At 36.7% G+C, this 288,358-nt stretch overlaps 3 protein-coding genes and 1 long non-coding RNA gene across 8 annotated transcripts in view; 1 reads left to right on the top strand and 3 right to left on the bottom strand.

Moving 5' to 3' along the window:
- Window positions 1–5,553, bottom strand: part of LOC128549262 (60S ribosomal protein L11-like) — a 66,991-nt gene extending 61,438 nt beyond the window's left edge. The window contains exon 1 of the mRNA XM_053525803.1: window positions 5,437–5,553. Coding sequence (XP_053381778.1) covers window positions 5,437–5,442 — 6 coding nt within the window. The 5' untranslated portion in view covers window positions 5,443–5,553. The remainder of the gene's footprint in view (window positions 1–5,436) is intronic.
- LOC128549523 (dynein regulatory complex protein 1-like) lies at window positions 5,508–87,484 on the top strand. The gene is made up of 18 exons (XM_053526343.1): window positions 5,508–5,676; window positions 10,738–10,938; window positions 13,691–13,742; window positions 28,663–28,719; window positions 34,766–34,840; window positions 37,138–37,275; window positions 38,046–38,255; window positions 40,815–40,954; window positions 44,039–44,173; window positions 48,417–48,563; window positions 49,707–49,819; window positions 52,421–52,560; window positions 61,971–62,060; window positions 68,904–69,002; window positions 74,951–75,144; window positions 76,220–76,372; window positions 80,337–80,439; window positions 86,396–87,484. The coding sequence occupies exons 1-18, from the start codon at window positions 5,561–5,563 to the stop codon at window positions 86,459–86,461; spliced, it is 2,229 nt and encodes a 742-aa protein (XP_053382318.1). The 5' UTR covers window positions 5,508–5,560; the 3' UTR covers window positions 86,462–87,484.
- A 14,285-nt stretch (window positions 87,485–101,769) lies between these two features.
- On the bottom strand, window positions 101,770–112,638 carry LOC128549527 (uncharacterized). The gene is made up of 2 exons (XR_008367776.1): window positions 104,666–112,638; window positions 101,770–104,533 (listed from the first exon to the last, which is right to left on the bottom strand). It is a non-coding gene; the product is annotated as an uncharacterized LOC128549527 (long non-coding RNA).
- A 4,031-nt stretch (window positions 112,639–116,669) lies between these two features.
- On the bottom strand, window positions 116,670–281,593 carry LOC123540115 (insulin receptor substrate 1-B-like). 5 transcript variants are annotated; one of them, XM_053526335.1, is made up of 12 exons: window positions 281,056–281,593; window positions 253,969–254,022; window positions 237,075–237,384; window positions 226,652–226,791; window positions 215,422–215,564; window positions 195,521–195,658; window positions 181,498–181,629; window positions 162,602–162,757; window positions 152,313–152,629; window positions 148,210–148,410; window positions 138,013–138,162; window positions 116,670–120,377 (listed from the first exon to the last, which is right to left on the bottom strand). In XM_053526335.1, the coding sequence occupies exons 1-12, from the start codon at window positions 281,137–281,139 to the stop codon at window positions 116,788–116,790; spliced, it is 5,415 nt and encodes a 1,804-aa protein (XP_053382310.1). In that variant the 5' UTR covers window positions 281,140–281,593; the 3' UTR covers window positions 116,670–116,787. The 5 variants fall into 5 exon arrangements, with proteins under 5 accessions (XP_053382310.1, XP_045180845.2, XP_053382312.1 ...); XM_045324910.2 differs by having other exon boundaries at window positions 148,210–148,407; XM_053526337.1 differs by lacking the exon at window positions 181,498–181,629.
- Between the last annotated feature and the right edge of the window lie 6,765 nt (window positions 281,594–288,358).

Raw genomic sequence — 288,358 nt, 5'->3', positions numbered from 1 at the left:
CATGCAAAGCACAAAACCCCACCCACTTTTAGGCAATGTGCAAAATAAGTAGGGCTGTCATTGATAGGGTCTTAGGCGTATCGACGATACCGATATATCAGAAGACAAATATCGACGATACATCGATATATTGATTATTAAGTTAGATTAACGACCTATTTGTTCATATAATACTATATACCTTCCTGTAAATGCTATTTTAAGTTTTATTGCCTACTTTCCATATTTCTGTTTGATTGTGTTGTATTTGTATTTATGAAATAAAAGAAATACATAAAAATTAATAACATCTTTCATTTTTATTTTGCCTTCACTTCTTTTTTGCATTCATCCAATTTTACAACTTTGTGAACTTAAGTTGTTTTTTAGGGTCTGAGTGTTTATTTGGGTAGTTTTTTCTCCCTGTAAAATATCGATTTTTGAAAATGGGAATCGATAATCGATCGACAAAAAAAAATCGTTGATACATCGATATTGTTTCTATCGATGACAGCCCTAAAAATAAGACAACTAAAATATGAATTGCTTAAGAAAATCTGTAATGACTGTTTTAGATAAAGTATGTAGGATCTGCATTAACCCTTTCCCACATGGATACGTTTATCACCGTATCTATCGATTACCGAACAGAAACGTATTGACCCGAGTCTATCGGTTCCCCGATAGAAACGTATTATACCGATTAACGGCCATTTGAACAGAATCGTTTTATCCCGTGTCTCATAATCAATCGCTTTATTTTCGTTCTTTTCCTAAAGAAACAAATTCCGGATGTTTACTAACTCAAAATATGGGATTTCGTCATCATTATTTACGTACAAGATCATGTGGTTACTATTTAAATTTATCGAGTACTTTGCAAAAGAAAGACACCGGGGTTTTTTCCTACATGTGCACGACGCTACGTCATGGAAAATTACTGAGAAAACTGCTTGCAACTGGCCGGTTCGCGGGCTTTCCTCGTTCTAAAAATAACAACCATTTAACATCAAAGTATTTTCAAATGTGTTAGGTCATGAAGGTCACGCGTGATACATGCGGATTTCCCCTAAACAACAATTTGTGTATACGATGGCTTGGAATTTATGGCCTTACATAACGGGAAGTGTTAATCAAAACAGAAGGACCGCGGCTTTCAAATATTTTATGACACCCCAAGAGTTAATTGCTGCGGAAGTCACCCGTGATGTACCGACGTTTGATCATCAAAATATTACGTAATATTATCTTAAAATTTTTAATTTTTAGCACAAGAATACTGTAGTCGGTTACGAGTCTCGATCTCAGCGATCTTTTTGCACTTTCAGAATTTTATGATCCGTTATTTTTGTAGTGTTATTCAGTTTAGATGGTTATTTTTTTTATATAAATACTTACCGATTCCGATTCGGAAGATAAGTCTATTAACTATAAATCAAACTTTCAAACATCAAAATGAAATTGTATATGAATTTCAATGTGAAAGTAATCCAAAACAGAATTTTATGCCTAAAAATATATTTCCCGTACTTTAACACTTTAATACTTCGAAACTCAAAGAGAAACTACAATAAATTTTGTATCATCGGAAAGAAAATTTAAATTGCTACAAACTTTATATTGACAAAAATAATGTCAAACTTACAGAAAATATTAAAATAATGACATTTTTAACATAAGTGTGTGTAATCACAAAATAATGCCAACACCTCTGTTCAGATAAGACAGTCACCTTTATCAGCCATATACCGATTATTGATTATTGATTATCACTTATCAGTGTTATGTAAAAGAGGTTACTTTGGCTTCTGTTCTGTGTGGTAAAGGGTTAATAACGGCATAGCTTGACCCCTGAAAAGCTGATCTTGACTCTTGAAAATCTGATTTTGACCCTTGAAAATTTAGGCTGAAGAGTCAATGACTCTTGAGTTTCAGAACCTACCCAAAGCCCTGATCATCGATATTTGTCTTCTGATATATCGGTATCGTCGATATGCCTAAGACCCAATCAATAACAGCCCTACTGATTTGAAACTTAGAATAGTTATTTACTGTCAAAGTCAATACCTGGAGAAACAATACTCTTAAAAAGTCTGAATCTAGATAGAGTTATAATGCTCCTTTTTAACATAGAATATTTTTATATAATGACCAATAGCTCTGTACTTTCAAAGCTTCTGACTATTATGCCCCTTTTACTGGCAAAGCTCTGATTCAGAAAAGTCGAGCATGATGTCTTATGTACAGCTCTTTTTCTAACTTTAAACTTTCATAACATATTAAATTTGTTGAAACAAAGTCTCAATTAAAGTCTGAAATGGAGATTAACGTGCATTAACATTAGTCTACTAAATGATTGGAAAATCTGAAAATCGAAACTGTTCTGAAAACAACTCATAATGTAAATTCCTTACCCCACAAACTTTCGTATGCAAATGCTGATCATTTGGACAGGAAAAACAGAAAACAGATAAGTGACATGCATCAATAAGTATTTACCCTTACCAAAATAATGCAGATTGATGTTATCAAATAAATTAGTATGTTTTTCTTCATCCAGTTTTCAATGAAATAAATCGTTTTTTATAGCATGTAATTTGGTAAACATTTGAAGAAAATGGCGTAACTGCATAAAGGGGAAACAACTTTAATGCAACTAAATATAAGTGTTATGATTTATTATAGACGATGTGTGCGTAGTATGTATTTATTTTGATAAAAATCCATTTGAGAACAATCTAGGACTGGAATTATAAGCATTTATACACTTTTACGTCCATAAAAAGTAGCACACCAAAAAAGTTTGGATTGATTTTTTTCAATGGGGCGAGCACAAGCCAAAAACAACAAAAAAATATTTTTTTTGTGTTTCTGAAAATATACGAGCGGCAAATCCGATGAACAACTTTTTAATTTGGTGAGGCCTTACTTATATATTTTTTTAAATACTGCAGTTTTTTGTCATTCTGACAGCTCTACTTTCACTTTCATTTTGCAATGTTTGCATTTGTTTGAAATGTGCATGGTTTGTAATAGTCCTGGCTTCCAAAACTCTAAATGCAGCTTTTTTATATTTTGTTTTTTTTCATAGTTGCGGATTTAGAGTTTTGGACCAGGCCTACTATGAAACCATACCAAAATAAAAAGTTGTCCAACTTTTCGTCGCAAACGTAGTCAGTTGAAATTTTGAACGAAGACGTATGGGTATCTTGATAAAGTAATCACTTCTACATCAGTTAACACCATTTATCATATTCTGCAAGGAAATCTTACAATAAAATCGCCGATGTTTACAAGTCACTGGTAGATCAGCATCATTTCGGTAGCCATTGTTGAATAGCTACAACGAGATTCTCACATGACACAACCGCGCGAGCCGCTAAAAATATACATGTAAGAGCACCTTGTAAACAAAAGAAATGATTTATACATACAAGTTTTCTTAAGGATTTATCTATGAAAGTAATTATTCAAATCAATTTCGATAAAAAGTAACCATTTTCCCAAGTTTTTTTGCCACCGGGATGCTGATGCAACTTCAAACGCAAAGCGGCACATATAAGCGCTTCTTAGCGGTTCGCGTGGGTGAAAGGTCAGTCTCGTATTTCAAAGGAGTAAGATGGCGGCATAGAGTAAACGTTTCAGACCAGTTCGAAATTGTCAAGTAGTTCTGCCATCAATTATGGGTTTTAATGCGTAAATTTGGCACAGTGGTAGATTTTACTATATATTAACTGATCAGAAAGTGCTGCTGCCTATTTCTTTTAAAATCTACACACGAGAGCGTGTCAGATTTCTGGCACGACTATTGGTATGATTTCCCTACGGAGTACACTTCAGCGCTCCCGTCCAAATCCAGTATATAAACCGTGAGCGCTGAAGATCTTAAGCTAGGTTTGTAACACTTTCAACTCCTGGAGTACCTGGACAAATATGTTAGACACACAGTAATTATAAAAGTAATGACAAAATACTTTTGAAAATGAAGCTTGATATCTTCTACAAAATAGAACATGAAAAGTCAAAGCATGTGTTACAAGACAAAATTTGTTGTTCAAAAGAGAATAACCTGTTTTGCAAGTTTCTTCTACTTATTATGAACAGTTTGGTGCATTCTTTATGATAAACCAAGGCCTATGTGGTGTAAAAAACCAAACAAAAACTCAACCGAGGGGTGGTTTCGAAAGACTTTACATGAACCTTAAGGTGGGAAAAGAACACATTTTGGCTCATTGGACCAACTATATCAGCTGTAGCCTGTACGATGTATCACCGGGAGTCAGGAAACATGGTTGCAATATTTACCCTCATGGAACTCTTAACTCATTAGATTAGTGTGTGTTCCGGTTTAATGTCTTTCTCAACAAATTTTCAGTCATATGAACGACAGTCATTAGATTAGATCTGCCTTCTTTTGTCTAAGAATTGCTAAGTGATAAGCCTATATAACTGGATACTTATTAGGTTAAACACTGTATACTTTCCTATTGTTTAACTTTAGGCAGTGGCTACGATTACGGTACCGTAATCCTAGCCTCCGGTTCTAGGATTACGGAAGTTCCGTATTCCTAGACAACCCTATGAGAATAGGCTAGGATTACGGAACTATTTTAAGAGGCATCAAATTTATGTTAGGCCACGCATAAATGACATTGTAAACTTACTCATTTCACTTAATTTCACTAAATATTTCGTGCTGTCGATCGGCCGTTTTGGGTTAGTATAATCTTAATGGCGGTGCGCGGAAATATTATAGAAGCATCTATGTTTCGTGTATACATGTGTACCTGCATTTTTTTCCATCAAGTCTACACAAATGGTATTTAATAACAAACAATATGGTTATAAATCATAAAATTCAAAGTATAGATTTTTCTTTTTTTAAATCTAACTTTGACACTCATATTTCTAATATATTTCCGCGCGCCGCCATTAAGATTATACTTACCCAAAACGGCGGATAGAAAACACGAAATAATAAGGCAGGCATGAAAAATTAAGTGAAATAAGTAAGTTTACAACATCATTTATGCATGTCCTAACATATACTTTATTCCTCTTAAAATACTTCCACTGCCTTAACTTTAAGAGAGATTCATGCACATTTTATATTTTCAAGTGATCCGCTATTGGCAGTGATTCGCTATAATTTGCCGAGTTGACTGTAGTCATTTCTCTCGCTACCTTAGAAATCTGAAGGTGCAAACTGAAAAATAGGTTGCAATCATATGATGGCTCGAAAGCCAAGTCAAGCTGTCTCTATTTTTTTTTTCAATTTAGAATCTATCGGCTACTACTTAAGACATTTTCGTAACAAGGAGTCATTATTGTGCGTTGTTTGCGTTCGTAACTATTAAGTTACCATAACAAGTACCGATAATGCACTGTCTGTTGAAACGTACTTTCATATCACCAAGATTACTAAAGATTATCAAAGTGGATGGCAAATTTACTCACCGCCATGTTTTGATGTTAACCGGAAAAGGAAGCTTACCGGTCGAAATATTCCGAATCTTGATCACGTGACAAATGGTGGCCTCCTAGCAACAGAACTGAACAACAACAACAACAACAACAGAAAATGAGTTCAAGCGGCGAAGAAGAAGATGTTGGACCAAGTGTGGATTCAAATGACCCTGAAGAAAGAATTGCTGCAAGAAGAATTCGTATTCAGAAGCGCGTCGAAGCAGCAAGAAGGTACAGTCAACTCGCCAATAGCGGATCACTTGAAAATATTGACTATCGTTTCCTATATTTTTCAGTTTTAACAGATGCCGATCTATAATTTTTAAGAGCATTGATAGTAAAAAATTGGGACACTTCCAGTTTAGCGGTCCCCGGTCGGAAATACGTCATGACGTCACGTTAATTTGGGGGCTGCTGCCCCCACACCCCTGCTTTTTCCATTCGTGCTACTGGACCCATACCAACGTTATGTTATTTTAACAAGAATTTAAACACAACCCTCCCAAAAAAAATAGTCAGAGTCAGCGGGGACCGTTAAAATGGAAATTTTTAAAACATGCTGAAACCGTGAGACAAATTTGTGCTTTTACAAATGGAAGTGTCTAGCCATCCGTTAACCAGACGCCTCTTGCCCTTCATTCTAGCCATCCAGTTACCGGGCCACTAGAAAATCTTAAGGGGATTTTCTAGCCTTACTTATTTTGCTTGTGGGGATGACTTATTTATGATAAGATATTTCATAGTTGTCATCCCTCTAAGCCTTACCCTAGTCCAAATAATTGTACTCTACCTGAATATCTTTATATTTTTTTGACTGGTCAATATCCCCCTCCGACAACGTAAAATATCAGAATGTAAAATCAGTCTACCCCAGGTCTCATTATTTAGACTAAGCCTTACCCGTATCTGCATTTTACTGTTAGGAAAAAAAAACATTTAAAATTTCCAGAAAAGTCATAATATAATATAGAGCATGTGCGTGTATTATTGACAGTCTACAGTTATCGACAGTTCTGTTCATCTTAATTGATTTTATGTAATAATAACATCATGGAAACCCAATAATATCAAAATGTACCAGAAAAATATTTTATGTGTTCGTTTCATCGTTTTTGAAAGCTGTGCACCATATTTTTGACTGACCAGAGACAATTTCGTCGGGCACTGTTTGTTGTTGTTTCTAAAAATAGAAGTGCTTACGTCACGCAGTAAGAGTACCAGTGTCCTAAATCTTGCTTCTGGAAATTTTCGCTGTAGTTTTGGCGGGTTATTTATGTTAATTTGACCTTATGACGTATATTTGTAGGTTGCATACCACTATATATTACATGCATCTATTGTGGGTGTCAAATTGGGGGGTGTCGATAACTATCTCCGAATTTCAGTGATGTCTACAGTTATCGACATGGTCCCTAATAATAATTAAAAATGTTACAAAATGAATATTTGAGTCATCAAACCTCTTTTCTTATTCAAATTGAGTATAGCAAAATGGTTTATATATAGCATTTAGATGATTACAAACCATTTTTTCCCAGAATTTCAATGTTAGGCGTAAAAAAAAAAATTGTTTGTTTCCGGTATCCCGACCGACCCTAAATTTTTGGCCCGACCCTAAATGTTTTTATGGCCTTGGAGAATATTTTTTTAAACTTTTTAACAAAAAGATGCAAAACTGCACTTTTTATGCTTTAAACCTGGCCAGTGATGTTAGAAATCAACTTACTGATGCTCTAAAGCCATAACCCCCTTATTTGTAATCATTTTTTGACAAAAAAATGATTTCCGAAAAGTCTTCCTTAATAAAAAAAAAATACAAAAAAAAAAATTTCCGACCTACCTACCCTAATTTTTTTTGGCATGTCACCGGAAACAAAGAAATTTTTTTTAGGCCTTATCTCAACATAACATGAGGTTTAAATATTCTCCCTTAAAAATGAGCACTGCCATCAACATATTGATGGATGGCTTCGTTGTCTTTGCTTTAGCCAAGTTGTATGCTGTGCCCTGCACAACTTTACAAGTAAAATAGCAGGCCGGGTACCAGAAGAGCCGAAACGACCTGGACTACCATCATTCTTGATGATGGAGGAAAGTCTGCTGTTCCGTTACGCAGACTTAATGGTGAAAATTGGTACATAGACAAATTCATCTATATGAATAAAAGCTATGTTTCCTTTTTCTGAGTTTTCAAGTAAATGAATAATATGTCATAATTGGTAATTTTCCAATCCAAGACGCGCAACCTAATTCTCTTATGGAAAAACACCATATAGACCTTACACTGATATTATTTCTGTGTAATACTCTCGTTGATCCGATTAATTTACATTTATTTCAGTGTCATCCCTTACAGAAGAAAAAGGCCTGCTGCATACTCTTGCTGTGTACATACAGCGTATATGATGCGTACATGATGTGTACTGAAATCAAGGGCTTTAAATAGTACGCAGGATATACACCGCACATACACCGATAGTACGTTTGTAGTACACTTTTGACATGCAAATGAGCTCTGCCGCGTACTACTTGCTGCGTACATGCTGTGGACTACATAGTACACAGGATGTACACTGGAGGAATTTAGTATGCGGGAAATAGTACGCAGCATGTACCCGGCACATACACTTTTCACATGCAAATGAGCCTGCGGTGTACTACCCCTGCGGCGTACATGCTGTGTACTCCTGCGGCGTACATGCTGTGTACTCCTATGGCGTACATGCTGTGTACTCCTGGCCCGAGTCCTGCGGCGTACATGCTGTGTACTTCTGCTGCGTACATGCTGTGTACTCTTGTGGCGAAACTGCTTTGATAATGTAAATTCCTTACCCCACCAACTTTCATATGCAAATGCTGATCATTTGGACAGAAAAAAACAGAAAAAAGATAAGTGACATGCATCAATAAGTATTTACCCTTACCAAAATAATGTAGATTGATGTTATCAAATAAATTAGTATGCTTTTCTTCATCCACTTTTCAATGAAATAAATCAATTTTTGTAGCATGTAATTTGGTAAACATTTGAAGAAAATGGCGTAACTTCATCAAGGGGAAACAACTTTAATGCAACTAAATATAAGTGTTATGATTTATTATAGACGATGTGTGCGTAGTATGTATTTATTTTGATTAAAATCCATCTGAGAACAATCTAGGACTGGAATTATATAAGCATTTATACACTTTTACGTGCGTAAAAAGTAGCGCACCAAAAAATTTTGGATTGATTTTTCCAATGGGGCTAGCGCAATTAGCCAAAAACGTTCTGAAAATATACGAGCGGCAAATCCGATGAACAACTTTTTAATTTGGTGAGGCCTTAATGAGTTAACATAATGAGCATTAAAGCCTTTATAAAACATGATAGAATGGTGTTTTGCTTAAGAGTATTCAAATAACAGTGAGAGCTATTAATTCTTCTCATTCGGGCGCTGTTGAGGCATTATCTTGGTAATTATTTCATGTATTACAAAATGTAATGCAACGAAGTTCAAATAAGGCTTTTCAATTATCCAAGTTAGAAAGCTCCAGGATTAATTCAAAATGAAAAAGAATATATTTTTTACACTGCATGCAAGGTGCAGCTCAGAAATCACTAAGATGTAAGCTTCACAAATGAACATTGCAAATAGTTTGGCAAATTTTCATTGTTCAGAATACCGGTAATCTGAACTATTCTATGCTATTAAGATAAAAGTTACTCGGAAAAAAAATGTACAAATCCTTCCTGCGTGAAGTGTACTTCAGACTTTTACCTAAAAAAATTCAAAGTATAAACACCAAAAGAAAATGAACAAGTCCCTCCCGCGTATATGAAGTTTACTTCAGACTTTAACTTATAAAAAAAAAACTAAGTATAAATGCCAAAAGAAATTGTACAAGTCTTTCCCGCGTATATGAAGTGTACTGCACAAATTTCAAATTATCTGCGGTGTACATGCAGTGTACTATTTTCTTGTACAAGTCCCTCCTGCGTACATGCAGTGTACTCCTTAAATTTTCAGAGTATGTGCTGCGTACTTGAAGTGTACTAGTGACCTCCTGCGTACATGCTGTGTACTCGTGGAAATAGTACGTGGCATGTACGCGGCATGCGGTGTATGTATAATGTACTCCTCTGGCGTACTACTGTGTTCGCGGCATATACACAGCAAATACGCATCATGTACGCCACAGAGGCTTGCTTCTGTAAGGGATTAATTGAATCAATTAAACAATTGGTGGCCAATTAATTTGCATATGTTGATGTCGTAACAATGTGATTTGAAGGAGAGGCTATCTAGCATGTCGTCTGCACAGTTTTTTATTAAGTAAACAGTTTTACGTGAATAAGTTGTTTTCACTACATCTGCGCTTAAAAGTACAAAACAATATAGTCGCTTTCTAATATGAGCTTAAAATGTCTGTCTGTTACTTTTATATGTTAATTATAAATTATTGCATTAAATGTGGTTTTTGTTAATGTGTACATATGTGCTGAGCTCCCATGTTCTTTAGATGTGGCTTTTCTATGTTTTCTGCAACTACAACATATAAAGAACTGCTTTGTGCAAAGAAGAAGAAAACTCATCTCACAGTTGTTGTTTTCTCTGTAAAGTTCATCTTTTCTATTATTCATGATTGAGAGTTTACTTTTCTCTGGCCTTATACACTTCTTAAAACAGTCTTCAGATGGTGGCTGAGGCTCATCGATTGACCAGTGGGAAATTTAAACAGGAAGTTTGAGAGCACCCGACTCATAACCCCAGTCAATTTAGTTTCAAATATGGCTGTCACTGAAATTCACTGTGGGGAATCACATGACCAAAATAATCTCTAAAACAAAATAAATTTATGAATAATATGGAATAATATTGAAGCAACTTTTGCTGTATATCTGAAATATAGCTTATCATATGGCAACATAGATGCATCCTAAAACTACATAGATTTCAATTAAAATCACCTTCTGATTATCTGGAACACTTCAAGAAACTGAGACTTCTTGTTTTCCTTAGTGTTTGTAATCACAAGGTATTTATCATTATTGTCACTACATAATAATTTAACAATTTTCATTAGACATATGTTAGGCTATGTTTAAATTTCATATCTTATCATGGTAGGAAATTTATTCATGTTCTTCAAAATATAACTTTTGTTTAGAGATTATTTTGATCATGAGATTCCCCACAGTGAAAATTTGAATGTAGTTCACTATCCCTTAATTAGTTGCAAGTACAGATTTTGAATTAAGCAAACCACCATTGAAGATAGTGTAATATAAATTGATAGAATATGTTTTAGAGCTGCTCTAGGAGAGGATCCAAATGAAAAGAAGGAAGTGAAGGAGGAGTTGAGCAAGAGTCGGAAACAGATTGAGGAAAGTCGCCTACGTCTGACAAAACTGCAACAGGATGGCTTTGAGTTGGTCACAAATATCGGTGTTGCAGGTGATGCTAGAGAAGCAATGCGACGAAATGAGGAGGAAGATGCAAAAAGAGTCAGGTAAACTTTTATTTGTTGACTTATTATGCAGATAAACAATATATATCCAACCAGTGCAGTTTTGTTGCAAAATTTCTGCTGCAGTATTTACATAATTTCAAAAATCAGTATTCCTTACTACAAAAAAGTCTAACAAAATAGTACATAAAAGTACAGTTAAACTTGTCATATGTGACTTTCCACAGGACCATCCATAAAAGGTCACATATGACAGGGAGTCTTTTAATTCAGGTTCACTAAATAGCATGGTCAGTTGTTTAATATAACTACATGTATGCCATTTTGTGGATCTATTATCTTTTATATATGTTTAAGACATAAGATACTATGTTGTCAAATAATTTATTCTAAATTTAAAATATTATGTTTAAAAAATAAATACAATAAAAATTTGTTGTGTTTGTATTAAATGACTATGTACAAGTAATTTATAAAAATCATGATTAAAACTCTGTATACATTGTACAGTCAAGTAACCTGGCAACATCCACATCATCATTTTAAAAAAACTGTCATATCAAGTAACACAATATTTACTTTCATTCACTGCATTGTCTACAGAAGAAGTCAAATATGTTTGTTTGTTTTTTTGGCATTGCAATATTACAAAAAATTTTGATGATCAATCGTCAGCACATCTCGGGTGACTTCCATTGCAATTAACTATTGGGGTGTCATAAAATATTTGGAAGCTGCGGTCCTTCTGTTTTGATTAACACTTTGTTATATAAGGCCATAAATTACAAGCCATCGTATACACAAATTGTTGTTAGTAGGGGAAATCCCCATAAATCACGTGTGACCTTCATGACCGTACATATTTAAAAATATTTAGGTGTTTAATTAAGAAATAATATATCTCATCCAGTGATTTGTCGTTGAATAAATCATTGTTTGGAGTTCAGATGCGAAGGAATTATATCACGAGGGCGCAGCCCGAGTGATATAATAATACGCATCTGAACAACAAACATTGATTTATTCAAGAGCAAATCACTAAATGAGATATATTTTTTTGATTCTAACACGTTACCAAGGATTTTAAGTACATCATTGGCGACATTCATTAAATATTTGCCCGTTTTCAATCGGTTTCTTTTCCAGCGTGCTGCTGTGCCGTTTGACGCCATGACGTAATAATTGTGACGTCAGAACAGTAATTTGTTGTATAATAATTCACTGTTTTCTGCCTTCTTTGTTTAATAGGAAAATGAATCGGATCGTGTTAGAATGGTTGTTATTTTTAGAATGAGGAAAGTCATTGAAGCTTTCACTATAATCAAGCTAAAACGGGTATCAACTAAACTGTTACATATTTGCCGTTCCATCAGAAAACCTGTATTAGTGACAAAAAAAATCAAAATTGAGATAATAAAATACTTAAGAAAATCATTCTTCTTTCAAGTCTGAAAATTTGAAGTAATTATCTGCACTATTTCAAGAGTACAATGATTTGAAGTAATAGGTTACAGAAGGCATTTAGAGACGTGACGTTAAGAACGTCATGAAAGCAGTATGGCGTCGCAGTGCATGGTGTGCTTTTTGCAAGTCTTTAAAGCAACATATTATGTGTATAGCTTGTTAAACATCATACAATTGAATATTTAGGAACAGTTTAAAAATGTTACTGAAAAATAATTTAACCGTATCATTGGTTTCGTGACAGGCCTTTTATCTACACACCTCTATATTTACCTGATGCATGGGTGCATTGGATTTCCATTGCCATGACAACACAAAATTTATGATATGTATCTGTAAAATATGGTAGAAATGTTTTGATTACCCTTAGATAACTGTAATACAGTATACTTGTTTCTAGACTCTGATTTCCCAGTATTTTAAACTACTTATTATGCAATAATTATATTATGTCACATATACAGGTTTTCTCATGGAACGGATCATATTAATTATATACTTAGCTGCTCTCCATATTAATTTGTAACATTATTTTAGGTGAACAATGTACGGATTATGCATGTTTTTTATGTTATAACATCTGCAGAATCCAAAGGGATTGGTTGGACGTGCCCAAGCTCGGTAGAGTGAGAGTACGAACGTTTCCCCCGAGGGATTCTGAAGATGTTATAACATGAAATGAACTTGCCCAAATACTGTTCTTGCGTAAAAAGGCAAAAAAACTAGTAAGTTAATATATTTAATATATTGTCCTTAAATGTCATTGAATTTCCTTGAAATGCATAGGAATTTCTGCATTGTGTTTTCATGTTGACATCATTTCCTTTTAGTGTATTATCTGATTTGGGGCTGTATTGTGTTTAAACTTTGCCACGGAGTGCTTATATATAAAAAACATAAAGTATTAGGTTAATAAATGGGAGAGGGTGCCTTTTAGTGATAATGGCCCTGACAAGGTGATAATAGCAAGTGGTTTTGGCTGTTTATTGTTCTGTCTGTTTATTGTCCAGATGGATAGTCAAAGATTGATTATATGATTTTCATATATTTTTGGAAAGGAACTTCATATTCTGTAGTAAAAATACTGTAAAACAGTCAATTTATAATGAGTGAATGTTATTTCTTGTGCATTTACATTGATATAAACCACATAGGCAGTTGTGGCAAAGTGGCAGGGTGATTCACGGGTTTGCCAGAAGATCCATTGTGTTCTACTGGTATAAACATAGAAGAAATAACTGACTTTTGTATGAGCAAAATATGTTAACAGTTGTATACTTGAATGTATATATGTGGTAATTTAAGTGTATTTTTCATTTTGATATTGTAGAAAGGAAAGACTTGAACAGGAAGCCAAATCAGGAGCTGATAGATTTGAAGAGGTAAGTTATCGCAGGAAGTGTGTGTAATTCACTAATAAACCTTCACTGTCAGTGTAGCCAACAGTAATCTTGTCCTAGCTGCTTTAAATCTTCCATTTGGCTGCTTAACCCTTACCCTGTTAAATTTCTTTAATGAATTTGTCCATCTTTCAATTTGGACAGTACCTTTAACTGTTAAAAGGGGTGCTTTCCAAAAAATGCTGACTGAATGGCAGACAGAGCAGATCATGATCAGACTGCACAGATGTGCAAGCTGATCATGATCTTCACTGGCCCTGTGCAAAGGCAGAATCAGTCGTGTTTAACATAATAAGGGTTAACATCTTCAACCTCTAAATAAACTATTTATTAATTAACTTAAATGACTTAGTATGATTTATATTTGTAGAAAATGCTAAAACTTGTATGGCAAATATTAGTACATGTATAAGCCTTTTAAATAATGAAACTTGCAAAAAAATGTTATTAAATCTCTGAGCTTTCTACATACCCATATTCACCCTCACTATTTGATCATAAAGTTGCCTTTCTATAAGGCAAATTAGATTCAATGAAATGGTCATATAGTAGTCACTAAATACTTCCTCAATTCTACACTGTGCCAGTACCCTCAAATGTGGCAACAAACCAGTAAATATTGTACAGTATCAGTCCGTTTCAATCAGATAAAGCTTGATGGATAGCTCAAATTTATACAGAGCAGTTTTAACTTTAAAATCAGCTAAAAAGTGTCCTTTTCGCATGTAATACAAGATGAAGTTCTAATATCTGGTGTATACTTTTGCTGGTCATTCATAGAATGTATATTATGATGAATGAAACAAATATGGACCACTATTGATAATTGAAGCGTTCGTAGACTTAATTGAATTACAGTGCAATGTAAACTTAATTTCTAGTGCTATTTCACTTTGATTTAATTAAATAATCAAGGTTTTTGAGTGGTTTGTCATCTAATTCATCACAGTTCAGATGCGCATGAATTGAACCACAAGGTCGTTAGCCCGAGTGTTTAATATCCAAGCATCAGAACGATGAACCATAGGAAATTTGATGACAAACCACAGATGGCATTGATTTTTTTCATTCTTACGTGTTCAATGACAAATTTTGGTAAAAACTATGATGGGCTTTTAACAACAACAGAATGATGTAATCTTACAATTCCAGTCAGTACAATCACCCACAACACAATGTATCACGCTAGAATAGTCTATTATTTCCTTAGAAAGTACCCTGCATGCAAGCATACATGAGACCAATATGGTCTCCCATATGAGACCTATATGGGCTACCTATATGGGACCCAGATGGGTTTTACAAACCATGGGTCCCAGATCTTATAACCCATGTGGGACCTCTCTGGGTCCCATATCGTATATAGTATGGACCGTTTAGGGGCATTCTGGGATTGTGTGGGTCTTATTTTTTAGCTCGACTATACGAAGTATAGAGATCTGTCCTACTTGACCAGTTGTCGGCATCCTTCCGCGTCTGCACTTTGGTTAAACTTTTGATGCACTTTCCCTTTATCTCTGTAATTACTTGATGGATTTGTTTCAAAATTAAAATAGTTATTCCCCACCATTACCCACATCATATAGCACAAGAGCCATAACACTCGCACCAATATTTCATGAATTATCTACTTAAAATTTCAGGTCAAAGTTTTGATGCACTTTCATTCTACCTCAGTTATTGCTAAATGGATTTGATTCAAACTGAAAGTAGTTGTTCTCAGGGTTCCCACGCTTCCTGGAAAACTGGAAAAGTCCTTTAGTTCTACATCATCTCCCACATCATATTGTACCAATATTTTGTGAATTATCCCACCCTTTTACTTAGAATTTCAGGTTAAAGTTTTGATGCACTTTCACTCTATGTCAGTTGTTACTAAATGGATTTAATTCAAACTTAAACTAGAGATGCTTTTGAGAAAAGCGCATGTCTCCCACAACTGCCTCGATGAAAAATGTTAGTTTCTCTAAATGTTTTAGACGAGTGGATCCAATTAGATGGTCTGGATGAGTGGATCCAATCAGTAATTCAAGGGCCATAAATCAAAAGTGCCTGGGCGGATTTGGCTAGTTATCGAACTTGGGTTATGGCCAAACACATTTTGTTCAAGTTTGGTGAAGATCGGATGAGAAATGTTCGACTTAGAGAGCGGACAAGAGTAAACAGACGGATTTTTTCAGTAATTCAAGGGCCGTAACTCTAAAATGCCTGGACCGATTTGGCTAGTTATCGAACTTGGCCGAGGTCTCATGGTCAAACACATTTTGTTCAAGTTTGGTGAAGATCGGATGAGAAATGTTTGATTTAGAGTGCGGACAAGAGTAAAAAGGCCGATTTTTCGATAATTCAAGGGCCGTAACTCCAAAATGCCTGGACCAATTTGGCTAGTTATCGAACTTGGCCGAGGTCTCATGGTCAAACACATTTTGTTCAAGTTTGGTGAAGATCGGATGAGAAATGTTTGACTTAGAGTGCGGACATGAGTAAAAAGGCCAATTTTTTGATAATTCAAGGGCCGTAACTCCAAAATGCCTGGACTGATTTTGCTAGTTATCGAACTTGGCCGAGGTCTCATGGTCAAACACATTTTGTTTAAGTTTGGTGAAGATTGGATGAGAAATTTTCGAATTAGAGTGCGGACAAGAGTAAAAAGACCGAATTTTGGTAATTCAAGGGCCATAACTCCAAGACGCCTGGACCGATTTGGCTAGTTATCGAACTTGGCCGAGGGCTTATGGTCAAACACATTTTGTTCAAGTTTGGTGAAAATGGGATGAGAAATGTTTGACTTAGAGTGCGGACAAGCTTTGTGACAGACACACACACAGACTGGAGTAAATCAATATGTCTCCCACACCACTGTGTAGTGGGAGACATAAATAGTTGTTCAGCATCATCACTCACCTCATATGATATAAGGGCCATAACTCTTGCGCCAATATTTCATGAATTATTCCCCTTTTTTACTTAGAATTTCAGGTTAATATTGATGGCCATTTCATTATATCTCAGTTATTACTAAATGGATTTAATTCAAACTTAAAATAGTTGTTCCAACTTAATCACCCACATCATATGACACAAGGTCCATAACTCTGGCGCCAATTTTTCATAAATTATGCCCACCCTATTTTACTTAGAATTTAAGGTTAATTTTGATGCTTTTCCACTATATCTCAGTAATTACTAAATGGATTTGATTCAAACTTGAAGTAGTTGTTCCACATCATCACCCACATCATATGACACAAGGTGCATCACTCTTGCACCAATATTTCATGAATTATGCGTCCGTTTTGCTTAGAATTATTCTTATTTAATTTAATGTTTTGATACACTATCTTTATCTCTCTTATTACTTAATACTTTTGACACAGACTCAAGCTATTGTCCAATATTTTCATCCACATTGGAGTCATTAAACACTCCAGTGACAGCTCCAGCTTCCTCAAATGTGCCCAGTTTCACTATCCAGCATCAAAGTAGTTGAGCTCGCCGTTTCCTGTGACAGCTCTTGTTTATTGATATTGTCAACAGGTTCTGTAACAATTTGTAGCAGCTCATGTTGTTGTTTCCAGGCCACTATGGACTGTTTTATTCTCCTGATCTAATTGCACCTCCAAGACACTTCATCACAGATTCTTTGTAAAGGCATTCTGTGAAGTGGAAAAGAAATGCCAGTGTGAGCACATGTCAGTAACAGTGATTACTATAAAAATTTGCCAGATATCATGATATATTTGCAAGCATTTTACTTGTTTCTAAGAAAATAAATGACAAATCTACAAGATTAAAAAGATAAGCAAGTACACATCTGAGAGATAGATTTGTACAGAACAAGAAAAAAGGGTACATTTGTATTACCATGCCATAACAGTATAATGAAATGCTTTTTAGACTTTGGACATACATTGTACATTTATCCAGAAAAAGCCCAGATATAGCCCATAAGGGTACCATATAGGCTTGCCCACAAAGGTCGTGAAAACACATGAAAAACATTTTTTCGGTGTATTTATCAAAGTTGTTTCCTACCTTCTAAACAAAAACACTTCATTCAGCTATTTATAAAATTAAAACTCTGACCTGTTTATGATAAATCTTTCAACAACCCAACTATGTCGCCATTGTTGATGTTATCCTGTTCAAAATGGCACCCAATTCAAATAATCTCGTGAGATTTAATTTTTAGCTCGACTATACGAAGTATAAGGAGAGCTATCCTACTCGCCCCGGCGTCGGCGTCGGCGTCTTTCTGTGTCCCCACCTTGGTTAAAGTTTTGGTGCACTTTCTCTTTTTTCAACTTATCTCTGTAATTACTTGATGGATTTGATTCAAACTTGAAATACTTATTCCTCATCATCATCCACATCATCTGACATAAGGGCCATAACTCTGGCACCAATATTTCATGAATTATCCCCCCTTATCACATAGATTTTCAGGTTAAAGTTTTGATGCACTTTCACTCTATCTCTGTTATTACTGAATGGATTTGATTCAAACTTAAAATAGTTGTTCAACATCATCACCCACATCATATGACACAAGGTGCATAACCTGGCACCATTTTTAGCTCGACTATTCGAATAATAGTCTAGCTATTTACTTCAACCCTGGCGTCGGCGTCGGCGCGGCGTCGCGTCACACCTTGGTTAAGTTTTTGCATGCAAGTACATACGCTATCATTAAGGCATATAGCTTTGAAACTTATTTATTCTTTTTCTAGGTCACATACCAACCTCATCTGGTCAAGTTCCATAACTCTAACATTATTTTGAGCAAATTATGCCCCCTTTTGGACTTAGAAAATTCTGGTTAAAGTTTTACATGCAAGTCTACTATCTCAAAACTAATGCAGATATTGAATTGAAACTTACACAATGTCTCTTCGGGTTATAAAACTATTGATAGCACCAAGTCCATACTCTGACCTTCATTTTGCTGAATTATGCCCCTTTTGGACTTAGAAAATTCTGGTTAAGTTTTGCTGTGCAAGTACATACAGCTATTACTAAAAGGCATATAGATTTGAAACTTATTTTCTTTTTCTAGATCAATTACCAACCTCATGGGTCAAGTCCATAACTCTGACATGATTTTGGCCAAATTATGCCCCCTTTTGGACTTAGAAATTTGGTTAAAGTTTTGCGTGCAAGTCATACAGCTATTACTAAAAGGCATATAGATTTGCAAACTTATTTTTTCTTTTTCTAGATCAATTACCTACCTCACTGGTCAAGTCCCATAACTCTGACATGTATTTTGGCAAATTATGCCCTCTTTTGGACTTAGAAAATCCTGGTTAAAGTTTTACATGCAAGTAACTATCTCTCAAAACTACTACAGATATTAAATTGAAACTTCACATTCGTCTTCGGGGTTATAAAACTAGTTGATAGCACCAAGTCCCATAACTCTGACATGTATTTTGGCAAATTATGCCCCCTTTCGATTAGAAAATCCTGGTTAAAGTTTTGCGTGCAAGTACATACAGTATACCAAAAGGCATATAGCTTTGAACTTATTATTCTTTTCTAGGTCGTTACCAACCTCACTGGTCAAGTTCCATAACTCTTAACATGTATTTTGAGCAAATTATGCGCCCTTTTGGACTTAGAAATTCTGGTTAAAGTTTTACATGCAAGTTACTATCCCCAAAACTAATGCAGATATTGAATTGAAACTTTAACATGTTTCTTCGGGGTTTAAAACTAGTTGATAGCATCAAGTCCCATAACTCTGATATGTATTTTGGACAAATTATGTCCCCTTTCGAACTTAAAACTCTTTTGATATTTAACATTTTGGTAATAATTTCCTGCTTCTGTGACAATATTTCGAATAGTCGAGCTTGGCTGTCTTACGGACAGCTCTTGTTTCATGAATTATTCCCCCTTTTTACTTAGAATTTCAGGTTAAAGTTTTTGTGCACTTTCACTCTACCTATAATTACTGAATGGATTTGATTCAGACTTAAAATAGTTGTTCAGCATCATCACCCACATCATATGACACAAGATGCATAACTCTGGCACAATTTTTCATGAATTATTCCCCTTTTTACTTAGAATTTCAGGTTAAAGTTTTATGCACTTTCACTCTATCTCTGTTATTACTGAATGGATCTGATTCAAACTTAAACAATTGTTCAACATCATTACCCTTATCATATGACACAAGGTGCATCACTCTGGGACCAATTTTTTATGAATTATTTCCCCTTTTTACTTAGAATTTTAGTTTTGATGCACTTTCATTCTACCTCTGTTATTACTGAATGGATTTTATTCAAACTTGAAATACTTATTCCTCATCATCATCCACACCATATGATGCAAGGTGCATAACTCTGGCACCAATTTTTCATTAATTATTCCCCCTTTTTACTTAGATTTTTAGGTTAAAGTTTTGATGCACTTTCACTCTGTCTCTGTTATTACTGAATGGATTTGATTCAAACTTAAAATAGTTGTTCAACATCATCACCCACACCATATGACACAAGGTGCATAACTCTGGCACCAATATTTAATGAATTATGCCCCTTTTTGCTTAGGATATACTTATATAGTGTTTTGATACATTTTATCATTACCTCTCTTATTACTTTAAGTTGATATTTTTGACATAGACTCAGGCTATTGTGCAATATCTTCACCCACAATTGGGAGTCATTAAACACTCCAGTGACAGCTCTAGTTTCCTCAGATGTGCCCAGTTTCACTATCCAGCATCGAAATAGTCGAGTGCGCTGTCTCCTGTGACAGCTCTTGTTTTTTAAAGTTCCTTTTTTAGCTCACCTGAGCACGAAGTGCTCAATGGTGAGCTTTTGGTGTCAGTGATTGTCCGGCGTCGTCAGTCGTCCGTCAACACCTCCCAGCCTAAACCGCCAGTCCAATTTTGATGAAACTTCACAGGAATGTTCCTTGCATGATCATCATTAAAACAGTTAAAGAAATAAATTCCATACAGAACTCTGGTTGCCATGGCAACTGAAAGGAAAATCTTTAAAAATCTTCTTGTCCAAAACCACAGTAGCTAGGGCTTTGATATTTGGTATTTGGCACCGTTTAATGGTCCTCTACCGAGTTTGTTCAAATTTTCACCCTAGTGTCAAATGTGGCCCCACCTTTGGTGGGGGGGGGGGTGGGGGGGGTCACATGGTTTACATAGATTTATATAGGGAAACTTAGTCAAAGAAATGAATTCCATACATAACTCTGGCAACCGAAAGGAAAAACTTTAAAAATCTTCTTGTCCAAAACCACAGGGCCTAGGGCTTTGATATTTTGTTTGTGACATCATCTAGTGGTCCTCTACTAAGAGTGTTCAAATTATCCCCCTAGGATCAGATATGGCCCGCCCTGGGGGTCACATGGTTTACATAGACTTATATATAGGGAAAAACTTTGAAAATCTTCTTGTCCAAAACCACAAAGCCTAGGGCTTTGATATTTGTAATGTAGCATCATCTAGTGGTTCTCTACCAAGTTTGGTCAAATTATCCCCCTATGGTCAAATATGGCCCCGGCCCAGGGGTCACATGGTTTATATAGACTTATATAGGGAAAAACCTTAAAAATCTTCTTGTCCAAAACCTCAGGGCATGGTGCTTTGATGAAAACATACAAAAACAAATTTCTATACTAGTTACCACTTATAAACTTAAAATGAATAGATTGATATATCACATCACTAAGACATTGTATATGGGCCCCATATAGGCTTGTGTGCTGGGTACCCCACCTGCTTAAGTTTACATTAAGCTTCATCTGAGGAACTAGATGTGATCACATACTCAATTAGATCCAACCCGAAACGCTGTTCCAGATATAAACCAATCAAAAAATACTCCTTGTGGCGCACCAATCGTACTGCATCTAGGTCATAACAAATGTTTAGGTATTGCTCGGTTTGCCCAAACTTTCGCCATTGTTATCAGAGTAATCGCTTGTGACACTTCACACCACTGGTAGGTTAATATCGATTCTTTCAACTAGAGAGCATGGGGTAAAGCAGCAGGTTGTTGTACACTTAGCTACACTGGGCAGCACAGTGTCAAAAGAACATTAAGCAACATGGTGTCTAACCTGTACTCTTGTTCAACAGTAAGACTGTGCCTCAAGCAGCTCGCTGCTATGGCCTACATGATTGAGCATCTCCTATCAGTTGGTGTACCAGTGTTGAGTCATTATGCAGATGCTTCCACTGTCCTGGTATTCAATTTTGAGTTAATTGGAGTAACAAGACCTACTGCAGTAGTAATTAAAGCATTTGCTTATCCATCACACTTGGTTTGAGCAGGGGTCTTGGTTCTGGCGTTGGTGTGACTTGTGCTGGTGACTGTTTGTACCTATGCAAGAGCTAGGTATCGCATGCGGCTGAAATACCCTGTATTCGATCATATAGACTCTGCGCAGTGTTGACTTGTGGTAGGTGCATGTTGCTCCCAGTTCCTGTGTGACTGTTCTTACCTTGTGTTATTGTCCAGCAGATTTATTGCAAAGTAATATAGACATAATTAAAATTTGAATTGATATTTGTTTGGCACTTGTCTCTACCTATGCAAGAGCTAAGTATCGCATGCACCTGAAATACGCTGTAAACGATCATGTAGACTCTGTGCAGTGTTTGACAAGTGTTACTCTTGTTACCGGTGTACAGGCCAGAAGTCTGTCGTGACTGCTGAAGCCAGTCAGGACTGTAGGCTTTTCCACTGTGTATATCGTACGTTCAGTACATGTGACTAATATCATTACAGTATATTTATTGCAGACTAATTTACTTACATAATATCTTAGACACATTTTTATCACAGTATTTAAGAAGCTCACTAAAAAAAAAGCTAGCCTGGTGTACTCCAGATGTAATCATCATTAACTCAATGACACAGGTACAAATTGAGTCCTAATTTACACCCTGGTAATCATTTGTCACCCTCAATCCTTTTATTGCAGGACTTAATAGTGCTCGAGCACAGTTCCTGCACTTTCCACACAAAGGCAATGTCGTTTCGATACCCTATCCTGCGCACAGGGTTCGCACAGACCTGGAAATATCATGGAAAATCATTCTATCATGGAATTTTGAAAAGATAGATTTTATCATGGAAATATCATGGAAATCCCGAACAGATCATGGAAAATTTAGAAATTGGGTCAGACTTGTTTAATTTTCTGGTTCTCGGGAGCGCAGACCCGATTTTGAAATAAAAATAAAAGTGATTTTCGCTAATTTTATTATTATTTTCCCCACCGATAGTCCGGAGTGAATACAAGCGAAAATGAAATTGTTAACGCCCTTCTGCCCTTTCAGCACCGCCCCTTTGAATTACCCGCCAAACATCTGTCAAAATAGGAGACGTCCTGAAAATAACTGTCACTCGATATGCAGATATGACACTTGGCGACTTCACACATGTGCTGTGTATTTGCTCGAGGCATGTATGCTGAGTAACAGTAATTAAAACGATTAAGAGACGACGTCAGACCGACTGAAGCGCAAAAACAACAATAAGAGAGATCTGCAAACTGGAAAACAGAATAAAAAGGGAGAGAAAATATAATTTAGAACACAGTCAGCTGTTTATTAAATGGCCAGTTATTATCGGCAATAAGCGTGACACCTCGTGTCAGTTTTGTTGTTCACAATTTGATCTCGGTTGGAGATAATACTCGATCTTTAATTAGTATCATAATATCTATGATTTTTTATATTTCTTTCATCAAAATAATATTAAATTTATATGAAATTGAAATTATTAAACTTAAAGAAAAAAAAAACACTTGATCTTTTACGGTATGTAATGGCAATCTTAGATTTTAGCGTAGACAGTTAGCGCTGAGAGTAGTTTCCCTTTACCGAAATGGCGAAAATCTGAAGGCTGAACACCACTAAATCCAGCTGTTCTTTATTTCATATAAAATCCACTCACTTCATAACGGTGTTTCGACATTTTCTAGCATATCAGATTTTCAGAGACTTATATTCCCATAAAGAACTAGATCGCTACTTTAGAAAAACAAAAAGAAAAGGGGGTGTTAACTTTTATATAAGAAAACTACAGTTCGTTAAATACAACCCGCTGATTTTACTACTTTTCGCTTCTTTCAATTTCTCTTTTCGTGACATTAAATTCTTACGCCGCCATTTTTATCTAGCAGGCAATAGGAACATGCCGATTTCATTAGAATGCAAAGTGATACATACTGAAACGCGGTAGGGTAAAAGTAAGCACGTTGCTGCCGAGAAAATGCAGTAGGAAAGGAAAAAAGATTAGTACTATTTATATTTGGACTACTTGTGACTAGACCTGCGGAGGCTTACATTCTATTTGGTAGTGATCAGCCTATAAGAGAATTTTTTTGTTTGTTTTTTCCATGAATTTGCATTCATTCTCAAGGTACACCTCTTTCACAATGATTCTGCTTTGTTTTGGTGCAAAATATTGAGAAAATGTAGAGAAATGACAATTCATTACAGGTCACCCCCATCCCCAAAAATATGCAAAATCTAGCCCTGTGCAAGCAATATTTCAATTAATTTTACCTTATTCGTGGAATTTACATTTAACATCCATTTAATCGTTACGATGTTTGTCATTTTCATTCAGAAACATGCTTATTTCAGTATTATTTAGAAAACTGAAGTGCTAAAATGCGAGAAAAGACATTTACTAGTCCCTAAAACGAACCAAAATAGTGACACCTGGTCGAAAATGCGATCTAAATTCCAAAAACACAAGAAATTTAAGCGTTTTCAGCCATTTGTTACCGTTTTACATCATAAAGAATAGATTGATGGCATTTCCATTCATTTTCGAGGGGTTTCAGAAAATAACATGTATTGCCCCTTATAGGCTGAACACCACTAAATCCAGCTGTTCTTTATTTCATATAAAATCCACTCACTTCATAACGGTGTTTCGACATTTTCTAGCATATCAGATTTTCAGAGACTTATATTCCCATAAAGAACTAGATCGCTACTTTAGAAAAACAAAAAGAAAAGGGGGTGTTAACTTTTATATAAGAAAACTACAGTTCGTTAAATACAACCCGCTGATTTTACTACTTTTCGCTTCTTTCAATTTCTCTTTTCGTGACATTAAATTCTTACGCCGCCATTTTTATCTAGCAGGCAATAGGAACATGCTGATTTCATTAGAATGCAAAGTGATACATACTGAAACGCGATAGGGTAAAAGTAAGCACGTTGCTGCCGAGAAAATGCAGTAGGAAAGGAAAAAAGATTAGTACTATTTATATTTGGACTACTTGTGACTAGACCTGCGGAGGCTTACATTCTATTTGGTAGTGATCAGCCTGAAATCTGAAACTTATTTTGAAGTTGGAAATTGGTTTAGATCTATACCTGTGAATACTACGCACTCACGACTCAGGGGTGGTCACGGGGGTCATAAATCTGCGCATTTTACACGAGCATCAACGGTATGTTCAGTATTATGATGAATGTATAATGACATTTATTGAAAATGTATTCAGATTTGCACTAGAAGAAACTTGCTATGAATTCAAATAAAAAAAGAAGCATTATTCCTGTCTGTTTAATAATTACATAGATGTACTGTTTATTTTATGATTGCATTAATTATTTTTGTCTTGCAAGTTTTCTTGATTAGAAATATCACAAAATGTTAAGTTCTGCTTAAAGATTGTATTGCACATTGTATCGTGGTGAATCTATTTAATATTTAGTTATATGCAATAATTTGCCTTAATGTCATGTAAAAGCGATACTTTACCGTATCATGGAAAATCACTGAAGATCATGGAAATTGAGTAACAGAATTCTGTATGAACCCTGTACACACCGCATAGATAATAAGTTAAATCTGTCTGCGCTCAGTCCAACTGGTAACAGGGATCGAATCACTCCTTGCCTCTCTCATTCCTGTTATACAGGGTCTCGGTTGCCATTCCTCAGGGTGTGTCTTCTTTCACAAGCGACTTATAAGTGTGCTTTCTGTTGCTATCACATGCACATCAGTAACCCAAATGGTGCTAGTAAGGCTGCTGGGCAATGTTGAAGGTAAATGTTGGAACAGAAATTGTACTTTCACTGCCCAATTTAAGCCAAACCTTCCTGGATGCTGTCAGATGAGCCAAAACTAACCGTGCCACTGTTTGATTTATCCCTCTGATACCCAACGTGTGGACATTGGTACTTTGTTATTTGTAACTGGGACATAAAGTGAAAACCCATCCAAACTGAACTTTTAGTCTTGTCCGGAGACTGTTCGGTGTAGAGGGTTTCCTTTGTATTAAAACCTGCTAGGCGCAGCTCTTGTTCCTTTTAGTAATGCATTTTTAGCTCGACTATTCGAAGAATTGGGGAGCTATCCTACTCGCCCCAGCGTCAGCATGAGCGTGAGCGTCACACAAATGTTAAAGTTTGCGTACCACCCCAAATATTTTCAAAGTCCATTGAGATATTGCTTTCATATTTTGCATACTTGTTTACCATCATGACCCCAGTCTGTAAAACGGAGGAGGCAACTCTATCAAGCATTTTGACTGAATTATGGCCCCTTTTCGACTTAGAATAAGTGTTAAAGTTTGCGTACCACCCCAAATATTTTCAAAGTCCATTGAGATATATTGCTTTCGTATTTTGCATACTTGTTTACCAACATGACCCCAGTCTGTAAAAAGGAGGAGGCAACACTATCAAGCATTTTGACTGAATTATGGCCCCTTTTCGACTTAGAATAAATGTTAAAGTTTGCGTACCACCCCAAATATTTTCAAAGTCCATTGAGATATTGCTTTCATATTTTGCATACTTGTTTACCATCATGACCCCAGTCTGTAAAAAGGAGGAGGCAACTCTATCAAGCATTTTGACTGAATTTTGGCCCTTTTTAACTTAGAATAAATGTTAAAGTTTGCGTACCACCCCAAATATTTTCAAAGTCCATTGAGATATTGCTTTGATATTTTGCGTACTTGTTTACCATCATGACCCAAGTCTGTAAAAAGGAGGAGGCAACTCTATCAAGCATTTTGGCTGAATTATGGCCCCTTTTCGACTTAGAATATGCCATATTATATTATACTATCAAGCACTGAGAATAGTCAAGCGCGCTGTCCACTGACAGCTCTTGTTCAAAGAAAATTGATTCCATTTGCTCAGTCCTCACTTTGTGACAGGACACTGTCCTATTATTTATATTAATGTCATTTCAGTGATTCCATTCAAAGAATAATTTTCATGTGTTTGCAAGTTGGAAGAAGTCAAAAATATGCATGAAAGGGCATAAAAGTTTGTGTCACACATATCTCCAAAATTATTTGACCAAGGGTCATGAAACATCATAGGAATATTATTCAGCATTTGAAGATAGCACCTGGGACTTTGTTCTCGATTTCTATCAATCAGACCAGAGTTATGGCCATTTATCAGATATATGCATAAAAGGCATACAAGTTTGTCCCAAAAAGTATTTTACTTAGAGTCATAAAACATTAGGAGATTGTTATATAGCTTGCTAAGTTGCGCATCTGGTGTTTTGTTTGGGAATTCACTCAAAAACTAGACCAAAGTTATGATCCTTGACTTAGTGAAAAATACACATAAAGTATTTAAAGGTTTGTTTTGCATGTATCATTAAAATATTTCTTCTAGAGTCATGAAACAATGACATCCAGCTTGTGAATTTGTGCTCCTGAGTTTTTCTTTGCAAGGTCAGAGTTATGGCCCTTGACTTAGTCAAACAAATAAATGTATCATGTATCTCAAAATATACTTGACCTAGAGTCATAAAACATTTGAGGATTGTTATATAGCATGTGAAGTTGTGCACCTGGTGTTCTCTTTAAGATTTCACTAAGTTAGGCGAGAGTTATGGTCCTTCACTTAGTGAACTAGATGCCCACGGGCAACATGTCAAGCCCGCCAGCTGTCAAAAGAACTAGGAGTTGCACATGACACCTTGTCTCATTGAGGCAAATATTTATGCAAAATAAAAATTGATTGCAAAAAGTTACAATATAAGTTATTTATAGTAACACCAAAGGGAAGTAAATCTTTAAAAAAATCAAAGTCCACACAAAAATCCTTACCAGTAGAGATAGGTCATGATGGTGAACAATTGTGCCAAGTTACATCAAAATCCCTCCATGCATGAAAAAGAAATGCTCCGGACAAAGTCATTCTTGTATCTGACCTTTGACCTCTAAGTGTGACCTTGACCTTAGACCTAGGATCCTGGTTCTTGCGCATGACACTCCGTCACATGGTTGTGAACATTTGTGCCAAGTTACATCAAAATTCCTCCATGCATGAAGAAGAAATGCTCCAGACAAAGTCATTATTGAATTTAACCTTTGACCTCAAAGTGTGACCTTTGACCTTTGAGATAGGAACCTGCGGTTTGCGCATGACACTCCGTCTCACTGAGGTTAACATTCATGCCAAATATAAATGAGATTGCTCCATGCATGTCAAAGTTATGGTCCAGACAAACAAATCCGGAGGGACACACGGATGCACGCGCATACACAGAACAGCCATTTGGACAACTATGTCTTCGCTTCTGCAAGCGGGCTCGACAAAAATACATACAGAGTGCTTAAAAGTTAAAAAAATTTTGTCTAGAGTCATGAATTTTAAACCATTTAAAGTGAAATGTAAATTGCTAGGAGTGGGGGTCACCTATGTCCTAATGGACACACATTAGTTTCTCTTTCTTCAAATGTGTTCGCTGCCATGAAAAATTTGAATTCTCAAATGAGATAATGTAATTTCTTCAAAATTTAATATTGAAAATCAAAATTTTCAGGATTGATATGTATACACAAGGAGTAAATGAATATTGTGACTTTTGAAATAGAAATTACTCTAAGTAAGTGAATTTAATACATTTTTTATTTTCAGATAACAAAAAGATGGGAGTCAGCATTGCAAAAAGAGATCCCACAATCTTTACACGAGGTAAGTTGAATGAGTGTTTTTAAGATGAAACAAGTTATAGCAGTCGCTTGTAGGCTCAGAGGTATATATGTCCATATATGTAATTCTTTAATTTTATGGTTAAATAAACAAGATTACTGTACGGTCTCACATATAAGGCGCACTCGCTTATAAGACCCATCCCGACATCGGACATGCAATCCGTGGTCTTTTCCACTGACCCTCGTATAAGACGCAGTCATTTTTTATATCAACAATGTTAAAAATTTGTATAAATGCATTATTTTTCAAATATTGTGTGTTTTGGGAAAAATAAAATGGTAGAAATCGCCAATTTAAAAAAAAAAAATTTGTAATAAAAAAGAAGACTTCAGTCATTAAATGTTAAAATATATAATCAGCTTATATATAATTATTTTTCTGTGATACACAGATTTAAATGAATTAGAAACGGAGAACTTACCCCTTACAGAAGAAAAAGGCCTGCTGCGTACTCTTGCTGTGTACATACAGCGTATATGATGCGTACATGATGTGTACTGAAATCAAGGGCTTTAAATAGTACGCAGGATATACACCGCACATACACCGATAGTACGTTTGTAGTACACTTTTGACATGCAAATGAGCTCTGCCGCGTACTACTTGCTGCGTACATGCTGTGGACTACATAGTACACAGGATGTACACTGGAGGAATTTAGTATGCGGGAAATAGTACGCAGCATGTACGCGGCACATACACTTTTCACATGCAAATGAGCCTGCGGTGTACTACCCCTGCGGCGTACATGCTGTGTACTCCTGCGGCGTACATGCTGTGTACTCCTGGCCCGAGTCCTGCGGCGTACATGCTGTGTACTTCTGCTGCGTACATGCTGTGTACTCTTGTGGCGAAACTGCTTTGATAATGTAAATTCCTTACCCCACCAACTTTCATATGCAAATGCTGATCATTTGGACAGAAAAAAACAGAAAAAAGATAAGTGACATGCATCAATAAGTATTTACCCTTACCAAAATAATGTAGATTGATGTTATCAAATAAATTAGTATGCTTTTCTTCATCCACTTTTCAATGAAATAAATCAATTTTTGTAGCATGTAATTTGGTAAACATTTGAAGAAAATGGCGTAACTTCATCAAGGGGAAACAACTTTAATGCAACTAAATATAAGTGTTATGATTTATTATAGACGATGTGTGCGTAGTATGTATTTATTTTGATTAAAATCCATCTGAGAACAATCTAGGACTGGAATTATATAAGCATTTATACACTTTTACGTGCGTAAAAAGTAGCGCACCAAAAAATTTTGGATTGATTTTTTCCAATGGGGCTAGCGCAATTAGCCAAAAACGTTCTGAAAATATACGAGCGGCAAATCCGATGAACATCTTTTTAATTTGGTGAGGCCTTAATGAGTTAACATAATGAGCATTAAAGCCTTTTTAAAACATGATAGAATGGTGTTTTGCTTAAGAGTATTCAAATAACAGTGAGAGCTATTAATTCTTCTCATTCGGGCGCTGTTGAGGCATTATCTTGGTAATTATTTCATGTATTACAAAATGTAATGCAACGAAGTTCAAATAAGGCTTTTCAATTATCCAAGTTAGAAAGCTCCAGGATTAATTCAAAATGAAAAAGAATATATTTTTTACACTGCATGCAAGGTGCAGCTCAGAAATCACTAAGATGTAAGCTTCACAAATGAACATTGCAAATAGTTTGGCAAATTTTCATTGTTCAGAATACCGGTAATCTGAACTATTCTATGCTATTAAGATAAAAGTTACTCGGAAAAAAAATCCTTCCTGCGTGAAGTGTACTTCAGACTTTTACCTAAAAAAAATTCAAAGTATAAACACCAAAAGAAAATGAACAAGTCCCTCCCGCGTATATGAAGTTTACTTCAGACTTTAACTTATAAAAAAAAAACTAAGTATAAATGCCAAAAGAAATTGTACAAGTCTTTCCCGCGTATATGAAGTGTACTGCACAAATTTCAAAGTATCTGCGGTGTACATGCAGTGTACTATTTTCTTGTACAAGTCCCTCCTGCGTACATGCAGTGTACTCCTTAAATTTTCAGAGTATGTGCTGCGTACTTGAAGTGTACTAGTGACCTCCTGCGTACATGCTGTGTACTCGTCGAAATAGTATGCGGCATGTACGCGGCATGCGGTGTATGTAAAATGTACTCCTCTGGCGTACTACTGTGTTCGCAGCATATACACAGCAAATACGCATCATGTACGCCACAGAGGCTTGCTTCTGTAAGGGACGTCTACAAAACAGCCGAAATTTTGACGATATTTGCCGATGTTACCCAATGAAATAAAATAAAGTATTTTAAATAATATATTTTGTGTATAATATGCATTTGAATAACCAAGATACAGTAAAAATACGTCTAGAAAAGACTGGCGTTATTCACCAAGATTATTTAATACTTTGCAGACTTGTTTTATAAAACGTAAAACTAAACAGAATATTTTAAAATCCTGTTTTGTATGTAATAAACTATGAAACGGTGAAATTACGTCGACAAATCGGTCGAAATTTTGACGATATTTGCTGGGCTGTCAAATGATATGACACGTGTCAATCAGTTTATAGCTTGACACAATGCCAGATAAATACAGGTATGCCCACTTCGATATATTACCCAATCGTGTTTGAGTATTGAGTAGCTATGCATCTCTACATGCCAGTCATTTGGCAAGAACCGATTAGTCCAAAATAATTGCCGTTGGCCATTCTTTGAAGATGCCAAAGTTTGACATCAGTCAGTGTCAGTCATAAATCTATTTATTTGTAATTGTTTATTTGCCGATTTGAAGCATCAAACATTTCATAACGAGTGTGTTTCTTTGTTCAGTTAATGTCCATTACAATTTACAAGTTAATTTAAAGCTGATATATTCTGGTGTTTTAAAAGGAAAAAAATACATTTTTAAAAAAAATATACCTTTGAATCGTAAAATAAATTAATATCGATTTTTACAGCAGGCCAAAATACGGTACAATGTCATGCCGTTACAGATATTATCACCGCTATGCAAATGGCTGCCGAAAAACGAAAGTAGTGGTTTGCAGTGACAGAAATAAAGATGTACTGAGCTGTAAATTGAAGATTTATTAAAATTTTCTTTTAATTTCCTTGTAGTACGCACTTATAAGACGCGTCCCACTCTTTGGACTTGAAATGTGACTCCTAAAAATGCATCTTATAAGCGAAAATGGACGTTAGCTCTTTGTAAAGGCCACTCAGGGCCTGTTTATCAGGCTTATGTTATACATAAGTTAGACTGAAAGATTTATGAAGTACATATTATTATTATACTGGTGTACCATCGACCAGTTACACATAAAGAAAACAACTTTCTTTTAGAAAGGGTCTATTTGGGTTTATATATTGAAATAGCTGGTTCTCAGTTTGACAATGCATTTTGCAACTGCTCGCACAGAAAGAAAGATCTAAAAGACCACCATGGAATTCCAAAGCTTCAGTCTTTTTTGTTGTTTTTTTAAACAAAATTCTATTGTCTGACTGGAACAAGAGGGCCGTGGTGGCCCTAAGTCTCTCACCTGGCCTTGCCTGTTTCACTTTGAATATTTGTATGATACACTGAATCATGAATGGTAACAACTGTGTTTAGAATAATTTAGTGGGTCCTTAAAGAGGGCAAATGCCACCTTTTCAACAAATTTGGGAGAGGATCTTACAATGATGCTTCAGACCAAGTTTCACGGAGATTCGCCAAGCTGTCCTCCAAATGTTTTTTCTGTTTTTAGCACCATGGGGCCAAGGGCAAATTTGAACAAACTTGGGAGAGGTTCTTATAAAGACAGTCACAGAGTTTTATGGAGTTTCATCCTGCAGTTCATGAACAGAAGTTGTTTAAAGATATTTCTATTTTTAGCTTTAGTGGCCCCTAAAAAGTACTAATTTTAAAAGGCTCCCATTTGTACAAAATCAGGACCAGGTTTGATGAAGATTACAAGCGGTTCATGAAAAGAAGTTGTTTAACTGTATACATTTCTTTTTTTAACTCTGGCAGCCTGAAATGGGTCCAGGTTCCCCCATTTCGAAGAATAGTCCAAGCTATTCTACTCATCCTGGCTGTGGCGTTGGTGTCACACCTTGGTTAAAGTTTTGCAGGCAAGTACATATAGCTATCATTTAAAGGCATATAAACTTGCTTTTTCTTTTTTTTTATGTCAGTTACCAACCTCACTGGTCCAAATTATGCCTCCTTTTGGATTTAGAAAATCCAGGTTAAAGTTTAACATGCAAGTTACTATCTCCAAAACTAATGCAGATATTGAATTGAAACTTTAAATGTGTCTTTGGACATTTATTTTGGCCAAATTATGCACCCGTTTGGACTTTGAAAATGTTAAAGTTTCGCATGCAAATACATATAGCTATTACTTAGAGGCATAGCTTTGAAACTAATTTTTTCTTTTTCTAGGTTAATAAACCACATAGGATTAAGTCCCATAACTCTGACATGTATTTTGGGCAAATTATGCCCCCTTTTGGATTTAGAAAATCCTGGTTTAAGTTTTGCATGCAAGTTACTGTCTCAAAAACTAATGCAGATATTGATTTGAAACTTCACATGTGGCTTCAGCATTATAAAATTAGGTGATAGCATCCAGTCCCATAACTCTGACGTTTATTTTGGCCAAACTATGCCCCCTTTTGGACTTTGAAAATCCTGGTTAGTTTTGCATGCAATTTTACTAACTAAAAAACTAATGCAAGTATTGAATTGAAACTTCACACAGATTTTTGAGTTTATAAAACTCTGTCACAGTATCAAGTCCCATTTACTCTGATATGTATTTATACCCCCACAAAAGGAAGTTTGGGGGAGGGGGGAGTTGGGGGGGGGGGTATATAGGAGTGAGCTTTGCGGTCGGTCGGTTGGTTTTTGTGGTTTCCGGATGATAACTCATGAAAGGCTTGACTGATTTGAATAATTTTTGGTACACAGGTGTAACATCAGAAAATACAGGTCAAGTTTGAGTTTGGGGTCAATAGGTCAAAGGTCAAGGTCACAGTGACCCTGAACAGTTTATCAGTTTCCGGATGATAACTTGAGAACGCTTGGGCCTATGATCATATATTTTGGTACACAGGTGTAACATTATGAAATACAGGTCAAATTCGACTTTGGGGTCTGTAGGTCAAAGGTCAAGGTCACAGTGACTCGGAACAATTAAATGGTTTCCGGATGATAACTTGAGAACACTTGGGCCTAGGATCATAATTTTTGGTACACAGATGTAACATCATGAAATACAGGTCAAGTTTGACTTTGAGGTCTGTAGGTCAAAGGTCAAGGTCACAGTGACTCCGAACAGTTAAACGGTTTCCAGATGATAACTTGAGAACGCTTGGGTCTAGGATCTTAAATTTTTGTACACTGGTGTAACATGATTAAATACAGGTCATGTTTGACTTTGAGGTTAGTATGTCAAATGTCAAGGTCACAATAACACGAAACAGTTAAACAGTTTCCGGATGATAACTTGAGAACGTTGGGGCCTAGGATCATGAAAATTGATAGCGAGGTTGGTTATGACCAGCAGATGACCCCTGATGATTTTGAGATCAGCAGGTCACAGGTAAAGGTCACAGTGACCCGGAAAATTTAAACGGTTTTCGGACAATAACTTCACAACGCTTGGGACTAGGATCACGAAATTTAATAGGGAGGTTGGTCATGACCAGCAGATGACCCGTAATTATTTTTGGTTCCAAAGGTCAAAGGTCATTTAAACCTTTTCTGGACAATAACTTGAGAACACTTGGGCCGAGGATCATGAAACTTCAAAGGGAGGTTAATCATGACCAGCAGATGACCTCTATTGATTTTGAGGTCAGTAGGTCAAAGGTGAAGCAAGTGCAGCTTTGACATTGGCTTAGTTCTGTGACAAGACCATATTGTGGGGGGTATAATTCGTCACTCCTGTGACAACTTTAGTTTGTAATGTATCAGAGCAGCACTTGTATTTTTTAATCTACATTTATTGATTAATTGTTTACAGATGTTGATGCAGCAGAAGACTTCCTGTGATGGAATGATTGATGAGAAAAACAAACTGATTAATGACTTTCAGCAGGTATCATGTTAAATCATTTTTTACAGAGCAAACACAGCAGTTATATACCTGAAATATGTTCTTACAACTAAGTCACTTTTCACATGTTTTACTTTGTGGGAATGTATTAAAGGCACATGATAAATATCATTTTTCACAGAGACCATGAAAAGTTTTTTAATTTGATGCTAGTCCTTGGAAACGTCTTGAAAATGATTAAAACCCAATAAACGTGGAAAGGTTAGGTACTTGAATTTTGAAAACTACTGCTTGAAGTTATCACAGATCTCCTTGAGAAACTTTGTGTTATCAACTTGCTTTGTGAAAAGAATAAATTTTAGAAAAGAGGATATAAAATAAAGGAAGATAATTGAAAGAAAATATTGTACTTTGCCACATATTGGTGTATGTTGTGGTAGCCAACTATGACTGCGTACTGTTGTGATTTACAGTGCATTTCCTACACATACAGCATTTTTGGTGGGATTGGGGGCGGGGGTGGGTGAGGGGGGGGAGTCACAAATCTTAAGAATTGATAATGAAGTTTTTTGTACCCAGGCCTGGTTGATCTTTGCAATTATTTTTATACATTTTACAATGAGTGATGAATAGATTAGAATTCAACCAGGGGCCTCCGTGGCCAAGTGGTTAAGGTCGCTGACTTCAAATCACTTGCCCCTCACTGATGTGGGTTCGAGCCTCACTCAGGGCATTGAATTCTTCATGTGAGGAAGCAATCCAGTTGGCTTACAGAAGGTCGGTGGTTCTGCCCAGGTGCCCACTCATGATGAAATAATGCACGGAGGGGCACCTGGGGTCTTTCTCCACCATACTTATGTAGGTCATACAGAAAGAACATTTTGCTATGTATGATCATAGTTCATACTGTTGTATATGAACTTAGGTCTTTCAGAAAACACATACTGTTTTAGATGATCTTGGCTCTTGCAGAAAACACATACTGTTTTATATGATTACTGTAAACCTAGAAATGGTTTCGCGCTATTTAAGTTAGCGACTTTCGCGGTTGATGTGTACTGCGAAGTTTTTTAGCCGCAAAACAGCCAGTCACCATGAAAACGCGAAAGTTTGTAGTTTTCATTGTGACTGTGTAACTTCTACTTGATATACCCGCTATACTGGTATGCATCGCAGCATGTGTGTATAATTGTGAAAAAAGAAAGTTTTTTTTTTCATGTATAACAATTTATCAATTAGTAACTTTGTAATATAAATCTAGTAAGCTTTTGACATATAAAGAACGCAACAGTACTAAATCTTGATTGTTAGGTGAAAATTGAAATGACGTCACTGGTAAAAATCGGTCAGATGTTGGACAGGCGTAAGTGTATTTGCAATTAAAAATACGTGTCAAAGTTTGACATTATTGTTTCATTGATTGAGAATTTTTAATAATGTAATGTATTAAAAGCAAATACTGTTATGTTTGATCCTAGGTCATACAGAAATTATATTATGTATGATCCTAGGTCATACAGAAATCACATACTGTTAATTGTATGCTCCTAAGTCATAAAGAAATTATATTATGTATGATCCTAGGTTGTACAGAAATTATATTATGTATGATCCTAGGTCATACAGAAATTATATTATGTATGATCCTAGGTTGTACAGAAATTATATTATGTATGTTCCTAGGTCATACAGAAATTATATTATGTATGATCCTAGGTCGTACAGAAATTATGTATGCTCATAGGTTGTACAGAAATTATATTATGTATGATCTTAGGTTGTACAGAAATTATATTATGTATGCTCCTAAGTCATACAGAAATTATATTATGTATGCTCATAGGTTGTACAGAAATTATATTATGTATGATCTTAGGTTGTACAGAAATTATATTATGTATGATCCTAGGTTGTACAGAAATTATATTATATATGATCCTAGGTCATACAGAAATTATTTTATGTATGATCCTAGGTCATACAGAAATTATATTATGTATGCTCATAGGTTGTACAGAAATTATATTATGTATGATCCTAGGTTGTACAGAAATTATATTATGTATGATCCTAGGTTGTACAGAAATTATATTATGTATGCTCCTAAGTCATACAGAAATTATATTATGTATGATCCTAGGTCATACAGAAATTATATTATGTATGATCCTAGGTTGTACAGAAATTATATATGATCCTAGGTCATACAGAAATTATATTATGTATGATCCTAGGTCATACAGAAATTATATTATATATGATCCTAGGTCATAAATTATATATGATTCTAGATCATACAAAAAGAATATACTGTTAAGTGGATATTCTGTGTTTTATAGGAGTTGAAAAGCAAAGATGATCAGTATGTGAAGGATCTTAAGAAACAGGCAGAGGATGTGGACCTGATGATAGAGAGAATGGAAGAACAAATAAAGAATCTCACAAAGGCTCTCAGGGAAGAAATGAAGGAAATTGAGGTATATGAGCATTACTGAACCCTGCAATATATAATGTTATTTTATAGCTATGAACATACATAAATATTCAGCCCCTTGTGTTATCCTTGAATTCATGTAAATAAGCGAGTTTATTCAATGGCCTAGAAATTTTATTCCCTGCCACCTTATCAAGAGGGGATGTAATAACTAAAGTCTGTCTAAGTGTTTGTTATACTTCTGGATCTGATAAAAATTTTGAAACTACAAAAAATAAAAGGAATTAGATAAAGTTGATAATGTTGATATGACAATGAGAGGAAGTACAAGAACCATCACTGTTCAAGGATTTTACAACTGTCAGCCTCGAAATATACTGCTTCCCACAAAGGTTATTTTGTTGTCCCAAAGGTAGGGATACCAGCTGTCATTCAGAGGCAGACATGTAAGATCATTTTTCTTGCTTATCGTGTTCAAAAAAGATCTTGATGACAAATATATTTGAGTATTTCCTGGTATTATGTATAAAGATTATGAGGCCATAATAGTGCTAGTACTATGTGATGTCACTTAAGTGCACACTATTTCTAACAAGGCTTTTTATAACTGAAAGACAGAAATATCTATTCCTGGCACAAAATAAGACAATTATATACTTTCCCCATTGGGTAGATAAGAATTATACAGTCATAAAGTGCTATGTAACTTCTGTTAACTTACAACCAATTAGTTCTAAGCAGTTGCATTGTGAAATCAACAGCATTGCTGAAATTGATGTTTGCTGATTTAGTTCCAACCTTTCTACATTTTAGATGGCTTTTGTTGCTGAACGAAATGAGCTTCTAGAACAGCAGAACAAGAAATGGGATGAGCGAATGCAGCATCGAAGAGACAGAGAGGTGGAGTACATGAAGTCCAGAGAAAAAAGGGTAGAAGATTATGAGAACCAGCTACAGCATTTACGTGTTCAGGATGCTGAGGAGTATAATATGGTGAAAATACGACTTGAAACAGATGTGCAGGTACCCTTTTATGTCTAGTGTCTTAAGTTACACCCCTTCCTAACTTTTGTTTGCAGACAGGGGTTAAACCAGTTTCTTTTTGTCCACAGCAGTCCTGTCCTCTCTGTCATGTCCCATTTGAGGAACTTATATTATAGATATCACTTTGAAACTTACAGTATGTTTAAAGGTAATTTAAATAAGGCAAGTACCTGTGGTTTTTATTCACCCATGGAGAAGGACAAATTATGTGATCACCTATCTTGGGTTGATGGTGTCCGCTAAAGTCGTCCACATGGTAACTTGAGCACTTATCCAATGTTCGTCAAACTTGGTCACAATGTTTTTGGGCATAATATCTCAGCCAAGTTTCATAACAAGCTAGATTCTCTCAATGGCTCAGGAGTTATTATGTCTTCCCCAACTGGAAACATATTGTTTTTGCCACGTCCGTCCGTCTGTATGTTCGTACGTCACACTTCATTATCGATCAATAACTGGAGAACCATTTGACCTAGAATCTTCAAACTTCATAGGGTGACAGGGCTTATGGAGTAGACGACTGCTTTTGCTTTTGGGGTCACTCTATCAAAGGTCAAGGTCACAGGGGCCTGAACATGGAAAACCATTTCCGATCAATAACTTGAGAACCACTTTACCCAGAATGTTGAAACTTCATAAGATGATTGGTCATGCAGAGTAGATGACCTCTATTGATTTTGGGGTCACTGCGTTAAAGGTCAAGGTCACAGGGGCCTGAACAAGGAAAACCATTTCCGGTCAGTAACTTGAGAACCACTTGACCCAGAATGTTGAAACTTCATAAGATGATTGGCAATGCAGAGGAGATGACCCCTATTGATTTTGGGGTCATTTTATTAAAGGGACAAGGTAACAGGGGCTTGAACATGGAAAACTATTTCCGGTCAGTAACTTGAGAACCACTTGACCCAGAATGTTGAAACTTCATAGGATGATTGGTCATGCAGAGTAGATGAACCCTATTGATTTTGGGATCACCCTGTTCAAGGTCAAGGTCACAGGGGCCTGAATATGAAAAACCATTTTTGATCAATAACTTGAGAACCACTTGACCCAGAATGTTTAAACTTCACAGGATGATTGGACATGCAGAGTAGATGACCACTATTGATTTTGGGGTCACTCATTTAAAGTTCAAGGTCACAGGGGTCTGAACATGGAAAACCATTTCCGGTCAGTAACTTGAGAACCACCTGACCCAGAATGTTGAAACTTCATAGGATGATTGGTCATGCAGAGGAGATGACCCCTATTTATTTTAGGGTCACTCTATTAAAGTTCAAGGTCACAGGAGGCTGAACTTGTAGTAACTTGAGAACCACCTGACCCAGAATGTTGAATGTTGAAACTTCATAGAATGATTGGACATGCAGACTAGATGACCCCTACTGATTTTGGGGTCTCTTGATCAAAGGTCAAGGTCACATGGGCCTGAACATGGAAAACAATTTCCATTCAGTAACTTGAGAACCACTTGACCTAGAATGTTGAAACTTAATAGGTTGATTGGTCATGCAGAGGAGATGACCCTTTTAGATTTTGGGGTCACTCTGTTAAAGGTCAAGGTCGCAGCAGATGGAAAATGGAAATCCATTTCCGGTTTATAACTTGAGAACCATTTGACCTAGAACCTTCAGACTTCATAGGGAGATAGGAATAACAGAGTAGGTGACCCCTAATGTTTTTGGGGGTCACTCCATCAAAGATCATGGTCACAGGGGGATGAACATAGAAAACTTTTTCAAATCAATAACTTGAGAACCACTTGACCCAGAATGTTGAAACTTAATAGGATAATTGGACATGTAGAGTAGATGACCCCAAATAAATTTTGGGTCACTTGATCAAAGGTCAAGGTCACAGGAGCCCGTCCATCCAATTCATAACTTGAGAACCACTAGGCCCAGAATGTTGAAACTTAGTGGGATGATTGGACATGCCAAGTAGGTGCAGCCAACCATCAGTGTCTCTTTGACTTTCACTCTTATTCCCTATTGACTTCTTGCATATACGACTATGCATTTGGGGAGACATGCGCTTTTTTACAGAAGCATCTTCTAGTTTACCTTGAATTACTAAAAATTGTGAAAATTCATTTCCAACATTATCCATATTTTATTAGCATAACATCTTAGACAAAATTGATAACCAAAGGCATACTCCCAGTCAGTCATGAGTTATAGGTGTTGAATTACTTTGAATTGTGAAAATTGACATCATCCGCTTTTCAGCTTAAAGTGTACTTTTCTAATGTTCACCAAACTTAGTCAGAATGTTTATGGGCATATTCTTTTGGCTCAAGTTCAATAATAAGCAGGATAGTCCTTGTCGCTCTTGAGTTATGGGCCTTGAATTAGTTGAAATAGTTAAACATATTTGGATAAGTGTTAAGACAGGTGGAAACATAATTGTTATATTTTGTATGAGGGTATAAAAAGGGATGAAAACATAACAGTTATATGTTTGCAGGGTATAAAGTCGGGTTGAATCAGTTGCTATATTTTGGATAAGGGTTTAAAGACAAATTTTATTTTACAGTTATTTGAGCAACAGCTTCAACAGATGAGAGCAACTTACCAACTGAATCAGGAAAAGCTGGAGTATAATTTTCAAGTTCTCAAGAAACGAGACGAGGAAAATACCATTACAAAGTCACAACAGAAGAGAAAAATAACAAGGTATGCATACATATTGATTTCTTAAATAATCATTTTGAATATTTCATTAGTAATGAATTGTGTACGAATGAACCAACACAACTGCATAGGAGATGTAATGGATATGGTGTGCAGATAGCATGAATAAGATAGGTAGGTTGGAAGTCAAGCCCCCTTTCTCCCCGCAAAAAATCACTTTCAATTTATTGTGCCTTCATTTTTCAGCACCCCCCACCCTGCCATATTACATCCTCCACTTGCAAACACACCCTAAAAAAGTTTCTTTAAATTTTACTCCCCCACCCCCAAACACACCCACACCCACCTTCCTCCCTGCCTGCGAGATTACATCATCCACACCCAAACATGACCCCCTATAAAAGTTCCTTTAATTTTTACTTTCATCTTCTCTGTTCTAAAACTTTAGGCCTATATTTCCATGCTTTGCGGAGCTCTTGTTTTATTAGCTCACCTGTCACATAGTGACAGGGTGAGCTTTTGTGATCGCCCTTTGTCCGTGGTCCGTCCGTCCGTCCGTCGGCCGTCCACAATTTCTTGTCTGCACGATAGAGGTTTCATTTATGATTTTATTTTAACCAGACTTGCACACAACTTGTATCACCATAAGATCTTGGTTCCTTTCTTGAACTGGCCAGATCCCATTATGGGTTCCAGAGTTATGGACCCTGAAAGGGCCAAAATTAGCTATTTTGACCTTGTCTGCACAATAGCAGCTTCATTTATGATTTGATTTTTACCAAACTTACACACAACTTGTATCACCATAAGATCTCGGTTCCTTTCTTGAATTGGCCAGATTCCATTATGGGTTCCAGAGTTATGGCCCCTGAAAGGGCCAAAATTAGCTATTTTGACCTTGTCTGCACAGTAGCAGCTTTATTTATGATTTGATTTTTACCAAACTGGCACACAAGTTGTATCACCATAAGATCTTGGTTCCTTTCTTGAACTGGCCAGATTCCTTTTTGGGTTCCAGAGTTATGGCCCCTGAAAGGGCCAAAATTAGCTATTTTGATCTTGTCTGCACAATAGCAGCTTCATTTATGATTTGATTTTAACCAAACTGGCATACAACTTGTATCACCATAAGATCTTGGTTCCTTTCTTGAACTGGTGAGATTCCATTATGGGTTCCAGAGTTATGGCCCCTGAAAGGGCCAAAATAAGCTATTTTGACCTTGTCTGTACAGTAGCAGCTTCATTTATGATTCAATTTTAACCAAACTTGCACACAACTTGTATCACCACAAGATCTTGGTTCCTTTCTTGAACTGGCCAGATTTCTTCATGGGTTCCAGAGTTATGGCCCCTTAAAGGTCCAAAATTGGCTATTTTGGCTTTTGCAGCCATATAGAGACTTCATTTATGGTTTTATTTGATACAAACTTCCAAAATAACTTCAACAACAATAATTCTTGGATTCCATGACAAATCAGATCCAAGCGTAGGTTCAGAGTTATTTTATATCTGATTACCTCCCCTGATTGTAATCAAAATGGATTTATATCAGTTAGTACTTATAGTACTTATTTGAAATTTCATTATTGTCATTAGTTAGACTGAGCCAATCAGGGTAGATAACTATGGACTGATTTTATGTCAAATTACCTCCCTTTATTTCAAATTAAAATGGGTATATCTCCGTAACTAATGAAGATACTGATCTGAAATTTCATTTATGTCAACAGATTTATTCGGCAGATCCTTCTTTTCTTCACTTACAATAATTTTTTTTTTTAATTACTTCCCTTTTACGTTACTATAAATAGCTTATTTTTAGTAACTTTTTTATTATTGGCCGTAGGGAAAAACCGAGACCACTTTTCTGTGGTACAACATGGATGGTACCTCCAATTTGTAGGTGTATTTTGACATATCTGTACCTTGTAAGAATTTTTTTTTTGTTTTTGATTAAATTTCTTCCCTTTGTTGTTAGTGTCCTTTGGACTTAGATATTTTTTCAGAGGACCTTCTTGTCCTCAAGTGCAATGATAACAGGTGAGCGATATTTTTTCAGAGGACCTTCTTGTCCTCAAGTGCAATGATAACAGGTGAGCGATATAGGGCCATCATGGCCCTCTTGTTAATTTTATTAGCAAACTGAATTGGTGGGAAATTGCCACACTTAGGACTTGTATGGCTCATTTATTGAAAGGGATACACCAGTATTCAGCTTTCTTATACATACAGGCCGCTAAACCGTTTGGCGTCATATAGCCTATACTGTGTTGGTGTGCCGTAAAACCCAAATAAATAAATATTCTAGCATAAAACTGCTGTTATTGTCACTTTTCGGGGGTGTTTTAACAGGAGAGAAAACGTGTGTTAACAAGGAGATTCTCGCGCTCGCGTGCTGTTATAACACCTTTTTATATATGCGCGTTCCGTGGCAAAGCGTAAACGCCATTCGGCCCCAAAACGGATAATTCAAAACGAAATGACGTCAACGTAAAAAACAGCTCAGACATTCCCGCGCATTTCGTGGAAATTTAATGACGTTGAATGACAATGTGTTCATTTATCAGTTTTTTACGTGTTTTATGCTAGAATAGCGTTAGCGCATGTTGATTTCGTGTTATAACATCTGCAGAATCCCTCGGGATACGTTGGTACCTTCGCCCTAACAGGCTCGGGCACCAACCAATCCCTCGGGATTCTGCAGATGTTATAACACGAAAAAACATGCGTTATCCCTACAAATAAATTGCAGAAAGTGTTGACTAAACATCTAGTGAATATTACAAAAACAGACACAATTTAAAAAATGTGGAATATGTTGCATAAAATAATAACAGAATAAAAGCAGAATTGATAAAACAACATTACATTGAACTTGAAAAACAATGGTCTAGCTGATTTCAAACAGTGGTAACATGCAAGAAAGTCAGAGAGCTTACCACTACACCGCCATGTCATTGTTTATTTATACAGGTCCTTTTAAAATTAATATAGACTTTTTCAGAATACAAATATTGCATAAAATAATGAAAATAGACAAATAATTAATGAGTGCCAGGTCTATACTTGTGGACAATATGTTAAGATATAAGGCTTTGTAATTGTTGTTATTTTTGTATTGTGTAGATTACAAGATGTACTGAATGGTCTGAGGATCAAGTGTGCCAAACAGGAGAAACAGTATCGCGATGAGAATGCCCAGTTACAGGAAGACTATAAGAGAATCACAGAACAGTTCCGTGATCTACAGAAAAAGTCCAGGTATAGAACTTTATTCACCTCCACATTATTGTGAATACAATGTTGAGTAATTACTACACCTTAAGTCATTCACCTCTACAATGTTGAGTAATTACTACACCTCAAGTCATTCAGCCCTACAATGTTGAGTAAATACTACACCTCAAGTCATTCACCCCTACAATGTTGAGTAATTACTACACCTCAAGTCATTCACCTCAAGTCATTCACCTCTACAATGTTGAGTAATTACTACACCTTGAGTGATTCACCACTACAGTGTTGAGTAATTACTACACCTCGAGTCATTCACTGCAAGTTATTCACCCCTACAATGTTGAGTAATTACAACACCTCAAGTCATTCACCTCTACAATGTTGAATAAGTCATTCACCTCTACAATGTTGAGTAATTACTTCATCTCAAGTAATTCACCTCTGCAATGTTGAGTGATTACTACACCTAAAGTCATTCACCTCTGCAGTGTTGAGTAATTACTACACCTAAAGTCCTTCACCCCTGCAGTGTTGAGTAATTACTACACCTAAAGTCATTCACCCCTGCAGTGTTGAGTAATTACTACACCTAAAGTCATTCACCTCTGCAAGTGTTGAGTAATTACTACACCTAAAGTCATTCACCCCTGCAGTGTTGAGTAATTACTACACCTAAAGTCATTCACCCCTGCAGTGTTGAGTAATTACTACACCTAAAGTCATTCACCCCTGCAGTGTTGAGTAATTACTACACCTAAAGTCATTCACCTCTACAATGTTGAGTAATTACTACACCTAAAGTCATTCACCTCAAGTCATTCACCTCTACAATGTTGAGTAATTACTACACCTAAAGTCATTCACCTCAAGTCATTCACCTCTACAATGTTGAGTAATTACTACACCTCAAGTCATTCACCTCTGCAGTGTTGGGTTATTACTACACCTAAAGTCATTCACCCCTGCAATGTTGAGTTATTACTACACCTAAAGTCATTCACCTCTACAATGTTGAGTAATTACTACACCTAAAGTCATTCACCTCTACAATGTTGAGTAATTACTACACCTCAAGTCATTCACCTCTACAGTGTTGAGTAATTATACACCTAAAGTCATTCACCACTATAACGTGGAGTAATTATACACCTAAAGTAATTCACCTCTACAATGTGGAGCAGTTATACACCTAAAGTCTATCATTTCTGCAATGTTGAGTAATTACTACACCTAAAGTCATTCACCTCTACAATGTTGAGTAATTACTACACCTAAAGTCATTCACCCCTGCAATGTTGAGTAATTACTACACCTCAAGTCATTCACCTCTACAATGTTGAGTAATTATACACCTAAAGTCATTCACCACTATAATGTGGAGTAATTATACACCTAAAGTAATTCACCTCTGCAATGTGGAGCAGTTATACACCTAAAGTCATTCATTTCTGCAATGTTGAGTAATTACTACACCTAAAGTCATTCACCTCTGCAATGTTGAGTAATTACTACACCTAAAGTCATTCACCCCTGCAATGTTGAGTAATTATACACCTCAAGTCATTCACCTCTACAATGTTGAGTTATTATACACCTAAAGTCATTCACCACTATAATGTGGAGCAGTTATACACCTAAAGTAATTCACCTCTGCAATGTGGAGCAGTTATACACCTAAAGTCATTCATTTCTGCAATGTTGAGTAATTACTACACCTAAAGTCATTCACCTCTGCAATGTTGAGTAATTACTACACCTAAAGTCATTCACCTCTGCAGTGTTGAGTAATTACTACACCTAAAGTCATTCACCTCTGCAATGTTGAGTAATTACTACACCTAAAGTCATTCACCTCTGCAGTGTTGAGTAATTACTACACCTAAAGTCATTCACCTCTGCAGTGTTGAGTAATTACTACACCTAAAGTCATTCACCTCTGCAGTGTTGAGTAATTACTACACCTAAAGTCATTCACCTCTACAATGTTGAGTAATTACTACACCTAAAGTCATTCACCTCTGCAATGTTGAGTAATTACTACACCTAAAGTCATTCACCCCTGCAATGTTGAGTAATTACTACACCTAAAGTCATTCACCTCTACAATGTTGAGTAATTACTACACCTAAAGTAATTCATCTCTACAATGTTGAGTAATTACTACACCTAAGTCATTCACCTCTACAAGTGATAATTACTACACCTCAAGTCACACCTCAAGTCATTCACCTCTACAATGTTGAGTAATTACTACACCTCAAGTCACATTCAATCTCTCTGCAATGTTGAGTAATTACTACACCTAAAGTCATTCACCTCTACAATGTTGAGTAATTACTACACCTAAAGTCATTCACCTCTACAATGTTGAGTAATTACTACACCTAAAGTCATTCACCTTCAATGTTGATAATTACTACACAAGTCATGCACCTGCAATGTTGAGTAATTACTACACCTAAAGTCATTCACCTCTACAATGTTGAGTAATTACTACACCAAAAGTAATTCATCTCTACAATGTTGAGTAATTACTACACCTAAAGTCATTCACCTCTACAATGTTGAGTAATTACTACACCAAAAGTAATTCATCTCTACAATGTTGAGTAATTACTACACCTAAAGTCATTCACCTCTACAATGTTGAGTAATTACTACACCTAAAGTAATTCATCTCTACAATGTTGAGTAATTACTACACCTAAAGTCATTCACCTCTACAATGTTGAGTAATTACTACACCTCAAGTCATTCACCTCAAGTCATTCACCTCTACAATGTTGAATAATTACTACATTTCAAGTCATTCACTTCAAGTCATTCACCTCTGCAATGTTGAGTAATTACTACACCTCAAGTCATGCACCTCTGCAATGTTGAGTAATTACTACACCTAAAGTCATTCACCTCTACAATGTTGAGTAATTACTACACCTAAAGTCATTCACCTCTGCAATGTTGAGTAATTACTACACCTAAAGTCATTCACCCCTGCAATGTTGAGTAATTACTACACCTAAAGTCATTCACCCCTGCAATGTTGAGTAATTACTACACCAAAAGTAATTCATCTCTACAATGTTGAGTAATTACTACACCTAAAGTCATTCACCTCTACAATGTTGAGTAATTACTACACCTAAAGTAATTCATCTCTACAATGTTGAGTAATTACTACACCTAAAGTCATTCACCTCTACAATGTTGGGTAATTACTACACCTGAAGTCATTCACCTCAAGTCATTCACCTCTACAATGTTGAGTAATTACTACACCTCAATTCATTCACTTCAAGTCATTCACCTCTGCAATGTTGAGTAATTACTACACCTCAAGTCATGCACCTCTGCAATGTTGAGTAATTACTACACCTAAAGTCATTCACCTCTACAATGTTGAGTAATTACTACACCTCAAGTCATTCACCTCAAGTCATTCACCTCTACAATGTTGAGTAATTACTACACCTCAAGTCATTCACTTCAAGTCATTCACCTCTGCAATGTTGAGTAATTACTACACCTCAAGTCATGCACCTCTGCAATGTTGAGTAATTACTACACCTAAAGTCATTCACCTCTACAATGTTGAGTAATTACTACACCTAAAGTCATTCACCTCTACAATGTTGAGTAATTACTACACCTAAAGTAATTCATCTCTACAATGTTGAGTAATTACTACACCTCAAGTCATTCACCTCTACAATGTTGAGTAATTATACACCTTAATATTTAGAAATTACTACATCTCAAGTCATTCACCTCTATAATGCTGAGTAGTTATTCACCACCACAGTATTAAGAAATTACTACAGCTCAAGTTATTTACCTCTACAATGTTGAGAAATTTGTTCACTTGCACAATACATGTATTGAGAAATTCATTCTCCTCTACAATGTTAAGAAATCTATTCACCTCCACAATATTGAGTCAAGTCATTTACCTTTAAAATGTTGATAAATTGATTCACTTTGGCAATTTTGAGAAATTTCTACATCTCAAATAATTCACTTACAATATTGAGAAATTTATTCACCTATGCAATATTGAGAAATTAGTACATTTCTAGCCATTTACCTCTGCAGTGTTGAGAAATTTATTAACCTCCATAATATTGAGAAATTGCTACATGTATCTCTAGTCATTATAGTAGTTTACCTGAAAAGCCAAAAAAATAACTGAAATACTTTTGAAAAGTGGCATTATCTGAATGGTTTAACTAATGCTAGTAAATAAACAAAAATCAATATTGTTTTGCAGACATTTTATGCAGGCGGACACGAATAAGTTCAGCGATGTATGGTGTATGAATGAAGAGGAACTGAAGGAAAGTGTTCTGAAAGTTCTTGAAGCAGACAAAATCATTCATACCCATCAGATGGGACTAGAGTGGGTGCAGCCAAACTTGTAAGATTTACTCATACTTTCATTAAAACTTTCTATTAAAAGTAAAAATAACTCAAGGAGTAACTGAAATATTTAATATGCTATTTCAAATAGTGGTTGATTCAAATAAACAACATCAGTCAGACAGGACTAAGGTAGAACTTCCTACCTACGTAGAGCTAACTTCACGCTACTAAGGTAGAACTACATCCCAATGTAGAGCCCTACGTAGAGCAAACTTCACGCTACTAAGGTAGAACTCCCTACCTACATAGAGCAAATTTCATGCTACTAAGGTAGAACTTCCTACCTACATAGAGCAAATTTCACGCCACTAAGGTAGAACTACATCCCAACTTAGAGCCCTACATAGAGCAAACTTCACACCACTAAAGTAGAATTTCCTACCTACGTAGAGCAAATTTCCCGCCACTAAGGTAGAACTACATCCTAACGTAGAGCCCTTAGCATAGAGCATACTTCGGTGGAACTTCCTACCTACGTAGAGCAAATTTCACGCCACTAAAGTAGAACTACATCCCAAAGTAGAGCCCTACATAGAGCAAATTTCATGCCACTAAGGTAGAACTACATCCCCACGTAGAGCCCTATGTAGAGCAAATTTCACGCCACTAAGAACTACATCCTTACGTAGAGCATACTTTACACCACTAAGGTAGAACTTCCTCCCTAGGTAGAGCTAACTTCACGCTACTAAGGTAGAACTTCCTCCCTAGGTAGAGCTAACTTCACGCTACTAAGGTAGAACTTCCTCCCTAGGTAGAGCTAACTTCACGCTACTAAGGTAGAACTTCCTACCTACGTAGAGCAAATTTCACGCCACTAAGGTAGAACTACATCCTAGGTAGAGCAAACTTCACACCACTGAGGTAGAACTACCTCCCTACGTAGATCAAATTTCACTCCGCTTAGCTAAGCTAGATATTTTCTTTCTATTTACACAAAATCTCGACAATCTCTCAACAACAAAATCATTTTAGTCAAGCAAGTGTTGTTCACTTTGAAGAAAATTCACAATTGATGAATAATGCTGCATTTCTCAAGCTTTTGAGAAGTTGATACTTGTATAAATTAACATAACATCAACTAATGTTTTTATTTATGTTTACTTTCATTATCAACATTAGAGATTATTATTTGCAGATTATTTATTGATAATGAGGGGCCATTGATGGAAGAGTCAACTAAGAAGTCTGGGGTGACAGCCCAGCAGGTTGTACAGGAAGTTCTTTCTGCAACTGGAGACAGACAGACAGGTAGAAATGGTTTACAATGTTACAGAGTTAAAGAACATTACTTACAAAATTAGTAGGATTTCTTTTACCTTTTGAAATGAAAGACCATCCTTTCTGTTTTTTAGCTTACAAGAGCACAAAGTGCGTAAGGTGAGCTATTGTGATCACTCACCGTCCACCCATACCTTGTCCTGCATGTCATCATTTTCTTCAGTCAACATCACCTTTGAAAGCATTTGCAGGAATTTGATGAAACTTGGCCTGAATGTGTCTTTGGTAGTCCTGTTCCAGCGTTGATCAAAAGGTTCTGTTTTGTTGCACAAAGAGGCTGTCACTACAAACTACAAATAGAAAAATCTTCAAATAACATTATTTCTTTAAAACTGCTGGTCTGATTTTAAAATGATTTCACGGGAATGAGCCTTTTATATTTTTCACAAACCAGGGCATACTGATTTAGCATCAAGCTTAGTTTCATATACAACTTTTTTATGCTATTGTCACCTGATATTGCTGTTCAGATTAAGCTGTTGCATTTACTAAAAACAGTCTTTAGTTATTGTGAAGAAAAAAATGGGGGACATAGAATTGAGCTGTGTCCTTGTCAGTCTGTTTGACCATCACACTTACTCTGCTATCTATCAATGGATTTTGAAATTACTGGGCACAAAATTAATGGTCCCCATAATGAGACGACTTGTCACACGGAAAACCCAGACCCCTAGCTCAGAGGTCAAGGTTACGCTTGGAGGTCAAATGTTCAGTGTCTGTTTTATGTCTGGTCCATAACTCATACACAAAGGGATTTCAAAATCAAAAAATGAATACTGATACATTTTTATGCCCCCACTTTTGGGGGTGGGGGGCATATAGATTTGCCCTTGTCCGTCCATCCTTCCGTCCATCCGAGAATTTTGTGTCGCGCCTAGCGCCAAAAGTATTTGACCTAGAGTCACAAAACTTTACAGGAATGTTGGTCAACATGTGTAGTTGTGCACCAGTGGTTTTGCGTCCGGATTCATTCAGTCATGTAGGAGTTATGGCCCCTGACTTAGTAAAAAATTGGTCATTTTAATGTTGTGTCGCACATAGCTCCAAAAGTATTTGACCTAGAGTCACCAAAGTTTACAGGAATGTTGGTCAGCATGTACAGTTGTGCACCTGGGGTTTCGCGTCCGGATTCATTCAGTCGTGTAGGAGTTATGGCCCCTGACTTAGTTAAATATTGGTCATTTTAATGTTGTGTCGTGAGTAGCTCCAAAATTATTTGACCTAGAGTCACCAAAGTTTACAGGAATGTCTGTCAGCATGTGCAGTTGTGCACCTGGGGTTTCGTGTCCGGATTCATTCAGTATTGTAGGAGTTATGGCCCCTGACCTAGGAAAAGAATTGTGTCCATTGTCATGAAGTGGGGGCATCTGTGTCCCATGGACACATTTCTAGTTTTATATATATATATAGTTATGACTGACAAACATATTTAGTATGTTGTCACTTTACTCGCATTAACTTGCAATATATTTTGTAAAAAATGTTGGTATGGGATGTTGGTAACGTTGTTACAATTTCTTGTCTTCAAATGTGTGCATATCATCAATGTAGGTTTATCATTAGATATTGTAACTTGATCTGCTAATTAAGGTTTATGTGAGGAAGCCATCCAGCTAGCTTACAGAAGGTCAGTGGTTCTACCCAGGTGCCTGCTCGTGGTGAAATAATGCACGAAGGAGCACCTGGGGTCTTCCTCCACCATCAAAGCTGGAAAGTGACCTACATGTATGAGTGTTGGTGCAACGTTAAGCCCAACAAAATAAAAAAATAAATAAGGTTTATCATTAAGTAACTTGACCTGCAAATGTTGAATATGTAACTTGATCTGCTGATATAGGGTTGTCATAATTAGCTCAACTATCAGAAGAATAGTCTGACCTATTCTACTCACCCTGGCGTCGGTGTGACACCTTTGTTAAAGTTTTGCAGGTAAGTATGTATAGCTGTCATTTAAAAGCATGTAGCTTTGAAACTTATTTTTTCTTTTTCTAGGTCAATAACCAACCTCACTGGGTCAAGTCTCAAAAAGTCTGGCAAAATTATGCCCCTGTTGGACTTGGAAATTCCTCGTTCAAGTTTTGCATGCAAGTTACTATCTCCAAAATAATGCTGATATTGAATTGAAACTACAAATTTTAGCTAATTGCATCAAGTCCCATAATTCTGACATGCATTTTGGCCAAATTTTGTCCCCTTTTAGACTTAGATTATCCTGGTTAAAGTTTTGCATGCATGTTACTATCTCAAAAAGTAATGCAAATATTGAATTGAAACTTCACATGTTTCTTCAGGCTTATAAAACTAGGTGATAGCATCAAGTCCCAAAATCTTACATGTATTTTGCAAAATTATGTCCCCTTTTGAACTTAAAAACTTCTGGTTAAAGTTTTGCATGAAGTTACTATTTCCAAAACAAATGCAGATACTGGATTGAAACTCTATAGATAGTGTAATATTTAGGGAAATATTCCTGCTACTGGGAAACAATTCGAATAGTCGAGCACAGGCTGTTTTACGGACAGTTCTTGTTTGATTTGTAAAATTAGGTATATTATCTGCAAATGATTTCAGGGAGCAGTCATGAGGAGGAAGACCAGTCTGAGACAGACAGTAACATCCCTGCTGATAGAAAACCAAAGAAGACTAGTATACTTGACAAAATATCTGCACAAACCATTAAACAGATTCTTGAACTCTTGTGTGATGAATCAGTGAGTTTTTTATTTATTGCATTGTAGTTAGGGATGCAGGTATTTTTATGCAGTATAATTGTAAATAATTGTAAATCAGTAACCCTTTTATCTTGTCGAGGTTGTGCATGCTATCAGTAGTGTTCTGTCTGATAGTTTTTACATAATAAAGAAGAAATAGAGCTTATACAGAAATATTAACTGCTGGGTGTAAATGACTATGTTTTAACCTGAACATCTATAGCATTATATTTATGGTTCATTATACCACTAAACATCTATAGCATTATAGTTATGGTTCTTTATACCACTAAACATCTATAGCATTATAGTTATGGTTCTTTATACTCACTAAACATCTATAGCATTATAGTTATGGTTCTTTATACTCACTAAACATCTATAGCATTATATTTATGGTTCTTTATACTCACTAAACATCTATGGCATTATAGTTATGGTTCTTTATACTCACTAAACATCTATGGCATTATAGTTATGGTTCTTTATACTCACTAAACATCTATGGCATTATAGTTATGGTTCTTTATACTCACTAAACATCTATGGCATTATAGTTATGGTTCTTTATACCACTAAACATCTATAGCATTATAGTTATGGTTCTTTATACTCACTAAACATCTATGGCATTATAGTTATGGTTCTTTATACTCACTAAACATCTATGGCATTATAGTTATGGTTCTTTATACCACTAAACATCTATGGCATTATAGTTATGGTTCTTTATACTCACTAAACATCTATAGCATTATAGTTATGGTTCTTTATACCACTAAACATCTATAGCATTATAGTTATGGTTCTTTATACTCACTAAACATCTATAGCATTATAGTTATGGTTCTTTATACTCACTAAACATCTATGGCATTATAGTTATGGTTCTTTATACTCACTAAACATCTATGGCATTATAGTTATGGTTCTTTATACTCACTAAACATCTATGGCATTATAGTTATGGTTCTTTATACTCACTAAACATCTATGGCATTATAGTTATGGTTCTTTATACCACTAAACATCTATGGCATTATAGTTATGGTTCTTTATACTCACTAAACATCTATAGCATTATAGTTATGGTTCTTTATACCACTAAACATCTATAGCATTATAGTTATGGTTCTTTATACCACTAAACATCTATAGCATTATAGTTATGGTTCTTTATACCACTAAACATCTATAGCATTATAGTTATGGTTCTTTATACTCACTAAACATCTATAGCATTATAGTTATGGTTCTTTATACTCACTAAACATCTATAGCATTATAGTTATGGTTCTTTATACTCACTAAACATCTATAGCATTATATTTATGGTTCTTTATACCACTAAACATCTATAGCATTATATTTATGGTTCTTTATACTCACTAAACATCTATAATGTGGTAATTTCTTTTAAAATTTACTGAAAATAAATTTGACTCCCACATTCTTTGATATGAACAGTATATAATGAAAAGTTTTAGATTTACACGGCACCACGGAATCCTGCCTTAACACAACATACAGGTGCAGAGAGGTGCTGACTGGCCACAATTCTGCATGGTTCATTCATTCCCATGCACTTTTTAGCTCACCTGAGCACAAAGTGCTTAGGGTGAGCAATTATGATCGTTCGGCGTCCATCCATCCACACTTTCCTTTAAACAATATCTCCTTAACCACCTTGTCAATTTTGATGAAACTTCACAGGGATGTTCTTTGGATGGTCTTCTTTAAAAATTGTTCAAAGAATTGAATTCCATTTAGAACTCTGGTTGCCATGGCAACCGAAAGGAAAAAACTTAAAAAATCCTCTTGTCCAAAACCACAGGTCCTAGGGCTTTGATATTTGATATGTAGCATCATCTAGTAGTCCTCTATCAAGATTATTCAAATTATCCCCCTAGGGTCAAATATGGCCCCCCTTAGGGGTCACATGTAGTATCATCTAGTGGTCCCCTAGCAAGACTGTCCAAATTATCTCCCTAGGGTCAAATATGGCCCCGTCCTAGGGGTCACATGGTTTATATAGACTTGTATACGGAAAAACTTTGAAAATCTTCTTGTCCAAAACCAAACGGCCAAGGGCTTTGATATTTAATATGTAGCATCAACTAGTAGTCCTATACCAAGATTGTTCAAATTATCCCCCTAGGGTCAAATATGGCCCTGCCCTGGAGGTCACATGGTTTATATAGACTTATATAGGGAAAACCATTGCCAATCAATAACTTGAGAACCACTTGACTCAGAATATTGAAACTTCGTAGGATGAAAACTGTGTGTTATTATTATGTCTCCCCCAGGAGATATATTGTTTTTGCCCTGTCCGTCCGTCCGTCCATCCGTCCATACGTCACACTTCATTTCCGAGCAATAACTGGAGAACCATTTGACCTAGAACCTTCAAACTTCATAGGGTTGTAGGGCTGCTGGAGTAGACGACCCCTATTGTTTTTGGGGTCACTCTGTCAAAGGTCAAGGTCACAGGGGCCTGAACATTGAAAACCATTTCCGATCAATAACTAGAGAACCACCTGACCCAGAATGTTGAAACTTCATATGATGATTGGTCATGAAGAGTAGATGACCCCTATTGATTTTGGGGTCACTCCGTCAAAGGTCAAGGTCACAGGGGCCTGAACATTGAAAACTATTTCTGATCAATAACTAGAGAACCACTTGACCCAGAATGTTGAAACTTCATAGGATGATTGGTCATGAAGAGTAGATGACCCCTATTGATTTTGGGGTCACTCCGTCAAAGGTCAAGGTCACAGGGGTCTGAACATTGAAAACCATTTCCGATCAGTAACTAGAGAACCACTTGACCCAGAATGTTGAAACTTCAAAGGATGATTGGTCATAAAGAGTAGATGACCCCTATCGATTTTGGGGTCACTCCATTAAAGGTCAAGGTCACAGGGGCCTGAACATTGAAAACCATTTCCGGTCTGTAACTTGAGAACCACTTGACCCAGAATGTTGAAACTTAATAGGATGATTGGACCTGCAGAGTAGATGACCCCTAATGATTTTTGGGTCACTCTGTGAAAGGTCAAGGTCACAGGGGCCTGAACATTGAAAACAATTTCCGGTCAGTAACTTGAGAACCACTTGACCCAGAATGATGAAACTTCATAGGATGATTGGTCATGTAGGGAGGATGACCCCTAACGATTTTAGGGTCACTCTGTTAAAGGTCAAGGCCACAGGGGCCTGAACATGGAAAACCATTTCCAATCAGTAACTTGAGAACCTCTCGACCCAGAATGTTGAAACTTCATAGGATGATTGTTCATGAAGAGTAAATGACCCCTATTGTTTTTGGGGTCACTCCGTTAAAGGTCAAGGTTACAGGGGCCTGAACATTGATAACCAGTTCCGATCAATAACTTGAGAACCACTTGACCCAGAATGTTGAAACTTCATAGGATGATTGAACATGCAGAGTAGATGACCCCTATTGATTTTGGGGTCAGTCTATTAAAAGTCAAGGTCACAGTGGCCTGTTCATGTAAAATCATTTTTTGGAAATAACTTGAGAACCACTTGACCTACAATGTTGAAACTTAATAGGATGATTGGACATGCAGAGTAGATGACCCATATTTATTTTGAGGTCACTTGATCAAAGGTCAAGGTCACAGGAGCCTGAACAGTGACTTGAGAACCACTAGGCCAAGAGTGTCGAAATTTAGCGGGATGACTGGACATGCCAAATAGATGATCCCTATTGCAGCCAACCATCAGTGTCTCTTTGACTTTCGCTCCTGACCTCTATTGACTTCTTGCCTATAGGACTTTGCATTGGGGGAGACATGCGCTTTTTTACAAAAGCATTTTCTAGTTCAACAATTCATTTTTCTGATGTCACTGAACATCTACAACATTGTGGTTCATCATACCACTGAACATCTAAGACATTGTGGTTCATTTTACCACTGAACATCTACGACATTGTGGTTCATTATACCACTGAACATCTACGACATTGTGGTTCATTATACCACTGAACATCTACAACATTGTGGTTCATCATACCACTGAACATCTACGACATTGTGGTTCATCATACCACTGAACATCTACGACATTGTGGTTCATTATACCACTGAACATCTACGACATTGTGGTTCATTTTACCACTGAACATCTACGGCATTGTGGTTCATTTTACCACTGAACATCTACGGCATTGTGGTTCATCATACCACTGAACATCTACGACATTGTGGTTCATTTTACCACTGAACATCTACGACATTGTGGTTCATCATACCACTGAACATCTACGACATTGTGGTTCATACCACTGAACATCTACGACATTGTGGTTCATTATACCACTGAACATCTACGACATTGTGGTTCATCATACCACTGAACATCTACGACATTGTGGTTCATTATACCACTGAACATCTACGACATTGTGGTTCATTTTACCACTGAACATCTACGGCATTGTGGTTCATCATACCACTGAACATCTACGGCATTGTGGTTCATCATACCACTGAACATCTACGGCATTGTGGTTCATCATACCACTGAACATCTACGACATTGTGGTTCATCATACCACTGAACATCTACGACATTGTGGTTCATTATACCACTGAACATCTACGACATTGTGGTTCATCATACCACTGAACATCTACGACATTGTGGTTCATTATACCACTGAACATCTACGACATTGTGGTTCATTATACCACTGAACATCTACGACATTGTGGTTCATTATACCACTGAACATCTACGACATTGTGGTTCATTATACCACTGAACATCTACGACATTGTGGTTCATTATACCACTGAACATCTACGGCATTGTGGTTCATTATACCACTGAACATCTACGACATTGTGGTTCATTTTACCACTGAACATCTACGACATTGTGGTTCATTATACCACTGAACATCTACGACATTGTGGTTCATTTACCACTGAACATCTACGACATTGTGGTTCATTATACCACTGAACATCTACGACATTGTGGTTCATTATACCACTGAACATCTACGACATTGTGGTTCATTTACCACTGAAACATCTACGACATTGTGGTTCATTTTACCACTGAACATCTACGACATTGTGGTTCATTTTACCACTGACATCTACGACATTGTGGTTCACTTTACCACTGAACATCTACGACATTGTGGTTCATTATACCACTGAACATCTACGACATTGTGGTTCATTATACCACTGAACATCTACGACATTGTGGTTCATTATACCACTGAACATCTACGACATTGTGGTTCATTTTACCACTGAACATCTACGACATTGTGGTTCATTATACCACTGAACATCTACAACATTGTGGTTCATTTTACAACTGAACATCTACAACATTGTGGTTCATTTTACCACAAAACATCTACAACATAGTAGTTCATTTTACCGCTGAACGTCAACAACATTGTGGTTCATTTTACCAGTGAGTATCTATGACATTGTGGTTCACTTTACCACTGAACATCTACGACATTGTGGTTCATTATACCACTGAACATCTACGACATTGTGGTTCATTATACCACTGAACATCTACGACATTGTGGTTCATTATACAACTGAACATCTATGACATTGTGGTTCATTATACAACTGAACATCTACGACATTGTGGTTCATTTTACCACTGAACATCTATGACATTGTGGTTCATTTTACCACTGAACATCTACGACATGGTGGTTCATTTTACCACTGAACATCTACGACATTCTGGTTCATTTTACCACTGAACAACTATGACATTGTGGTTCATTATACCACTGAACATCTATGACATTGTGGTTCATTATACCACTGAACATCTATGACATTGTGGTTCATTGTGGTTCATTATACCACTGAACATCTACGACATTCTGGTTCATTATACCACTAAACATCTACGACATTGTGGTTCATTATACCACTGAACAACTACGACATTCTGGTTCATTATACCACTGAACATCTATGACATTCTGGTTCATTATACCACTGAACATCTATGACATTGTGGTTCATTATACCACTGAACATCTATGACATTGTGGTTCATTATACCACTGAACATCTATGACATTGTGGTTCATTATACCACTGAACATCTATGACATTGTGGTTCATTTTACCACTGAACATCATCTACGACATTGTGGTTCATTTTACCACTGAACATCATCTACGACATTGTGGTTCATTTTACCACTGAACATCATCTACGACATTGTGGTTCATTATACCACTGAACATCATCTACGACATTCTGGTTCATTATACCACTGAACATCTACGACATTTTGGTTCATTTTACCACTGAACATCATCTACGACATTGTGGTTCATTTTACCACTGAACATCATCTACGACATTGTGGTTCATTTTACCACTGAACATCATCTACGACATTCTGGTTCATTATACCACTGAACATCATCTACGACATTCTGGTTCATTATACCACTGAACATCTATGACATTGTGGTTCATTATACCACTGAACATCTATGACATTGTGGTTCATTATACCACTGAACATCATCTACGACATTGTGGTTCATTTTACCACGAACATCTACGACATGTGTTCATTTTACCACTGAACATCATCTACGACATTGTGGTTCATTTTACCACTGAACATCATCTACGACATTGTGGTTCATTATACCACTGAACATCTATGACATTGTGGTTCATTATACCACTGAACATCTATGACATTCTGGTTCATTATACCACTGAACATCATCTACGACATTCTGGTTCATTTTACCACTGAACATCATCTACGACATTGTGGTTCATTATACCACTGAACATCATCTACGACATTCTGGTTCATTTTACCACTGAACATCATCTACGACATTGTGGTTCATTATACCACAGAACATCATCTACGACATTCTGGTTCATTATACCACTGAACATCATCTACGACATTCTGGTTCATTATACCACTGAACATCTATGACATTCTGGTTCATTATACCACTGAACAACATCTACGACATTGTGGTTCATTTTACCACTGAACATCATCTACGACATTGTGGTTCATTTTACCACTGAACATCATCTACGACATTGTGGTTCATTATACCACTGAACATCATCTACGACATTCTGGTTCATTATACCACTGAACATCTACGACATTTTGGTTCATTATACCACTGAACATCTACGACATTTTGGTTCATTTTACCACTGAACATCATCTACGACATTGTGGTTCATTTTACCACTGAACATCATCTACGACATTCTGGTTCATTTTACCACTGAACATCATCTACGACATTCTGGTTCATTATACCACTGAACATCATCTACGACATTCTGGTTCATTATACCACTGAACATCATCTACGACATTCTGGTTCATTATACCACTGAACATCTATGACATTGTGGTTCATTATACCACTGAACATCTATGACATTGTGGTTCATTATACCACTGAACATCATCTACGACATTGTGGTTCATTTTACCACTGAACATCATCTACGACATTGTGGTTCATTTTACCACTGAACATCATCTACGACATTGTGGTTCATTTTACCACTGAACATCATCTACGACATTGTGGTTCATTATACCACTGAACATCTATGACATTGTGGTTCATTATACCACTGAACATCTATGACATTCTGGTTCATTATACCACTGAACATCATCTACGACATTCTGGTTCATTATACCACTGAACATCATCTACGACATTCTGGTTCATTATACCACTGAACATCATCTACGACATTCTGGTTCATTTTACCACTGAACATCATCTACGACATTGTGGTTCATTATACCACTGAACATCATCTACGACATTCTGGTTCATTATACCACTGAACACTTACATTGTCTTACCACGAACAATCTCGACTTGGTTCATTATACCACTGAACATCATACGACATTCTGGTTCATTATACCACTGAACAACATCTACGACATTGTGGTTCATTTACCACTGAACATCATCTACGACATTGTGGTTTTTACCACTGAACAACATCTACGACATTGTGGTTCATTATACCACTGAACATCATCTACGACATTGTGGTTCATTTTACCACTGAACATCATCTACGACATTGTGGTTCATTTTACCACTGAACATCATCTACGACATTGTGGTTCATTTTACCACTGAACATCATCTACGACATTGTGGTTCATTTTACCACTGAACATCATCTACGACATTGTGGTTCATTTTACCACTGAACATCATCTACGACATTGTGGTTCATTTTACCACTGAACATCATCTTCGACATTGTGGTTCATTATACCACTGAACATCATCTACGACATTGTGGTTCATTTTACCACTGAACATCATCTACGACATTGTGGTTCATTTTACCACTGAACATCATCTACGACATTGTGGTTCATTATACCACTGAACATCATCTACGACATTCTGGTTCATTATACCACTGAACATCATCTACGACATTGTGGTTCATTATACCACTGAACATCATCTACGACATTGTGGTTCATTATACCACTGAACGTCTATGACATTGTGGTTCATTATACTTCTGAACGTCTATGACATTCTGGTTCATTATACCACTGAACGTCTATGACATTGTGGTTCATTATACCACTGAACATCATCTACGACATTGTGGTTCATTTTACCACTGAACATCTATGACATTGTGGTTCATTATACCACTGAACATCTATGACATTGTGGTTCATTATACCACTGAACATCATCTACGACATTGTGGTTCATTTTACCACTGAACATCTATGACATTGTGGTTCATTACACCACTGAACATCTATGACATTGTGGTTCATTATACCACTGAACATCTACGACATTCTGGTTCATTATACCACTGAACATCTACGACATTTTTCATTATGAGATAAATCAAATAAACTGTGAACACATGAAAATATCCTGATATACAGAGAGACTTTTATAAAATTCATGTTAACAGATATCAGGCTTTGGTGACAAGTGAATGATGTTGCATTTGAGTAAAGATTATGTAAAAGCATGATTAAAAAAAGATTATATATGGACTGTATGTTGAATGTCATTAAGAGTTGAACTTAAAACACACATGAGTTTAAAAGCAAGTTCAAGAACTGTATTGTAATATGATTTTAGGAGAGAATGATGAAACTAATTTGTTTGTGAGAAATAACAAGGTGAGTCAGTAACAGTGGGGTGACTCAACATTTGAGCACAAATTTCTTAAAATAGAAAATTTGATAGATTGAAATAATTAATGATTAAAGAAGACAAGACACTTGGTACTTTTCTCACATATATGTCCATGTCTTAAGTTTACTGTTAACAGAAATTTGATTTTTTTCTCAGGGTTTTCTGGTAGAGTCCAAATTAAACAAGCTGCTGGCACCCCTGGAAAAAGATGAGCAGTCTCTCATGAAACTGGATGCAATATTTAATGTAAGTATGCTTTGTTCTACTTAGTATTACATACCTAAAAATATTTTCCATTGGGTTTCAATGGACCACGATCGTGCAATATTTTTCCATATCATGACGTGGAACGCTTTCATATCGGACATGGAATGTTTTATTAACGTTGTAATGGAAATAATCGCGTGACGTCCATGGCGTTCACATTCACTTTGCGACAACAAGTTGACGTCATTTTCACGGAATTTATTAATGCGCGTCAGTTTGATTTGTTTATTGCATTTTCGGAGAAATTATTTTCGTATTTTTCCTGTCTTATCGTTGCAGAATAATAAATTTAGATATAAATTTATCATTTGATAGTGGATATGTAATAAAAAGGTTATCAACTTTGTATGTGTATATATGCACTTGTTCTTTCGCGCAATATTACTGCTGCAGAACTCATGCATATATCCACATACAAAGTTAATAACCTTTAAATATAGATATCACCAAGCTTTATGAAGAATAGTCACAACTGCAATAAATATATGATGAAATCATTGTATAGATGTTAAAGTTGTATTAGTGTATATATTTCCTGACACAACAAATACAGTCAAACTTGTCATAGCGACTCACTGAATTAAACGACCTCCTGTTGTATACGACTCTGTTCCAGACCGCCCAACGTAAATCTTTATATAAAGTCACTGAATTAAATGACTCCCTATCTGACGCAACATACGACCGTAATTTTTGCATCCCGTGACGATTATATGGCTGATTTCAACAACCCTTGGCATTTTACACACCCTAGAAGTTTGCAAAAAATGTTTTTCGCACCTCATCGTAACCTTGACTCTGGAGCCAGTGGAGGTATAAGTAGTCAATTAGCGATAATTAGCGATAATTGTTCATTCTTCAAAGAGTTTGCTAAACATATTACCGTTATATTTAACTGACCCGTGTCTATCGATTACTGGATAGATACATATATTCTTGATTATCGTCCATTTGAACAAAATGTATCCACGTGTCTCATAATCTATCGCTTTCCTAAAGAAAGGAATTCCGGATGTTTATTAATGCAAAGTATTGGATTTCGTCATCAATATTTGCGTAAAACATAATGTGGTTACTGTTAAAATTTATCGAGTAATTTGCAACCAAAATCACCCGGGATTTTTCCTATCTATGTATGACGCTACGTCATGGAAAATTACTAGGAAAACTACTTGCAGCTGGCCAGTGCATGGGACTTTCCTCATTCTAAAAATAACAACCATTAAACACCTAAATATTTTTAAATGTGTACGGTCATGAAGGTCACACGTGATTTCTGCGGATTTCTCCTAAACAACAATTTGTGTATATGAGGGCTTGTAATTTATGGCCTTTTATAACGGAAAGTGTTAATCAAAACAGAAGGACCACAGCTTCCAAATATTTCATGACACCCCAATAGTTAATTGCAGCGGAAGTCGCACGTGATGTGCCGACAATTGATCTAATATTGCAATGCCAAAAAACAAACAAAAGTGTTGGACTTCGTCTGTAGACAGTGAGGTGAATGAAAGTAAATACTGCGGGACTTGATATGACAGTTTTTTTGAACTGATGATGTGGATGATGCCAGGCTACTTGTTGGGTGTTTGTACCCTGTTTGTTGAATTGTGTCAAGCTCTTAAACTGTACAATGTATTCAGAGTTTTATAATCATGATTTTTATACATTGCTTGTACATAGTCGTTTAATACAAACACATTTTTATTATCCCCCGACGAAAGTCGGAGGGATATAGTTTTGGCGTCGTCCGTCCGTCCGTCCGTCCGTCCTTCCGTCTTTCCGTCCGTCCGTCCGTCCGTCCGGAGCCATATCTAGGAAATGGTTGGGAATATTTATTTAAAACTTCATATACATGTTCACCACAATGAGTTCTTGCGGCCCATCAAGTTTCAGTCAGATTGCCCACGTAACACCAGAGTTATGGCCCTTAGAAGTTTCTAGTGTTAACTATATAGGGTACTATAAATATGGCAATTTCTGCATCATAACTTTTGATATATTTGACCTAGAACTATGAAACTTAAACAGAATTTAGATCACCATAATGTGGTTGTGTACACACAATTTCATTTGGATTTATTTGTAAATTAAGAGTTATTGCCCTTTAATTGTATAAAAATCCACATATTTGTACATAACAAACTAACCATTTGGTACAATTTCATTCAATTTCTTTCATTCTTTTCCATGAACATTTATTGTAAACATGTGAAGTTGTGTACCCACACCTGGTCACCCCCTTACCTTGATCACACACCTCCCCGCTTATCCCCTCGCCCCCCCCCCCCCCCCCACCAAAAAAAAAAAAAAAAATCATTCCTTATTTTAGATTTTTTTCAAACAAACTTCATATACATGTTCACCACTATGAGGTTATGGGGCCCATCAAGTTTCACACAGATTGCCCAAGTAACACCAGAGTTATGGCCCTTAGAAGTTTCTAGTGTTAACTATATAGGGTACTATAGATATGCCAATTTCTGCATCATAACTTTTGACATATTTGACCTAGAACTATGAAACTTTAACAGAATTTAGAGCACTATAATGTGGTTGTGCACAGACAATTTTGTAAGGATTTCTTTTTGTAACTTCAGAGTTATTGCCCTTTAATTGTCTAAAAATCCACATATTTGTACATTACAAACTTACCATTTGGCAGAATTTCATTAAATTTCTTTCATTCTTTTCTGTGAACATTTATTATAAACATGTGAAGTTGCGCACCCACACCTGGTCACCCACTTGCCTTGGTCACACCCCCTCCCCCCCCCCCCCCCCCCCCCCCCCCCCCCCCACTCCCCAAAAACAAATTTTTTTTTTTCATTTCTTATTTTAGATTTTTTTCAAACCTTCCAAGTTGTACCATTCCCCCACCTCACTTCCCCATCCAGTCATGCCCACCACTGATCATGCATCCTCTGGCACCCCCCCCCCCCACTCCAACTTCACCCTTTTACCTTTTTTTTTTTTTAATTTTTAATTTTCAATCAATATTTATAATCAACATGTGAAATTTTGTTTCCTCTCCCATTCCCCTGCACCCCCACCCCCTAAAAAAATAAATATATACATATAATTATATATAGATATATATATTTCCATTCCTTTTTTTTTTTTTTTTTTAAATGTTCAAACCTTCAACATGTTAAGTTGTGACTGCACAAACCTTGCCCTCAGCCGTTTCAAGATATCTTACCTGTGTTCTCTTAAGGACATCTGATCTTTTAAGTTCAAATGTACATGTAAAACAGCAACACCTGGTGCCAAACCACTCAAAGACAATATTTCATTCCAGTTAAACTTCAAGCTCACATTTCAATTAACTGCATTTCATTTTAAAAGCTAAGCTTATTACAGTAAGCATATCCCATTCAAAATAAATTCTTAAGTCAGGATCAAAGTATCATACATTTATTATGTACTCTTTAATTAAACATTTGTTTTCTGTTAAATTGATTTTGACTAATGAAATTATTTGCTTCTTATTAACATCCTTAACTTTTTGCTGGATATATCTTTTTGCCATTCCTCACCACAAACCCTTTCGGCGGGGGATACCAATTCATCGAATTTGCTTGTTGTATTTATTTTTATGCCCCCGAAGGGAGGCATATAGTTTTTGAACCGTCTGTCGGTCTGTCAGTCTGTCGGTCTGTCAGTCTGTCTGTCGGTCTGTCAGTCTGTCCGCAATTTTCGTGTCCGGTCCATATCTTTGTCATCGATGGATGGATTTTCAAATAACTTGGCATGAATGTGTACCACAGTAAGACGACGTGTCGCGCGCAAGACCCAGGTCCGTAGCTCAAAGGTCAAGGTCACACTTAGACATTAAAGGATAGTGCATTGATGGGCGTGTCCGGTCCATATCTTTGTCATCGATGGATGGATTTTCAAATAACTTGGCATGAATGTGTACCACAGTAAGACGATGTGTCGCGCGAAAGACCCAGGTCCGTAGCTCAAAGGTCAAGGTCACACTTAGACGTTAAAGGATAGTGCATTGATGGACGTGTCCGGTCCATATCTTTGTCATCGATGGATGGATTTTCAAATAACTTGGCATAAATGTGTACCACAGTAAGACGACGTGTCGCACGCAAGACCCAGGTCCGTAGCTCAAAGGTCAAGGTCACACTTAGACTTTAAAAGATAGTGCATTGATGGGCGTGTTCGGTCCATATCTTTGTCATCGATGGATGGATTTTCAAATAACTTGGCATGAATGTGTACCACAGTAAGACGACGTGTCGCACGCAAGACCCAGGTCCGTAGCTCAAAGGTCAAGGTCACACTTAGACGTTAAAGGTCATTTTTCATGATAGTGCATTGATAGGCGTGTCCGGTCCATATCTTTGTCATTCATACATGGATTTTAAAATACCTACGCATGAATGTGTGACACAGTAAGACGATGTGTCGTGCGCAAGACCCAGTTCCGTAGGTCAAAGGTCCTAAACTCTAACATCGGCCATAACTATATATTCATTCAAAGTGCCATCGGGGGCATGTGTCATCCTATGGAGACAGCTCTTGTTTAAACATAATATTTTGAATTTAGAATAAATTATTTGACAACATAGTATGTTATGTCTTAAACATATATAAATGATAATGCTAAGAATCCACAAAATGGCATACATGTAGTTATATTAAACAATTGACCTTAGTATTTAGTGAACCTGAATTAAAAGACTCCCTGTCATAATGTGACCTTTTATTGATGGTCCTGTGGAAAGTCACATATGATAAGTTTGACTGTATAAGAAGTTGTTATTCTTCTCTCATAGTGTGTATGTTAATGTTAGATATGTGCGTTACTCTGTTTTTACTCCAGGGCCAAAAAAATGAAAACTTGTCACCAATGTTTTAACCAAAACCATGATCATCGGATAAGAAATGTTCTAACTTAGAAACCGAGGGCTCACACTTATATTTTTTGTTCAGAAATAAGAAAGTTATTACAGTTAATTTTACTGGTGTCTGCGAAAAAAAATGCAGTACACAAGGGTAGTAATCCCGAGTCACTCCTCAGTACAGTATTAATTCCAGCTGTATCATTACATGACAGAAAAGCATTCTATTGGTTAAGGAAGTAGGTTACCTTGTTACTAGAGTAAATTCAAATTAGTTAATCTGCAGCAATTTATTGTATTTTGTGTAAGTTAATGTTTTAGCTGCTACAATCTCAAGTTTGTTATCTCTGTCCCTTTGAGTACAAGTTTTATCCAGGTTTGAAGTACATGACCCACCACAGGTATCTTATATTGAAAGAAGAAGGAAAATACAGATATTTAATACTTTTCTCTGCATTTCGATTTCACTGTTATCCGTAGAAGTCTTTGTAGTTGATATTTTTATTGGTATGCGCGTTAACTTTCTAAAGTAAGTTTAAAATGTATATGCCGCGGTGCTCGTGTTTCTGTGGTAACGCATTTTTTCCTCACTTTTAAACAACTGTATATGATAACAGATTTTTTGACGGCTTCAGTGCCATTCTGTTAATAATCAACATGGATTATTAAGGTAATATTATTAGCAGAATACTCAACAACTTACATTGTACACTATCTTAATGTTTAAAGTAACCATGGCAACATAGACGTTTAAAATATCTTATATCTTGCTTTTTATGGTAATTTCTTTGAAAAGGTTAAATAAAATTACTTTTCTCATTTAATGCAGCTTCAAAATATTTTATGTCTAAAGTAAGTAATATGTTCGTGTTATTTGCATTTAATAAACAAATTTCCAAGCTTAAAATACTTACAGCAGTACTCCTCGTCTGACATTTTTATGGAAAAATCATTGTGATTATTATTCCCATGGCTAATGTTGAAATACAGATAAAAAGCTGAAGTTGTATTCCTTAAATAGACCAGTGTCAACGCTTTTGAATTTTACATTTAGATATATAGGTTACGGGAGTCGTTTCCATGGTAACATTAATTTAATTCAAGAAACCACTATTTTCTACTGAAATTTAAACAATTTTAGAGCATAGTTTAAGTATATAAGTAACAAATTATTAATAGAAATGGAAAAAAGGTATTACAAATCAAATATCCCAATTTTTATTTGAAAATTGTCGTAATAAGTAACCGTTCACCCAGCTATATTCCCAGTAACATCAGTTACCATCCATTTTCTTACATTCCTCATACCATTTCAATATAACTACACAAAAGCCACACAATATTGATCATTATTCAGAGCGAAAGAGTCATAAAAATATTTTTGCAACTAATGGCTGTTTTAAAATAGTTCAAATAAAAATAAATGCTCAGAATTATGTACTTTCCAGATAAAAGCTATTAATTTTGCGCGGTAACTGACACGATACGTCATGACGCCAATGACGTCATTTTAAGGCAACAATGTTTTGTAGCGTTTTTGTGGTAGTGTATTCATTAGTTCCGCATTATTAAATCATTAAGCATTAGATCTTTTTTCTGAAAAATAGATATACAAACACATATAGTTTGTCGTAAACGTTGTCGTAAATTGTCACGTTAGCTTCCGGTTGGGCATGCGCACATAAAATATTAGGGTAACCTACCTCCTTAATATAGGTATGATAACAAATCACACTTCCAGCAAAGAATCAATGAGTTCTCTGCAAAGACACCACAGAATTAACCTTATATGGTAAAAATCAATGGACAGATTTGTTTTTGAAATGATAAACAATTGATTTTTTGTTAAATCCATTATTGATCATGTGACTACAGAATATTCAAATATTTGTTTGGAAAGCTGACCAGATATTTGAAAACCAGAACTGTCAATTTTTGACATCACTTGTATTTTGTGTTTCAGGCATTGAACATTGATACAGAGGAAGATATTCATCTACTTGCAAGTTACTTTATGCATTTAAAAGGAAAGCCTGACCAGGACGAGGGGGAAGGCGAGAAGGTAAATCTCTTCCATTCTGCAACCTTTTAAATGATACGTTAACAGTGTTTGGGCTCTTTTGTTGTGAAGAATGGAGAGGGGAAGAATGTAGTAATCTTAATTTTTTCGCTACACCAGAGTTATGGCCCTTGACTTAGTGAAAAAAAATCATATCAGGGCATAAAAGTTTTGTGTTGTCTGTATCTCAAAAAGTATTGACTTAGGGTTGTAAAATATGGGATTGTTACATAGTATATGAATTTGTGCATCTGGTGTTCTGTTTGGAATTCCACTCAACCAGACCAGAGTTATGGTCCTTGACTTGGTTAAATTGAAATAAACATGATGTGTTTAAAAGTTTAAGTTGCAGTTATCTTTAAAAATATAAAGATATTTCACCTAGAGGCATGAAACAATGTCTGGTAACACGAGATGGGTGGGGGGAACCAGTGTCGTGTGGACACACACCTTGTTTCTTGGCAGTTGTTTTTTTTGCCCCCCCCCCCACCCCCCAAAATTTGGGGTTAGAATTGCGCTTGTCCATTCATCCACCTGTCCAAATTTACATCTTCATACCTCAAAAAAGTTTTTGAACCAAAGTCATCATATTTTACAGGATTCTTATATAGCATGCAAAGTTGTTCTTTGGAGTTTTTTTTATTTCACTCAGCCATACCAGAGTGATAGCCCTTGACTAAGTAAAATATATGCATAAGGCAATAAAAACTTAATTGTTAGATTCTCATCCCCAACCGCCCCTATCTGAAACCTCCCACCCCAAAATTTTTAATTGGTCAAAATATCCAAAATTTTATGTCCGGATACTGATACACTTTCATAAACATTGCCCAAATTTCCAGTTTAAAGAATATGTTTGACAAATAAAGATAATGCAAAGACAAGTTAACAGCATTTAACAGTATCTGATATTAAAGTTTACTATGACATTACCTCTTATTAGAATAAATTAAGAGAAAAGTTAATAAAAATTTGGCAGTTTGACACTGCAAACAGATATTTTGACAACCCCTATTGATTTTGAAATCAGTAGGTCAAAGGTCAAGGTCACAGTGACCCAGAACAAAATTAGCCAGCCATTAGTTTAACAGCCAGTTAAGTTTCGAACAACTGGGCCTAGTGGGTCAAAGATAAAGGTCACAGTGACCCAGAGCAGTTAAACCGTTTCCGGACGACAATTTGAAAAATAAAACAGATTACTGAATGCATCAAGGGGGACATTTTGTGTTCTACGACCTCTTGTTCACAAACTTTTGAAGTTTTTTCACATGTCAAACTACTAAGCATTTTGTATGTTTATGGTCAAAGATCGACAGCATCATTATCGGTTCAACTGGCATAGCTTTCGGCACATGCACAGCGGCAGGAACTGATTGTTTTCTTGGCCGAACTTGATTTTACTTTGACAGGACTAAAGTTTTTAATATTGCAAAACTGCACTTTTTATGCTTTAAACATAGTCAGTGATGTAAGAAATCAACTTACTGATGCTCCAAAGGCATAACCCCCTTATTATCCTCCGACAAAAGTTGGAGGGATATAGTTTTGGCGTTGTCCGTCGGTCTGTTCGTCCATCCGGAGCCATATCTAGGAAGTGGTTGGGAATATTTTTATAAAACTTCATATACGTGTTCACCACTATGAGTTTATGGGCCTGTCAAGTTTCAGTCAGATTGCTCAAGTAACACCAGAGTTATGGCCCTTAGAAGTTTCTAGTGTTAGCTATATTGGGTACTATAAATATGGCAATTTCTGCATCATAACTTTTGATTTATTTGACCTAGAACTATGAAACTTAAACAGAATTTAGATAACCATAATATGGTTGTGCACACACAATTTCGATTGGATTTATATTGTAACCAGAGTTAATGCCCTTTGATTGTATAGAGATCCACATATTTGTACATAACAAACTTACTATTTGGTAGAATTTCATTAAATTTCATTCATTCTTTTCCATGAACATTTATTGTAAACGTGTGAAGTTGTGTACCCACACCTGATCACACCTTACCTTGATCACCCCCCCCCCCCCCCACACACACACACACACACACACACACACACACACACACACACACACACACAAATTCTTATTTTAGATTTTTTTCAAACAAACTTCATACATGTCCACCACTATAAGGTTATAGGGCCCGTCAAGTTTCAGTCAAATTGCCCAAGTTACACAGAGTTACGGCCCTTAGAAGTTTCTAGTGTTAATATAGGGTACTATAAATATGGGAATTTCTGCATCATAACCTTTGATATATTTGACCTTGAACTATGAAACTTAAACAGAATTTAGAGCACCATAATGTGGTTGTGCACACACCATTTCGTTCGGATTTCTTTTGTAACTTCAGAGTTATTGCCCTTTAATTGTATAAAAATCCACATATTTGTACATAACAAACTTACATTATGTAGAGTTTTATTAATTTAAATAAAATTTCTTTTCATTCTTTTCCATGAACATTTATTATAAACATGTGAAGTTGTACACCCACACCTGGTCACCCCCTTGCCTTGGTCACAATCCCCCCCCCCCCCCCCCCCCCCCCCCCCCCCCCCCCCCCCCCCCCCCAAAAAAAAAAATCAATAAAAAAAATCATTCCTTTTCTTAGATTGCAAGTTGTACCATTCCCCCACCTCGCTCCTCCACCCAGTCATGCCCCACACTCATCCTCTGCTCTCTCCCCCCCCCCCCCCCCCCCCCCATTTTTTTTTCATCTTTAATTTTCCATCAATATTTATAATCAACATGTGAAGTTTTGTTTCCTCGCCCGTTCACACATATATTTATATATATACATATATATATTTCCATTCCTTTTTTTTTTTTTTTTTTTAAATGTTCAAACCTTCAACATGTTAAGTTGTAACTGCACCAACCTTGCCCCCATCCATGTTCAAGATATCTTATTTGATTGTGTTCTCTTAAGGACATCTGTTCTTTTAAGTTTAAATGTACATGTTAAACAACAACACTTGGTGCCAAACCACTCAAAAAACAAAATATTTCTTTCAAGTTAAACTTCAAGCTCACATTTCAATTAACTTCATTTAATTTCAAAAGCTAAGCTTATTACAGTTAGCATATTCCATTCAAAATAAATTCTTTAGTCAGGATCAAAGTATCAAACATTTATTATGTACTCTTTAATTAAACATTTGTTTTCTGATTTTGACTAATGAAATTATTTGCTTCTTAGTAACATCCTTAACTTTTTGCCGGATATATTTTTTTGCCATTCCTCACCACAAACCCTTTCGGCAGGGGATACCAATTCATCAAATTTGCTTGTTTGTATTCATTTTTTGACACAATGATAATCTCCTAAAAGTCTAACTTAATAAAAAAAAATTCCAAAAAAAAAAAGGATTCTGGAAACAAAGAATTTTTTAGGCCTTATATACATTAAGAAGAGTTTCGAATATAGAGGTTATTCAAAGACATACAACATACACTAGTATTATCAATACAGAGAATTTATAAAAATATTTTTGTCAAATCTTATGTAAGTTTTGACTGAGGTCCTTTATTTTCAATTTAAAAAATTAAAAATGCCCACCCAGCTCATTTCTTTCCAAAATTTGATGAGAATCTGAACATTTTCTCTGGCTTAAAAAGTGCCTAAAAGTTTGTGTGGCATTATCTAAAACTTGAACTTTGAAACATAACTGAAATATTATGCAGTATGTGAACTTGTGCATCTTGAGTGTTTTTAGAGATTTCACTCCACCAGACCAGAGTTTTGACTGTTTATTTAGTAAAAAATATGCATAAAAATGCATTAGAGTCAGTGTGGCCCATGTCTGAAAACATATTTGATCTAAGGTCATGGAACAGCATAGAAATATTATTCAGCATGTGCAGTTGTGCACCTGGAGTTTTGTTTTGGATGTCTGTTGGTCAGACCAGAATTATAGCCCTTGATTGTCAAGAATATGCATAAAGCGCATACAAGTTTGTGTAGCATGTATCTCAAAAATTATTTGACTTGGAGTCATAAAACATTAGTGTTGTAATGTAGCATGTGAAGATGCATGTCTGGTGTTTTGTTTGGGATTTCACCCAACTAGACCAGAGGTATGGTTCTTGGCTTAGTGAAAAATACCCATAAGTTCTTAAAAGTTTATTTTGCATATAATATTATCTTAAAAATATTTTACCTAGAATCATGAAACCATGTACAGTGATAGGAAGTAGCAGCACAAGTATCTGTTGACACACATCTAATGTATTAAAGGTTGGCCTGTGTACATTTATTGACATACAGTAAAACATTGTTTGCATAAGCATTGATAGTTTACCAGAAACTGCAGGTGTAATTTTGAAATCATTTTACAGAAATGTTTTGTGGGTGACCCTCTACATGAATTTTAGCTCGACTATTCAAAGAATAGTCTAGCTATTCTACTCACCCTGGCGTCGGCGTCGGCGTCACACCTTGGTTAAAGTTTTGCATGCAAGTATATATGGCTATCATTTAAAGGCATATAGCTTTGAAACTTATTTTTTCTTTTTCTAGGTCAATTACCAACCTCACTGGGTCAAGTCCCATAACTCTGGCATGTATTTTGGGCAAATTATCCCCCCTTTGGGACTTAGAAAATCCTAGTTAAAGTTTTACACGCAAGTTACTATCACCAAAACTAATGTAGATGTTGAATTGAAACTTCACATGTGTCTTCGGGGTTCTAAAACTAGTTGATGGCATCAAGTCCCATAACTCTGACCTGCATTTTGGCTAAATTATGCCCCCTTTTGGACTTAGAAAATCCTGGTCAAAGTCTTGCGTGCAAGCACATACAGCTATTACTTAAAGGCATATAGATTTGAAATTATTTTTTATTCTTCTAGATCAATTACCAACCTCACTGGGTTAAGTCTCTTAACTCTGGCATGTATTTTGGGCAAATTATGCCCCCTTTTGGACTAAGAAAATTCTGGTTAAAGTTTTGCATGCAAGTTACTATCTGCAGAACAAATGCAGATATTAAATTGAAACTTCACAGTCATGTGCCTTCGGTTATAAAACTAGTTGATTGCATCAAGTCCCATAACTCTGATATGCATTTTGGTCAAATTATGTCCCCTTTTGAACTTAAAACTTCTAGTTAAAGTTTTGCATGCAAGTTACTATCTCCAAAACTAATGCAGATACTGGATTGAAACTCTGTAGATATTTTAACATTAAAAGGTAATATTTTTCTGCTTCTGGGACAATAATTGGAATAGTCAAGCATTGACTGTCTTATGGACAGCTCTTGTTTGAAAAAAAGGTTGCCAGTGTCCCTTTATGTATAAAATGGAAACATTTAGAAAGCTAAAATTAATATGGCCTCCATTTGAAGAATCTTCAGGGATAGATCTACTTTGCCCTTTATGGCTCTATGGATATTTTGAAAATCCTCTCCTATGAACAAGTAGGCAAGTTTTTATAATTGTTTAGTAAACAGTATTTCTTGTTATTCCTATCACAGCAAAATAAGACCATCATAGCCCTCTTGTTTCACATTGCCTACACATGGGAGGTCATATTTTTAGCAGTCTTCATGAAACATACACAGAAATAAGTATGTGCATGTTTAAAGGCCAGCTGAATCTGATAACACTTTAGAGATCTCATTTCTAGAGCAATCTTCATGAAACTTGTTTAGAAAGTATATGAACACAAGATCACACACAAGTTTTCTAATGAAATAACACCCCTGTTATAGCTCTTATTTAGTAAACTCACTATCTTTTTACTTCTTAATATGAAGACTTAACATTTTCAGGGAATGAAATACTGGCTATTTACAAGCAGAATGGTTTACTGTGACATTTTGAAAAAATCAAGTTCCTTTCTTTGTCCTATTACATGTTAGACTTAGTGTATTTTGGGCACAAATGAATACAAGATAATTTCTCTATTTGTTTTCATCAAGTTTTTATTCTTCAGAAAGAGGATGAAGAGTCAAAGACTGCTTACACAGAAAGTGGAGACATGGATGATATTGATGCTGAGATTCTCAAGTTGACAGGCAAAGAAGGCGATGCCGAGTCTTCTAAAAGTGAAACAGTAGAACTGATTCATGGTAACGAGGTGTTGAAAGCTCTACGCTCATTTGTTGATGATAACAGAAAACCACAGAGGTATATAGTTTTTCTGTCAATGATAATGTGTTTGAAATCATTCATCCTCCACCAATGATTCACGTGGAGAAGTTGGCAATTACTGGCAGAGAATGGGTTAGTACTGGCACAGAATCCAGTCACTGGTTCAGTTAACTGCCTTCTGTTACATAACTGTTGAAAAGTGATTATAGTCCCCAGAAAAGAAAGAAACATTTCATAAGCATCTTTAAAGTTGGACAAAATGTATATGGTCATAAAATATCTTGGTTTTATTTGATATTATGCATAATTCACATTCAATTTGGCTTCTTGATTTCTTCACCAGTAGACAGAATGTGTATGACTGAAGATAGCTGTATTAATTACAGGAATACATGTACTAGATTTTTAATGACAATTCCTTAGGTCAATTTGGAATTTTCAAAACTGGGTATTAATTGAAAAATGAATAAACTATCAAATAAACAATAATGAGAACAAACTATTTCTGCTAAAAACCTAAATATTCGTCTATGTAGAAATTGTTCTTGAAATCCATAAAATAAAATGGAAGTATATCGCATATTAGTGAACAGTTTGGCCCTTGATCACATGTGGTCTGGCTGGGTACATACTGGCTACTTTGACCAGTTAGTATATCAATGTACTTTTGTTGTCCATTGCAAATATATAGTATACATGTATGGTACATATTCCTGACTGATAGATAATCACAGCAGGCCAGATGGTCAAAGCATCATTGTATATGAGAAGCAAATTCGGCCAACACAACACATAAAATATTGTGTGCTTGATTTTTTGTTAGAACCTTCAGTCCTCAGAGAAGTTTCCACAATGGGCTAGTAACTAATAATTGGAAAAATCACACTTTTGATGAAATTTACGCATGTGGAAAAAGTTGCAAAATGTAGATTCTGATGTAACTTTAATGAGTTGCAGAATTATATAACATAATGTTGTACTTACATCTTAAGCGTGTTGCATAATTCATAACTTCTAATGAACAGACTTGATAAAACCAAATCTGCTATTATGTTGCTTAGTTGCATTCTGTGCTTCCAAAGGATCTTTTCACAGATTTTATTGTTTTCAGAGAGAAAGGAAAGACGTCACAGTTTAAGATCAAGTCTCTAGAGGAGAGAGATGACTCTGGCGACTCAGAGTACTGGGCAAAATATGCTCAAGTGATATCACAGAAAAAGGAACGGCTCTGGGATGCTTTACTGGAGGGGCTAGAAAAATATAGGTATCACATCATAATTTTTTTAGGGACAGAGTGATAATTTGCCTTTTACTGTCCTGTCAATTTGAAGGCACAGTTTCAATGAAAATACAATCATGATCACTTGAAAATGTTTACCCATATTAAAAATGTTTTGAAACATAGATTATAATCTCATTGGCCTGGAATACCCAACTCATTTTTAGCTCGACTTTTCGAAGAAAATGTAGAGCTATTGCACTCACCCCGGCGTCGCCGTCGCCGTTGGTTAAAGTTTTTGATAAAGTCAAATATCTCTGTTACTATCAAAGCTATTGACTTGAAACTTAAAATAATTATTTACTATCAAAGTCTACACCAGGAGAAACAATCCCCATAACTCTGATTTGAATTTTGACAGAATTATGCCCCTTTTTAACTTAGAATTTTTGGTTAAAGTTTTTGATAAAGTCAAATATCTCTGTTACTATCAAAGCTATTGACTTGAAACTTAAAATAGTTATTTACTATCAAAGTCTACACCAGGAGAAACAATCCCCATAACTCTGTTTGAATTTTGACAGAATTATGCCCCTTTTTAACTTAGAATTTTTGGTTAAAGTTTTTGATAAAGTCAAATATCTCTGTTACTATCATAGCTATTGACTTGAAACATAAAATACTTATTTACTGTCAAAGTCTACACCAGGAGAAACAATCCCCTTAACTCTGAATGAATTTTGACAGAATTATGCCCCTTTTTAACTTAGAAATTTTGGTTAAAGTTTTTGATAAAGTCAAATATCTCTGTTACTATCAAAGCTATTGACTTGAAACTTAAAATAGTTATTTACTATCAAAATCTACACCAGGAGACACAATTCCTATAACTCTGGTTTGAAGTTGGACAGAATTATGCCCCTTTTTAACTTAGAATTTTTATGCCCCCGAAGGGAGGCGTATTAGTTTTCAACTGTCCGTCCGTTAGTTCATTCGTTCGTTCGTTTGTTAGTCACAGTGTTAACTTTTTGCATGAATGCACTTTACTCGCAAACCACTGCACCCAGGACCTTCAAACTTCACGTGCTGATAGTACTTATTGAGTACACCACCCCTACTGACTTTGGGGTCACCAGGTCAAAGGTCAAGGTCACAGGGGCCAACATTAACTTTTTGCATGAAGGCACTTTACTCGCGAACCACTGCACCCAGGACCTTCAAACTTCACATGCTGATAGTACTTATTGAGTACACCACCCCTACTGACTTTGGGGTCATTAGGTCAAAGGTCAAGGTCACAGGGGCCAACGTTAACTTTTTGCATGAAGGCACTTTACTCGCGAACCACTGCACCCAGGACCTTCAAACTTCACATGCTGATAGTACTTATTGAGTACACCACCCCTACTGACTTTGGGGTCACCAGGTCAAAGGTCAAGGTCACAGGGGCCAACGTTAACTTTTTGCATGAAGGCACTTTACTCGCGAACCACTGCACCCAGGACCTTCAAACTTCACATGCCGATAGTACTTATTGAGTACACCACCCATACTGACTTTGGGGTCACCAGGTCAAAGGTCAAAACTTTTTGCATGAAGGCACTTTACTCGCGAACCACTGCACCCAGGACCTTCAAACTTCACGTGCTGATAGTACTTATTGAGTACACCACCCCTACTGACTTTGGGGTCACCAGGTCAAAGGTCAAGGTCACAGGGGCCAACATTAACTTTTTGCATGAAGGCACTTTACTCGCGAACCACTGCACCCAGGACCTTCAAACTTCACATGCTGATAGTACTTATTGAGTACACCACCCCTACTGACTTTGGGGTCATTAGGTCAAAGGTCAAGGTCACAGGGGCCAACGTTAACTTTTTGCATGAAGGCACTTTACTCGCGAACCACTGCACCCAGGACCTTCAAACTTCACATGCTGATAGTACTTATTGAGTACACCACCCCTACTGACTTTGGGGTCACCAGGTCAAAGGTCAAGGTCACAGGGGCCAACGTTAACTTTTTGCATGAAGGCACTTTACTCGCGAACCACTGCACCCAGGACCTTCAAACTTCACATGCCGATAGTACTTATTGAGTACACCACCCATACTGACTTTGGGGTCACCAGGTCAAAGGTCAAAACTTTTTGCATGAAGGCACTTTACTCGCGAACCACTGCACCCAGGACCTTCAAACTTCACTTGCTGATAGTACTTATTGAGTACACCGCTCCTACTAAATTTGGGGTCACCAGGTCAAAGGTCAAGGTCACAGGGGCCAATGTTAAGTTTTTGCATGAAGGCACTTTACTCGCGAACCACTGCACCCAGGACCTTCAAACTTTACATGCTGATAGTACTTTATGAGTACACCACCCCTACTGACTTTGGGGTCACCAGATCAAAGGTCAAGGTCACAGGGGCCAACGTTAACTTTTTGCATGAAGGCACTTTACATGCAAACCACTTCATTCAGGAACTTCAAACTTCACATGCTGATAGTACTTATTGAGTACACCACCCCTGCTGACTTTGGGATCACCAGGTCAAGGTGCTGCGGGGGGCATTTGTCACCATTAGTGACAGCTCTTGTTAGTTAAAGTTTTTGATAAAGTCAAATATCTCTGTTACTATTAAAGCTTTTGACTTGAAACTCAAACTAATTATTTACTATCAAAGTCTACACCAGGAGACACAATTCTCATAACTATAATTTGAATTCGAACAGAGTTATGCCCCTTTTTAACTAGGATTTTTTTTTTTTACTGGCAAAGCTCAAATTCAGAGTCAAGCACTGAGAAAAGTCGAGCGCGCTGTCTACGGACAGCTCTTGTTAGCTTGGCTGTTCGAAGAAAAAGTAGCGCTATCAGACTGGCATGCCTTGGCATCAGTGTCGACATCCAGACTTTATTTTAACAAAATTGTGCCCCTTTTTAGCTCACCTGAGCCAAAGGCTCAAGGTGAGCTTTTGTGACTGCTCGATGTCCATCGTCCATCATGTGTCAACAGTTTCTAAAAACATCTTCTTCAAAACCACTGGGCAGCTTTACACCAAACTTCACAGGAATGATCCTTGGATGGCCCCCTTTCAAGATTGCCGCAAGAATTGAAATCCATGCAGAACTTTGGTTACCATGGCAACCGAAAGGAAAAACTTAAAAAATCTTCTTGCCCTTTTGTATGTAGCATCATCTAGTGGTCCTCTACCAAGATTGTTCAAATTATCCCCCTAGGGTCAAAAATGGCCCCGCCCTGGGGGTCACATGGTTTACATAGACTTATATAGGGAAAACTTTGAAAATCTTCTTTCAAAAACGACAGGGCCTAGGGCTTTGATATTTGGTATGTAGCATCATCTATAGGTCCTCTACCAAGATTGTTCAAATTATTCCCCTAGGGTCAAATATTGGCCCACCCTGGGGGTCACATGGTTTATATAGACTTGTATTTGGAAAAATTTGAAAATCTTCTTGTCTGAAACCACAAGACCTAGGCCTTTGATATTTGGTATGTAGCATTGCCTTGTGGTCCTCTGCCAAGATTATTACCCTGAGGAGAAAAGAGGCCTTGCCCCGAGTGTCACTAGTTTTACATAGACTTATATAGGGAAAACTTTAAAAATCTTCTTGTCTGAAACTGCAAGGCCTAGGCTTTTGATATTTGGTATGTTGCATTGCCTAGTGGTCTACTACTAAAATTGTTCAAATTATGCCCCTTGGGTGAAAAGAGGCCCTGCCCTGGGGGTCCCAAGTTTTACATAGACATAATGTATATAGGAAAAAACTTTAAAAATCTTCTTGTCTTGAAAGTTCAAGGCCTAGGCCTTTGATATCTTGTATGTTATCTAATGATCACTCCTGTCAGTTATCTTGAATGACTGTAATAGAGCTTATTAATTGTAATCATGTAATAATAGGTAGTAATAATGAAACAGTAACATAAAAACAGTTTTTTTGCCCTTGATAGAAAACAATTTTTAAAGCTTCTAGAAAAATTTGTATTTTAGTGAGTGCCTGAATGCAAGATCAGGTCTTATAACTGAGACAGATGCTCTGAGACAGCAAAATGCTGAGCTGAGAATGTTATTGCACCAGTATGTCAACTCTAAGGTAACTATCACTTGTCTAACACATATTGTCAACTCTAAGGTAACTAGTCACTTGTCTAACACATATTGTCAACTCTAAGGTAACTAGTCACTTGTCTAACACATATTGTCAACTCTAAGGTAACTAGTCACTTGTCTAACACATATTGTCAACTCTAAGGTAACTAGTCACTTGTCTAGCACATATTGTCAACTCTAAGGTAACTAGTCACTTGTCTAACACATATTGTCAAAACTAAGGTAACTAGTCACTTGTCTAACACATATTGTCAACTCTAAGGTAACTAGTCACTTGTCCAACACATATTGTCAACTCAAAGTAACTAGTCACTTGTCAAACACATATTGTCAACTCTAAGGTAACTAGTCACTTGTCCAACACATACTGTCAACTCAAAGTAACTAGTCACTTGTCTAACACATATTGTCAACTCTAAGGTAACTAGTCACTTGTCCAACACATATTGTCAACTCAAAGTAACTAGTCACTTGTCTAACACATATTGTCAACTCTAAAGTAACTAGTCACTAGTCTAAAACATATTTTCCTTAGGAAACTATCACTTGTCAACAATATTGTGTCAACTCTAGGTAACTAGTCACTTGTCTAACACATATGCAAAACTAAGGGAACTAGTTTACTTGCAACCATATGTCAACTCTAAGGTAACTATCACTTGTCAACACATATTGTCAACTCAAAGTAACTAGTCACTTGTCCAACACATACTGTCAACTCTAAGGTAACTAGTCACTTGTCGAACAAATACTGTCAACTCTAAGGTAACTAGTCACTTGTCCAACACATATTGTCAACTCAAAGTAACTAGTCACTTGTCTAACACATATTGTCAACTCTAAGGTAACTAGTCACTTGTCTAACACATATTGTCAACTCTAAGGTAACTAGTCACTTGTCTAACACATATTGTCAACTCTAAGGTAACTAGTCACTTGTCCAACACATATTGTCAACTCAAAGTAACTAGTCACTTGTCCAACACATATTGTCAACTCTAAAGTAACTAGTCACTTGTCTAACACATATTGTCAACTCTAAGGTAACTAGTCACTTGTCTAACACATATTGTCAACTCTAAGGTAACTAGTCACTTGTCTAACACATATTGTCAAAACTAAGGTAACTAGTCACTTGTCTAACACATATTGTCAACTCTAAGGTAACTAGTCACTTGTCTAACACATATTGTCAACTCTAAGGTAACTAGTCCTTTGTCTAACACATATTGTCAACTCTAAGGTAACTAGTCCTTTGTCTAACACATATTGTCAACTCTAAGGTAACTAGTCACTTGTCCAACACATATTGTCAACTCAAAGTAACTAGTCACTTGTTATACACCCAAAGGGACGTATTATGTTATGACGCCAATGTCTGTCTGTCCATCCGTCTGTCTGTCCATCCGTTAGCAATTTCTTTAAATTTTGCTCCCATCCTCCTCTGATATAATCCTTCGGCCGTATATTGCCCCGCTTGGCGGAGCTCTTGTCTAATACATATTGTCAACTCTAAGGTAACTAGTCACTTGTCTAACACATATTGTCAACTCTAAGGTAACTAGTCACTTGTCCAACACATATTGTCAACTCAAAGTAACTAGTCACTTGTTATACACCCAAAGGGACGTATTATGTTATGACGCCGGTGTCTGTCTGTCCATCCTTAGCAATTTTCTTTAAATTTTGCTCCCATCCCCTCTGATTAACCTTGTCAATCCTGGTCAGCCTTGTCAACACATATTGTCAACTCTAAGTAACTGTCACTTGTCCAACACATATTGTCAACTCTAAGGTAACTTGTCCTCCCCTCAACACATATTGTCAACTCTAAGGTAACTTGTCACTTGTCCAACACATATTGTCAACTCTAAGGTAACTTGTCACTTGTCCAACACATATTGTCAACTCTAAGGTAACTTGTCACTTGTCCAACACATATTGTCAACTCTAAGGTAACTTGTCACTTGTCCAACACATATTGTCAACTCTAAGGTAACTAGTCACTTGTCCAACACATATTGTCAACTCTAAGGTAACTTGTCACTTGTCCAACACATATTGTCAACTCTAAGGTAACTTGTCACTTGTCCAACACATATTGTCAACTCTAAGGTAACTAATCACTTGTCCAACACATATTGTCAACTCTAAGGTAACTTGTCACTTGTCCAACACATATTGTCAACTCACAAATACCTACCTTAATAGAGAGATAATGGTCCTGATTCCTGCCAAAATGTTCAGATGCTTTTGAGAATTACTAGCAGATCAACTGCCAATGAAACTGGCACATCATTGGTAATGAATTTATGTAATGATATTATTAATCAGATGATTTTATATTGGCTTTGTTATTTGTCCAAGGGTAGTCGTCATTTGTCCAAGGGTAGTCGTCCTGGCCTAAACCCAAAGTCAAAGGGCCAATATGACTGCCAGATGAAAATTTATATGATTAATAATGATTTTTGTTATAATCAGCTCTGTATTGCCTCTTCAATTTAACCAAGTAAAATTCTCTATTTTGCTTTGTATATTTTAGTCAGGATTTTGTCGTATTGGCTAAAACTACATGTATATCAAAATCGCCTTGACTGTCGTGTAGTGGTAGATTGAAAGCATTCATGAGAATTCCTACACATTCAGATTTATCAGTTGAATTTCCAGTGTCAAGCACTCCCTTGAAATTCAGGATATTAAATCTTTTCTAGAACTTTTCTAAGAATAAATTTAGTTCACTTTCTTCAAAGAATAGGCACACAAGTAAGTAACGAAACTCATCCTCTAACCATTTAAAGAGCGCAAAACACATTTTACAAAACATTATTGATAATTTCATATAAATTATATCTCCCTGTAATACATTTGGGTGCACAACATTTTTTAAAATGTGATATTTCATCAAGTACGAAAATACATCATTGAGTTTTGTTGAATTCTGCCGAAGTACAATCTAATTTCTAAAATTTACTTAAATGTTGATCATTTAGTGGAATGGTAATTATGATCATAATGTTAACATTAAGGTAGTTCTGCACATTCAGATCAAAATTTGTTCTACAATGTAGAATTTAAGTAAACCCTGAGATTTTTCAAAACTTCAAAATATACTTGGAAAATTCAGCAAAAAAAAAAGATAGGGTCGTGTGCTTGATTTTTTGCTAGACTGATTTGAAAAAACTGGACCTCACGCAGTTTTTCATAATGTGAGTCTATGGAAAATCACAACTTTCAGAACATTTTTGCGAATAGAAATTTTTCTACAGTGTAGATTTTAATGAAACTTAATGACACAGTCATAAAAAAACATACATTCTATAATGTGGTGAAATAAAATGTATAGGTCCTTTTGCTTATTTTTGAGATATTTGAACATGATTAACCCTTACCCTGCTAAATTTCTATAATGAACTTGTCCAGCTTTCAATTTGGACAGTACTGTTAACTGTTAAAAGGGGTGCATACCAAAAATATAGTGACTGAATGGCGAACAGTGCAGATCATGATCAGATTGCATGGATAAGCAGGCTGATCATGATCTGCACTGGTCGTAAAGACAGAATCAGTTGTGTCCAGCATGGTAAGGGTTAAAGTGAACTGCACATTTCAAGCTAATTTTGAGACATTATTTGAATTATTTAACATGTCAGATGTTTTGGTATCATATCTTAACTCTAGAAAGATAATAACAGTGACATTGTAATAAATTTACTCACGGGTTGCCATTATTTCATAAAATGATTTTCATTTACGTATGTCGAACCTAGTCTTTATTCTACGTTTTCCAGATAAATGATGTTATGCCATCACTTCCATGTTAACAGTTGTGCAGATCTACCTTAACTCTTACCATTTAATTTTCTGTTTAAGAAATATCCTACTTCCTGAGATGTTGACCATACCATTTTTATATGCCCATTTTGGAAAAACAGGATTTATCATGTGATGGCACATGTGTCTGTCCAATAATTTTAACCGGCTCTGTAAATCAAAGGTCAGGATCACAAATTGAGCCATTTCAAAGGTCAAAACTCTCTATCAGATTTTCATTTGTGTCTGGAGCATAACTAAATAACCATGCAAGGTATTGATTTTGAACTTGACATGTAGGTAGGTGGTGATGAGACGATGTGCAGAGAACATGAACCTGGTCTGTAGATGTAAGGTCAAGGTCACAAATTGAGCTCAAAGCTTAAAGCTCTCTGTTATATTTAGTGTCTGGAGCATAACTTATTAACCATTCAAGGTATTTACTTCAAACTTGTGTTGTAGGTAGGTGGTGACGAGACGATGTGTAATGTGCATAAACGAGGGTGGTAGATAAAAGGTCAAGGTCACAAAGGTTAAATCTGCCCATCATCTTTCATGTCCAGAGCGTAACTTAAAAAATATCAAAGTTATTGACTTGAAACTTGGGATTTAGGCAGGTGGTGATGAGATGATGCGCAGACTGCAACATTCTTTGCTTCTATCCTCCTATGATATAACGCTTTGGGCATACATTGCCAGTGCTTGGTGAAGTTCTTGCTTTGTTTTATTCAGATTGCCAAGTGTAAAATGCTAAATATTTAAACGTAAAATACAAGTATTAAAGACAAAACTTTTAGATCACATGAAAATTGTTTGGTATTCAAATATGAAAATGTTATATTTTCTTAACATTAAATTGCCCACATGTTTAATTAGTTTTGGATAACTTGATAACATATAAAAGATTAAAAAAACTTACTTTAAGTAGATGGTTAACACCTTAAAACTACATGTCCTTCAAAGACAAGGGGTGTCTGTGAACAAAAAGATATAATGTTTTTACTAATTTTTCTCATAAAAGGGGGAGAAAAATCATGTGTAGACTTGCCAAACTGTTTGTAAACACCAAACAGAAGCATCATGATAAGGTTCTTATAGCCAGTTTAATTGTATCTGTCTAGAAATGGAGACATTATTCCCTTTTTGATAATAAAAGAGGGGACTTTGATAGCTCTGTAAATTTCAAAAAGGGGACTATGATAGCCATGCTATTTTTAACTCATCTGATGTTTTGAAAAAATGATAAGTTATTGTCATGAGTTATTGTCACCACTTGATAGCATCATTGTTAGCTAGTTAAGTTTTCTGTTTAGGTCAGCTTTTCTCCTAAAGTATCAAAGCTATTGCTTTAAAACTTGCAACATTTGTTCACCATCAATAGCTGACTCTGTACAGCAAGAAACATAACTCCATCCTGCTGTTTGCAAGAATTATGGCCCTTTTGGACTTAGAAATACCAGATTTCTTGGTTAAGTTTTGCGTGTTGGTCAACTTGTCTCCTTAACAATCAAAGCTATTGCTTTAAAACTTAAAGCAGATATTTGCCATAAAAAGCTTTATTCTGCACAGCAAGTACCATAACTCTACATTGCTTTTTGCAAGAATTATGGCCCTTTTTGTTCTTAGAAAATATCAGATTTTAAGTTTTGCAGTTAGGTCAACATTTCTCCTTAACAATCAAAGCTATTGCTTTAAAACTTAGAGTAGTTATCCGTCACCAAAAGCTGATTCTACTCAGCAAGAAATGTAACTCCATCCTGCTTTTTGCAAGATTTTTGGCCCATTTTAGACTTAGAAAATATTATAAAAACAAACATGTAGGATACAGAGACAAAAAAATCAGATGAGCGTCTGCACCCGCTCTTGTTAGGAAAGGTATTATGATAGCCCAGTCAAAACTGCAGAGGAGATTAAGTTTGTTTTTTCAGTGGAAAGGTATTTTGATTGTCCCCTTGTTTCAAATGATGTATGCAATTTCTCTCATATTGTGCCCAATGTTTCATAGTTGTAATAATAGTAATTTTGAAAATGGTCGATTAAACAAATTTATGGAGACAAGCTTTGATTACTTGGAGTTTGTAGATTTTTATGAACAATTGTGCTTTTCAGTATTTATTTCTTTGTTATAGGTGAATGCGGAATTGGAGGTACCACCAACACGTGTCCTGCAGCTTGAAATGAATCCTCCTCGTTGATGGCCCCACTCACACCTCCCAAACAACACATTTTTATCACTTACCCTTTTGAAGCCCCTGGCTTAAATAACAATTAATGAAAAAAATGTTTTCTTTTTCTAAAATTTGGTTATATTTTAATGATTATGCATATTGCAGGAAAATAGAAGTGAGGGAAGAGAAATTAGTTTTTTTTGAAACAAACTACTTTTTGACCAAAACAGTTTTATTTTGTGTGTAACTATTTCAGTCTAATTTTTAGAAAAATATCTGAAATATTAATTGTACACCATTAGAAATGCATTACCAGTTCAGTTGCAGGAAATAAATTTTCAAATTTCAATTATATTTTTAAGTTTTCCCATCATCTGATAGAGAAATGATTTCAATAAATTGTTTGTAACATTATATTCTGTTAAGAAGAATTATGCATCATTGAAAATTGTCAAGTTTATATTTTGTATGAAAAATGTAAATTGTACCATTTTACATCAAAGTTGTACCATTAACAAACTGAATAGAGCTAATACATAACTGCCTGTATCAGTTGTACCTGACTGTCACCCTTCCCTTGTTGTTCTTTAGCATGCAAGTTGCAAAGCACACATCTACAAGACTTATCAAAATATTTGCCATTTTTGTTTGAGCCGGGCAGGCAATCGAACTCAAGACCCTAGGTTTCATAGTGTTACAGTGTTGCTACATTGCCCGCTCTGTATGAAATTATTTTCATTGTTATTTAAAATTACTAACGTGAAAGTGCCAAGGTAAATCTGCACACATTTCTATACAAAATAAAATATTTCAAGACATGTTATTTTTGCCAGGGGCTGTGATTAAAGTTTTTTGATTAGAAGGTGTGAGTTGACTGTGATCTACAAGTTGATGTTGTTAATCAGTGAAATAAATATAAAATAAAACAGACATTTTTACAGACCTATATCAGTACAGCCTTTTACATTTTATATTTTGATCTTCATATGAGGAAAGGTTTTAAAAGATAATTGTTTTAAGAGAACTGAATAAAGTAAGAAATAAAACCTAGGTGTTATTTTTGTTGTTACTACAACCGGAATGTAGGGGCCTCTGTGGTCGAGTGGTTAAGGTCGCCGACTTCAAATCACTTGGCCCTCACCTATGTAGTTTGAGCCTCACTCTGAACATTGAATTTTTTGTGTAAGGAAGCCATCCAGCTGGCTTTTGGAAGGTCTGTGGTTCTATCCAGGTGCCAGCCCATGGTGAAATAATGCACAGAGGGGCACCTCCACCATCAGAGTCTTCCTCCACCATCAAAGCTGGAAAGTCACCATATGACCTATAGTTATGTCTGTGCAATGTTAAACCCAACAAAATAAAAAAAAAAACCAAATCTAAAGATACTGGGTGGGTGTCACAGAGTGCTTTATATATTATTTATCTAAATTGATTGCCTGGTCTATGAACAAATAGTTTAGAGATTTAAAGTATGAGCACATTATTTGAATAATGTTTTGCAACTGAAGGCATAATTATTGTCATTTTCACCATCAAATACTGTAAAAAATGATATTTAAGCTGTTGGTCATTTAATTGCAAGCCATTATCACAAATGAGAGGAAGAAAGTATGCGGCATCTTTGTAGAGTTAATGATATATCAATACTATCCAGTAAGTATCCTTTCTTGAAATATCTAGTGTTCTTGTTGTAAACTGAAATTAGCTTGATTGCTCTGGTGACTAAATTTTCACAAAAAGTATAATAATGGTGGACGTATAAGAATTTTTTGCTGGTCTTAATAGCTGGAACAAAAGCCGTGGAAAAGTTCTGTAAATGTTATGTACTGACTGTGGATATTGTTGTTGACAAAATTAATGTCATGTATACGATATTGTTCCATGAGTGAAAGTAATTTGTTTTACTTCCTGTTAAAATTGACCGATATGTTTTTGTGATGCATGAAATTCTGTAAATTGGTCGAACAATGTCTTAAATTGAACTTGCATGAATTACGATTTAAGACACTATAATTAATTAGAAATAATTTTATAAATAGCAAGAGTGCTTTAACACTATTTATGCACGATGAGTGGTTATACGTCTGGCGTAATAATTTCACGAGGGTGCAGCCCGAGTGAAATTATTTGTACGACGTATTACCGCCCGAGTGTATAAATAGTGTTAAAACACGGTTTTGCTATAAATCATTTCGATTCTAATATGCCCTTAATCTAAAATAGTAGATAAAATATGGTAGCGCTCTTTCTTGGTCGCAACAAAAACAATGACGTCACCGCACGTTTACATTACATCATTCTAGCGTAAGAGTGTTTTAACAGAGAAAAGCATATAAGAATAAAGTATGTTTCTGTAAAATTAAGAATGTGTGTAGATAGAATTGCCTATATTTTGGCCATTCTTACATCCAGGAGAAACTAAATTTTACATTTAACTGTTTAATTTGAGGACCAGTTTTACAAGTCTTATAAGCCTTTCACATGTCTAATCAATAAACACGGGTGGTAAATGCGCAATCCAATTCCCGCCGGGAATACGCTTAAAATGGGTTGCGCAACGTCCGGTGCTGGTGTTGCGCGTAAAAAAAGACAAAATTGAGGTATGTGAAGTTATGATTTTGCTTAGTATGAGACGAGAATAAATTTTCTCGATAAAAGCAAAATGCTATTCGACACAGATATGATAATACATCATAAGTGTAAAATATCTGGTTTGTAATTTATGATTCGGCTCTATTATCACAAAAACTCTGGCGACACGAAACGTGAAAAAAAGTATGAAATCAACAAAAATGGCAGTTTCTGACCTCATGCCTAATCTGAGGACATCTGATGCTTTTTATGATAACTCAACTGTTATAAAGTAACAAATATCAAATTTATTTGTTTCAAATCCTGCTTACGGGGACATAATTGACAAAATAATCATCGGGAATGGGGTTGCGCACCGGGAATGGAGTTGCTCATATACATCATAATGTGTATAATGTATACGCGCAACTCCATTCCCGTGGCGCAATCCCATTCCCGATTATTTTTTGCCAATATTCCCCACAAAAGCAACATTTCATTCAAGTGTATGTAATATACATGACTGTTTTACACGTGTTTGTTCATTCGAAGCGACACATTTCCAAAAAGAAGGCACAAGAGTTAGAAAATTTACATTTTTCATGATTCCATGCTTTTTTGACAGCTTGAGCCATCAGAGTTTTCGTGATAACAAAGCTGATTCTTAAATTAATGAGTTGGTATTTCACACATATGATCCTTATTCATTTTTGTGTCGAATAGCATTTTGCTTTTTTTCGAAAGCACTCGTAAATGTGTAATTATTTACAAAAACAAAAACCCACCTACCTCGATTTTGTATATATTGATGCGCAACACCAGCACCGGAAGTCGCGCAACCCATTTTTAGCGTATTCCCAGTGGGAATTGGATTGCGCGTTTACCACCCCTGATAAAACAAGTTGTAAATAACATTTCTCACTTAAATGTGAAGAATTTAACACCAGTCCTGTCCATAATAATTGCTTATACACAAACACAATCATCGCACAGTTTTGTTTCTATTCTTGTTTCCTTGCAAAATGTTAGTCTGCAGGGTAATCAGTGTAATTTGCCTATACAGCAATGATAATATGTCTTTACAAAGTAGGAAGTGGTTCAAAATTAATAGGAATTCATAGATACACCTACTTTGAATCAACAACATTCAAGGAGGCGGAACAACTGCCAAATACAGGGACTGCTATTAAAACTAAAATGACATTTTAATAAACATGTACCCCCTCGATCATGAGTGAAGATTAGAATAGCCAATGAAATCCAAGAGACTGAACAAGGCGCAGTTTATTTTACTTTAGATGAAGGTTTTTGTTGTTTTAACATTTCATTAAAATGAAATGGGGCATTTTACAGGGTTATACCTTGAAAAGTCAGGGGAAAATGATTTTTTTCAAGGCCAGTAAATTGTCAGGGAAATCTTGATAATGGTCAGTGAAAAATGAAATTTTAGAGGTCAGGGAAAAATGAAATTCTGGGTCAATGTTTAAAATGTATAGTGGCTATGGCAGACTTCAAGCAGTATTTATGTCAGGTCAAGTGAAGTCAATTATTGTCACTGACTAATATCATCATTATAATGTTTACACTCAATCATATATTTTTGGTATTTGTTAATGAAAGTTTGTTACCATAATATTATATCTGAAACAAAATAAATATAAAAGAGTGGACTGTAGGCCAGGAGGCCAAAAAATATGTTCAGGAAAAAGCCGGTGAATATCATTTTCTCAACTAAGTGGCAACCCTGAACTATAAGTCGGTTATAGATCATTTATTGACATTCTAATGCATTGAGTTTTGCCTTCACTATGCTGTGCTCCGTTTCGGCAAACGTAATTGCATTAGAATGTGAATAAATGATCTATCACCTATACTTAAAATCAAAGACCAGTTTGACACTGGGTCATCTAGGGTCAAAACTAGGCCTTTAGATAAACTAATAGGAAAAGTAGAGGCTACATTTTTGTGCTCCACTTGTCCTTCAGTCCATCTGTACAAATTTGTGTCATGCATATCTCAAAAAATATTTGACCTAGAGTCCTCAAACCTCACAGGATTGTTATTCGGCACTGGAAGTTGTGCACCTGATGTTTTACTTGGGATCTCACAAAGCAAAACCAGACTTGTTCAAAAATATGCATATCTTTGTCAAAATACAATTCAGAGTTGCGGGAAATGCATCTTTCACCATGTTTTACCTACCTCTATAACTTGTTTAAAGTTTCAATTCAATATATGCATTATCTTTGGACTGCAAAACAACTCAAACATATGCCCCTTTTTAGACTTGAAAAATGCAGGCTAAGTTTTGCATGGAAATCTCCAAAACTATAAATGCAGATACTTAGTTAAAACTGAAATCACGCAAATGTTTGGTGTAATTGAATAAGATCACAGCATCAAGTCCAATAACTCTTACATGAATTGGACAATATACCTTCTCTTAAATAGAAAATCCATTTTACTAAAAAGCCTTTGAATAGTCGAGACAGCTCTTGTTATTGCACTTTTCTCTGAACATAAAGGTAAACCTTCATCAAAAATGTATGGTGGATGATTTCTGCCATTTTGTTCATGCTCTTCAAATGTGCCAACATGCAAGAACAAGGAACATGCTCATCAATACAATAAAAACCTTGTTGTTGTATTATCATTCTAATTAGAGATACATTATTTATCATATTGCTGTGTTACTTGTTGTTCTAGTGTGATGGCATGTTTGACACAAAACAATTTTAAATGACAAATAAGTGTGCCAATATAATAAATAAGGTTTTTGGCGTGCTAATTTTTTGTACTGGCATTTGGCACTCTTCAAACGCACCAAAATGACAAATTAGCATGCTAATACAACAATACAGTATTAATCGTATTGTTGCATTTCAAACTGGTCAACATGCCAGAACGAAACGGCAAAAAACGGTCACCATATGTAGGTCTATTCTCTTTCTTACCAACGTTGAATGATTCAACCATCAGATGAAAAAGTGCTATTTTAGAGGCTTTAAATTAACTAAAAAGTGTTTTAAGAAATTTGTATGCCAACCTCTTTTCTCACAGAGGTATGTATAAGCCTAAAGCTGTTCATGATTGTCTGATATTATATCTGAGATAACACAACCAAGCCTTTACCTGTATAATTTTTTCTTATTTAGCTGTGGAAGCCCCTTAAGTGCAATCAGGCAGAACCATTGATTAAATCTGAGAAAAGTTCATGTTTGATTGCTTCTGTTCTCAAGTTTGGTGAACTTTTATCGAGCACTTTTACAGATGTCATCTAATTTTTTTTCTTCTATTTTTAGTTCTTGTAGTGCAATAAGACAAAACAATTTGGAAAAACTGAGAAAGGTTATTCCCAGAACGCTACAGACCAAATTTGGTGAAGATCAATTAAGTGATTTATAAAGGTTTTTCTATGGTGGCTGATTTGTGCCATGTCACAGCACCGTTATGGCGCCCTAACAAACGTCACCTCGACAAACATTACACCACCAAAGTCATCTTTTCGCCCTCTGAAATGACATGTTAGTGTTAATGAAATCTGTGCCCCAACCCCTCACCCCTACCCCCAAACTCCTTTAATCCATCAATGAGTCCATCAATGACACAATGTATAACTTTTAAATAACCAGATCTTTTTTCATGTCATATAGATAGATAGAGGGCAATGGCACAAATCAGCTACAATAGGAAATAAAAATGATTTTTCTATGAGCATTAAAGTAACTGCTCTATAAGATCTGACATGAGCCTCGCTCAAGTCCCCTTCAGCAAAGTGTGACATTGACCTTTCAAATAGGGATTTTATGTTTGTTCACATGAGATGATAATCCACCTCACTGGGACAGGCTTAAATTATTTTCCCAGTGTATGACAAAGTTATAATTTGGACAAGAATTAGAAGAACAGGTGGGCGAGTAGACAGGCAGACGGGCGCACACATGCTTATTGTCCACTATCTATATTTCCTAAGATATATCATAACTATGAAAATATTCCTGCTTTATATCTCAAACTTGATTAATACCATCATCATTCTGGAAGGGTGCCATAATGACGTTTGGCGGGGAAGTGGGGGACATTCAGCATACTACATAACAATGTTTGTCATTGTGTCGACATGACAGAACGAATTAACAAAATGTCACAAATCAGCCACCCGTATTTTTCTTTTTTCAGCTCTGGTGGCTATTAAATGCACTTAAAAGAAACCATTAGAACAAATTTGAGAAAGGTCCATACATGGATGATTCTGACTTAAGTTTAGTGACTATTCATCAAATGGCTCCTGGGAAGTTGTTTAAAGGGAAAGGATAGCCTGACACTAACGCCTTTCATAACACTGAAAGAATTTGTAAAATTGAAAAAACTGTTGAAAAAGATATGGCAGTTTGAAATTTAAGAAAATGGCTGATGATGGAGGCAGTCATGTTAGAGTGTTTATGATGTAATTTACACACTGCTGAATTCTTTATCTAGCAAATATCCTTTTAAATATATGTTTCTTAAGTGTAAGATGTAAAACATGGTAATTTCTTTCATCATAGCTTGAAAAGGTAGAAAAATTGTTTTACAGAAATAAGTAAATACAGTTCAGATATGTATCTAGAAATTAAATAAATCCACCATTTTCTTTTTTGTTGCCATGGAAACAAGATGGCCACCAATTTGATCTAAATGCTCATAACTTTCTCATATTTAAGACGATTTTAAAAATTCTTTCATTTCTTTAAATGATTCAAGAAAATGTAGTAGATGGAATTAACATATTAGAATAACATTGCCTTCCCCTTCTATGTTTTAGCTCTTTGTGGGCATTAAGTGCAGTAGAACAAATTTTAGGAAAGCCTGTAGAAATATGCTTCTGACCATTTAGCAAACATCCATCAAGCTGTTCATGGGAAGAAGTTGTTTTATTTTTTTCACCTCTGGTAGCCATTAAGCTCAGTCAAGTAGAATCATTTGAACCAGCTTGAGAAAGGTTCATCCAAGAATGCTAAAGAGTTTGGTTAAGATCTATCAAAAAGTCCATGACAAGGTTTTTTAGCTCACCTGAGCATGAAGTGCATGAGGTCATCAGGTCAAATCAAAGAATAAGCTTGTTTACACTCTAGGGGCCACATTTTTATTCTATCTTCATAAAACTTGGTCAGAATGTTTTTTTATTATAAAGCCTTGGATGATTTTGAATCTGGGTCACATGGGGCCAAAAACTAGGTCACTAGGTCAAATCAGTGGAAAAGCTTGTATACACTCTAGAGGCCACTTCTTTGCTCCAATTTTCCCGAAACTTTGTCAGAATGCTTGTTTTCATGGAATCTTGGAAAAGCATGAATCTGGGTCATGTGGGGTCAAAATCTAGGTCACTAGGTCAAATAAAAGAAAATGCTTGTTTTCACTCAAGAGGCCACATTTTTGGTCCAATCTTAATGAAAATTGGTCAGAATATTTGTCTCCATGAAATCACTAGGTCAAACATGTTTATACTGTTATGGTGTGTTTCTCAGGTGGGTGACCTAGGACCATCTTGACCCTCTTGTCTATTCTTAGATCTCTCTGCTCATAAAATTTAATGTAATCAAGTGGAACCATATGAACAAACTTTAGACAGGTTCATGCTAGGATGCTACAGATAAAGTTTGGCCTGTTCTGACCGCTATTTTCAAAAGAAGATATTTAATTAAAAATATTTACCCCGATAAATAGACAAACTCAAATAGTCACACTCTACATATTATCCTAAATTAAATAGTCAAACTGTGAATATTCTTATATTATTATCTGATTATTATACCCAATTTATATAGCGCCCTTTTCATGATAAACACATTCAAAGGTGCTTTACATATAGCAAATGCAGCCACACAGGGCGCAAAATTCATCCCCTCTAGTACAGACACAGAGCGATCTGACCAGAGGGACAGAGTGAGATAAAGCCCCTTGAACAGATAGAGAGAAATCCTATTTTAGATACAAGCATGTCAGGCTAACTTAGCCTAGCTCTTTATGAATAGACAGTCTATTTTTTTTAACATGCCCGGTGTATAGCACCGATACACACAAAGCTGTCTTCCCTGGGAAGAACCAGTACAGGCCTTTTAGTTATGTGGGAGACACTCAAAAGCATCTCGGGAATTTCCAGTGCCTGGTCACCAGGATTGGAACCCCGGATCTCTGGATTGACAGTCAAGCGTGTAACCACTAGACTATCGGCCAACCTACTCCAATAGTCAAACTCTACATATTCCAATAGTCAAACTTCAACATCTCTAATAGTCAAACTCTACATATTCAAACAAACTCCAACATCTCTAATAGTCAAACTCTACATATTCTGACAGTCAAACTCTACATATTCTAATAGTCACACACTACATATTCAAATAGTCAAACTCTACCATCTCTAATACTGTGAAATCATTAATATTTGTGGGGGACTAATTTTCGTGGATTTCATGGTTGAGTCAACCCACAAAATTATCCCAACAAGGAAGTAAAATTCTCTTAAATATGTTATTTCATTATATGTTTAAAAGTTGAAATCCATGAATTCATATCTCCATGAAAAAGCAGTTTTGATCAAAACCACGAAATTTCAAGCCCAAGAAATTAAATGATTTTACAGTAGTCAAACTTCAACATCTCTAATAGTCAAACTATACATATTCTAATAGTCTCCAACATCTCTAATAGTCAAACTCTACATATTCAAATAGTCAAACTCTACATACTCTTATAGTCACACTCTACATATTCAAATAGTCAAACTCTACCATCTCTAATAGTCAAATTATACATATTCTAATAGTCAAACTCTACATATTCAAATAGTCAAACTCTAACATCTCTTAAATTCAAATTCCAACATCCCTAATAGTCAAACTCTACATATTCTAATAGTCAAACTCTATATATTCAAATAGTCAAACTCTACCATCTCTTAAATTCAAACTCCAACATCCCTAATAGTCAAACTCTACATATTCTAATAGTCAAACTCTACATAATCAAATAACCAAACTCTACATATTCTAATAGTCAAACTCTACATATTCTAATAGTCAAACTCTACATATTCAAATAACCAAACTCTACATATTCTAATAGTCAAACTCTACATATTCTAATAGTCAAACTCTACATAATCAAATATTCAAACTCTACATATTCTAATAGTCAAACTCTACATATTCAAATAGTCAAACTCTACATATTCAAATAGTCAAACTCTACCATCTCCTAAATTCAAACTCCAACATCCCTAATAGTCAAACTCTACATATTCTAATAGTCAACACACTCTAAACACTCCTCCTAAATCAAACTACAACAAAACCCTTAATATCAAGTCAAACTCTACATATTCTAATCGTCAAACTCTACCATCTCTTAAATTCAAACTCCAACATCCCTAATAGTCAAACTCTACATATTCTAATAGTCAAACTCTACATCTTTAAATTCAAATACACCCAAAACTCTACATATTCAAAAGTCAAACTCTACATTATTTCACCAATAGTCAAACTCTACAATTTATTCAAATACATTCTACAAACTTACTATCATCAATCTCTTTAAATATCAACACTCCAAACATCCACTAATAGTCAAACTCTACACATTCTAATAGTCAAACTCTACATATTCAAATAACCAAACTCTACTATCTCTTAAATTCAAACTCCAACATCCCTAATAGTCAAACTCTACATATTCTAATAGTCAAACTCAACATATTCAAATAGTCAAACTCTACCATCTCTTAAATTCAAACTCCAACATCCCTAATAGTCAAACTCTACATATTCTAATAGTCAAACTCTACATATTCAAATAACCAAACTCTACCATCTCTTAAATTCAAACTCCAACATCCCTAATAGTCAAACTCTACATATTCAAAAGGTCAAACTCTACATATTCAAATAGTCAAACTCTACCATCTCTTAAATTCAAACTCCAACATCCCTAATAGTCAAACTCTACATATTCTAATAGTCAAACTCTACATATTCAAACTCTACATATTCAAATAACCAAACAACTCTACATATTCAAATCGTCAAACTCTACCATCTCTTAAATTCAAACTCCAACATCCCTAATAGTCAAACTCTACACATTTTAATAGTCAAACTCTACATATTCAAATAGTCAAACTTTACCATCTCTTAAATTCAAACTCCAACATCCCTAATAGTCAAACTCTACATAATCTAATAGTCAAACTCTACATATTCAAATAACCAAACTCTACATATTCAAAAAGTCAAACTCTACATATTCAAATAGTCAAACTCTACATATTCTAATAGTCAAACTCTACATATTCAAATAGTCAAACTCTACATATTCAAATAACCAAACTCTACATAATCAAATAGTCAAACTCTACATATTCAAATCATCAAACTCTACCATCTCTTAAATTCAAACTCCAACATCCCTAATAGTCAAACTCTACACATTCTAATAGTCAAACTCTACATATTCAAATAGTCAAACTCTACCATCTCTTAAATTCAAACTCCAACATCCCTAATAGTCAAACTCTACATATTCTAATAGTCAAACTCTTCATATTCAAATAACCAAACTCTACATATTCAAAAAGTCAAACTCTACATATTCTAATAGTCAAACTCTACATATTCAAATAGTCAAACTCTGCATATTCAAATAACCAAACTCTACATAATCAAATAGTCAAACTCTACATATTCAAATCGTCAACCTCTACCATCTCCTAAATTCAAACTCCAACATTCCCAATAGTCAAACTGTACACATTCTAATAGTCAAACTCTACATATTCAAATAGTCATACTCTACATATTCAAATAACCAAACTCTACATATTCTAATAGTCAAACTCTACATAATCAAATAGTCAAACTCTACATATTCAAATAGTCAAACTCTACATATTCAGATAGTCAAACTCCATACATCGATCACAATAGTCAAACTCTACATATCTAACATCAAACTCTACATCTCTAATAGTCAAATTCAACATATTCTAATAGTCAAATCTACTACTCATCAAATAATATCTCTAAACTCCAACATCCTAATAGTCAAACTCTACATATTCTAATAGTCAAATCTACTATTCTAATGTCAAATTCTACCATCCTAATAGTCAAATTCTACATTCTAATAGTCAAATTCTACATCTTCAAATAAACCCAACTCTAATATTCAACAAAGTCAAACTCTACATACTCCAATAGTCAAACTCTACTTATTCTAATATTCAAACTCTACATTCTTAAATCAAACTTCAACATCCCAAAGTCAAACTCTACAATTCTAATAGTCAAATCTACATATTCAAATACAAACTCTACATCTCTAATAGTCAAACTCCAACATCCCTTAATAGTCAAACTCTCAATATTCTAATAGTCAAATTCAACATATTCAAATAGTCAAACTCTATCATCTCTTATAATTCAAACTCCAACTCCTTTAGTAGTCAAACTCTACATATTCTAATAGTCAAACTTCTAATATTCAAATATAACTAATCTCTTACAATCCCTCTTTAAATGTAAAACTCATCATCCCTAATAGTCAAATTCTACATATTCAAATAGGGCAAACTCTACTATCTCAAATAGTCAAACTCTACATCTCTTAAAGTCAAACTCCAAATCCTAAATAGTCAAATCTACATATTCAATAGTCAAACTCTACTATAGTCAAACTCAACATATTAAATATCAAACAACTCTACATATTCATATAGTCAAACTCTACATCTCTAAATTCAAACTCTATCATCTCTAATAGTCAAACTCTACATATTCAATAGTCAAATCTCTACATATTCAAATAGTCAAACTTACCATCTCTTAAGTCAAACTCCAACATTAATAGTCAAACTCTACATAATCTAATAGTCAAACTCTACATATTAAATTATCAAACTCTACATATTCAATAGTCAAACTCTAAATATGAAATAATAAAGTATCTCCACGGATATCTAAAGCCCCATACTTAACTGAAAGTTAAGACTATGCCATAACTGTCCCCATTATTGCAAACAACACCATAATGGTACAACAATCCTTGTCTATAAATCTTCATATGAAAGTCAGCAAACCTGCATATTTTAAAATCAAGCCTAAATTATAGTAATATCTGTACACATATCAATTTGTCAACTTATATTAAATGATTGCAAAACTTGTCTCTTATCATTCACAAGCCAAAATCGTATTTGGCCCTTAACCATATTCTAAAGCCAGATGACTCGTCCAGTTTTCAAAAGGAACAGATAATCTACAATTTTGCATATAAAGTCAAACAATTTTCTTATTGTCAAACCAATACAATATTCAAATAATCTGAACCATGCATATCTGCAATAAGAACCAAAAATTACCATAATCAAATAGTCAAACTTACATATTCAAAAACGTCACCCCTACATCTCCAAATTCAAACTCCAACATTCCCAATAGTCAAACTCTACACATTCTAATAGTCAAACTCTACATATTCAAATAGTCATACTCTACATATTCAAATAACCAAACTCTACATATTCTAATAGTCAAACTCTACATAATCAAATAGTCAAACTCTACATATTCAAATAGTCAAACTCTACATATTCAGATAGTCAAACTCTACCATCTCTTACAGTCAGACTCCAACATCCCTAATAGTCAAACTCTACATATTCTAACAGTCAAACTCTACATACTCTAATAGTCAAATTCAACATATTCTAATAGTCAAATTCTACATATTCAAATAGTCAAACTACATTATCTCTAATAGTCAAATTCCAACATCTCTAATAGTCAAACTCTACATATTCTAATAGTCAAGTTCTACATATTCTAATAGTCAAATTCTACCATCTCTAATAGTCAAATTCTACCATCTCTAATAGTCAAATTCTATCATCTCTAACATAAGTCAAACTCCAACGTCTTTAATAGTCTACATATTCTAATAGTCAAACTCTACATACTCCAGTAGTCAAACTCTACTTATTCTAATAATCAAACTCTACATATTCTTATAGTCAAACTTCAACATCTCCAAAAGTCAAACTCTACATATTGTACTAGTGAAATTCTATATATTCAAATAGTCAAACTCTATCATCTCTAATAGTCAAACTCCAACATCTTTAATAGTCAAACTCATCATATTCTAATAGTCAAATTCTACATATTCAAATAGTCAAACTCTATCATCTCTAATATAAGTCAAACTCCAACGTCTTTAGTAGTCAAACTCTACATATTCTAATAGTCAAATTCTAGATATTCAAATAGTCAAACTTTATCATCTCTAATAGTCAAACTCCAACATCTTTAATAGTAAAACTCATCATATTCTAATAGTCAAATTCTACATATTCAAATAGTCAAACTCTATCATCTCTAATATAAGTCAAACTCTATCATCTCTAATAGTCAAACTCTACATATTCAAATAGTCAAATTCTACATATTCAAATAGTCAAACTCTACCATCTCTTATAGTCAAACTCCAACATATTAAATAGTCAAACTCTACATATTCTTATAGTCAAACTCTATCATCTCTAATATAAGTCAAACTCTATCATCTCTAATAGTCAAACTCTACATATTCAAATAGTCAAATTCTACATATTCAAATAGTCAAACTCTACCATCTCTTATAGTCAAACTCCAACATATTAAATAGTCAAACTCTACATATTCTAATAGTCAAATTCTACATATTAAATTGTCAAACTCTACATATTCTAATAGTCAAACTCTAAAATATGAAATAATGAAAGTAATGACTACGCCACGGCGAGTACTAGAGCCCCCATTACTTGAACCTGAAAGTAATGACTATGCCACGGTGAGTACTAGAGTCCCCATTACTTGAACACCAACACCATGAAGGGTACAACAATCCTTCTTGTTCTATGAACATCTTGTTCTATGAACAGTCAAGCTAAAACTGGGCATAATTTTGGCAAAATACAAGCTAAAGTTATGTAACTTATCCTGTGAAGTCTAATACAAGTTGTGTGCAAGTTTGATTAAAGTTGATTGCAAAATGTGGTCTCTATCGTGTTCACAAGCCAAAAATAGCGTATTTTGGCCCTTTAAGGGGCCATAACTCTGGAAGCCATGATGGGATCCGGCCAGTTTTCAAAAGGAATCGAGATATTATGCCAGTACAAGTTGTGTGCAAGTTTTATTAAAGTCGATTACAAAATGTTGTCTCTATCGTGTTCACAAGCCAAAAATAGCAAATTTTGGCCCTTTAAGGGGCCATAACTCTGGAACCCATGATGGGATCTGGCCAGTTTATGAAAGGAACCAAGATATTATGCCAACATAAGTTGTGTGCAAGTTTGATTAAAACTGATTGCAAAATGTGGTCTCTATCGTGTTCACAAGAAATTGTGAACGGACGACAGACGACGGACAAAATGTGATCACAAAAGCTCACCGTCACTATGTGACAGGTGAGCTAAAAATGGGGAGAGTCTTTTTTTTTTCAAAAGCAATGTCTAGTTGATAGGGTGTTTAGTGGGGGGAGGGGGGGATATCAGCCTCTCCTGTACTTATACACTGTAATCGTGTGTAATTAAATCTGTTTTATCTATGTAAACACTTTGCCATATTTTCTATCACATTAGGTCATTACCTCTCAGTTGACCATTATCCAGATATATCAATATTTGTTGGCCCTTAATGACAAAACTTTTAACTTCTTACTACATTTCTATTAGTAACACTAAACAGTTTTCTTTTATAATATTTATTTTCTTTGTTTTACACACTGATTTTTTTCTTTCAATATAATCAGTACATTCAATGTACACATTATGCAACAATATGTTAAAACATTCAATAACATAACAATATGAACAATTAAGCGATAACAAATACTTTAATAATAGAGCTTCCATCAACCAATCATTAAAGCTATCCCAGAAATCAACTGTGCAACATGTACATTCATTACAAAACAATTTCTTACTGATGAATTTATCTAAAAAGGCAGTGCCTTCCCTCCAACATAGACCATCTAAATATAGTGACTGGAAATGAACAATATTTACAGTAGTGAACTGTTACACTCCTCTAAAAGCAGGTAACAGTCATTATACAGCACTGATAATAGTTTTTACATATAAATGTTCTATAAACAATACAGCCTTTACTTCACTAATAAATAAAGGGACTGAAAATATAACACATTAAATGTACTTGCTTCAACTCAGATTCTCTATTTCATCTTTGCCTGAACTACTTTCATTGATATTCAAGATCCTGCAGATCTTTTGTTTCAGAAGTCTAGTCATTTCTGGCTAAAAAAAGACAAAAGAGCCATGACAGAGCCCTGCATTGCATACAAGAGTTCCAAATATACAAATATATCTTTAGCTCTGGCAGATCCCAAAAGGGGCCAACCAGAACCATGTTAATAAACTTGAAAAAGGTCCATACAAGAATGCAAAGACCAAGTTTGATGAAGATCAATCAAATACTTCATGAGAAGTAGTTGTTTAAAGGGTTGTTTCTATTTTTAGCTCTGGTGGTTCATGGACTGGGCCAAGTGGAACCATTTTTGTCTTGGTGGCCTCAAAAAAGGCCAAGCCGACTTATTTATATAATTTGACAGAGGTGCTGCAGGCCAAGTTTTGTGAAGATCTAGCAAAGTTTGGTTATCATCTGAAAATAAGTGTTTTAAAGGTATTTTTATATTTAGCTCTTGCATGTGGTTAGAAAAATCATTGCAGGACCTTCATTGCCCCAGTAACAGCCCAAGACCTGACTTCATTGCCCCAGTAACAGCACAAGACCTGACTTCACTGCCCCAGTAACAGTTCAAGACCTGACTTCATTGCCCCGGTAACTGCCCAAGACCTGACTTCATTGCCCCAGTAACAGCCCAAGACTTGACTTCATTGCCCCAGTGACAGCCTAAGATCTGACTTTACTGTCCCAATAGCAGCCTTAGACCCAGACTTCATTGCTCCAGTGACAGCTTAAGATCTGACTTCACTGCTCCAATGACAGCCCAAGACCTGACTTCATTGCCCTACTGACAGCTCAAAAGCTGACTTCACTGCCCCAGTGACAGCCTAAGATCTGACTTTGCTGTCCCAATAGTAGCCTTAGACCTTACTTTACTGCCCCAATATCTGACTTCAAAGACAGCCCAAGACCGGACTTCATTGCCCCACCGACAGCTCAAAAACTGACTTCATTGCCCTAGTGACAGCCTAAGATTTGACTTTACTGCCCCAATGACAGCCCAAGACCTGACTTCATTGCCCTACTGACAGCTCAAAAGCAGACTTCATTGCCCCAGTGACAGCTCAAATGCAGACTTCATTGCCCCTGTGACAGCCTAAGATTTGACTTTACTGCCCCAATGTCAGGCTAAGACCTGACTTCTTTGCCCCATTGACAGCCTAAGATCTGATTTTACTGTCCCAATAGTAGCCTTAGACCTGAATTTATTGCCCCAGTGACAGCCTAAGATCTGACTTTACTGCCCCAATAGTAGCCTTTGACCTTACTTGATTGCTCCTGTGACAGTAATTGATCTCACAATATGCTCCTTTGACAGCCCTTGACTTTACTTTTTGCTCCTCTGACAACCCAAAACCTGACTTGTTGCCCCTGTGGAAGCAGACTCATTTAAGTAATGAGGACATTTCACTGAGACAGCTTTGGTTTAGGTGAGTTGATCTTTTTGAATTTTTGCTTTGTCATTTGTAAGATTGAAATTTCTGATTAAAATGCAAGTCAAATTAAAACAAGAGCTTGTTGAACATGAAATGCCCCCCTTGATGTATTCAGTAATAGCACAAGAAACAGAACTTATTTGGTCACTGTACACAAAAAGTTCTATTGTTCTGGGTCAATGTGGCCTTGACCTTTGACCTATTGACCTCAAAATCAATAGGGGTCATCTGTTGATCAAGATCTACCTCCCTATGAAGTTTCGTGATCCTAGGCCCACGCGTTCTCAAGTTATCATCTGGAAAGTGTATAACTATTCTGGGTCAATGTTACCTTGACCTTTGGCCTACTCAACTCAAAATCAACAGGGGTCATCTGCTGGTCATAACCAACCTCCCTTTCATGATCCTAGGCCCAAGCGCTCATCCAGAAACCGTTCAACTGTTCTGGGTCACTGTGATCTTGACCTTTGATCAACTGAAGTAAGTATCAATAGGGGTTATCTGCTGATCACAATCAACTTTCCTATCAAGTTTCATGATCCTAGGCCCATGCGTTCTCAAGTTATCATCCTGAAATGGTTTAATTGTTCCAGGTTAATGTGGCCTTGACCTTTGAGCTACTGGCATCAAAATCATTAGGGGTAATCTGCCGATCATGATCACTTTTCCTATCAAGTTTCGTGATCCTAGGCCCATGCGTTCTCAAGTAATCGTCCTGAAATGGTCCAATTCTTCCAGGTCAAACTGGCCTTGACCTTTGACCTACTGGCATCAAAATCAATAGGGGTCATCTGCTGGTCATGACCAACCTCCCTATTAACATTCATGATCCTAGGCCAAGCGTTCTTGAGTATGTGGAAACGTTATGTTCTGGGTCACTGTGACCTGACCTTTGACTACTGACTCTAATCAATAGGGGTCATCTGCTGGTCATGACCAACCTCCCTATCAACATTCATGAACCTAGGCCCAAGCATTCTTGAGTTATCATCTGGAAACCATTTAACTGTTCCGGGTCACTGTGACCTTGACCTACTGATCTCAAAATCAATAGGGGTCATCTGCTGGGTATGGCCAACCTCCCTATCAACTTTCATGATCCTAGGCCACAGCGTTCTTGAGTTATCATCCTGAAACAGATTGGTCTACCTACCGACCGACAGACAGACATCTGCATAACAATATACCCCTCCTTCTTTGAAGGGGGGAATTAAAAATTATACATTTTAAAGCTTAAATTTTAAGCCCAGGGTCCAGTTGTTCAAAACTTTAACAGGCAATTAAGCTAATGGTCAATTTACTTTTAGGATTATATTCAGACTGTTTAGAAAACTTAGAAAAGCAAATTTATGAGTTATCATGAACACAAACAAGAGGACCATGATGGTCCTGAATCGCTCACCTCTTCCCACATGACCCAGTTTTGAGTATGACGTCGTTTTTTTCTATTATTTGACATAGTGACCTAGTTTTTGAGCTCATGTGACCCAATTTTGAACTTGACCTAGATATTATCAAGATAAAAATTCTGACCAATTTTCATGAAAATCCGTTGAAAAATATGGTCTCTAGAGAGGTCACAAGGTTTTTCTATTATTTGACCTATTGACCTAGTTTTCAAAGGTACGTGACCCTGTTTCGAACTTGACCTAGATATCATCAAGGTGAACATTCTCGCTAATTTTCATGAAGATCTCGTGAAAAATATGGCCTCTAGAGAGGTCACAAGGTTTATCTATTTTTATACCTACTGGCCTAGTTTTTGACCGCATGTGACCCAGTTTCGATACTGACCTAGATATCATCAAGGTGAACATTCAGATTAATTTTCATGAAGATCCATTGAAAAATATGGCCTCTAGAGAGGTCAAAAGATTTAAAAAAATTTAAGACCTACCGACCTAGTTTTTGACCGCAGATGACCCAGTTTCAAACTTGACCTAGATATCATCAAGATGAACATTCAGACCAACTTTCATACAGATTCCATGAAAAGTATGGCCTCTAGAGAGGTCACAAGGTTTTTTTATTATTTGACCCAATGACCTAGTTTTTTAAGGCACGTGACCCAGTTTCAAACTTGACCTAGATATCATCAAGGTGAACATTCTGACCAATTTTCATGAAGATCAATTCAAGGGTATGGCCTCTAGAGAGGTCACAAGGTTTTCCTATTTCAAGACCTACTGATATAGTTTTTGATCGCAGTTGACCCAGTTTCAAACTTGACCTATATATCATCAAGATAAACATTCAGACCAACTTTCATACAGATCCCATGAAAAATATGGCCTCTAGAGAGGTCACAACATTTTTTCATTATTTGACCTACTGACCTACTTTTTGAAGGCACGTGACCCAGTTTCAAACTTGACCTAGATATCATCAAGATGAACATTCTGACCAATTTTTATGGAAATCCATTCACAAGTATGGCCTCTAGAGAGGTCACAAGGTTTTTCTATTTTTAGACCTACTGACCTAGTTTTTGACCGCACACGACCCTGTTTCGAACTTGACCTAGATATCATCAAGATGAACATTCAGACCAACTTTCATACAGATCCCATGAAAAATATGGTCTTTAGAGAGGTCACAAGGTTTTTCTATTATTTGACCTACTGACCTAGTTTTTGACGGCACATGACCCATTTTCGAACTTGACCTAGATATCATCAAGATGAACATTCAGACCAACTTTCATACAGATCCCATGAAAAATATGGCCTCTAGAGAGGTCACAAGGTTTTTCTATTATTTGACCTACTGACCTAGTTTTTGGCGGCACGTGACCCAATTTCAAACCTGATCTAGATATCATCAAGGTGAACGTTCTGACCTATTTTCATGAAGATCTTGTGGAATATATGGCCTCTAGAGAGGTCACAAAGTTTTTCTATTTTTAGACCTACTGACCTAGTTTTTGAAGGCACGTGACCCAGTTTCGAACTTGACCTAGATATCATCAAGGTGAACGTTCTGACCTATTTTCATGAAGATCTTGTGAAATATATGGCCTCTAGAGAGGTCACAAGGTTTTTCTATTTTTAGAGCTACTGACCTAGTTTTTGATGGCACGTGACCCAATTTCGAACTTGACCTAGATATCATCAAGATGAACATTCTGACCAATTTTCATAAAGATCCCACAAAAAATGTGACCTCTAGAGTGGTCACAAGCAAAAGTTTACGGACGGACGGACGGACGTACGCACGGACGACGGACGCTGCGTGATCACAAAAGCTCACCTTGTCACTATGTGACAGGTGAGCTAAAAATGTCTCTGCAGTAAAATTAAAACACCGTACTAGTGTTTGCTACTATAACATTAGAATTTTGAATCAAAATTTAACAGGCAATTAGTTTAACAGTCTGTTAAAGTTTCAAACAACTGGGCCCCAACTCTCTGTAAATCAAGTTGTTGTTTTTCCACAGGAAAAATTTCATCATTTGCAATAGAGAATTACACTCAACATAAATTAATATAATAACAAAGTTCTATAACACCACAATAGTCTGAATATTAAGTAAAATTAAAATATGAAACCCAATGATATATTAAACACAACAAAAACTTAACAAGTATCTCAATTTCTACAACCTTATTCTACTATACACAATTTATCATATCTACATAAACAGTGTTCAGTTTTATACAAGTAACACACATTCTTTTTTATTTTCTTTATTATACATCTCTCCTTTACAATTTAATGATCATTAATGCCCTTTCTTTGACAATTAAAGTAGTTCTGCACGTTTGATTAACAGAAGTGATGGCATAACATCATTTATCCAGAAAACGTAGAATCAGGCCTGGATTCAGCATACAGAAATAAAAATCATTTTATGAACTAGAGATGCTTTTGAGAAAAGCGAATGTCTCCCACAACTGCCTAATCATCTAAATAGCAAGTCAGTCTTTATATACTGTTTACTCACTACAATTCAAGGGCCAGAACTCCAAAATGCCTTAACCGATATGGCTCATTATTGAACTTGTCTGAGGTCTTATGGTCAAACACATTTTACTCAAGTTTGGTGAAGATCGGATTGAGAAATGTTCCACTTAGAGTGCGGACAAGAGTAAAAAGGCCGATTTTTCAGTAATTCAAGGGCCGTAACTCCAAAATGCCTGGACTGATTTGGCTAGTTATCGAACTTTACCGAGGTCTCATGGTCAAACACATTTTGTTCAAGTTTGGTGAAGATTGGATGAGAAATGTTCAACTCAGTGTGGACAAGAGTAAAAAGGCCGATTTTTAGTAATTCAAGGGCCATAACTCAAATACGCCTAGACCGATTTGGCTAGTTATCGAACTTGGCCGAGGTCTTATGGTCGAACACATTTTGTTTAAGTTTGGCGAAAATCGGAGAAATGTACGACTTAGGGTGCGGACAAACTTGTGACAGACACACACACACACAGACAGACACACACACAGACTGGAGTAAATCAATATAAGTGAGTAAATTTATTACAATCATTATGGCAGTGTTAAAATTTGATATTAAAACATCTGACACATTAATTCAAAATAATTCCTGAATTGAACGGTTCATTTTAATCATGGTCAAATATCTCAAAAATAAACACACAGACCTATACATTTTATTTCACCATATTATAGGCCATTATGTTTATTTATAATCTTAAGAGTTTAATCAAATTCTATATTGCAGAAAAAAAATTGATCTGAACGTGCAGAACTACCTTAATGGACTAAATCTCCAAATCATTCAAAATTAAACAGTTCATTTGAAAAAAGGTCCCCTCCTGATATTGCAACTGAAGCTTTAAATTATGTGGGAATATATATCAGCACTATTTGTCCAGGTATATAACCAAGTTGGAGTTGTCCTTAACTTATTACATTATATTGTGTAGAAGTCCAGGTATACAAGCAAGTCTGAGTCATTTACTTAATACAGTAGAGCTTGTAATTTGTCCAGGTATAAAAGCAAGTCGCCATTATCCTACTACAGTAGAGTGTGTATTTGTCCAGGTATAAAAGCAAGTTGCCATTATCCTACTACAGTAGAGTGTGTAATTTGTCCAGGTATAAAAGCAAGTCGCCATTATCCTACTACAGTAGAGTGTGTAATTTGTCCAGGTATAAAAGCAAGTCCCCATTATTCTACTACAGTAGAGCTTGTAATTTGTCCAGGTATAAAAGCAAGTCACCATTATCCTAATACAGTAGAGTGTGTATTTGTCCAGGTATAAAAGCAAGTCGCCATTATCCTACTACAGTAGAGTGTGTAATTTGTCCAGGTATAAAAGCAAGTCCCCATTATTCTACTACAGTAGAGTGTGTTAATTGTCCAGGTATAGTCGTCATAACTTACTACAGAAGTGTGTAATTTGTCCAGGTACACATATACGGTAGTCCTCATTAACTTACTACAGTAAAGTGTGTAATTTGTCCTGGTACTCATATAAAACAGTCATTAACTTACTACAGTAAAGTGTGTAATTTGCCCTGATATAAAGCAATTAGGAGTCACCTTAAACTTAATACAATAGTGTAATTTGTGCAGGTATATTAGCAATCAATATGTCAATGTATAAATATGTGTCACCTTTAATTCATTACAGTTCAGTGCATCTTTGTCCAGCGTATATAAGCAGTTATGAGTCACCTTTAATTCATTAGAGTTCAGTGTGTCTTTGTCCAGTGTATATAAGCAGTTATGAGTCACCTTTAATTCATTAGAGTTCAGTGTGTCTTTGTCCAGTGTATATAAGCAGTTATGAGTCACCTTTAGTTCATTACAGTTCAGTGCGTCTTTAACCAGTGTATATAAGCAGTTATGAGTCACCTTTAATTCATTACAGTACAGTGGTCTTTGTCCAGTGTATAAAAGCAGTTATGAGCTGCCTTAATTCATTACAGTACAGTGCGTCTTTGTCCAGTGTATATAAGCAGTTATGAGCTGCCTTTAATACATTGTGTATTTGTCAGATATGTAAGCAAACATCAGTTGCCTTAAACTTACAACAGTACAATTGGTATTTAGTCAGGTATGTACCCGGCTGTGCATATTCCAGAGTGACTGTGGAAAAACTGTGGACAAATGCAAAACTTCCATGAAAAGTATGGAAAAAGTCACCTGTTATATAACATGTCCAGAGTGATTGCAAATATTTTCCATGGACATCTCTGGAAATTACTCTGGACATCTTTCAACATGTTCATGGAATGTTCACGGACACTGCGGAAATGTAGCACTTAGAAAATTTTCTGAGGGATTTTAAACACATCAGAAAACAATTAGCATCAGACTGGGAATACCATGTGATCAAGTTCAGCCAATTAGATCAACTGGTCCTACAAAGAAGAATTTTCTTAGAATGCTAAAGTAACTAAAAGCTTCACAAAGATTTTATAAATAATATGCAGATTTAGAACAGATGACTTTAGATACTTTCTTTGAATGATTTCATCATTATTTTAGTGTAACTTATCTTTGTTCACAAGTATGTATATGCTTAAAAATATTCTAATCAGTCACTTTTAACTGGCAAAGATTCATTCTCCTTGTTCATATAATCACATAATGTTTGAAACTGCAAAAGTGATCACATGCAATAAAATTATATTGCTTGTACTAAAGTGTTATTGCTCAATCGCAAAAAAGTGTAATTAATCACGTTTTGCTATTGAATAATACTGTCAGTACATCTTCCTGGACCATTCCGGAAAATTGTCCACTGATGTTCATGGAATAACTTCGAAAAATTGTTCACAGACGTCCGTGGGATCACTCCGCAAAATTGTCAATGGAAAGTACTCTGGAAATCCCTGGACATTTTTCCACAGTTTTCCGCAGTATTCCATATCCAACTCTGGAAAGTTTGTCAGAATATTTCGGAGTCTGGACTTCCGTGGAAATTCATAGACATTCCATGGAAAACTCTGGAATTTTCTCAGCCGGGTAAGCATCTATCAGTCTACGATTTCTTTTGGGCACCATGTCCATGGAAAATCGTGCGTTGGCTACATTATCAGTACGCGGCCTCCTAACAATGCCTGTGGGGTGATTGTGCAATGCCACATGCGACATGTCTATAGGCTACGGGCTTACAATTTTGCTGCGAGGCCCGTAATCTGTAATTCATTTATTTTTTTAGGTTTTACGGCGCACCAACACAGTATAGGTTATATGGTGCCAAACAGGACTACAAATTTTGGTTTATCATAAACAAGAACTGTCTGAGGACAGCAACGCTCGACTATTTAACAGCCTTGTCGCTTGAATGAATAAGAAAGTCGAAAAAGGGGCATAATTTAGTAAAAAAGTACAAGAGATCACAGAGTGATCTTGGCGCCCACCAATGTGCCATTTTTGAGTGTTCCAAATTTCAAGACTTATTGACTACCTCGAGGTCAAAGTTTCATTTCCGTACACAACACTGTGCATGTGGTCCAAATTCAAAAGCTGTAGCTTGAGAAATGTGAAAGTAGGTCACTAGGTCAATGTCAAGGTCAAAGTTTGTTTCAGTACACAATCCTATGCATGTGGTCTAAATTTGAAGCCTATAGCTACAGAAATGTGAAAGTAGTTCACTAGGTCAATCTTAAGGTCAAAGTTCATTTCGGTACACAAAACTATGCAAGTGGTCCAAATTTGAAGGCTGTAGCTTGAGAAATGTAAAAGTAGGTCACTAGGTCAAAATCAAGGTCAAATTCTATTTCGGAAAACAAAACTATGCATGTGGTCCAAATTTGAAGCCTGTACCTTCAAAAATGTGAAAGTAGATCACTAGGTCAATGTAAAGGTCAAAGTACATTTCGGTACACAAAACTATGCATGTGGTCCAAATTTGAAGGCTATAGCTTGAGAAATGTAAAAGTAGGTCACTAGGTCAAAATCAAGGTCAAATTTTATTTCAGAATACAAAACTATGCATGTGTTCCAAATTTGAAGCCTGTACCTTAAAAATGTGAAAGTAGGTCACTAGGTCAATGTAAAGGTCAACATTCATTTCGGTACACAAAACTATGCAAGTGGTCCAAATTTGAAGGCTGTAGCTTGAGAAATGTAAAAGTAGGTCACTAGGTCAAAATCAAGGTCAAATTTTATTTCAGAATACAAAACTATGCATGTGGTCCAAATCTGAAGCCTGTACCTTAAAAATGTAAAAGTAGGTCACTAGGTCAATGTAAAGGTCAAAGTTCATTTCGGTACACAAAACTATGCAAGTGGTCCAGATTTGAAGGCTGTAGCTTGAGCAATGTAAAAGTAGGTCACTAGGTCAAAATCATGGTCAAATTTTATTTCGGAATACAAAACTATGCATGTGGTCCAAATTTGAAGCCTGTACCTTAAAAATGTGAAAGTAGGTCACTAGGTCAATGTGAAGGGCAAAGTTTTTTTCGGCACACAAAACTATGCAAGTGGTCCAAATTTGAAGGCTGTAGCTTGAGAAATGTGAAAGTAGGTCACTAGGGCAAAATCAATGTCAAATTTCATTTTGAAACACGGAACTATGCATATGGTCCAAATTTGACGCCTGTACCTTCAAAAATGTGAAAGTAGGTCACTAGGTCAAAATCAAGGTCAAAGTTTTTTCCAGTGCACAAAACTATGCATGTGGCCAAATTTGAAGGCTGTAGCTACAGAAATGTGAAAGTAGGTCACTAGGTCAAAATCAAGGTCAACTCATGTCAAGGTTCATCTTGCCACTCAAAAATATACAAGTGGTCCAAATTTTAAGGCTGTAGCTACAGAAATGTGAAAGTAGGTCACTAGGTCAAAATCAAAGTCAACTTGTGTCAAGGTTCATCTTGCCACTCAAAAATATACATGTGGTCCAAATTTGAATGTTTTAGTTATTGACAAGAACATTTTAAAAGCTTTTCCCTATATAAGTCTATATGAACCATGTGACCCCCGGGGCGGGCCATTTTTGACCCTAGGGCGATAATTTGAACAAACTTGGTAGAGAACCACTAGATGATGCTACATTACAAGTATCAAAGCCTTAGGCTTTGTGGTTTGGACAAGAAGATTTTCAAAGTTTTTCCTTATGTAAGTCTATGTAAACCATATGACCCCCAGGGCGGGGCCATATTTGACCCTAGGGATATAATATTAACAATCTTAGTTGAAGACCACTAGACGATGTCACATACAAAATATCAAAGCCCTAGGCCCTGTGGTTTTGGACAAGGGGTTATTCAAAGTTTTTCCCTATATAAGTCATTATAAACTATGTGACCCCCAGGGCGGGGCCATATTTGACCCCAGAGAAATAATTTGAATCATCTTGGTAGAGGACCACTAGATGATGCTTCAAACCAAATATCAAAGCCCTAGGCTCTGTGGTTTTGGATAAGAAGGTTTTCAAAGTTTTTCCCTATATAAATCTATGTAAAATATAGAAATAAACAAAGGGCCATAACTCACTCATAAATTGTTGAACCAGTCTGATTTTCAGGGGGACACAACTAGGGTACCAATACATCATTCTGACAAAGTTTGGTCAAAATCCCCCCAGTAGTTTCTGAGGAGATGCGATAACGAGAAATTGTTAACGGACGGACGGACGGACGGACGGACGGACGGAATGACGGACGGACGGACCACGGACGCAGAGTGATTTTAATAGCCCACCATCTGATGATGGTGGGCTAAAAATAGGGTTATGGAACCTGCATAGTGCTTATCAGCTCATGACAGTGGACAAGTGTATGAAGTTTCAATCCATTCCCATTAGTGGGTACTGAGATACCAGCTTACATAAAGAATTTTACCCAAAAACTCCTAAGTTCAAAAAGGGGCATAATTTTGTAAAATGCAAAGTTGAGTTATTGACCCTTTGCACTGCATGTCATATCATGACAGTGAACTAGTGTGTGAAGTTTCAATCCTTTCCCATTAGTGGATACTGAGATACCAGCTTACATACAAAAACTTAACCAAAAATTTCTATGCTGAAAAAGGGGCATAATTTTGTAAAAAAGCAAAATAAAGTTATGGGACCTGCTTTGTGCATGTCAGATCATGACAGTGAACAAGTGTGTGAAGTTTCAATCCATTCCCATTAGTGAGTACTGAGATACCAGCTTACATACAAAACCTTAACCAAAAAATTCTAAGTCGAAAAAGGGGCATAATTTTGTAAAAAAGCAAAATAGAGTTATGGAACCTGTGCAATGTAAGTCAGTTTATCACAGTAAATAAGTGTGTGAAGTTTCAATCCATTCCCACAAGTGGTTACTGAGATACCAGCTTACATACAAAACCTTAACCAAAAATTTTTAAGTCAAAAAAGGGGCATAATTTTGTAAAAAAGCAAAACAGAGTTATGGAACCTGTGCAATGTAAGTCAGTTTATCACAGTGAATAAGTGTGTGAAGTTTCAATCCATTCCCACAAGTGGTTGCTGAGATACCAGCTTACATACAAAAACTTAACCAAATCGGGACGCGGACGCCGACGCATGGGCGAGTCCAATAGCTCTACTATTCTATGAATAGTCGAGCTAAAAATAAAAACATGAGGTATGGAATCAAAATTTGCATACCTGCTGGAATCACAGAGTTACTGCAAAACCAAGTGTTAAGACCCTATCAGTCGCCTCTTAAGATCACGCAAGGGTAAGGCAGTGGTTCCAATTCTTTTCATACACAGATCGTCCCAGAACCACATGGGGCCCGTAATCTGTAAGAAAATCGCACTGCAGGCTCCTACATCCGCACCGAAAGGAGGATACGGGCAGTTCACTGACTGCAGATGCATCGCAAGCCGAAATTGAACTAGGCATTAGTCATACTAAATCTCTTTAAACAATGTCATTCCTGTTACCTAAGTAATATACCCATTATACCAGTTATACAAATCATTCAGTGTTATACCCGTTATACCTATTGTATGCATCATGCTATATACATCATACCTGTTACATGCATAATTTAATGTCATACCTGTTACATGTCATACCAGTTAGACACACCATACCTGTTATTTATATCTGTTTACAATATCATTATTGTACCAAATGTCATACCCAAACAAAGTCATACTTTTTACCAGTACATCCTACCTGTTACATGGGTCATACCTGTTAGACAAAGTCATACCTGTAATGCACATTTACCCCTTGTAAACTTTACACGTCACAGCGGTAATATGCATCACATCTGTTAGACACATCATACCTATTAAATATATCATAGTTTTTTTACATGTTATACATCATATATATTAAACATGTCATACCTGTTACATGCCTCATATCTGTTACACGATGTCATGCCTATTATACATGTCACAACTGTTAAAGTATATTCAAATAATTTTGAAAAATTAAAACAACCCTATACTATTTCTGCCTCAGTTCTTTAGAACTAATTGTGGTATAGATAAACTTCAGACGATTAAACACAAAATGAAACAAGGAGCTGCGTTCAATAAACGCTTGATGCCCCCGGTGGCATCCTTGTCGATACATAGCAACCTAAGTCCAAAACGAGGTCAAGGTGAAACTGAGGTCAGGTGATGTTTGAAGATGAGGAATGGTCACAGGTTACATCTGTATTAGTATCAATTCATTCTTGTAAGCGGTATTAATGCTAGACGAAACAGTCCCATTTGGTTAACCAAGAGATGGCCCATATAAACCAACCTAAGTCCAAAATGAGGTCAAGGTCAAGGTCAAACTGAGGTCCTTTTTGGTTAGACGAAACGGTCCCATTTGGTTAACCTCGTACGGAAGGACGGACGGACAGGACGATCACTATATGCCTCCCGCATCAGTAGATGCCGGGGGCATAAAAATATAGTGTAGGCAGAACAGGAATCCCTTGCAATTGGAAAAAAGATTAATGGCAACATATTATACCAAACTGTTAATGTCTGAAGGTCACAAAAAGACATGTCACCAGTCATAGTGCCATGACTGGACTGATCTACGACGTCATTAAAATGGCAACCAAGTTTGAAAATATAATTTTGCGTATCTTAAAATTTACTTAAGTTACACCGCAATATCTAATATTGTTATCTTTGATTTTTCATCCTGGAATACTTATTGTCAATATAATAACAATATTGAAGTATATAAACAATTAAATGATGTGAAATAATCAAACTACATATGAGACTCCCTTAAATTCAGTGACTCCCTGTCATATGCAACCCTATTTTATGTTCAGGAGGCAATTTACTATAAAAATAGTCTGAATTAAACAACCCTCTGCCTGACGCAATAAGGGACTGCAATCAGGCTCTCAAATTGATTATTAGGCTGTTGTAAGCAATTTTGAGATGCTCCCTCACAAGTTTTTAAATGGCAGAGTTATCGTTTGTTAACTCGCGTGCAATTGTTTGAGGTGAGAACTTATTTGTTTACAAAAAATGGCAGATGAAAAACTTAACCAAAAAAAAGAGAACTGTTTTGACATTAGAACAGCGAGTTAAGGCACTAGAATTGTTTGATCCGGGAAAACCAGTGTATAAAGTTGCTGGAGAATACAGAGTTGGGGCATAAATTAACAATGTTCCCTGTGAAACAAAAAGAAGGCAGTATTTAACAGGAAATTAGGCATGGCTTAAAGACGCAGTCAATAAACGAATAAATATCACAGGACCATTAATACACAAAGAAACACATGAACATTAACCTCAGTGTGTAAATAATTCACCCATGTATGATATAAACTAAAAAAATCCTCACTTTTAGCACCTAAAACAAAAGACTCTGATCAATCATTTGAAGATGATGACAGAGTTGTAAAATGGTAGCCATTTTAATGACGTCATAACTCAATCCAGTCGTAGAATTCAGACTGGTGACATGGCTTAGAATGAACTTCAGACATAACAGAACAGATTGGTATATGTTGCCATTAATCTTTTTTCCAATAGCACGGGAGTCAAAATATGGCTCTAAGCAAATACACTAATAATTATAAACTTTGAATCAAAATCATTCATACAGTTATGCAGATCCACAGCATATATATTTCAGTAGGCAGTCCAAAATCTTATTAACTGAATACTTCATATTCAAAAAGCAAGTTCAAAGAACAATAACACAAAGGCGTTACATCCTTAATTAACGTAAAATTTGACATCTTTATCTTTATCATTTAAATTTTTCATCTTTTCTGTTTTTAAATGATCTATTTCAGCATACGGAACATTTTCTTTCGAAACATCATCCATTGATGAGGGGTGCCTGCTTTTGACAACACGTGGAGAGGTACTGTCCATATTTTCTGTAGACCCTTTAAGGTCAAGGTCAGCATAATGCAACTCATTTGAACCGCTATCTGATGTAAGCTGTTGCTGTGAACTACACTTGATCTGATTTCCTGCTGATAAACTACTTGCAGGAAAATTCATCTCCTCATACGATGATAAGTCTGTAAAACTGTGTCTACTCTGTACATGATCTAGAGTTTCAATGTCTTTAATTTTGTCTAAATTTTGTGGAACTATCATACATGGCATGCTTTTCTGTTTATGTAATTCTAATCCTGCAGCAACAGGTTCAAGACAGCCCTGTGATGAAAGTCTATTTCCAGAGGCACCGTTCCCTTGTTTTGTCTGTGTTGACAGACATGCCGGCCCGCTAGCTTTTCTAGACCTATAAGCATGCTGCATATCCGTGCTGGACCTAGGACTTATTGCAGATGGACCAACAGGTACACTGCTCTGCCTTGAAAGAGCTGTGTTCTGCTGAATTCCTCCATAAGACCTCGGGGTTGGCAAAGATTTTCTCAAACTTTCACCACCTACACCAAATGAAGCTAAACCGAAGCCTGCCACTTTTCCCATGGTGGGATTAGAAGCTCTGCCTGCCAGTGGTGATTTAAATGGTGACCCAAACTCTTTGCTTCCTACAGAACTTCCGCTAGTGGAATCATCAGAGATGTAGCTTAGAGGCGTTTCTGGAACTGGTATATCATCACCTTCCTCACTTATATAACTTATAGGGGTCTCTGGACAAGGAATACTGTCTTCACTTCCTATACTTTCCAACTTCTTCCTACTTTTATCACTATTTGAACTAGATGCACTTTCTGATCGTGTATGACTTTTATCGGGAAAAACTTCTTTTTCACTACTGAAATCTAAATCACAATACCCTTCATCCTGTACCATTTCTCCTTCAAGGAGAGGCGGTCCAACTTGCTTAATTATTAGTTTGCCTAGCTGTCTTTCCCTTACACCCTGCTTCTTAAATTCCTCATCCTCTCCATCCTTGTCAATGTCTACTGTTTTATTATCATTTTCTATTTCATTCTCTTTATTACCACCTAACACAGACCTTTCACCTTTTTTACTTGCATTTACATTTTGACACAGTTGACTGACTTCCTTTTCAGTTGGTACAGCAGGTCCTTCACTACAGCTTTCACCTTTAATACTGGCAACATTTTCCCATTTTCTTATTTCAGTCTTATCAAGAAATGGTCTAGTGTTCTCTACAGTTTGCTTTATCCAAACATTTTCGACTTTACATTCTTGATCACATTCAGTTAGTTTCTTTTCATCAACACCAATGAAAGCTTCATGACTACCTTTCGTCATGTCTGATTCTTTATCCACCTTTTCTTCAACTGATAAAGAATGTGCAAGAAAAGATAATACTCTCTGTGGTGACATTACAGATTCTTGCTTTTGCTTTTCATTTTCAACCTTTCTCTCAGTGACTGGATCAAAGTCAATGTAAGAGAAATCATCATTCAACTCTTTCCTCGATTCTTTAACAATACTAGAATCTGGCTGGGAGGTTGAATCTTTCTTTTTGTCTTTAAATGAACCAGATTCATTATGCTTTACTGACCCTATACATTTTTCTTTTGCTGGACTAGATTCAGAAGAAACAGATTGTTTCAGAATAGCTGGGTCACATTCCATGTAACCAGAAACAGCTCTGGTTTCTTTTGTCTTTTCTGAACTTTCTAATTTGTCTGGAAAATCAATTTCACAATATTCTCTGTGTATAAACTGTTTAGATGGAGATGCTTTCACAGGTCCTTTAGTTTTATCTACACTTTCTTCAAATCCAGGAAGATACTCCATATAAGAACTGTCATCAGGTTTCTTACCAAATGTATCTGAAAGTGTTGTCACAGAACTTTTGACCTGTGATCCATTTGATTTGAACATTTTATTTGAAAAAATGTCATCATCTGGCATAAATGCCAATGTACGTTCTATAGTTGGACTCTGTCCTGAGACAACTTGTTCTTCTTTTAAAGTGTAGCTTTTCTGTCTGTCAAACTTAGGACTACTCTTTTCCTTATTCTTTATATCTTTTTCTCTCTTCAATTTAGATTTATTAATTTGTTCTTCAGTTTTTGTTTTACTTTCTTTTTTTCCTTTTGTTTTTTCAGGGTTTACAGTTAGCTTTGTAGCACTAGACTCTGGACTCCTTACACCAGAGTCATGAGATTTACTATAACCATGTTGAATTTTGAGTCCAGGATGTGATTTTGGCATAAACTCATACGGATTTTTCATGTGTAATATTGAAGACGAGTCATCATAGGAACTTGAGCTTACTGTTTGACTTGGCTGAAAAGGGACATAACTCTCATCTTCTGACTCTTTTCCAGAACTTGATGGTGATCTTTTATCTCCCTTCTTTAAACGTGATGTCACAACTTTAAGCTGGTTTTCTGATGAAACTGGAGCAGGGGCTTTGTAGGTATGCTTCTGTGATATAACTTTTCCTGAAGGTGTAATGACTTTGGCACCTTGACTACGATCAGTGTGGCTGTGTCCATGCCCCACAGAGGCTGGTGATGACCCCAAACTGTGGGTAGAAGAACTTGGCAAACTGTGGGTAGAAGAGCATGGAGACATGCCTCTTGAAAGAGATTTTGACACAGCTGAACCTAAAGACATATCCATATAACCTGTAGTATCCTTTTTTGGAGATACTACTCCTTGTACATTAGGGGAGGGTGTTTTACATTTATCATAATTCATGTCCATATATTCACCATTCTCTGAACCTTTCTTACTATGTGATCCATCTGAAAGTTTTTTTAAAGAGTCACTTGAAGAATTTCGAGAAGAACTTGACAAAATTCCAAGGGATTCCTGTGAACGTTTACTAGACAGCTCCTGTGAAGTAGTGCGTACAGAGTCAAAAGAATCCTGTCTAAAACCTGCTGCTAGTTTGCTCATTGTTCCTTTTGCTCCTTGTCCATAACTAGATGACCTTGGTCTATGACCCTGAGGCATTAACTGTTTTCCAAAACTGGAAGAGCGAGGACGACAACCATAACTATCACTTGCAGTTCTTGGACGATAAAACTCCATTTCAGCAAAACTATCTGAATCATCTGATTTAACTGACTGGCTCAATGGACTAGCAATATATCCATCATGGTGATTCCTATGGCCAGAATCCATAAATTGTGAACGTGATTTCTGCACAATCAGATGTGGGGCACTAGAGCTTTTGCTGCTGTCCAGTGGCTGATGGCGTAAGATCTCCTGGGGCTGACGATACCTCAATGTTGGCTTCGAAATCGGCCTGCTGCCAACTGAATACGCTCGTTTAGGTAATTCTCCTGACATAGAATCATCTGAGAGGTAGCTAATGACTTTGACTGGTTTCAGACCCTCGCTTGAGATTATACCTTGACCACTTGGAGACATAGGTAGGTAAGCTTCTCCACCTGAAAATAGAACAGACATCACTTTAAACTGCATCCAATTACCTCAAGGATAACATGTTTTTTCATTTTATAAAAGCCGCAGAATCCCAAGGGACAGGTTGGTGCCACAGTCAGTTAGGGAAAGTGTATCCATTCATCCTAAGTAAGAGATTCTGAAAATGCTTTAACAGGAAACAAAAATCAGCAGTATTCTAGTATAACAAGGGGAAAAGCTAACTAAAGAAGTTGAAATATATCCAGTGGTCACTGATGCCCCTGCTGTGTAATGTTAAGACAGTAGTGTAAGTCCTGTGAGAAATGTCAATTTGACAAGTGAACACGTATATTGAAGCTATAGACTGGAAAAGAAATATGACTGTACATATTTTTACCTTTAAAAGATTGAAGCACAAGGAATGTCTGATAATAAGTTAATTTTATCTGAAAGCCATCCTCAAGCCTTTCACTACCCTGAAAGAACTTTTAAAATCAGACCACTATTGAAAAAGATATGGCAATTTGGATGTTTATGATGTCATTTACACACTGCTGAATTCTTTATTTAGCAAATAACCTTTTAAATAAAACTAGAGCTATCACTAAAGGTGATGAATGTACCCCCCGCATGCACTGACACAGTACATTGCAATATGACGCACACAAGATTGCATAATTATGTGGACTGTCTGTATATAGACTGTATGTATACAGTATAGTAACAAAAAACAAAGTCCCATAACTATGCAGAATATTTATCTAAAAGAATGTAACATGCACCATGCAAAACTAGGGTTGGTACTGATCACTTGTGTGAAGTTTCATAAAATTGTGTGTAAGGATTTGGTAGATTAGGCACGCACAAGACTGCATATGCAGACTGTATGTACATAGCATGTTAACAAGAAACAAAGTCCCATAACTCTGCAATTTTTGTCGCTGAAAGAACCTAACATTCCCCATGCACAACTACTGTTGTTACTGATCACTTGTGTGAAGTTTCATTAAATTGTGTCAAGGGGATGAGGAGAGATGGTGCGCACAAGATTGTGTCTATGTATATAGTATAGTAACAAAAAAACAAAGTCCCATAACTCTGCAAAATTTTTTTCTGAAAGAACCTAACATGCCCCATGCACAACTACTGTTGTTACTGATCACTTGTGTGAAGTTTCATTAAATTGTGTCAAGGGGATGAGGAGAGATGGTGCGCACAAGATTGTGTCTATGTATAAAGTATAGTAACAAAAAAACAAAGTCCCATAACTCTGCAAATTTTTTTTCTAAAAGAACCTAACATGCCCCATGCACAACTACTGTTGGTACTGATCACTTGTGTAAACTTTTCATTAAATTCTGTCAAGAGGATAAGGAGAGATGGTGCGCACAAGATTGCGTCTACGGACAGACGGCCAGACGGACAGACAGACAGACAACCTGAAACCAGTATACCCCCCCTTACAACTTTGTTGTCGGGGGGTACAATAATTTCTTATGTTTCTTGATTGCAAGATGCAAAACATGATAATTTCTTTCATTATAGCTGGAAAAAGTAGCGAAATTTATTTACAGAAATAAGTAATTACAATTCAAGAATGTGACAAGAAATTTAATAAATCCACCATTTTGTTTCTTGTTGCCATGAAAACAAAATGTCTGCCATTTTGATAAAATATTTAAATGCTCTTAACTTTCTCAGTTTTAAGCCGATTTTGAATTTCTTTCACATATTTAAATTATTTAACAAGAGCTATCACTAATGGTGACAAATGCCCCTGCAGCAACTTGACCTTTGACCTGGTGACCTTGACCTTTGACCTTGTGACCCCAAAGTCAGTAGGGGTCGTGCACTCAATAAGAACAATCAGCATGTGAAGTTTGAAGGTACTGGGTGCAGTGGTTCGCAAGTAAAGTGCCTTCATGCAAAAAGTTAACGTTGTGACAAACTAACGAACAAACGAACGAACGGATGGACAGTTGAAAACTAATATGTCTCCCTTCGGGGGCATAAAAATTTCTGGCCGATGAAATTAACATAAGAACAACATTTCCTTTCCCTTTAAATATTACATTGTCTTGTTATGGTGAAAGTTTTAATAAGTTATCTGAATATCTTTCTATGCACATTACAGTTACAAAAAAGAACAAGAGATGTCTGTTGACAGCGTGCTCGACGATTTGAAGAATTGATGGAAGTATGGGGTCAAAACATTACCAGAAATTTTCAGATAAAAGACAAAAAAATAGGTAAGACAACAATATACCTGTATTTACAGATATGAGTAAGTCTTTCACAATATGGCAATGTGTGACCATGATGGTAAGCAAGTGTTCAAAGTTTCAAAGCCATATATCAAGCAGTTAAGACAACAAGAGCTGTCACAGGAGACAGCACACTCGACTATTTCAATGCTGGATAGTGAAACTGGGCACATCTGAGGAACCTGCAGCTGTCACTGGAGTGTTTAATGACTCCAATGGTGGATGAAGATATTGCACAATAGCCTGAGTCTGTGTCAAAAATATTAAGTAATAAGAGAGGTAAAGATAAAGTGTATCAAAACACTATATAAGTATATTCTAAGCAAAAAGGGGGCATAATTCATGAAATACTGGTGCAAGAATTATGCATCTTGTGTCATTTGAGATGGGTGATGAGGTGGAACAACTACTTCAAGTTTGAATCAAATGCATTTCATAACAAGAGCTGTCACTAATGGTGACAAATGCCCCCGCAGCACCCTGACCTTTGACCTGGTGACCCCAAAGTCAGCAGGGGTGGTGTACTCAATAAGTACTATCAGCATGTGAAGTTTGAAGGTCCTAGGTGCAGTGGTTCACATGTAAAGTGCCTTCATGCAAAAAGTTAACGTTGGCCCCCTGTGACCTTGACCTTTGACCTGGTGACCCCCAAAGTCAGTAGGGTTGGTGTACTCATAAAACTATCAGCATGTAAAGTTTGAAGGTCCTGGGTGAAGTGGTTCGCTAGTAAAGTGCCTTCATGCAAAAAGTTAATGTTGGCCCCTGTGACCTTGACCTTTGACCTGGTGACCCCAAAGTCAGTAGGGGTGGTGTTTTCAATAAGTACTATCAGCAAAGGAAGTTTGAAGGTCCTGGGTGCAGTGGTTTGTGAGTAAAGTGCCTTCATGCAAAAAGTTAACATTGGCCCCTGTGACCTTGACCTTTGACCTGGTGACCCCAAAGTCAGTAGGGGTGGTGTACTCAATAAGTACTATCAGCATGTGAAGTTTGAAGGTCCTGGGTGCAGTGGTTCGCGAGTAAAGTGCCTTCATGCAAAAAGTTAACAGTGGCACCTGTGACCTTGACCTTTGACCTGGTGACCCCAAAGTCAGTAGGGGTGGTGTACTCAATAAGTACTATCAGCACGTGAAGTTTGAAGGTCCTGGGTGCAGTGGTTCGTTAGTAAAGTGCCTTCATGCAAAAAGTTAACGTTGTGACGAACTAACTAACTAACAAACGGACGGACAGTTGAAAACTAATATGCCTCCCTTCGGGGGCATAATAACTGAGATATAGTGAAAATGCATTAAAATTAACCTTAAATTCTAAGTAAAAGGGGGAATAATTCATGAAAAATTTGTGCCAGATTTATGCACCCTGTGTCATATGGTGTGGGTGATGATGAGGAACAACTATTTTAAGTTTGAATCAAATCCATTTAGTAATAACAGAGATAGAGTGAAAGTGCATCAAAAATTTAACCTGAAATTCCAAGTAGAAAGGGGGAATAATTCATGAAAAACTGGTGCCAGAGTTATGCACCTTGTGTCATATGGTGTGGGTGATGATGTTGAACAACTATTTTAAGTTTGAAGCAAATCCATTCAGTAATAACAGAGATAGAGTGAAAGTGCATCAAAAATTTAACCCAAGATTCTTAGTAAAAAGGGGGAATAATTCATGGAAAAATTGTGCCAGAGTTATGCACCTTGTGTCATATGATGTGGGTGATGATGTTGAACAACTATTTTAAGTTTGAATCAAATCCATTCAATAATAACAGAGATAGAGTGAAAGTGTATAAAAACTTTAACCTGAAATTCTAAGTAAAAAGGGGGATAAATCATGAAATATTGGTGCCAGAGTTATGGCCTTTATGTCAGATGACATGGGTGATGATGAGGAATAATTATTTTAAGTCTGAATCAAATCCATCAAGTAATTACAGAGATAAGTAGAAACAAGAGGGTCATGATGACCCGGGAGCGCTCACCTGAGTAATATAAGCTACATGTTTCAAATGTCAAAATGATGATAAAATATTAAGAAAGTCAGTAGGTCACATTCATGGTCAATGAAATTCAGTTCTACGATTTGTGTGCAAAACTCTGTATGTAATCAAAAAGGCTATATCTTAAAAAACAAGAAAATAGGTCAGTAGGTCAAGTGACATCATATTACTTGGGGTCATCAGGTAATTATAATTAAACAGTCTTGGAAATAGGATCAGATGATTTTTTAAGTATTTTTCCTATATAACTCACATAATAACTAAGTGACCCCAGGGCGGGGCCTCTTTTAACCCCAGGGGCATAATTTGAACAATTTTTGTAGAGGACTACTAGACAATGGATATACCAAATATCAAAAGCCTAGGTCGTATGGTTTCTGACAAGAAGATTTTTAAAGCTTTTTCCTATATAAGTCTATATAAAACTTGGGACCCCCAGGGCAGGGCCTCTTTTCACCCAAGAGGTACAATTTGAACTATCTTGGTTGAGGACCATAAGACAATGCTACAAACCAAATATCAAAGGTCTAAGTGTTGTGGTTTCAGACAAGAAGATTTTTAAAAAAATTTTCCTATATAAGTCTATGTAAAACTTGGGACCCCCGGGACAGGGCCATATTTGATCCTGGGGGATAATTTGAACAATCTTGGTAGAGGACCACTAGATGATGCTACATACCAAATATCAAAGCCCTAGGCCAGGTGGTTTTGTACAAGAAGATTTTCAAACTTTTCCCTATATAAGTCTATATAAACCATGTCACTCCCATGGTGGGGCCATATTTGACCTTAGGGGGATAATTTGAACAATCTTGGTATAGGACCACTGGATGATGCCACATACTAAATATCAAAGCCCTAGGCCATGTGGTTTTGTACAAGAAGATTTTCAAAATTTTCCCTATATAAGTCTATATAAACCATGTGACCCATATTTGACCCTAGGGGGATAATTTGAATAATTTTAGTAGAGGACCACTAGATGATGCTAAAGTTTTTCCTTTCGGTTGCCATGGCAACCAGAGTTCTGCATGAAATTCAATTCTTTGAATAATTTTGAAAGGGGGCCATCCAAGGATCATTCCTGTGAAGTTTGGTGTAATTCTGCCCAGTGGTTTTCAAGAAGATTTTTTTAGAAATTGTTGACGGACGACGCACGACGGACATCAAGTGGTCACAACAGCTCACATTGTCACTTCATGACAGGTGGGCTAAAAAGAAGAAGTGTAAAAAAACTTTAACCAAGGTGGGGACGCGGAAAGACGCCGACGCCGGGTCGAGTAGGATAGCTCTCCTTATACTTCGTATAGTCGAGCTAAAAACTGGAATGGCATGCCAAATTTAACTAATTTCTAATACAAACAAGAGCTGTCAGAGGACAGCAACGCTCGACTATTCAACAGCCTTCCCTTGTCAACTGATTGAAGACAAAAGCTGAAAAAGGGGCATTATAAATCTTGTAACAAGAGGGTCATAATGACCCTGGATCGCTCACCTGAGTAATATCAAATATCTAAGATCTAGGCCTTCTGGTTTATTTTTAGCAAATTTATGAAGATTTCCCTCTGTACAATCAAGTTACCCCTGGTTCTGGGTCAATTTGACCCTTGGGGGGGGGGGGGGGGGGGGGGGGGGATCAAGATTTGAACAAATTTTGTAGAGGTCCACTAGGCAATGCTACATGTCAAATATCTAAGCTCTAGGCCATCTGGGTTTTTTTTTCAGAAAATTTTGAAGATTTATCTATGTACAATCAAGTAATCCTGTTGGGCGGGGTCAATTTAACCCCGGGGGTCATGATTTGAACAAATTTTGTAGAAGTCCACTAGGCAATGCTACATGTCAAATATCTAAGATCTAGGCTTTCTGGTTTATTTTTAGAAATTTTTTGAAGACTTTCCTATGTAAAATCAAGTGACCCCTGGGGCGGCCGGTCAAGATTTGAACAAATTTTGTAGAGGTCCACTAGGCAATGCTACATGTCAAATATCTAAGCACTAGGCCTTCTGGTTTATTTTACGAAAATTTTTGAAGACTTTCCTATGTAAAATCAAGTGACCCCTGGGGCGGCCGGTCAATTTTGACCCTGGGGGTCATGATTTGAACAAATTTTGTAGAAGTCCACTAGGCAATGCTACATGTCAAATATCTAAGCTCTAGGCCTTCTGGTTTATTTTTAGACAAGAAACGCGACAATGCCATGAAACCAGGTTTTCAACACTTTTCATAAGAATAAACAAGAGTGCCAGAATGTCACAATATACGCCCGTCACAGCAAATTTCTTTACTCTAGCACCTGTATTTGCAGATGTTATTTTAATTCTGTGGTTGTTTAGTAATCATTGTAATTCTTTTGTTTTTTTTAAGTCCACAAAAAAACTCCTTACCAGGTAGAGATACCTTAAAATACACCTAAAATTAGAAAGTAACAACTATGTTGTACCACAGAAAAGTGGTCTTGGTTTTTCCCTACGGTCAATTATAAAGAAGTTACAATATAAGTTATTTATAGTAAAAACTAAGGGAAGTTAATCTTAAAAAAAAAAAAAAAAAAAAAAAAAAAAAAAAAATACAAAAAAAAAAATTGTAAGTCCACACAGAAATCCTTACCATGTAGAGATTGGTCAAAATACACCTCAAAATTGGATGTAACATGCATGTTGTACTACAGAAAAGTGGTCTCGATTTTTGCCTACGTCTAGTAATGAAAAAGTTACAATATAAGCTATTTATAGTAACAACAAAGGGAAGTAATTCTAAAGAAGGGGACTGCGCAAGACGCTTCGTCTCATGATGGTGTATAATTGTGCCAAGTTACATCAAAATCCCTCAATGCATGAAGATATGCTCCGGACAAAGTTTTCATTCTTGTATCCTTTGACCTCTAAGTGTGACCTTGACCTTAGACCTAGGGACCTGGTTCTTGCGCATGACACTCCGTCTCATGATGGTGAACAATTGTGCCAACTTTCATCAAAATCCCTCCATGCATGTAGAAGATATTCCAAATCTAACCCTAACCTAACCCTAACCCTATTTTTAGTAACAATGACCTTGACCTTGATCCCAGAAACCCCAAAATCAATCCCAAGCTACAACTTTATATAAGTTTTCTATACACCAAGTTTCATCATGATAGCTCATTCCTAAGTTAAGTTATTGACTGGAAACCCTTTTTCTATTTTAAGTAACAGTGACCTTGACCTTGACCCCAGAAACCCCAAAATCAATCCCAGCCTTTGTCTTGATATAAGCTACATACACACCAAGTTTTATTCAAATATCTTTACCGAAACAAAAGTTACTGACCGGAAACCCTTTTTCTATTTTAAGTAACAGTGACCTTGACCTTGACCCCAGAAACCCCAAAATCAATCCCAGCCTTTGTCTTGATATAAGCTACATACATACCAAGTTTTATTCAAATATCTTTACCGAAACAAAAGTTATTGACCAGAAACCCTTTTTCTATTTTAAGTAACAGTGACCTTGACCTTGACCCCAGAAACCCCAAAATCAATCCCAGCCTTTGTCTTGATATAAGCTACATACATACCAAGTTTTATTCAAATATCTTTACCGAAACAAAAGTTATTGACCGGAAACACCAGTTTGACGACGCCGCCGCCGCCGCCCGCCCGACCGACATCTACCCCAATCTAATAACTCAGGTTTTCGTTGAAAACCTGGTTAAAAATTTTGAAGATTTTTCTATGTACAATCAAGTAACCCCATGTGGCGGGGTCAATTCACACTAAATATCTAAGCTCTAGGGCTTCTGGTTTTTGAGAAGAAAATTTTTTAAGTTTTTCCTTTCGGTTGCCATGGCAACCAGAGTTCTGCATGGAATTAAATTCTTTGAACAATTTTTGTAGAGCTTCACCCAAGGAACATTCCTGTGAAGTTTGGATGAAATTGGCCTACGGTTTATGAGGAGATGTCGTTTAAAGTAAAGGTTTACGGACGCCGGACAGTGAGTGATCAGAATAGCTCACCCTGAGATTTTGCTCATATCTGCTTATGACAGTGGACAAGTGTGTGAAGTTTCAATCCATTCCCATAAGTGAGTACTGAGGTACCAGCTTACATACAAAACCTTAACCAAAAAATGCTAAGTGGAAAAAGGGGCAAATTTTGAAAAAAACAAGACCTGTCTCCGTAGGATGACACATGCCCCCGATGGCACTTTGAATGAATAGTTATGGCCGTTGTTAGAGTTTAGGACCTCTGACCTACGGAGCTGGGTCTTGCGCGCGACACATCGTCTTACTGTGTCACACATTCATGCATAGTTATTTTAAAATCCATGCATAAATGACAAAGATATGGACCGGACATGCCCATCAATGCACTATCATCAAAAATGATCTTTAACGTCTAAGTGTGACCTTGACCTTTGAGCTACGGACCTGGGTCTTGCGTGTGACACTTCGTCTTATTGTAGTTCACATTCATGCCAAGTTATTTGAAAATCCATCCATCGATGACAAAGATATGGACTGGACACGCCCATCAATGCACTATCCTTTAACATCTAAGTGTGACCTTGATCTTTGAGCTACGAACCTGGGTCTTGCGCAGGACACGTCGTCTTACTGTGGTACACATTAATGCCAAATTATTTGAAAATCCATCCATCGATGACAAAGATATGGACCGGACACGCCCATTAATGCACTATCCTTTAATGTCTAAGTGTGACCTTGACCTTTGAGCTACGGACCTGGGTCTTGCGCACTGCATGTCGTCTTACTGTGGTACACATTCATGCCAAGTTATTTGAAAATCCATCCATCGATGACAAAGATATGGACCGGACACGCCCATCAATGCACTATCCTTTAACGTCTAAGTGTGACCTTGACCTTTGAGCTACAGACCTGGGTCTTGCGCACTGCACGTCGTCTTACTGTGGTACACATTCATGCCAAGTTATTTGAAAATCCATCCATCGATGACAAAGATATGGACCGGACACGCCCATCAATGCACTATCCTTTAACGTCTAAGTGTGACCTTGACCTTTGAGCTACGGACCTGGGTCTTGCGCACTGCACGTCGTCTTACTGTGGTACACATTCATGCCAAGTTATTTGAAAATCCATCCATCGATGACAAAGATATGGACCGGACACGAAAATTGCGGACAGACCGACAGACTGACAGACCGACAGACTGACAGACAGACAGACGGTTCAAGAACTATATGCCTCCCTTTGGGGGCATAAAAAGTAGAGTTATGGGACCTGCTTAGTGCATGTCAGATCATGACAGTGAACAAGTGTGTGAAGTTTCAACCATTCCCATTATTGAGTTATTTTTACTGAGATACCAGCTTACATACAAAACCTTAACCAACAAGAGCTGTCTCCATAGGATGACACATGCCCCCGATGTCACTTTGAATGAATAGTTATAGCCGATGTTAGAGTTTAGGACCTTTGACCTACGGACCTGGGTCTTGCACGCGACATGTCGTCTTACTGTGGTACACATTCATGCCCAATAATTTTAAAATCCATGCATGAATGACAAAGATATGGACCTGACACGCCCATCAATGCACTATCATGAAATATGACCTTTAACGTCTAAGTGTGACCTTGACCTTTGCGCTACGGACCTGGGTCTTGTGCGCGACAGGTCGTCTTACTGTGGTACACATTCATGCCAAGTTCTTTGAAAATCCATCCATGGATGACAAAGATATGGACCAGACACGAATGCACTATCATGAAAAATGACCTTTAACATCTAAGTGTGACCTTGACCTTTGAGCTACGGACCTGGGTCTTGCGCGCGACACATCGTCTTACTGTGGTACACATTCATGCCAAGTTATTTGAAAATCCATCCATGGATGACAAAGATATGGACCGGACACGAAAATTGCGGACAGACCGACAGACTGACAGACGGTTCAAAAACTATATGCCTCCCTTCGGGGGCACAAAAATTTCTAAGTCGAAAAAAGGGCATAATTTTGCAAAAAAGCAAAAGAGAGTTTTGGAACCTGTGCAATGTAAGTCAGTTTATCACAGTGAATAAGTATGTGAAGTTTCAATCCATTCCCACAAGTGGTTACTTAGATACCAGCTTACATAGAAAAACTTAACCAAATTGGGATGCGGACGCACGGGCGAGTCCAATAGCTCTACTATTCTTTAAATAGTCGAGCTAAAAAGGACCATAACTGAGCTAAAGTCCTTATCCTAGTTATGTAGTCTTGCCTACATATGTAGACTGTGATGGTAAACAAGTGGTCAAAGTTTCAATGCCATATGACAAACAGATTAGGCAAAATATGGACTGGTATGAAAAATTTAAAAGATTTCCATGTCCAAAAAGGGCCATAATTCACCCAAAATAGATGACAGAGTTATGTACTCTTGCCTACAGATGGAGATCATGATTATAAACAGTGTTCAAAGTTTCAAAGACACATGTCAAATAGTTTTGACAAAACTCTGACTTGTACGAAAACTGAGCCAACTTTCAAGTCCAAAAAGGGCCATAATTCAGCCAAAATAGATGATGTACACTTGCCTACAGATGGAAATCATGATGATAAGCAAGTGTTCAGAGATTCAAAGCCACATGTTAAATAGTTTTGACAAAACGTGGACTTGTACGAAAACTGAACCAATTTCTAAGTCCAAAAAGGGCCATAATTCCACCAAAATAGTTGACAGAGTTATGTATCTCTTGCCTACAGATAGAGATTGTTATAATAAACAAGTGAAAAAAGTTTCAAAGCCATATGTCAAACAGTTTGCACAAAATATGAACTGGTACAAAAAACTTTACCAAGATTTGTAAGTTAAAAGGGGTAATAATTCAGCCAAAATCCTTGATGAAGTTATGTACTCTTGCCTAAAACTAGACAAGGTGATGGTACATAAGTGTTGAAAGTTTCAAAGCTTTATCCCAAAAGGTTTTGTCAAAATGTGGACTGTTAAATGAGAAGAAATCTTTTACAGGCTTTTCTATTGTTGGCTCTGGCGGCCCCTAAAATCAAACAAGCAGAACTACTTGAACAGATCTGAAAGAGGACCTTACAAGGATGCTATAGACCAAGTCTGGTGATGATCCATCAAGCAGTTCATGAGAAGAAATCCTTTACAGGCTTTTCTATTGTTGGCTCTGGCGGCCCCTAAAATCAAACAAGCAGAACTACTTGAACAGATCTGAAAGAGAACCTTACAAGGATGCTATAAACCAAGTCTGGTGATGATCCATCAAGCAGTTCATGAGAAGAAATCTTTTACAGGCTTTTCTAATGTTGGCTCTGGCGGCCCCTAAAATCAAACAAGCAGAACTATTTGAACAGATCTGAAAGAGGACCTTACAAGGATGCCATAGACCAAGTTAGGTGATGATCCATTGAACAGTTCATGAGAAGAAATCTTTTACAGAGTTTTCTAATGTTAGCTCTGGCAGCCTCTAAAATCAAACAAGCCGAACTATTTGAAAGATCTGAAAGAGGACCTTACAAGGATGCTATAGACCAAGTTAGGTGGTTATCCATTGAACAGTTCATGAGAAGAAATCTTTTACAGGCTTTTCTATTGTTGGCTCTGGCGGCCCCTAAAATCAAACAAGCAGAACTATTTGAACAGATCTGAAAGAGGACCTTACAAGGATGCTATAGACCAAGTTAGGTGATTATCCATTGAACAGTTCATGAGAAGAAATCTTTTACAGGCTTTTCTAATGTTGGCTCTGGCAGCCTCTAAAATCAAACAAGCTGAGCTATTTGAAAGATCTGAAAGAGGACCTTACAAGGATGCTATAGACCAAGTTAGGTGATTATCCATTGAACAGTTCATGAAAAGAAATCTTTTACAGGCTTTTCTATTGTTGGCTCTGGCGGCCCCTAAAATCAAACAAGCAGAACTACTTGAACAGATCTGAAAGAGGACCTTACAAGGATGCTATAGACCAAGTTAGGTGATTATCCATTGAACAGTTCATGAGAAGAAATCTTTTACAGGCTTTTCTAATGTTGGCTCTGGTGGCCCCTAAAATCAAACAAGCAGAACTATTTGAACAGATCTGAAAGAGGACCTTACAAGGATGCTATAGACCAAGTTAGGTAATTATCCATTCAACAGTTCATGAGAAGAAATCTTTTACAGGCTTTTCTATTGTTGGCTCTTGCGGCCCCCTCAAATCAAACAAGCAGAACTATTTTAACAGATCTGAAAGAGGACCTTACAAGGATGCTATAGACCAAGTTAGGTGATTATCCATTGAACAGTTCATGAGAAGAAATTTTTTACAGACTTTTCTATTGTTGGCTCTGGCGGCCCCTAAAATCAAACAAGCAGAACTACTTGAACAGATCTGAAAGAGGACCTTACAAGGATGCTATAGACCAAGTCTGGCGATGATCCATCAAGCAGTTCATGAGAAGAAATCCTTTACAGGCTTTTCTATTGTTGGCTCTGGCGGCCCCTAAAATCAAACAAGCAGAACTACTTGAACAGATCTGAAAGAGGACCTTACAAGGATGCTATAGACCAAGTCTGGTGATGATCCATCAAGCAGTTCATGAGAAGAAATCTTTTACAGCCTTTTCTAATGTTGGCTCTGGCGGCTCCTAAAATCAAACAAGCAGAACTATTTGAACAGATCTGAAAGAGGACCTTACAAGGATGCTATAGACCAAGTTAGGTGATTATCCATTGAACAGTTCATGAGAAGAAATCTTTTACAGGCTTTTCTATTGTTGGCTCTGGCGGCCCCTAAAATCAAACAAGCAGAACTATTTGAACAGATCTGAAAGAGGACCTTACAAGGATGCTATAGACCATGTTAGGTGATTATCCATTGAACAGTTCATGAGAAGAAATCTTTTACAGGCTTTTCTATTGTTGGCTCTGGCGGCCCCTAAAATCAAACAAGCAGAACTATTTTAACAGGTTTGAAAGAGGACCTTACAAGGATGCTATAGACGAAGTTAGGTGATTATCCATTGAACAGTTCATGAAAAGAAATCTTTTACAGGCTTTTCTATTGTTGGCTCTGGCGGCCCCTAAAATCAAACAAGCAGAACTACTTGAACAGATCTGAAAGAGGACCTTACAAGGATGCTATAGACCAAGTCTGGTGATGATCCATCAAGCAGTTCATGAGAAGAAATCCTTTACAGGCTTTTCTATTGTTGGCTCTGGCGGCCCCTAAAATGAAACAAGCAGAACTACTTGAACAGATCTGAAAGAGGACCTTACAAGGATGCTATAGACCAAGTCTGGTGATGATCCATCAAGCAGTTCATGAGAAGAAATCTTTTACAGGCTTTTCTAATGTTGGCTCTGGCGGCTCCTAAAATCAAACAAGCAGAACTATTTGAACAGATCTGAAAGAGGACCTTACAAGGATGCTATAGACCAAGTTAGGTGATTATCCATTGAACAGTTCATGAGAAGAAATCTTTTACAGGCTTTTCTAATGTTAGCTCTGGCAGCCTCTAAAATCAAACAAGCAGAACTATTTGAAAGATCTGAAAGAGGACATAACAAGGATGCTATAGACCAAGTTAGGTGATTATCCATTGAACAGTTCATGAGAAGAAATCTTTTACAGGCTTTTCTACTGTTGGCTCTGGCAGCCCCTAAAATCAAACAAGCCGAACTATTTGAACAGATCTGAAAGAGGACCTTACAAGGATGCCATAGACCAAGTCTTGTGATGATCCATCAAGCAGTTCATGAGAAGAAATCTTTTACAGGCTTTTCTATTGTTGGCTCTGGCGGCCCCTAAAATCAAACAAGCAGAACTATTTGAACAGATCTGAAAGAGGACCTAACAAGGATGCTATAGACCAAGTCTGGTGATGATTCATCAAGCAGTTCATGAGAAGAAGTCATTTAAATGTTGTTTTTTTCTTTTTTTTAGTTCTGGAAGCCCTTAAAATCAGTTATGCTGAACCATTTAAAAACTAATATGTGTCCATAGAACACAGAAGCCCCCCCCTCCCCCTCATTCCTGTCAATGTACATAGTTTCATAACTCTATGTGAAATATTTTTTTAAGATATATGCAACACAAACTGCTGGCAGAGTGGTCCTGAATCGCTCACCTGTCCCCACGTGACCCAGTTTTGAACCGAGTATGACGTTGTTTTTTCTATTATTTGACACAGTGACCTAGTTTTTGAGCTCATGTGACCCAATTTTGAATTCGACCTAGATATCATCAAGATAAAACTTCTGACCAATTTTCATGAAGATCCATTGAAAAGTATGGCCTCTAGAGAGGTCACAAGGCTTTTCTATTTTTAGACCTACTGACCTAGTTTTGGACCGCACGTGACCCAGTTTCGAACTTGACCTAGACATCATCAAGATGGACATACAGACCAACTTTCATACAGATCCCATGAAAAATATGGCCTCTAGAGAGGTCACAAGGTTTTTTTTATTATTTGACCTACTGACCTAGTTTTGATGGCACGTGACCCAGTTTCGAACCTGACCTGGATATCATCAAGAAGAACATTCTGACTAACTTTCAAGAAGATCCATTGAAAAGTATGGCCTCTAGAGAGGTCACAAGGTTCTTCTATTTTTAGACCTACTGACCTAGTTTTGGACCGCACGTAACCCAGTTTTGAACTTGACCTAGATATCATCAAGAGGAACATTCAGACTAACTTTCATACAGATCCCATGAAAAATATGGCCTCTAGAGAGGTCACAAGGATTTTCTATTTTTAGACCTACTGACCTAGTTTCGGACCGCACATGACCCAGTTTCGAACTTGACCTAGATATCATCAAGTTGAACATTCTGACTAATTTTCATGAAGATCCATTGAAAAGTATGGCCTCTAGAGAGGTCACAAGGTTTTTCTATTTTTAGACCTACTGACCTAGTTTTGGACCGCAGTTGACCCAGTTTCAAACTTGACCGAGATATCATCAAGGTAAACATTCTGACTAATTTTCATAAAGATCCCATGAAAAATGTAACCTCTAGAGTGGTCACAAGCAAAAGTTTACGCACGGACGACGGACGCTGCGTGATCACAAAAGCTCATCTTGTCACTTTGTGACAGGTGAGCTAAAAAAGTGATACAAATATTGCATTAAGATCTATTGTTAGTGCTTAAACTGCATTACTAAATAACAACTACATAAAATACGAAAATATGTGTATGATAAAATCATGGTGACATAAATTACAAACAAGAGGTCACGGACCCTAAAGCGCTCACCTGTGTACAAGGCTTCAAGTGTGTTTGTATAAGTACAGAGTTGTGACGCCAACATCGACACCAATGATGTGGTGAGTAGGATAGCTCTACTTATTCTTCAAATAGTCGAGCTAAAAATGTCATTTTCTTTAAATTCAACATCAGTAAAAACGTCATTTTGAATAATGATCAGCAATACAGAGATCATTTTGGATTGAACAGCAGCACAATGTCATTTTAAATCCAACAGCAGTACATAAATCATTTTTAATTCATGTCCGTATATAGGTCATTTTGAATTTATATTGGTACATAGGTCATTTTGAATTTATATTGGTACATAGGTCATTTTGAATTTATATTGGTACAGAGGTCATTTTGAATTTATATCGGTACAAAGGTCATTTTGAATTTATATCGGTACAAAGGTCATTTTGAATTCATATTGGTACAGAGGTCATTTTGAATTTATTGTCAGTACAAAGGTCATTTTGAATTTATTGTCCGTATAAAGGTCATTTTGAGTTCAACACCAGTATAAAGCTCATTTTGAGTTCATTACTGGCATAAAGCTCATTCTGAGTTCATTATTAGCATAAAGCTCACATTGAGTTCAATATCAGTATAAAGTTCATTCTGAGTTCAATATCAGCATAAAGCTCTTTTTGAGTTCATTATGGGCATAAAGCTCATTTTGAGTTATTTTCATTGTCAGTATAAAGCTCATTTTGGGTTCAATATCAGTATAAAGTTCATTTTGAGTTCAATATCGGTAAACAGATCGGTATACAGCTCATTTTGAGTTCACTATCAGTATACAGCTCATTTTGAGTTCAATTTCAGTATAAAGTTTATTCTGAGTTCATTATTGGCATAAAGCTCATTCACAGTTCATTATCAGCATAAAGTTAATTTTGAGTTCAATATCAGTATAAAGCTCATTTTGAGTTCAATATCAGTATACAGGTCATTTTGAGTTCATTATCAGTATAAAGCTCATCTTGAGTTCAATATCAGTATACAGCTCATTTTGAGTTCATTATCAGTATAAAGCTCATTTTGAGTTCATTATCAGTATAAAGCTCATTCTCAGTTCAAAATCAGTATAAAGCTCATTTTGAGTTCAATATCAGAATACAGCTCATTTTGAGTTCATTATCAGTATAAAGCTCATTCTGAGTTCATTATCAGTATACAGCTCATTTTGAGTTCAATTTCAGTATAAAGTTTATTCTGAGTTCATTATTGGCATAAAGCTCATTCACAGTTCATTATCAGCATAAAGTTAATTTTGAGTTCAATATCAGTGTAAAGCTCATTTTGAGTTCAATATCAGTATACAGGTCATTTTGAGTTCATTATCAGTATAAAGCTCATCTTGAGTTCAATATCAGTATACAGCTCATTTTGAGTTCATTATCAGTATAAAGCTCATTTTGAGTTCATTATCAGTATAAAGCTCATTCTCAGTTCAATATCAGTATAAAGCTCATTTTGAGTTCAATATCAGAATACAGCTCATTTTGAGTTCATTATCAGTATAAAGCTCATTCTGAGTTCATTATCAGTATAAAGCTCATTCTGAGTTTATCATTGGTAAAAAGCTCATTTTGAGGTCATCATCTGTATAAAGCTCATTCTGAGTTCATTATCAGTATAAAGCTCATTCTGAGTTTATCATTGGTAAAAAGCTCATTTTGAGTTCATCATCCGTATAAAGCTCATTTTGAGTTGATTATCAGTAGAAAGCTCATTCTGAGTTTATCATTGGTAAAAAGCTCACTGAGTTCATCATCAGTACAAAGCTTACTTTGAGTTCATCATCAGTACAAAGCTTACTTTAAGTTCATCATCAGTACAAAGCTAATTTTGAGTTCATTATCAGTACAAAGCTCACTTTGAGTTCATCATCAGTACAAAGCTTACTTTAAGTTCATCATCAGTACAAAGCTCATTTTGTATCCAAAACAGTACAAATTCCTTTTTGAATAAACATCAGTTCAAATGTGATTTTTAATTTTCATCAGTACAAAGACTGAATTGAACATCGCTATAAAGCCAATTTTGAATTATTGATAGTACAAAAGCCATTTTAAATTGAACATCAGTACAAACGTCCTTCAAATCTACACATGTAGAAAGGTGATGTTGGATTCAGATCTGTATAAAGATTATTTTGAATTAAACTATATTAAAGAGGTCCTTACTTCCACTTTCTTTTACAGTAGGAAGTGGTTGACTTGAAGGTCCCATATCCATGTAACCTGGTTCCTTGTTCACTCTTATAGGTATTGGGGCAGTTGTACGCACCCATGCTCCATCCATCATCACATAGCCTGGTCCTGGATCTGTTGGAGCTAAAATATTCAACAGACAGTTATTTATTCTTCCTTTCATAACGAAAGTTGTCAGCAAACAACAAAGTTCACTGCAATAGATGAAAAGTTTAACAAGAGCACATTCTGGAAGGTGGTTACTTTTAAGGTGTAAAGGTGGGTTGAGTAAGAACTGAGAAATACTGTTACATCAACAAAAGACAACTACAGTTGTTTTTTTTCACAAAAAAGGCATGCCTCTGCAGAAATTGTAAAATGCCACCAATTAAGGGCCATAACTCTGACGAAAATCACTGAACCATAACATTCAAATGATATTCACAACTAGGCTTGCAGGCGGTAACTCCTTTGAAGTCTGGTGAAACTGCAACCAGTGGTATATTTATTTATTTTATTGGGTTTAATGTCGCACTGACACAATTATAGGTCATATGCGACTTTCCAGCTTTGATGGTGGAGGAAGACCCCAGGTCCCCCTCAGTGCATTATTTCATCATGAGTGGGCACCTGGGTAGAACCACCGACCTTCCGTAAGCCAGCTGGATGGCATCCTCACATGAAGAATTCAACGCCCAGAGTGGGGCTCGGACCCACATCGATGAGGGGCAAGTGATTTAAAGTCAGTGAACTTAACCACTCGACCATGGAGGCCCCACCAGTGGTATAGGAGAAGTAGCACAGATAAAAGAATATGACAGGTCAAGGGGCATGAATCTGCAGCTTGTCAAGGGTCATGACTCTGTTGCTTGTCAAGGGTCATGACTCTGCTGCTTGTCAAGGGGCATGAATCTGCTGCTTGTCAAGGGTCATGACTCTGCTGCTTGTCAAGGGGCATGAATCTGCAGTAACAAATGCCCCCGCAGAGCCTTGACCTTTGACCTGGTGACCTTGACCTTTGACCTGGTGACTCCAAAGTCAATAAGGGTCGTGTACTCAGTAAGTACTGTTAGCATGTGAAGTTTGAAGGTCCTGGGTGCAGTGGTTCGTGAGTAAAGTGCCTTCATGCAAGAAGTTAACATTGGCCCCTGTGACCTTGACCTTTGACGTAGTGACCCCAAAGTCAATAGGGGTTGTGTACTCAATAAGTACTATCAGCATGTGAAGTTTGAAGGTCCTGGGTGCAGTGGTTCGCGTGTAAAGTGCCTTCATGCAAAAAGTTAACATTGGCCCCTGTGACCTTGACCTTTGATGTGGTGGCCCCAAAGTCAGTAGGGGTCATGTACTCAAGAAGTACAATCAGCTCGTGAAGTTTGATGGTCCTGGGTGCAGTGGTTCACGAGTAAAGTGCCTTCATGCAAAAAGTTAACATTGGCCCCTGTGACCTTGACCTTTGACGTGGTGACCCTAAAGTCAGTAGGGGTCGCGTACTCAATAAGTACTATCAGCATGTGAAGTTTGAAGGTCCTGGGTGCAGTGGTTCGCGAGTAAAGTGCCTTCATGCAAAAAGTTAACATTGTGACAAACGAACGAACCAACGAAAGAACGGACGGACAGTTGAAAACTAATATGCAAAATTCTATAAAATATAAGTCCGCAAGAAACTCTTTACAAGGTAGAGATAGGTCAAAATACACCTAAAAATTGGACAGAAAACAGTGGTCTCGATTTTTCTTTACGGCCAGTAATACAAAAAGTTACAATATAATCTATTTATAGTAATAACAAAGGGACGTAATTCTAAAAACAAGGGTGCCTCATGGTGGTGAACATTTGTGCCAAGTTATATCAAAATCCCTCCATGCATGAAGAAGAAATGCTCCGGACAAAGTCATTCATGAATCTGACCTTTGACCTCTAAGTGTGACCTTGACCTTAGATCTACAGACCTGGTTCTTGCGCATGACAATCCGTCTTATGTTGGTGAACATTTGTGCCAAGTTACATCAAAATCCCTCCATGCATGAAGAAGAAATGCTCCGGACAAAGTTATTCTTGTATCTGACCTTTGGTCTCCAAGTGTGACCTTGACCTTTGACCTAGGGCCTGGGTTTTGCGCAAGACATGTTGTCTCATCCAGGGGAATATTTGTGCCAACTGATATTTGAATCCTGTTTTGCATGACAAAGTTATAGACCGGACCACTGGCTAGATTACAAAACCATTCTGATTGGCTGTTGTGAAAATGTATGTCAATCGTCATTTTACTACACGTGTTCGCTAAAATGTGAAAATGCAGCATAAATGTGCAAAATGAATAAAATAAACAGAAGAGATGCAGACCAATGTACGATTTCAAATTAAAGATCATATACAAGATGAATTTCATTCATCATTTCGAGTTTTAGTGTAAACTTGTGATTTTTTTTAATTCTGTTTTTGTTTGTTTACATTTCACCAAACATGTGCACACTGCCGTGACCTCTAGACCGGATGTTCATTAGGGAAGGTCACGCAAGTTTTTTCTATAACGTTGACGAAAGCATAAAATATGTTGATAATCTCAGCAATATGGAATATTGAGACAATGTGACTGGTGCACCATGGGAGATAAATTATCGCTTGTTCAATATACTAGGTACCCATTCACCGAACTGAGCATTTAAGTTGAGAAATGTACGATTGAAACGGGTTAGTATATTTTCCCTTTCATGACCATGGTTCTTATAGAATACCTAGGTCTGGCGCCAGTGGACCGGACAGCAAAAGAATACTATTGACCTTTGATCTCAAAGTGTTACCCTGACCTTTAAGCTAGGGTTCTGGGTGTTGCGCATGACATGTTGTCTCATCATGGGGAACATTTATGCCAAGTAATATTTTAATCCCTTGATGGATGACAGAGTTCTGGACCGGACAGGAAAAAAACCCTACTGATCTTTGACCTCCAATTGTGACCTTGAATTTTGAGCTAGGGGTCCGGTATAGGCAAACGCATTAAATATCATCAGTATAAATATTTTCTTGTAACAGTCCCTTTTGACCAATCTCCATATTAAGTTTGAGGGTCCTAGGCTCAAATGCTGCATTTTTGTTCTTGCATGACTATTTCTTACCCTGGAAGACTTAAATAACATTTAAAACCAATCTCATTAGATGCTGCTGAGGCATATTCATTTACATAAGTTATCTGCCCTGATTGTCTCAGTCCAACTAATGACAATAATGTAATTTCAAATGAGTTCTATAAATACTTACTGAGATAAATCCATTTTAATTAAAATCAGGGGAGGTAATCATGCATTGGTATATGCATTAAAAAGATACAGAGTACAAGCCTTTACAACAACATATTAGAAAAGTAGTCATATCGATAAACATTCAATCAAGAGTTATCTAACATGACTTTTCTTACCATGGAAGACATAAATAACATTTCAAACCAATCTCATTAGAAGCTGCTAGGTATATTCATTTACATAACAAGGGTGTCAGAATGTCACAATATACGCCCGTCAAAGCAAATTTCTTTAAACTAGCACCTGTATTTGCAAATGGAATTTTAATTTTCTAGTTGTTTACAATGTTTGTTTTTTTTAGAAATTATCGTACGTCCACAAAAAAATCCTTACCAGGTAGAGATACCTTAAAATACATCCAAAATTTGAAAGTAACATCAATGTTGTACCACAGAAAAGTGGTCTTGGTTTTTCCCTACGGTCAATTATAAACAAGGTGTCAGAATGTACATTATACCCGTCAACAGCAAATTTCTTTAACAGCACTGTATTAGCAAAATGGAATTTAATTTCTAGTTGTTTACAAATTGTTTTTTTAAAATTATCGATACGTCCACAAAAAAATCCTTACCAGGTAGAGATACCTAAAATAACACCTCAAAATTTGATGTAACATCAATGTTGTACACAGAAAAGTGGTCTTGTTTTTCCCTACGGTCAATTATAAAAAGTTACAATGTAAGTTTTATAGTAACACTAAGGGAAGTAATCTTTAAAGAGAAAAAAAAAGAGAAAAAACATTACAAGTCCACACACAATCCTTACAGGTGAGATAGCTCAAAATACACCTCAGATAATGAGATGTAACATGCATGTTTCTCAGTAATGTGGTCCGTTTTCCCTACGACTGTAATGAAAAATTACACTTAGTATTCAGGTACGCAAAGGAAGTAATTCAAGAAGCCAGTCATGACACTCCGTCTCATGATGGTGTACAATTGTGCCAAGTTTACATCAAAATCCCTCCATGCATGAAGAAGAAATGCTCCGGACAAAGTTTCATTCTTGTACTGCCTTTGACCTTAAGGTGACCTTGACCTTAGACCAGGGACCTGGTTCTTGCGCATGACACTCCGTCTCATGCTTGTGAACATTGTGCCAAGTTGTATCAAATCCCTTCATGCATGAAGAAAAATGCTCCGGACAAAGTTTTCATTCTTGTATCCTTTGACCTCTAAGTGTGACCTTGACCTTACCCTAGGGACCTGGTTCTTGCGCATGACACTCCGTCTCATTGATGGTGAACAATTGTGCCAAGCTACATCAAAGTCCTTCATGCATGAAGAAGATATGCTCCGGACAAAGTTTTTCATTCTTGTATCCTTTGACCTCTAAGTGTGACCTTGACCTTAGACCTAGGGACCTGGTTCGTGCGCATGACACTCCCTCTCATTATGGTGAACAACTGTGCCAACTACATAAAATCCTCCATGCATGAAGAAGATATGCTCCGGACAAAGTCATTCTTGAATTTTATTCTTGTATCCCTTGCTCTAAGTGTGACCTTGACCTTAGACCTAGGGACCTGGTTTTTCTGCGCAGACACTCCGTCTCATGATGATGAACAATTGTGCCAACTTTCATCAAAATCCCTCCATGCATGAAGAAGATATGCTCCGGACAAAGTCATTTTGAATGACCTTTGACCCAGTGACCTGACCTTAGACCTGACCGGTCTTGCCATAGACACGCCGTTCATGTTGGTGAACAACTGTGCCAGTTTCATCAAAATCCTCCAGGCATGTAATGATATGTCCAGGACAAGTCTTGGATCCTCCCTGACGTCCCAGTCCCAATCGCCGCCGGGCGTTCCCATAATTCGTCCAGTTTTTCAATCGTGTATAAAAATACATGTAAGTAATTATATACACTGATGCGCAAATTAATCTTGGCATTATGAACAGATCAGACCAAGAATACCCATTACCTAGTGCAGCGCAAAATCCTTACCTGCAGAGATTAGCTCATCACGTCAGTAATATGAACATGCACCTTTGTATTAAAATGGTATTTCCCACACTTGAATAAAAAGTACAATGATGGACCAGTTCATTTTAGAAATTTAGTAGGGTAAAGGTTAAATTTGAAATAAAGGGAGATAATTTGAAATAAAATCAGTCCATAGTTATCTACCCTGATTGTCTCAGTCCAACTAATGACAATAATGAAATTTCAAATGAGTCCTATACGTGCTTACTGATATAAATCCATTGTGATTAAAATCAGGGGAGGTAATCAGATATAAAATGACTCCAGAACCTATGACTGGTTCTGACAGATTCATCATGGAATCCAAGATTTATTGTTGTTGAAGATATTTTGCAAGTTTGTATCAAATCAAACCATAAATGAAGTCTCAATATGGCTGCAAAAGCCAAATTAGCAAGTTTTGGACCTTTAAGGGGCCATAACTCTGGAACCCATGATGGGATCTGGCCAGTTTTCAAAAGGAACTGAGATATTATGCCAATACAAGTTGTGTGCAAGTTTGATTAAAGCGGATTGCAACATGTTGTGTATATCGTGTTCACAAGCCAAAAATAGCAAATTTTGGCCCTTTAAGGCGGACGGATAGCTCAGTGGTTTGCACACTGGCCTTCCCATCCTGAGGTCGGGGGTTCGATCCCCGGTAGCTAATCGGGAATTTTCAGAAACGTTTTTCTGTGTTTCCCACCCAACTAGAGGTGTACTGGTCAGGAACCCAGGCAATCATTGCGTGTATCAGCGCTATACACTGGGCACGTTAAGGCCTAAATTAAACAAGAGGACCATGATGGTCCTGAATCGCTCACCTCTTCCCACATGACCCAGTTTTGAGTATGACGTTGTTTTTTCTATTATTTGATATAGTGACCTAGTTTTTGAGCTCATGTGACCCAGTTTTGAACTTGACCTAGATATTATCAAGATAAAAATTCTGACCAATTTTCATGAAGATCCATTGAAAAATATGGTCTCTAGGTTTTTCTATTATTTGACCTATTGACCTAGTTTTCGAAGGTACGTGACCCTGTTTTTAACTTTACCTAGATATCATCAAGGTGAACATTCTCACTAATTTTCATGAAGATCTCATGAAAAATATGGCCTCTAGAGAGGTCACAAGGTTTTTCTATTTTTATACCTACTGGCCTAGTTTTTGACCGCACATTACCCAGTTTCGAGTTTTTTATGGCACGTGACCCAGTTTCAAACTTGACCTAGATATCATCAAGGTGAACATTCTGACCAATTTTTATGGAGATCTATTCATAAGTATGGCCTCTAGAGAGGTCACAAGGTTTTTCTATTTTTAGACCTACTGACCTAGTTTTTGACCGCACATGACCCTGTTTCAAACTTGACCTAGATATCATCAAGATGAACATTCAGACCAATTTTCATACAGATCCAATGAAAAATATGGCCTTTAGAGAGGTCACAAGGTTTTTCTATTATTTGACCTACTGACCTACTTTTTGATGGCACGTGACCCACTTTCGAACTTGACCTAGATATCATCAAGGTGAACATTCTGACCAATTTTCATGAAGATGTCATGAAATATATGGCCTCTAGAGAGGTCACAAGGTTTTTCTATTTTTAGACCTACTGACCTAGTTTTTGACAGCAGCGACCCAGTTTCGAACTTGACCTAGATATCTTCAAGATGAACATTCAGACCAACTTTCATACAGATCCCATGAAAAATATGGCCTTTAGAGAGGTCACAAGGTTTTTCTATTATTTGACCTACTGACCTAGTTTTTGATGGCACGTGACCCAGTTTCGAACTTGACCTAGATATCATCAAGGTGAACGTTCTGACCAATTTTCATGAAGATCTTGTGAAATATATGGCCTCTAGAGAGGTCACAAGGTTTTTCTATTTTTAGACCTACTGACCTAGTTTTTGAAGGCACGTGACCCAGTTTCGAACTTGACCTAGATATCATCAAGATGAACATTCTGATTAATTTTCATGAAGATCCCATGAAAAATGTGACCTCTAGAGTGGTCACAAGGTTTTTCTATTATTTGACCTACTGACCTAGTTTTTGATGGCACGTGACCCAGTTTCGAACTTGACCTAGATATCATCAAGATGAACATTCAGACCAACTTTCATACAGATCCCATGAAAAATATGGCCTTTAGAGAGGTCACAAGGTTTTTCTATTATTTGACCTACTGACCTAGTTTTTGATGGCACGTGACCGAGTTTCGAACTTGACCTAGATATCATCAAGGTGAACGTTCTGACCAATTTTCATGAAGATCTTGTGAAATATATGGCCTCTAGAGAGGTCACAAGGTTTTTCTATTTTTAGACCTACTGACCTAGTTTTTGAAGGCACGTGACCCAGTTTCGAACTTGACCTAGATATCATCAAGATAAACATTCTGACCAACTTTCATAAAGATCCCATGAAAAATTTGACCTCTAGAGTGGTCACAAGGTTTTTCTATTTTTAGACCTACTGACCTAGTTTTTGACCGCACGTGACCCAGTTTCGAACTTGACCTAAATATCATCAAGATGAACATTCTGATTAACTGTCATGAAGATCCCATGAAAAATGTGACCTCTAGAGTGGTCACAAGGTTTTTCTATTTTTAGACCTACTGACCTAGTTTTTGACCGCACGTGACCCAGTTTCGAACCTGACCTAGATATCATCAAGATGAACATTCTGATTAACTTTCATGAAGATCCCATGAAAAATGTGACCTCTAGAGTGGTCACAAGGTTTTTCTATTTTTAGACCTACTGACCTAGTTTTTGACCGCACGTGACCCAGTTTCGAACTTGACCTAAATATCATCAAGATGAACATTCTGATTAACTTTCATGAAGATCCCATGAAAAATGTGACCTCTAGAGTGGTCACAAGGTTTTTCTATTTTTAAACCTACTGACCTAGTTTTTGACAGCACGTGACCCAGTTTCGAACTTGACCTAGATATCATCAAGATGAACATTCTGACCAATTTTCATAAAGATCCCATGAAAAATGTGACCTCCAGAGTGGTCACAAGCAAAAGTTTACGGACGGACGCGCGATCACAAAAGCTCACCTTGTCACTTTGTGACAGGTGAGCTAAAAATTGTTTGTTTGTAGTGCTCCGACCCAGATTTTTAGTGGTGGGTGGGTAGGTAGGTAGGGATTTTTTTTTTTTTTTTTTTTTTTTGACCTAGTTTATGACCCCGACATGACCCAGATTTAAATTTGACCTAAAGATCATCAAGTTTAACATTCTGACTAAATTTCATGAAGATACAGTCATAAATGTGGCCTCTAGAGTGTTAACAAGCTTTTCCTTTGATATGACCTAGTGACCTAGTTTTTGACCCCATCTGACCCAGATTTAAACTTGACCTAAAGATCATCAAGATTAACATTCTGACCAAGTTTCATTAAGATATGGTCATAATTGTGGCCTCTACAGTGTTAACTACCTTTTCCTTTGATTTGACCTGGTGACCTAGTTTTTAACCTGACATGACCCAGATTCAAAAATGTCCTAAAGATCATCAATATTATATCATGAAGATATAGTCATAAATATGGCCTCTACAGTGTTAACAATCTTATTCTTTGATTTGACCTAGTTTTTGACCCCACCTAACCCAGATTTGAACTGGAGCTATAGATCATCAAGATTAACATTTTGACCAAGTTTCATTAAGATATGGTCATAAATGTGGCCTCTACAGTGTAAACTAGCTTTTCCTTTGATTTTACCCGGTGACCTAGATTTTTATCCTACATGACCCAGATTCAAAATGGACCTTAAGATCATCAATATTAACATTCTGACCAAGTTTCATGAAGATACAGTCATAAATGCGGCCTCTACAGTGTTAACAAGCTTTTCCTTTGATTTGACCTGGTGACCTAGTTTTTGACCCCAGATGACCCAATATCCAACTTGTCCAAGATTTTATTGAGGGTAACATTCTGACCAAGTTTCATTAAGATTGGGCCAAAAATGTGACCTCTAGAGTGTTAACAGTCAAATTGTTGACGACGGACGGACAACGACGAAAGACGGACACAGCGCGATCACTAAAGCTCACCTTTGAGCACTTCGTGCTCAGGTGAGCTAAAAAGTTACAATATAAGCTATTTATAGTAACAACAAAGGGAAGTAATTCTCGTTTCTTGCGCATGACACTCCATCTCATGATGGTGAATAATTGTGCCAAGTTACATCAAAATCCCTCTATGCATGAAGAAGAAATGCACCGGACAAAGTTATTCTTGTATCTGACCTTTGTCCTCTAAGTGTGACCTTGACCTTAAACCGAAGGACCTGGTTCTTGCACATGACACTCTGTCTCATGGTGGTGAACATTTGTGCCAAGTTACATCAAAGTCCCTCCATGCATGAAGAAGAAATGCTCCGGACAAAGTTGTCATTCTTGTACCCTTTGACCTCTAAGTGTGACCTTGACCTTACACCTAGGGACCTGATTCTTGCACATGACACTCTGTCTCATGATAGTGAACAATTGTGCCAAGTTACATCAAAATCCCCCTATGCAAGAAGAAGAAATGCTCCGGACACAGTCATTATTGAATTTGACCTTTGACCTCTAAGTGTGACCTTGACCTTTGAGATAGGAACCTGGGGTTTGCGCATGACATTCCGTCTCACTGAGGTTAACATTCATGCCAAATAAAAACAAGATTGCTCCATGCACTGCAAAGTTATGGTCCGGACAAACAAATCCGGACGGATGCACACACTGACGCACGCACGCACATACACCGAACAGCCATTTGGACAACTATGTCTTCGCTTCCGCAAGCGGGCTCGACAAAAATCCCTTCATGTATGACAGAGTTATGGACCGGACACGAAATTGTGGACGGACGGACCAGTAGAGGACTAATAATATACTCACTCCGCTGTCCAGGATTCATATCAATATATCCATTATTGCTATGAACAGGGGGTGTTGTTGGGGTCATATCCATATAACCCCCACTACCAGATGATGATTTGGGTGGTGTCATATTCATGTAAGATTCCTGACTACTGGCAACAGCACCACTTCCTGGCCTCATGTCCATGTATCCACCTCCAGTCTGACTATTTGAACCTGCTGATCATAAAAAAAATATTTTCAATATGACTAAAACCCTCAGGTAAGTAGGTAATCATGTGCCAACAAAATCTTAATATCTCCCTTAGCCCACAATAATGGTCCAGTTCCAGCAAAATCTGTATCTCCCTTAGCCCTCAATAATGGTCCAGGTTCCAGCAATATCTAAATATCTCCCTTAGCCCACAATAATGGTCCAGTTCCAGCAAAATCTAAATATCTCCCTTGGCCCACAATAATGGTCCAGTTCCAGCAAAATCTAAATATCTCCCTTAGCCCACAATAATGGTCCTGTAAGTTTCAGCAAAATCTAAATATCTCCCTTAGCCCACAATAATGGTCAAGTTCCAGCAAAATCTAAATATCTCCCTTAGCCCACAATAATGGTCCTGTACTTGCAAAATCTAAATATCTCCCTTAGCCCACAATAATGGTCCAGCTTCAGCAAAATCTAAATATCTCCCTTAGCCCACAATAATGGTCCAGTACTAGCAAAATCTAAATATCTCCCTTAGCCCACAATAATGGTCCTGTAAGTTTCAGCAAAATCTAAATATCTCCCTTAGCCCACAATAATGGTCCAGTACTAGCAAAATCTAAATATCTCCCTTAGCCCACAATAATGGTCCTGTGAGTTTCAGCAAAATCTAAATATCTCCCTTAGCCCACAATAATGGTCCAGTTTCCGCAAAATCTCTGTTTAATAGAAATGTTTTACCTCAGTTCACTCATATGCAAATATTACGAACTCTAAAACCATATGTCTGCTACAGTGTATATCACAACTGTATGCTGTACATACAACAACATGGAACATTAAGTTGTTCAGGACAAAAGACTGTTAAAGGTAGCATATAAAGCTGTGCAATCAGAAACTGGAAGTTATTATCATTAATTTTTTTTGGTTGAGGACGGGGAAAAAACCAAGTCAGATTTTAATAAATTTAATGACCCTTTTTTGTATATATTACCCTATCAATGCACATATAAGGACATAGCACATAATTATAGGGACATAAAAAATATTTCAAGGACTGGTATCAAAAATCTATGAACTTTACCTTGATTTTATAGATAAGACATATAAAATGTAGACTTCAGTATGTAAACAGGTGATTACCAACTCAATATACATGCCAAACATTTTAATGTAGATAATATGTTCAACATGACATTATTGGAGAAATGCTTACATTTCATGTAAATATTCACCTGATTTAAGGAAATCCAGACTAGAAAACAAGTAAGTGGTAAGAAACATCAGTGGACAGCACACTCGACTATTCTCAGTGCTTGATAGTATAATATAAGCTATGAGTAAAACTATAACATTACAATAAGCATATTCTAAGTTGAAAAGGGGCCATAATTCAGTCAAAATGCTTGATAGAGTTGCCTCCTCCTTTTTACAGACTGGGGTCATGATGGTAAACAAGTATGCAAAATATCAAAGCAATATCTCAATGGACTTTGAAAATATTTGGGGTGGTACGCAAACTTTAACATTTATACATTTATTCTAAGTCGAAAAGGGGCCATAATTCAGTCAAAATGCTTGACAGAGTTGCCTCCTCCTTTTTACAGACTGGGGTCATGATGGTAAACAAGTATGCAAAATATGAAAGCAATATCTCAATGGACTTTGAAAATATTTGGGGTGGTACGCAAACTTTAACATTTGTGTGACGCTCACACTCACGCCAACGCTGGGGCGAGTAGGATAGCTCCCCTATTCTTCGAAGAGTCAAGCTAAAAACTGGGCCAGATGACATCTCATGATGTGTCATGGGGACTATTTGTTAACTAGATGTGTGTCCACAGGTAACTGGTGCCCCCCTACTTGTCAGTGTAATTCATAGCTCATAAGGTGAAATATTTTGTTTGATAACTACAAGATAAACTTTTAAGCACTTCATGTGTATTTTCAACCATAGCCTGGTTCCTCCGCTGCTTGGTTATTTTTTTTAAAAGAGCTCGTAGAACACGAAATGCCCCCCTTGATGCATTCAGTAATTGCACAAGGAACAGAAATTATTTGGTAACTGTACACAAAAGTTGTACTATTCTGGGTCAATGTGACCTTGACCTTTGACCTACTGACCTCAAAATCAATAAGGATCATCTGCAGGTCATGATCAACCTCCCTATTAAGTTTCTTGATCCTAAGCCCAAGCATTCTCAAGTTATCGTCCTGAAACGGTTAAACAGTTCTGGGTCACTTTGACCTTGACCTTTGATCTACTGACCTCAAAATCAATAGGGGTCATCTGCTGGTCCTCCCTATCAAGTTTCAGGATCCTAGGCACAAGCATTCTCAAGTTATTGTCTGGAAACGGTTTAACTGTTCCAGGTCACTTTGACCTTGACCTCTGACATATTGACCTCAAAATCGATAGAGGTCATCTGCTGGTCATGACCAACCTCCCTATCAAGTTTCATGATCCTAGGCGCAAGTGTTCTTGAGTTATCATCCAGAAACTGTTTAACTGTTCCAGGTCACTGTGACCTTGACCTTTGACAGACTAACCTCAAAATCAATAGGGGTCATCTGCTGGTCATGACCAACCTCCCTATCAACTTTCATGATCCTAGACCCAAGCATTCTTGAGTTTTCATCTGGAAATCGTTTAACTGTTCCAGGTCGCTGTGACCTTGACCTTTGATCTACTGACCTCAAAATTGATAGGGGTCATCTGCTCATGACCAACCTCCCTATCAACTGTTCCAGGTCACTTCGACCTTGACCTCTGACATATTGACCTCAAAATCGACAGAGGTCATCTGCTGGTCATGACCAACCTCCCTATCAACTTTCATGATCCTAGACCCAAGCAGCCTTGAGTTATCATCTGGAAATCGTTTAACTGTTCCGGGTCACTGTAACCTTGACCTTTGATCTACTGACCTCAAAATCGATAGGGGTCATCTGCTGGTCATGACCAACCTTCCTATCAAGTTTCATGATCCTAGGCGCAAGTGTTCTTGAGTTATCATCCGGAAACTGTTTAACTGTTCCAGGTCACTGTGACCTTGACCTTTGACAGACTGACCTCAAAATCAATAGGGGTCATCTGCTGGTCATGACCAACCTCCCTATCAACTTTCATGATCCTAGACCCAAGCATTCTTGAGTTATCATCTGGAAATCGTTTAACTGTTCCGGGTCGCTGTGACCTTGACCTTTGATCTACTGACCTCAAAATCGATAGGGGTCATCTGCTGGTCATGACCAACCTTCCTATCAAGTTTCATGATCCTAGGCGCAAGCGTTCTTGAGTTATCATCTGGAAACCGTTTAACTGTTCCAGGTCACTGTGACCTTGACCTTTGACAGACTGACCTCAAAATCAATAGGGGTCATCTGCTGGTCATGACCAACCTCCCTATCAACTTTCATGATCCTAGGCTAAAGCGTTCTTGAGTTATCATCAAGAAACTAATTGGTCTACATACCGACCTACTGACTGACCAACATCAGACTGCATAACAATATACCCCTCCTTCTTCGAAACAAACAATATCAGCCTGTCAATGCCAATATACACAACAAAACATAAGAAGTATTTTGATACTTCTTTTTTGCACTAATGGGTCAGTCAATAACTTCCTTTAAGCTTTGATTTATCAATACTATTCTTTTAAAATACTTCTATAGATAAGAAATGGAAAACTGTAGACTGAGCAATCTTTGTCATTGTTTTACACTTAATGATATCGGGGAAAACGGAGCAACAGAGAAATTCAAAACTCTCAGGAATATAAAGGAACACTTTCCCCCAAAGTATAAACAACTACCATAAAACTGTCAAATTGCGAAACAAAAGTAACACAAAAATCTACCAACAATACAGAAACAATATTTGCATATATGCTCTTATAAACTAATATTCAAAAGTACATACCAAATTTTTCACCGAATATTGTAGGAGAAGGTGAACCAGACCTATGACCAGGGGTCATAGACTGACCTGGGGTCATAGACAAATAATCATCTGTCCTTTCATCCTGACCTGGGTTCATTGGTAGGTAGTCATTCTGTGATTTTTCAGGCTGACCTGGGACCATTGGTAAATAATCTCCACCTCTTTCCACCTGGCTTCTAGTTGGTGAAGGGGTCACTGACCTATGAGCTGGAGTCATGGGGAGGTATGGCTCTGTTTCACTCAGATCTTCTTCTGTTATGGACTGAGATGCTTCTGGGGTCATCGATCTTGCACTTCTGAAAACAAAAATCATGAAGTAAAATATACAAGAGGACCACAGTGGCCTTGGAGGGCCATATTTGTCGTTCACCTGACCATGGCTATTTGACCTTGAACATACAGTCTAGACTGTCTAAGCAACCCAATGAATTAAAGATTTTCTGTCCTAAAGACACTGTTTCAACCTGCCTGATACAGCTTCTATATAGATAAGCTGAAATAGGAGATTCCTTGTCTGATGAGATATTTAGTGACCGTACTTTTCCTGTCCCGAAGTTCCCGTTTGTCGGTATTTTTTAATATCACTGAGATGATCCGTTTGTTGAGGGAAATAACTGTGTTTTGACAATCATCTTCTCGCAACATTTTATCAGCTGTTTCAATATTAAATATGGTGGATGAAAATAGGAAAATAATTGTATCAACTCTTTATGAGAACAGTCTCAACAAAAGGAAGCTTGATCAAATTATTCCCGATAACAGTGACGTAGATTTAGGTCAAGGGGCCTCCGTTTCCAAGTGGACCGGTTAAGGTCGCTGGATTCAAAATCATTTGCCCCTCACCGATGTGGGTTCGAGCCTCACTCGGGGCATTGAATTCTTCATGTGAGGAAGCCATCCAGCAGGCTTATAAGGAAGGTTGGTGGTTCTACCCAGGTACCCGCTCATGATGAAATAATGCACAGAGGGGCACCTGGAGTCTTCCTCCACCATCAAAGCTGGAAAGTCACCATATGACCTATAATTGTGTCGGTGCCACATTTAACCAATCAACAACAAAAAAAAGATTTGGGTCAGTACGATGCATGTTCAATCCTTATGAAAGCAGGAGCTTATGTCAGAATTTTTTTTAATACTTGCATTTTTTAACTCTTTGATCAATTTATCAACAGTTAGTGATACCATGTGTCACCTCTCAATCCTCTTGCCTACAAAACATGTTTATTTATTACAATACAAATGTATGTCTTTTGTCCCTTATTTTGTATTTAGCACCTACACAGCCCACATTAAGTACAGGTAATGATCATATCTATACAGCTTTCTAATATAACATAATTATCAAATTAACATTCTTTTATTATCAGTTTTAAATATTTTGATAAGCAAATTTGTTTTCAACAAGAGCTGTCTGTTGACAGCACGCTTGCCTATTTGAAGCGTTGATGTAAGTATGGGGTCAAAATACCAGTATTACCAGAGGTTTTCACACAAAAGTAAAAATAAAGAAGAGGGTCATGATGACCCTATATCACTCACCTGTTAAACCTGGCCTTGGAATCATCAAGATAAACATTCTGATCAAGTTTCTTGAAGATAGAGTCATAAACATGGCCTCTAGAGTGATAACAAGCTTTTACTTTGATTTGAGCAGGTGACCTAGTTTCTGACCCCATATGACCTAGTTTCAAACCTGGCCTAGGAATCCTCAAGATAAACATTCTGACATAGTTTCATGAACATGGGTAAAAGTTAGAAAATCTGAAAATACTGAAAGAAATATCTGGGGGCCAGCGGGCCCCGGAAGCTCCTGAAATACAGCAATTTCCAAGTACTGTACAAAGCTTTTCCTGATAAGTAGAGTCCTTTGTATTTCAGTTTTGGAGACTTCTGCAAACAACAATTCAAGACCTTATTTTTCAAAAATTAATTTGTAATTTTATTATTTCCACATTATTTCACAATATACAATGCGATTACATTCAAATTCTTATCAGTTTGTTGCCTCATTGGTATACAGTGATAAGATCTGTCCTTTAAGATTTTTCTTTAGGTCATCCTCCCAACTTTTGGCAATGCTATGTGTGTTTACGTATGTGCCACTTGTTATGGCATGTTGTTTATCCACCCTGTCTTGCATAGATTCAGTGTTCTTAGTACCATTAGAAGAACCCGGCAGAACCTGAAAGTAAACAAATGGACCAAGTATTAAATGACATACAAAACTATACAGAAGAGCCATAAAAGACATCAAGAACAGTCCCAAATTTAGACATATATATATATATATTAAAACAAGAGGACCATGATGGTCCTGAATCGCTCACCTCTTCCCACATGACCCAGTTTTGAGTATGACATTGTTTTTTCTATTATTTGACATAGTGACCTAGTTTTTGAGCTCATGTGACCCAGTTTTGAACTTGAAGATCTTGTGAAAAATATGGTCTCTAGAGAGGTCACAAGGTTTTTCTATTATTTGACCTATTGACCTAGTTTTCGAAGGTACATGACCCTGTTTTGAACTTACCTAAATATCATCAAGGTGAACATTCTCACTAATTTTCATGAAGATCTCATGAAAAATATGGCCTCTAGAGAGGTCACAAGGTTTTTCTATTTTTATACCTACTGGCCTAGTTTTTGACCGCACGTGACCCAGTTTCGAAACTGACCTAGATATCATCAAGGTGAACATTCAGATCACTTTTCATGAAGATCCATTGAAAAATATGGCCTCTAGAGAGGTCAATAGATTTTAATAATTTTAGACCTACTGACCAAGTTTTTGACCGCAGTTGACCCAGTTTCAAACTTGACCTAGATATCATCAAGATGAACATTCAGACCAACTTTCATACAGATCCCATGAAAAGTATGGCCTCTAGAGAGGTCACAAGGTTTTTTTATTATTTGACCTACTGACCTAGTTTTTGAAGGCATGTGACCCAGTTTCAAACTTGACCTAGAAATCATCAAGGTGAACATTCTGACCATTTTTTATGGAGATCCATTCACAAGTATGGCCTCTAGAGAGGTCACAAGGTTTTTCTATTTTTGGACCTACTGACCTAGTTTTTGACTGCACATGACCCTGTTTCGAACTTGATCTAGATATCATCAAGATGAACATTCAGACCAATTTTCATACAGATCCCATGAAAAATATGGCCTTTAGAAAGGTCACAAGGTTTTTCTATTATTTGACCTACTGACCAAGTTTTTGAAGGCACGTGATCAACTTTCGAACTTGACCTAGATATCATCAAGATGAACATTCAGACCAACTTTCATACAGATCCCATGAAAAATATGGCCTCTAGAGAGGTCACAAGGTTTTTCTATTATTTGACCTACTGACCTAGTTTTTTAAGGCACGTGACCCATTTTCGAACTTGATCTAGATATCATCAAGTTGAACATTCTGACCATTTTTCATGAAGATCTCATGAAAAATATGGCCTCTAGAGAGGTCACAAGGTTTTTCTATTTTTAGACCTACTGACCTACTTTTTTACCACACGTGACCCAGTTTCAAACTTGACCTAGATATCATCAAGATGAACATTCAGACCAACTTTCATACAGATCCCATGAAAAATATGGCCTTTAGAGAGGTCACAAGGTTTTTCTATTATTTGACCTACTGACCTAGTTTTTGAAGGCATGTGACCCAGTTTCGAACTTGACCTAGATATCATCAAGGTAAACATTCTGACCAATTTTCATGAAGATCTTGTGAAATATGTGGCCTCTAGAGAGGTCACAAGGTTTTTCTATTTTTGGACCTACTGACCTAGTTTTTGACTGCACATGACCCTGTTTCGAACTTGATCTAGATATCATTAAGATGAACATTCAGACCAATTTTCATACAGATCCCATGAAAAATATGGCCTTTAGAAAGGTCACAAGGTTTTTCTATTATTTGACCTACTGACCTAGTTTTTGAAGGCACGTGACCAACTTTCGAACTTGATCTAGATATCATCAAGATGAACATTCAGACCAACTTTCATACAGATCCCATGAAAAATATGGCCTCTAGAGAGGTCACAAGGTTTTTCTATTATTTGACCTACTGACCTAGTTTTTGAAGGCATGTGACCCACTTTCAAACTTGATCTAGATATCATTAAGGTGAACATTCTGACCAATTTTCATGAAGATCTCATGAAATATATGGCCTCTAGAGAGGTCACAAGGTTTTTCTATTTTTAGACCTACTGACCTACTTTTTGATCACACGTGACCCAGTTTCAAACTTGACCTAGATATCATCAAGATGAACATTCAGATTAACTTTCATACAGATCCCATGAAAAATATGGCCTTTAGAGAGGTCACAAGGTTTTTCTATTATTTGACCTACTGACCTAGTTTTTGACGGCATGTGACCCAGTTTCGAACTTGACCTATATATCATCAAGGTGAACGTTCTGACCAATTTTCATGAAGATCTTGTGAAATATATGGCCGCTAGAGAGGTCACAAGGTTTTTCTATTTTTAGACCTAATGACCTAGTTTTTGATGGCACGTGACCCAGTTTCAAACTTGACCTAGATACCATCAAAGTGAACATTCTGACCAATTTTCATGAAGATCTTGTGAAATATGTTGCCTCTAGAGAGGTCACAAGGTTTTCCTATTTTTAGACATACTGACCTAGTTTCTGACCGCACATGAACCTGTTTCGAACTTGATCTAGATATCATCAAGATGATCATTCAGACCAACTTTCATATAGATCCCATGAAAAATGTGACCTCTAGAGTGGTCACAAGCAAAAGTTTACGGACGGACGGACAACGGACACCGCGTGATCACAAAAGCTCACGTCACTTTGTGACAGGTGAGCTAAAAAATTGGGCATGGGTTCCCCTAATTGGCTTCTTTGGTTTAAACTGACACTTTGCTGCTGGGCTCATAAGCTCAGGGCAAGCTAAACTAATATTTACTCAGAATTAACAGACCAGTCCCAGCAAGCAACAGTGTATATGGCCAGTAAAGCAAGGAGAAGACAGAAGAAAGGAAGAGGGTGGGGTCACATCCATGCCAAAATTGCCTGAATTAAGGATACAATAATGTATGAAGTTCAGGTAACACTGTTAAAAACTGTGTTTCAGTATTTTGGAGTATGTTTAATACCCTTATTTTTATTTGAATTTGAGGCATACTTGTCATGGATGCTTGTGAGTTTTAGTACCTCTTCCATATAGATTAAGCATTTATAAACAGATAATGAAAAATCATCTCACCTCAGTTTTCACAACTCGAGTGTTTTTTTCTGGTGTTTGCCGTCCTCGCAGTGAAGTCTGATACCTTTCTTTCCATTGGATTTGTAATTAATTGTTTGTGCAATATGCAACACATCAAATATCTACCTAGCCTTCTAGGTCTCACTATCAGACCATTTCAACCTCTCAGAATCGAACTCGGACAACTGCCATCGCCGTTAAATTTTGTTCTTGGCTTGTTTCTCAATCTCCTTGGTGTTTTAATCTGTTGGTAGAAACTTCATGATGGTCAGATCGGTCATTTCCTTCAATATTGTGAACAATCGAAATTTCTGCCTCAGATTAGCAGTAATCAACAGGTTTTTGGTTGTCGTAAAAGGAGGTCATAAAGTATCACGCGTGCTGAAATGATTCGTTAACCATCGGTTACAAACGGTTACACATGGAAATTTCAAATAGAATCTTCACTCTTATCCGCGGAAATAACCGATCTACAGTCTATTTTTGGATGAATAATCGCCAGCGTTCGGTTATTTTCGGCTATAGAATAATGTTACATACTGTATTCCTAACGGAAAAGGACGATGCAAGTGTTGCAATCAGCGCTGTTTTTAGCATCCTGGAAAATATGAATGCCATTATTTTGCCATTGATAGACGACCGCACTGGAACAATGACTACGGGACGAGTTGACTTGATCCCCCCCCCCCCCCACCCCCCGAAAATCTCATCGGATTTGCACGATTTGGAAAAATGACCTTTGGGAAGGTCCAAAATACGGAATTCCCTCATAATACGGAAAACTTTAACCCATGTAGTTATCAAACTTGGCCGAGGTCTTATGGTCAAACACATTTCGTTCAAGTTTGGTGAAGATCTGATGAGAAATGTTCTGATTTTCAAAGTTTTTCCCTATATCAGTCTATGTAAACCATGTCACCCCAAGGGCGGGGCCATATTTGACCCTAGGGGAATAATTTGAACAATTTTAGTAGAAGACCACTAGATGATGCTTCATACCAAATATCAAAGCCCTACCTCTGTGGTTTTGGACAAGAAGATTTTCAAAGTTTTACCCTATATAAATCTTTGTAAATTATAAAAATAAACGAAGGGCCATACTCACTCAAAAATTGTTGAACCAGTCTGATTTTCAGGGGGACACAACTAGGGTACCAATACATCATTCTGACAAAGTTTAGTCAAAATCCCCCCAGTAGTTTCTGAGGAGATGCGATAACGAGAAATTGTTAACGGACGGACGTTCCTACATATGGATATTTATGTGGCTACTCTTTTGTTCTCTCTATTGTTCTTTTAGCCATGTAAGAGAAAAATAGCCACATAAAAGCCTTACGGAATGAATGACATCAAAGAAAAAGTACAGTTACCTATTGTTCCTATAGCCACCTAAGTATGCAAATGTGAGCTGACGGACAGGCGGAAGGATGACGGACCACGAACGCAGAGTGATTTGAATAGCCCACCATCTAATGATGGTGGGCTAAAAATCCCAAGTGCCTGAGGCGGGATTCGAACCCAGGTCGCACAGGTGGAAGGCCAATGCTCTAACCACTGAGCAAAAGCGTCGACTCACTGACACAGTTGTCAGAGATTGGTTTTTTAACTAACAAGCGATGAGTAACAACACATGCATCCACAAACCTACTGCAGCTATTTGTGGTCATAACTTGTAACATTTACAAGTTTCAGTCGGTGTATTATACATTAAACTTCAAAAAGTACAGACCTAAAATACTTCTTATACAGGTTATATATATAAAAGGACTACGTTTAGCCCATCAGAATCAAATAGTTAATAATAATATACAGCAACTGTTCTCTAATCAGGGTGTCTATATTCAAAGAAACTTTGTGAATGGTCGCCATAATGTTCTTTGTCATTGACAATTGTGATTTCAAGAAAGACACTTTTGATAGCAAGCAAGAAGTCTTTCTTAGAACTTTCATGAAAATTCTCCAAAATGTTGCTAAATTTGTGCCAGCCCTTGACCATTGATAAAATTCTCCCAGCACTTTCAAGAGTTAATCAGAATGCAATGTTCCATCATACAGTGTTGATACCAATCATGAAATGTTTCCTTCTTGCAAATTACATGCCACAGACAGGGCTAAAATGACCGACATAATTTAAAATGACCGTAACAATCGAAACTATGGACTATGGAAAGTTTATTTTTCAAAGAAATAAAGTTTTGAGATCCTATATGGAAACTATTAATCCTAACTTTTGAAAGGCTTCTATCAAAATAAAACATATTTACCGGGAAAGGAACGTTTACGTAGAAGAAAGGTAGGGTCTTATTTGCATGAATGCTAATCATTGCATTTAATTAAGTGCAGATGTTTAAAATCATTGTGCAGTTCAACACAATACAAATGCTGGCCAGCAAACTGGTACAGAATAATTTTCATTTGTAGCAAAGAGCGAGCTTTGTTCCATTACAGGCTACATAAATATCGAAACTGACAAGTATACATAACTTTTAGATAGTTTAAAGCACACATCAAAAACTACAACACTATATAAATATATTCTTTAAATTTAATGGTATAGCTTATACCAAACGTATTCAACAAGAAAATAATCTGTTGAAATAAAGTGGGTGGGGTAAGATATATTTTGATTATTTCACATTATTTGATTGATTATACATGTACACTTCAATATTGTTAGTGCATTAACAACAAATATTTTAGTATGTAAAAACCAAAGTTAATAAGACGAAATTTTGCTGTATAACATAAGTAAACTAGAAAATGCTTTTGTAAAAAAGCGCATGTCTCCCCCAATGCAAAGTCCTATAGGCACGAAGTCAATAGGGGTCAGGAGCGAAAGTCAAAGAGACACTAATGGTTGGCTGCAATAGGGATCATCTACTTGGCATGTCCAGTCATCCCGCTAAATTTCAACACTAGCGGCCTAGTGGTTCTCAAGTCACTGTTCAGGCTCCTGTGACCTTGACCTTTGATCAAGTGACCTCAAAATAAATAGGGGTCATCTACCCTGCATGTCCAATCATCCTATTAAGTTTCAACATTGTAGGTCAAGTGGTTCTCAAGTTATTTCCAAAAAATGATTTTATATAACAGGCCACTGTGACCTTGACCTTTATTAGACTGATCCAAAATCAATAGGGGTCATCTACTCTGCATGTTCCAATCATCCTATGAAGTTTCAACAGTGGTCAAGTGGTTCTCAAGTTATTGCTGAACTGGTTTTCATTTCAGGCCCTGTGACCTTGACCTTTAACGATGACCCAAAACAATAAGGGTCATTTACTCTGCATGAACAATCATCCTATGAAGTTTCAGCATCTGGGTCGAGAGGTTCTCAAATTATTGATGGAAATGGTTTTCCATGTTCAGGCCCCTGTGGCCTTGACCTTTAACAGAGTGACCCAAAAAATCGTAGGGTTCATTACTCTGCATGACCAATCATCCTATGAAGTTTCATCATTCTGGTCAATGGTTCTCAAATTATTGACGGAAATGGTTTTCAATGTTCGGGCCCGTGCGCCTTGACCTTTCACAGAGTGACCCCAAAATCGTTAGGGGTCATCTACTCTTTATGACCGATTATCCTATTGAGTTTCAACATTCTGGGTCAAGTGGTTCTCAAGTTATTGACCGGAAATGGTTTTCAATGTTCAGGCCCATGTGCACCTTGACCTTTGACGAGTGACCCCAAAATCATAGGGGTCATCTACTATTCATGACCATTATCCTATGAAGTTTCAACATTCTGGGTCAAGTGGTTCTCTAGTTATTGATCCGGAAATGGTTTTCAATGTTCAGGCCCCTGTGACCTTGACCTTTGATGGAGTGACCCCAAAACAATAGGGGTCAGTCTACTCAGTCATAATCATCCTATGAAGTTTCAACATTCTGGGTCAAGTGGTTCTCTAGTTATTGATCGGAAATGGTTTTCAATGTTCAGGCCCCTGTGACCTTGACCTTTGATGGAGTGACCCCAAAAACAATAGGGGTCGTCTACTCCAGCAGCCCTACAACCCTATGAAGTTTGGAGGTTCTAGGTCAAATGGTTCTCCAGTTATTGCTCGAAAAAAAGTGTGACGTACGGACGGACAGACGGATGGACGGAAGGACAGACAGGGCAAAAACAATATGTCTCCTGGGGGAGACATAATAATGAGATACGCACAGTTATATTTTCAAACTTGGCCGCGATTTTGATGACGTCACTGATCGTGCAGTCGCAGAACTCAGACTGGCGACATGTCTTTTTGTGACCTTCAGACAAGATGTAACAGTTTGGTATATGTCGCCATTAATCTTTATTCTGATAGCACGGGATCCCCGTTCTGTATAATCATAAAATTTGACAAATTATGGGCAATAACTAAGCTGAAAATCATTGAACCAGAAAATGCTGACAATATGCACAATTTGACTTGGCAATGATCACTGTTGTGACGTTTGGTGTAAATCTGTTCAGTGGTGTTTGAGGAGTTGAGGAATGTGGACAAACTTTGAGACAGACAGACAGACAGACAGACATACAGACACCACTGATTCAAGATGCCTTCCCACTACATGTGGCAGACATAATCTATAAATTTTGGCCAATGTTCAGCCCAACTGGAAAACTTTGAAAAATGTTTTGATCTGCATATTAAATATTTGTTGATCTACCCATCTAAGAGGTGAATAAACCCAGTACAAGGCAAGATTGATGTCAATAACTCATCTCGGACTGGTTATTGAACAGAAAAGAAAAACTTGATATCACCTATGTAAAAATCCACCCACCTGCCTGACATGATCAATCTAGGAACTAGGTTTTATCACTCGGTGTTACCTTGACCTTTGAGCCAGAGGGGTCTTCCATCTAACACATTGTTTTAATAACAAAATGTACCAAATTATTTGAATATCCTTTGATGTGTAATAAAGATATGACAAGGAAAGAATGTGACAGTCAGACTGGCAAGTCACAGAAACTGGTTTTTAGCCAATATGTGACTAAACCTCTGTAATTTACTTACACAAAAGATCCTTCAGGAGAGATTACTGGAGTGTTTGGATTAGTGTTTTCATATGGATGATCCAAAACATCAGAAATTCTGCTACAGCGGGAGCTCCGTGATCCCATACTGTCAGACCGCATCCTAGGTTCATCAAGGAATGACGGATCAAATGCACTGAAACAAATAATCATTTTATTTTAATTTCTTCTCCTACTGAACAAAAGAATTTGTCCAATTTGGCTGGAAGCACCCTTAACGGTAGAACAAGAGGGCTAGGATGGCCCTAGATCGCTCACCTTAATTTTAAAGCTTAAACAGGCTAGAGAGTCTGAAACTTTGGATGAGGACCATAATATGCTCAAGGTGTCGTAAGTCCCACAGGCAGTAGAAGTCAATTACACAAATAAATGTGACAGATACCAAACATTTCAAACACTAAATTGTTCTTATGTCTTTAAAATTAGGTGGAAAAAACACACAGACAATTGGAGCAGACTGATGGTATTTTAGATGGTCTCTTTATAATGTTTCTATTTTTACCTCTAGCAGCCTCTAAAAGATACAAAGTGTCCTCATTTACATAACATTGGGAGAGGACTGTATAATGATTCTATAGATCAAGTTTGATGAAGATGCAGAAGCAGATGTTGTTTCAAGGTATTTCTATATTAAGCTCTAGTGGTCCTAAAACAGGTCTGAGTCCCCCCATTTGAACAAATTTGGGTGAGGACCTTACAATGATGCTAGTACAGACCAAGTTAAGTGAAGATCCATCAAGCCATTCATAAGAAGTTGTTTACATGGCTTTCCCATTTTTAGGGCCTATGGCAGCCCCTAAAAGGGACCATGTGACCCATTTGAATAAATTTGGGAGCAGCACTTACAATGATGCAAAAGATTAAGTTTTATGAAGATCCATCACGCAGTTCATGAGAATCAGTCCTTTAGAAGTATTTCTATTTTTAGCTCCAGTGGCCCCATTTTGGGACTAAATGCCTCTATCTGAATACATTTGGAAGCAGAACTTATAACAATGCTACAGATCAAGTTTGATGAAGATCAAATGAGTGGTTCCTGAGAAGAATTAATTCTATGGTGTTTCTATTTTTAGCTCTAGTGGCCCTGTAAAGGCTGAGTGCCCCATTTTGAATACATTTGAGAGCCGAATTTACAATGACCAAGTTTCATGAAAATATATTGAGCACTTCATGAAAAGAAATCATGTAAAAATATTTCTGTTTTATCTCTGGTGGCCTCTTAAAAGGGTTAGGCATCCCCATTCATATAAATTTGGGAGAGGACCTAACAATTATGTTACAGATCAAGTTTTATGAAGATCCATCAAAAGGTTCATGGGAATAAGTCATTTAAAGGTATTTTTACTTTGCCTCTAGTGGCCCCTATAAAAGGCCAAGCGCCCCCATTGAACAAACTTGGGAGAAGACCTTACAATAAGGCTTAAGATCAAGTCTGATGAAGATCCATCCGGTAGTTTATTACAAGAAGTGGTTAAAAGGTATTTCTATTTTTAGCACTAGCAGCCCCTCCAAAGAGAGGCCAAATGTCCCCATTTAAATTAAAGCCACAAGAGGACCTTACAGTGATGCTGCAGACCCAGTTTGATGAAAATTGATCAAGGGGTTATTGAGATGAACTTGGTTGAAGGTTTTCAGTAGCAGTAGCAGAAAATATTTATGTAAACTGTGGAAGACAGACATTGGACCATCCACCTATACTAACAGTTCACCCTCAACATCAGTTCAGGTGAGCTAAACAAGAGTGCCAGAATGTCACAATATACGCCCGTCACAGCAAATTCTTTACACTAGAACCTGTATTTGCAAACGGAATTTTAATTTTGTGGTTCTTTAGTAATTACTGTAATTCTTTTGTTTTTCTAAGTCCACAAAAAAACTCCTTACCAGGTAGAGATACCTTAAAATGGTGTATTTTAAGGTAACATCTATGTTGTACCACAGAAAAGTGGTCTTGGTTTTTCCCTACGGTCAATTATAAAAAAGTTACAATATAACAACTAAGGAAAGTTAATCTTAAAAAAATAAACAAGAGCTGTCTCCGTAGGATGACACATGCCCCCGATGGCACTTTGAATGAATAGTTATGGCCGATGTTAGAGTTTAGGACCTTTGACCTACGGAGCTGGGTCTTGCGCGCGACACATCGTCTTACTGTGTCACACATTCATGCATAGTTATTTTAAAATCCATGCATGAATGACAAAGATATGGACCGGACATGCCCATCAATGCACTATCATGAAAAATGATCTTTAACGTCTAAGTGTGACCTTGACCTTTGAGCTACGGACCTGGGTCTTGCGTGTGACATGTCGTCTTACTGTGGTACAAATTCATGCCAAGTTATTTGAAAATCCATCCATCGATGACAAAGATATGGACCGGACACGCCCATCAATGCACTATCCTTTAACGTCTAAGTGTGACCTTGACCTTTAAGCTACGGACCTGGGTCTTGCGCACTGCACGTCGTCTTACTGTGGTACACATTCATGCCAAGTTATTTGAAAATCCATCCATCGATGACAAAGATATGGACCGGACACGCCCATCAATGCACTATCCTTTAACGTCTAAGTGTGACCTTGACCTTTGAGCTACGGACCTGGGTCTTGCGCACTGCACGTCGTCTTACTGTGGTACACATTCATGCCAAGTTATTTGAAAATCCATCCATTGATGACAAAGATGTTGACCGGACACGCCCATCAATGCACTATCCTTTAATGTCTAAGTGTGACCTTGACCTTTGAGCTACGGACCTGGGTCTTGCGCACTGCACGTCGTCTTACTGTGGTACACATTCATGCCAAGTTATTTGAAAATCCATCCATCGATGACAAAGATATGGACCGGACACGAAAATTGCGGACAGACCGACAGACTGACAGACCGACAGACGGTTCAAAAACTATATGCCTCCCTTCGGGGGCATAATAAAACAAGTGAATAAAGTATTGCCATGCAATACAAAGTCCCCTACTGGAAGGCACCTAATTTTCTCTACTGCAGTATAACATAATGAACTGATATTTGTCAATGATGTATAAACAATATTGTACTATCTATACAATATAATATAACAAAGCACTTGGATTAAAATTTGCATACATAAAAACGTACAGTTGTTTTCATTTGGAATTTTTTTGGCCGATTATACAAAAAGTTATCATAAAAGTTATTTATAGTAACAACAAAATGAAATTAATCCTTAAAAAAAAAAAAAAAAAAAAAAATATCTATAAAATGGAAGTCCACAAGAAAATCTTTACCAGGTAGAGATAGATCAAAATACACCTAAATATTGGATGTAACATGCATGTTGTACCACAGAAAAGTGGTCTTGATTTTTCCCTACGGCCAGTAATAAGAAAGTTACAATGTAATCTATTTATAGTAACAACAAAGGGACGTAATTCTAAAAAAGTGTGCCTCATGGTGGTGAACATTTGTGCCAAGTTACATCAAAATCTCTCCATGCATGAAGAAGAAATGCTCCGGACAAAATCTTTCTTGAATTTGACCTTTGACCTCTAAGTATGACCTTGACCTTAGACCTAGCGACCTGGTTCTGGCGCAAGACAATTTGTCTTATGGTGGTGAACATTTGTGCCAAGATACATTAAAATCCCTCCATGCATAAAGAAGAAATGCTCCAGACAAAGTCCTTCTTAAATTAGACCTTTGACCTCTAAGTATGACCTTGACCTTTGAGCAAGGGCTCCGGGATTTGCGTATGACACGTTGTCTCATTATGGAGAACATCTGTGCCAAGTAATATTGAAATCCCTTAATGAATGACAGAGTTATGGACCAGACACGAAACAGACCCTGTTCATGCCATGTTAACATTTGACTACTAAGTGTGACCTTGACCTTTGAGCTAGGGGTCTGAAAGTTGTGCATGACACATCGTCTTATTATGAGGTACAATTGTGCCAAGTGATATTAAAATCCCTTCGTGGATGAGAGAGTTATGGACCGGACAGGAAAAAAGCCCTGTTGACCTTTGACCTCCAACTGTGACCTTGACCTCTGAGTTAGGGGTGCAGGTTTTGCGCATGACACGTCGTAACATCATGGGGAACATTTGTGTCAAGTAATATTAAAATCCCTTCATGGATGAAACAGTTATGGACCGGACACGAAACAGACCCTGTTCATGCCATGTTAACATTTGACTACTAAGTGTGACCTTGACCTTTGAGCTAGGGGTCTGAAAGTTGTGCATGACACATCGTCTTATTATGAGGTACAATTGTGCCAAGTGATATTAAAATCCCTTCATGGATGAGAGAGTTATGGACCGAACAGGAAAAAAGCCCTGTTGATCTTTGACCTCCAACTGTGACCTTGACCTTTGAGTTAGGGGTGCAGGTTTTGCGCATGACACGTCGTCACATCATGGGGAACATTTGTGTCAAGTAATATTAAAATCCCTTCATGGATGAAACAGTTATGGACCGGACACGAAACAGACCCTGTTCATGCCATGTTAACATTTGACTACTAAGTGTGACCTTGACCTTTGAGCTAGGGGTCTGAAAGTTGTGCATGACACATCGTCTTATTATGAGATAAAATTGTGCCAAGTGATATTAAAATCCCTTCATGGATGAGAGAGTTATGGACCGGACAGGAAAAAAGCCCTGTTGACCTTTGACCTCCAAACGTGACCTTGACCTTTAAGCTAGGGGTCCGGGTTTTGCACATGACACGTCGTCTCATCATGGGGATCATTTGTGCCAAGTAATAATAAAATCCCTTCATGGATAAAAGAGTTATGGACCGGACACGAAATTGCGGACGGACTGAATGACAGAATGACAGAATGACGGAATGACAGAAAGACGGAATGGCGGAAAGACGGAATGACGGAAAAGTGCATTCCTATAGTCCCCGAAACTGGTTTTCAACCAGTAGGGGACTAATAAAACAAGAGCTGTCTCCATAGGATGACACATGCCCCCGATGGCACTTTGAATGAATAGTTACGGCCTATGTTGAGTTTAGGACCTTTGACCTACGGACCATGGGACATGTCGTCTTACTATGCCACACATTCATGCGTAGTTATTTTAAAATCCATGCATGAATGACAAAGATATGGACTGGACACGCCCATCAATGCACTATCATGAAATATGACCTTTAACGTCTAAGTGTGACCTTGACCTTTGAGCTATAGACCTGGGTCTTGCGCGCGACACGTCGTCTTACTGTGGTACACATTCATGCCCAATAATTTTAAAATCCATGCATGAATGACAAAGATATGGACTGGACACGCCCATCAATGCACTATCATGAAATATGACCTTTAACGTCTAAGTGTGACCTTGACCTTTGAGCTACAGACCTGGGTCTTGCGCGCGACACGTCTTACTGTGGTACACATTCACACCAAGTTATTTGAAAATCCATCCATGGATGATAAAGATATGGACCGGACACGCCCATCAATGCACTATCATGAAAAATGACCTTTAACGTCTAAGTGTGACCTTGACCTTTGAGCTATGGACCTGGGTCTTGCGCGGGACAAGTCGTCTTACTGTGGTACACATTCATGCCAAGTTATTTGAAAATCCATCCATGGATGATAAAGATATGGACCGGACATGAAAATTGCAGACAGACTGACAGACAGACAGACTGACAGACTGACAGACAGACAGACGGTTCAAAAACTATATGCCTCCCTTCGGGGGCATAAAAAATAAATAATAATAATAATTCTAAGTCCACACAAAAATCCTTACCAGGTAATACACCTCAAAATTGGATGTAACATGCATGTTGTACTACAGAAAAGTAGTCTTGATTTTTCCCTACGACTAGTAATGAAAAAGTTACAATATAAGCTATTTATAGTAACAACAAAGGGAAGTAATTCTAAAGACGGGACCTGTGTATGACACTCCGACTCATGATGGTGTACAATTGTGCCAAGTTACATCACAAGAGCAGAAGACAGTGCGCTCGACTATTTCGATGCTGGATAGTGAAAATGGGCACATCTGAGGAAGCTGGAGCAGTCACTGGAGTGTTTAATGACTCCAATGTGGATGAAGGTATTGGACATTAGCTTATGTTTGTGTCAAAAGAATTAAGTAATAAGAGATAAAGATAAAGTTATCAAAACATTAAATAACTTTAATTCTAAGCAAAAAGGGGGCATAATTCATGAAATATTGGTGCAAGAGTGATGCACCATATGTCATACGCTGTGGGTAGGACAGCTCTCCATACTTCGTATAGTCAACCTAAAAATCCCTCCATGCATAAAGAAGATATGCTCCGGACAAAGTCATTCTTGTATCTGACCTTTGGCCTCTAAGTGTGACCTTGGCCTTAGACCTAGGGACCTGGTTCTTGCGCATGACACTCCGTCTCGTGGTGGTGAACATTTGAGTCAGGTTATATCAAAATCCCTCCATGCATGAAGAAGAAATGCTCCGGACAAAGTTTTCATTCTAGTATCCTTTGACCTCTAAGTGTGACCTTGACCTTAGACCTAGGGACCTGGTTCTTGCGCAAGACACTCCGTTTCATGATGGTGAACAATTGTGCCAAGATCCCTCCATGCATGTAGAAGATATGCTCCGGACAGTCATTCTTAAATTTGACCTTTGACCTTTGTGACCTTGACCTTAGAACTAGGGACCTGGATCTTGCGCATGACACTCCATCTCATTATGGTGAACAATTGTGCCAAGTTCCATCAAAATTCCTCCATGCATGAAGAAGATATGCTCTGGACAAAGTCTGTAGACGCCGCCCACCCGCCTGCCAGCCCACCAGGGGTGTTCCCATAATACGTCCGGTTTTTCAAACGGGCATATAAAAAGCTAATAAAAATGTTAATGTAACTTGTCCTGTGATGTATTTGTTTGTTTTGGGTTTAACACCGTTTTTCAAACTTATTTCAGATAAGTAACGGCAAGCTGTTAACCTAACCAGTGTTCCTGAATTCTGTACCAGTACAAACCTGTTCTCCGCAAGTAACTGCCAACTTCCCCACATGAATCAGAGGTGGAGGATGAATGATTTCAGACACAATGTCTTTTACCAAATCGTCACAGAGAAAATACGCCTCGCCCAAGGCTCGAACTCACGACCCCGAGATCCGTAGATCTGCGCTCTCCCTACTGAGCTATTAGCGGGCGGGCTGTCCTGTGATGTAATCTCATGATGTCAAAGACTTACAAAATTTGAAATTTGAAAGTACTAGTGAGAAACCTGCTTACATGCAAAACTTATGTGACATAAACACAGATAAAAGCTTCACTACTGTGAAATCATTATTATTCGTGGGGGATTAATTTTCGAAGATTTCGTGGTTCAGCCCAGTTACGTAAGGACCATTTGTATGAAATTATTTCAAAATCATACCAGCCATTTAGGAGGAGATGTCATTTAAAGATTTTTCTATTTTTAGCCTCTATCTGCAACCAAGTGGATCCATTTGAACAACTTTGCAAGAGGACCACCCAAGGAACATCCAGGCCAAGTTTCATCAACTTCCACCAAATGGTTTTATAGGAGATGTTGTTTAAAGGAAAGAGTGGATGGACAGAGGTTCCTAAATATGGGTATTTATGTGGCTACTCTTTTTTTCTCTCTATTGTTCTTTTAGCCACGTAAAAGATAAATAGCCATATAGAAGCCTTACGGAATGAATGACATCAAAGAACAGAATGTGTCTGTAGGACACAGGGTGTGCCCCCTGGTTCATATGTCACAAATAAGGGGCAATAATTTAAATGTTTGCAGTTGTACGGGGGTATAGCCTCAACAAACATTTTATATAAAGGATTCATTATTATAGGCCATATACTTTTCGAGCTATGAGCATCACAAACAAACTAGAAATGTGTCCATGGGACACAGATGCCCCCACTACATGACAAAGGACACAAAATTTTTCCTAGGTCAGGGGCCATAACTCCTACAATACTGAATGAATCCGGACGCGAAAGCCCAGGTGCACAACCGCAAATGCTGACCAACATTCCTTTAAACTTGGTGACTCTAGGTCAAATACTTCTGGAGCTTGGCACGACACAACATTAAAATGATCAATTTTTAACTAAGTCAGGGCCCATAACTCCTACATGACTGAATGAATCCAGACGCGAAACCTCAGGTGCACAACTGCACATGTTGACCAACATTCCTGTAAACTTTGGTGACTCTAGGTCAAATACTTTTGGAGCTACGCGCGACACAACATTAAAATGATCAATTTTTAACTAAGTCAGGGGCCATAACTCCTACATGACTGGGTGAATCCAGATGCGAAACCCCAGGTGCACAACTGCACATACTGACCAACATTCCTGTAAACTTTGGTGACTCTAGGTCAAATACTTTGGAGCTACGCGCGACACAACATTAAAATGACCAATTTTTTACTAAGTCAGGGGCCATAACTACTACACAATTGAATGAATCCAGACGCAAAACCCCAGGTGCACAACTACACATGCTGACCAACATTCCTGTAAGGTTTTGTGACTCTAGGTCAAATACTTTTGGAGCTAGACACGACACAACATTAAAATGACCAATTTTCACAAAGTCAGGGGCCATAACTCCTACAACACTTAGGAATCTGGACGTGAAACTCCAGGTGCACAACTACACATGCTGACCAACATTCCTGTAAAGTTTTGTGACTCTACGTCAAATACTTTTGGAGCTACGCGCGACACAACATTCTCGGAAGGACGGACGGACAAACGGAAGGACGGACGGACAAGGGCAAATCTATATGCCCCCCCCGCCCAAAAGTGGGGGCATAAAAATCCGCTATTTTGGCTACTTCAAGAGCCATAGCTCTATAATTAGCGATAAAATCTCAAGAAGAATGCCAAGTGTGCAAGGACAAATAATGAAAAAGGCTCATGCAAGGTTTCATGAATTTACATCAAAAATTTTTTGAGCTAGGCATGTCATTAGGCGAAAATGTGGATTTTTGACTATTTCAGGTTCTACAACTTTAGAAATAGGTGGTGGAGCCAGACAAAAATAGGAGGTGCGCAAGTTTATATCATGATTAAGACTTAGGCAAGTTTTCATTAATTTATATCAAATACTTTTTAAGCTAGGCGTGTCACAAGGTGAAAATGTGCATTTTTTACTATTTCAAGGGCCATAACTCTGGAAACAGAGGGCAAAGCCACACAAACAAGAGCTCGTAGAACATGAAATGCCCCCCTTGATGCATTCAGTAATTGCACAAGGAACAGGAATTATTTGGTCACTCTGCACAAAAGTTCTACTGTTCTTGGGCAAAGTGACCTTGCCCTTTGACCTATTCACCTCAAAATCAATTGGGGGTCATCTGCTGGTCATGATATACCTCCATATTTTTGTGATCCTAGGCCCAAGCATTCTCAAGTTATTGCCCGGACACATTTTTAACTGTTCCAGGTCACTGTGCCTCGACCTTTGACCTCAATATCAATAGAGGTCATCTGCTGGTCATGATCAACACCCCTCCTAAGTTTTGTGATCCTAGGCCCAAGTGTTCTTAAGTTATTGTCCGGAAACAGTTTTACTGTTCCGTGTCACTGTGTCCTTGACCTTTGGCCTACTGACCTCAAAATCAATAGGGGTCATCTGCTGGTCATGACCAACCTCCCTATCAACTTTCATGACCCTAGGCCCAAGCATTCTTAAGTTATCATCCGGAAACCATTAAACTGTTCTGGGTCCCTGTGACCTTGACCTTTGACCAACTTATCTCAAAATCAATAGGGGTCATCTGCTGGTCATGACAAAGCAACATATTAACTTTCCTGATCCTAGGCCCAAGCGTTCTTGAGTTATCATCCGGAAAACGTTTAACGGTTCTGGGTCACTGTGACCTTGACCTTTGACCTACTGATCTCAAAATCAATAGAGGTCATCTGCTCGTTATGATCAAGCATCCTATCAACTTTCATGATCCTAGGCCCAAGTGTTCTTAAGTTATCATCTGGAAACAGATTGGTCTACATTCCTACCGACTGACCGACCGACATCTGCAAAACAATATACCCCTCCTTCTTTGAAGGAGAGCATAAAAATAGAATGTGCGCAAGTTCATATCACGATAAAATCTTATGCAAGTTTTCATTAATTTATATCAAATAGTTTTTAAGCTAGGCGTGTCACAAGGTGAAAATGTGCATTTTTGACTATTTCAGAGGCCACAATTCTGGAAATAGGAGGCGGAGCCAGACGAAAAATAGGAGGTGCGCAAGTTCATATCAAGATAAAAACTCATGCAAGGTTTCATCAATTTATTTAAAATACTTCTTGAGCTAGGCGCGTCACAAGGTGAAAATGTGCATTTTCGACTATTTCTGCGGCCATACCTCTGAAAAGAGGGGGCGTAGCCAGAGGAACAAGAGCTGTCACAGGAGACATCACGCTTGACCATTTAGATACTGGATAGTGAAACTTGGCACATCAGAGGAAGCTGGAGCTGTCACTGGAGTGTTTAATGACTCGGAGTATTTAATGACACCAATGTGAATGAAGATATTGGACAATAGCTTGACTAGCTCAAGTCTGTATCAAAAGTATCAAGTAATAAGAGAGATAAAGTTAAAGTGTATCAAACATTAAATAAGTATAATTCTAAGCAAAAGGGGGGCATAACTCATGAAATATTAGTGCAAGACTGATGCACCTGGTGTCATATGATGTGGGTGATGATGTGGAACAACTACTTTAAGTTTGAATCAAATCCATTTAGTAACTAGAGCTACTTTTGAGAAAAGCGCATGTCTCCCACAACTGCCTAATCATCTAAACACTAAGTCGGTGTTTTTATACTGTTTAGTCACAACAAATATACCTTTGAGTAAAATGCCTGATTTCCAGTAATTCAAGGGCCATAATTCTGAAGTGCCTATACCAATTTTGCTAGTTATCGAACCTGGGAGAGGAATTACGGTCATACACATTTTAAGTTTGGTGAAGATCGGATAAAAAATGTTTGACTTGGAGTGCAGACAAGATGAATGCTTTTTGGTGCATGTTTGAGAATGAAGACTTCAGCATTTTTATGAGTCTAGGTGATTCATTAGTTATTGTCAAGGGCCATAATTCCGAAGTGTCTTAACCGCTTTGGCTAGTTATCGAACTTGGCCAAGGTCTTATTTGCAAACACATTTTGTTCGAGTTTGGTGAAGATCGGATAAGAAATGTTTGACTTAGAGTGCAGACAAGATGAATGGTTTTTGGTGCATGTTTGAGAATGAAGACTTAGCATTTTTATGCATCTAGGTGATTCATAAATTATTGTCAAGGGCCATAATTCCGAAGTGTTTTGGCCGATTTTCCTAGTTATCGAACCTGGCTGAGGTCTTATGGTCAAACACATTTTGTTCAAGTTTGGTGAAAATCGGATGAGAAATGTTCGACTTAGAGTGCAGACAAGATGAATGGTTTTTGGTGCATGTTTGAGAATGAAGTCTTCAGCATATTTATGCATCTAGGTGAATCATAAATTATTGTCCAGGGCCATAATTCCGAAGTGTCTTGGCCGATTTAGCTAGTTATCGAACTTGGCTGAGGTCTTATGGTCAAACACATTTTGTTCAAGTTTGGTGAAAATTGGATAAGAAATGTTCGACTTAGAGTGCGGACAAGATGAATGGTTTTTGGTGCATGTTTGAGAATGAAGTCTTCAGCATATTTATGAATCTAGGTGATTCATAAATTATTGTCAAGGGCCATAATTCCGAAGTGTCTTGGCTGATTTAGCTAGTTATCGAACTTGGTTGAGGTCTTATGGTCAAACACATTTTGTTTAAGTTTGGTGAAAATCGGATAAGAAATGTTCGACTTAGAGTGCGGACAAGATGAATGGTTTTTGGTGCATGTTTGAGAATGAAGTCTTCAGCATATTTATGAATCTAGGTGATTCATACATTATTGTCAAGGGCCATAATTCCGAAGTGTCTTGGCTGATTTAGCTAGTTATCTAACTTGGTTGAGGTCTTATGGTCAAACACATTTTGTTTAAGTTTGGTGAAAATCGGATGAGAAATGTTCGACTTAGAGTGCGGACAAGCTTTGTGACAGACACACAGACAGACTGGAGTAAATCAATATGTCTCCCACACCACTGTGTGGTGGGAGACATTATAACTGAGATAGCGAGAAAGTGCACCAAAACTTTAACTTGAAATTCTAAGTAAAAGGGGAGATAATTCATAATATACTGGTGCTAGAGTTATGGTCCTTGTGTCATACCGGGTATGACTTGAGTGATGATGTTGAACAACAATTTTAAGTTTGAATCAAATCCTCTCTGTAATATCAGAGATATAGTGAAAATGCATCAAAATTAACCTTAAATTCTAAGTAAAAGGGGCACATAACTCATGAAAAATTGGTACTAGAGTTATGGACCTTGTGTCAGATGGTGTGTGTGATAAGGTGAAACAATTATTTTAAGTTTGAATCAAATCCATTTAGTAACAAGGCAGTCTGAAAGACAGCTAAATCCCCCACCACTGCTATGGATAGTGAAAGGGTAAACCTTTGATTTTAGCTGTGACCTTGACCTTGAACTGACATGGCTGACTCATGAATTCTGCACAACGTCTTGAAGAGGTGATCATTTGACCAAAGTTTCATGAAAATCCTTCATGGGGTTTAGGCGATACAGAGCTGAAACTTTTGACCTTCAGTTGTGACCTTGACCTTGAGTTGACATGGCTGACTCATGAGTTCTTGATGAGGTGATCATTTGACCCAAGTTTTAAAAAATTCCTTCAAGGGGTTTAGGAGATATAGAGCGGACACAAAATGGAAGGCTCAAACCTTTGACCTTCAGTTGTGACCTTGACCTTGAGCCGACATGGCTGACTCATAAGTTCTGCACATCGCCTTGATGAGGTGATCATTTGACCCAAGTTTGATGAAAATCCTTCAAGCGATTTAGGAGATATAGAGCGGAAACAAAATGGATGGCTCAAACCTTTGACCCTTAGTTGTGACCTTGACCTTGAGCCGGCATGACTGACTCATGGATTCTGCACATCGTCTTGATGAGGTGATCATTTGACCCAAGTTTTATAAAATTCCTTCAAGGGGTTTAAGAGATATAGAGCGGACACAAAATGGAAGGCTCAAACCTTTGACCTTGACCTTGAGCCGGCATGGCTGACTCATGGGTTCTGTACATCGTCTTGATGAGGTGATCATTGACCAGTTTTAAATATTCCTTCAAGGGTTTAAGAGATATAAGCAACACAAATGAAGCTCAACTCTGACCTTGAGTTGTGACTTGACTGACCGCATGGCTGACTCATGGGTTCTGCACATCGTCTTGATGAGGTGATCATTTGACCCAAGTTTTATAAAATTCCTTCAAGGGGTTTAGGAGATATAGAGCGGCCACAAAATGGCAGGCTCAAACCTTTGACCTTGAGTTGTGACCTTGACCTTGAACCGACAAGGCTGACTCATGGGTTCTGCACATCGTCTTGATGAGGTGATCAAAGGACGGACGGACGGATGGACGCAGACCATTCCCACAGCGGGGGATTAATAACTGAGACAGAGTGAAAGTGCACCAAAACTTTAACCTGAAATTCGACGTAAAAAGGGGGATAATTCATTTTTTTTTAAATTTTTTTTTTATATTTGGATTTAACATCGCACCGACACATGATAGGTCATTTGGCGACTTTCCAGCTTTAATGGATAATTCATAAAATATTGGTGCAAGAGTTATGGCCATTGTGTCATAAGATGTGAGTGATAATGTTGAACAACTATTTTAAGTTTAAATCAAATCCATTTAGTAATAACTGAGATAGAAAGTGCATCAAAACTTTAACCTGAAATTCTAAATAAAAGGAAGGGGATAATTCATTTAATATTGGTACCAGAGTTATGGGTCTTGTGTCATATGATGTGGGAGATGATGTGGAACAACTACTTTCAGTTTGAATCAAATCCATTTTGGAATATCTGAGATAGAGTGAAAGTGCATCAAAACTTTAACCTGAAATTCTAAGTAACAAGAGCGCTGCTAAGCGGGGCAATATATGCCCGAAGGGTTACATCAGAGGATGGGAGCAAAATTTAAAGAACTTGACTGTTGAAGCCAAAAGGACAGGAACAACAAAAAGGAGAAATCCAAAAAAAGCACATTCATGCCAAGTTATTTGAAAATCCATCCATCGATGACAAAGATATGGACCGGACACGCCCATCAATGCACTATCCTTTAACGTCTAAGTGTGACCTTGACCTTTGAGCTACGGACCTGGGTCTTGCGCACTGCACGTCGTCTTACTGTGGTACACATTCATGCCAAGTTATTTGAAAATCCATCCATCGATGACAAAGATATGGACCGGACACGCCCATCAATGCACTATCCTTTAACGTCTAAGTGTGACCTTGACCTTTGAGCTACGGACCTGGGTCTTGCGCACTGCACGTCGTCTTACTGTGGTACATATTCATGCCAAGTTATTTGAAAATCCATCCATCGATGACAAAGATATGGACCGGACACGAAAATTGCGGACAGACCGACAGACAGACAGACAGACGGTTCAAAAAGTATATGCCTCCCTTCGGGGGCATAAAAATCATCTAAAAATTGAATGTACCATACATGTTGTACCACATGCAAAAAGTTAACGTTGGTCCTGTGACCTTGACCATTGACCTGGTGACCCCAAAGTCGGTAGGGGTCGTGTACTCAATAAGTACTATCAGCATATGAAGTTTGAAAGTCCTGGATGCAGTGGTTCGCGAGTAAAGTGCCTTCATGCAAAAAGTTAACGTTGGCCCCTGTGACCTTGACCTTTGATCTGGTGACCCCTAAAGTCAGTAGGGGTGGTGTACTCAATAAGTACTATCAGAGTGTGAAGTTTGAAAGTCCTGGGTGCAGTGGTTCGTGAGTAAAGTGCCTTCATGCAAAAAGTTAACATTGGCCCCTGTGACCTTGACCTTTGACCTGGTGACCCCAATGTCAGTAGGTGTGGTGTACTCAATAAGTTCTATCAGCATGTGAAGTTTGAAGGTCCTGGGTGCAGTGGTTCTCGAGTAAAGTGCCTTCATGCAAAAAGTTAACGTTGTGACGAGCGAGCGAGCGAGCGAACGAACGAACGAACGAACTAACGGACAGTTGAAAACTAATATGCCTCCCTTCGGGGGCATAAAATATTATTGTAAGAGAACAAACAAGAGGACCATGATGGTCCTGAATCGCTCACCTCTTCCCACATGACCCAGTTTTGAGTATGACATCGTTTTTTCTATTATTTGACATAGTGACCTAGTTTCTGAGCTGATGTGAACCAGTTTTGAACTTGACCTAGATATTTTCAAGATAAAAATTCTGACCAATTTTCATGAAGATCCATTGAAAAATATGGTCTCTAGAGAGGTCACAAGGATTTTCTATTATTTGACCTATTGACCTAGTTTTCGAAGGTACGTGACCCTGTTTTGAACTTTACCTAGATATCATCAAGGTGAACATTCTCACTAATTTTCATGAAGATCTCATGAAAAAAATGGCCTCTAGGAGGTCACAAGGTTTTTCTATTTTTATACCTACTGGCCTAGTTTTTGACCGCACGTGACCCAGTTTCGAAAATGACCTAGATATCATCAAGATAAACATTCAGACCAATTTTCATACAGATCCCATGAAAAATATGGCCTTTAGAGAGGTCACAAGGTTTTCCTACAATTTGACCTACTGACCTAGTTTTTGATAGCACGTGACCCACGTTACCTACTGACCTACTTTTTGACCGCACGTGACCCAGTTTCGAAAATGACCTAGATATCATCAAGGTGAACATTCAGATCAATTTTCATGAAGATCCATTGAAAAATATGGCCTCTAGAGATGTCAAAAGATTTTTCTAATTTTAGACCTACTGACCTAGTTTTTGACCACAGTTGACCCAGTTTCAAAACTGACCTAGATATCATCAACATGAACATTCAGGCCAATTTTCATACAGATCCCATGAAAAAGTATGGCCTCTAGATAGGTCACAAGGTTTTTTTTATTATTTGACCTACCGACCTAGTTTTTTAAGGCATGTGACCCAGTTTCAAACTTGACCTAGGTATCATCAAGGTGAACATTCTGACCAATTTTCATGAAGATCCATTCAAGGGTATGGCCTCTAGAGAGGTCACAAGGTTTTTCTATTTCAAGACCTACTGACCTAGTTTTTGATCGCAGTTGACCCAGTTTCAAACTTGACCTATATATCATCAAGATAAACATTCAGACCAATTTTTACACAGATTCCATGAAAAATATGGCCTCTAGAGAGGTCACAAGGTTTTTTCATTATTTGACCTACTGACCTAGTCTTTGATGGCACATGCCCCACTTTCGAACTTGACCTAGATATCATCAAGATGAACATTCTGACTAATTTTTATGAAGATCCATTCACAAGTATGGCCTCTAGAGAGGTCACAAGGTTTTTCTATTTTTAGACCTACTGACCTAGTTTTTGACCGCACATGACCCTGTTTCGAACTTGACCTAGATATCATCAAGATGAACATTCAGACCAATTTTCATACAGATCCCATGAAAAATATGGCCTTTAGAGAGGTCACAGGGTTTTCATATTATTTGACCTACTGACCTAGTTTCTGACGGCATGTGACCCACTTTTGAACTTGACCTAGATATCATCAAGATGAACATTCAGAATAAGTTTCATACAGATCCCATGAAAAATATGGCCTCTAGAGAGGTCACAAGGTTTTTCTATTATTTGACCTTCTGACCTAGTTTTTTTAGACATGTGACCCACTTTCGAACTTGACCTAGATATCATCAAGGTGAACACTCTGACCAATTTTCATGAAGATCTCATGAAATATATGGCCTCTAGAGAGGTCACAAGGTTTTTCTATTTTTAGCCCTACTGACCTAGTTTTTGACCGCACGTGACCCAGTTTCGAACCTGACCTAGATATCATCAAGATGAACATTCAGACCAACTTTCATACAGATCCCATGAAAAATATGGCCTTTAGAGAGGTCACAAGGTTTTTCTATTATTTGACCTACTGACCTAGTTTTTGACGGCACGTAACCCAGTTTCGAACTTGACCTAGATATCATCAAGATGAACATTCAGACCAACTTTCATACAGATCCCATGAAAAATATGGCCTCTAGAGAGGTCACAAGGTTTTTCTATTTTTAGACCTACTGACCTAGTTTTTGATGGCACTTGACCCAGTTTCAAACTTGATCTAGATATCATCAAGGTGAACATTCTGACCAATTTTCATGAAGACATCATGAAATATATGGCCTCTAGAGAGGTCACAAGGTTTTTCTACTTTTAGACCTACTGACCTAGTTTTTGACGGCACGTGACCCAGTTTCGAACTTGACCTAGATATCATTAAGGTGAACATTCTTACCAACTTTCATAAACATCCCACGAAAAATGTGACCTCTAGAGTGGTCACAAGCAAAAGTTTACGGACGGATGGACGACGGACGCTGCGTGATCACAAAAGCTCACCTTGTCACTATGTGACAGGTGAGCTAAAAAGGGATCTACCAAATAAAAACAAGAGCACTGCAATGCAGAGCAGTATACACAAAGCAAAGCCATATATGACCTTTGACCCCTAAGTGTGACCTTGACCTAGAAGTGAGTCATCCAGTACATGCGCTCTGCACGTCGTCTCAGTGTGGTGAACATTTGTGCCAAGTTTCTTTGAAATCCTTCAAGCAATTCAAGAGTTACAGAGCAGACACGAAACACACTCATATGACCTTTGAACCTTAAGTGTGACCTTGACCTTGAAATGAGACATCCAAAACATGCGCTCTGCACATCGTCTCAGTGTGGTGAACATTTGTGTCAAGTTTCTTTGAAATCCTTCAAGGGGTTCAAGAGTTACAGAGCAGACACGAAATTGCTAACAGACAGACAGAGCAGACAGACGGACGGACGAACGGACAGACAGACGGACACCGGGGGTATAACATAATACATCCCTTCATAATTCATGAAATATTGCAAGAATTATGGCCCTTGTACCATATAATGTGGGTGATGATGAGGAATAACTATTTTAAATTTGAAGAAAATCCATCAAGTAATTACAGAGATAAAGAGAAAGTGCATCAAAACTTTAACCAAGGTGCAGACGCAGGACACCGACGCTGGGTCGAATAGGACAGCTCTCCATACTTCGTATAGTAGAGCTAAAAACTAATTAACAAATTTTGGCTCTTTCAGGGGTTAATCAGGGGCCATAACTCCAGAACCTATTATTAAATCTGACGGATTTATCATGGAATCCAAGATCTATTGTTGTTAATGATATTTTGCAAGTTTGTATCAAATCAAACAATAAATGAAGTCTCTATATTGATGCAAAAGCCAAAATAGCAAATTTTGGCCCTTTAATGGACCATAACTCTTGTTGGGATCTGGCCAGTTTTCCAAAGGAACCGAGATATTATGCCAATACAAGTTGTGTGCAAGTTTGATTAAAATCGATTTCAAAATGTAGTCTCTATCATGTTCACAAGCCAAAATAGCAAATTTTGGCCCTTTAAGGGGCCAAAACTCTGGAACCCAAAACGGGATCTGGCCAGATTTCGAACAGAACCGAGATATTATGCTAATATAAGTTGTGTGCAAGTTTGAATAAAATCAATTGCACAAATCTGTCTCTATCATGTTCACAAGATATTGTGGACCAACAGACAAGGGCTATCACAAAAGCTCACCTTGTCACTATGTGACAGATGAGCTAAAAAGGCTTGTGCATACATGGGTATTTATGGTAGTCAATATATCCAGAGACAAAATTTTTTAATGTGGAAAGTATTTCTACCTGGGACTACTTCCCAATGGTATCTGGGAGTCTATGGCTAGCTGTGAATTTCTCGGCTGTGAGTAAGTGGAATAGACAACAGTTGACTGCGGCCTCTGCTGAGCATATAATGCTCTATTTTTCCGTGGACTTCTGCAATAAACAGAACAAGAGGGTCATGATAACCCTATATTGCTCACCTGTTAAATTTAGCCTTGGAATTATCAAGATAAATATTCTGACCAAGTTTTATGAAGATAGGGTCATAAATGTGGCCTGTACAGTGTTAACAAGCTTTTCCTTTGATCTGACCTGGAGACCTAGTTTTTGACCCCACATGACCCAGTTTCGAACTTGGCCTAGAGATCATCAAGATCAAACCATAAATGCTGTCTCTATTTGGCTGCAAAAGCCAAAATAGCAAACTTTGGCTCTTTATGGGGCCATAACTCTTAAACCTATGATGGGATCTGTTCAGTTTGCGAAAGGAACTGAGATATTATGCCAATACAAGTTGTGTGCAAGTTTGATTAAAATCAATTGCAAAATGTGGTCTTTAGCATGTTCACAAGAAATTGTGGATTGATGACAGATGGACGGATGAAGGGCGATCACAAAAGCTCATCTTGTCACTATGTGACAAGTGAGCTAAAAACTCAAATACAAGAAAAACAACAGTGAGAAAATCTGGAATTTCATCCAATGAACTTTTCTTCACTTCACAGTTGACAGATATGTATGAAAACTGGGCTCTTCTTCAGATTTTGGTGATGGCACCTGTATCATTTAAACTGACAAAAATGTGACAAATTGTGAAGAGGACAGGAGGAAAATTGCATCATATTTGAAGTGGTACTTTTTAAGCAGTGTTTTTATATAAAACAAAAAGATGGCAAAACTACTTTATTATCAAGTTTGTTTAAGAAATAATATATCCCAAACAGTAATTTGTTGTTGAATAAAATCATTGTTTGGAGTTTAGATGCGAAGGAATTATACCATGAGGGTGCAGCCCGAGTGATATAATAATACGAATCTAAACGCCAATGATTTTATTCAGGAGCAAAGTGCAACCACTGTAGAGCAACACCCTTTGGGAGATACAAATATTGACTGTTATGTAGAGGTTGTTGTTCTGGAGAGGTAAATATGATAGCATATTTCAGCTTAGGGAAATTTTGATGATGTTGTTATAGAGAGGTTTTTGCTTCAGAGAGGGCCGCTCTGGAGAGGTTGTACTGAATATTATTTTGATTGTATGATTGATGTTGTTATCAAGTATTATTACGTACATCCTTGACGACAGCCATCAAATAATTGCCCGTTTTCTGTTGATTTCTTTTCCAGCACGCTGCTATGCTGATGCTATGACGTAATAATTGTGACATCAGAAAAATGAATTGTTGGAGAATAACACACAGTTTTCAGTGGCTGAGAAAGAAATTTTAGCAATGTGAAAAATCCCCCCTTGGCCCTGAAATTAATGGGGGATTTTCAAACTCAATGGGTCTTTTTAATTTCAATGAAAAATATCAACAAGAAAATAAGACAAACATCATGAATTACTAAAATATAATTGACTATGAAAAGAGAAAGCATGGCTGACTGTAAAATCCACATATTACTGCACAACCCGCACAATAATGACAATTATAATTATATAATATAACAAAATCTGATGCATCCAAAACGCGTACTCTTTCTAGTTTCACTTTCACTTTCAATTATAAAATTGTTACATTTCAACTTACCATGATTTTTTATAAAGAAATACAGAAATGAAAATGTAATGCAATGCAAATCTGATTTATTTACATTTGAAATCTAATTCATTCTGCTGCTACTGTTATGATAAATAAAATGTCAAACATAACAAGAGGGCCATAATGGCCCTATATCGCTCACCTATTATCATTGCACTTAAGGACAAGAAGGTCAAAACGTCATAATCAAGATCAATCAAAAAAATTATGAGAAAATGTAGTTGAAATTTTCTTAAAGTTACTTCAAATAAAATTATTTTCAAATCAGGCCGATAGTTTCATACAAAATGTTTTTTAACCAAAAAGAAAAAACATTTTTTACAAGGTACAAATATGTCAAAATACATCTAATTAGAGATACCATCCATGTTGTACCACAGAAAAGTGGTCTTGGTTTTTCCCTACGGCCAATAATAAAAAAGTTACTAAATAAGCTATTTATAGTAACATAAAAGGGAAGTAATTGAAAAAAAAATTATTGTAAGTGAACAAAGGAAGGATCTGCCAAATAAAAACAAGAGCTGTCCGTAAGACAGCCAAGCTCGACTATTCGAAATATTGTTCCAGAAGCAGGAAAATATTACCCCAAATGTTAAATATCAAAAGAGTTTTAAGTTCAAAAGGGGACATAATTTGACCAAAATGCATATCAGAGTTATTGGAGATAGTAACTTGCATGGAAAACCTTAACCAGAATTTTCTAAGTCCAAAAGGGGGCATAATTTACCCAAAATACATGTCAGAGTTATGGGACTTGACCCAGTGAGGTTGATAATTGACCTAGAAAAAGAAAAAATAAGTTTCAAGTTTATATGCCTTTTAGTAATAGCTGGATGCACTTGCATGCAAAACTTTAACCAGAATTTTCTAAGTCCAACAGGGGGCATAATTTGGCCAAAATGCAGATCAGAGTTATGGAACTTGCTGCTATCAACTAGTTTTATAACCCCGAAGACACGTGAAGTTTCAATTCAATATCTGCATTAGTTTTGGAGATAGTAACTTGCATGTAAAACTTTAACCAGAATTTTCTAAGTCCAGAACGGGGCATAATTTGCTCAAAATACATGTCAGAGTTATGGAACTTGACCCAGTGAGGTTGGTAATTGACCTAGAAAAAGAAAAAATAAGTTTCAAAGCTATATGCCTTTAAATGATAGCTGTATGTACTTGCATGCAAAAACTTAACCAAGGTGTGACGCCGACGCCGACACTGACGCCAGGGTGAGTAGAACAAAAGCACTGCAATGCAATGCAAATGCAGAGCAATATACACACAAACCAAAGTCATATGACCTTTAACCCCTAAGTGTGACCTTCATCTTGAAGTGAGCCATCCAAAACATACGCTTTGCACGTCGTTTCGATGAGGTGAACATTTGTGTCAGGTTTCTTTGAAATCCTTCAAGGGGTTCAAGAGTTTAAGAGCCGAAGGGAAATTGCTAACCAACAGACAGACAGACAGACAGACGGACACTGAGGCGATATCATAATACGTCCCTTTTGGCGTATAAAAGGAATCGAGATCTTACGGTAATACAAGTTGTGTGCAAGTTTGGTTAAAGTCAAATCATAAATGAAGCTGCTATTGTGCAGACAAGGTCAAAATAGCAAATTTTGGCCATTTCAGGGGCCATAACTCTGGAACCCATTATGGGATCTGGCCGGTTCATGATAGAAACTAAGATCTTATGGTGACACAAATTTTGTGCAAGTATGATTAAATTCAAATCATAAATGAAGCTGCTATTGTGCAGACAAGGTCAAAATAGCTAATTCTGGCCCTATCAGGGGCCATAACTCTGGAACACATAATGGAATCTGGCCAGTTCAAGAAAAGAACCGAGATCTTGTGGTGATACAAGTTGTGTGCAAGTTTGGTTAAAATCAAATCATAAATGAAGCTGCTATTGTGCAGACAAGGTCAAAATAGCTAATTCTGGCCCTTTCATGGGCCATAACTCTGGAACCCATAAAGGAATCTGGCCAGTTCAAGAAAGGAACCAAGATCTTATGGTGATACAAGTTGTGTGCAAGTTTGGTAAAAATCAAATCATAAACTAGAAAATGCTTTTGTAAAAAAGCGCATGTCTCCCCCAATGCAAAGTCCTATAGGCAAGAAGTCAATAGGGGTCAGGAGCAAAAGTCAAAGAGACACTGATCATTGGCTGCAATAGGGATCATCTATTTGGCATGTCCAATCATCCCGCTAAATTTCAACACTCTTGACCTAGTGGTTCTCAAGTCACTGTTGAGGCTTCTGTGACCTTGACCTTTGATCAAGTGACCTCAAAATAAATAGGGGTCATCTGCTCTGCATGTCCAAACATCCTATGAAGTTTCAACATTCTGGGTCAAATGGTTCTGTAGTTATTGATCGGAAATGGTTTTCAATGTTCAGGCCCCTGTGACCTTGACCTTCGACGGAGTGACCCCAAAATCAATAGGGGTCATCTACTCTTCATGATCAATCATCCTATGAAGTTTCAACATTCTGGGTCAAGTGGTTCTCTAGTTATTGATCGGAAATGGTTTTCAATGTTCAGGCCCCTGTGACCTTGACCTTTGACAGAGTGACCCCAAAATCAATAGGGGTCATCTACTAATCATGACCAATCATCCTATGAAGTTTCAACATTCTGGGTCAAATGGTTCTCTAGTTATTGATCGGAAATGGTTTTCAATGTTCAGGCCCCTGTGACCTTGACCTTTGAGGGAGTGACCCCAAAATCAATAGGGGTCATCAACTCTTCATGATCAATCATCCTATGAAGTTTCAACATTCTGGGTCAAGTGGTTCTCTAGTTATTGATCGGAAATGGTTTTCAATGTTCAGGCCCCTGTGACCTTGACCTTTGACAGAGTGACCCCAAAATCAATAAGGGTCATCTTCTCTTCATGACCAATCATCCTATGAAGTTTCAACATTCTGGGTCAAGTGGTTCTCAAGTTACTGACCGGAAATGGTTTTCAATGTTCAGGCCCCTGTGACCTTGACCTTTAATGGAGTGACCCCAAAATCGATAGGGGTCATCTACTTTGCATGTACAATCATCCTATGAAGTTTCAACATTCTGGGTCAAGTGGTTCTCTAGTTATTGATCGGAAATGGTTTTCCATGTTCAGGCCCCTGTGACCTTGACCTTTGACAGAATGACCCCAAAATCAATAGGGGTCATCTACTCTTCATGACCAATCATCCTATGAAGTTTCAACATTCTGGGTCAAGTGGTTCTCAAGTTACTGACCGGAAATGGTTTTCAATGTTCGGGCCCCTGTGACCTTGACCTTTAATGGAGTGACCCCAAAATCGATAGGGGTCATCTACTTTGCATGTACAATCATCCTATGAAGTTTCAACATTCTGGGTCAAGTGGTTCTCTAGTTATTGATCGGAAATGGTTTTCCATGTTCAGGCCCCTGTGACCTTGACCTTTGATGGAGTGACCTCAAAATCAATAGGGGTCATCTACTCTTTATGACCAATCATCCTATGAAGTTTCAACATTCTGGGTCAAGTGGTTCTCTAGTTATTGATCGGAAATGGTTTTCAATGTTCGGGCCCCTGTGACCTTGACCTTTGACGGAGTGACCCCAAAAACAATAGGGGTCGTCTACTCCAGCAGCCCTACAACCCTATGAAGTTTGAAGGTTCTAGGTCAAATGGTTCTCCAGTTATTGCTCGGAAATGAAGTGTGATGTACGGACGGACGGACGCCACTTTGCCTAATTATCGCCTCCGGACAGGGCAAAAACAATATGTCTCCTGGGGGAGACATAATAAAGCTGCTATTGTGCAGACAAGGTCAAAATAGCTAATTTTGGCCCTTTCAGGGGCCATAACTCTGGAACCCATAACGGAATCAGACCAGTTCAAGAAAGGAACCAAATTCTTGTGGTGATACAAGTTGTGTGCAAGTTTGGTTAAAATAAAATCATAAATGTAACCATTATTGTGCAGACAAGAAATTGTCAACGGACGGACGCACGCACGCACAGGCGACGGACTAAGGGTGATCGCAAAAGCTCACCTTGTCACTATTAACTATAAGCTAACAAAACTAATCGTGGCTAATACTAATACATATACTTTCCAAACTATACCCAGCCGAAAATAAAATTCACATTTTTACTGGTTGAAATAGTCAATACATTTCTTATATTTATAATTTCTCAGCAACTAGGTACATTGCAGAAAATCCAGCCAACCTGTGACCTTAAGAGATTTTTCTAACAAACATTTTGATTGGATTGCTGCATCCAATCGTAAATGGAAACTCCGCGGAAACAGGGATCATCCTACAAGGCGATCTGAGCGATATCGTCGCTGTAAAGTTGGCCACTTTGCCTAATTATCGCCTCCGGGCGAAATCCGAATCGCAGAGTTTTTCTGAGTGTTGTAATCTATTTATTTAAAGTTGTAAAACTTGATGCATATTCTAGGTTAAATTACCAATAAATCCATGGTCGACCCCGCCTACTCATCTGTCAAACTTCAGCCAATCGTAGCGTTGTTATCCCACGGTAGTTAATCAATGATATTGTAAGCCGCTGCCATTTTGAAAATTTTCAATCGGCGTGTAAAAAGCCGATAAACTTAACTAGTGCATGATCTAATGCATCAATTGTATATTATTTCTTGATTTTATTAAAAATTGCTTCAAAAATTATTTCAAATACAGCCAATTTCTGTAAATGAATTGCTTGGGCGCTGTGGATAAAAAACGATTCCGCGGACGTCTGAACTGCCGTACAAAATATAAAAGATCGCCTATATCTACAAGTTTGGCATTATTTTCGTAAAGATTAATAAATAAATCAATTAATTGTATAAATCTGAACAAATTGATGCAAGAATCGGGCAATATTAAAGCACGAGAATCGAAACATGAATGAAAAATTTCACGGCATTTCGATCGTGCACCTGATAAATGTACGAGTTTCAGACGTGTAAATTTCGGATAAAAATTTAAAGGCGACTTTTTCAAAGCTCAGTTTGTACTTTATTTAGAAATTCATGAAATTATTAATGCAATATTCAATTTCCTTAAATAATTACTGTTTATAAGTTATCTATCATAGAAAGTGGATATACAGGCAGAAAACTGAATACTATGCCGAATCTTCTTAAATTCCTCGATTTCTCCCTAAATTCTGTGGAGGGAGAAGTCACTTCTCCCTAAAATTTTGACCTAGGATGATTCCTGGGAAAGCGGTTTAAATAGCATAGGTATCCCTGGAAAGTACCACTATGACGCGCCAATGACTAGGTCTCGATTCAATACTACTTTTTTTGCTGTGTTCACGTCATGTGACTGAATACTCTATTGCAGTGGTTACTCCCCGTCATATGGTATATTTTTTACTGGTTTTCACGACTTCGTAAGTTTTTTCTGCTGGGATTTTCGCGCCTTTTATGGGAATTTAAATGGGTTTTCTTTTTTGACTGAATGTGCGAAGTTGCAAATCGCGCCCTCCTTTCCCAACCACTTTTGTTTAATGGGAAAACAAAATGGGTCGTGTTCAAATTTAAATTCATCTCTCCAATGATATATAGTTTGTCAAATTTGTTTCAATTTATGTCACATCAGAGGCAAACGATTTATGAACCCAAAACACGTAAAATCGACATCAAGTTTGACCTGAAATAAAGACGCCTATATTTAAGAAACTGACCATCAGTATTTTGAATAACCATACAAAATTTCAATCACTTTCAATTCCTTAAAAGAACAAGAGCTGTCCGTAAGACAGCCAATGCTCGACTATTCGAATTATTGTCCCAGAAGCAGGAATATGTTACCCTAAATGTTAAAATATCTATAGAGTTTCAATCCAGTATCTGCATTAGTTTTGGAGATAGTAACTTGCATGCAAAACTTTAACCAGAAGTTTTATGTTCAAAAGGGGACATAATTTGACCAAAATGCAAGTCAGAGTTATGGGACTTGATGCAATCAACTAGTTTTATAACCCTGGAGGCACACAAGAAGTTTCAATTTAATATCTGCATTTGTTCTGCAGATAGTAACTTGCACGCAAAACTTTATCCAGAATTTTCTAAGTCTAAAAGGGGGCATAATTTGCTCAAAATACATGTCAGAGTTATGGAACTTGACCCAGAGAGGTTGGTAATTGACCTAGAAAAAGAAAAAAATAAGTTTCAAAGCTATATGCCTTTAAATGATAGCTGTATATACTTGCATGTAAAACTTCAACCACGGTGTGACGCAGATCAGCCGACGCCAGGGTGAGTTGAATAGCTAGACTATTCTTTGAATATTCAAGCTAAAAATGGGGGTCATTCTTTAAGATTTCGCTCTATTTACCATGTCACTTCCCTACCCAAATAAAATTACCAACATTTTTATTCTTATTCCAATTAATTTAAATTCAGTTTCTACTAAGGTCCTGCAAAAAGTTCTGTCACTGGGTTCGCATTTCTTAAGTCATGGTTCATACAGACCTTCCAAAAAAAAAAATTCAAGTAGTTTTCAAGGAGTTTTCAAGTAGTTTTCCTCCATTTTCAAGGACTAAAATGGGCGCAATGTCATTGTTGCTGAGACATGAAATAACCAATTTAAATCCAATTTAGAACAAAATTAAACAATGTAACACAAGATTACCTTCAACGCATCGCGGATAAATTACACATTGTGAAAATTACTTGAAAGAGCATAAAACCCGTAAAGTACAGTACCGTACCGTACTATCGCCGACTCCGTGGCAGGCCCTAATGGCGGTAACGGTTGGTTTTTTTTCGTCGTTTTTTAGTTTATTTTGGTCCTTTTATAATGTTTCTCCGTTTTCACTTCGCATCCGACGAATTTAAGGACTATTTGCCATCTTTTGTACGTTTTTTCCTAAATTCAAGTAGTTTTCAAGTAGTTTCTGACTGTTACAAAATTCAAGTAGTTTTCAAGGAGTAGGCATCAAATTCAAGGACTTTTCATGGCCTGTGCGAACCATGTAAGTGCTACATTTTATCAAAATTATATTTATTACAAACCTTCAAAGTATTCACCCTTTACCGAAATACGTTTTTCTAACCTTTTTACCCAATCGCGAAAAGCAGATATATAAGTCTTCTTTTAGTATCTGTTTGAGACAGTGATAAATGGCTCTGCCAAGAGAACTTCTGGACTTATATTTCTTTCCAGATAGCATTTTCTTAAGGTAGTTCTGCATGTTTGATAAACCAGAAGTGATGGCGTAATGTCATTTATCTGGAAAATGTAGAATAAAGCCTGGATTCGGCGTACAGAAATGAAAATCATTTTATGAATTAATGGCAACCAGTGAGTAAATTTATTACAATGACACTGTTACTATCTTTCTAAACTAAAAGTATGATATTAAAACATCTCACATGTTAAATAATTCAAAATAATGTCTTAAAATTAGCTTGAAATGTGTGGTTCGCTTAAATCATGGTCAAATATCTCAAAAATAAGCACACAGACCTACAGACTTTATTTCACCACATTATAGACCATATGTTTATTTATGACTGTGAGAAGTTTCATTAAAATCTACATTGTAGAAAAATTTCTATTTGCGAAAATGTTATGAAGGTTGTGATTTTCCCATAGACTCTCATTATGAAAAATTGCGTGAGGTCAAAATTTTTTAAATCAGTCTAGCAAAAATCATCTTTTTTATTTGCTGAGTATATTTTGAAGTTTTGAAAAATCAGTGTTTAATCAAATTCTACAGTGTAGAAAATTTTTTGATCCAAACGTGATGAACTACCTCAAGCCTTGAAAATACAAGAGGACCATGATGGTCCTGAATCGCTCACCTCTTCCCACATGACCCAGTTTTGAGTATGACGTTGTTTTTTCTATTATTTGACATAGTGACCTAGTTTTTGAGCTCATGTGACCAAGTTTTGAACCTGACCTAGATATCATTAAGATATAAATTCTGCCCAATTTTCATGAAGATCCATTGAAAAATATGGTCTCTAGAGAGGTCACAAGGTTTTTCTATTATTTGACCTATTGACCTAGTTTTCGAAGGTACGTGACCCTGTTTTGAACTTAACCTAGATATCATCAAGGTGAACATTCTCACTAATTTTCAAGAAGATCTCATGAAAAATATGGCCTCTAGAGAGGTCACAAGGTTTTTCTATTTTTATACCTACTGGCCTATTTTTTGACTGCACGTGACCCAGTTTCGAAACTGACCTAGATATCATCAAGGTGAACATTCAGATCAATTTTCATGAAGATCCATTGAAAAATATGGCCTCTAGAGAGGTCAAAAGATTTTAATAATTTTAGACCTACTGACCTAGTTTTTGACAGCAGTTGACCCAGTTTAAAACTTGACCTAGATATCATCAAGATGAACATTCAGACCAACTTTCATACAGATCCCATGAAAAGTATTGCCTCTAGAGAGGTCACAAGGTTTTTTTATTATTTGACCTACTGACCTAGTTTTTTAAGGCACGTGACCCAGTTTCGAACTTGACCTAGATATCATCAAGGTTAACATTCTGACCAATTTTCATGAAGATCCATTCAAGGGTATGGCCTCTAGAGAGGTCACGAGGTTTTTCTATTTCAAGACCTACTGACCTAGTTTTTGATCGCAGTTGACCCAGTTAAAACTTGACCTATATATCATCAAGATAAACATTCAGACCAACTTTCATACAGATCCCATGAAAAATATGGCCTCTAGAGAGGTCACAATGTTTTTTCATTATCTGACCTACTGACCTACTTTTTGATGGCACGTGACCCACTTTCGAACTTGACCTGGATATCATCAAGATGAACATTCTGACCAATTTTTATGAAGATCCATACACAAGTATGGCTTCTAGAGAAGTCAAAAGGTTTTTCTATTTTTAGATCTACTGACCTAGTTTTTGACCACACATGACCCTGTTTCGAACTTGACCTAGATATCATCAAGATGAACATTCAGACCAACTTTTATACAGATCCCATTAAAAATATGGCTTTTAGAGAGGTCACAAGGTTTTTCTATTATTTGACCTATTGACCTAGTTTTTGACGGCACGTGACCCACTTTCGAACTTGACCTAGATATCATCAAGATGAACATTCAGACCAACTTTCATACAGATCCCATGAAAAATATGGCCTCTAGAGAGGTCACAAGGTTTTTCTACTATTTGACCTAATGACCTAGATTTTGATGGCACGTGACCCACTTGCGAACTTGACCTAGATATCATCAAGGTGAACATTCTGACCAATTTTCATAAAGATCTCATGAAATATATGGCCTCTAAAGAGGTCACAAAGTTTTTCTATTTTTAGACCTACTGACCTAGTTTTTGACCGCATGTGGCCCAGTTTCAAATCTGACCTAGATATCATCAAGATGAACATTCAGACCAACTTTCATACAGATCCCATGAAAAATATGGCCTCTAGAGAGGTCACAAGGTTTTTCTATTATTTGACCTACTGACCTAGTTTTTGATGGCACGTGACCCAGATTCGAACTTGACCTAGATATCATCAAGGTGAACGTTCCGACCAATTTTCATGAAGATCTTGTGAAATATATGGCCTCTAGAGAGGTCACAAGGTTTTTCTATTTTTAGACCTACTGACCTAGTTTTTGACTGCATGTGACCCAGTTTCGAACTTGACCTAGATATTATCAAGGTGAACATTCTGACCAATTTTCATGAAGCTCTTGTGAAATATATGGCCTCTAGAGAGGTCACAAGGTTTTTCTATTTTTAGACCTACTGACCTAGTTTTTGATGGCACGTGACCCAGTTTCGAACTTGACCTAGCTATCATCAAGATGAACATTCTGACCAACTTTTATAAAGATCCCACAAAAAATGTGACCTCTAGAGTGGTCACAAGCAAAAGTTTACAGACGGACGGACGGACGAACGCACGGACGGACGCTGCGTGATCAAAAAAGCTCACCTTGTCACTATGTGACAGGTGAGCAAAAAAAGTCACAGGGACTTAGATCAGGTGAATAAGGTGGATGGTTTGCAACTTCGACCTTTTCAGAAGCCAAAAAAGACTGAACAACCTCACTTGTGACAGGAGGCGTTATCGTGTATAAGATGGACTCCTGACCATCCTTTGCTCGGATGTTTCTTATTGTAAAACTTTTTTCAGTACATAGTTCTTGTAGAATCGTCCAGTGACTGTATGACCAGATGGGTCACTAGAATTGAAGAAAATTCCACACAACATCTTTTCAAACTTACGATTCTCTTGGCAATACAAGGACGTTTTTGATCTTTTCGCTTCCATTGCTTATTATCAGCCCTTCTCTGTGACTCAAACATGTGCAATCAGGTTTCGTAACCTGTTAGCAAGTTAGAAACAAGAGCTTGTATAACATGAAATGCCCCCCTTGATGCATTCAGTAATTGCACAAGGAACAGAAATTATTTGGTCACTGTGCACTGGACATTTGACGTCCTGACCTCAAATCAATAATTATGGGTCATTTACCCGTCATAAGTAAACTCCATATCAAATGTGATCTTAGACCAAAGCATTCTCTAGTTATTTGGCAAAAAAAGTTCTACTGTTCTGGTTCAATGTGACCTTGACCGTTAACTTACTGACCTCAAAATCAATAGGGGTCACATGCTGGTCATGATCAACCTCCCTATTAAGTTTCGTGACCTTATCCCAAGCATTCTCAAGTTATCATCCAGAAGCGGTATAAATGTTCCAGGCCACTCATGATCAACCCCCCTCCTAAGTTTTGTGATCCTAGGCCCAAGCATTTTCAAGTTATTGTCCGGAAACAGTTTTACTGTTCCGGGTCACTGTGTCCTTGACCTTTGGCCTACTGATCTCAAATTCAATAGGGGTCATCTGCTGTTCATGACCAACATCCTGATTAAGTTTCGTGATCCTAAGCCCAAGCGTTCTCAAGTTATCGTCCAGAAACTCTGGGTCACTGTGACCTTGACCTTTTGATCTCAAAATCAATAGGGGTCATCTGCTTGTCATGACCAACCTCCTTATCATTTTTCATGATCCTAGTCCCAAGCATTCTCAAGTTATCGTCTGGAAATCATTCAACTGTTCCATTTCACTGTGATCTTGACCTTTGACCTACTGATCTCAAAATCAATAGGGATCATCTGCTGGTCATGATCAACCTCCCTTTTAAGTTTCGTGATCCTAGGCCCAAGCATTCTCAAGATATAGTCCGGAACAGTTAAAAGTCACTGTGACCATGACCTTTGACCTACTGACCTCAAATTCAATAGAGGTCATCTGCTGGTCGTGATCAACCTTCCTATCAACTTTCATGATCCTAAGCCAAAACCCTCTCAAGTTATCATCTGGAAATGGTTTAACTGTTCCAGGTCATATTGACCTTGACCTTTGACCTACGGACCTCAAAATCAATAGGGGTCATCTGCTATCGATGACCAAGCTCCCTATCAATTTTCATTATCCTAGGCCCAAGCATTCTCAAGTTATCATCCAGGAACCATTTAACTGTTACGGGTCATTGTGACTTTGACCCTTGACCTACTGACCAATCAATAGGGGTCATCTGCTGGTCATGACCAACCTCCCTATTAACTTCCATAATCCTAGGCCCAAGCTTTCTCAAGTAATCATCTGGAAACCGTTTAATTGTTCCGGGTCAATGTGACCTTGACCCTTGACCTACTGACCTCAAAGTCGAACTCGACCTGTATTTTATGATGGAACACCTTTGTACTAAAATTTATGATCCTAGGCCCAAGCTTTCTCAAGTTACCATCCGAAAACCGTTTAACTGTTCTGGGTCATTGTGACCTTGACCTTAGACCTACTGACCTCAAAGTCGAATCTGACCTGTATTTTATGATGTTACACCTGTGTACCAAAAATTATTTAAATCTGTCAAGCCTTTTATGAGTTCTTGTCCGGAAACCATGAAAACCAATGGACCAACAGATGGACCAACCAACAAGCTCACTCCTATATATCCCCTCAAACTTCGTTTGGTATTATCAAGGAGATGACTTCTATAAAGTTTCTATCAGTTGTGGTCTGAGACATGAGCTTACTGAGAATCATTAACAAAGTGTCAAAACTCAAATGATGGGGTACAGCAATATTTATCTCTTGTGAAATTTGTTACAGAGAGCTAAAAAGTTGGAGGCACACCATTGTCAAACATAATTAATATATATATTATAATAATGATATGCATGAAGTTTGTCTGAATCAAACAATAAGAGTGGTAGTATCTTGCACTACAAATAATTTACATCAAATTTATGAGAGTATAAAGGATTGATGTACCCTGGAGGATGATGATGATGACTTTCACTTGTTGCTCGCTTCCTCTTGTATGTTTCACCACTGTGAGATATGGCAGAGGTACTTGTGTTGCTACGACGACGGAATGGATCCTCTGCTGCCCTGGATGCTGCCATCTCACTAAAATTTATACAGCACAGGGTTTTAGCCAGAAAATTTTGAAGGCATGTTTTTAAGACACCAATGGCAGTGAATAGGAGTATGGAATGAATTTTCGCTCCTGTTGCAGAGGGTATTGGGAGGACTCCCCATAATGTTTTTGGTTTTAATCACTCATTAGGTGCATTCTGGTGCCCTTAAAATTGCATACTTAAATACAACAAGAGTGCCAGATTGTCACAATATACGCATGTCATAGCAAATTTCTTTACACTAGCACCTGTATTTGCAAATTGAATTTTAATTCTGTGGTTGTGTAGTAATTCTTGTAATTCTTTTGTTTTTCTAAGTCCACAAAAAAACTCCTTACCAGGTAGAGATACCTTAAAATACAACTGAAATTTGAAAGTAACATCTATGTTGTATAACAGAAAAGTGGCCAAGATGGCACTAGGTTGCTCACCTGTGTAACAAACCATAACAGTGTAAACATGTTTGACCTAGTGATTTTATGGAGACAAATATTCTGACCAACTTTCATTAAGATGTGACCAAAACTGTGGCCTTGAGAATGTTCGCAAGCTTTTCCTTTCATTATGACTGGGTAACCTAGTTTTTGACCCCACATGACCCAGATTCGAACTTGACCTAGAGATCATCAAGACAAATATTCTGACCAATTCTCAGTTTCAAACTTAAACTGTGGTCTCTAGAGTGTTAACAAGATTTTCCTTGGATCTGGCCTACTGACCAAGTTTTAGACCCACATGACCTAGTTTCAAACTTGTCCTAGAGATCATCAAGACAAACATTCTGACCAAGTTTCATAAAGATTGAGTCAAAACTGTGGCCTCTAGAGTATTCACAAGCTTTTTCTTTGATTTGACCGGATGACCTAGTTTTTGACCCCACATGACCCCGATTCAAACCTGACCTAAAGATCATCAAGACAAACCTTCTGACCAAGTTTCATAAAGATTAAGTCACAACAGTGGCCTGTAGTGCGTTCACAAGCTTTTCCTTTGCTTTAGCCTACAGACATAGTTTTTGACCCCACATGACCCAGTTTCGAACTTGACCTACAGACCATCAAGAATGGGTTACAACTGTGTCCTCTGGAGTGTTCACAAGGCAAACTAGAACTGTCACAGGAGTGACTCATACCCCCACCATATGGTCTTGTCACAGAAGAATGGCAACCATAAGGAATCTTAAAAATACTTTGGAGTACTTCATCCTGGGCTTCCACATATAAGTAATACTAGTATAATACTAGTATAGTAATACTAGTAAATATATTAAATCTCTAATATTAGAGATACACTAAAAGTGAATACAAAAAAGTGTCTTACCGACCCAAGTTACCACAGAAAAATGTTTTTACTTTTTAAATAGGACTTATAATAAAAAAGTTAGAAAAATACCTAAAATATTAAAAATCTAAAAACAGGATTTCTAAAAATAGACTAATTCCTGGAATTTAAGGGGAAGAAACTAAGTACAAAAGTTAAAAGGTTACTTCCCTTTGGCTCTAAGCCAATCAGAATGAGATATAGTGAAAATACATCAAAATTAACCTTAAATTCTAGGTAAAAGGGGACACAATTCATGAAAAATTAGTGTCAGAGATATGCACCTTGTGTCACATGATGTGGGTGATGAGGTGGAACATCTATTTTAAGTCTGAATCAAATCCATTCAGTAGTAACTGAGATATAGTGAAAATACATCAAAATTAACCTTAAATTCTAAGTAAAAGGGGACATAATTCATGAAAAATTGGTGTCAGAGTTATGCACCTTGTGTCACATGATGTGGGTGATGAGGTGGAACATCTATTTTAAGTTTGAATCAAATCCATTTTGTAATAATTGAGATATAGTGAAAATACATCAAAATCAACCTTAAATTTAAAGTAAAAGGGGACATAATTCATAAAAAATTTATGTCAGAGTTAAGCACCTTATGTCACATCATCTGGGTGTTGAGGTGGAACAACTATTTTAAGTTTGAATCAAATCCATTTAGTAATAACTGAGATATAGTGAAAATACAACAAAATTAACCTTAAATTCTAAGTAAAAGGGGACATAATTCATGAAAACTTGGTGTCAGAGTTATGCACCTTGTGTCACATGATGTGGGCACATGATGTGGGTGATGAGGTGGAACATCTATTTTAAGTTTGAATCAAATCCATTCAGTAGTAACTGAGATATAGTGAAAATACATCAAAATCAACCTTAAATTCTAAGTAAAAAGGGGCATAATTCATAAAAAAAATGGTGTCAGAGTTATGCACCTTGTGTCACATGATGTGGGTGATGAGGTGGAACATCTATTTTAAGTTTGAATCCAATCCATTTAGTAATAACTGAGATATAGTGAAAATACAACAAAATTAACCTTAAATTCTAAGTAAAAGGGGACATAATTCATGAAAACTTGGTGTCAAGAGTTATGCACCTTGTGTCACATGATGTGGGTGATAAGGTAGAACATATATTTTAAGTTTGAATCAAATCCATTTGGTAATAACTGAGATAATAGATTTCGGGACGCGACGGGACGTGACAAAACTGACTCCTATATACCCCTCTCAAACATGTTTGGTGGGGGTATAATGATGCTGGAGGACGGACAACTCACGGCGATGAACACCAGACAATGACCAGTCACAATAGCTCACCTTGAGCACTTTGCGATCATGAAGATTAATATTCTGATCAAGTTTCATGAAGATACAGTCATAAATGTGGCCTCTATAGTGTTAACAAGCTTTTCCTTTGATTTGACCTGGTGACCTACTTTTTGACCCAAGATGACCCAATATCGAACTCGTCCACGATTTTATTGAGGATAACACTCTGACTAAGTTTCATTAAGATTGGGCCAAAATTGTGACCTCTAGACTGTTAACAAGCTTTTCCTCTGATTTGACCTGGTGACCTAGTTTTTGATCCCAGATGACCCAATATCGAACTTGTCCAAGATTTTATTGAGGGTAACATTCTGACCAAGTTTCATTAAGATTGGGCTAAATATGTGACCTCTAGAGTGTTAACAATCTTTTCCTTTGATTTGACCTGGTGACCTAGTTTTTGACTCCAGATGACCCAATTTCAAATTCATCCAAGATTTTATTGAGGGTAACATTCTGACCAAGTTTCATTAAGATTGGGCCAAAATTGTGACCTCTATAGTGTTAACAAGCTTTTCCTTTGATTTAACCTAGTGACCTAGTTTTTGATCCCAGATGACCCAATATCGAACTCATCCAAGATTTTATTGAGGGTAACATTCTGACTAAGTTTCATTAAGATTGGGCCAAAAATGTGACCTCTAGAGTGTTAACAGTCAAATTGTTGACGACGGACGGACGAACGACTGACGGATGGACGACGACGGACGACAGACACAGGGTGATCACAAAAGCTCACCTTTGAGCACTTCGTGCTCAGGTGAGCTAAAAAGTGTAGGACAAGCAAAAAGCTGATAAAATGTATAGCGACTGCAAAGCATGCAATAGTCTGCAAAAAATACAATAAAATCTAGCATCAGAAGAATGACAGGAAATTATAACATTTTCAGATTCTAAATGCTAAACAAGAGGCCCAAATGGGCCGAAGTCACTCCCCTCAAGAAAACCATAATCATCTGACTTTGCTAGGCTTGGTGAAAATCCTTTAAGTTGTTCATTAAAACAAAAGTTTTTTAAAGGTTTTTTTCCCTATATTTTACTGTCACACACCAAAATCTGTAACCATTAGGAGAAATCATTCAAAGGTATTCTATTCTAACTCTAGTGGCCCCTAAAAGAGCCCAAGAGCCCCCATATGAACAAATTTGGGATTAGACCTTATAATGATGTTACAGACCAAGTTTGATGAAGATCCATCAAGTGGTTCTTGATGTTGCGTCAGATTACCAGCATGCTTTAGCAGATAACATCTAACATTATGATTGAAAGTCAAATATTTTTGTGTCACACTAAGGGTTCATTTGTAATATATTGTTACACAGGTACTTAACAGAAGTGTTGATTTTTAGTTCATCAACAATCAATTCACAAAACACTGAATATAATCTTGGTAAAAAATATATCTGAAGTAGGTGGAGCTTATATTATTCCATCCTGTATTCCAGTCAACTTGACAAAATTGCAAATCATCAACAGGATGATGATGGGTAATAAGCGGAGTGATTCACTAGAGTCGCACTTCTCCTCCAGCTCAAGATAAGCATAGGTTTTCCTACATGTACATAACAGGCAAACCACCATTATATTTCAACACATGAGAAAGGTACAGAAATAAATCATCTTTAGAGACTATAGTTTAACCAAAAGAATAAGCCACAGACAGAAAAGGCGGCATGCGCTCAGTGTAGTACTAGTAGTAAACACATCTGAGCGGCAATTGATTAATCAAAATCATGATCGATTGTCACCGACAATCAAATAATTTTTTATCAATTTTCAATTATAATCGATCATCAGAGCAATTCTACTAAACATAATTGTTCATACACATTCTGTATAGGGCTGTGGATCGTCGGACAAGTGGCGATCCGATCCGATTCGCGAGTCGGGGCCGACGATTCACAGTTCGAACCATGGCTCACCAGCAACAACTTATAATGATACAAAAATGCAAGACTGTTATATAAGTACCGTTTCTTTATGGAATTTAACTTTGCAGTTCTCATAGTGCTCAATTTTACAGTTATGACTTATGTTTAATGTTTTGCTCATTAATTAAAGTCAGATTTAGCTGGTGGACTTCATTAATGTTCGGCCATTATTGTTCATGCAGATGAACGATATGACGTCAGTCATTAATATCACAATATTTAGTAACAGTTTCGCATTTTTTGATAAGAAAACTTTACTTGTTGGAAAGAAATTTTGTAATTTTACTTTTTATTGAATTTAATTTCTTAAATGATAAATGTTTATTCACTGTTATGACAGATTTCATATTGATTTTGGTTCGAATGTAAGACCGATGCTAACTCTACCTAAGACATTTGTTTACATCGGGTTAAGAATCTGACAACGCGTTATCATCTTAGATGTGCAAGAAAATTCATTAAAGACGTTCAATATGGCTTTTATTTAGTTTTATTGATAGAATTTTACATACTGCATGTATTAAAGAAAAAGATCGTGATCCAACGATCTTGACAATGACGAATATCCGTACTCGAACTTTTGGTCGAATTCGTGGATATCCGAGTACTCGGATACTCGTTACAGCCCTAATTCTGTATAAATATGATTAGAACTGCTGAAGAAATGAAGATGTTATAGCGTAAACAAGGTAAAATAATAACAAGAGCTGTCCGTAAGACAGCCAAGCTCGACTATTCGAAATATTGTCCCAGAGGCAGGAAAATATTACCCAAAAAGGTTAAATATCAAAAGAGTTTTAAGTTCAAATGGGGGAATAATTTGACCAAAATGCATATCAGTTATGGGACTTGCTGCTATCAACTAGTTTTATAACACCTAAGGCACATGTGAAGTTTCAATTCAATATCTGCATTAGTTTTGGAGATAGAAACTCGCATGTAAAACTTTAACCAGAATTTTCAAAGTCCAAAAGGCGGCATATTTTGCCCAAAATACATGCCAGAGTTATGGAACTTGATCCAGTGAGGTGAGTAATTGATCCAGAAAAAGAAACAAGAGGACCATAATGGTCCTGAATCGCTCACCTCTTCCCACATGATCCAGTTTTGAGTATGATGTCATTTTTTCTATTATTTGACATATTGACCTAGTTTTTGAGCTCATGTGACCCAGTTTTGAACTTGACCTAGATATTATCAAGATAAAAATTCTCACCAATTTTCATGAAGATCCATTGAAAAATATGGTCTCTAGAGAGGTCACAAGGTTTTTCTATTATTTGACCTATTGACCTAGTTTTTTAAGGCACGTGACCCAGTTTCAAACTTGACCTAGATATCATCAAGGTGAATATTCTGACCAATTTTCATGAAGATCCATTCAAGGGTATGGCCTCTAGAGAGGTCACAAGGTTTTTCTATTTCAAGACCTACTGACCTAGTTTTTGATCGCAGTTGACCCAGTTTCAAACTTGACCTAGATATCATCAAGATAAACATTCAGACCAACTTTCATACAGATCCCATGAAAAATATGGCTTCTAGAGAGGTCACAACGTTTTTTTATTATTTGACCTACTGACCTACTTTCAGAAGGCACGTGACCCACTTTCGAACTTGACCTAGATATCATCAAGATGAACATTTTGACCAATTTTATGGAGATCCATTCATAAGTATGGACTCTAGAGAGGTCACAAGGTTTTTCTATTTTTAGACCTACTGACCTAGTTTTTGACCGCACATGACCCTGTTTCAAACTTGACCTAGATATCATCAAGATGAACATTCAGACCAACTTTCATACAGATCCCATGAAAAATATGGCCTTTATAGAGGTCACAAGGTTTTTCTATTATTTGACCTACTGACCTAGTTTTTGACAGCACATAACCCACTTTCGAACTTGACCTAGATATCATCAAGATGAACATTCAGACCAACTTTCATACAGATCCCATGAAAAATATGGCCTCTAGAGAGGTCACAAGGTTTTTCTATTATTTGACCTACTGACCTAGTTTTTGATGGCTAGTGACCCACTTTCGAACTTGACCTAGATATAATCAAGCTGAACATTCAGACCAATTTTCATGAAGATCTCATGAAATATATGGCCTCTAGAGAGGTCACAAGGTTTTTCTATTTTTAGACCTACTGACCTAGTTTTTGACCGCACGTGACCCAGTTTCCAACTTGACCTAGATATCATCAAGATGAACATTCAGACCAACTTTCATACAGATCTCATGAAAAATATGGCCTTTAGAGAGGTCACAAGGTTTTTCTATTATTTGACCTACTGACCTAGTTTTTGATGGCACGTGACCCAGTTTCGAAATTGACCTAGATATCATCAAGGTGAACGTTCTGACCAATTTTCATGAAGATCTTGTGAAATATATGGCCTCTAGAGAGGTCACAAGGTTTTTCTATTTTTAGACCTAATGACCTAGTTTTTGATGGCACGTGACCCAGTTTCGAACTTGACCTAGATATCATCAAGGTGAACATTCTGACCAATTTTCATGAAGATCTTTTGAAATATATGGCTTCTAGAGAGGTCACAAGGTTTTTCTATTTTTAGACCTACTGACCTAGTTTTTGATGGCACGTGACCCAGTTTCGAACTTGACCTAGATATCATCAAGATGAACATTCTGACCAACTTTCATAAAGATCCCACAAAATATGTGACCTCCAGAGTGGTCACAAGCAAAAGTTTACGGACGCACGGTCGCACGGACGACGGACGCCGCGCGATCACAAAAGCTCACCTTGTCACTTTGTGACAGGTGAGCTAAAAATAAGTTTCAAATCTATATGCCTTTTAGTAATAGCTGTATGTACTTGCACGCAAAACTTTAACCAGAATTTGCTAAGTCCTTAAGGGGGCATAATTTGGCCAAAATGAAGGTCAGAGTTATGGGACTTGCTGCTATCAACTAGTTTTATAACCCCGAAGACACATGTGAAGTTTCAAATCAATATCTGCATTAGTTTTGGAGATAATAACTTGCATGTAAAACTTTAACCAAAATTTTCTATGTCTAAAAGGGGGCATAATTTGCTCAAAATACATATCAGAGTTATGGGACTTGACCCAGAGATGTTGGTAATTAACCTAGAAAAAGAAAAAATAAGTTTCAAAGCTATATGCCTTTAATTGATGGCTGTATGTACTTGCATGCAAAAACTTAACCAAGGTGTGACGCCGACGCCGACGCCAGGGTGAGTAGAATAGCTAGACTATTCTTTGAATAGTCGAGCTAAAAATATGGGCATTTTTTGCAAAATCAAGGGCCCATAACTCTAGTCCTACTTGTCTGGATTTGTTCAAAATTGAACTCATCCAAGACAATATGGCAATACATATACAGTCAAATCTTGATATCTCGACTTCAGTTATTTCAATATTTCGATATATCGAGCGGATTTTCCCGGTCCCGATTTTTATCCTTCTTATTTTATATTAATCAACTACGGATATCACGATTTTTTTATTTTAATTTTTTCGGTATCTCGACTAAATTTTCAGTTACCAATTTGAAAATTTACTGTATTTTGACATCGGTTATCTCGAGTAGACGTTTATCGTCTGCCAATCGAGGTGCGAAAAACTGCACGCCCTTGTATTTGCTCAGTTGTCGTCTGCAGCCGGATGTGCGAAAAACAACACGCGCGGTAATTCAGTTAAATTCACACAATGATCCTAATTAAGACCTGAAACCAATCAACCAGCGCTCATGTGTCATTAATTGTTTGTTTGTGACGTAAGTTGTGTAACACGTGGATTGAGTAATTTGTATTGTTTCTTTTAACATGTTATTTTCAAATAAAAGGAATAAAAGAGAACTTTCGTTTATATTTCTTCCATGAATCAGACGAGATGCACCGGTCAAAGGAGAAAAAAAATTTAGTTGGTTTCAACCTATGAGCAAGTTTCACATCATGTGCACTGCACAAAATATATCACAATATCGTGAATAGAGGTAATTAGAAACTAGGAAATCGGCTGAACAAAGGTTAAAATTAACACAAAACAAAAAGCAAAATACTTTATTTATGATTCATTTCAGAAAGTTATGACCAATCAATATGTAAAACATGTGTTTGTATAAATATACAGTTTTTTTTTTCCAAAAAAAAAAAACAACATATTTTTATCAACACAAAACTTTGTTACTCAACCTATCGGCCTAAATAACATATTTTTATCAACAAGAAACTTTGTTACCCAACCTACCGGCCTACGTTGACCTTACTTTGGTTATCTCGATTTTTCGATATCTCGACTTTTTTCCTTGGTCCTGACGAAGTCAAGATATCGAGAGTTCACTGTACTATGTAAATATCTTTTGAATTGGTGAAGAAATGAAGGTGCTAAAGTGTAAACAACATAAAATATAATGATTTTTGTAAATCAAGGGCACATAACTCTGGTCCTACAAGCTCGATTTTGCTCCTATTCAAACTCATGTAGATCTTGAGGTCATACACATTCTATGTACATATGATTAGGATTGGTGAAGAAATGAAGATGCTAGAGTGTAAAACAAGAGGGCCAATATGGCCCTAGGTCGCTCACCTGAGAAACACACCATAACAGTGTAAACATGTTTGACCAAGTGATTTCATGGAAACAAATATTCTGACCAATTTTCATTAAAATTGGAGCAAATATCTGGAGTGTAAACAAATACTTTCTTTCATTTGACCTAGTCATGGTTCATACAGAATATCAGAGACAAAATTCAAGTACTTTTCAAGGACTTTTTACAATTTTTCAAGCACTATTTTTTCTTCAAAACCACGACCTAATCTGAACAACTTTTATTATGTAATGCAAAAATAAAACAACCATCACTTGTCACACCTTTGAAAATGACGTAATTCGATTATTAGATTGATGTGATTCACTATTTTGCTGAGGTTTATCGCCTTTCTTGTGATTTTTTAGCGCACTCCTACTAATGATACCTCAAAATTTTGTCACACAATGTACAAATACACTTCGTTCTGTCTGCTCTATAGGGCTTCAGCCACTGTTTATATTCGTCTTTTGTTTCCCGCTTACTTGAGTAAACATGTTTATTTTTCTTCCCCATTTTAATTCACTGGAAACACTCGCAAATAGCTAAAAACTGCGAGTTATTATTCCCCATACTTTTTTAAATGGAAACGGAAACATGCAAACGGTGATAAAGTAGAAATAGCACTCTGTAATATCGATAAAGTGTGGCCGTAGACCACTATAATAGCATACGAGTGACCCGATCCTTCAATTTCACGAATTTATTTTCATTTTCTCTGATTTATTTTAAGCCTTAAATTCTTTTTGCAAAGCAAAGTTACGGAAAGAATATTTTCAAGGAGTGAAAGGTCAAATTCATGGAGTATTTTTCAAAATTCAAGTACTTTTTCAGATTTTTTAGGGTTTTTGTCATTTTTAAGGAGTTTTCAAGGACTACCATCGAATTCAAGGACTTTTCAAGGCCTGTGCGAACCATGCTAGTGATCTAGTACCCCAGATGACCCATATTCAAACTTGACCTAGATTTCATCAACGCTATCTTTCTGACCAAATTTCATGAAGATCAATTGAAAACTAGAGATGCTTTTGAGAAAAGCGCATGTCTCCCACAACTGCCCCTATGAAAAATGTCTAGTTTCTATAGATGGTTTAGACGAGTGGAAATTAGATGGCCTGGACGAGTGGACCCAATCAGTAATTCAAGGGCCATAATTCAAAAGTGCCTGGGCGAATTTGGCTAGTTATTGAACTTGGCCGAGGTCTTATGGTCAACCACATTTTGTTCAAGTTTGGTGAAGATCGGATGAGAAATGTACGACTAAGAGGGCAGACAAGCTTTGTGACAGACAGACACAGACTGGAGTAAATCAATATGTCTCCCACACCACTGTGTGGTGGGAGACATAAATACAGCCTCTATCGCATACACAAGGTTTTTCTTTGATTTGACCTAGTGACCTTGTTTCTGACCCCAGATTACCCATATTCGAACTTGACCTAGATTTCATCAAGGCAACCATTCTGACCAAATTTCATGAAGATCAATTAAACAAGTGGGTCATTGCCCTTAAGCGCTCACCTGTGTACAAGGCTTCAAGTGTTTGTATAAGTACAGAGTTAGGTTTCTTCTATGTTAGCCTGTATTATATACATGTCACACACACTTTTGAACCTAGGGCAATAAGGACATCGGACATTATGCTAGGGATTTTGCCCTAAGTTCAATGCTATTTCTTGACTTCAATAGCTTATAGTTTTATATAATGGCTTCAAATACTGATAAATAAGTTACTGTAGGCTTACTTATTTTAGCTGTGTACTAATAACAGCGCTTCTAGCGCTATCGCACGTGCGCTAATTCATGTCCGCACATTAATTTGTCCAAGCATTTTCATGTACATTTTTATTTGATGATGTTTTCTTCGAACTTTTGCAAATAATTACTCTTGAGAGTTTGAACTAGTTACACTGCTTGCTAATATTTTAAGGTTCGTATATATTCCTGTTTATTGTTCATATATTATTATTTTAAATATATGATCATACAAAATAAAATATTTAAGCTTGTAGTTCGTGTTTTTTCTCATTTGATCAAGTTGTTATCGATTTCCGTATCACCTTCGGGCATGTCCGTTGTTGCAGTCGCTCGTTTACGGAAAGGTGTGAACGTTTGTATTAAGACACAATGCATGCAGGACAAAGGGGATTCAGTGATTAAAATGCGTGACAATCTCGTTTTATTTCAGCAATTATAAATAGTATACAGAATATAAAACACGCAGATTATTATAATTAAATACAAGAAGAGATTTACGGTATAACACATAAGTAAATAATTTCAAATAAATCGTACTTTCTTTAGCCCGCTAACAGTGAAAAAAGTTGATTTCATAATCAGTATGACGTATAATTACAGCAAAAACACATTACATAAAAATTGCCGACGGTTAAGTTTATTTCCGAATATTTCCGTGAATCTCCGTAAATCTCCGAGAGTCTCAGCGGAGAGCGCTAATTCACGTCCACACATCAAATAGATATTTCACCAAAAATTGCGTTTGCGTTAAATTTTTGCCGCGCTAATAAATGTACGCCTACAGTATATTCCTATCAAACTGTCACAAAAAATAGTTTTATTTCATATTCGTTTTCTTGAAACTCTTAACAGTTTGTAGCTAAGGGTCATATTTTTGAAAAATTTAAAATGTGTATTTTTAGTTAAAATAAGCATTGGCATTAAAGGTATGTTTACTATGAAATATTTTAACACAATAAATAAACTTATACCATGCAGATTATCAGTTTAATTGACAGTTTTAAAAATAAATGAAAAGGAAAAAATAAAAGTGGAACAAAACTTTTGGTCCGATAACTGTACTTTAGTTATTTCCACACGAGTGCCCATGATAACTGATGCATTGATCATAGCCTATTGTTTGTTGTCTATACATCTATGGCTATACTGTATTTACACATGTACAATATTGACCGGCATTATGTGGAGGATTATTATTGAATACATGCAGTGGTGTAGCTGGCCATACATTGGCGTAGTTGGCCTTTTTCAGTTGAAGCGGATGGGTGCAGGAGACTGCCTATTCCACTGTGGGTTCAGGGGTGCCTTACTTTTAGCATTTTATATCAGTGGAACAGACCTTCAATAGCTATTATCAACATTTATGTTGATATTCTTTGGGTGTTTGTGTTAGTTCTTTGAGGTCCTTACTAGTATTTCGGTTGGCTTCGAAATAAGTTTCAGACGTGTGAGCGAACTGATGTTAATTCTGGGGGTGTCTGTGTTAGTTCTGGGCGAGTCAGTACTAGTTCTATGGGCATCAGTGTTAGTTCTGGAAGCAACTGGGTCAGTTAAGGAGTTGGTGTCTGGTGTAGGTCTGTTAGAGTATAGGATGCTGGATCGAATAAAAGCAAATGTTCTTAAAATGCATTCTAGGTTCGCATCAATTGTGTCCTACAAAAGGTAAAAATTTTGCACCAAAGTGGCACTATTCCCATAGAAGTTAGTCAGTCTATATCTCTTTGTCAAGTTTACGTTGAAGACACATATATATGTAATATGTCTAAGCCACTTGCTTGGTTCTTGACTTACGACAGATGCAGTTGTCTCATTCCTGATGACACTCAATCGACGGACTTAGACTGTCAAGAGGTAACAGATCTGATTGAAAAATTCATAAGATAAACTTATAAGGATCAGTCTGCTTTCTAGTTTGACTTTCTATGTCCGCTATTTATTTAGTTTAGTGTTTTCTATGCTTGCAATATTTACAAAAATGAATAAAGCTGTAGATATGTAATGTTTAGGAAGCTCACGCAGTAAGCGGCAAATATTTATGTAAAATTCATTTGCTGCATATGTATATAATAATTATTTACAAAGGCATGTGAAATATTTTGTTGCGTCACTGGGGGGGAAGATGTTTAAAATGTAGAAATGATTTATGTTCATATTTTAATAGAAAAGAGAATGATAAAACTCTACAAAGTCTTCTTTTTTGTTCATAAACTTGTAAAATGAAGTCGCATTTATCAAGAAATGGTCTTCAACTATCGTTACTATGCAATTTCAGAAGTCTAGCCCTATGTCACTTTTTCCTTAATTGGATAGGCAATCTGAATAGGAAAATGTCCGAGGTCCTTTGAACAATTATGGTAGACATTACAAATCTGATATCACACGCCAAATATCAAGGCTCTAGCTATTATTGATTCAGAGAAGAAAAGTGACCACGCCCCCTGGTAGCCATGTTTTTTGACGAATCAGAATAATTTGAGCAATCTTGGTAGAGGATCAAACAAGAACCATTTGTGCAAAATTATTTTAAAATCGGGCCAGCAGTTTCACACAAAAAAGATTTTTAAAGTTTCCGCTTTATACATATGGGGAAAAGTGACCACGCCCTCTGGCAGCCATGCTTTCTGACGATCAAAATAATTTGAACAATTCTGGTAGAGGGTCACACAAGGACCATTTGTGTAAATTATTTTAAAATCGGGCCAGCAGTTTCACACAAGAAGATTTTTAAAGTTTCCTCTATATACAGTCGAGACTGTTTAAGAGACCGACTTTGGGAAGCAGCGAAAAAGGTCACATATGACAGGGAGTCTCTTAAAACAGTCTCACTTAACACGATGACGCTGGTTTCATATATTTTCCAATTAAAGTACATGAATATCGGATACTTATATATTGGCCTCTTTTAAGGTAGGAGTGGAAAATGATTAAATACTATTTCTTTAATTGCATATTGATAAAATATAAATTTCAAATAATTTGCATCATTCGTATGATGTTGATAAAACAAATTTAAGCTCATGATCTGGCAAGAAAATAAAGGGGAGCAGCAAAATATAAATGTTCCATTTGAACTATTTACACACTGAGGTTTATGATATTTATATTTTTGTGTACTAATTGTTCATTGACATTTATTCGATTATTGACTGCATCTTTAATCTGTGTTAACTTCGTCGTTTCCTGTTAAATACCGCCATATTTTTGTTTCACCAGGAATAAAGTTAATTCATGCACCGACTCCGAATTCTTCAGCGACTTTATACACTGGTTTTCCCTAATTGAGCAATTCAAGTGCCTTAACACGCTGTTCGAATGTCAAAACAGTTTTTTTTATGAATTTCATCAGCTTTTTTTTGTAAACAAACAAGTTCTCGTCTCAAACAACTTCACGCGAGATAAAGAACGGTAACTCTATCGTGTAAAATCTTGCGAGGGAGCGTCTCAAAGTCGCTGAAAACAGTCTAAATATCGATTCGGGAGCCTGATTTCACAGTTGCTTGTCGCGTAAGGCAGGGGGTTGCTTAATTCAGACTCTTTTAATAGTAAATTGCGTCCGGAGTATAAAATAGGGTCGCATATGACAGGGAGTCGCTAAATTCAGGGGGTCGTTAAGGCAGTCTCAACTGTATATACATATAGGGAAAAGTGACCACACCCCCTGGGGGCCATGTTTTTTAACAAATCAAAATAATTTGAACAATCTTGGTAGAGGGTCACACAAGGACCATTTGTGTAAAATTATTCTAAAATCGGGCCAGCAGTTTCACACAAGAAGATTTTTAAAGTTTCCACTATATACATATAGGGAAAAGTGACCACGCCCTCTGACGGCCATGTTTTTTGACGAATCAAAATTATTTGAACAATCTTGGTAGAGGGTCACACAAGGACCATTGGTGTAAAATTATTTTAAAATCGGGCAAGCAGTTTCATACAAGAAGATTTTTAAAGTTTCCACTATATACATACAGGGAAAAGTGACCATGCCCCCTAGCGGTCATGTTTTTTGATGAATCAGAATAACTTGAAAAATCTTGGTAGACGGTGACATAAGGACCATTTGTGTGAAATTATTTCAAAATTGGTTCAGTTTGAAGATTTTTCTATTTTTAGCTCTGGCAGCCCCTTATGTGCAACTAAGCGGAACCGTTTAAACAACTTTGGTAGAGGACCACCCAAGGAACATCATGGCCAAGTTTCATCAAAATCCATTCAGTGGTTTTGGAGGAGATGTTGTTTAAACACAAATGTTGACGACAGACGACTTGACGCAGACGCATGCACGGAAGACGGACACAGTGTGATCACAATACCTAACCAAGAGCACTTTAGGCTCAGGTGAGCTAAATATACAGTCTCTATCGCATACACAAGGTTTTTCTTTGATTTGACCTAGTGACCTACTTTTTGACCCCTGATTACTCATATTTGAACTTGACCTGGATTTCATCAAGGCAACCGTTCTGACTAAATTTTATGAAAATCCTGTGTAAATTGCAGCCCCTATTGCATTCACAAGGTTTTTCCTTGATTTGACCTAGTGACCTAGTTTTTGACCCCAGATGACCCATTTTCGAACCTGACCAAGATTTCATCAAGGCTATCATTCCGACAAAATTTCATGAAGATCAGTGAACAAGAGGGTCATGATGACCCTGGATCGCTCACCTGAGTAATATGAGCTACATGTTTCAAATGTCAAACTGATGATTTTTAGAAATTTTTGTGGAAGATTTTCCGATGTACAATCAAGTAACCCCTGGGGCGGGGCCAATTTTAACCCGGGGGTCATGATTTGAACAAAGTTTGTAGAAGTCTACTAGGCAATGTTACATATCAAATATCTAAGATCTAGGCCTTCTGGTTTATTTTAAGCAAATTTATGACGATTTCCCTATGTACAATCAAGTAACCCCTTGGGCTGGGTCAAGATTTGAACAAATTTTGTAGAGGTCCACTAGGCAATGCTACATGTCAAATATCTAAGCTCTAGGCCTTCTGGTTTATTTTTAGAAAATTTTGAAGATTTTTCTATGTACAATCAAGTAACACCATAGGGCGGGGTCAATTTGACCCTTGGGGGGGGGGGGGGGGGGGGGGGGGGGGTCATGATTTGAACAAATTTTGTAGAAGTCTACTAGACTGCTACAAGTCAAATATCTAAGATCTAGGCCTTCCGGTTTATTTTTAGAAAATTTTTGAAGATTTTCCTATGTAAAATGAAGTGAACCTGGGGCGGGGCCAATTTTGATATTTTATGCACACAAACATTCTGACCAAGTTTCATGCACATCAAATGAACAAGAGTGTTAACAAGCTTTTCCTTTGATTTGACCAGGTGACCTAGTTTTTGACCCCATATAACTCACTTTCGAACTTGGCCTAGGAATCATCAAGATAAACATTCTGACCAAGTTTCATGAAGATAAGGTCAAAAATGTGGCCTCAAGAGTGTTAACAAGCTTTTCCTTTGAATTGACGGGGTAACCCTAGTTTTTGACCCCATATGACCCAGTTTCATATTTGGCCTAGAAATGATCAAGATAAACATTCTGACCAAGTTTCATGAAGGGTCATAAATGTGGCCTCTAGGTTGATAACGAGCTTTTCCTTTGATTTGACCTGATGACCTAGTTTTTGACCTGACATGACCTAGTTTCGATCCAGGCCTAGAAATCATCAACATAATCATTCTATGCAAGTTTGTATCAAATCAAAGCATAAATGAACACTCTATTTGGCTGAAAGGGCCAAACTAGAAAATTTTGCCCCTTTCAGGGGCAGTAACTCCAGAACCCATGAAGGAATCTAGCCAGTTTTCAAAAGGAACTGAGATCTTATTGAGACTGAAGTTGTAAGTGTGTAAAATCAAATACAAGAGATCACAGAGTGATCTTGGCGTCCACCATTGTGCCATTTTTGAGTGTTCCAAAGTTCAAGACTTATTGACTAGCTCAAGGTCAAATTTCATTTCCGTACACAATACTGTGCATGTGGTCCATGCATGTGGTCCAAATTTGAAAGCTGTAGCTTGAGAATGTGAAAGTAGGTCACTAGATCAATTTCAAGGACAAAGTTCTTTGTATACAAAATTATGCATGTGCATCAAGTTTGAAGGCTGTAGTTTGAGAAATTTGAAAGTAGGTCACTAGGTCAATCTTAAGGTCAAAGTTTATTTCGGTACACAAAACTATGCAAGTGGTCCAAATTTGAAGGCTGTAGCTTGAGAAATGTGCAAGTAGGTCACTACGTCAAAATCAAGGTCAAATTCCATTTCAGAACACAAATCTATGCATGTGGTCCAAATTTGAAGCCTGTACCTTCAAAAATGTGAAAGTAGGTCACTAGGTCAATGTCAAGGTCAAAGTTTGTTTCGGTACACAATCCTATGCATGTGGTCTAAATTTGAAGCCAGTAGCTACAGAAATGTGAAAGTAGGTCACTAGGTCAATCTTAAGGTCAAAGTTCATTTCGGTACACAAAACTATGCAAGTGGTCCAAATTTGAAGGCTGTAGCTTGAGAAATGTGAAAGTAGGTCACTAGGTCAAAATCAAGGTCAAATTTTATTTCGGAACACAAAACTATGCATGTGCTCCAAATTTGAAGCTTGTACCTTCAAAAATGTGAAAGTAGGTCACTTGGTCAATGTCAAGGTCAAAGTTTGTTTCTGTATACAAAACTATGCACGTGGTCCAAATTTGAAGGCTGTAACTTGAGAAATTTGAAAGTAGGTCACTAGGTCAAAATCAAGGCCAAATTTCATTTCAGAACAAGAAACTACGCATGTGGTCCAAAGTTGAAGCCTGTTCCTTCAAAAATGTGAAAGTAGGTCACTAGGTCAATGTCAAGGTCAAAGTTTTTTTCGGTGCACAAAACTATGCATGTGGTCCAAATTTGAAGCCTGTAGCTACAGAAATGTGAAAGTAGGTCACTAGGTCAAAATCAAGGTCAACTAATGTCAAGGTTCATCTTGCCACTCAAAACCATACATGTGGTCCAAATCTGAATGTTGTAGGTTATTGACAAGAAGATTTTAAAAGCTTTTCCCTATATAAGTCTATATGAACCATGTGACCCCCCGGGGTGGGGCCATATTTGACCCTAAGGGGATAATTTGAATAATCTTAGTAGGAGACCACTAGATGATGTCACATACAAAATATCAAAGCCCTAGGCCCTTAGGTTTTAGACAAGAGGTTTTTCAAAGTTTTTCCCTATATAAGTCTATATAAACTTGTGACCCCGGGGTGGGGCCATATTAGACCCCAGGGAAATAATTTGAATCATCTTGGTAGAGGACCACTAGATGATGCTTCATACCAAATATCAAAGCCCTAGGCCCTGTTGTTTTGAACAAGAAGATTTTTAAAGTTTTTCCCTATATAAATCTATGTAAATTATAGAAAAAAACAAAGGGCCATAACTCACTCAAAAATTGTTGAACCAGTCTGATGTTCAGGGGGACACAACTAGGGTACCAATACATCATTCTGACAAAGTTTGGTCAAAATCCCCCTGGTAGTTTCTGAGGAGATGCGATAAGGAGAAATTGTTAACGGACGGAAGGACGACGGACCACGGACGCAGAGTGATTTGAATAGCCCACCATCTGATGATGGTGGGCTAATAAAATGTCACTTCTATCATGTTCACAAGGTAAAAATTAACAAATTTTGGCTCTATCAGGGGTCAATCAGGGGCCGTAACTCTTGAATCTATGATTGGATCTGACAAATTCATCAAGAAATCCAAGATTTATTGTTGTTGAAGATATTATATTTTGCAAGTTTGTATCAGATCAAACCATAAATGAAGTCTTTATATGGCAGCAAAAGCCAAAATAGCAAATTTTGGCCCTTTAAGGGGCCATAACTCTAGATCCCATGATGGGATCTGGCCGGTTCTCGAAAGGAACTGAGATATTATGCCAATACAAGTTGTGCGCAAATTTGAATAAAGTTGATTGCAAAATGTGGTCTCTATCGTGTTCACAAGCCAAAAATAGCAAATTCTGGCCCTTTAAGGGGCCATAACTCTGGAACCCATGATGGGATCTGGCAAGTTTCCGAAAGGAACCGAGATATTATGCTAATACAATTGTGTGCAAGTTTGATTAAAATTGATTGCAAAATGTGGTCTCTATCGTGTTCACAAGAAATTGTTAAAGGACGAAGGACGGACGGACGACAGACAAAATGAGATCATAAAAACACTACGTGACAGGTGAGCTAAAAAATACAGCCTCTGTCGCATACACAAGGTTTTTCTTTGATTTGACCTAGTGACCTAGTTTTTAACCCAAGATGACCCATTTTCAAAACTGGCCTAGATTCCATCAAGGTAATCATTCCAACAAAATTTCATGAAGAGCAGTTGCAAAATACAGCCTCTATTGCATATACAAGCTAAATGTTGACAGACAGACAACAGACGACGGACATCGAGCGATCACAAAAGCTCAGGTGAGCTAAAAAGGGAAATATAGCAAATTTTGTCAATCAAGGTCACATACTCACAACTCTTGACCAACCTGCCCGATTTTGCTAATAATCGAACTTATCTAAAATCTTGAAGTCCTACACATTCTATATAAATGAAATGAAGATGCTGGAGTGTAAACAAAGTGAAATATAGCAAATTTGGTCAATCAAGGGCACATAACTCTGGACATACTGATCCAAAATGATATTTGAAATATTTTTTTCAGACTATGTACTTTGATGCTAAAATAGATAATGCTCACTTTAAGTTTTTTATTTTTAGTTCCAATTCCTACATAAAGGACTATAAATTGAACTTACGACAGAATAACATCATGCATGTTCTGTGCAGCATGACTACCCTCTACTTCTAGCCAAATTTCCCCGACGCCTGTCACTGCACTCCGTCCCACTTCCATCATGAATAAGTGCTCATGTGCACCACATTTACGTATACTGGAGAACTAAAATCAAAGAAAAAATTTATCTTCAAAGTCACCATGTTAATACTCAGCCTAATTAGAATTTTTTCCAATCTAATAAGGTATGTTACATGCATCATTCCTACTGAATGAAAAGTAAAATGATAAAGATTAATATAGATACATAACTCAAGAAAAACATGAGGACTATGGTGCTTAATACACCCACCTGAGAACATTAAATATTAATCATGAAGATCCATGTAACAAGAGGGCCAAGATGACCCTAGGTCGCTCACCTGTGTAACACACCATAACAGTGTAAACATGTTTTACCTAGTGATTACATGGAAACAAATATTCTGACAAATTTTCAGTAAGACTGGACCAAACAAGGAGCTGCATTCAATAAACGCTTGATGCCCCCAGTGGCATCTTTGTCGATAGATTTTGCACCTGAGTCCAAAACAAGGTCAAGGTCAAGGTCAAACTGAGGTCAGGTGATGTTTGAAGATGAGGAATGGTCACAGTTGACATCTGTATTAGTATCAATTCATTCTTGTAAGGGGTTTCTGATGCTAGAGGAAACGGTCCCATTTGGTTAACCAAGAGATGGCCCATATAAAGCAACCTAAGTCCAAAATGAGGTCAAGGTCAAGGCCAAACTGAGGTCAGGTGATGTCTGAAGATGAGGAATGGTCACAGGTTACATCTGCATTAGTATCAAGTCATTCTAGTATGGGGTATTGATGCTAGACGAAACGGTCCCATTTGGTTAACCTCGTACGAACGGACAGACGACGAACGAACGAACGGACGGACAGGACAATCACTATATGCCTCCTGCATCAGTAGATGCTGGGGCATAAAAACGTGGCATCTTGAGTGTAAACAAACATTTTCTTTGAATTGACCTAGTGACCTAGTTTTTGACCCCACATCACCCAGATACGAACTTGTCCAAGACTTGATGATAACAAACATTCTGACCAAAATTTACGAATATAGAATAAACAAGAGGGCCATGATGGCCCTATATCGCTCACCTGAGTACCATTGCTCTTCTCTTAAAGATAAGATCAAGGTTTGACAAAGATCACATAGGCATACACATTAAATATCATCAGGATAAATGTTTTCCTGTAACAGTCCCTTTTGACCAACGGGCACATACTAGTCAGAGCCAATCTCCATACCAAGTTTGAGGGTCCTAGGCTCAAATGCTGCATTTTGTAATTAGGTAATTTGACATAAAATCAGTCCATAGTTATCTTCCCCGATTGTCTCAGTCAAACTTATGACAATAATGAAATTTCGAATAAGTCCTATAAATACTTACTGAGATAAATCCATTTTTAATAAAATCAGGGGAAGTAATCATGCATTTGCATATGCACATAGAAGATACAGAGTACAAGCCTTTACAACAATATATTAGAAAAGTATTCGTATCGATATACGTTCAATCAAGAGTTATCTAACACGACTATTTCTTACCATGGAAGACATAACTAACGTTTCAAACCAATCTCATTAGAAGCTGCTAGGTATATTCATTTACATAAAAAAGGAAGGTAATTTGTCATAAATTCAGTCAATATGTATCTTCACTGATTGTCCAAGTCAATCTGATGGCATAAAATGAAATTTCAGATCAGTATCTTCATGAATTACAGAGATATACCCATTTTAATTTGAAATAAAGGGAGGGAATTTGACATAAAATAAGTCCATAGTTATCTACCCTGATTGTCTCAGTCCAACTAATGACAATAATGAAATTTCAAATGAGTCCTGTAAGTACTTACTGATATAAATCAATTTTGATTAAAATCAAGGGAGGTAATTAGATATAACTCAGGAACCTTTGTTGGTTCATGGAATCCAAGATTTATTATTGTTGAAGATATCTTGCAAGTTTGTATCAAATCAAACCATAAATGAAGTCTCTATATGGTTGCAAAAGCCAAAATAGCAAATTTTGGACCTTAAAGGCATAAAGGCCATGCAAGTATATTACACTTAAATGTTCCCTATTGTAACTATTGCATCAAGGTAATGCAAGTATATTACACTTAGATTTTTCCTACAGTAACTATTGCATAAAGACTATGCAAGTATATTACACTTAGATGTTTCCTACTGTAATTATTGCATAAAGGCCATGCAAGTATATAACTACTGTAGCCATTGCATAAAGACTATGCAAGTATATTACACTCAGATGTTTCCTACAGTAACTATTGCATAAAGACTATGCAAGTATATTACACTCAAATGTTTCCTACAGTAACTATTGCATAAAGACTATGCAAGTATATTACACTCAGATGTTTCCTACTGTAGATATTGCATCAAGGCCATGCAAGTATATAACACTTATTATAATAAATGTTTACTACTATAGCTACTGCATACAGACCATGCAAGTATATTGCACTTAAATGTTTCCTAAGGTAACTATTGCATAAAGACCATGCAAGTGTATTACACTTAAATGTTTCCTACTGTAACTATTGCATAAAGGCTATGCAAGTATATTACACTTAAATGTTTCCTACTGTAACTATTGCATAAAGGCTATGCAAGTATATTACACTTAAATGTTTCCTACTGTAACTATTGCATAAAGACCATGCAAGTATATTACACTTAAATGTTTCCTACTGTAACTATTGCATAAAGAATATGCAAGTATATTACACTTAAATGTTTCCTACGGTAACTATTGCATAAAGGCCATGCAAGTATATTACACTTAAATGTTTCCTACTGTAACTATTGCATAAAGGTCTTACAAGTGTATTACACTTAAATGTTTCCTCCTGTAACTATTGCATAAAAACCATGCAAGTATATTACACTTGTTTCCTACTGTAACTATTGCATAAAGACCATGCAAGTATATTACACTTGTTTCCTACTGTAACTATTGCATAAAGGTCTTGCAAGTATATAACACTTATTATAATAAATGTTTCCTATTATATCTATTGCATACAGACCATGCAAGTTTATTACACATAGATGTTTCCTAAGGTAACTATTGCATGAAGACCATGCAAGTATATTACACATAGATGTTTCCTACTGTTACTACTGCATAAAGACCATGCAAGTATATTACACTTAAATGTTTCTTAAGGTAACTATTGCATAAAGACCATGCAAGCATATTACACATAGATGTTTCCTACTGTTACTAATGCATAAAGACCATGCAAGTATATTACACTTAAATGTTTCCTAAAGTAACTATTGCATAAAGACCATGCAAGTATATTACACTTAAATGTTTCCTACAGTAACTATTGCTTAAAGACCATGCAAGCATATTACACATAGATGTTTCCTACTGTTACTACTGCATAAAGACCATGCAAGTATATTACAATTAAATGTTTCCTAAGGTAACTATTGCATAAAGACCATGCAAGTATATTACACTTGAATGTTTCCTATGGTAACTATTGCATAATGACCGTGCAAGTATATAACACTTAAATGTTTCCTAAGGTAACTATTGCATAAAGACCATGCAAGTATGTAACAGATGTTTCCTACGAGAACTATGGCATAAAGGCCATGCAAGTATATTACACTTAAATGTTTCCTACAGTAACTATTGCATAAAAACCATGCAAGTATATTACACTAAAATGTTTCCTATGGTAACTATTGCATAATGACCATGCAAGTATATTACACTTAAATGTTTCCTACGGTAACTATTGCATAAAGACCATTCAAGTATGTGACACTTAGATGTTTCCTACTGCTACTATTGCATAAAGACCATGCAAGTATATTACACTTAGATGTTTCCTACTGCTACTATTGCATAAAGACCATTCAAGTATGTAACACTTAGATGTTTCCTACTGTTACTATTGCATAAAGGGCATGCAAGTATATTACACTTAAATGTTTCCTATTGTTACTATTGCATAAAGGTCATGCAAGTATATTACACTTAAATGTTTCCTACAGTAACTATGGCATAAAGGCTCTGCAAGTATATTACACTTAAATGTTCCTACTAGTAAACTATTGTACATAAATGTTCTATGGCAAGTATATTACCAAGTGTATCACTTAAATATTTCCTACTGTAACTATTGCATAAAGGTCTTGCAAGTATATTACCACTTAAATGTTTCCTACTGTAACTATTGCATAAAGGTCTTGATAGTATATTACACTTAAATGTTTCCTACTGTAACTATTGCATAAAGGTCTTGCAAGTGTATTACACTTAAATGTTTCCTACTTTAACTATTGCATAAAGACCATGCAAGTTTATAACACTTGTTTCCTACTGTAACTATTGCATAAAGGTCATGCAAGTATATTACACTTAAATGTTTCCTACAGTAACTATTGCATAAAGGTCTTGCAAGTATATTACATAAAATTTTTGTCTATTGCATGAAATGTCTGCAATATATTACAAAGGTTGATTACTATTCTCGTACTAGCAAATCCGAATAATACCACTTAAAGTTTCCTACTGTAACCTTTGCGTAAAGAACGTAATTTCGTTAAATTTTCCATAATAAGTGCATAAACCAATGTATACACTTAAATGTTTCCTACTTTAACTATTGCATAAAGACCATGCAAGTTTATAACACTTGTTTCCTACTGTAACTATTGCATAAAGGTCTTGCAAGTATATTACACTTAAATGTTTCCTACTGTTACTATTGCATAAAGGTCATGCAAGTATATTACATAGAGGATATTTGTTTGTTTGCAGTGAAATATAGAAATATATCTAGGGTTGGATACCGGTTCCCGGTATCGGTACAATACCGAATAATCACTTCGGAAAGTACCGGTATATACCGTTTCGTAAAAGAACCGGTACCGATTTCGGTATTTCCATAAAAGTGAAAACAAAATTCTTACAAAATCTGCTGCAAAATAAAGCAGAAATTTAAGCAAATAGCGTAATAACGTGATCGACATTGTTTACTGTGATACCGCTCAGAGTAACCTCCCTTGACATGGAGAGCCAACCGTGCGAATAGTTTCGTATGCTAAATATTACCTGAAATACTTCTTTCCCCGTCGTTTTAAACAACGTAAACCAATACTTAATTTCAAAATATATGACACTATTTTTCTTTGTAGTTTTCTTTTAAAACCAATAAAAAAAAATGATGTAAATAAAAAATTACGAGACTAAGCTGTAACTTACGTAAACAAATAATCGGTTTTCGCGAACCATTAGAAATAATGTTATTGTTGGAATGTTGGTTGTTTCAAGTGTTTTGAAGGTTGTTGTTCAATTAAAAATGTGTTGCAAAGTGTTTCACTTTAAAAACATTATTAAAAACATTACTAGTCAACCTAGTCGAAGATTATCATGAGTGAGAATGAGTCTGACTTGTTAGAGGGGTACTTTGAAAGCTAATAAGTGTTCAGTTTATCAGTTCTAGACAGTACTGAGCTTTAAAAGCATTACTACAGTGAGTGTATTCATAAATTTTAATTGCATAGTGAGCGAGGTATCTGCTCTAGATTTTTATTTTGGAAAACTAGTCTGTAAGATATGTTTATTTTTTACTCTTTCATAATCTAATACATACAACATTCCATTAACAAACTTAAAATGTTTATTTAACACAGCAAATTTTCATGTATATCTACTTACATAGGTGTATATAATACTAAGCAAATCATTGCTTATGTAATGTACTACAAAGCATGGTATCGGTATCGGTATCGTTAAAAATACCGTATCGTTTCGTTGGTATCGGTATCGGTATCGCACCGCTTCGTCCTTAACGATATCCAACCCTAAATATATCATCATCGATAAGGGAGACAATTGAATATTTTCACGAAGGTGGAGCCTGAGTGAAAATATCAGAATTGTCTCGCTTATCGGTGATGATATATTTCGATATCTCACTGCAAACAAACAAATTTTCTTTTTATTTTATGCTAGTTTGTGAAGATCAAGGAATTTTCTGTTTATTACGTGCATAAATGTTCATATAAATCCAATATTTCATGACGAAATTCGGATTCATTTAAGCTACCGTGTTACATATGATACATCCGTTAAATTACCATGGACACTTAGGCACATTAATATCGAATATTGGTGATTAGGTTCATTAAATCAACACGGCGCCATTTTGTTTTTAAAAACAAAAACTGTCTTTAAATATTTTGTGTAAAAATACACAGAGACATTGACAAATGCCGGTAGTTAAGTAGAAGCATATTCAAAACTTTTCGGGTCAATCCGTCAGTTCGTTGAATAACCGGAAGCTTGCTTTGTTTACCACGCTGAAGGTCAGATTAAAAAACAACACGAAAAATCTAAACAACTGAGGAATATGCGTAAGTCCTTGGAAAATCAAGCTGCAGAATTAAATATCATAATGGATTCAATAGAAATAGGTACGAAATATTGATCTAGGAGCTGCATAGCATAACAAAATGGATGGAAGTTTGAACACAACTGGCTTGGAGTGGGAAAGTACTTCGACGAAAATGCTGGCATATTACGTAAGGTTGAGTTGATGTCTTGTGATAATTAACTAAGACAACAACCAACTAAATGTGCTGTCGCCAGTAAAATCTACCACACGATAGTGAACCAATGGAAAAAAGTAGAGGAAACACACATATGCCTTAGCATATATCTGTACCTACATGAATGGCAAGGCCTAGCAACCAAGCTGACAAAGGTAACATAATTTCTTTTGCAAATTTAATTATATAGCTAGCCTGTTCTATATAGGATTGTCTAGCAGTTCATGACTTTTGTATGGCTTGAGTATTAGTATAATCCAGTAATTTTAAAGGCAGCAAAGGGAGGTAATTAAAGAATATATTTCAAGGGAGATAATTTATCTGGGAAAAAAAGAAGTTCGGCACAGTGAGTGATATCGATTTATATCTCACTGCTATTTTCCAGTATTTCACCAATAAGCATAAAATAAACTTAAATGTTTCCTACTCTAACTATTGCATAAAGGTCTTGCAAGTGTATTACACTTAAATGTTTCCTACTGTCACTATTCACACAAAGGTCATGCAAGTATATTACACTTAAATGTTTCCAACTGTCACTATTCACACAAAGGTCATGCAAGTATATTACACTTAAATGTTTCCTACTGTCACTATTCACACAAAGGTCATGCAAGTGTATTACACTTAAATGTTTCCTACTGTCACTATTCACACAAAGGTCATGCAAGTATATTACACTTAGATGTTTCCTACTGTCACTATTCACACAAAGGTCATGCAAGTGTATTACACTTAGATGTTTCCTACTGTCACTATTCCATAAAGGTCTTGCAAGTGTATCACACTTAAATGTTTCCTACTGTCACTATTCACACAAAGGTCATGCAAGTACATTACACTTAAATGTTTCCTACTGTCACTATTCACACAAAGGTCATGCAAGTGTATTACACTTAGATGTTTCCTACTGTCACTATTCCATAAAGGTCTTGCAAGTGTATTACACTTAAATGTTTCCTACTGTCACTATTCACACAAAGGTCATGCAAGTATATTACACTTAAATGTTTCCTGCTGTAACTATTGCATAAAGGTCTTGCAAGTATATTACACTTAGATGTTTCCTACTGTCACTATTCCATAAAGGTCTTGCAAGTGTATTACACTTAAATGTTTCCTACTGTCACTATTCACACAAAGGTCATGCAAGTATATTACACTTAAATGTTTCCTGCTGTAACTATTGCATAAAGGTCTTGCTAGTGTATTACACTTAGATGTTTCCTACTGTCACTATTCACACAAAGGTCATGCAAGTATATTACACTTAGATGTGTCCTACTGTCACTATTCACACAAAGGTCATGCAAGTATATTACACTCAGATGTTTCCTACTGTCACTATTCACATAAAGGTCATGTAAGTATATTACACTTAAATGTTTCCTGCTGTAACTATTGCATAAAGGTCTTGCAAGTATATTACACTTAGATGTTTCCTACTGTTACTATTGCATAAAGGTCATGTAAGTATATTACACTTAGATGTTTCCTACTGTAACTATTGCATAAAGGTCTTGAAAGTATATTACACTTAAATGTTTCCAACTGTTACTATTGCATAAAGACGATGCAAGTATATTACACTTGAATGTTTCCTACTGTAACTATTGCATAAAGACCATGCAAGTATCTTACACTTGAATGTTTCCTACAGTAACTACTACATAAAGACCATGCAAGTATATTACACTTAAATGTTTCCTACTGTAGCTATTGCATAAAGACCATGCAAGTATATTACCACTTAAATGTTTCCTACGGTAACTATTGCATAAAGGCTATGCAAGTATATTACACTTAGATGTTTCCTACTGTAACTATTGCATAAAGGTCTTGCAAGTATATTACATTTAGATGTTTCCTACTGTTACTACTGCATAAAGACCATGCAAGTATATTACACTTAAAGGTCCAATACTAAGGAAAGTGAACATTTTAATTTCTTTTAAAAAGCACAGAAACTATTTCATTTTATTGGAAAATGAAAGTTGGTATGTAGAAATTCGAAATAAATCGCAGTATATGTACAATTATTTTTCTATGAAGTATGAAGAAAGTTAAAAAGACCTGGGGGGTCATTCTGTCGATTCATTGAAATTTCAACATAAAACACATACATTTCTTTGAGTTCCAAAGACCTTCTGTAAATTTTGACCTGCCAATCTTCATTATTTAGTGTCTTGCAGAAGTCTATGCACTGGCTATGAAAACAAGAGGACCATGATGGTCCTGAATCGCTCACCTCTTCCCACATGACCCAGTTTTGAGTATGATGTCGTTTTTTCTATTATTTGACATAGTGACCTAGTTTTTGAGCTCATGTGACCCAGTTTTGGCCTTGACCTAGATATTATCAAGATAAAAATTCTGACCAATTTTCATGAAGATCAATTGAAAAATATGGTCTCTAGAGAGGTCACAAGGTTTTTCTATTAATTGACCTATTGACCTAGTTTTTTTAGGCACGTGACCCAGTTTCAAACTTGACCTAGATATCATCAAGATGAACACTCTGACCAATTTTTATGGAGATCCATACACAAGTATGGCCTCTAGAGAGGTCACAAGGTTTTTCTATTTTTAGACCTACTGACCTAGTTTTTGACCGCACGTGACCCTGTTTCGAACTTGACCTAGATATCATGAAGATAAACATTCAGACCAATTTTCATACAGATCCCATGAAAAATATGGCTTTTAGAGAGGTCACAAGGTTTTTCTATTATTTGACCTACTGACCTAGTTTTTGAGGGCACGTGACCCACTTTCGAACTTGGCCTAGATATCATCAAGATAAACATTCAGACCAACTTTCATACAGATCCCATGAAAAATATGGCCTCTAGAGAGGTCACAAGGTTTTTCTATTATTTGACCTACTGGCCTAGTTTTTGACCGCACATGACCCTGTTTCATACTTGACCTAGATATCATAAAGTTGAATATTCAGACCAATTTTTATACAGATCCCATGAAAAATATGGCCTTTAGAGAGGTAACAAGGTTTTTCTATTATTTGACCTACTGACCTAGTTTTAGAAGGCAAGTGACTCAGTTTCAAACTTGACCTAGATATCATCAAGATGAACATTCTGACCAACTTTCATACAGATCCCATGAAAAATATGGCCTCTAGAGAGGTCACAAGGTTTTTCTATTTTTAGACCTACTGACCTAGTTTTTGATGGCACATGACCCAGTTTCGAACTTGACCTAGATATCATCAAGGTGAATATTCTGACCAATTTTCATGAAGATCTCATGAAATATATGGCCTCTAGAGAGGTCACAAGGTTTTTCTATTTTTAGACCTACTGACCTAGTTTCTGATCGCACGTGACCCAGTTTCGAACTTGACCTAGATATCATCAAGATGAACATTCAGACCAACTTTCATACAGATCCCATGAAAAATATGGCCTTTAGAGAGGTCACAAGGTTTTTCTATTATTTGACCTACTGACCTAGTTTTTGAAGGCACGTGACCCAGTTTCGAACTTGACCTAGATATCATCAAGGTGAACATTCTGACCAATTTTCATGAAGATCTTTTGAAATATATGGCCTCTAGAGAGGTCACAAGGTTTTTCTATTTTTAGACCTACTGACCTAGTTTTTGATGGCATGTGACCCAGTTTCGAACTTGACCTAGATATCATCAAGGTGAACATTCTGACCAATTTTCATGAAGATCTTGTGAAATATATGGCCTCTAGAGAGGTCACAAGGTTTTTCTATTTTTAGACCTACTGACCTAGTTTTTGATGGCACGTGACCCAGTTTCGAACTTAACCTAGATATCATCAAGGTGAACATTCTGACCAACTTTCATAAAGATCCCATGAAAAATGTGACCTCTAGAGTGGTCACAAGCAAAAGTTTACGGACGGACGGACGGACGGACAGACGCACGCACGCACCCACGCACGGACGGACGGACGACGGACGACAGACACCGCGCCATCACAAAAGCTCACCTTGTCACTTTGTGACAGGTGAGCTAAAAATTGCCAACTCACTTTCCCTTAGTAATGGACCTTTAAATGTTTCCTACTGTAATTATTGCGTAAAGGTCTTGCAAGTATATTACACTTAAATGTTTCCTACTGTTACTATTGCATAAAGACCATGCAAGTATACTACACTTAAATATTTCCTACTGTAACTATTGCATAAAAGTCTTGCAAGTATATTACACTTAAGTGTTTCCTACTGTAACTATTGCATAAAGACCATGCAAGTATATTACACTTAAATGTTTCCTACTGTAACTATTGCATAAAGGCTATGCAAGTATATTACACTTAAATGTTTCCTACTTTTATTGCAAATGTTATTAAGGCAATTTAAGTATAGTACAACTGAAGATTTCCTAATGCTATGATAATGAATTAAGATCATGTAAGTATTTAAATGAAGTAATTCTATAAATATATTATTAGAATTATGAAAGATATCATCAAAAATATTAATGGGGATGTTAAAAGTTTTTATTACTACACAACAAACTTAAAAATTTCCTGCTGTTATTATTGCATAAAGGCAAACTAAAAGGGACAGTAGTGACCTACCTGAAATTGGTACGATGGTTTATACTCTGACAGCTTGACAAGGGACACAGCTTTTTCTGAGAGACAGAGACGATATGCACCAGAGATCTTGGGACAGGAATTTGGGGATTTGTGCTTTATCACACCTTGCCAAACATAGTCTGTAAACAAAACAATATATTTTACTGCATACCACAGACACTTGGGGTCAGGACCCCCACCAACCCCACTCTCCTCCACCCCTGGTTAAGTTTTGCGAATATTTTATAACATTTTAACATATATTGCGCATAGGTGACGATCATAAAATGCATTTTTTAACAATTTCAGCTTGTTTTAAAAATGCATTTTTTCCATCAATGTTTTTAAAATAAGAAGCTATGCATCTGTAAAATTGACACTAGAAAACAATAGTCGATTTAGTTTTTCAATTAGCACCTACCTATGAATCCCTGGTATCAATTGACGATTCTGTAACCATTCTGTCAAATGACATTGGTCCTGACAGCTGACATATGGGTTCCATGAGAAATCAATAATTACGATAAATCGATCATTTTTACTTGTATGACACATTTCCCTGTGAAGTGATCCCTGCTTTGCACTGCGCATATCATACCTGGGTATCAAACTTGGATTTTAACCATAGGAAGTGAGGATCAGATCATCCGGTCTAATATAGTCATAAGAGTATTAATTTTGGTACCCGGTTTATTATATGCACAGTACAAAATGGGGTTTCAAGCGGCAAGCAAGTGTTCCCAGTGTCAGTTTCACTGTTGCATGTCTTCTTATTTTAAGAGAATTTATGGTAGAAATTGCATTTTTGAAACACACTGAAATTGTTACAAGATGTGTTTAAAGAGTGTCACCTATGCTCAATACATATTAAAGTGCTAAAAAAATATCTGCTTATCTTAACCAGGGGTGAAGGAGAGGGGGGGGGGGGGGGGAGTCCAAACACCAATTGTCTGTGCTGCATATCTCAGTGTCAATAATATAACAACTAAAATAATAAACAATAAACAACTGGGCCATAATATACTTACCTGAGTGTTTGGTAGACTGTAGGACTGATATATTATTATGATATTGGTCTGTCTGACGAAAATGTCTAGTTTCCTATACAGACAAAGGTAACTAGAATATGTCTGTAGGACACAGGGTGTGCCCCCACAGGTACATTCAGGGCCTCCGCTGTCAATCACCAATGTTGCCATTTGCGATAATTTTAAGAATTTGGCGCTAAATTTTGCGATTTGGCGAAAATGAGTGGCGCATACTTTTTTTTGGACGTTCATGTTTTTTTCCGTAATGATGTAAGCCAGTCAAGAATTGGTTCTCATACACTTGTTTACCTAGGCACTGGTTGTGAATAAAATCGATAACCAGTGTAGGCGGTGTATGTAAATTCAGCTATTGATGTTAGGTGACACTTTGAGAAGATAATTGCGTAATTATGTGTGAACTGATAATTAATTAAGAAATAATATATCTCATCCAGTGATTTGTCGTTGAATAAATCATTGTTTGGACTTCAGATGCAAAGGAATTATATCACGAGGGCGCATCTGAACGACAAACAATGATTTATTCAAGAGCAAATCACTAAATGAGATATATTATTTCGATTCTAACACATTACCTAGGATTTTTAAGTACATCCTTGACAACATTCATTAAATATTTGCCGGTTTTCAATCGGTTTAATTTCCAGCGCGCCGCTATGCCGTTTGACGCCATGACGTAATAATTGTGACGTCAGAACAGTGATTTGCTGTATAATAATTCACTGTTTTCTGTCTTCTTTGTTTAATAGGAAAATGAATCGAATGTGTTAGAATCAGTTATAAAAACATCTGCCAACTTGTATATTTTAAGTGTGCCTAGGATTCACCAAAATTAACGGCAATTATGGCAAACTTGATGTGTTTGGATTTTTACAAAAAGACCGACATGTATATATGTGACATGCAGTTGTATAACGAATTTTTAATTAGTACGAAAGATAATCAAGTTTGTTACTTTTTACAAACATTTTAGATAATTTTTTAATTCATCATTTATCCTAAAAGATTTTAACGATGGGTGTGAAAACAAAAACACAATTGACTCAACTGGTATCCTGGCTAATTTCTTTAAAATGTTTAGAAACTTTGGAAAAGTATCAGTCACTACCATGGAAATAAAAGACAGTATGGATTATAGTAATCTCATGATAGTTTAAGATATATTCTACATCAAATTTAGAAACTGAACTTTTCCTTTGTTTCTACTTTTACAATTGTTTAATACACCTGGTTATTATTCCTAATGTAAATATTTACAGTAATTAATTTCCCTATGCACACTTCAACAGCCAACTTAGAGAAATAAAAGAGGCTCAGAACTTTGGCTCAAAAGTGGCTCTAATTTTTTTAAATTGGCGAAAAGGTTGGCGACAAGTATGAACAAGACGACCATGATGGTCCTGAATCGCTCACCTCTTCCCACATGACCCAGTTTTGAGTATGACGTCGTTTTTTCTATTATTTGACATAGTGACCTAGTTTTTGAGCTCATGTGACCCAGTTTTGAGTTTGACCTAGATATTATCAAGATAAAAATTCTGATAATTTTCATGAAGATCCATTGAAAAATATGGTCTCTAGAGAGGTCACAAGGTTTTTCTATTATTTGACCTATTGACCTAGTTTTCGAAGGTACCTGACCCTGATTTGAACTTGACCTAGATATCATCAAGGTGAACATTCTCACTAATTTTCATGAAGATCTCAAGAAAAATATGGCCTCTAGAGACATCACAAGGTTTTTCTATTTTTATACCTACTGGCCTAGTTTTTGACCGCACGTGACCCAGTTTCGAAACTGACCTAAATATCATTAAGGTGAACATTCAGATCAATTTTCATGAAGATCCATTGAAAAAATGGCCTCTAGAGAGGTTAAAAGATTTAAATAATTTTAGACCTACTGACCTAGTTTTTGACCGCAGTTGACCCAGTTTCGAACTTGACCTAGATATCATCAAGATGAACACTCAGACCAACTTTCATACAGATCCCATGAAAAGTATGGCCTCTAGAGAGGTCACAAGGTTTTTTTATTATTTGACCTACTGACCTAGTTTTTTAAGGCACGTGACCCAGTTTCAAACTTGACCTAGATATCATCAAGGTGAACATTCTGACCAATTTTTATGGAGATCCATACACAAGTATGGCCTCTAGAGAGGTCACAAGGTTTTTCTATTTTTAGACCTACTGACCTAGTTTTTGAGGGCACATGACCCTGTTTCGAACTTGACCTAGATATCATCAAGATGAACATTCAGACCAATTTTCATACAGATCCCATGAAAAATATGTCTTTAGAGAGGTCACAAGGTTTTTCTATTATTTGACCTACTGACCTAGTTTTTGAGGGCATGTGACCCACTTTCAAACTTGACCTAGATATCAACAAGATGAACATTCAGACCAACTTTCATACAGATCCCATGAAAAATATGGCCTCTAGAGAGGTCACAAGGTTTTTCTATTTTTTGACCTACTGACTTAGATTTTGATGGCACGTGACCCACTTTCGAACCTGACCTAGATATCATCAAGGTGAACGTTCTGACTTATTTTCATGAAGATCTCATGAAATATATGGCCTCTAGAGAGGTCACAAGGTTTTTTCAATTTTTTAAACCTAATGACCTAGTTTTTGACCACACGTGACCCAGTTTCGATCTTGACCTAGATATCATCAAGATGAACATTCAGACCAACTTTCATACAGATCCCATGAAAAATATGGCCTCTAGAGAGGTCACAAGGCTTTCCTATTTTTAGACCTACTGACCTAGTTTTTGACCGCACATGACCCAGTTTCAAACTTTACCTAGATATCATCAAGATGAACATTCAGACAAACTTTCATACAGATCCCATGAAAAATATGGCCTTTAGAGAGGTCACAAGGTTTTTCTATTATTTGACCTACTGACCTAGTTTTTCAAGGCACGTGACCCAGTTTCGAACTTGACCTAGATATCATCAAGGTGAACGTTCTGACCAATTTTCATGAAGATCTTTTGAAATATATGGCCTTTAGAGAGGTCACAAGGTTTTTCTATTTTTAGACCTACTGACCTAGTTTTTGATGGCACGTGATCCAGTTTCGAACTTGACCTAGATATCACCAAGATGAACATTCTCACCAATTTTCATGAAGATCTTGTAAAAAATATGGCCTCTAGAGAGGTCACAAGGTTTTTCTATTTTTAGACCTACTGACCTAGTTTTTGAGGGCACGTGACCCAGTTTCGAACTTGACCTAGAATTTACCAAGATGAACATTCTGACCAACTTTCATAAAGATCCCATAAAAACTGTGACCTCTAGAGATGTCACAAGGGAAAGTTTACGCACGCACGGACGCACACACGCACGGACGACGGACGCTACGCGATCACAAAAGCTCACCTTGTCACTTTGTGACTGGTGAGCTAAAAACCCAGAGGAGGCCCTGACATTTGTTACAAATAAGAGGTAATTATTCAAATGTTTGCAGTCTTAAGGGGGTATGGCCTCAAAACACATTTTATATAAAGGATTCATTATTCTAGGCCATATACTTTTTGAGCTATGAGCATCACAAACAAAAAGTCCACTATTTTCAAGTATTTTGGCTATTTCAAGGACTCTGTAACTAGTGCTAAAATCTAAAGAAGAATGGTAAGTGTGCAAGGTCACATCATGATAAAGACTGGTGCAAGGTTTCCTGAATTTTATATCAAATACTTTTTGAGTTAGGCATGTCATTAGGCGAAAATGTGCATTTTTGACTATTTCAGGGGGCGTAACTATGGAAATAGGTGGTGAAGTCAGATGAAAAACAGGAGGTGCACAAGTTCATATCATGATAAAGGCTCATGCAAGATTTCATAAATTTATATAAAATTCTTTTTGAGCTAGGCGTGTCATAAAGTTTATTTGGACAGACAGACACACGGACAAGACCAAATCTATATATGCCCCCTCCTCTTAGTGGTGGGGGCACAAAAACTCATTTTGCAAGTACTGTCATTTTTCAGACAACTACACTTTCATAAATTTTCTTTCATAGCAATAAATTCAAATTCTGACAAATATTTTCCAAGAAGAAAATTGGATCCTTGCTATAAACTTCTGTATACGAGTTCAAAGCATTTACATGTAGTTACAAGATAGAAAAGAGTACACTGTACAGTATACTAATGAGGTCAGGGATCATCCTAGGTAAAAATTTTAGGGAGAAGTGACTTCTCCCTCCACAGAATTTTGGGAGAAATCGAGGAATTTAAAGAGAAGATTCGGCATAGTATTCAGTTTCCCACCTATATATCCACTTTCTATGGGTCTTGCTACAACTTATAAACAGTAACTACTGAAATTGAATACTGCATTATTATTTTCATGAATTTCTAAATTAAGTACAAACTGAGCTTTGAAAAAGTCGCCTTTAAATTTTGATCCGAAATTTACACGTCCGAAACTTGTAAATTTATCAGGTGCACTATCGAAACGCCGTGAAAATTTTCATTCATGTTTTGATTCTCGTGCTTTAATAATGCTCGATTCTTGCATCAACTTGTTCAGATTTATACATTTAATTGATTTATTTATTAATCTTTTCGAAAATAATACCAAACTTGTACATATTGGCGATCTTTTTACAATATTTTGTCCGCAATTCAGACGACCGCGGAATCGTTTTTTATCCACAGCGCCCGAGCAATTCATTTACAGAAATTGGCCGTATTTGAAATAATTTTTGAAGTAATTTTTAATAAAATCAAGAAATAATATACAACTGATGTACAAGATCATGCACTCGTTACGTTTATCAGCTTTTTATCCGCTTTTTACACGCCGACTGAAAATTTTCAAAATGGCAGTGGCTTACAATATTATTAATGCTATGATTGGCTGAAGTTTGACAGGCGTGTAGGCGGGGTTGACCATGGATTTATTGGTAATTTAACCTAGAATATGCATCAAGTTTTACAACTTTAAGTGAACAGATTACAACACTCTGAAAAACAAGGCGAATCGGATTTCGCCTGGAGGCGATAATTAGGCGAAGTGGCCGACTTTACAGCAACAATATCGCTCAAATCGCCTTGTAGGATGATCCCTGGAGGTATAAATTGAGGTGTTTATAAAAAGGATTGACATTTAGTACTTAATTTCTTATGTTTACAATATTTTAAGAAATATTACAAATTGTCAAGATGATTTGACTGACAGCCGCTGTATTGGGTGCTGTTTTCCCATTCATTTTGTGATAACTAAAATTATTCATTTTATTATTTATACTACCATGAATGTATTTTGTGATATTTCAAATATTGCATATTTTAGGATAATATACCTTATAATAATCTAAAATATATTTAAATATATCTGGGATGTCCTAAATGACTGAAAAATATAAAATGATCTAACAATATTGGATATATATCTCTTAATACAAACAGTGATTGCAAAACTTTACATTTTGTACTTTGGAAATACTGGGGTCAAAAGATGAATACAGTGAAAACAAGGAGCTGCGTTCAATAAACGCTTGATGCCCCCGGTGGCATCCTTGCCGATACAAAGCAACCTATGTCCAAAACGAGGTCAAGTTCAAGGTCAAGGTCAAACTGAGGTCAGGTGATGTCTGAAGATGAGGAATGATCACAGGTTACATCTGCATTAGTATCAAGTCATTCTAGTTAGGGGTATTGATGCTAGACGAAACAGTCCCATTTGGTTAACCTCGTACGGCCAGTCGGACGAACGGACGGACATAACAATCACTATATGCCTCTCGCATTAGTAGATGCCGGGGGCATAAAAATCTGGGCACAATCTAACCTTTTAACTAAAATACCTTTTACCTCATAAGGCTTTTAAAGTTATTTTATGTTCATATACCTTTAGAAGACTTAAAGGTTCAATCAAATAAAGGTGCTTCAAACAACATACATGCAAAATATCTTTTCTTAATGTATTACTTTTTTGCCTTTTTCTTTTAGGGGCTAGCAGATGCCATTTTTAGTGCATCAAGGGAGACTATAAATGTAGTATTTGAAAGACTGTTCTCAACTGCCAACTCAGTCACACTATCATAACACATCATCTCAAAATCTCTTGATGGATGGCAGAGATATGTAGCAGAAATGAAAATGTAGACCGACTGACTACATGACATAATGAAATGACAGAGTTAAGTTTTCCTCCAAGTTTTCCAAATCAAGTGATATCTAATGAAACTGATGATAAAAGGTAACACCATGCAAAAATGGCAGAAAACACTTGTTAATTTGCAATTTGGGGTAAGACCTATTTTTATGCTCTTAAGATATGGGACTACATTTCTTCTGACATATTTCAACCTTTAGCCTGCTGGTGGTAAGTGATTTTGCCTTTCAGTAAGTAAAATTCAATGAACACCCCTTAAGATAATAAGTAGTATTGCCAAAACTGAATGATGAACCAGTCCAATGTAGAAATTTAGCAGGGTAAAGGTTAACAAGAGCAGCTGCTGTCTGTTGACAGCACGCTGGACTATTTCAAGTGAAGAATTGGTTGTTAGTATGGGGTCAAAATATTACCAGAGATTTTCAGACAAACAAGAGGGTCATGATGACCCTGGATCGCTCACCTGAGTAATATGAGCTACATGTTTCAAATGTCAAACTGATGATAAAATATTATGAAAGTGAGCAGGTCACATTCATGGTCAATGAAATTCAGTTTTACGATTTGTGTGCAAAACTGTGTAATCAAAATTTCAAGGCTGTATCTTAAAAAACAAGAAAGTCGGTCAGTAGGTCAAGGTCAGAGTCAAGTGACATCATATTACTTGCAGTCATCAGGTAATTATAATTAAACAGTCTTGGAAATAGGATCAGATGATTTTTTAAGTATTTTTCCTATATAACTCACATAATAACTAAGTGACCCCAGGGAGGGGCCTCTTTTAACCCCAGGGGCATAATTTGAACAATTTTGGTAGAGGACTACTAGACAATTCATCATACCAAATATCAAAAGCCTAGGTCGTATGGTTTCAGACAAGAAGATTTTTAAAGCTTTTTCCTATATAAGTCTATATAAAACTTGGGTACCCCAGGACAGGGCCTCTTTTCACCCATGGGGTACAATTTGAAAAATTTTGGTTGAGGACCGTAAGACAATGCTACAAACCAAATATCAAAGGTCTAAGGGTTGTGGTTTCAGACAAGAAGATTTTTAAACTTTTTTTCCTATATAAGTCTATGTAAAACTTGGGACCCCCGGGGCGGGGCCACATTTAACCCTAGGGGGATAATTTGAATAATCTTGGTAGAGGACCACTAGATGATGCTACAAACCAAATATCAAAGCCCTAGGCCATGTGGTTTTGTACAAGAAGATTTTCAAAGTTTTCCCTATATAAGTCTATATAAACCATGTAACCCCCGGGGCGGGGCCATATTTGACCTAGGGGGAAATCTTGGTAGAGGACCACTAGATGATGCTACAAACCAAATATCAAAGCCCTAGGCCATGTGGTTTTGTACAAGCATATTTTCAAAGTTTTCCCTATATAAGTCTATATAAACCATGTGAACCCCGGGGCGGGGCCATATTTGACCCTAGGGGGATAATTTGAACAATTTTCGTACAGGACCAATATGATCAGATCATTTTTGAAGTATTTTTTGCTATATAACTCATACACAAGTGACCCCCAGGGCGGGGCCTCTTTTCACCCCAGGGGCATAATTTGAACAATCTTGTTTGAGAACCACTAGGCAATGCTACATACCACATATCAAAGGCCTAGGCCTTGAACTTTCAGACAAGAAGATTTTTAAAGTTTTTTCCTATATAAGTCTATATAAAACTTGTGACATCCAAGGCAGGGCCTCTTTTCATACCAGGGGCATAATTTGAACAATTTTGGTAGAGGACCACTAGGCAATGCAACCTACCAAATATCAAAAGCCTAGGCCTTGCAGTTTCAGGCAAGAAGATTTTTAAAGTCTTTTTCCTATATAAGTCTATGTAAAATTTGGGACCCCCGGGCGGGGCCTCTTTTCACCCCAGGGTAATAATTTGAATAATCTTGGTAGAGGACCACAAGGCAATGCTACATACCAAATATCAAAGGCCTAGGTCTTGTGGTTTCAGATAAGAAGATTTTTAAAGTTTTTTTCCTATGTAAGTCTATGTAAAACTTGGGACCCCCCGGGGTGTGGCCTCTTTTCACCCCAAGGGCACAATTTGAACAATCTTCATAGAGGACCATTAGATGATGCCACATGCCAAATATCGAGGCTCTACGCCTTGCGGTTTTGGACAAGAAGATTTTTTAAGTTTTTCCTTTCGGTTGCCATGGCAACCAGAGTTCAGTATGGAATTCAATTCTTTGAATAATTTTTAAAGAGGACCATCCATGGAACATCCCTGTGAAGTTTCATCACAATTGGCCTGGTTGTTTAGGAGATGTTGTTTAAAGGAAAGTGTGGACGGACGGATGGACGAACGTTCCTACAGCTGGACCTTTATTGGGTATTTCTTTTGTTAAAAAGTACCCAATATGCTACAAAAAGTACCCAATAAACACTGCGGAATGAATAGAATTTACCGTTACCTATTGTTCTCTATACCCAACAAATGTTCATTCGTGGGCTCGGACAGACGGACGCCGGACGGTGAGCGATCACAATAGCTCACCCCGAGCACTTTGTGCTCAGGTTAGCTAAAAACTGGAATGGGACGCAAAACTCAATTAATTTCTACACATGTCATGTCAAGAAAGGGTCATAACTGAGATAAAATCATAGTCTTGCCTACATATGGAGACTATGATGATGAAGAAGTGGTCAAAGTTTCAAAGCCATATGTCAAATAGTTTAAACAAAATAAGGACTTGTACAAAAACTGAACCAATTTCCAAGTCCAGAAAGGGCTATAATTCAGCCAAAATGTCTTGAGAGAGTTATGTACCCTTGCCTACAGATACAGACTGTTAAAATGAAAAAGTGATAAAAGCGTCAAAGCTACATGTCAAACAGTTTACACAAAATAAATATGAATAATAAAATTGTACGAAAAACATAACCAAGATTTGTAAATTAAAAGGGGCCAAAACTCAGACAATATCCTCGATGGAGTTATGTACTCTTGCCTAATACTTGACATGGTGATGGTACACAAGTGTTGAAAGTTTCAAAGCTATATATGTCAAAAGGCTTTGTCAAAATGTGGACAGGTACGAAAAACTTAACCAAGGTGTGACACCGACACCAACAAAATGGTGAGTAGGACAGCTCTCAATCTCTGAATAGTCAAGCTAAGTGTTTCCTTTGAAATACAAGTATATAATGAACATGAGAAATACTGCTCATGGAAGATAGTGCAATGGAGATCATACTTACCATAATGCACTCTAGGTTCTTCATCTTGTGGTAAATATTCATTCTGATATTCAAGCATCTTATTTATCCAATCTTCTTGTTCATCCTGACTTTCGGCCAACGCAGAGAAGCATTCTGCTGGCAAGAAAACTGCTATCCCATGCTTGTGTTTCGAGTCAATTTTCTTGTTTATGTTGAAAATGGTGTGGAGCTGGTAAGATTTCTTTGGTGGATGACTTGTTTTAAATTTTTTCTCACTGTCAAAATAGTCAAGTCTTGCTGGCCCACTGCTGCTTGTGGCTCGCAGTACGAAGAATTTCTTCTTCATAGTCTAAAATAACATTTTTGGTTGATCAGCTTTCAGAAATAACAAGAAATTATAAAAGAATTATCAAAATCCACTAGAAATGGACATTTTTCACAAAACATTCAATGATATTGACAGCCAATATGAAGTCCACAAGATATGAAACAGTCTACATCTACATCCACTGTGTACTGCCCAACAATCAATTCTGATTATAACTGGGAGGCGCTTTGTCTGGGACAGACTGTTAAAAGATGAGCAAGCTCATTATGTGCAAAGTTAAAAAGAACTACAATTACTAAGATAAAAACATAGATATAGATTAGAAAGTTACAGTTGCCAGCCTCTCAGTGAATAGAATCAAACTGGGGCTGGACTGTATATGTAGGGGGAGACCGTTCCAGGAACGAATTGTTCTTGTTAACAAGAGGGTCATGATGACCCTGGATCGCTCACCTGAGTAATATGAGCCACATGTTTCAAATGGCAAACTGATGCTAAAATATTAAGAAGGTAGGTCAGTAAGTCAAATTCATGGTAACTGAAAGTCAGTTTTAAGATCGGTGTGCAAAACTGTACATGTCATCCAAATTTCAAGGCTGTATCTTAAACAAGAGGGTCATGATGACCCTGGATCGCTCACCTGAGCTACATGTTTCAAATGTCAAACTGATGATAAAATATTAAGAAAGTCAGCAGGTCACATTCATGGTCAACGAAATTCAGTTTTACGATTTGTGTGCAAAACTGTGTACGTCATCAAAATTTCAAGGCTGTATCTTAAAAAATGAAAGCAGGTCAGTAGGTCAAGGTCACAGTCAAGTGACATCATATTACTTGGGGTCATCAGGTAATTATAATTAAATAGTCTTGGAAATAGGATCAGATGTTTTTTTAAGTATTTTTCCTATATAACTCACATAATAACTAAGTGACCCCAGGGAGGGGCCTCTTTTAAAAACAAGGGCATAATTTGAACAATTTTGGTAGAGGACTACTAGACAATGCATCATACCAAATATCAAAAGCCTAGGTCGTATGGTTTCTGACAAGAAGATTTTTAAAGCTTTTTCCTATATAAGTCTATATAAAACTTGGGACCCCCAGGACAGGGCCTCTTTTCACTTAAGGGGTACAATTTGAAAAATTTTGGTAGAGGACCATAAGACAATGCTACAAACCAAATATCAAAGGTCTAAGGGTTGTGGTTTCATACAAGAAGATTTTTAAACTTTTTTTCCTATATAAGTCTATGTAAAACTTGTGACCCCCGGGGCGGGCCATATTTGACCCTAATGGATAATTTGAACAATCTTGGTAGAGGACCACTAGATGATGCTACAAACCAAATATCAAAGCCCTAGGCCATGTGGTTTTGTACAAGAAGATTTTCAAAGTTTTCCCTATATAAGTCCATATAAAACATGTGACCCCCAGGGCAGGGCAATATTTGACCCTAGGGGGATAATTTGAACAATCTTGGTAGAGGACCACTAGATGATGCTACATACCAAATATCAAAGCCCTAGGCCATGTGGTTTTGTACAAGACGATTTTCAAAGTTTTCCCTATATAAGTCTATATAAACCATGTGACCCCCGGTGCGGGCCATATTTGACCCTAGGGGGATAATTTGAACAATTTTGGTAGAGGACCACTAGATGATGCTACACACCAGATATCAAAGCCCTAGGTCCTGTGGTTTTGGACAAGAATATTTTTAAAGTTTTTCCTTTCGGTTGCCATGGCAACCAGAGTTCTGCATGGAATTCAATTCTTTGAACAATTTTGAAAGGAGGCCACCCAAGGATCATTCCTGTGAAGTTTGGTGTAATTCTGCGCAGTGGTTTTCAAGAAGAAAATTTTTTTAGGAAATGTTGACGGACGGACGACGCACGACACATACCGCACTACGGACGCCGGACATTGAGCGGTCACAAAAACTCACCATGAGCCTTTGGCTCAGGTGAGCTAAAACAAGAAAGTAGGTCAGTAGGTCAAGGTCACAGTCAAGTGATCCCTAATCACTTGGGGTCATCAGGTAATTATAATCAAACATTCTAGGAAATATGATCTGATAATTTTTGAAGTATTTTTTCCTGTATAACTCATAATTATAACAAGTGACCCCCAGGGCAGGGCCTCTTTTCACCCCAGGGACATAATTTGATCAAACTTGTTAGAGATCCACCATGCAATGCTACATACCAAATATCAAAGGCCTAGGCCTTGAACTTTCAGACAAAAAGAGCTTCTTTTTCTTTCCTATATAAGTCTATGTAAAACTTGAGACCCCCTGGGGCAGGGCCTCCTTTGACCCCAGGGGCATAATTTGAATAATTTTGGTAGAAGACCGCAAGGCAATGCTACATACAAAATATCAAAGACCTAGGTCTTGTGGTTTTAGACAAGAAGATTTTTAAAGTTTTTTCCTATATAAGTATATATGTAAAACTTGTGACCCCCGGGGTGGGGCCTCTTTTCACCCCAGGAGAACAATTTGAACAATCTTGATAGAGGACCATAAGATGATGTCACATGCAAAATATCAAGGCTCTACGCCTTGCCGTTTTGGACAAGAAGATTTTTCAAGTTTTTCCTTTCGGTTGCCATGGCAACCAGAGTTCTGCATGGAATTCAATTCTTTGAACAATTTTGAAAGGGGACCACCCAGGGATCATTTCTGTGAAATTTGGTGTAATTCTGCCCAGTGGTTTTCAAGAAGAAGATTTTTTTATAAAATGTTGACAGACGCACGACACATGACACACGACGAACACTGAGCGGTCACAAAAGCTCACCATGAGCCTTAGGCTCAGGTGAGCTAAAAAGGAGTTTGAATGGTATTGCGTGTGAGATTGTGGGATCAAGTAGTTCAGGTTCCTTGTAGGTGTGAGGTGGTTATGGTCAACTGCAATAAGACTGTACATTATTTTAAACAAGAGGGCCCTAGGTGCTCACCTGTGTAACACACCATAACAGTGTAAACATGTTTTACCTAGTGATTTCATGGAGACAAATATTCTGACCAATTTTCATTAAGACTGGACCAAAAACGTGGCCTCTTGAGTGTAAACAAGTATTTTCTTTGATTTGACCTAGTTGACTAGTCTTTAACCCTACATGATCCAGATTCGAACTTTCATGAAAACAAACATTCTGACAAAGTTTCGGAAAGATTGGAGAAAAAAAGTGGCCTCTAGAGTGTATACAAAGTTTTCCTATGATTTGACCTAGTAACCTAATTTTTGCCAGTTTTCGAAAGGAACCGAGATATTATGCCAATACAAGTTGTGTACAAGTTTGATTATAGTCGATTGCAAAAGGTTGTCTCTATTGTGTTCACAAGCCAAAAATAGCAAAATCTGGCCCTTTAAGGGGCCATAACTCTGCAACCCATGATGGGATCTGGCCAGTTTTCAAAAGGAACCGAGATATTATGCCAATACAAGTCATGTGCAAGTTTTATTAAAGTTGATTGCAAAATGTGGTCTCTATCGTGTTCACAAGCCAAAAATAGCAAATTTTGGCCCTTGAAGGGACCATAACTCTTGATCCCATGATGGGATCTGGCCAGTTTTCAAAAGGAACCGAGATATTATGCCAATACAAGTTGCGTGCAAGTTTTATTAAAGTTGATTGCACAATGTGGTCTCTATCGTGTTCACAAGCCAAAAACAGCAAATTTTGGCCCTTTTAGGGGCCATAGCTCTGGATCCCATGAAGGGATCTGGCCAGTTTTCAAAAAAGAACCAAGATATTACGCCAATACAAGTTGTGTGAAAGTTTTATTTAAGTTGGTTGCAAAATTTGGTCTCTCTCGTGTTCACAAGCCAAAAATGGCAAATTTTGACCATTTAAGGGGCCATAAGTTCGCATAACTCTGGAACCCATGATGGGATCTGGCCAGTTTTCGAAAGGAACCGAGATATTATTCAAGTTGTGTGCAAGTTTGATAAAAATCAAATACAAAATGTGGTATCTATCGTGTTCACAAGGAAATTGTGGACGGACGGATGACGGACAAAAGGTGATCACAAAAGCTCACCATGTCACTACGTGACAGGTGAGCTAAAAATATAATAAGGGAATTTCTAATGCAGCTTTGTTCAAAGGATTGCCAGTTGAGATAATTAAGCATTTGGGTGACACTGCTTGTTTGAACATAGTTGTTACATACGTATCGAGCTGCAGATGGTTGTACTCGTTCAATTTTGTATGTGAGGGATTTTTGCCAAGGGTGCCATATAGTGGAACAGTATTGAAGCTGTGGGCAGACGTAACTGTTGTAAGCTGTTTCTTTTACTTTTCTGTTGTTTGTTTTGACATTTCTTTTGATGAATCTTATCTAAGTGAATTATTTACTTTCAATGTGATGTTATCAATGTGTTTTGACCAGCTGAGAGCTTTACTTAGTGTAACGCCCAGGTATTTAGCAGCTTCTGTAGTTTTTAGTGATATATTATGGAGTGTATAATAATTGTAGATGATAGGTTTTTTTCTTTTGAGTAATCCTCAACACCTCACACTTATCTGGATTGATCTCCATTGACCAGTCCTTTTCCCAGGCTTCTAGGAAGATCATTTTGTAGGGATTGAGAATCAAGGGAGGATTTAACCGTCATACAATCGTGTCATCTGCAAAAAGTTGTGACTTACTTTTGATGGACTCTGTGATGTAATTTATGAAGGCTAGAAAGAGATAAGGGCCAATGACTGATCCTTGCAGAACCCCGAAAAGAACAGGAAGTTCATCTGAGGTGAAGCCATCCACAACTACTCTTTGGGAACGGTCCTTGAGTAATGACTTGATCCACTGGGATGCTAATGGGCGGACTCCCAGGGTATCAAGCTTATGAATCAATTTATGGTGGTCAACCTTGTCAAAGGCTTTACTGAAGTCCATAACAATGACGTCAGTCTGTTGGCCATTCTCAAGATTGTCAAATACCTCTTTTGTGAAGCTTATAAGTTGTGTTTCACGGCTATGCTCTGACCTAAAGCCATGTTGATACTGGCTACTTTTAAGGAGGTCATTGCTGTCAAAGTGGGACTTGATATTTGAGATAAGAATATGTTCTATTAATTTAGAGGCAAAACATGTTAGGGATATATATGGGCCTATAGTTACTAGCCTTGGATTTTGGATTTTCTTGTATACTAGTGCAACGATTGCTCTCTTCCAGTCTTCTGGGACTTGACCTGTTTCAAGAGATAGTTGGAATATCTTTGTAATGACTGGGGCTATCTCCTGGTGAAGCTCCTTAAGTAATCTTGGGGAAATTTCATCAGGACCAGAGGCTTTATTTGGATTTAGCCCCATTAGTAACTTGTCCACGCCCTCAACAGTTATGAGGATCGTTCGCATCTCTGGTGCTGATTTAGGGTTTGTTGCTTTTTTGCTGAGTTGTTTCAGGCTTAGGGGTTGGGGCTTTGAAAAGAAAGATTCAAACTGTTTACTGAGGATATTTGCCGTTGTGACCGGGTCGGTATGAGTTAGGCCCTCATACTTCAAGGAGGCTACACCACAACTCTCTGTTTTGTTATGTTTAACAAACGAGTAGAACTTTTTGTTCCTACCCGGTTGGGAGTCGCCAGTAAAAATGAGCGATTCCAAATAAGACCATTAGGAGGTTATTTTCTTTTGGATCCTACATTTTAGGGCCTGGGCAATGCTTGATTGTTTACCTTTCTTTTTCATGTTTGAATACATTCTGTCCCATTTACGTGTAAGTCTGAGAATTTTGGGGGATAACCAGGGGAGGTCTGCACATGTCTTACTTAGTTTTGTTGGGATGTGTTTACCACTCAGCTTATTTATTTCTTCTTTAAATGCATTCCATGTGGAGTTGGGATCTGTATGGTTTGAGTTGGAAAATTGAACACTAAAACTAAAGTATGATTTGAAATTAGACCAGTATGTTAATATTTAGTTCATGAAAAACTATGTCATGGTCTGAGGTACCAAGGCTTGGGAGAGTTTTAGTGGCGTTGACTTGGGCAGGATAATTTGTACATGTAAGTAAAAGATCTAGAATAATTTCTTTCCTAGTGGGGATTGTGACCATTTGTTGAAGGTTAAAGTTAACAAGATTGTCAAGGAAGGTGTCGTAAAAGGACTAAAGGTCCCTGTATTTGCAGTTGGCCTTAGGGGATTCAGAATTCCATATCGGTAGGTTAAAGTCCCCCTGATCCAACAATACTGTTTTGGGAAAATTTTGGGTGATGGTGCCATAACTTGAAAGGGGGTTTTTGGTCTTTTCATTTGGCTAATAAGAGTAAATATTATTTTCGCAACTTTTTCTGCCCAGAAAAAATTTAAAAGCTTTTAAATATTGCTTTGGAATTGCTTTGGGAAAAAATATTTGCTATATAGTACATTGAGCACTTCTTTGTCCTTTTTAACGTTTTTAAAACACTTTTTTTTGTACATTTAGTATCAAAATTTGACATTTTTACTGTCCCCAGGTAATTTTTTAGATGTTTAATTTTTTTTTTTAAAAAAAACTGCAAAGTTCAATACTAAAAAAATACCCAATTTTTAATTGACACTTGTCTAAAGCTATGAATTTTTGGGGGAAAAAGGCACACTTAATTAATTCCAAATTTTGTACCCAATTTTAGTCCCCTTAACAAAAAGGGTTTTTTCAATAAAAATTACAGTCGATCCGTCTGTTATATTATATATGCACGTTCCATTTGGAAAAGTATCTTTTTTTCAAGATAAAATTTTGGGGGCCCAAGGGGACATTTGTTTTTTTTTATTGGGGTACCTTTTGGAAGTTGGTAAGTAGTGTTTAATTTTTTTTCGGTCTCAATGTAACAGTAATAATTCTTTTACATAAAAAAACATGCGGGTTTCATTACTGTAAGAAAAGTGTTTCAAAGGGACATTTCCAAAAACAAAATTCACAGATGATCTTGGCACCACCATTGAGCCTTTTTGAATGCCCAAAATTTCAAAAAGCTAAAGGAAAAAATCAAGGTCAAACTGAAAAATCTTTTGTAAAAAAGCACATTCTCCCCCCAAGAAGTCCTATAGGCAAGAAGTCAATGGGTCAACGAAAGTCAAAGAGACATGATGGTTGGCTGAAATTGGGATCATCTACTTGGCTGTCCCAGTATCCTGCTAAATTTTCAACCCTTTGGCCAGGGGTTCTCAAGTCACGTTCAGGCTCTTGCCCTTGCCTTTGATCAAGGACCTCAAAAAAATAGGGGTCATTTTTGCAGTCCAATCATCCATTAAGTTTAAACATTGTAGATAAAGGGGTTTCTAAGTTTTTTAAAAAAAATTTGATTTTAATAAAAGGGGCCACTTGACCTTGCCCTTTAATAGTGACCCCAAAATCAATGGGGGTATCTATTTGCATGTTCAATCATTTTATGAATTTTAAAACTTTGGGCAGGGGGTTCTAAGTTTTGATCGGAACTGGCATCAATGTTCGGCCTCGTACCTTGACCTTTAACGGAGAACCCCAAAAACAATAGGGGTAAATTTACTCTGCATGAACAATACCCTATAATTTTCAAATTCTGGGTGAAAGTTTCTAAAAGTTATTGTTGGAAATGGTTTTCCTGTTAGGCCCTTGGCCTTGCCCTTTAAAAAGGGGACCCTAAAATCGTTTGGGGGGTTTCTACTTGCATACCAATTATCCTATGAAGTTTCTAATTCGGGTCAATGGTTCTCAATTACTGCCCGGGGAAAGGTTTTAATTTTTCAGGCCCCTGTGCTTGCCCCTTACAAATGCCCCAAAAATTTTGGGGGGTTTTTAATTTTGCATGAAAACATCCTTTTAATTTAAAATTTTTGGGGTCGAGAGGTTCTCAAGTTTTTGTTGGGAAAGGGTTTCCCCGTTCAGGCCCCTGGGGCCCTTTCCTTGAACGGTGACCAAAAATCTTTTTGGGGTCTTTCTATCTGATGACCAATCACCTATGAAGTTTCATCTTTTGGGGTCAATGGTTTCAATTACTGCCGGAAATGGTTTTAAATGTTCAGGCCCTTTGACCTTGACCTTTTGGAGTGACCCCAAAAAGATGGGGTCATCATTTTTCATGGCAATTCTCCTATAAAGTTTAAACATTGAGAAATGTAAAGTAGGTCACTAGGTCAAATAAAGGTCAAATTTCATTTGGAAAAACAAAAACTATGCATGTGGCCCAAAATTTGAGCCTTTTCCTTCCAAAATTTTAAAAAGTGGCCTGGGTCATTTGCTTTTCGGTGCACAAAATATGCATGTGCCCAAATTTAATGTTCTTGATAAAGGGGAATGGGCCCCCTAGGTCAAAATTGGTCAAATTTATTTTGGAATACAAAACAACGCCAGTCACAATAAAATGTTTTTTTTTTGTTTCCTTGGGTCAAAAAAAAAAAGTTTGTAAAATCTTTTTTTTTTGAAATGAATTTAAAAATTTCCCTTTGGGTTAAAAAAAACAGGGTAGTTGTCGCTGTTATAGTTCGACAATTTTTTTTTTTCAATAAAGATGAATTTTCAGGGAAAAAAAAAAAAACAGACAGACCATTTTTAAAGGATGTTTATTAAAATAACCCCTTGGAGCAAACAAAATTGTTCCCACATGATAAAGGTAAAAAAAAGAATGTAAAAAAACCCAAAAAATAAAAAATTTCCCCAAAAGTTTTTATTTTTTATTTTTTTTGAAGTTCAAAATTCTAAAAATTTTTTTTTATGTTTTCAGTTTTGAAACCTTTTAAATGCATTTATTCAATCAAATATTTTTTTTCAAAAAAATTCAGTCTTTCTCTTTAAAAAAGGTCTTTTTTTGTTTTTGGGCTAGTTTGGCAGTTTTCGCAATTTTTTTAAAATGAAAGCCGAAATTTCCCACAAAGTTACGGAAAAGCATCATCCCCAAAACCCTTTTCTACTTGGTTTTAGAAAATTTTTTGTTCTTTAACTTTTTATTTTAAAAATGATCAAGAAAAATAAATAACAAAAAATTTAAGAAAAAAAGTAAATTTGACGGTTTTCGGAATTGTTTTCGAAAAAATAAGGGCTGAAAAACTTGCAAAATAAAAAAGTCATTTATTGACAATTTTCGTGCTATTTGTTTAATAAATTGGGATATTGTTTTTTTTTTTCCCTATATACTAAAAAAATGTACTTGGGAAGGATCCTCACTGAAATAGGAAAAAAAAATCCCCTTTAGTTGGGTCAGGACAAACATTTGACCTAATTTCGTCAAAAGGGGGGGGGGGGGGCAGATAAGTAATAATGTTTTGCAATGTCATGATTAATGGGTAAGAATTACCTTGCGCCTGTTTTTTTACACCATTTAGACTTGTTATTTACGAATTAAAATTTTAAACCTAAAAACTAAACAAAATAAACCACAATTTCCAAAATTTTGGTGGGGGAAGAAACCACCTACTAACTTTGTTGGGCAAAACATTTCATCTTTATAACCTATCGTCAAAATTTTTTAAAAAAAGTTAAAAAAAAGTTTAACATAAAGAACTCTATGATTCATAAAAAATTTCATTTAAAGAGAAACTTTAAAAAATGGGAAGAACTTGTTAAATTTTAAAAGCTAGAACAACATCTTAAAAAAGATTAAACTGTGTTTTAAAAATTGGAAACTAATGAAACAAACCCCCTTGCGGGGTTTTTAAAAAGGAGTTGTAAATATCATGTGACATTTATCTGTGGACCCAAATAAAACCTACAATATTTTAAGCATCCCAAAAAAAATTCCTGTAATTTTTAACTGTTTACGAATAATTAAATTTTCACTGTGATAATTTTTATCATTAGTTTTGAGTCAGAAATGACTTACATTTTTTTTTTTTCTTAAAATTCCCAAATACATCATTCCTTTTTTTTTTCCCAAAAAATATTTTGTTTAAATTTTGACTTTTTTTTTTTAATAAATAGAATGACCGGAGAAAAGTTTTTTAATTATTTTTTTATCACTTTTATTTCTTTTTTTATGTTTCCCCTAATTAATTTATTTTCTTGGGGAAAAAAATACTGGAAAAATTTTTGAAAACCCCAATCGAAAATCAAACTTTGATTTAAAAAATTTAACCTCTCCCTCTGTGAGTGAGGAATTTGGCATTTTACTTGCAGAGAACATGTTTGTACAGTACGAATAAAATAAAAAATTGTTAATTAATAACTGAAATTCTTTTGAAAAGGGCTTTTTAAAACCCACAAAAAAAACCAAATTTAAAACTTCATTTTGAAGGGAGAAAGCTGCAAGGAGAAACGGTAATCACGTGTTTTGCTTGTAATTTTTTTTTAAGATGTTTTAAAAAGCTTCAATTTATGTGATTTCATCAGTTCAGAAAAAATTGATAGGCAATGAATAGAATGAAAATTGAAAACCAAAACCTTAATCTGGCCCGAAGGCACAGAAAATATGCCATTTTGGGTGGTTTAAAAAAAATTTTTTTTAATTTGAAAGGGCTCCCCAACCCCCTTTTAAACCCCAAAAAATCCATACCCCAAGAATATGCCAAATGTCAAATGTTTTGCTTTTACTTCAATTCTTTTGTTTTATACAAAATTGAAAAAGTTTGGGGTTTTTTTTGCATTCAGAGTCTCGTTTTATTTCAAAAAAATTTGATTATTTCAAAGGTCCAGGCTGTTTTTTTTGAAAACAGAAAATATTTTGAATTATTTGCATAATTTTTGTCCGTAACACCCTCATGCATGCCTTTTTTTTGCCTAAAAAAGGGGGGTTTAGAAAGAAATGTATTATTTTTTTGAAGCTTTTAACTTTTATAAAGCTGTTAAGATTAAAACATATTCTTTCCATTGTATTTCAGTTCAGATTGTACCACAAAAATAAGGATAACTTTTTGTTTGGAAAAAAGAAAGTTCTTAAAAATTTTAATTTATTTTATTTTGTATAAAAAATTAAGGTGGGTTTCATTAAAAAATTGATAAAAAGCTCCAGTATGTTTTTAAAAAATGATTTGAAAAAAAAACCCTTGTTTCTTTGTGTTACGGAAAAAGAATGTGTTAGGAAAAAAGCATTTTGAAATTTCAACAAAAATTTTTTATACTATAACCCGTTTAATTCTGTCAATGTTTCACTTAGAACTATCCTTGCGCTTTTATACCAAAAAAGTGATTAAATCTAAATTGTTCCTTCACAAAGAAAAAAGGTGTCTCGGAAAGGACAAAAAAATTGGCGCTTTTCTTGTCTGTTTAAGTCAAAATTTAGGAGAAAGAATTTCCCCGAAAAATGCTTTATTTTCGAAGAAGGGAGATGAAGTTTACACAGAACAAATAAGACGTTAAAAAAAAAAATTATTTTATAAGAAAACCATATCTGATATGGGGGAAAAGCAAAAAGGCAAAAAATAAACAAAAAGGCATTTTTATTTCGTCATATCTTCTGTTGTGGGACATAGACGTGAAATAATTGCGCTGAAAGAAACAAAATTTTCCCGTAAACCAAAAAGACAAAAAGGTTGTGGTTAGGTTTTAATTAAATGAAAAGACAAAAAGATATTTTTTTAAAGGGGAAACAAAAAGCGAATTTTGGCCTTTTTTTTTTATGGGACGCATGGCTTGTTTTATATGTACATCAGTACCCATAGAGTTTTACCTGCAATGGGTAGTGAATGTAACTCCGAAGTCTGAAAACAGAAATATAAACATGCACTTTTTAAATTTGGGTTTTTAAAAAATGGAGCACCTAAAAATATGCATTTGATTGGATGAGGGGTATGCATGGCCAAATTTTTAGCCTGTCCTTAACAAAAGGACCATGGGTCCCGAATCGTCCCCCCTTCCCCCATGACCCAAATTTTTGGTAGACGTCGTTTTTTCTATTATTTGACCCACACCTGTTTTTTACTCAGTGCCCTTTTTTAATTGACCCAGATTTTAAAAAAAAATTTTGACCCAATTTTTTGAAAATCCATTTTAAAAAAAAATGGGCTCTAGAGGGTCACAAGTTTTTTATTTTTAACTATTGCCCCGTTTTTTTTGGCAGTGACCCCTTTCAACTGCCAGATATCATCAAAGGGAAATTTGCAAATTTTTTTTGGGATCCTTCACAAGTATGGGCCCCTAGAGATCACAAGGGGTTTTTTATTTTAACCTACGGAAACCCATTTTTGACCGCACTGACCCTGTTTTGAACTTGAACAGATATCTCAAGATGAACATTAGACCCTTTTCAACAGATCCCATGAAAAAATTGGTTTTTTGAGGGCACAAGGTTTTTTTTATTTTTTGATACTGACCAGTTTTTGATGGCAGTGGGGCCCACTTTTGAACTTGATCAATACATCAAGAGAACATTCGACCCGCTTTCATACAGACCATGAAAAAATTTTGGCCCTTTGGAAATTCACAAAGGGTTTTCTTTATTTGACCTTCTGACTGTTTTTAAAAAGGACGGACCCCCCTTTCAAAATTTTACCCAGATATCATCAAAGGGGAAAATTTGACCAATTTTCATGAAAAATCTCATGAAATAATGGCCTCTAGGAGGCACAAGGTTTTATCTATTTTTTTAAACCTATGACTGTTTTTTACCGACATGCCAGTTACTAACTTTACCTAGAAATTTTCCAAAATGAAAATTTAGACCAAAATTTCATAAGGGTCCCATAAAAAAATGGCCTTTAGAGAGGCCCACAAGGGGTTTTTCATTATTTGCCTACTGACATTTTTGACGGCACGTGACCCCGTTTCGAAAAATTTATGTATCATCAAAGGGGAACTTTTGACCCTTTTTATGAAGATCTGTAAAAAAAAATGGCCCTGAGAGGCACAAATGTTTTTTTATTTTTTGCCCACGACCCAGTTTTTGAAGGATTGCCCAAATTTTTGAACTTGACCCAGATATATCAAGGTGAAAAATTTGACCAATTTTCATGAAGATCTTGTGAAAATTGGCTCTAGAGGGTCACAAGGTTTTTCATTTTTTGACTTTCTGACAGTTTTTTGGAGTGACCAGGGCGAACGACCCGATAACCAAAATGAACATTCGACCAAATTTCATAAAGATCCCATGAAAATGTGACCCTAGATGGTCACAAGCAAAAGTTTAGGAAAGGACGCACGGAACGGGGGGGACATGGACGCCGCGGATAAAAAGCTCACCTTGTCATTTGTGACAGGGAGTAAAAAGTGAAATAGGTCACGGAATCAAAAGGGCGAGTTTTTTTCGGGACACAAAACTATGCATGTGGTCCAAATTTTAAGGGTGTAGTATAAAAGTGAAAGTGGGCACTAGGGCAAGATAAAAGGGAATATTCAAGGTTTACTTGCCCACTCAAAACTATGTATTTAAAAAGTGGTCCAAATTTTAATGTTGTAGGTTACGGGCAAGAAATTTTAAAAATTTTTCCCATATATTCTTTTAATCCCTGTGACCCCCCGGGGGGGCCATATTTGACCTGGGGGATATTTAACAAACTTTGGTAGGGGACCCCCCTAGTGTCTACAGCAAAAATCAAAGCCCTAAACTTTGGGTTTTTGGGCAAGAAATTTTTAAGTTTTTTTTTCCCTTTTTTTATGAAAAACAATTTCCCCCAGGGAAGGGCCCCCAATTTATTAGGGAATAATTTTAACAAACCGTGGGGGCCCCTGATGATGTTTAAAAAACAAAAATTTTAAGCCCTAGGTCCTGCGTTTTGGACAAGAGGTTTTTTAAAGTTTTTCCCTTATATAAGTCTAAGAAACCGTGACCCCCGGGGGAGGGCCTTTTTTGACCCCAGGGGGAAAAAATTTGAATAAACCCTTGGTAAGGGACCCAAAAATGATGTTAAAATACCAAATATTAAAGCCCTAGGCTCTGTGGTTTTGGCAAGAAGGTTTTCAAAGTTTTTCCTATATTAAAATATGTAAATTTTTAAAAAGAGGGCATGATGGGCCCTAATCGCTACCGTTTCATTGAATTAAAAAACAAATCTTCAAGGTCAAAGTCAAATAGAAATCAATCAAAAAAAATTTTTAGAAAATAAGTTGAAATTTTCTTTAAGTAACTTTAAAAAAAAGATTTGAAAACTTTTGTTGGGTCCATTGGGGAATGCTAATGCAAAAACTAAACTCTTTTGTTTATTTTTTGAAAAAATTTTAAAATTTTTTATGTACAACAGTAACCCAGGGGGGGGGTCAATAGGGCCCAGGGGTCTTTATTTGAATAAACTTTTAAAAAACAATAGGGAATGCCAGTCAAATATTAAGATCTAGGCCTTTTGGTTTTTTTTTAGATTTTTTTTTTGATTTCCTATGTAAAAATCAAGTGCCCAGGGCGGAGTCAATTTTTTACCCGGGGGACAAGGGGGAAAAATTTTGGGAGGCCCCCTAGGGGAATGAACATGTCGAAAATTTTTGTTCAGGCCTTCTAGTTTATTTTTAGAAAATTTTTTTAAGTTTTTTTTATTAAAATCAAATGACCCCTGGGGGGGGTCAATTTTACCCCAGGTTTATAAGGACTTGGCCAAAAAAATTCAAGGGCTTTTTAAAAACTTTTTTACATTTTCAAGGTATTTAAACGCTTTTAAAACTAAATTCAAAACCTTTTTGGGTCTTCATAAGGCTTTTTGAAGAAAAAGTTACAGAACAGTTTTTTTTTCCCTAAGCACAATAGATACTTAACCTTAGAGATCTTCAATGGGATTACCTTTAAGAGCTATATTTTTCCTGATACATACTGTACATTTTTTATAAGCTTTCAAGCTCTCAAACTAGTTTTCAATTTGTCCTCAAAGGGATTCCTTTTTGTTTTCGCGTGTGATTTCAACGCACTTTCCCAAGTTCCGACCAAAAACAACACAGCTTGTTGTTTAAAAAACCCCTTAACCACGTGAAAATCATGGTAAAACCTTTATTGGTGAAAAAAAATTTATTTTTTTTGGGCCCTTTTTGTTTTTGATAAGTACGTACAATGACGTTGGCATAAATTTTAACTTGGAAAACGCTTTCCGTATCAATTCGTACCCAAACGGTGTTCAATACGTTCCCTCCGTGGGTGTGATGTTTTTTTTTTACACCCTTTTTTTTTCGTGTTTTTATTATTTTTTATTTTTTTTTTGTATTTTTTCCCCTACAATCAATTTCACCCCCGTTTTTTGTAAAATTTAAGGACTTTTCTACCTTTTTTTTCAAAATTCAAGTACTTTTTCAGGGGATTTTTGGGAGAAAAAAATCAAGGACATTTCAAGGACTTAGGATCAAATTCAAGGACTTTCAAGGACCTGTGCGAACCATGGACCCCGGGGTCATGATTTGAACAATTTTAGTAGAGGTCCACTAGGCAATGCTACATGTCAAATATCTAAGCTCTAAGGTTTCTGGTTTTTGAGAAGAAGATTTTTTAAGATTTTCTTATGTAAAATCAAGTGACCCCTGGGGCAGGGTCAATTTTGACCCCGGGGTCATGATTTGAACAAACTTGGTAGATGTCCACTAGGCAATGCTTCACACCAAATATCTAAGCTCTAGGGCTTCTGGTTTTTGAGAAGAAGATTTTTAAAGTTTTTCCTTTCGGTTGCCATGGCAACCAGTGTTCTGCATGGAATTCAATTCTTTGAACAATTTTGAAAGGGGGCCATCCAAGGAACATCCCTATGAAGTTTCATCAAAATTGGCCTGTTGGCTTAGGAGATGTTGTTTAAAGGAAAGTGTGGACGGACGGACAGACGCCAGACGGTGAGCGATCACAATACCTCACCCTGAGCACTTTGTGCTCAGGTGAGCTAAAAATAAACAAAGGGCCATAACGCACTCAAAAATTGTTAAACCAGTCTGATTTTCAGGGGGCCACAACTAGGGTACCAATACATCATTCTGACAAAGTTTGGTCAAAATTCCCCCAGTAGTTTCTGAGGAGATGCGATAACGAGATATTGTTAACGGACAGACGGACAGAAGGACAACGGACCACGGACGCAGTGATTTGAATAGCCCACCATCTGATGATGGTGGGCTAAAAATAAACAAAGGGCCATAACTCACTCAAAAATTGTTGAACCAGTCTGATTTTCAGGGGGACACAACTAGGGTACCACTACACCATTCTGACAAAGTATTGTCAAAATCCCCCTTGTAGTTTCTGAGGAGATGCAATAACAAGAAATTGTTAACGGACGGACGGACAGAAGGACAACGGACCACGGACGCAGTGATTTGAATAGCCCACCATCTGATGATGGTGGGCTAATAACACATTGGGCATCCCTAAGGGATCCATTATTATTTTTAATATGCAAATACGCAAAATAATTCACTCCTGTAACAGTCACTCATATAACGGCCATTTTTATAACAGTAAAGACGCAAACTGTTACAGGAATGAAATTATTTGCAAAACAGCAAATGAAATAAAACTATATGAAGAGTAGATCTAGTTAACTTCAAACATTGTTTCAATTACTTCATAATCCAAATAAAAAACATACATCAGCAAGCATAGTGCTAATATCTTTAATTCTCCCGCCGTATATTTAGTTTTGTTGTTACATGAGAGACATGTTGTGTGACAGCAAAGACAACTGTTTATATTTTAACTGATATACAGCTTAATAACACATATATAAGTTGTATTTAAATATGTGTTGCTTCCTTACAAGGTAACTGTTAAGTTTCATTTTAACAATAGGGAGTCTGCTATTTAAACTGTATTTACACGAAAGCTGTAACAGGAGAGACGTCCAGAGCAGTAACAGGATAGATGACCAGTCTGTAAATATAAATAATATACCACTGAGTGTATCTGAACCTAACTGAATTTACAATATGATAACCAGTGAATATCTGTACTATTTCAAAGTTTGAAACAGGAAAGTTATACTTACTACTGTTTGCAGATCAAATTGCCCTTTCTCCTTTTTTTAAATCGATAGACTTTTACCTTTACGTCACAAAAGCAGCAATGCTGAAGCTATTTTTGGACCTCATCTATACAGGTAACTCCGCCCTTGTATTTTTTCCAATTCGAGTAAATTGAATGAACTTGTTTACATTGGCTGCATGACGATAAAATGCTTGGAACGCGTGTTTAACCGGAATGTAACAGATGTACTAATCTTCATTTAAAATGTAAATGAATCTTGCCACAATGCACACTACATTTAGGATGTGAAAAAAAAGACACCCTCTTATACATTACAGGCATTTTTCTGCTTAAATTTCAGTACCTTTTGCTGCAGACTTTTCTTTTAAATAATGAATCTCAAGTTTAGCTTTCACAATAATTATAAAACGTGACTGACTTGTGGTCGAGTTGTTGGATTTGCTCATCTTTACCGACCATGCATATTTAGTTGAAACTAGAATGTGTCTGTAGCACACAGGGTGTGCCCCCCACTGGTACATTTGTCACAAATAAGGGGAAATCATTCAAATGTTTGCAGTCTTAATGGGGTACAGCCTAAAAAACAAGAGCTGTCCGTAAGACAGCCAAGCTCGACTATTCGAAATATTGTCCCAGAAGCAGGAAAATATTACCCAAAAAGGTTAAATATCAAAAGAGTTTTAAGTTCAAAAGGGGGCATAATTTGACCAAAATGCATGTCAGTTATGGGACTTGCTGCTATCAACTAGTTTTATAACCCCGAAGGCACATGTGAAGTTTCAATTCAATATCTGCATTAGTTTTGGAGATAGACACTCGCATGTAAAACTTTAACCAAAAGGGGGCATAATTTGCCCAAAATACATGCCAGAGTTATGGGACTTGACCCAGTGAGGTTGGTTATTGATCTAGAAAAAGAAAAAATAAGTTTCAAATCTATATGCCTTTTAAAAATAGCTGTATGTACTTGCACGCAAAACTTTAACCAGAATTTGCTAAGTCCAAAAGGGGGCATAATTTGGCCAAAATGAAGGTCAGAGTTATAGGACTTGCTGCTATTAACTAGTTTTATAACCCCGAAGACACATGTGAAGTTTCAAATCAATATCTGCATTAGTTTTGGAGATAGTAACCTGCATGTAAAACTTTAACCAAAATTTTCTAAGTCCAAAAGGGGGCATAATTTGCTCAAAATACATGTCAGAGTTATGGGACTTGACCCAGTGAGGTTGGTAATTGATCTAGAAAAAGAAAAAATAAGTTTCAAATCTATATGCATTTTAGAAATAGCTGTATGTACTTGCACGCAAAACTTTAACCAGAATTTTCTAAGTACAAAAGGGGGCATAATTTGGCCAAAATGAAGGTCAGAGTTATGGGACTTGCTGCTATCAACTAGTTTTATAACCCCGAAGACACATGTGAAGTTTCAAATCAATATCTGCATTAGTTTTGGAGATAGTAACTTGCATGTAAAACTTTAACCAAAATTTTCTAAGTCCAAAAGGGGGCATAATTTGCTCAAAATACATGTCAGAGTTATGGGACTTGACCCAGAGAGGTTGGTAATTGACCTAGAAAAAGAAAAAATAAGTTTCAAAGCTATATGTCTTTAATTGATGGCTGTATGTACTTGCATGCAAAAACTTAACCAAGGTGTGACGTCAACGCCGACGCCGACGCCAGGGTGAGTAGAATAGCTAGACTATTCTTCGAATAGTCGAGCTAAAAATATTATGAAATGGATTCATTATTCTATACCATATACTTTTTCAGCTATGAGCATCACAAACAAAAAATCCACTATTTTGGCTATTTCAAGGGCCATAACTCTGTAATAAACGCTAAAATTCTCAAGAAGAATGCCAAGTGTGCAAGGTCACATTATGATAAAGACTCAAGCAAGGTTTCATGAATTTACATTAAATACTTTCTGAGTGAGGCACATAATTAAGTGAAAATGTGCATTTTTTTACTATTTCAGGGGCCATAACTCTGGAAATAGGGGGCGGACCCAGATTCATGCAAGGTTTCATCAATTTATATCAAATACTTTTTGAGCCAGGCGTGTCACAAGGTGAAAATGTGCATTTTTGACTATTTCAGGGGCCATAACTCTAGAAATAGGGGGTGGACCCAGATGAAAAATAGGAGGTGCGCAAGTTCATATCATGATTAAGACTCATGCAAGGTTTCGTGAATCTATATCAAATACTTTTGGAGCTAGGCGTGTCACAAAGTGAAAATGTGCATTTTTGACTATTTCAAGGGCCATAACTCTAGAAATAGGGGGCAGACCAAATGAAAAATGAAAGGTGCGCAAGTTCATATGATGATTAAGACCCATGCAAGGTTTCATGAATCTATATCAAATACATTTTGAGCTAGGCGTGTCACTAGGTGAAAATGTGCATTTTTGACTATTTCAGGGGCCATAACTCTAAAATTAGGGGGCGGAGCCAGACGAAAAATAGAAGGTGCGCAAGTTCATATCATGATAAAGACTCATGCAAGGTTTCATTAATTTATATTAAATACTTTTTGAGCTAGGCGTGTCACGAACTTCAGACGAACGCACTGATGGAAGGACGGACAGACCATGGACAAGAGCAAATCTATATGCCCCCACCACTCATGGGGGGGGGGGGGGGGGGGTGCACAAGAAGTTGGTAATGTCTTATGGAATATGCGAGCCTTACTTGACGCGATCCTAGGAAACAGTTACGAGTTATTTTCTCCACCCGAAAGAAACTGTCATGACTGCTTATTTGGGTTTAAATGCTGATTTTGTTGTGAATATGAGATAAATTCAAATAAAACTTACATGTATAAAAAGGGGGATTCAATTCCTCATTAATTTATGTAAAAAGTATTATAATTCCCCCAAATACTAAACCTATGTATGTACTTAACACGATTAGCGTTAAACATATGTGCAAGCGATAAAACCAATAACTTTACATGACAGTGTACTGTGATTTATCCTCAATTATTTTGGTCCTTTTACATATAAAACAAGCAAAACTACAAATTCTTTTGACTTATGCGAGTCTATAACTGGTTCTTTCCATGAACGAAGAAAAGGCTTATCAACTGCCTGTTTGTAAATAACTGAAATAGTGTTTAAACGACTTCAAATAAATAGTAGATAAATTCACATACACGTAAACTCCACCAAAAAATAAAAAAAACAAGAGGGCCATGATGGCCCTATATATCGCTCACCAAAGTTGGTCTGGCCTACTGACCTAGTTTTTTATCCCACATGAGCCAGTTTTGAATTTAACCTAGAGATCATCAAGACAAACATTCTGACCAAGTTTCATAAAGACTGAGTCACAACTGTAGCCTTTAGAGTGTTCTCAAACTTTTCCTTTGATTTGACCATGTGACCTAGTTTTTAATGACCCAGATTAAAACTCGTCCTAGAGATCATCAAGACAAACATTCTGACCAAGTTTCATAAAGATTGAGTCACAACTGTGGCCTAAAGAGTGTTCACAAGCTTTTCCTTTGATCTGGCCTTCTGACCTATTTTTTGACCCCGCATGACCCAGTTTCAAAACTGACCTAGAAATCATCAAGGCAAACATTCTGACAAAGTTTCATAAATATTAGGTCACAACTGTGACCTCTAGAGTGTTCACAAGCTTTTGCTTTGATCTGGCCTACTGACCTAGTTTTTGATCTTACATGACCCAAATTCAAATTTGACCTAAAGGTCATCAAGACAAACATTCTGACGAAATTTCATAAAGATTGAGTCAAAACATTGGCCTCTAGAGTGTTCACAAGCTTTTCCTTTGATCTGGCCTACTGACCTAGTATTTGACCTAACATGACAGGGCCCTCGTTTGCCGATTTTTGGGGCCGAAATTCGGCCCCATTCCCCCCTCGAAATAGTATGTTTCTTTCCCCCCAAGTATAGAAAAATTCCCCCTCGAAAGAAAAAAAAATCAAGAAAAAAATCGATACCCGATAGTCTTAGGAGCCCGGGTCCGGGAGATTTTCAAAAGACGCTCAAAGGACCATGATAATTGCCTGTGCGTCACTCGGGACCCGGAGACATTTTCCTTTGATAATCCTTCCTCTTATCAGTCATTTCCCAAAGTAAAACTATGTCCACGATAAACACGTATTCAAAGTAAACACTCGCGGTCATGCCCTCCTTCCTGCCTTTGATCTTCTGCTAAATTCCCGCCCTTTATCCTGTGGACATGCCACGCTGATTTTTCTTTGTCAGCAAGTTACGTCACGGCGAGTGCACATAGGTAATGAGAATCAATGAAGTGTTAACATTAATTCATTGATAAAGCGTTACCCGTATTGAGCCTGCATACTGTCAAAAAAGGCGCCAATTATTAAATTATCGTAATTAAGCGACCAGCTGATTACCGAGCATGTGAAAAGTGTCCTGCAAGATTTCTTCATGCAAACTTTAAATTAGATCATTGTTTAATGATTGTACCTTAACTTCAACGAGAAAATCCACAAATTTAAATGAATTTGGAAAGTAAAAATAAGTATAGAATGTCCATTCACGATTCTAATTACACCCGATGACATATGCAATTTTTCCAAAATTCACTTAAAAACTTGACTTTCAATGCAATTTTTAATGAAAAGTAGCATCATTATTTGAGGAACTATCTCTGGTTTACCTTAGTGGACCAAGTAACTGGCAAAAAACAACATTTCAGACGACATTCCAGAAGTGTACCAGTATCCGGATAGTACGTTTTTTGGATACATTTTTACAGAGTGTTTTAGCACTTTTCTGCTAACAAACAAAAATATTGAAGAAAAACCTCATCAAATTAAAATGAATTTTGATAAAAATTTATTTACAATATGAGATTATATGACCTGAAACAGAAATTGTTATTATGCTGTAACATGTTCTTGGTTGTAGTAGCTATTAATTACGTAGTATTACTTTATAAGAAAATATAGTCAATTGTATCGATGTGTTGGGGCAGGACTCTTGTATTTTGAAAAGGGACCCTTCAAAATTTGGACCCAAGGGTCCGGGACTCTTTGGTTTTCAGGTCTAGTGGAACCCTGGTTTTACTGATCCGTATAATACGCTCGTTTTTCAGTTCCCTGGATGCGTGTATGCAAAGTTACTTCCCTTTGAAAAAAAATGTTGCATAATGTACATCATACAGTAAAAAGATCACAGATGCAACTGGGGCGAAATGCGCAAAAATAAATTTGCTTTTTAAGCAGCATGCTCTCAAAAAACAAACTACTGTCACGGACACCGCTGTTTCATCAGGGCCAGACATGCACAATCAGGTAGATATGATGAAGGGAAGCACTGCTCCGGCTGCTGCTGAGACAATGTCCGTGGATACTGCTAGTGCTTCCGTTAATGACGACATGTGAACCTCGATTGGATGTCACCTAATTGATTTAATAAAAGAAAATAAAAGTTGCCTGTTTTCAATAGATTATGTTCTGTACAATACTTCAGATATATTCACATTAGTTTGATATCTGTAATACTCAATTGACTTTAATTTAAGGGGTTATGTTCAGATGTCATATCTCCAGAATGAATTCCCCCCTCCCTTGAAAACGACGCGAAATTCCCCCCTCCAAGGGCCCCGGCCCCAATCCCCCAAAATGTAGAGAGGGCCCTGCATGACCCAGATTCTAACTTGGCCTAGAGATCATCAAGACAAACATTCTGACCAAATTTCATAAAGATTGGGTCACAACTGTGGCCTCTAGAGTGTTCACAAGCTTTTCCTTTGATTTGACCGGGTGACCTAGTTTTTGACCCAACATGACCCAGATTCTAACTTAGCCTAGAGATCATCAAGACTAACATTCTGACCAAGTTTTATAAATATTTGGTCACAATTGTGGCCTCTAGAGTGTTCACAAGCTTTTCTTTTGATCTGGCACCTGACCTAGTTTTAGACCCCACATAACCCAGTTTTGAACTTGGCCTAGAGATCATCAAAACACAACTGTGGCCTCTAGAGTGTTCACAAGCTTTTCCTTTGATTTGACCGGGTGACCTAGTTTTTGACATAACATGACCCAGATTCTATCTTGGCCTAGAAATCATCAAGACTAACATTCTGACCATGTTTTATAAATATTTGGTCACAAATGTGGCCTCTAGAGTGTTCACAAGCTTTTCTTTTGATCTGGCCTCTGACCTAGTTTTTGACCCAACATGACCCAGTTTTGAACTTGGCCTAGAGATCATCAAAACAAATGTTCTGATCAAGTTTCATAAAGATTGGGTCACAAATGTGGCCTCTAGTGTTCACATGCTTTTCTTTCGATCTGGCCTACTGACCTAGTTTTTGACCCCACATGACCTAGTTTCAAAACTGACCTAGAGATCATCAAGACAAACATTCTGACCAAGTTTCATAAAGACTGAGTCACAACTGTGGCCTAAAGAGTGTTCACAAGCTTTTCCTTTGATCTGGCCTACTGACCTAGTTTTTGACCCCACATAACCTAGTTTCGAACTTGACCTAGAGATCATCAAGACAAACATTCTGACCAAGTTTCATAAAGATTGAATCACAAATGTGGCCTCTAGAGTGTTCACAAGGCAAATGTTGACGGACGTCGTACGCCGGACAATGACCGGTCACTATATAGCTCACCTTAAGCACTTTGTGCTCTGGTGAGCTAAAAACTATATCTATAATGAAGTTAGAGCTACAGAAGACTCTCTGCAGAAGTTTGAATAACAAATTAATCAGTTTTTATGGATATGAAAATTAGATTTACAAGTGTTGCATAGCCTGAAGGTTCTATGATACCTTAAACCGTATGTACTTTGCGTGGTTGGAAATTACGTAAATAATATTTGTCATAAACAAAAAACGCTGTTTCCATTTGAACATAGTTGAAATATTCTATATTCTACTTTTAAAACAACATATCCATTATCACCTTATTGTACTTAACAATATATGCAAGAAGGGTGATTACAAAGTCACAGTCAGAGCGCGCGCTTTGTGTTACGTCAAGAACGCATTCAATGAATGGATGGGGCAGGGTTAACCTGTCAGGATTACTCCAAAAATAGCTTCAGCTTCACCGTTTTTATGACATAAACATGCAACTCTATCGATTTCAAAAAAAGCTGAAGGGGCAATTTGATCTGCAAACAGTAGTACATGCATGGAAACTATCGGGGTTTTATGTAACTGTTACAGGAGAGACAGCAAGATGTAAAGTGAATGACAATTTGCATTTATAGTCTGAGTGCATAGAATAGATAGTCGTATTTTTTGCATTTTGTTTAAATCCACAACATTGACAACAGTACTGAAGAAATGAGCATGAATATCCCATTAAACTGGGATGTATGATACAAGGGACAGACAGGCATATAGATGAATAATTGAAACAAGTGTTCTTTTAAGGTTACTTGAGTCTAGAAATTATCTAATTTGCTAATTTAACGTCAAAAAGCTAACTCATTAATTAATTTATATAATTTTACAGGAGACGACACTGTAATGTCAAATGCTGAACTACAGAAAAATTTCTGCCTCCAAATGGATTCGGATTCATGTCATAGGCAAGTGTAATTGATTGTAAGCCCATAAAATTAAGTGATGAACAAGTTAAGACTAATGATAAAGTAGTGCATGAAGATCAAGAACCTAGAAAGACATCATGTATACAAGTGGTGGAGACACATGAACCAGATTTTCTCAGTGAGTCAGCAGATGACTGAGTAGTAACACACGGGTCAGTAGAGCTTGAAGATCAAAAAACCAATAGATATTACTGGGCAAACAGTAGTTGCAGAAGTTCAAGAAGATACAGTACCCGTTAGGGGTGCGTACCGGTTCTCGATATGTATCAAATACCGGTATTCAGGGTTCGATCGATACATCGGATCGAACGTTCCTGTATCGATCAAAAGCTAACTACATGGTAAATGGCCTCATTACTGCAGATACCTATGTATAATGCGCATTTTTTTGACCCCCGGGACCATCCCCAATCGTGGGCGGCAGATTATACACAGGTATAGATGATTTTCCAACTTCGAAACAAGTTTGTTTCCGATGGTCGCCATTTTGGTAAAGGGAAACTACTCTCCGCGCTAACTGTCACCGCTAAAATATAAGATTGCCGTTACGTTCCGTAAAAGATCGAATGGTTTAATTTTCTTTCAAACAAAATTAATTTCATACAAATTTGAAAGTATTTTGATTAAAGAAATATTAATAAATCACAAAATTTATGATACTAATTACAGATCGAGTATTCTTTTTAACCGAGATCAAGCTGTGAACAACAAAATTGACAGAGGTGACAGCTAACTGCTGGCTATTTGATCAAAACAAAAAGACTATCACACCTTTTGTTATCATTTGAACTGAGAAGGTCATGTCATTTTGAAAGATACCATTCTGAAATATTGAATCAGCTGTTAGTTATTTCTTCAAAATAGTTAATTAAAAAAAGGGTAAAACAACAATTCTAATATGCTTGCCTCTGTTTCCTAAAGAAAAATGTATCCAAGTCCTGTGATTTTGACTCGGAATAGACCGACCTTAGAATTGAGTAATAAAGTTCATATTGCATTACTATAATAGTCTTGTACTCTGTGATTATTCTGTTTGAAAATATCATATGATATATCGGATATCGATCATTTTGTATCGATACAAATATCGTATCGATCATTTTGACCGATACGCACCCCTAGTACCCGTGGTTACGGACAAAACAAAGCGATGCATAAACAAGCAGTGAGAATTACGATCAAAATTAGACAATCTTGACAGAAAAATCAGTTAGACAACACAAAGTAGTTCCTGAAGTAGGTGACAGATAAACAGGTTAAAATGCCTATAGATCACTAACAAACACTGTTGACACTTAAACTTGAAATGCACAAAGAACCAGAACACAAGACTTAAAAGATGTACAACAAGTAGAGAGATGACAAATGTACATTGTGCATGCATATAAAATGACTGAAAATCAGATACCAGAGTTGACACAACACATGGATGGGCTAGCAGAGAGTGGTGTCAGATACACCAGAAATTCAGGCAAGTATAAAACCAAAACCGTTAACAGATGAACCAGAAATAATAAATGAAACAGTTGCATCTGATGTTATAGAGCCCAAAGAGATGAAAGGTATACAATTGTAACATATGGAATCGTAATGCTTGAAAAACTATAGCCTGCAGAATAACATGGGAAAAAAACAGAACAACATAACACGGTTTGACGGAAGAAGGCAAAACGTTGAAATAGCACACGCATCAAGAGAAAAACAAGACGCTGAATTTGAACATATCTGATTCCAAAGTAAATAAATCACTGTTATCTATGGAACGCCCAAGGATTCCATTTGACCCAGGTCCGGACCCGGGAGATTTTCAAAAGACGCTCAAAGGACCCGGCATGATAATTGCCTGTGCATCACTCGGGACCCGGAGGCATTTTCCTTTCATAATCCTTCCTCTTATTCATTTCCTACAGTAAACTATGTCCACGATAAACACGTGTATTCAAAACAAACACTCGCGATCATGCCCTCCTGCCTTTGATCTTCTGCTAAATCCCGCCCTTTATCCTGTGGACATGCCTGGCTGATTTTTCTTTATCAGCAAGTTACGTCACGGCGAGTGCACATAGGTAATGAGAATCAATGAAGTGCTGAAATTAATTGATAAAGCATCACACTGGCAATAGCTTTATCAGATCAAGTGGTTCCAACGTTGTTTGAATGGTGAATTTTACGCCGATCAGATGGAGAAATATGGCCGATACTACAAATTTCCGGTATTGTAAGTATGATTTAAAGGAATTTCTACCCATTAAATAACGAATCAAATGAAAACGATTGGTGCACCTGGAGCGCAAATGTGTCTATGTTTTAGCACATGTGTCCATTTAGCTGAGATTTGTGCCGCTTATTCAAACACTTCTGTACAGTCCGGCGGGGGAAGGAGATTTTTGACAGTTTTTGACAATATCACATCAAATATAGTGTTTATCGGCAGCAAGTAACTGTTTAAACCCTTTTTTATGTAAAGGGCTACCTCTTAAAACAAAGCGTATGTATTTTCATAGAATTATTCAGAGTTGTTTCTGAAAAATCGGCCGAAAACCTAATGCAACGCGGTTTCGAGTGGGTCGCTATGCAACGCAATCAAGTGGATACCGTTCTGTGTCTTACTTGCGAAGTCTTATCCGTCTTAAAAAACAGTCATTAAAGGCTAACAATGAAAAAATTTAGAGAATTTTATATCATTATAATGATCCCGCCATTTCTAATATATTGTACTTTTACATTTTTATGCTCGCTTAACATTTAACATATTTTTGTGGACATTGTCAAGAAACATCAACACAAAAACGTAAAGCAAGGATGAACATCGAACAAGATCATTTAGTAAATAATAGTTACAGTTTGCAGGGCCCTCGTTTGCCGATTTTTGGGGCCGAAATTCGGTCCCGTTCCCCCCTCGAAATAGTATGCATTTTTCCCCCGAAGTATAAAAAAATTCCCCCTCGAAAGAAAAAAAAATCAAGAAAAAAATCGATACCCGATAGTCTTAGGAGCGTCTCGTAACTTAATGAGCCTGATAAAATTTTACTCCTTCCTCTTATCAGTCATTTTCTACAGTGAAACTATATCCACGATAAACACGTGTATTCAAAATACACACACGCGGTCATGCCCTCCTGCCTTTGATCTTCTGCTAAATTCCCGCTCTTTATCATGTGGACATGCCACGCTGATTTTTCTTTATCAGCAAGTTACGTCACGGCGAGTGAACATAGGTAATGAGAATCAATGAAGTGTTAACATTAAATGATAAAGCGGTACCCGCATACTGTCAAAAAAGGCGCCAATTATTAAACTATCGTAATTAAGCGACCAGCTGATTACCGAGCATGTGAAAAGTGTCCTGCAAGATTTCTTCATGCAAACTTTAAATTAGCTCATTGTTTAATGATTGTACCTTAATATCAACGAGAAAATCCACAAATTTAAATGGATTTGGAAAGTAAAAATAAGTTTAGAATGTCCGTTCACGATTCTAATTACACCCGATGACATATGCAATTTTTTCCAAAATTCACTAAAAAAACTTGACTTTCAATGCAATTTTTAATGAAAAGTAGCATCATTATTTGAGGAACTATCTCTGGTTTACCTTAGTGGACCAAGTTTACTGGCAAAAACAACATTTCAGACGACATTCCAAAAGTGTACCAGTATCCGGATAGTACGTTTTTGGATACATTTTTACAGTGTTTTAGCACTTTTCTGCTAACAAACAAAAATATTGAAGAAAAACCTCATCAAATTAAAATGAAATTTGATAAAAATTTATTTACAATATGAGATTATATGACCTGAAACAGAAATTATTATTATGTATTATGCTGTAACATGTTCTTGGTTTTAGTAGCTATTAATTACTTAGTATTACTTTATAAGAAAATATAGTCAATTATATCAATGTGTTGGGGCGGACTCTTGTATTTGAAAAAGGACCCTTCAAAATTTGGACCCAAGGGTCCTGGGACTCTTGGGTTTCCAGTCTAGTGGAACCCCTGGTTTTACTGATCCGATATAATACACGCTTTTCAGTTCCGAGATGCGTTTATGCAAAGTTACTTCCCTTTGAAAAAAAAAATGTCGCATAATGCACATCATACCGTAAAAAGATTCACGGATGCAGCAGGGCCGAAATGCGCAACAAAGATTTGCTTTTTAAGCAGCATGCTCTCAAAAAAAAAAACTACTGTCACGGACACCGCTGTTTCATCAGTGCCAGACATGCACAATCAGGTAGATACGATGAAGGGAAGCCCTGCTCTCAGCTGCTGCTGAGACAATGTCCGTGGATACTGCTATGCTACCGATAATGCGACATGTGAACCTCGCTTGGATTCACATAACTGATTATAAAAGAAAATAAAAGTTGCCTGTTTTTAATAGATTATGTTCTGTACAATACTTCAGATATATTCACATTAGTTTGATATCTGTAGTACTCAATTGACCTTAATTTAAGGGGTTATGATCAGATGTCATATCTCCAGAATGAATTCCCCCCTCCCTTGAAAACGACGCGAAATTCCCCCCTCCAAGGGCCCCGGCCTCAATCCCCCAAAATGTAGAGAGGGCCCTGGTTTGTAAAAACAAGAACCAGTTGAAGGATATTTATCTCATCCACGAATGGTACTGAACAGCATTCCAAAAGCGGATTGACTCTTTAAATCAGTATAGTAACAGTTGGTTACTTTTTAGTCCCTTAAAACCAATACAATTTGATTTCATTACTGATTTGCTGTGCATTTAAGCCGTTCATACAAAATAAATAAAGTTTGGTCCACGATAAAAGTATTGATCAGTTGTTTGTACACATTTTCATTCATATTCCTGGTGTAGCCTTCATTTATTTTCAGAGAGATAAATCACAGGGAACGTTAAAATTGGCGAGGGAAAAAGACAAAATTTTATTTGTCCTCCATAAAACAGAAACGACGTGATAAACTTCTATGGTCGCCTTTCAAAAATGAAAATACAAATGAAATACAGACACCAGTGAAAGAAAATAAACGGACTAGCAATAATACTAAGAGAGACGTGTCACAGTTGTACTATTTAACTGTCTGTAACTAAAGAAGAAAATCGATGTTTGCCAAGGGGTACTTATTCGATTTGATAAGAGTTAGAAATATTGTAAAATAATGTATCTTTTGCTTCAGAAAGTTGTCTCATGACAGCCTTGTCGCTTGCAATGTCTATATCTAAAAAATCTGTCTCTTCCTTTGTTAATTCTTCAAACATTTCATCAGATAAAACTCTTTCTTCTAATTCCTTATTGTGAACAGGGTTTTTTTTTTCTTGATATTTTGGTGCTTGAAGTTGGAGTTAGCAAAATTTTCGTTTTTTTGTTTTTTTTTTTTTTTTTTTGTTTTTTTTGTGTGTGTGTTTTTTATTCACTTTGAGAACATAGAGAAAACGCTTTTAATCGTTTGCTTGGTGACACGTCTCTCTTAGAACTGCTGGTCCGTTTTTGTTTTTTTTTATTGGTGTCTGTATTTCATTTTTATTTTCATTTTTGAACGGCGACCATAGAGTTTAATAACGTCGTTTCTGTTTTATGGAGGACAAAAAAAATCTTGTCTTTTCCCTCGCCAATTTTAACGGTCTCTGTGATTTATCTCTCTGAAAATAAATGAACGTTTCACCAGGAATATGAATGAAAATATGTACTAACAACTGATCAATACTTTTATCATGGACCAAATTTTATTTATTTTGTATGAACAGCTTAAATGCACAACAGTAATGAAATCGCAATGTATTGGTTTTAAAGGACTAAAATTTAGCAACTGTAACTATACTGATTTTAAAGAGTCAATCCGCTTTTGGTATGCTGTTCAGTACCATTCGCGGAGGAGATAAATATCAGTGAAATGGTTCTTATTTTAACGAACTAATACTATTATTTACTTTATGATATTGTTCGGTGTTCATCCTTGCTTTACGTTTTTGTGTTGATGTTTCTTGACAATGTCCACAAAAATATGTTAAATGTTAAGCGAGCATAAAAATGTAAAAGTACAATATATTAGAAATGGCGGGATTATTATAATGATATAAAACTCCCTAAATTTATTCATTGTTAGGCCATAATGACTGTTTTTTTAAGACAGATAAGACTTCGCAGGTAAAACACAGAACGGTATCCACTTGATAGCGTTGCATAGCGACCCACTCGAAACGGCGTTGCATTAGGTTTTCGGCCGATTTTTCAGAAACAACTCTGAATAAATCTACGAAAATACACACGCTTTGTTTTAAGATGTAGCCCTTTACACAAAAAGTGTTTTAACAGTTACTTGTTCCCGATAAACACAATATTTGAGGCGATATTGTCAAAAACTGTAAAAAAATCTCCTTTCCCCGCCGGACTGTACAGAAGTGTTTGAATAAACGGCACAAATCTCAGCTAAATGGACACAAGTGCTAAAACATAGACACATTTGCGCTCCAGGTGCACCCATCGTTTTCATTTGATCCGTTATTTAACGGGTAGAAATTCCTTTAAATCATACTTACAATACCGGAAATTTGTAGTATCGGCCATATTTCTCCACCTGATTGGCGTAAAATTCACCATTCAAACAACGTTGGAACCACGTGATCTGATAAAGCTATGGCCAGTGTGAAGCATATTGATTGTGTACTGTCAAAAGGGCGCCAATTATTAAATTATCTGTATTAAAGCGATCAGCTGATTACCGAGCATGTGAAAAGTGCCCTGCAAGATTTCTTCATGCAAACTTTAAATTAGACCATTGTTTAGTGATCGTACATTAATTTCAACAAGAAAATCCACAAATTTTAATGAATTTGGAAAGCTAAAATAAGTTTAGAATGTCCGTTCACGATTCTAATTACACCCGATGACATGCAATTTTTCCAAAATTCACTAAAAAAACTTACTTTAAATGCAATTTTTAATGAAAAGTAGCATCATTATTTGAGGAACTATCTCTGGTTTACCTTAGTGGACCAAGTTAACTCAGCCAAAACAACATTTCAGATGACATTCCGAAAGTGTACCAGTATCCGGATCGTAGGTTTTGGTTACATTTTTACAAAGTGTTTTAGCACTTATCTGCTAAAAAATAAAAATATTGAAGAAAAACCTCATCAAATTAATATGAATTTTGATAATATTAATTTACAATATCAGATTATATGACCTGAAACAGACACTGTTATTATGCTGTAACATATTCTTGGTTTTATTATCTTATTAGCTATTTATTACATAGTATTACTATATAAGAAAATATAGTCAATTGTATCGACGTGCTGGGACAGGACTCTTGTATTTTGGAAAAGGACCCTTCAAAATTTGGACCCAAGGGTCCTGGGACTCTTGGGTTTTCAGGTTTAGTGGAACCCCTGAATGCCTAAACTGCCTTTGCGTGATAATTATTAGTTTGTCATGTGCCATTTCCAATATATAATAATTATATTCTGTACAAGTCATAATTTGTTATGTAGATAAAGCAGTTTGTTAAGGAGGTAGGTTACCTTGTTACAAGGGTAAATTCAAATTAGTTGAACCGCAGCATCTTTTTGTATTTCATGTAAAATGAAGTTTTAACTGCTAAAATCTCAGTTTCGTTTGTCTCTGTCCCTTCAAGTTCAATTTTTATCCAGGTTTGAAGAACATGACCATCCAAAGGTATTTCATATTGAAAGAAGAACGAAAATATGGATATTTAACACTTTTCGGTGTATTTTAGTTTCATTGATATCCGTAGAAGTCAACATAATCTATAATTTTACTAGTATGCACGTTAGCTTTCTAAGATAAGCTTAAAATGTATATGTCGCGGGGCTCGTGTTTCCATGGTAACGCATTTTCTCTCAGTTTTAAACAACTACCGTATTTTCCCGTATTAACGCCCCCGGGGGCGTTACATTTTCCAAAGAGGGGGCGTTTATTTGAGGTAAAACAATAAAAAATGAAAATTTTTACAAAACTTAAAAACATCGTTCAAACTAGCTATAAAGTGTTTCTGTGTTGTTTAATCCCCCTAAAACGTAATTATTTGGCATCCAATTTAATGCAGTGTGTCTTTTATGCATTTAAATACGGTACCTAGTGTATTCCATGTCTGGCTTTTTGACACGCTCGCGACACTACACATTACGTCATGACCCAAACAGCTGTGTACTCCGATAACATTTTCCTTAGTACATGCGGGTAGCTAACAGCGCAATACACAATGTCAATGGTTTGACACGCTGCTGTGCCTGCTTTTAAATTAAAAGTTCTTAAAACTGCCAAAGAAAAGGGTATATCGTAAACACATTGCTGCAAGTTTGTTTAAAGTCGGCAGGAAGCGTGTGCGCGAGTGGTGTAAAAACAAATCAAAAATGTATTTACCGTTTAATTTTCTGTTACGTACCGTACTTAGTACAAATGTTTTGGCTTTACGGTACATGGACTGTTTAAAAGTGTGTTTAATTTTTAATACATTGGACTTTAGTACTGTAAATTACTTATTATGTGGACTTATAAAAATGAGGTAGGTGATTTTTTCCCGTTCTTGTTGACTTTTTTTCCCTCCAAAATGGGTGGGGGGCGTTAATTAGAGGGGGGGCCTTAATTCGGGAAAATACAGTATGTATAAAAATAGGGGTTTTCGACGGCTTCAGTGCCATTCTGTTAATGACCAACATGAAATATTTGGGTAATATTATTAGCAAAATACCAAGCACTATACATGGTACACTATTTTTCTTAAAGTTTAAAGTAACCATGGCAACAGAGATGTTTAAAATGGCTTATATCTTGCTTTTTGTCGTAATTTCTTATAAAATAATATTGAATAAGAGTATCTTTCTAGTTGATGTAGCTTTAAAACATATTATTTCTAACGTAAGTTATATTTTCGTGTTATCTGCATTTATTCAAACAAATTTCTAAGCTTAGAATACTTACAGCAGTACCCCTCGTCTGGCATTTTTCATGGAAAAATCGTTCAGCATGCTACTATTATTCTCATGGATATTGTTGAAATGAAAATAGAAAGCCGAAGCTGTGTTTCCTAAATAGACTAGTGTCAACACTTCTGAATTTTACATTTAGATACATAGGTCACGGGCTTCAATTCCATGGTAACATCAATTCAATTCAAGAAACCACAATTTTCTACTGAAATTTGAACAATTTTAGATCTTAGTTTTAGTATATAAGTAACAAATTATCAACGGAACCTGTAAAATAGGTATTACAAATCAAACGGCTAGATTTTTTATTTGAAAATGGCCGTAACAAGTAACCTCTCACCCAACTATATCCCAAATAACATTGGTTACCATCATCCATTTTCTTACATTCCGCATAACATTTCAATATAACTACATAAAAGAAGCAAAATATTGATTATTATTCAGAGCAAAAGACTCATAAAAAATATTTCAGCAAATAATTGTTATTTGAAAATAGTTTGAATAAAGAAAATGCACAGAATTACGTACTTTCAAGATAAAAGCTGTTAATTTTGCGCGGTAACTGACACGTAACGTCATGATGTCAATGACGTCATTTTAAGGCAACATTGTTTTGAAGCGTTTCTGCGGCAATTTATTCATTATTTCTGCATTATTAAACCATAAAGCGTCAGATCGAAGACAGGTCTATGATTTGTTTTCAGAAGAATGAATATACAAAGACATTTAGTTTGTCGTAAACGTCGTCGTAAATCGTCACGCTAGCTTCCGGTTGGACATGCCGAGGGCTTGGCGCAAAACTATTGTATCTTGTTCTTTATTTATATACACTTACAATAGTTTTGCACCAAGCCCTCGATGCGCACATACAAATATAAAGGTAACCTACCTCCTTAAGTACATATTTTAGTTTGTGCTGTGCATTCACTAGTTTGTGCTGTACAATTAATAGTTCGTCATGTGCATTTACCAATATATTCGGTACAAATCATAATTTATTATGTAGATAAAGCAGTTTGTTATGTACGTAGACTAGTTTGTCCTGTACATATCTTAGGTTGTGCTGTGCATTCACTAGTTTGTGCGTTAAAAAGAAGATTAATCAGTCTTAAACATTTAATGCTATCTCACTGGACACATGATGTTGATTCAGCATTGTTGCAATGTTGATTATCTGTCATCAACGCTGAATCATTCATGTGTTTCGACCGCCATAAGTACTTGCGTGGCAGTTTAAAGGTAACGCTTCGAATGTCATTTTGAACTAAAGGTCAATTGTTCGTATCAAGGTCAGAGTACTTGAACTCTCTGAGATGTTCTTGAGTGTCTCCCACCTAACTAAGAGTCCAGTAAACTGGTTCTTCCCAGGAGAAACGGATTTGTGTTTATCATTGCTATTAACTGGACATGTTAAAAGAACTAGACAGGCTAGGCTATGTTAGCCAGATTTCTCTCTGTCTCTCTCTTTATCTCGCTCTGTGTCTGTTCTAGTAGAGGATACGAATGTGTCGTGGTGGGTGGCTATCTTTGTATGTAACGTGTATTTAAACGTGTTTATCTTGAAAAGGGCGCTATGTAAATATGGTATAATATAACGATAATAATATATCACTAGTGTTACAATAAATAACATGTTATCTTGCAATCATTTTATTTACCTGTACAATCATTATGATTAATTAACTCACAGTTTAACAAGATAAGTATCTTTTTTACAGTTGCAGGGCTCCAGATACTTTTTTTCGCCTATGAGTATTCACTCATCATATTTTTTGTGAATGAGTAAAATAGTAAAGTCCAAAATTGACCTGGAGTAAATTTACTCCTGAAAATGTGAAAAAACAGAAATCAGTTTTATAACATATTTATTGGGTGCAACACCCATGAATTTGTTTGCAGTTCAATTTCAATTCAGCATTCAAGTTTTTGCTTCTTTTTTCTCCCTTCAATGGCTTGCTTTGGCCTGAAGCCTTCACACTCACTACCGTATCCAATAGAATATTCAGTATAGCTATGTTTTAGGGATCATTTTTGTTGGTTTAAAGAATGCATAGAGTGTTTGTTCACTTTCACATTCTTAGAAAGAGACATTTCTGTTGTTTACTCCGCACTGGAAGTTGATATTTTACATCGGCACCACTTTAAAATACACTACAGTGCCATCCATATTAATTCCCATCTATTTGATTTACGCACACACTGATTGTATGATATAGTTTAACCTAGGTTTTTAGGGTACCACTCAATGCGTGTGTAAGTTCAATGTCGGAGAATTAATGACGACCGTGCTCTTGTTACATAAAGCATCCAGACGATTCAGATTTTATGCTAGTAAAAAGTCATTGCATGCGTTTCTGTAATTAAATATACGTTTTTATACGCTTAAAAATTATCCAACATGCGTATATGCATTATTTCAAAGCGTAATTTATGCTAATACGCATCTTATCTGGAGCCCTGCAGTTGATGTCATTTCAATCTGATATTTATATATTCTGAATTTCTGTTACAATTGAATGGCATTAAACATACTTTTCCATATTTTTCACTCCTGTTACATAACAATATATGGAAGAATTATATTTAATTTAAATGTTTTAAATACATGGTCATAAATTTTGTTTGTTATGTTTTACAGAATGGTTATATCTTTCAAAACTAATCAAAATATTGTTTGACTTTCTAAAAAAGAATGTTTTGTCTAGCTTTTCTAGTCAAATTTCTCTCCTGTAACAGACAGTGTCCTTGACGTAACACATAATTATTGCAGTTATGAAAAAATACGAGACTGTAAACCTTTTATAAAAAACATTTTCGCTATTTTCAGTACAGGACATGTTTCGCATTTCTAGTTTTATGTTCAATAAACATAATAACTGTTCTTAGTTTTCTGTTTAAATGTCACTGCCATAACAAAAAGGTGTCCTTCTTGATACACGCATGTCCCTGCTGTAACATTGTAGATATCTTCGATTATAATTTCCACTGTTATCTTCTAATCCTTTTAACCTTAGTACTTAGGAACATCAGAGTTTTCCTTTCACAACAGCACTGGTTGAAATTTGATCCAATGACCAAATTAAAAGTACAATTAATATTTTAACTATGAAATAAATTAGTCTTTTAAAATATCACCTGAAATACATCGCAATTTTGTTTTGTGATATATATAGGATGTTGATGTTATTTTTTCTATAGAAATAAATCTCAAACGTTCATACTGTTATGGTCTGGATGTGTTTACTGTATCTTATGATAAAGTATCAGTCACTGATATTATTGTTACAGGAGGGAAAACATGTTAGTTCTATCTTCAGAATATGTTCTGTTTTGGTAAAACGAAGAGGTATTAAGCTTGCATTAAGTTAATTTTACATTGAGATAAGTTCTATTGATTAAATCCACCAGATGAAAACAACAAATGATGATGGTTAATTTTCAAAAGTTACCAGCTCTAAAATGTTGCGAAAATATATAATGACTCATAAAATTGAGCAGATATATATATCTCGTACTCCGTTAATACTGATTTTGACCCAGCATTGATTGCAATTTGATTTAAGGTCGGGTTGTTCTTGACTTGACTTTGTATTAGGGGTGGAGGATGCTTTTGGTGGGGCTAACAATTTTGAGGTATTGAGAAGCGACCCCACCGATCTATCTGATTGGTGACTTGAATTTATTGTGCTATCACTTGATTCCAAGGAGAGAAAAGATTGGGGTAGTTTAAGGAATCAAGTGAATCGAGTAATGAGGTTGAATAGTTTGCCTGGCCACAGTACTGGCAATGCCAGGCAAACCTTGAGTCTGACAGACAGCTGTAGGTGTTCTCCAAAATGTTGGCAGTCTGTGTGGAATCACTGGTCATAATTGTAACACAGTATTCCCTTCTGGTCCCAGGTGACCTCCTCATTGCATTTCCCACAGAGATACTGTAGGGATGAGGTGTGTGGACCAGGGTTCAGTTCGATATCTGATGCCTTGCAGTCATATATACATGTATAATATAATCAAGGAAGAAATGAAGAAATAATTAGTTTGAAAATGTTTAGAAATCTGTAACTGATAAATGCATACAGACACTATCGCATACAGACACTATCTGTATTTCCACCATGTCAATCCACAAAGCACATTTTACCATGCCCTGTGCTCATAGATGCATTGTACTGGAACCTAGCAGCCAAAATCAAACTGAAATTTTGAGTCCACTGCCTGGTAGTGTCATTGAACAAGGGTAAAAGAATACTACTATGATTTATCATGATTCTCATGGAACATCTGATATATATATATTATTGTACTTTGATATGATATGTATTTGATACAATAAAGAGCAAGGTAACATTCAGTATTGAAAATAAATTGCCAGGATCACTGTGTGTCATGTAATATGTGACAAATATTTGGAGAAAATATGCTTGTTGAAGTTTAGGTAGCTCTTTATACTGTTTACAGTGTAAAAATCTTAGAAAATACTTCCATGCCTGTCTGATATGTTCAATTGATCAGTAAATTGTTCCATAAAACATACTTTTATTTAACAATTCTATTAAGGAAAACAACACTAAACTTGACTATAAAAGCTGCAAATTTTTATGAAGAATCATTCTTGCTTTTCACATAAAACAACAAGAGGACCATGATGGTCCTGAATCGCTCACCTATCCCCAAATGACCCAGTGTTCAACTGAGTATGACGTCGTTATTTCTATTATTTGACATAGTGACCTAGTTTTTGAGCACATGTGACCTAGATATCATCAAGATTAAAAATTCTGACCAATTTTCATGAAGATCCATTGAAAAATATGGCCTCTAGAGAGGTCACAAGGTTTTTCTATTATTTGACCTAATGACCTAGTTTTTGAAGGCACGTGACCCACTTTTAAACTTGACCTAGATATCATCAAGGTGAACATTCTCACCAATTTTCATGAAGATCTCGTGAAAAATATTTTCAATTTCTATTTTCCGACCTACTGACCAAGTTTTTGACCGCACATGACCCAGTTACGAACCTGACCTAGATATCATCAAGCTGGACATTCTCACCAATTTTCATGAAGATCCATTGAGAAATATGGCCTCTAGAGAGGTCACAAGGTTTTTTTCTATTTTTAGACCTACTGACCTAGTTTTTGACCCTACGTGACCCAGTTTCGAATTTGATTTAGATATCATCAAGATGAACATTCTGACCAATATTCATGAAGATCTCATGAAAAATATGGCCTCTTAGAGAGGTCACAAGGTTTTTCCATTTTTAGATCTACTGACCTAGTTTTCAAACCCACGTGACCCAGTTTCGAACTTGACCTAGATATCTTCAAGGTAAACATTCTGACCAATTTTCATGAAGATCCATTGAAAAATATCGCCTCTAGAGAGGTCACAAGGTTTTCCTATTTTTAGACCTACTGACCTAGTTTTTGACCGCACCTGACCCAGTTTCGAACTTGACCTAGATATCATCAAGGTGAACATTCTGACCAATTTTCATGAAAATCCATTGAGAAATATGGCCTCTAGAGTGGTCACAAGCTTTTTCTATTTTTAGATCTACTGACCTAGTTTTTGACCCCACATGACCCAGTTTCGAACTTGACCTAGATATCATCAAGGTGAACATTCTGACCAATATTCATGAAGATCTCATGAAAAATATGGCCTCTAGAGAGGTCACAAGGTTTTTCTATTTTTAGATCTACTGACCTAGTTTTAAACCCCACGTGACCCAGTTTCGAACTTCACCTAGATATCATCAAGATGAACATTCTGACCAATTTTCAGGAAGATCCATTGAGAAATATGGTCTCTAGAGAGGTCACAAGGTTTTTCTATTTTTAGACCTAATGACCTAGTTTTTGACCCTACGTGACCCAGTTTCGAACTTGACCTAGATATCATCAAGATAAACATTCTGACCAATATTCATGAAGATCTCATGAAAAATATCGCCTCTAGAGAGGTCACAAGGTCTATCTATTTTTAGACCTACTGACCTAGTTTTTGACCGCACATGGCCCAGTTACTAACTTGACCTAGATATCATCAAGATGAACATTTAGACCAACTTTCATACAGATCCCATGAAAAATATGGCCTTCAGAGAGGTCACAAGGTTTTTCTATTTTTAGACCTACTGACCTAGTTTTTGATGGCACGTGACCCAGTTTCAAACTTGACCTAGATATCATCAAGATGAACATTCTGACTGACTTTCATAAAGATCCCATGAAAAATGTGACCTCTAGAGTGGTCACAAGCAAAAGTTTACGGACGCACGGACGGACGACGGACACCGCACGATCACAAAAGCTCACCTTGTCACTTTGTGACAGGTGAGCTAAAAATGCTCAGGCCTCTTTAAAACCTAGGAAAACAAGAGCTGTTTGTTTTTAGCATTTATGCCCCCATGATGAGTTGTCCCATTTTTAGTCATGTTGTCACTATGACTTTGACCTTTGACTTACTGACCCCAAAATCAATAGTGGACATCTACTCCATTAAGCTGAATTATGCTATCAAGTTCCAAGGTTCTGGGCCATGTTGTTCTTAAGTTTCCGAGTGGAATCTTTTCAAACTTCAGGCCCACATGACCTTAAACTTTGGCCTATTGACCATAAAACAATAGTCAGGTCATCTACCTTGTAAGCCTAATTATGCTTTCAAGTTCGAAGGTACTGGGTCAAATTACTGAGCAAGAAACAAGTTTTCAAGATTCAAGCCCCTCTGACCAGTCACCTTGACACATAACCCCAAAAACAATATAGGAGTCATAGATCTATTTCCTTAGCACAATTATGCGATCAAGTTTGAAGGTCCTTGATCAAGTGTTTCTCAAGTTATTGTATGAAAACCAGTTTTAAGGTTCAGGCATTTGTGACCTTGACTTTAAAATAGTAGGGGCATCTACCTAATAAACCTTATTAAGCTACCAAATTTGAAAGTTCTCAGTCAAGTGGTTCTCAAGTTATTGGGCTGAAACCTTTGACCATCCAACATGACCAGCAGGTGCAAAGCAAAATACCCCTGCTTCTTCGAAGGGCGTTGTAAGTAAATGTAAGAATGTCATCTATCTGGAACATTTTGTCCTGATCTTTGCTCAGATTTATCATCGATAAAATCTCATTTTCACTTAACACATCTTCATAATGCTGGGCATTAATACACTATGTCTGTTTGATACGAGTGGAGATATTGCCCATAACAGCCATAAGACAACTTAGTTGGACTATTCAATAGTCAGACTATTGAATAGTCCAACTAATTTGACGCAATCCTAGGAATTATTCAGATAATTTTTTCATATGGGCAATATCCCCACTCACGTCAAACACTCGAAAGACCAAAAGAGTGGAGGAAATTTCCAATTTGCCGGTTTGAGTTTAAATTCTGAATTTGTTGAGAATATGAGATAAATTCAAATAAAACTTTTCAGGGTTCTCGCCAGGCTATTATCGCCTGTCGCCTGCGACATGCCTTCAGACTTTGAGTTGTATATTCGACATCCCTTATTTCCCCCGTCATCCCTTAATTGCCGAAGAGACATGTCATAACACCCCGATTAATCCGATAGTGTATTCGAAAAGCTTCCACGTGCTTACCCGATAGTTTAGGTAATGCGATGCCAGTTAACATAACCGATAAACCAATGACAGCTTCCAATGTGTTGAACGTGTGACGTAAATTTCATCGTAGCTCCGCCTTTAAATCCTTTGACAGGCGGTATCTTGTGATGTGTACATAAAAGTGACTTCGCAAGTTTTAAGATTATACATGTCATTAGATATAATGACAGATGATTCAACAATTATCGTCCAAATATTTTTCGCAATCAAGGAAAGACAATGTAAGGAATTAAGTCACAAATCGTGCAACACAGTAAAATACTTTTGAACAATTATCGCCGTAATATTAATGATTTTCACATGTATGAAATGTGTTTTCTCTGGCGGAATATCGAAAAGACAATGCAAGAATTAATGTTTTCTGTCGTCACTTTCAAAACAGAACTTGTAGAGAAAAGTTTGAAATACCCTCCGTGCATTATTTCATCACGAACGGACACTTTGGTAGAACCACCGACCTTCCGTAAGCCAGCTGGATGGCTTCCTCACATGAAGAATTCAACGCCCCGAGTGAGGCTCGGACCCACATCGATGAGGGGCAAGTGATTTGGAGCCAGTGACCTTAGCCACTTGGCCACGGTCACAATTTCAGAAGTCCTCCCCCGCCAGCCACGCCAAATGGCCAAAGGAAATCGGGCATTGATCCAAAGTGGAAACCAGCGTTTCCCTGGATGACAGTCTCAGATTGTGTTAATTTACATGTATGTACAACAAACAGTTGACATTTTCAAAAACTTCCGTAGGAATAGAAGACAAACTTTAAAGTACAATAAGATCTGTATGCAGTGCTAAATTTGTGTTGTTTTATGTACAATACATAGTAAATTATGAACATTTTTAGTAACTTAAAATTGATGAACTTTTAATTGTCATTCAGAAAATAAACTCCATAGGATTTTTATGACCCAATATCTTTTCTTGTACATGTAAATGATGCTTATTAATCACTGAAAATACCACTATGTTTTTCACTCTGAAATGCACCAGAATGCACCAAAATGAGTTGTAGTAACACAAAATTTTCTGGGGTGATCCCCATACCCCCCATGCGGGAGGGGACACCCCTCCCCCACCCACCCCTTTCATCGTCAAAAAAAATCCTTCTGCAACATGCCTTCAGAAATTCCTGGCTAGAACCCTGCTTTTCAAAGCTGCCAATACTTTACATGCTATAGGTTTAACTGCCAATAATGTCACATATCAATTGGCCATTTAAATTCAAATAAAATTTACATTATCGAAAGGGAATTAATTCCTCATTAATTTATGTAAAAGTTATCAAATAATTTTCAAACTTATGAATTTTCTGGTGAAAACCGAAGTATGTACTGTACACAATCTATTAGTGATGGGACATCGGTTGGAAAACTCCAGCCGATTATCGGTTGGAATCGGTTAGCAAACCGATGCGATGTATCGGAAAAATAATCGGTTGAATGTTATTTATTTTCATACTTGTTTATTCAGATAGTCATGTCTTTAAAATCACTGTTTTACTTAAAATTCATATGCTCTTTTGAAAAATAAAGAACTACCATTAATCAGATGTTTTAAAGCTGGTTCCTGGTAAACAGAAACTTGTTTAGTAATGACTAATTAGTTGCAGACAGGGAAACAACAATAAATTGCAATCTGGTGTACATGTATCATAGACTCATAGCTGTCATTTGTGACAGTTGACTGGTATACCTGTACCTGTAACATATCTAGCATACAGCAAGGAAGTACAGATATTTCAGTCTTTCTCTGGCTGACAAAAATAGTGATTGTAGAAAATCATTAAATGAATTCAGTTATTTTTCCGGTAATATAAATATTTTCATACAATGCTTACCATAGCCTGACACTACTGAGTAGCACCATGTTCCAACTGCTTGTTGCTATGGCATATAACAATGTCATGAAGCTTGGTAAAAAATGATCAGATAAAAATCAGAGTTTAATCTGTTTCTATAAGAACACTGGTCAGCGGTACTGGGTAAACGGAATTTCGGCAGAAAAAAATCAAGACAACTGGATGGCAACTGCAACTGCATAAAAACACCAAAGTTCTTTCCATTGAAATTACATTATGGACATGGAAATTTGACGGCATTAGTGTCCAGTTTCAACAGATAAATTCCCTCGGGCATACCGTTGTAAAATACGAAAATTTATCAAAGTTTCTCTAATTTATTTTGCCCCACTTTTATTGACGCTATGGACGCCGCCATGTTGACAGCTGTGCCTAACTGTAAGATGTTAAATCCATTTTCATTGGATAACTGAAACGAAATACTAACGTTTGATTGTCGGCATACTTCTGTTTTATCCATTATGTATGCAGGTAGTCCATATTTCGGATATTTCTAGGTAAACATAAATTCTCACGCACCGTATTTCCCTTCGGAAACATTCGTTCATACCCGTGTAGATTCGTACCCGCTATCGACTCTGAGAAAACATAATCGATTATCGGAATCGGTTGGACTTTTCTAGCCGTCAATCGATTATATCCGCTAATCGGCCCATCACTACAGTCTATGTTAACTGCATGTACACAGCCTCAGTATGCGCAAGCGATAAAACCAATAATTTTACATGACTGTCACTGTGATGTATCCTCCATTATTTTAGTCCCTCGAAGTTTTGACATTTAAATTGCCCCGTCACAAATATAAAACAATCTGAATGTCTAATTATCTGACTAGATTATTCAATAGACAAGACTATGCAAATAGTAAAAATACGCGTACTGTAAAACATAAATAAACAACTAACAATTACCTTTAACTTTTTAAGGTATCCTTGCTTCACAATGTCCGAACCAGGACTCTCTCTGTACATACCAACTCGTCTTATCTGCTCCATTTTAAATACTGTATTTTGTAGCTCTACTTAATTGTTAGACTACTGAGTACTGTAGTCTGTACATTAATTATTTTTTAAAAACCTGTTCAACTCTTTAACAGATCAAGTAGCTTCCATTGTTAAGCAGTAAGTAGTTAAGTGAAAATAAAAAAAGTGTTCATTTTTCCAAAACTGTCAACAAGTTGAACCCACCTGTTCTCTGTAATATTCAGTATAAGCAACATGTTTACATACAAGCAAAAAAAAAAAAGAAACCGCACGTTCCTAAAACAAGGACAACCTTTCTCTGTTGGATTTTCACTTTCTTAATTATCAGTAACTAATGACTAAATAACTTGATTTCATGTGTATAGTTTTGCACGACATAGTTTGATAGCAATGTATCCGTATGTGTCAAATTTTTTATCCGGAACCTTCGTAGATATTTCCAACGAGGTGGCCATCTTTGTCGTAGATCACGTGATTATTTTTTTTGACTTGTAAACAAGTAGAGCGCATGCGTACACGGGCGGTATGCACAGTAATGTATATTTATGTAAGAAATGGTGCAAAATGTGGCGTAATGATGCATAATAAAAGATGTAAATAACTTAAGATTCCCATTTGAGATAAAAACATTTTTCCACTAATATTAATTTACGGATGTAGTATTATACAGAAGGGTAGATTCAAATTAATTAATTGAAAACTTCGTGTAGTTTTATAACTATGAGTACCTCACGGCGTTTCTATTTTTTCACAATTTATTTTCCTTTTCTTAATTGTAAACTGAAATATGAAGAAATAATTTATAATTTCATGTGTCATACATTTGTACTTATGTTATTCAAAACATATGGGAGGCCATTACCGATAATGTTAGGCCCTTTCCTATATCTAGTCATACCGATATATGTAAAAAATATCAGTAGCATATTCTCCTTTTTTAAAAAGAGAAGAAATACGATGTTAGACCAATAGTTGACTTGTTGGTGCATGGCATGAGTAGATTGAAATGCAAGGGTAATACAGAAGTCCCCTACTGTTGGAAACTTTGTTAGTGTTCGTCCCTTGTGGTTGTTGGTGGAAAATGCTTCAAGGCAATTAGGAGCTAAAAAACTATTTTTACTTTAATTTCAATTGTGACCTTGACCTTTGACCATCAAGCATGGGTCATGTATGCAACATATTGTCTGGTCACGAAGAACATTTGCATGTAGTGGTAAGAAAATACTTCTTAAGGAGAGAGTTTCAAATAAGCTTGGCTTTCTACTCAATCCTTCATACTGTAATTATGTTACGTTTCATGTTGTAAATATATATGAATAAAATATTGTTTAAACCAAATACTTCAATGCATATAAAAGTTATGGCGTGGAAACATTTTTTACTTGACTTTAAACAATGACTTTTGACCTTTAACCGACAAGCATAGATCATGTGTTGTGGGTAGCACTAAGATAATCCATCAATGATCAATGAATATATAAAAGTTATGGAGCAGAAACAATTTTAACTTGACCTTCAATAGAGACCTTGTCCTATGACCTACAAGCATATGTCATGTCCATGCATATCTACATATTGCTCTCTATTCACATACCAAGTTTTATGAACCTCGCTTGAATATTTTGTGTGTGTGTGTGTGTGGGGGGGGTTACTTGGAGCTAAGAATATCTTTTTTTGCCTTCTATGGAAGTCAGTATATTTTTCAGAACTTGAAAGCCAGATTTTTTTCAGAGTAAACCAAAGATAATTTCTTTTTTCTCTCTCAAAAACATTTTTGTTATGCATCTGTATTTATGTTATTCAAAACTAACAAGAAATAGCTAAATGCAAGTTTCTTAACAGAAAGCAATTTGACCCAAATTACAATTCTTTATTTTGAGCACAGTAATAAACTTCTCTGAGCAAAAACGGTTAAAAACAATGGCATTTAATGTTCATTTACATAAATTATATAGTTGATACCTAAAAACAAGCAAATATCCCCACCGAATGGGTTTGTGTGTGTTTAGTTTAGGAATGGCAAAGAAATATATCCGGCAAAAAGGGCAAAAAGTTAAGGGTGTTACTAAGAAGCAAATAATTTCATAAATCTTGGGGATTTACCACTTCACATGTTAATAAATATTCATGGAAGGTTTTAAAAATAAAATAAAAAAGATGAAAAATTTGGGGGGGGGGGGGCGGGGGCGTTGCGGAGGGCGGTGACCGGGTGAGAGTACAAAACTTCAGATGTTGATAATAAATATTGATGGAAAATAAAAAAAAATGGATAAAAAATGTTGATATGGGCGGTGGGAATGACTGGGTGAAGTAGTGAGGTGGTGGAAGGGTTTAACTTTGCATGTTGATAAATATTCATGGAAGGTTTAAGATTTAAAAAAAATGAAAATAGAAAATTATGGGGTGGGGGAGGGGGAGGGCATGTGACCAGGGCGGTGGGGATGACCGAGTGTGGGTACACAACTTCACATGTTGACAATAAATATTCATGGAAAAAATGAAAGAAGTTTAATGAAATTCTCCGAAGGCGGAGGTATAATAAAAAGCAAATGCTAGGTTTAAAGTTCCATACTGTAAGAAACATTTTCTTACTCAACATATCAAACAAGGCAGTCGTTAACACCGATGGATGCTCCCCGAAGCAAATATCCAAAAAGGGGAGGGGGCAATTTAAAAATACAGGGTCATACAGAGTAATAGTTCTTAGTTACTGCCCCCCCCCCCCCCACCCCGCCCCCGCCTCAATGTGTTCTAAAAGAATTTAAAGTTTGAAGAAAGTATCTCTTATAGTTAAGGAGAGATGCCCTGGACAAAGCTTTTAACATAAATAGTAAATGGAGGTAATTAATAATGAGGCAAGCTAGAGTTATGGTTCTTGTACTGCACTTCCTCTTACTGACCTCTATAAATGTGTAAAGTATTAGATCGACTATACATATATACTTTTCAAGTAATACACCGGAAAAGTTTTCAAACATAAAAGGAGATAATTTAAAAATAGGGTAAGCAAGAGTTATTGTTCTTTGACAATATACTCCTTCTCACTGATTTCTGTCAATATGTAAAGTATTAAGTTACTAGTAATCCGTCATTAGTGTACATATAGTTTTCAAGTTATGCTCTGGATAAGTTTTTTCAGATAAGGGGAGATAACTCAAAAATGTGGTCAACAAGATTTATGTTTCTTTGACACTGCACATCCTCTAACTGACCTCTATCTATATGTACAGTATCTAGTCAATCCCTTCAATAGTTTCGGACTTAGGCTCGGGACAAGCTTTTTACAAAAAGGGAGATAATTCAAAAATGTGGTCAACTACAGTTATAGGTCCTAGTTATTGCACTTTCTTTCAATGATCTCACTATTTGTGTGAAGTATCAAGTCATTCCTTCTTATAGCTTTCAAATTATGCCCAGGACAAACGTTTTTCACATAAGGGGAGATAACTAAAACATGGGGTCAGCTAGAGTTATGGCTTTTGACACTGCTCTTCCTCTCACTGATCTCTATCAATATTTAAAGTATCAAGTCAATTCCTTTTATAGTTTTGGACTTAGGCTCCGGATAAAATTTTTACAAAAAGGGAGATAATTTAAAAACAAGACCACATAGAGTTATGGTTCCTTATCACTGCACTTCCTCTCAATAAGCTCTATCATTTTGTGAAGTTAAAACTTAATGGAGTCCATCATTTTGTAAAGTTTCAATGAAATGACATTAATACTTTTCAAGTAATACTCCAGACAAGCATTATTTTGTATAATAAAAGGAAATAATTCAAAAACAAGGTAAAGCAGAGTTATGGTTCTTTGGCACTGCACTTTGTCTTAATGGCCTCTATGATTATGTGAAGTTTCAATCAAATGCCATTAATACTTTTCAAGTTATACTCCGGACAAAAGAGTGACGGACGGACGGACGGACGGACGGAAGGACGAACAAATCGGCAACTATATGCTCGCCCTTCGGGGAGCATAAAAGCTGCTTCTTGTTTCCTTAATTCAGTGCCATTTCTATTACACTTGTTCTGTCTGGTATAATGGTTTAATAGAAGTCTTAAAAAACAAGTGGGCTTCCGTGGCCGAATGGTTAGGGTCGCAGACTTCAAATCACTTGCCCCTCATCGATGTGGGTCTGAGCCTTACTCGGGGCGTTGAATTCTTTTTGTGAGGAAGCCATCCAGTTGGCTTACAGAAGATCGGTGATTCTACCCAGGTGCCCGCTCGTGGCGAAATAATGCACTGAGAGACACCTGGGGTCTTCCTCCGCCATCAAAGCTGTAAAGTCGCCATATGATCTAAAATTGTGTCGGTGCGACGTTAAACCAACAAAATAAAATAAATAAAAAAACAAAGTGAAAAGAACTCAAAATAAGTTATTTAGGTTTTTATGCTTTATGTTGATTCAAGAGCCCTTATAGATCTTGAACATTTTAAATTCATAAATCGGTTGTCAGTTAGCAAGAGAGTTGAACAAATCATGCTGTGTCATATCTTTAAGGTTAAAAACAAACTAGCCCCAGATAATTGTGCCGGTGCAACGTTAAACCCAACAAAAACAAACTAGCCCCAGATAATTGTGCCGGTGCAACGTTAAACCCAACAAAAACAAAAACAAAAAAAGCCCGTCTGTGTGGAAACAATTTACTTTAATACAGGAAGATGTACAATCATACAAAGACTTTATAGCATCAGACATTCAACGATATATACACCTCTATGTACAGAATCATATGCTTTTCTGAAATCGATAAATGCTGCGAACGTTGAACGTTTATGTTTGATTCTAGTTTCAATTAAATTTATTTAAGACGATAAATGATCTATAGTACTCCTATAAAACAGAAGTATCATTCCTAAATATCTCATATGGAAAAACATTATAGCCTGAAGACTTTCCACTTTTTGCTTTAAAGATTGCTTTGCGGACTTCCTGCACACTGATACTATTATTAAACGTTTCATCTGTCTCCAACGCACCATCGCTTTCAACACAGATTTCCTCAGCAATATCCTCTATGTCAACTACACTATACCGATCTGAAAAACTGCACTTCCATTTATCTAAGACCGTTGTTTTATTTTAACAGTCAATGTAGCCATTTTCAGACACAACTTCCATAAGTATAGAATGTTTTTTGCAGGAATCTTACTCCAATCTTACCAAAAGATTTCCAAAATTTATCTTAATCTGTAAGAAGTCTATAAGACATATGAAAGTATAAGATGTAGAGTGCACTTTACTTGCTGTTTTTTGTGTTTTTACATTACATGAAAACATGTTTGTTGATGCTTATATACCACATTATCTCTACTATAAGCAGTATATTTAAACTATATAAAACATGTTTGTCTGGAAGCACACTGCAGCTGTGTCATTATAATTTTTACTATTATTTATTGTTTATTGAAGTCTCATCTACATACATTGCATATAAATTTTTACACATACATATATCTATTCTATAACAGAATTAAAAGAGACTAGTATCAAGACTGTGCATATTTATATTAAAACATTATATCGCAACATTAGAGACATAGAAAGTTTGCCAGTTGTTACACATAATACGAGGGTGGGATCCCAACCAAAAAAACTACTACCCAACGTCTAGAGAAAAGAAAGAGAACAAAAATATATATAGCTAAGTCAATAAAAGGGGCATAACATTGTAGACATGCAAAATAGAGTTATGAAACCTGATAAATGCATTTAAGATCATCACAGTGGACAAGTTGTTGGGATTTTAATCCATTATCATTAGTGGGTAATAGACATTTGAGAGGAGTGTGAACACGTTTCACAGGGACCATCTCAACATAATTTTATTATATGATGGGCGATAGGGGAAATGCGTAAACACTATGCGGTGAGGGATGTAGATTTGGCTTAGTCTGTTCGTCTGTTCGTCAGAGAAACTTTGAAATACACATACTGTAAACCGTCATGAAAATGTGCATTCTCATCAATCAGAGGTTCGCCAAAAACCCGAGAACTACGGAACCATGATAAACCTCTGGTATGCGAAAATGGAAATTGTGTAGGATTGATATTCACCATTAGGAGTTACACGCTCGAGATACAGTATATCTATCTGAGCACAAAGTGCTCAAAGTGAGCTATTATGGTAGCACTGTATCAGTAGTCCTTCTTCATCCATCGTCGTCCGTAGTTTCACTGTTAATTTCACTGTTAATTTCACTGTTAACACTCTAGATTTTACAGTTTTAGTCCAATCGTCATAAAACTTAGTCAGAATGAAATTAAAAAATCTCAGCATTGGGCCATCTTACCTGAAATACTACGTGACTAGGTCAAATCATAGAAAAACCTTGTTTACACTCTTGATTGTTTTTCTACCGGATCTATATTAGGTCTTGCCAGAATTTTTCTCTTAATAAAATGCCCACCAAGTTTAAACTGTATTACCTAGGGTCAAAAATTAATGCCAGTATTTTCTATTGGATCTTATGAAACCGGGTCAGAATATTTGTCTTTATCAAATGTAGGTTAATTCTGAAATTGGGTGAAAAACTAGGTCACTAAGCCAAATAATAGAAAGCCTTTTAAACATTCTAGAGACTGAATTGTTTACCTGTTCTATATGAAACATAGTCAAAAAGTTCTCTTAATCAATTTTAGGCAGATTGAAACTTGGTCATCTAGCGTTAAAAGGTATGTCAGTAAATTAAGTAATAGAAAAACATTCTTAACACTCTAGATGCCATATTTTCTTATGTTTCTCTTGATAAATCGCAGAACAATTTTAAACTAGAACTGTGTCCACTGGACACAGATGCCCCCACATGCTGTGCCATCCTCTAAATAGTAAAGCTTTTAGTACAGACCATCTTCACATGAATGATGTTCGACTAAAAGTTTGAAGCAAATTGTATTCAGATAAGGTTGTGCATCTGAGCAACATTGAATCCATTCCTTTAAAAAGGTGCATGAGGAGTTGAACACACCAAATTTCTTCACTATGGCCTAATTTGTGAAATTAAGAAAGGGCCATAATATCTACAAAAAAAAATAGCCAGAGAAAAAAAGTCCATTATTTATGGTCATCTTCACTTAAAGGTCTTTCATCTGCGAAACTTTCAGACATATCCTTTCAAATCTAGCAAAACATAGTCACTGTATAGTCATCTGCACATAAAGCTTATTCATCTGTGAAAGTTTGAAGCAAATTAGGCTACTAGCGTTGGAGGAGTTGGACGCGCAAGAATT

Source organism: Mercenaria mercenaria, chromosome 16 (assembly GCF_021730395.1).
Source record: "Mercenaria mercenaria strain notata chromosome 16, MADL_Memer_1, whole genome shotgun sequence".
Classification (NCBI taxonomy): domain Eukaryota; kingdom Metazoa; phylum Mollusca; class Bivalvia; order Venerida; family Veneridae; genus Mercenaria; species Mercenaria mercenaria.
This window is presented reverse-complemented; position numbering and strand designations above follow the sequence as displayed.

Coding starts and splice junctions, on each gene's coding strand:
- LOC128549523 (XM_053526343.1), top strand. CDS start 5,561: ATGAGTTCAAGCGGCGAAGAAGAAGATGTTGGACCAAGTGTGGATTCA. Junction 10,939..13,690: donor GAAGATGCAAAAAGAGTCAG/GTAAACTTTTAT, acceptor TTGATATTGTAG/AAAGGAAAGACTTGAACAGG. Junction 49,820..52,420: donor AACTGGAGACAGACAGACAG/GTAGAAATGGTT, acceptor AAATGATTTCAG/GGAGCAGTCATGAGGAGGAA.
- LOC123540115 (XM_053526335.1), bottom strand. CDS start 281,139: ATGGAGCAGATAAGACGAGTTGGTATGTACAGAGAGAGTCCTGGTTCG. Junction 226,792..237,074: donor AGAACCTAGAGTGCATTATG/GTAAGTATGATC, acceptor TTTTGTTTACAG/ACTATGTTTGGCAAGGTGTG. Junction 181,630..195,520: donor CATCATCATCATCCTCCAGG/GTACATCAATCC, acceptor TGTTTATTGCAG/AAGTCCACGGAAAAATAGAG.